The following is a 288,358-nucleotide window of genomic DNA, read 5'->3' as shown; positions in this document are numbered from 1 at the left end:
AATGGCTCAACCAGACAGAGAGCCAGCAGCAGACCTCTATATTGTTTTCTTTCTGTATGTGCGGGGTGGGTGTTTTGTCTTCTTGTAAGCATGTAGTGCTGTGGAGCTGAGGACCACACTCATGACCTACTACTTGATTACCTTTGCAAAGGTCCTGTCTCAGATCTGCACATTCTGGGGTATGCGGGGATTAAAATCTCAATACATAAATGTTTCAGATTTACAATTACTTGAGAGGCTAGGCACAAGCATCCAATTTATCTTCTGTAAAGATCACATGACTTTATGTTTTCTTCAGATTCAAGACTTTTCATGAGGGAAGTCCCCTCAAGTGTTAGGGTCCATAGTATTTAAACTGACCACATGACCAGGTATGTAGCATGCACACCAATCAAAGCACAGAGTGCCCTTTATGGAAATTTATATTTAATTTCACAATGTTGACAGCTTGTTGCATCCCGATATATAGAAAACATTGATTCGGATGAATAGAAAATGGTAACGTAAGTGCATATTCTAGGAGTTCTGTTCTCAGAGCTTAGCAAAGGGCTCTTCTAAGATTCTAGGCACTGCTGTATGGAATCAAGAAATGTACAAAACAGACTTGCTCTGTCCTTTCCTAGCACACACGGATATAGATATCAGCGTATACACTACTTTAAATAAAAATGACCTCAGTGATAAAACACTGAGGTAACTTGAATCAATATTTAAAAAAAATATCAAACACTAGGTTTTCAATTGATGTTTTTAAGAGATGATAATATGCTTTCTTAACTCTCTAAAGAGAAAATAAATTGTTCCTCTGTGCTATAAATACTACCATTACAATAAATTGCAAATTCTTGATTCCATCCATCCATGCTTCAAAAGTTATTTCTCTTTTACATACAAATGCTTTTCTATATTTTTTGCTCAACTCTGCAATGTATATAGTGCCAAACTAAGTCAAGTTCTAGCCATCTCTATTCTTTCTACATGAACCACACTAATCAGCAGGGTGAGACTTGCTTTACATGAAGCATTTTTGCTTTACATAGAAAAGAAAAATAAAACCTCTCTCATGGACTCTTCATTATGTTCACAATCTCTTTTAAAGATGATCTTATGAATGACTCTTATTATGAACAAACAGAAATAGAATCAAATTGTTAGTTGATAAATTCACTCTCTAAAAATAAGGATTGAAGTGCGGCTGCTGGAGGTCTGCTCTAATACTACACGCCTGCTTCTGCCATGCACCCAACCCTTCTCCAGTATAAATCGCTGAGAGAAACAGTGCTCGTTCCGCCTCCTCTATTTGCAATCATTCGTAGGAGGACTGGTTTTTAGAAGACAATTGAGGAAGAAAAGTGAATTCACTCTTTTGACAGTGCTTGTCACCTCATTTGGCAATCATGGAAGCCTAAACCTTTTAAGGAACCAGGACCAGAAAAGGGTATTGTCTGAGTGTTAAAATGCTTTTGTAACTTTTATTGTCTATATCATAAAACAGGAATACTTTTCCACAAGGCGGAGAAGTTCCTTCAGAGTGTGGCTCCTGCCCACCTTTTCTGTCCATTCTCAGTTCTGTCTGACACACAGACAATGTGCCCGACTTGACATATTTCTGTTCTCAGTGTGTTCCAAACTTTCTTCAGTTGTGTGCTTTTCAATATTTCTGAAATTTTAAGTGCACCTAGTGGATTTTCTTAATGCAATACAATGTTAACTGCCCCATAAAGATGTCTGTGACTGTTCCTGCCTTTCTGTCACTCTGGGCTCTTTCCTTCATTCAAACTAAGAAAGATTTATTCTATTGAACTATCAATTAAATTGGCCTACAAGTTTATACTTACATCTTCCAATACAGAGCTTTCCCCAAAGACCGTGTTTTGCATTTGTCTATCTCCCATCTGTACACAGAGTTGGCTGTTTAAATTATGTTCCTTTACTTCTTAGTCACTTCATAAATAAATGGAAGTAGAATTCTGAACCTGGTCTTTTTATTTGTGGGGGGCTTGTTGGTACCAGGAATCAAACTCACAACCTTGTGCTTGCCTCGCGCTTAAGCCTCTGAGCTAAATCCCCAGCCACCTGGAAGTAGATTTCTTCACCTGATTTCCCTGCTGAAAACCAACCCATGTCCAGTAACAAACAAGTAACCCTTTTAAATAAGTTTTAAAGAAATTTCCTAAAGTTAGGCTTTTCTTTTTTAGCTGGGAAATTGCACTTGCTCCTCACTGAACAAAAGATTAGGCATCTTTTTGGAAATTGCTAACAAGTTGAAATAAAATACTAAAGCTGGATCATTATTCATTTCACAGACTAAGGCTACTCTCCCTTCTGGCTAACTACCTCTTTTTTGTCCGTGAAACTCAAATTCTCTCCTCTTTTTTTTCAAGTTAAGTATAAATAGACTGAATTGGAGAAAGTATACTTTATTCGTAGCATTACTTCTGTGCTGGGAACCCTCTAGTTCTGGCAACATACGGTCTTTAAGTGTGACTGCTTTCCCTACCCAAAGAATAATCAAACACAGGCCATGTCCCTTCCATAAAACAGAACTTCATCATCTCCAAGGATGATTACGAAAAGTTCACAGCACATTCTAATAAAAGGCTAACACTGTATAATCAATGGAATATAATTACACAATAGGATTATAATTAAGGAAATTGTTGAACAAGAGGCAGAAACTTCTAAGATATTTAAAGCAAAACATTCTACTCCAATGAATCTATTGTTAAATTAAATTTATTTCAAATTTTAATCATGCTTATTGAAGATTAGAATGTTTTATTTTAACATTTTGTATAAGCAGATGAGTGGGACTGCGCATATTTCTTCAAAAAGCCACCTCTCATTAAATAGAAAATAAATCAAATTAGTAAAGGAAATTGTAATACATTCTACAGGCAAAATCCTAACTGAAAACAAATCCCACTGTTATTTGAGTGACAAAAAGCCTAAACTAACTAATATTGAAGTTGTCATTTCAATCTTAGATTCATCATGGAAACATTGAAAAATTGATTTAATTTTTTAAATTCTCAAATAATAGTCCCAGAATTCACACAAAAAAATTCTGTCTCAGCTCTTTGGAGCTAAAGTGTATCTCATTTTTGTCATAAAATTTTATTGGTGCAATAAAAGATTCAGGAAAAAATGTTTTCAAACTATTAGTTGCTATACTCTGATGTACTATCACTCTCCTATAACTGCAATGATGAACACAGTGCTTAACAGGCAACTTTGTAGAGCTCTTAGTTTTTGAGCAAATAAATAAATTCTGTAATTCTAGTGGTGTATGAAAACATGAAACATGAAAAAACTATGCATATGTTTGCATGTAACCATGTTATTCAATTGCCCTATAATATTATTTATATTTCAAACTGTCACTCATTAAAAAAATCTCTTATAAATTAAAATTAAACTTATTGATGCTGAATTAAAATCTTTTTAGATACATATATTTACAATTATATAAAATATATTTAAAAGGCCAGTCCTTTAAAAGTTTAACCCTGAGCTTCCCAGTTTAACTGGATTTGGAGGTGTTAGAACCTTTAAGAGATGGATGTCTATTGTGTATATTACTCTTGTCATCATTGTAGATTTAAAGGACTGATATTGCAATAGAGTATAGCAACATTATTCAGCCTCTATTTCTCTGTCTATAAATCTATTTGTGCTGAAATATTTTTATATATCTTTGCACATGATTTGCAAGTAACCAGCCACTAAATTATGTTCTCAGTGAAAATTTTAATTTTTTGCAATCATCAAATTATATAAAAATGGAAGCCTGTCTAGGACTAGGGATAGATAGATAAATTCTTTTCAGAAAATTTATAAGCTTTTATTCCACCTCAAATAATATTAACACTTGGAAAAAATCAATATTTCTTATGATTAATGCTCATAGAGTACAGTGATAGATTCAGTCAAGCAAATATTAGTCTTTCAATTCTAAAGAGTAGAGAAATCTTAAAAATAGAGAGCAGTAAAAAGATGGTGGAATTTCTAACAATAGAATGGGTTCAAACATGAACCCAGGTTTATTATAATGTGATAAAAATACAATCAAGCTGTTACATTTAGCTTTTCTAAAACAATCATTTATTTGTGAGTTTTCTCTTTTAAAACATAAATCATTTGCAAAATAATGATTTTAGAGTATTTCTAAAAAATTTAGAGTATTAATAAGACATCATCATTTACCAATAAGTACTGGTACACATATTCTAAATATATCAAATGTATTTTAAAAATTAAAATATTTCTAGGTAAATTCATGTATGCATGATTTACAATTATATGGAAATCAAAAACGAAGTTTTCACTTTACCTTGGAATTCTTAAAATGTGCACCGCATTAGAAATATCCATAAGAAAAAATACAGATGGAGTGGTTTTTAATGTATTTTGTTAATTTGATTTCCTTTTTTGTTTAATCTAAGACCTTGTGTTGTATTTTGGCAAGGAGAGATACTTATTGAAGTAATGTAAACAGAAATCAGTGGCGTTGACTAGGTGGAATCTAGCTGTGAATTCATCATCTTTCTCTAACATGTTTGGTACATTCATTGCGGTATCTGGTTCCACACCTCTTCCCTTTCAAGTGTTTTAAAGCATCCTCACATAATGTTAAGGAATCATTTTATAAACACATTATTAAAATTTTTAATATCTAAATACCACATGAATATATAAAATTTAGCACAAAGAATTTTTTACACTAATTAAGCCATTCAAACGTGCTTTAAGTGAAAACGCTGCACACGGCACATTATATAAAGTCTGCTTTATTCCGATACTTAACATGAAACTATGAGTTCAATGATATCTAATAAAGGAGGGCAAAATCACAATGCCAGTGTTTTTGCTTGCATATTTTTTTAGTGTATTTGTATAGAAATAGAGCATTTTGATGCCTGGGGGAAAAAGATTAAGCTAGGCTTTTGTTTTCCCTAAGTGCCCTGAATCCACAGAGATTTAAGTTGAAAATACCATAAAATCACACATTTCTGGAATCCACAACTTTCTAATTGCTCATAGCTTCTAATAATTCGTTCAACAATTTAGAGAGAAAAAAAGGAATGTAATAATTCAATTTTGAAGTGTATTTCAAAATTTATTAATGGTAAATATTTAGGAATGTAAGACAAGACTAACTGTGCTCTAGTTGAAAAAACTAAGCTGAACATCAAATGTGTGTAGAAGTTGTAGGAAATGTTTGAAAAAATAATAACTCCTGGAAAAATATATATGCTATAGATAGATGATAGATATTTCCAGGTTTGGTTAAATAAATAAATAAAACCTATCATTTACAAAGAAATTATTTACAGTTTTATGAGTTTCAGTCCATGGTTTATTAGCTGTAAAGCAGACCTGTTATGTGTGTGGCAAAGAAAACTACTTTTTCACGATAGCCATAAAGCACAACAAGAAACAGAACCTAAGATTAGAGACCCAGGTTCTAGGCACAGTAGCCCAGTTCACACTTTTTTAACCCACCCAAATATACTCATATGTGTACTGCACCAATCCCATAGTCAGCTCCCAAGGCAATCAAGTTGACAATCTACCTTAATTGTCACATTCTTCCCATGTCAATTTAAACCTTACATAATCTCCAGCAAAAGGTAATTATACCTAAACTGATGCAACTATTCTACATATAAGCAGAAAGGCACACTTGTCTTCCCTAAAGTCTAATCTATTTTCAGAATTTTTTCAAACATTGAAGTCAAAGTCTCCTCTGTGTCAAAGAAAAATCCCTAGCTATAAATTAATGAAAATTTGAAAAGCAAGATATATGTTCCCTATATAAAATTCAAAATAAATATTCTCATTATAAAAGAGAGGCATAGGGAACTAGAAAAGGATTGGCTAAAAGTATCACCAAAAGTCAGCATAGCAAACTTTAAATCTTGTTAGCTTTATATCCAGCATCTGGGGTATATGGGATGTGAGCTGCAGATAGCTTGGATAAACGTGTCTCTGTAGCCTTGTCATTTGTGGGCCATGCAATCATTCTCTTTGCTGACTCTACTCACTACTTATAAATTTCCTCAACAACATTCTGCATTTCTGGTATTTCTGACTTCCTGCGTTCACCAATTTACCTTCAACTTCAGTCTCACAGTTTCACAAATATTCCTCCCAAAATATATTTTCTGGTCTCCAAGTCTTTCCTCTCACCTCGGGGTGGAAGTCTCTATGACCCCAAAACTCTTGTACTCTTTGTGTGACAAAACCAGCATCATGAAAATGAGGGCAATGTGTTCCACAAGTAATGGCAGAAGTCAGATACTTTGGGACCATAGCTCAGGGATTTCTGGGTGCCTGCTTGAGAATAGTGAGACCAAGTCCAGGAAATCAAATAGCTAGATGCCCTTCTTGACCAATGGGCCATGAGGTACCTTTCTCACACTGAAGTTTTATACTTTTACAGGTTTAAGCTGCGATGATTGAAATCTTACTGATTCCTGAGATGTATCCAAGGCACATTTCTTCTTGAACCAATTCAAAGTATTTGATGTCCTCATGATAGCACTGATGTCTTTAGCAGCCGCTCTTTATTTGACCTCAACTTTACATATCATTGTTTGGAGGTGAAAATTTAAATTTGTGAAGTGTCCTACTGTTTTTGCTCCTAATTCTCATTACAAATTTGACAGAAGCAGTACTGAACACAAGTGAGATAGTCTGAATATTTGAGATTATCACAAAAATTTTAAAGGATAAGCAAAATACATACAATACTTTTAGTTAGAGCATCATATGAATAAGATCCTGTCTGATTCCCAGTGGAGAATAAATTCTTCATTCCCCAACTCATGAGACTGGGAATTACTGTCTGCTTTCTATTAACATTGTGGTCTTCTCAGTTTTGACTAGAATTACCCATCAAACTCTGCCTACAACTTTTCAGGGCTTGTCTGGGTTGTGTCTCCAATTCTTCATAAACTGCTCCCACAAACCATTCTCAAAGGCTTCTGAACCACGTGGTCAAGTAGAGCTACAGCAAAAACCCCACTTATTTGGTATCAATATTCTGTATCACTTTCCCATTATAGAGACAAAATAACTGATGTTCACAGTAAGGAAGAAATAGTTATTCTGACTGACCTATGGGTTCTGAAGATGAAGTCTACAATTGCCTACAAAATAAAGACATTAAGCTGAAAGCGTGAAGTAACGCAAAGTTGCTGACTTTATGGTGACTGGAAATTGAGCAGTGAACAGACCAAAAAGTGAGAGTTTAGGAGCCAGGAATTATAACTAAGGTCATGTCTCATTGCAAACTCATATATAACCAGAAGTGTATTTATTAACCACTAAGTTACTTTCAAGCCAGTAAAATTGTTGATTCAAATTAACTGTCATACTTATAATCAAGACAAAATATTTTTAAAATAGTTATTATGAATATACACACATAACACTTTACTAAACTTCCCCCAAACTTTCATGTCTTTCCCTGCCTTTAGTACTTTAACCTCAAAAATATTTCCAAAGTCAAATCAGGAAGAAACCAAATGAATAATGTGTTCTTTCTCAGGAATAAATAATTTTTGTATATAATTTATTTAATAACTATATTTAGACTATTTTTAAAAATCTGCAAGCACTCATTGAATTACCAGCTTTTTATTATATGGTATATTATATATTAAAACAAAGTATTGGAGGCAACTCATACTTGTGAAACAAAAGTAATTTTACATCTACTTAATATTGTTGCTATTTTACTTTGTCTTTTTTTTTAAAAACAAAATGAGCTTTAATGTGATTCTACTTGCAGTATTTTTTTCCTAATGTATCTTCACAGAGTCTTTACAGGCTACCTGAAATTGCATTAAAGCCTGAGAACAAAGATAAATGAGGTTCCCACTTAAGGCATTACCAGACCAATTAGCAACATATAAAATATAAATATGTTCATAAATACATTAAAGTGGAGTCCTTCCTGAAGTAGGTCAATGGCAAATCTTGACATTTGAAAATTAATGAAATTTTCAAGGTTAAATATACTGGAAGGCTACGAAAATTTGAAATAAATCATAGGATGTATACAAAGTATGTTTTATAATCAAGTACACTCTACTATACAATTATTCTCTCCGTAAACTAATATTTATATAATACACATAATATCTTTATTTTTCCAAGCCCCTCTGGTACAAATTAGCACAAATCACTGTGTTCTTCTTTCTTAGCAATTTAGCTTGCTGATTATGTTTAATGTTATAAATTTTTTCTCTTTTTTTACTGATTTGTCCATATAGCGTTTTTTTTTTTCTTTAAAGACAAACACATGTGCTTTCCCAATTAGGTAGTGTTTTACACTTGCTGGGTCCCATTTGGTCTCAGTCTCCTTCACACTTGTTTTTAAACTTCCTTTCTTCTCACTAACTCAAAAACTAGTCTTTACTTAAATCTTAAAATATTTAATGTTGTTGTCAGAGTTACACTATCCCAAGACTTAAACTATCACAACTCCAATGAAATTTACTAAGTTAACAAATCATAAGCATGAATTAAAAGTACTCAGTTTTCCAAGAAAATATGCATTATCCACAGTGCAGTAGTGGAAGCTCTTGTCATACTTAAGAACCTTTAGAAAACTCTAAGAACTTAAGAAACTCCTGAATTAAAAAGTCTAAGAATTGCTAATCTCAAAACCTCCTGAAAAGTGTATGAGAAAGATATCTTGAGCCATAAATGTGCATTTTATAGCTATATCTCTGTCTTATTTAAGCAAACAATTCTGTCAACTTTCACTTTAGGTGTTAAATGATGGACATTCCCTACAGAAACAATGGTTTCATCGATATATTTTTAAAGATCACTGCTCTTCATCTTTCACTGAGACTCCTTCACTCTGCCCATGGAGCAGAAGTCTGATTATTCTCGAGGTACAGTGGACAGATACGTTTCTGACCTCAAAGCTCACTTTATTTATTTAGTTATTTCTTTGTTTACTTATTTGGAGACAAGTTCTTCCTGTGTAGTCCAAGCTCATATAGAATTCATGGTGATCCTCTCACCTCTGTCTTGAGAGTATTGGTATTATAGGCATGTACCATGACCACTTGGAAGCATCTAATTTACTTTTAACTGTGATTTTCTTTTTCTTTCTTTCTTCCTTCCTTCCTTCCTTCCTTCCTTCCTTTCTTTCTTTCTTTCTTTCTTTCTTTCTTTCTTTCTTTCTTTCTTTCTTTCTTTCTTTCTTTCTTTTTCTTTTTGGAACCCCGCAGGTTCCAACACTAACACTCACTTACTCTGCTACACGTCCAGACAACCTATTGATTTAATGGATTCCTCATAGAAACACAAGTAATGTGCTTCAAAGAACAGCAAATGTAATACTAAAAATCATTTGGAAAAACACAAGACCTAGAGTAGCCAAAACAATTTCGAACTACAATAGTAATGCTGGAATAGCACGATATCTAGCTTCAAAATATACAACAGAGTCATAAGCACGCATATAGCATGATATTGGGGTGAAAATAGACAAATAGAGCAATGGAATAAGACAAGACACAGGAAAAAATGTATACAGCTACAACTTCTCATTGCTGATAAAGGGACTAAAAGCATATATTTGAGAAGAACCTCTTTAAATAGTAGGTTTGGGAAAACTCCACTACTGTAAGTAAATCTACTCCTATTACTCTTCTTCTAAATCCAAACAAATATCATTTGAAAGCTGAACAGAGACCTAAATACAACACTTGAAACTGAAATTGCTAGAAGAAAATAAAGGGGAATTCTTAATGGGCATAGGTAAAGTCTTCTTGAGTAGAAATCTCTGAGCAGAGGTGATCATGAAAAAATCTACAGATAGAACTACATCAAGTTAAAAAATTTCTGCAAAGTGTAGGGAATAATTGATGGAGTTAGAATATACCTTATATACTGGGAGATCGCACTTTGCTAGACCCTCATGATTAGTATCCATAATTTCAAAAGAATTTAACAAATTAAATCTTCTTATTTCTCTTCCTCTTGCCCTCAGTCTCCTGGACCTCCTTCCTTTTTCAAGAGATCTATCTTCTTGTTTCCTTGCATCCATTCTTTATTTTGGTATTTATCTGCACATTGGTGTCTTACTCAAATGAGATACACTATATGTTGTTTAGACTTGTGTATCTGATCTATTTTACTGAACGCAGTACTTTTGAGTTCTCCAATTTATGCCACTTTATAGAAGAACACTGTGCCATTATGTATAGATACCATATTTTCTTTGTTTTTCTGTTGATAGGTGTATATGCTACTATAAAATATGTCTTAAAAATTTTGTATTATGCACATGTATCAAATATCTACAATAAATGTAAGCACAATATGGAATGAACATGAGATAATAATAATAGTAGCAGCAACACTAAGAATGAATTAAGTTTTAGAATTAGAGGGACAGAGTGAATGGAAAGAGGTGGGAGATGAAAAAGAAAGAAAGAAAGAAAGAAAGAAAGAAAGAAAGAAAGAAAGAAAGAAAGAAAGAAAGAAAGAAAAGAAATATATATCTGCTCCTCATGACGAATGTAAATTTCATGTACCGAAAACATGAACTAATACATTTGAAAAATTAAGGCTAAAAATAACTAAACCAATTAATAAATGGATCAACTGACTGAGCAAACATTTATCAACAGGAGAAATACAAGTAGCCACTAAGTGAAGAAAAATATTCAAATTCCCTAGCCACCTACAAAATGTAAATGAAGCCACAGTGATATTCATGCCAGTCAGAACAGTTGTAACTAAATCTCAGACCCTGCCTACATGTGCATCAACTGATGAGTGGGCAATGAAAATATTGTTTTTAATACACAATCCAGTGTTATTCTACCATGAAGAATGATGATATTGAGATATTTGGCTGTTCTTTAAGACCACAATATTAAGTGAAATAAATCAGACACAATCTTAAATATTACATGATTTCTCTTATTTGAGAGACCAGAAGTATAAATAATTTAAAGATCAGAGTAAAAGACACTTAATAGAAACAGGGAAATCTTTTGCAGTTGAGAAAGAGACCAAGAGAAGGAGCAATAGGGGAGGACAAACAGGAGAAAGAAAAATAAGAATTATGTAGTGTTAAGTTTATGTGCCAGATCTTCATGATGACTGCAATTATATTCAGCAATAATGTACTAATACAGATGAAGAAATTAAAGACTACAAAAACCAATAATTATTGGTGTGAAAATGTATGTGGTAGGGATGTACCATGAAGTGGTACTGCTAGGTTAAATGGTAGCTCTATTTTTAGATTTTTAAAGAGTTTATCACTCATTTTAATTGTGATGATATTAATTTACATTACCATCAATGGTGTATAAGGTTTCCTATTCCCTACATACCCATTAGTTATCTCTCCACTTCAAATCTAAAATACTGCTGATTTTTCTTCAGTGATGCAAACTTGGTTTGTCTTTTAGAGGGTATTCAATAAACAGAACCATACAATACAGATTGTATCTAACCTTATTCAGCCAGTTTGAAAGTGATTTTCAATTTGTCATCGTTGTGCCTAAGCATACACTGCTTTACAACCTCAGTGGTAATTTTTGTAGTAACTATGTATGCATTTGAAAGTGTATGCATTTCTGATATAGTTGAATAAATGTCACACTTAGCTGTGGAGCCATTAATGGGCATTTGGTTTTTTAAAGTTATTTTTCTAAGCACATGTGGTAGGAAAAATACTTTCTTTTTTTTTTTTTTTTTTTTTTTTTGTAAATACTTAGGTGGAGATCAGTTAGGTCACCCGATAGGTGAATAGATAAATTTATAAGAAAATTTCATTTATTTCTCGAGCAGTTTATATTGTTTTATATTTTATTCAGAAATGTATATGTTTATAAGATTGTGAGTTGCTATATATACAAATCTCACATGATTTTTTTATGATTTCTTGATAAATAATGGATAAGAATCAACCCTGTGGAGATATACTTTTCAATATTTAACATGTCCATTTTATAAGTTGATAACGTATTTTAATATTATCAAGATTTTAATGGTTAACTATTGTAATCTGCAACATTTCAAAAGCATATATTTTGAAAGACTGCGGAATTTCTGGAGAGTGAAGAAAAAACAAGGTATGACAATGTAAAACTAAATGTAAAACTTAAATGTAAAACTTTTCTGTGCACTGCAACTTTTGCAATAATTTTGAGAGACATTTGTTGGAAAATAGGGTGGAATTGCAAATTACTTATCAATTGAGTGATATCAGTTGTCTGACTTTGATCATTATATTGTTCCTCTGTAAGAAATTATACATAAAAAATATAACAAATTCTTCTATATTCTTCTGTAACAAATTCCAAAATTTTGTGCTTCAAAATATCAAGGTACAATTTTCATGGTTCAAATCAAGATCAAATTTGGTTACCTCATAAGGTTATAAACAAAATATTGGCTGAGTTTTTAATCGTCTAATAGCTCGATTGAAATCTAGAGGATCTGTTTTCAAGGGGCTCACAAGGTGGCTGCTCACAGGCTGCCTCAGCTCCTCACATACCTATGCACTCACCCTAAAATGAAGTCACATCCACTCATTTGCACATCTGCACACACTCATTTCCCTCATACATGTACACTGTGTCCATAATTCTTCTCTAGGTCTAACTACCATGAATGAAGCATGAATTCTTGAAATTTTGATTCTCCAATTTTCTTACATCTTCATTTTAACTTCATCAACTAGGCTTGTCAATTTTTTTCCAAAATATAATTAGAATATTCCTACATATTCCCTTTTTTTCCCATTACATAAACCATCATTGTTTACTTAGCATCTAACATTTTTTCTACTTAAAATTTTACTTTCTATAATTGTTATTCATAATTTAGAAAGCCTGGTAGTTTCAGAAAACAATTCATTGTACAAAAATAAATAAATTCAGTGATTGTTCACCAACTTGAGATTTTACTCTCTCTTATGAGTACATAGAGTATTGACAGGAACATGAGATAAGTGCTGTTTGAGGTAGAAATCCTTTTGCTTATTCATAAAACTCTTGGGGTTCAGTCCAGTGCCATTACACAAAGCTGCATCCTCTCAAGCCCTTTCTTTATTTTTGTTCCTTCTGCGAAAGTGTCTCGCTAAGCTGTCCTGTTGGAACTAGTTTACCATCCTTCTGCCTTGGTCTCTCAGAGTGCTGGCATTTCAGGCACAAGTCATCATGCTGTGCTTGAGGTGGAAACGTACCTTAAGAAAATACTAGGTAAAATACCAGATCCACATGCATATATTGTTGCAAATTCATCTGCAATATAATCATATTTCAATTAAAATGAAAAAAGATAAAACAAATATACAGAAATATCAACAGTGGTGATATTTCAGTAGTTTAATTATTTCAGTTTCTTTCCTCTTTTTTCTCACCATCTTTGCCACTATAGGAATTATGGCAAGACAAATAAATTTTTAAAAAAGTAATATTTCCCTTCTTTCTCTACTTATAACAACTGGATTACAAATATTGCTGAAAATGTCCAAGTCGTTAAAGTGTTTGTAGAACTTTTGCCAACTTCCAAAATCCATATTTTTAGCCTTAAGTTAAAAAATATAACTCAGCTAACCTCCACACTCAACTTTCCAGTGGTGTTGAACATACTTTGTGACAGCAAAGCAAAACAAAACACAATTAAAAATAAATGAAACAGTACCAAGACTGCCAACACTGAACGGGCTTTCCCTCCCCAGCCAGCTAATCTGCTCTGCTACGTCCTCCCATCCCACTCTGTTGCCTTTTAGCATCCGTCCTGGCCTTGCTGTGCACAGGGCACTGGTCTTCTTGTTACCTGAGATGCTCCACACTGCCTGCTCTCTGCTAGCATGGTCTTTGATTCTTTGCCCAAATGGTCACATAGTTGTTTCTGCAATTTCTTTATGTTTTATAAAAAAGAATTAACTCAGTTTTCAAAAATTAAACTGAAACTGTGCCCTTACTGAATTTCAAATTTACTGCGATTTACTTTATTGGACTTATCACCTCACAGCTTATAAACCTTTTTATTATCTATCTCTTCCTTATTTGAATGGAAACAACAACAAAAGGAATCACCATTGATGGATGTGTCCTAGAGATCGTTGACACCATTTGATTGAGTAAATATAGAAACGTCCTCATTTAGTCAGAAAGAAATAATTTTATTTGAAAATACTTCAGTGTCCGAATAGCAATTTGATTCAAAGTTCAAAATACTCTAAAGATGGATCTGACCTAGCAGAGATTATAGAGTCGTCCTCAGTGAAAGAAAAGAATGGGTCTGTATAGCCTTGTATTGCAATAGTCACTGGGTGTATCAGTTCTGCAAAGTGAGTGTGAGATTGGCATGGAAGGTCCTTTAGCCAGGAATGTCACCAAAGCCATAAAGACACCACCAACATTCATATATATATATATATATATATATATATATATATATATATATGAAGTCTACATGAGTTCAAATTTGATAATATCCTCACCCTCCACAAATTGCTACATTAAATAGAGTAAAATTGTCTCAAATGTCCTCAGGTTACATACCTATTTCATACACATCATTTCTGAAATACAGAAAAAAATTAATCATTTATAATGCTCTTATTTTGGTGTGGACACCATCAAATTTTTATGGTATTAGTTTTTGAGCTTAATTTATATATGAAATGTATGTGTGTGTGTGTGGGCAGTGTAATCATTTTTTAGGTCATTAGGTACTTTGATTTATGTTCTCCATTGATAGAGGAAATAAGTATTAAATGAACTGTTACTGATTCTATATTTTATTTATTCTCATTATTTAGCAATTCACTTGTTTGTGTACTCAAGATGCAATAGATAAGATGCTACATATTCAGTACAGTGTGTTACTCCTGCACAGCTTCAAAGATTTTTAATTTTTCTAATTTTCTACATAAATATGGCTGTTAATTTTTGTACAACAGCAACTCAAACTGGTATAATTTGGAAATGAAATATTGTGGAGGAATATGACAAAGTATCTGATAAAAAACATATCATACTCCTATAAGTCATAAAACAGGTACAAGGTATTTTACATTGACAAAAGTGTGGTATTATCTGGTATCTATTATACTGGAATATACAAATAAAGAGATATTATCTCAGACTTGATTCTGCTTTTCCAGCAGACGGTCCAAAGGATAGTATGACTTTTGTACAGAAATGCATTTTATTTTACAGGATTATCTTTCATTAGCAATAGAAATGAAAATTTCATTCTATTCATGAACATGAAAACCATTTTTGAAAAGCTTGGAGAAAAACATAATTTAAAAAGGAAGAAAGAGAGATATGAAAGGAAAGAAAAGAAAGAGGAAAAGAGGAAGATAAAGAAAGAGATATAGAAAGAATGAAAACAGATTAAACGCATACTAAGATGACTAAATGAAGACAAGAAAACCCAAACTAATGTTGGATTAAAGCTGTCATGTAGAGTGAGCACTCCAATGAAGAAAGGAGATGCCGGCACAAGGCTTCAAAGCTTTGGGTCAGAACCAAAACACAGCTGTAGATAACTGGTGTTGGACAGAGGAGCCTATGTTTTATTATGGCACTTTCTATTTTTGTAAAATGGTGATTGGGTTGAACACAGTGGTCATTGGTCTCTCCTTCTTGGATGAGTGAGCAGATGATTAAATATTATTGTTATTATCCTTGCACATGTATAAATGGCCAATGATTAGCTATTGCTTCCTTTTGAGTTGTTGCTGCTTTAGCTGTGATTTTCTTAAACTAAAAAGAAAACAGGTTGCATTTTCAGGAAAATCGTTGAGAGTGGAAATTTTGGGTAGTTATAATTAAAATGTTACGGGATTGAACCTAGCCCATCAGGATGCTGCTTTGGTTTCTATGTGTACTGCACTAAGACAAACAAAGGTGCTTCAGTGAAATGACCAATTCTAAATAGGGCAAGGGTGATGTAAACTGATCCTGGAAGACTGTACGTATATTTGAAAATAATCATTTACATAGTTAGAGAATCTTCATGAAACAGAGACTGTTTCAGAACCATAACAGATATAGAAAATAACTTCATTGAATTGGATGTGAGAGTGTGAGAAAAAGATGTTGATCCAAGAGAGAAGAAATGCTCAGTTTATAATTCTAGGGGTAAAACAAAGTACACATAACCTATCCAGTGTAAATCAACAGAACAACACTACTCTAGTTAGTACTGTTCTTTTTCATTATAGCATAGGCTAATGATTCTGACCAAGCTAGATATGCATGCCAGAATCCTATAGCTAAGTAGGATTAAGAGTTGGGAGAGGTCAAGTTTCTCAACTTAGCAGTGATAGGTTATAGATGAGCAAGTGGGAAAATGCTGGATTGACTCCTAGTAATGAATCAGTTATATTAGTTTAACCAAGTTACAGAGAGTTATATATGGTTATATTCCAAGTGCTCACTATCGAAAAGGAGAAAAAGAAAAATGATGGATAAACCTAATGTTAAATTTTGTATCTAGATATCCCCCCAAAATCTCATGTGCTCATAAATGGAAGTTTTGGGAGGCAGCAGGTTGATGGGTGTATGATACTGAGTTTAAGAGTATGTGGTACTGGATTAGGTCACTAATTGGCTTATCATATTTCTGGGTATTATAGAATGGATTTATGGAAGAAATCTGTACTATGGTTTTGGGTGCCCCAGCTGATAGGCTTGTAGCCTGGACAGAAATAAATGAAACGGAGGCTGACTGTCAGTACAGCTTCCTGCCTGGCATGCTGTGGACTGTTTCTTCTCTATGATGCCGCTATGCCATGCAACACTTCCTTGGAATCTGCTGATCATGGACTGCTACCTCAACAAACTGTAAGCTAAAACAAACTTTTTCTATTTTGTTTGTGTTGGATTCCCCCCCCCCCCCGCAGCGGTGACAAAGTAACTTGGACACCTATCAGATACTGCCTTAGCCAGGTGAACAAAGGCAACATCAGTACTATAGGTAATCTTGAGAGTACATAAACATAATTTGCAATAAAAATAGCATTTTACTTTCTCTATTTTCCTGAAAGGAAGACAAAAGCAAGTACACAAAAGGAAAGGTAAAATTTTGGAAAACCAGTTTCTAATTGCTATGCAAACATCAGGTAGATCCTAAATGAGAGATGCGCTACATAAAACTGCAAAAGTCATTGAAAACAATGAAAGTCTGAGGAATACTGTTGCCATGAAGAGGCTAAAAATTCACACAAATACAAAATATTAATTGGTATCCTGGATTGGATGCTAGAGCAAAAATAATGATAGTGTAAAAACTAAGAACACATAAAATAAGAAAAGATAGTTTGTTAATAATTCCTTGGGTATGTTAATGCACATAAAAACTAATATCACTCATTAATAATTATAAATACATAAGAATGTAAAATAGTACAGGAAACCAGGAATAGAATATATGGAAATTGCATACTATCTTGTGATTTTTCTGTTAATATAAAAGTACTCCAGATTGGATTTCAAAAGTAATTTTAATTTAAATATCTTAGTGTAACTATTAAACTACTCTTTTTTATTTTTTTGATACTGGGATCAAACTCATGACCTTATGCTTGCCAGGTAGGCGTTTATACTGCTGAGCTAAATCCTCGACATATAAAACTATTCTATATATATATATATATATATATATATATATATATATATATATATAATTAAATGAAAGAGAAAGTGAAAGTCTCACTGCTGAAAAACCCTGTAAATATAGAAACTCCTCTTTCAGGGATCTGATGTTTTCTCTGCCTTCACTGTCTTGAAAGAAGGCAACAATTGTTCAGTGACATCCAAAGAATAGAGAATGCAAGGGGAAAAATAATAATAATGCATTGGGTACAAAAACCAAGTATACACTACCTTATCTCTATAATCATTTTAAAAATTATGTCATGTTATTGATTATATTAGATGATGAAAAATCACTACACTCCAATATTCTTCCCCTCTAAAAACAGAACCATAATTCTAACGATTGATACGTAGCCAAAAATGTGACTCATATTGAGGGGCATGCAACAAAACACATGACTGTTACTCTTCAAAAGGATGATGGTAAAATAAAAAAGCAAGGAAAAATAAGACCCTGCTCCATCTTTAAGGAGATGAAATCAGAAATATTATATTACATACTTTATATTTACATACTTGAAGATATAAAGAACGTGAATTTCAACTGGTGATACTTTACTAAAGTGTGTATGATTTCTTAACTTTCACAAATTCACCACACTTTTGTAAGATGTTTACATTTGGGGAAGCTGGATGCAGGATGATAATTTTCTGTGCTATACTAGGAAATTTTCTGTACATCTAAAATACTCAGAGTTGAAAAGGTGTTTTTTTGTGTGCATTTTACATTAAAATTGATACTGTTAAATCTATATGTTTGGGGCTGGGGATTTAGCTCAGTGGAATAAGCGCCTGCCTTGCAAGCAGGCAGTTGTGTGTTTGATCCTTAGTACCGATTAAAAAAAAAAAAAAAATCTCTAGTTTGCTGTAGTTTAGATCTAAATTGACTCCCAAAGCTCACATGTTGGGACTTGGAGCTTTGAGCAGGTGACTGCATCATGGTGGTGTTGTGCAAAAAAAAAAAAAAAAAAAAAAAAAAAAATAGAAAAGTATGTTTTCTGCTTAGTTCCAAATGCAAAATTTGTGCTGATGTGTTCTGGATCTCCGTGATTGACAGATCTTGTGCATTTACCCTGTGCCCACTTATTCAGCTGTTTGTTCAAACACTAATCTGCGGAAGTCTCATTTCTAGTTTCTGTCTTTACATTTAGTATTTTCTGTTTAATTAGTTTTCTACATCATTTTCCATTTTCTTTTTTTGCTACTAGTTTTACTTTAGTGGTCTTTGTCTGTAATGTTGAAAATTATACCAAACATTACTGATTTATTTATTAGAGCTCATATTATTTTAGTTCTGTTGCCACTCCCCTAGAATAATAGAATCTTAAAAAGTCTAATGACATTTAGTTCTCTGGTCTTTTATAATACTTCTGCCGTAAATTTTCTGTATGGACAAATATAAAATTCCAAAAATGTATAAACAATCATTCTTCATTTACATTACACTATGTGATATTTTCCTTTTGTACTGTGCTCCATTCCTTCCATTTTTTAACATGTCCTCATGCCAGATTGTTCCTTTTAAAAATCACCTTTTATGTTACAGCTTATGAATAATGATGTCAGACTGTTTCATGTTTGTTTGTTAAAAATGCCCAAAAATGTTTAGATTTTTGTATATATCTTCAAAAAGAAAATGAACCACTCTTAACTGTAAACGTTCATCTTTTAAATAGCTATATATAGTCATTTAATTTATGCCATCATCAAGGAGAAACTGTCAAATATTTTTTTTCTGAGTTTTCTTTTCTTTTTTTTTTTTTTAAATTTAAAACACTAGAGCATGAAGTCAAGGGTCTTCCACTGGATATATCTTCAGATTTTGCATATAAATAATTTTTTTTCAACTTGGAAAAAGGACTTCCTTAAATTTCTAAGTTGCCCAAATGGGCTTGAATGAGTGATCCTCCTGACCCAGCCTCTCACTGTTGAGATTTCAGCTATGTACTATTCAGTTCCATAAGGTGTTTTACATTTCCATTGAACATTCTATTTTTTCAGATTTTCAACATTTTTTTGTGTTTTATTTGATATTGTTTGACTGATTAAATGTGTAGCAAAAACAAAAGACATAAAGTAGAACACAGTTGTGATACATCGTTGACAAATTACTTGCAGAAAAGATATGTGAAGATGAGCTACAGGATAACAAGAAATATGGCATAATTGAAATGGTCTACAGCAGTGGAGAAGGAAACACAAAGAAATAAGTAGCTGGGTGTGCTGACTGCTGCCTGTGATCGGCACTCCAGAAGTTGAGGCAGAAGGACTGAGGTTGATTTTGAGGTCAGCCCAACTTGTAAGTTCAGAGCAGCCCTGTGTTACATGGCAAGGACCTATTTTTTAAAAGGATATATCAGAAAGGATATGCAAATGTCCTAGTACAGACAAAAATGTTAAACTTTTAAAATCACCCTGACATGGAAAGTGAACTTGAATGCAAAATAACAATTTAATATCTCTACTGACACTGCAGAATAACTAACACTAAAATGATGAGTAATACTATATTTGTGAAAAGATGCAGTACTGTAAATAGGAAGGCAAATGGTAGCATTTACTAGACATTGGCCTTGCCACTTCCTCTCAGTCCAGATGAACGGGCAGAACTGGCAGGCACTGGCATCAGCAAAATCCGGTTCCGTTTCCTCAGGTAAGGGTGCAAGAAGTCAGGGTTCAGGAAAGGAGGAAACAGCCTCATCGTGCTTATTATCCCATTATCTCTCCTCCACATCGCTTGCTATAAAAGATGCTATCACATCTGCACACAGTGACATGCTGATTGGCTGATGAGGTTCCTGCATCTCCTTGCACCTGACTTTGAATAAGTGTTTTTACCTTTTTGCAAAACTAAATAGACTCTTTTGATTTGGTCAGTGTGGAGCAAATGAAAGCTGAGTCCATGATCCTGACTGGCCAGTAACAGTACAACTTGAACAGAGTTATAATGACTTTTGAAAAGTTTGATATCTACCAAATGTAAGCACATTGGGCTGAGGATATAGCTCAGCAGCACAAGTGATGCCTCGCAAGCACAAATCGTGAGTTTAATTCTGGTACAAGGAAACAACAACAACAACAACAAAAAAAAAAAAAAATAAACAGACAATCAAACCAAAATAAACACATTTAGTATGACTAAGCCATTTTTTACTGGTGCTAGGCGTCAAACTAGCAACCTCTTGCTTGCCAGGCAGGCACTTAGGCCCCTGAACTAAAAGCCTAGCTTACCTGGATTAGCAATTCTGCCTTTAGATACATATCAGACAGAAGGGACTACATCAATTCTTCTAAAGATAACTACTAGAATTGTCATAAGAGCATTATGCATAATTGAGCTGATCTGCACAGCATAGAAATAGATATTAAGGGTATAAAACATATGTATTAGTTTTGTGATAGTCATATAAATAAGAAATTAAAGTGCTGCTGACACATATGTAAAGTATAGTAATCTTACAAATATTTACATATTTAAAGTATATTTATCTTACAAATTTTTCATGTAAAAAAATAGAACAAAAATGCATATAGTATTATTCTCTTTACTTAAATTTCATAACAGATAACGATAATTAGCGTTGGTTAACCTGTTGAGGAAATGCAACTGGTTGATCACAACCTTTTATGTTACTGTATGGATGACTTTTTGTTTTATGTGTCAGCTTGAATGATGCACGCATTTGTTTAGACATTGTGCTGGCCTGTCTGTGATGGTGTGTTGGGATAATTCTAGGTAGATTATGAAGCAGATTGCTCCTGATCACATGGGTATGCCTTGCCCAGTCAGATGAAGCGCTGAATGGAACTTAAAAGCAGAATCCCATGGCAAGTGAGATGTCTTTTGTCCTGATGTCCTTCAAACGGGGACATCTGCTTTTTTCCTGCCTTTAGCCCTGAACTAGAATATTTGGGTGGGTTTTGAGTCCATCAGCCTTGAGACTGCTGATATTCCAACTTGCAGATCTCGTTTTCTTCTGTAACTACGCTGTCCCTCTTCCTGACTTCCTGTCTCCACAAAGGCCCTTTCAGTCTCTTTGTCTCTCTGTGTCTCCATCTCACTGTGTGTCTCTGTCTCTACTGGGGTACTTTCTCTATAAAACTTATCCTTTTTCTGCAAAATATTTTTTGTCTTGATCTTTGCTTTACTGTTGTGGGTTTCTTCAGTCTGAATACTACAACAAATTGTATACTTATGATTTACACTTCATAGATTTTTCAGAAAATTTTTATGTGTGCTGCCTAAGCAAGCACAGATTTTCAGAAAGTTTGAATAAAATATGTACATTTCGAAGTACTTAAGTAGAACATCACAAAGTTACATAACAAGGAATATAAAAGCTATATTTTTTCCAATACTGAACCCGGGGTATATAGTATTAATTAAATGTACTTGCTACATGTATGTATGTGACAGACTTGTAAACCACTGACAGTTTGCAAATGCACATCCTATAGACTCTAAAAGGTTTTTGATTTAACAGTGTCTTTAGTGTTTTCGCTTGTTTCTGTTTGTTTTTTTTAAGTGAATAATGTTAGAAGTAATAAGTAAGAACTCATAGTATATATTACTAAGTGAGTAACTGCAAATGGTTTGAAAGTAGTGATTTGTGTGGTCTTTGACTAATGCTACTGTGTTTTCTTGAAAAGCTAAAATTTCTCAAATTGCTTTTATGAATTTGTGCTCTGCCTCATAAGATCATGGCACTTAGGAGTGAAACCAACTTGACTTTTCCATATAAGGAGTAAGTAGAACAAGTCACAACTGAGATTTATGAGTTTTATGTTTGTGTGTGCACACATATTAGAAATAATACAATGGTAAAACAAAATATATACATTAGTAATTCAATAAATAAGATTGAAAAGTTTCTGCTTTACAAAATTACTCTGAATAAGTTATTTCATTTGACTGTGACCATAAAATTAGCTGTTATGTTTTAAACTTTGTCAATGTTGTCAAAGAATCAAAAACAATATTGATTTTTAAGACTCTTGCAGCTCCATTATGGTATAATTGCATAAGTGCTGAAGAGATGTGTCTAAAAGATCAATTTTCTTAATGTAAGACCTTCATTTTTAGTCTGTACAGTGATAGACAAATTTCTCTTGAAATTTATGATTATTTCCTTATAAGCCATTAGTACCATTTATAAGAAATTTTAAATATGTATCAGTTTGGAATATCAAAATATGTCCTTAATTTAGGATGTAATTTCATAAACATTAATGCAGTTGTACATTCTAAGTATCTAATTTTGTTTGCTGCTTTTTTCTTATGCATTACTGATCTTTAATGAGTGGTAAACCAGTTTTATGACAGATTAATGAAATATATATATATATATATATATATATATATATATATGAAATTTACTAGAATGTTTATTGGACTCAAAGCTGGAGATTACCACAGTGTCCTTCTTCAAGGTGAACAGCACAGTACTGACTAAACAAGAAAAATGAAAATTAGTGTTTCAGTTTAAAGATGAGGGTCTAGAGGCTCCCTGGAAAGTTGCTAGTGTGAATTCTTTTAGACAGGCTGCAAAGGTTGGAGTTCAATGTCTACAGTTGATAGAAGCAGCGAGATGCACTAGTGAAGCATAATCAAGGTTACAAATACTGGTTTTGATTTTGTGTTATCTGGGTTGCTAGCATGTTGAATGGCACCACCTACAGTTAGGGTGGATCTTTTCTATGAATTTCTTGGCTCCCATGTTGGTGATGCTTACTTTAATAATCTTGAAATCCACCCAATATGAGAATCAATATTTACTATCATCTATGGTATAACATTAATATGTAATTCTTGCTTACATGCACAACAAATATCTTAAGGAATTTAAACTTTTAACATTAAGGGTAAGGGTATATCTTGCAAACATTTTAAGTAATTGTCAATTTACAATGCTTTCAGTTATGGTAGATGCCTCAGTTGAATTTCTTAAAATGTCTTTTTTTTTAAGATGAAACATTTATTTATAGTGGACAAAGGAGAACATCTAATCTTATTAATTTTTAATTGTTATTCAATTGTATAAACAATATATTAAAAATTAATTCACCAAAAACTATGCCATCTGCATAAAAATCATATCTAATCATTTAATACTATTTTGTGATTTTCTATGATATTGTTATTCTTGTAAAGCATAGTGCAAAGCATTACATATGTTATAAATTCTAAATGTAGGAGTTTGAAAACTTGATTGAAAGTTATACTTACCCTTAGATATAAGCAATTCACTTAAAACAGAATAAAAAGTACTTTATTTGGAGAAATAGTTTGAGCTTTCAGAAATTTCAGGTTTTATTTATCTTTACAGCTTGACTTATTTAAATGGATATGGTAATGAAGTCATCCAATACTCTAGTTAAGTATTAAAAAAAAGCTATCCAAAGTGGCTTATATGACATATGGGAGTCATTGCAAATAATAAAAGTAAAAATTAACAGGGTTTCAGATTTTCTATTGTTCTGTATTATTTCATGATGTTTTTAATCTGATCATAGTAGAACAAAATTCTATATATTAGTTTGATTAGTAAGATGTAAAGCACAGTGACATCACATTAAGTAGACTTCAGTGTTTTCAATCTGTTTCCCCAAGTACCTTTTAAGATCAGTAACACCTTTGAGAGTATCTTGGAATTATGTATAATTTCATTATGAAAGAAAGTGATGAAGCTTTTATTTAACTATTATACATGTTCTCTTTACATTGATTTACATGCACCTGGATGTCTAAGAAATTTTGTTAGAGAATCTTCAGAGATGAAGAATTAGCACAATTAATGATGTTTGAGCCTAATAGACTTAAATCATAAAAATGTAGGTGAGGATTTTGAATACAAAGAGCATTAGTGTCTCATTCTAAAGGCTTTAAATGTGATATTCATTCCTATACGACTTTAGCAAAAATCTTTCTAGGAAAGAAAGTCATTTAAAATATGAGACTAAATACATCTTTAGATTCATGAGTTTTACATTCATATTCATTTCTTTGCAATATTATTTGTAGGCACCAAATAGCCACTCTTTAATTTAAAACTATAACAAATAAACAAACACAGAAGAATATTTTAAAGAACACATTTCAGTATAAAATGAACCTTAAATAATCCTTAAATGGGGAATCTTTAACTGGTTTACAAAATCACCTAATCAATGGTTTCAGATGAGAAAAAAATGTATAACTTCTAAAATACTAGTTAATTACAGACATTTCTACATTTTCTATAAATAGGATAAATGCATATAAAGAAGAAACATTTTGAGAGTGTATGTGTGTTTGTCAAAATACAGAATTTAGGCTTGTATTAATTCCCAGAAAATCTATAAAAAATAATGTGTAAAAAATTATTGTTCAAGAGTAATTTAAAATGCTTGATTTATTGCATAACTTCTTGTATCAAGAAGAAATGTACATTAAATCATTTTCAAGCTGGTATTACCACAATGAGGACAGGTTTTTGAAGTATTTATTGGTGCATATAGTCAAACTATATTCAAAATGAAAAGTTGTCCATAAATATTTTCCTTATTATAAGTTACCTTTCTTCTTCCAAGAGTCTACTTATTCTTACCATTCCCAAACTTGTCTTATTGTGCTTTTGCAATTTCAAAACATTACAAAGTATGTGATTCGGAAAAATGATACCATTTGTGAATATAAGCAGTATTTTCATATTTGGTTTATTTCTTACTATATTGTTGTCTACACTGTATCCTCTGACTATAAATGACATCTCTCCAAGTGTCAAAATGATATTTTACTAATATAAATAGAGAATTTGGAGGAAAATATTAAATAGGGAGAAACACACTCAACTGATATTTCCACTTAATCCCTGTATTTACCATACCAGTGTAAAATACACAAGCAACAAACTTATACATATGAATTACTCAGATGTTATTAACAATATATACAAATTCAGGGTAATCAGTGATTTTTTTTTAACTTGGGAAGGTCTAAATTTAAGAGAAAAATTTTTGGTTTTATAATAAATGGTTTGAGAATATACTATCTAAATAATCATGAGTCAAACCCCAAAATAAAACTAAAAAAAAAAAAATATATCACCAAGAATCAGCTGCACTTTGTTTCTAAAGGTTCCTCCAATTCCAAGGGAAGTTTTATTGGAAGAAGCCTGTTCTTTACATTTTTAGTAACATATTTACTATATTCTTCAGTTTAATAAAAGTTCCTAAAGTTTCAAATCCTTTAAGCATCCTTAGCAGTGATTCAAGAACAAGGTGCTCTGATGGCAAAACAACTTTTGATGTAAAAATAACAGTGTACAGCACTTTTTATTTAGTTATTGATCTGCGCTCCACCTCCACATTTTTTGTTGTTGTAAGGTCAAAAGGTGAGGCCGCTCAGTACATATATAGCAATGGATGTGACAATTTTTGTGCCCTCTGTGTAAGAATATATTTTTAAAATAAATTATTAACATCTGTCTTATATATCACTAATTCCTTAATTGTCTTGTCTAAATATGTATCTGCTTGATTTTGTTGTTGATGATGATGTTAATTCGATAGGAAGTACAAGATTTTGGTATGAAAAATGAAGTCAAAGTGTAAAATTTTAGGTGATTTTTCCAAACCTCATATTGGATGCCTATGCCATATAAATACTTGTACTAACATTCATTTTTAAGGACAATGTATTTTAATGGTTCAGTTTGGCTGCATATTTACTTGTTAATTTGCATCTGGAGTTGAGTTCAAACTTATGACCCTGCAGTAGCAATACATTAAGGCTGGTACATTAAAGGTTCAGTATTAAAAGATTAATAGTGAATTATAACACAGACTGCATATTAAACTACCATCTTGTGTAACAGATGTTACATACAACCTGAAATCTGATATATTAATTTCTTATGGCTTTGGAGATTACATTAATTACAGTCACTTTAAGAAGTCAATAATTAGACTGTTTTACTGTAGCCAGTAAGGTCAGTTTATGCAAGTAATTATTCACTTATTACAAATTTTCATGAATGCATTAAGTCGTCAGCACAACATATCCCTCATACTACACATGCCTTGGAAGCTCAGTTTGTGAGTGTGTATGCATTATTTATATGTACACACAAAGTTTACTATATTTCACAGATATATAGTTAGGATTCTCTCATACTAGATATAATAAGTGATAATACATACACAAAAATGATGAGTTGCATTTGCACAATCTATTGAGAAATAAATTGTCTTCTATTAAAAGACTACTCCAGGTCTGGGGATTTAGCTCAGCGGCGTAAACGCCTGCCCTGCAAGCGCAGGCAGTCGTGAGTTCAATCCCTGGTACCGATAAAAACGAAAAAGACAAAAAATAAATAAATAAATAAATAAATAAATAAATACTACACCAACTTGAAAAGTAGATGTGATATTTCAAGTGTTGGAAAAAAGTCTTTCAAATACATATAAAAGGCAAGAAATGTGTTGAGACTTTTTCTTCTAAATTTCCTGTATCTTCCCTTCTACCTCAGCTGCTACAAAAATATATCCTTATATTTAATGTAGACATATAAATACATAACTAGACCTCATTTACTAGGTATTTATATTATCTACACCCCTCGCTGATTTTACACAGATATTCCTTCATTAAGCAAACCTGAAAATCAGACGTGGGAGAAGGCAGGTACAAAACTGTGTTTTTCATAAATTTTCCTTCTCGTGTAATTTCCTTTTACATTTGTATTATCCTTTTTCACTCATGCACTTTGTTATTTTGATGAAAAAAAATTTTTTTTGTCTTTTTTGTTTTTATCGGTACCGGGGATCGAACTCATGACTGCCTGCTTGCAGGGCAGGTGCTTATGCCGCTGAGCTAAATCCCCAGCCCCCGATAAATTTTATCATGCTTTGTACATTATGCCTTCATAGAGTTTTCCATAAAAAATTATATTTGGAGTTCTCCTTTGGCCACTTTTATACTCCTTTATCATAAACAGATATATCTGATGTAGTTGAAACACTCAACAAATTCATATTAATTTATGAGTAGAAAGAAATTGTAGTAAATGATTGATACTGGGCTTTAATACAGATGTTTTTGAGAAGCTTTATCATGTTCTTAACAGATATCATGTTCTTTTATGCACATGATTCATATTGAAATGTTTACTCTGTTGGTTTTCTATACTCAAGTTTCTCTGTAACCAATAAGTCATTGTCCCAACAAGATTTTTCTGTTCAAACTTCTATTAACTTACGTATCTTTTTATTTATCTATTTAATTTGAGATGCAATCACACTATATTGTTCAGGTTGGCCTTGAACTGATGGCAATTTTCCTGCCTCAGCCTCCAGAGTGGATTACAGGCATGTACCTCCACAACTCGCCCAGTAATTTTTCCCTGCATTAGCTGTGCTTCTATCATTGAAGACAGAGACTTCATGACAAAATATATAACGGATTACTACACTATGCGCAAAAGATACTGTAGGACTGAAAGTTGTGATAATAAGTAATGCTGACATATATTTGAATTTGATTGATGCCATTTACTTGGATAACTCAAGTACTTCTGCCTATTCTAATTGAAATAGAACCAAAGTAGCCATAAAAATCAGCATTAAGCAAAAGAATTGGTGCAGGTATAAAACTAAATCGCCTTTTACTTTACATGAGAACCTATTCGGTCATGAGAGGATAACAAGAATGTTCAGTGGAAAGGAAAAAAATGAAAAGAAATCAGAGAAATATGGTCTAGAGTGTTCGAAGTTATGTTCTGAGAGGGTTAAGGTATATTATTATTTCCTGACTAAAATTTATTGATATAGACTTGAATATTTTTCAGCACATAATTGTACATTATATTTAAATAGCAACAATTTTTGGTTAACTCATTCAAGTTCAACATTTTCTATCTTCTACACAGATTCCGCACTACAGAATTACTTCATATCACTTTGTCAGATTTTACAAAATGTCAAAAGGGAAAAATAGCTTTTTCATATATGGGAATACTCGATCATCTCTCTCTTTTATTTATTCAGTCAAAATTGCTCCTGCATGCATTCAAGTTCACACAATTTCATTATATGGTTGTTTTCAGAAATGATTGTTGAGAATTTCAGATGAAAAGGGAAAAGAGCTTTAAATCAACACTGTAACATTCATACAAGAGAAAGAAAATAGGATTTTCCTTTAAAGAGAAACACTTTAAGGGCACTGCACTTGTGCTAACAGATTATATCTGACTAGATATAATATCTGACTAGATATCTGACTTTCAAACTAGTCAATGAAATTATTATCACTCAATTAATTCATAGAATACAGTTGAAGAATTGAGATTAGAGGGAACATAAGAAGGATTAACTATACAATAATACACCAAGCCAAATGTACATGTATTAGCAAACATGTATGAATCATGGATTTGAAATACACTGGATATAATTTTAATTTGTATTTTGTGTTTGTGTTTCATTGCTTCTCATGATATAGCTGGATCTTTTGTAGGTTATGGCTGATAATAGGCTTTTTAGTTTCTACTGATTTTACCCCAATCAGTTTTATCACTTTGCCTAAGACGTTTTTGAGTAGCACAATTGGACCACAATGATTCCTGTTTCCAAAAATCAGTGATACCCCATTGCCCACAGAACTAAACCTCTTCACAAAAGGTATTCTTATAATATGGTCTCGATCTCAAGTTTAGAAAACATGCTCCATTTCTACTTTTCTCATGTTATTATCTCTAATAGAATAATCCAATAGGAAAATGCACCTGTGCTATAAGTAAACATGTTAGTTTAAAAAGGCAGTTCTTTTTTAAACCTATGATTTGATGACAATTAGCATTGACTTCAAACTGTGCATGTAACGGTTTTGAAGGAGAAACATTAAATTAGATACAGTAGACACAGGCAAAAACTCACATCTCCCTCCTTAATTTAGGCAGGCAAACTTACTGTTTTAGTTTTCATATCTCTACTTTCAATTTTACATATTTCTTTATCTCCAAATCACTTAGAGCCCTAAGAAAATAATTAGTGTATATATACTTATATGCCACACATGTCTGTTCAGTGAAAAATAATTTTAGGATATTTACCTTGGCTCATTTAAATTTATTAATTCTGATCTTTAATATCATACTGAAATAGATAAAGCTAGATCTCCTATGTCTACCATGAGCAAATTTGAACAAATATGGCTATCTCTAGCAAACTTAAAATTATTTGAATATTTAATTAAGAAAATATTATGAATTTTTCCTCTGGTTAGATATAACTATGATGAAATAATCTTCAAAAAATCTGCATCTGGGCTTTATGAAATATTTGCAGGTATTAATATCTACATGAAAAACATGAAACTATCAAAACTACCATGTAAGTACGCTTCCAAAGCTTAACATACACATACATCTCATGGCACAGAACAGTTGAGAAATTAAGTTCATTGCCAAAGTTTGACAACTTCACAGACAAGTAATGTCTTTGAAACAGAGTTTAAAGATGAAATAAAGGATTTCCATTCAAATAACTGAGTATTATTGAAACAGGAAATCAACACCCCTGAAATGCCTTTTAAAATCCAGCTTAAAGATGAAAATTAATAGTTTAATGCATTGTATTACATCTCTATTAGCAGAATACCATTTGAAAAGAAAAATAAAAACATTTATCAACATACATTAAAACTGGTTGAATCTCTATTTTATAGTGATTTGCAATAAAAACAAGTCTTAGGACTAGTGATTTAGCTCAGCTACATAAGAGCTTGCCTGGCAAGAACAAGTTCCTGAGTTTGATCCCACGTACCAAAACAACACAAAACAAAACAAAATAATCTTAAACTTTGCATAGTTTTCTATTTTACTCATGTAATCTTCTTGAAGTGACAAAATTATAGAAATAGATAATGGTTTAATTATTTCCAAGTATTAGAATATACAACAAGGAAAGTGATTGTGTCTAAAATAAGAATACAGAATTGCTACATTGACATTTTACTGTGTGTTGATTGTGATCCTTACTCTTATAAACCTATATTTGATGTCATCGTATAGAGCTAAAAACACAACACAAATAATACCTAACACTACTTAAGTGTGAATAAAGTCAGTGGATTTTATTAAGATCCTTTTTGTTATCCCTAATGGGCACTGTATTTTAGAAATGCAAAATGTACATCAGGAGGAAACTAGTTTAAACACATGAAATCTTCCTGTCAATGTATAGTTATCTACAACATTTTTTAAAAGTTTATAAATACCTATAGTTAAGAGAAACAGTATGTAAAAATGTTGAAAACACTGTATACTACTTCATAAAAATAAAAGAAAATAATTTGAAGTAGAAAAATTAGACACTTGCTAACTGGATTAACAGTCATTCATTTGAACCCACCTACCTCTAATAATCCTATTGACAAGCAATGTAAAGGGGAAATAACAAAAAATAAAGCAAAAGAAAACCTTCAGTAAAACTGAAATTATAAGGCATATCCCGACTGACCAGAGTCTGCCTCAGTTCCTTGTAGGCCCTCACAACCTAGGCCCCTAAATCTACATGTGGACTCAGAATGCAAGCTCTACCTCGCAGTTGTAGGCTCCAGGTCTAGTACAATGCTAGATTTGTTCCTCTCAGAATCTTGAGTGACCTCAATTATCCCAGGTTCTACACCAGTGCTGGGCTAGCTTCCATATTGTCAAAGAGCATCCCAGTACATGGTCAGACAATGAGACCCTTAGGTTTAGGCTAGACTTTATAATGCTAAGATTTGGGATTTACTTACATACCAACACACCATGGCCACATAATGGACACATGTTCCAGACCTATCTTCATAGACCCAGATAGCAGGTGGACCTCTACACACAGAGGCCCCCAGACTGTCCATATAGAACTAAGTCACTGGACACACTGCTCAAGATCACCAGAAACAAGCTAACTAGCCTGCTAGTGTAGAACTTTCTCGGATGAAGTTAGTTTTTAAAACCTGGAAGAAGTGGCTGCACCTAGAAAAGCACACCAAAGCAAAGTGAAAAAAATCACTGATAATCAGAAAATTGTGAAACCGTAAAAGAGAAAAAAAAGAATTGAAGTTCAAAAATTGTTTGATAAAAAATTCAAGATAATCATTATGAAGAAGATCAGAGAGCTACAGAGCAACACAAATAAAGGACTAATTAAGATCTGGATAGCACTGCATGAACAAGATTTAAAGTTCATTAAAGACCTAGAAAATATAAAATGAACCAAATAAAAATTCTGGAGCTAAGGATAAAGTAATTAAAATGAAAAAAAAAAAACAATAAAAATCATCAAAAGTACACTCAGTTAAACAAGAAAGAATCAGTGATCTAAAAGAATGATCATTCAAAGTCGACGAATAAGAAAAAAAAAGAATGAAAAAAGAATAAATCAATCCTATTGAGCATATGGAATAACATGAAGTCAAACAGTATACACAATACCAAAGTCTGAAAAAGACCAAAGAGGGATAAAGGACAGAAAGAATAATTAGTGAAATAATGATAGAACTCTTCTCAAATCTGGACAGATACAAACATGCAGGAAGCCCAAGAACTCCAGGAGTTTAACATAATTATATCTTCATTGCAGTACATTACCAAGTTTTCAAGAGCCAAAGACAAAGAAGAAACCATCAAGAGAAAAGCAACTTGGGAATCCCTCAGACACCATAAGAAAAATCTGTACATTAAAATATACTAAGCATTGGTGAGAACACGGATAAAGAGAAACTCTGATACACCGTCAATAGAAATATAAATTGGTTCTGCCATTGCCTAAAACACTATAAAATTCCTCAAAAACTAATTAGAACTACCACAACATAACTTAATTTACTTAATTTGAACCTTGAAATTAAACATACAGCTGTCACAGGAATCCAGCAATGAAGTGAAATGAAATTAGTGTTTCAAAGATACATCTGCATTTCTCTGCTCATTATGACGTCATTCACTATTTAGAAGTGATCTACGCCCATCATTGTGTGGATGGATACAAGTGTAAATTTGTCATTGAAAGAAAACATCTTACCATTTGTAATAACTATAGTTGAATATGGGTGTCATTGTGCTAAGTCAAATAAGCAAGGCACAGAATCCAAGAGTACATGATGTCATTAATATGTGAAATATAACAAAAAGTCAAACCTGCAAAACCAGACAGTAATAGTTGCCAGGGGCTGGGGTGAAGATGAGAGATATTGATAAAAGGAGAGTACCGATAGTTAAGAAGAACAAACAAGTGCTCAAGATCTACTATATAGTGACTCTAGTTAGCAATACTGTATTGTGTAATTAATGAACACTGGGAAGGGAAAAGATCTTAAATATGCTCATGACCAAAAACACAAAGGTAATGATGAGAAGTGATGGATACAGTAACCAGTCTGAAAGTAGCAACATTTCACAATGTGTTTATAGTCCTAAATAAAGGTAATTAAAATATTATATGTCACATACATTTTACAATATTTAAAATTCTTATTTGTCAAGTTCAAACTCACTAGGCATGAAGGAATAAACTAGAAATCAGAGAAAACCAACGAAAATTATAGATTCTTCCTGTTAATAATCCTCTAAAACATCTAGTTCTTCAAATATTGAAAATCTAAATACATTTGTACTATGAAAATAAAAGTTCTGTGAAGAAAAGTATTTTAATTCAGCATCAAATTCTTTGAGTGAGAAATACAAAGCATAATAAAATGATACAACTCACGCTGGAATATAGGGATTTAGTGTCACAACAAATCTTTATGATTTCAAGTTAATTAAACATTGTTATAATGTAACAGCAAAGCATATATAGGAACTCTAACAAACAAGTTTTGTCTAGAAAGTGATACAAGACATGAATTGAAAAGAATTTGGGAAATAAATCAAGAAGATTGTAAGAGTTCATAATAGGAGACAGACTGAAAAGTTCAATAGGAAATAAGATGTGCAGAATCAAAGAATAAGGTGACAAATGAAAAATGGAACATGTAAGCGTGCTCAATGAAAATATAATTGCATCCTCTTTTTCCTTTGGCCTTTACTATTTCATTTCACTCTGACCATCTATTCAGCTATCTGTGTCTCCCTAAACGCTTTGTAGCTTCTGGAGATTTCTTTGCTGATGAGTCTGATAAGCTAAAGGCTCAGAAAAATATCACCTGTGAAAAATGGACCATGGTCCATGATTGATAAAAGCTATCCTTGCTTACTTTGTGATCAGTTGCTGTTACTTGAGTCTTTGCTCATCATTGGCTTTGAGTCCTCCAGTGAGTTATGGTCATGACACATATGAGGAAAATTGACTAAGACAGCCTGTATTTCCTACTTTTACTTTACTGTCATCTTCTCTTTTCCTATAACCTGTCGCTTTTAGAATGATCTCCCTTTAAAAGTACTTGTATTGAATCCTTTCCTAAGGGTCTGCTTCCAGGAAAGCACAAAGTAGGACAGCTGGCAACAATAATGAATTTGAAACTATTATATCCATACAAATTTGGAAAAAAAAATCACTTATTGTCCAGTGATTAATAAGGATGATATTTTCTATAGGAATGGGGATGTCTGATGATAATCCTTGCTAAGATCACAATTGTCTTTCTACAGTGCATGCTGAAATGGATTCATAGAACATGTAGTGTGTCTAATAATTGAAAAATATGAGGAAACATTTTTGTTTAGATTGGGTTTTGGTTTTTGCTTTGGTAGTACTGGGGATTGCAGTGGAGTCTTGCAAGCACTTTATCTCTAAGGTGCTAATATTTAGAACCTAAAAGATTTTTACTCTTTTTAAGTACTGTTGAAGCCCTGATGAAAGAAAACAGCAAGTTCATGGCAGTGAGCTATTAACACAAGAACAATGTATAAGTCAAAGAGCTCTACTGTATTATAAAGATACCCCAGTTTCCTACAGCCAAAAACAAATTCTGGCATAGGTGCTGACTTTAAAGGAGATATTCTGCAAATAAGGCTGGCTAAGCTGGGCTGTCAATTCCTTTATGATAAATTCAAGGCAATGATATGGATGCAGTAGACTGTGATATCTGGAAAGAATGCTTGAAATGAAATGTGCTTGAAATCTTAGAATTCAGCTTTCCTGAGAACTTTATACTTACAAAATTGAGTGCCCTCTCTATACACAAGAATAATCTCTTGTAGGCCATGACTATGCAAAGACCTCACATGCATTTTGAAAGATACTTTTTATTGTATTCAAGATCTGAAGTCATTGCTCTTAATTGCTTAGGACCAAATTTCAACATATTATAATTTCAAAAGTGTTTTCTCTCAATCAGGAGACAAAGTGGCTACAATAATTGGGTAAGAAGATAGCAGAGAAATATACATGAAAAAGGATTTTAAGCGACAAATCATAAGGATGAAATAGAGATCAAAAACTGTAAACATTCACTGACAGAAGGCCAGTTGATTTACCTTTCCTGGTAGAGATAGCTGCAGAATTAATAATCTAGTGTATTAAAGGTAAACACTATGCTTCTTTCATGAGAATGTATTGAGGGGCAGATTCAGAGATAGGGATGGTAGACCAGATGAGTAATATAAGACTAGAAACCTGCTGTACACTGATTCAGGTGAGCAGTGTTGAGACTCATTTTAGTGAAGCAATAAAGAATGCACCAGAGCAGATCACAGTGTCTCTGAAACACTCAATCATGGCATTTTTTTAAACTGTGAGATTTTACTGAAGAAAAATATGCTTATATTTTAAAGGAAAATTTTTGCAATAATGTCACTGTAAAGACAGAGTTCTGTAATCACAGATGCCTTGGATATTTTTAACCATTGGAGATAAAGTAGACATCATTGATATGAAGCAGTGCTCTCCAACCTCTGCGATACGTACCAGTACTGGTCATCTGACTGTTAGAAACCCGGCCGCTCTGCAGCAGATGAGGTGGGGATACTGTGAGAAGCTTCATTTTTATTTATAACCATTCCTCGGCACTTACATTAGCACCTGCACTCTGCCTCGGGTCAGTTGAGCAGTGGCATCAGAACCTCATAGGATTCTGAATCCTTTTTACAAGCACATTGAAAGATTTAGGTTGCCTACAGCTCTGAATCATCCTGAAACCACTATACTCCTCTGATTTGTGGAAAAGTCCTCTACTATGCAACCAGTCCTGATGCCAAAAATGCTTGAATATGACTGATATGAAGAATTTTTTTCTTTACCATGGGGTTCCCTAACACCAGAGCTTGAGTGATTTGGCTCAAGAAACAGGTTACTTGTATTAGAGCATGAGATTGTTAGAGCACAGTTGTTACCATATGGCAATCAAGTCTGGAAGCCTTCCAAATCACTAAATTAATCAGTTAAAATTTTATTGAAGTTCTTCAAATGCAGCATTTCAAAAACACAGTCTTGTCTAAAAGTCATGGATCTCTTTCTTGGTGTGTTGATTAATTTCTTTCTTTGAATAGATAACTGAGTATATCCACTACAGTGAATTCTCTGTAAAATTGAAGGGCTATTTTCTAGATGATGTACATTTTTGAACTAATTATATGGTGCTATTTCCGTGAGTAGGGCAATGATTGTGTCTTCAGCCCAAGGGGCTGAAAGAGAAAAAGATTTTGCTCTTTATCCTTTCTTGTTTCCATTTAAGCCTTGAACTTCCTTTTCCTATAACTTTTGTTCTAATGAACTCATGTTCCTAGTTCCGAAGAATATAGCAATATTTCTATGAGAAAACTTGACACGAATTTCACCAAACTTAAATAGGAAGCTATATATCATTTATTTTGTGCTCCTCCAGTCAGTAGAGCCTGCGGGAAAGGACGAATGTCCTACTGTCATCACAAGTATGACGGATCTTAGTTAGCATGAAGATAATGTGACTGATGCTGCCTGTTGAGGTCAGAGAAGTGTCCTGGTTTCATTAGAGTTAATGGTATTATAGAAATGTTCCCATGCAAAATCATAATTTATAATTTTTTAGATTTTTATAGATGGCTTTAAACGTACAATTATAAGCAGAAAAAAATCGACAGACAGGTTATTTTTCTAGAGATTACTAGCAAGAATACATTCATTAAGATGTCTCAAGCAGCAAGTGTTGTTCTCTCTGATAGTGGCTTACACAATACAATGATTAGATATTGTTTATTACAAAAAAAACCACAGAATGACCTATGTCTTTTTAAATAACAGCGTGCCATTTCATTGTAACTTTATTTATTTTAAATTACATTTTTCTCTCTGATGGTTTTACTATAAACCCTTTATGCCTGAATACCATAGCTTTATTCCTGTATTTTAAGAGGCAGACTCTGAAGTCTTGGCTACTGTGAAACATTATCTTTACATTGTACCACTTTGGCAAACTTTCCTATCTAATTCATTAACTAGAAACTTATAAGGTGTGTGTAATATTTTTAAAATTAGGTCACATTTTTCTTTTAAATTAAATCACATGCTAATATTGAATGTCTAAGTAAATTCTGGATTTGAATTATAAAACTCAAAGTTAGAACTGGCAATTTGAATAAAGATGACTATAGTTGTGAAAAAGAGAATAATTCCAGTCTCTCACGCAACCTGAAATATTTTAAATATGGCCTTGTTCAATAGTAAATTGTGAAATTAATGGAAATATAAAATGTAGCATAAATATTAAATGTAATGAAGCTAAAGCATAAGATGTTCTTCAGCAATGATATTTAAAGAGTGGCTTTCTTAATGTGTTCTACTTTTTTATTTATAAGTCAGGCAATGAAATATCATTTTGTTATCCAAACATCATGTGCATAGTACATAGTTATGTGCTCTGATTATCAAAACCTATTAGTTCTTTAAAGATGAGATTATGCATACATATGTAATTTATGCAGAACAAATATCAAAATAAATCTATAATGAATGTTTACAACATCATCTTATTTGATTTATTTAATATACACTTAAAATGAAAGCTTTTTAATTACTGCTTCTTCAAGCAGATTAGCTCTTCAAACAAACTAATGGAAGAAGTCTTGAGATTTTACTCATATGTACATTTTAGACTAATTAAGATGCTCCCTTTATGAAATTCCTTTTGTAATAGCTTAATCAATTTTAAAACAACAAAGTGAGTATTAGTATCAAAGACAAAGTTTCAGTATCTTCACAGTTTTATTCTACATATTAGAAAAATTGCTCTGAGAAACTGTGATGCAACATCTGCCTGTTGAAACCTTAACATTTTGCTGTGGGTTGAGTATTGCTACACACACACACACACACACACACACACACACACACACACACACACAGAGAGATTCTTGGAAATTCTGTTTAATGGGTTTGGAGGTGGATCCTTCTATGATCATTGTGGCTGTATACTTGAGAGATATTTGTGAGACCCATAGTTTTTGTTTTCTTCTTTTTGAAATGCTTAACTCACATTGTGATCTCCCTTGAACCTCTACATAGAGAAAATTTGATCCCAGTGCTATGTCTCTGAATATCTAGAACGTGATTTAAACAATGTTTTTTCTCAAAACTAAACTTCACTGGATATCTCATTACAGCAAAGGCAAATGCACTAATGATCCTAGTACGAGTAATTCCATGAGCAGAGATAGAGAACCTATGCTGAAACATTGTAGCAGAAAATGTTCCCACTCCCCTCAGACACTATATTCAGTTGCTCCTTCAGGTTCCAGGGCCAGTTGTTCCTCTTAGAAATGGCTGGTCACTATGATGCACACTGCATAAACCATTCCCCGACTGACAAGCCATTCTGCCTCTGTCCTTCCTGCTTGCTTACCCCATATAATCCTTACATCACCAGACATCGGGGGCTGATATTCTGGGAATCATACCCATTGATATAAATAAATTTGCACCTAAATCCTGGGTATTGTTTCGGTGTTTCTGCTCTCCTTTGCAATATTAGTTTGACTTTCTAGATAACCTATTTTTTTCATTTAATTTATTTGCCACATTCAGTCACACATGCCAAGGGAATATTTCACAGTTTAAAGACCTTGACGGAAAACATGGAAAGAGCAGTGCTGACTTTTATAATTGTTGAGATTCATCTATCCTCAAAGGACAGATTAAATAACATCATAGCTTAAGAAGTAAAGAAATGGATCCAAAAATAGGCAATACAAATTTTGCTCTGAGATTTTGTTATACAGCCATGAGTTGAAATTTTGTCACTTGCATTTATAGTAGCGAATGATTGCTCCAATTAATGAAGAAAAGGTCTGTGTTTAGATTATGCCTGAATTTTACTTCTAGATGATCCATGACAAAATATTATGAGAGAGCAAAGTTAAGCACATAACGATAACACAATTAGTGGGACTATAATTAAATCCTGTGAGCTATGAAGGAAAAAGAGACCTTTTAAAGTATATCACCCACCATATGCTTAAAAATCTCAAGTGCCATATAAGAAATCATTATTTTCAAGCTAAAAATTAACTATACATCTCTTTATAGATTAGAGTACACATGCTTCTGTCTGAATCTTTGAGTGCAAAAGTCATAAACTATTATACTAGCCCACAAAGTAATGACATTTGTAGTTAGTATTTGGGAGTATTCAAAATAATTGATTCAAACTTCCACATTTTAAAATTCCATTGAATGAATATATATATATATATATATATATATATATAGTTGTTGTAAGAAAATTACTTTTAAATGAAACATATATCCCTAAATGTATTATAATAAATTCATATAACATTTTCTAAAAATCTACTGAAGACATCATTGTTTAAATCAGAGGTTTCCAGCCTATTGAGTCCTGGAGGACCTTTCTCTACATATAGAGTAGTGGTGGTGGTGGTGACAGTGGTGTTTTGGGGTGAATCAAGTGCATCACTTTTATTTTGCACTTTATTTTTCACATATGGCATTGTACATTTTATTATTATTATTATTATAATTACTGCATTCAATTGTCACACAGAAGGGCTTTACTTAGAATTGAAACTTGCTCATTGACCTGTTTCTCACCCTGTGCTGTGCACCCCATCTCCTAATGGATCACAAATGTGTGCTACTTAGTGGCTAGTGCTTGGGGGGATCTATTTTTTAAATAAAAGTGTCTTAATGTTAATGTAATGTAATTTATTCATACTTTTCTTTATGTTTGGTGTTTTATATTTTCTTATATGTGTATTTTATCTTATATGTATCTTACATTTTTTCTTATGTTTCAAATAACTGATACATAAGTGTTTTTTCTAGTTCATAATATATAGAATGTTTGCATTTTTTAATTTTTTAACTACATTTTTCTTATCTTAAATTCCTGAAATTTTGTTCTGAGATCCTTTAGATTTTTTTACCCTGATATTTAGATAGACAATCAAGACATAGTTAAGTATGAACTCTGCCAAAATTGAATCAAGGAGAAAGAAAATTGCTATACACTAATTTCTGGAAGAAAGGAACTTAATTCATTAGTCATAAATCCATTCTTTCCAAAGAGGTCCAGAGTTATAAAGTGCCACTGGCATCATATACTAAATTTAAAGAATATTGATGCTAATCTTTCTCAAACTTTTCCACAAATCAAAAAAGAAAAAGAGGAAACAGTATCAAACATATCAGTGCATGAGGTCATCGTTGTCCTGATAACATGTGCAGACAAAAATTCCTCTGAAAGGGTGTTAGAGAGGAAGGCAAGAGGGAAGATGCAAAAGGGTTCAGTTGGTCTTGGGAGTAAAATTCATTCTTGAGCAATGCTTGTAATCCAAGCACTTACACACCAAAGTGAATCACCCCGTAAAAAATAATCGAAACTTAGCTGATTGATTCCAAAACACAGAAATATTCATATAAAATGATTACAATTCTGTATCATAATAGAAAATAAGAAATAAAATACAACGTATAAAGGAAAATAAGCAAGCTAATCTGCACTTACCTTAGAATGAATGATGTGGGCGATGCAAGGGAAATAGACAAGAGAAAGAGAGTCATTATGTAAGATGACTTTCATTATCGCTAACAGAGTAATAGCCATTGACGCAATGGAATCTTTGGCTTTTTGTGCATTGTTAACAAGGAACCTACCCAATGATACTTGCTTTGGCATTGTTTTGAGGATTTCACAGGAATGTGTCATTGCATTGTCCTGAAAAAGATTCGGCACTCACACTGCGACAGTTTTATTCAGGTGGTGCTTTTCCGTATAATTTTATACTCTTTCCCATGTTTCACAGTCTCCTCTGAGGGATTCCTCCAACTTTTTCTCCTACCCAGCGGGTGAATTTTCTTCCACAATCTCACATGTAGAAAGGGAGGGAGAAGAACTGTTGGCTCAGTTGTAACTATGTGACATTGGACTTCATGTACTACTTGCACTGAAAGACATTGCTTATTTATTTAAACATTGCTTGATTAACTATCTAGAATTTACTAGAGATGTTTGCTCATCTTAATGGAACACTTGCAGAATAGATTGCTTCATACTCAAGGTTTTGCTGCATTAGACCTATCAGTAAATATTTAATTATATTATCAGAAAAATTTAACAAATTACTTATATTTTAGATTTTCTAACATTTCTGCTTTTTCTTTGTTTTTTTCTTGTCACTTTCATTGTTTGTTTTTATTCAATGTGTCTGATTTTCTGAAATCTGTCCAGGCAATCTCAAAGCAGGTGCAGCACTCACATCCTGAATGCTAGCCAGAGTTGTACCAAACTGAACAGTGGGCTGATTTACTTATCACACACCCCTAATGTCCAGTACCAGGTGAGTACTCTAGATTCAGCTTCCCCTGGAAAGCCTAGCCCCCGGGACTCATGGGGCGTGGGGAAGACATCTAGACTCAAGCCATGACTTTCAACTTGCTCCATCATTTTTAATTTTTTTGACTGCATCTCAGTCTCCTCTTTTAAATGTCTACATTGTCATATCAATTATAAATGACATTAAATTTTTTTTCTGGAGGCAGCAGTCTCCTGTGTAGATATATATTTTTGACTTTCAGAATAATATACTCTCATACATTCTTCCTATTAATTTTGGAATATCATGTTTCAAATAATTGATAACATAAAATGTTAGTTTTTCTAGTTCATAATATATCAAATATGTTTGGATTTTTCTCATTTTTTACTACATTCACTTGGGAATCTTCATTTGTTAAATCTTTGTTGACTTTCCTTAAGATAAAAAATAAGAATACTTCATTCACAGTATTTCGCTGCAGTGTAATATCATTTATATATAATACTAAAGAGTATGTGTAACATTTAATAATGCACATGTTGATTGATGATGTCAGTATCTCATGTAGTGCAGAGATGAGGTTCACTTTTGAGTATGGTGACAAGCATGCCTACATTCATAAAAGAAGAGGTCTCTTTCTTTTTTGTGCTTTCAAACTTATGCGTAGAATGAAGATGTCCTGGCTGTTCTGGACACACCACAGTGGAAACCAAGCAAAGGTTCTTAAATATTTTATTCTTATATTTTGTATCATAAACATGAGAACAACTTTATATAAGTCTCTAGCAGCAAGCAGCAAGTTATACACTGTCTATGCAGAGAATTTTCTGAAAATACTTAAATTTACACTGCTATTATGGTTTATGTCTGCATGTTCTGCCATGTTTTGGTTTTGGTTTTCTTTAATTGTTTTGTTTGGTTTTGTTTTTGAGGTGGCTGTTTCTATAGCATGCGATTTGATTCTTAGTGCAATGGTGGGATTATTGTTGCTGGGATTAAGGGTGAATGATTACTGAATCAGTCTACTGATTGAATTAACACTACCCTAATCCTGCAGACTGGACACAATAAAAAAGACAGAAAGAAGTTTGGTATTCCTCTCCACTTTTGCTTTTGTTATTTTATGCTATATGCCCCCTCTGCCATGTGCCACTCTGCCTTGGAGCTGGTGGATTAGGAACTGAAACCTCTACAAATTGTGAGCTAAATAAAATCTTGCCCCCCTTTAACTTTGGGTGTTGGGTATTCTGTCTCAGCAATGAGAAAAATAACTAAGACAGAAGCTAATGTCTTAGAAAATCAGTTTTGAAATGTGAATTCAGGCAAACTTTGAGCTAGAGATAGCTGAGCCCAAGCCAAATCTATTCGTATTGGGAAAGGCAGTTTTACACTCAAACGGAGTAAGTTTCTTCCTATGAAAGGTGAGATTTTGTATTACTTGCTCTGATAGACCTTCATAAGTGTTAACTTATTATTTTGCTGCCCTTTTGTGGTTGATGTTGTTTGGAGGCAGGGTTTCACTATGAAGTTCAGACCAGACTAGAACTCACTTTATAGTCCAGTTGGGCTCCAACTTTCAATGGTCCTCCTCACTCAGCCTCCCAAGTGCTAAAATCACAGGCGTACACCACCACACCTGGCTGCCATCTTATCATCAATTATTTTCCTATTTTTGAAACTAGACAATAATATGTTGTGTTATTCTGCCCCATTTTCTTAGGCTAGAAGAATCCTCCTGCCTCAGTCTCCTCATTAGGTGCAATTACAGACACATACCCTGTTCCCTATTTAACAAACTTGTTATTGGTTTCATGTATTCTCTTCCTGTTCAGATGCATAATAGCTGATTCAACAATACATTAACCTAAATGATAAGTCTGTACCTTATTTATCTTTGAGATATTACTTGTCTCCAACTTGAGCTACAATTTTCATTACTGAGAACTTAGGGGAATGTACAACCCCAATGCCAGTGGACATCTAATTTTGCTATATAATTTTATGAATTAGAATGCCTAGTGACAATCAATTAGTGGTCATTTTAATGGCAAAAGAAAACATATTCAGGCAGTCTTATGAGGCAGTAAAAGCCTCTAAGAAAAATTATTTAGGCAGTGGAGGGGAGAAAGGGAGATTTGCCTCGTATTTTTATTTTTCTTTCCAGAGATTCAACAGAGTTCTGGAAACAAATTTGAGTCATCCCCTGCAATTCCTCCAAACTCTACAAACGTTTTGAAAATAATGAAAATGTCTCCTGGATTCTGAAAAGAGGCTAACTTCAGACTTCCTGGGCTGCTGTCGTGGTTTGTTTCTTCTGTTCTCTAACCCTGCTGATTTAGGAATTTGGAATGGAAGAATAACAGAGTATTGTCGGTGTCACTGAAAATTGGCAATAGAGCAGTTATTTGTGATTAAAGCACATGGAACGGAGTGGGTTAAATGCCAGCTTTCTCCTGTGCTTCTCCTTTAAGAATAGAATACATCACCTGAAATCTTGAGGCAAGGCGATGAGGCCAGGAGATAGGTTTTCATACAGTTGATATGAAGTGAGCCTGACAAAATGATCTGCACGGATAATGCATTGTTCTTTTCATGCTGCAGGCAAATCTAACACATTACCACAAGTGTTTACTTTTTGCTAAAGTTTTCAGAAAATAAGATGAAATCCCCCAGTATCCTTTTTCAGTACACAAGAACACAGACTGCTAAAAATGTTTGGTATGAAGACAAAAAACCTCACAGCTTTACTTTTATAAAATTTCATCTTTATTTACTCTTAAAGTAAAATCAGGGCCTCCTTCATTACCAGGAATTATATTTCAAAATAGGTAAATAGGGTGCCACTCTGCATCTCTTCTAGGCTCTAATGTTGCACTGCAAAGGAGGAGTGATATAATAGATTGCACACAGTTATTAACAAGCTCAAGTCAGGTTTTAATAGAGATAACTTGAAACAAAATGAAAATATGAAGAGATAAAAATAGGACACACAGTCAACCATAAAAAAATTGAGTATGAGTGTGTGATAGAGTTGTTCATAAAACCAAATGTTAAAAAACAGTCAAGAATAGTTTTAACATCAGTTTGCATGCTGTTAATTTCATGTGTTCACCTGTTAATTTGCTTGAATTGTAAAATACAATTTATGCAGATATGTTTATATTTTTATAAATCAATCATTGCAAAAATCAAATCATATGAAGTAACCTTTGAGAAAAGACAAAAGTCATTCATATACTCAGATTTAATGTCTGCTATTAAAATATCACTATAAGTGAAGATACAAAATTTCATCAAATATTCAAATTATGACTGGAATTTCTTCCAGTTATAATTGTATTCAAGTTACAATTACCAGTTTTGAGAATCACAGCTATTATAGAATTTGTGTTTATATTTCACATTAAAGATTTCTTTCCCTATAAATCTTAGTTACTAACAGTGCTATTTATTGTTGTGATTAGTGTTATTAAAGGATTTTTTAAAACTGAGGGCTCATGAGTAATTATTCAAGTATTTAGTCAGTGCATTCAAACAACAGAAAATCTGATTAATTTTCTATAGTTTCTAGATTAAGTAAAAGAAATTAATGATTTCCATACAATCTGGTTTGAAATCTTCCCACAAGCAATAGCAACAAGTTTGAATGGCCTATGAATGTAAGATTAGATACATTTCTGTCTTATCTTGAATAGTTACAATATTTAAAGTTTTTCTACAATAGTGATATCAGTATTGAATTAACTTAATCAAAATATTTTCAGGTATTATCTAACAATGCAATGCATCTTTTAAGTAGAGAAAATGAATAATTAAGAAGTACTAAATTAAAATCTTCCTTTTTCATATACCATTATAGGTATCGTGATACCCAAGTTTCTATTAAAAGTAAAGTAGAATATTTTTCAAGATATGGAAGTTTTTCCAGAATCATAAATTTCAAGAGTTAAGAGACATCTTAATATTAAATATTTCAGAAATTATGATGTATATTACAGCAAGAAATGATGACCAGAATATAAAAATTCTTCAAAAGGTAAACAAGACACCCGAATCGTACACCGAAAGAATTTCTTGGAGGCTCGCGCAGCTTACATTTCAGTGTCTGCATTTGAGCAGGTATTTCCAGGTCTTGTGGTTAATTTTGAATTTATATCTGCTAGTACGAAGAACGCCGGGTTGGATACCTTTAATTCTGAGGAGTAAATGTAGATCTGATATAGGATGTTAATGAATACCTGTTTATATACTAAGGAAGAGAACACAGGAGAAAATGTCAGAGAGAAAGTGGTCAGGGTGAGAAGGCTGATGCGGACTGATGACCCTCGTGGTACATGCTGTACTGTAATGACATTGCTGGATTTTTGTTGTTGCTGCTTTTCTGATTTGGCTTATATTTTTACTTAGTTTTTACATTAAAAATAGAACCACTATACAATTTAGCTTTTTCTCTGACTTTCCCTTCTCAGTTAAGGTTTTTGCTATAAAACGGAATTTTGTTTCCATACTATCATCTATTTTAGCAAGTGATATAAATATTAGGATAAGTACTTATATAAATATTGAGTAAAGTACTTGCATAACTCTTTATTTGCAAGTTTATAAAACAAAGTATTTCCTTTTAATATTGAAAGAAATAATAGAAAAGTAACCCCTCATTCATCCAGACTGTGAATGAGTTAACTGCTCATCTGTCAAAGACTACTTCAGTGGACCTTACTGAGAGTGAAGAGTTACATCTGTGCTGGTGCTAATCAGTTGATGTTTTCTCCTATTGCCTGGACCCTGCAACCAAACCTCCTAGGGCACAACCTCCCTGGTAGCTCCTACAGTAAAGGAACTTGTCTGTCACATCCCTGTTCAGCATCAATTCACAGGTAGACATGGATGGTTTCAATCTCTCTTTTTTGTTGCTACGAGGGTTTTTGATAATCCTTATGATACTACCTTTGACTAATTGTCTTAAATTTACACGTCTTCATATATACCAACTACAACCATGCTACACATAAAATGTAGTATGTGGGAAATTTAAAATAAAGGAAATAATTTTATGCTTCATGAAATTATGTTTAGATATGACTAATCTGATGTATTTTTATTGTATGTGGTTGATATGGAGTAATTTTCTTGAGATTTATGATTTGGGAAATTATAAGCATCTCATATAAATCCATTTCCTCTTATTTTTTTAATTGAAAGTGACTGACAGTTTGCTTTCCTAACATAAAAGGTAAGTATGCTTTAATCCAGCGGGGGTGGGGGGCGTAATAAATAATGATGCTATACAGTGAAGGAAATGTATTCTTTTGTTTAAGTACACTGGGCAAAAACATCTATCTGTAAATACTGACATGTTTATTCTTCAGTTATATATAATAGTTCTAATAGTCCATGATTTCTGGTTGCTCACAGAAATCTTAAAAACTTGACTACTTGTATTTAATACTATGATCCTTTTTTTTGCTACAAAACATATGTTCTACATCAAGTGGCTATATTTATCATGTTCAGACATATCTTATACATTTGCTAATGTAAGCATTACTATCAGAACTGTCCTTGGCCCAAAATGATTTCCCAATCATTGATCTATTGAAGGTCTGTCTTCCAACTTTGGTAAACTAATATATCACTTGAAAAATTTTTCCACGGGCCAGATAGATGGCAGAAAATTTTTAAAATGAAGTCTTTCAGAATTTACCCTAAGCCTAGACACCTTTGACATGATGAATAAAGTATTCTAGCCTCCTTTGATACAGCTATAAATTTTTGACAACCTGTTATTCAGCAAAAGAAAACTGATACTTCTCCTTCAAACAATAAATTGTTTTTAAATCTCACTTTCAATGAAATTTGAGTGTGCTTTCTTTGATTCTTTCATACCCTTTTTGTCCTGACTGGAAAATCTTAGAATAGAAAAGATACAAATATCTCACATTGATAGTCTACATTCACAGCATTAGCCAAAAGGAGATGTTTAAGTCGTGATATTGGAAAAATATTTTTGCAAATATTGAATTTAATGTTACTACCTTCTTCCATATCCAATGTTGCCTGAGAGAGATAATCTCCATTCTAGTCTCCAATGACTAAATTAGTATCGCCCCCAAATGGCCGAATGCTCTCTCTCATCTAACGTACATAATCTTATCATGTATGAAAAATGTGAATTTTATATAAGCCCCTAAATGATACTCCACAATACCTACTATTCTCAACACATATACTATTGATATTCATTCTGCATACTCAGGCTTTAATTATATATCATTTTTCCCTTTATGTGAAAACACAAATTGTCCTGGGAAATGTGACCAATGAGGTTAAACAGATAATTCTATTTCAAGGAGGAAATTTTGTGGGATTTTTTATATATATTTTAATTATTTTTCTGTGATTTTTCTAGTGAAATTAAAAAGCTCACTTCTCATATTTCTTACAATGTTTTCTATACTTTACATTACAAAAATGTTTGCATGTATATAACATATTTTCTTTGTAATATAACAATGGTTCAAATGAAAATATTTTCATTCATTTAACAATGTGTTTGGTACAATGCATGCATGATTATCAGCCTGAAAAATGACAAGGGTTATTCTTCTTTTATGTTTTACCTGTTATATAAACATCAGATCCCTCTTAATAATTTTATATGTAAAGTATTTCTGAATGACTAAAAATTAAATATATATTAAGCAATTTCAAAATATTAGTCAAAAATAATCATAATCTGTATTAGAAATTTAACCTTATATCTTGTAGCACACTGCCAAACTGCTTCCCATGTTAAACAAATCTGTGCCTTCTGGCAGACAGACTTGTTCTTTTATAACCCTTATAATGCATTTTACACTTTACCCCTCTCATTTTCTTTCTACTTTTCGAAGTCCTACCGATTGTATGTTCTGAGATGTACTATCTCCCACATTTCTATATTTACAAAGTGAATAATTAAGACATTTCTCCAGTGACTGTTTCTGATGTTGAACAGTAATACGGCTTTAAAACTAGCAGCACAGGCTCTGTAGCTTGAACCTAGCTTACTTGGACCTCTGTGGACATGGCCAAATCACCAATATCTTTATGCCTCAGTTATAGCAAGTTTTAAAATTAAAACTAATAACAATCAAATTCTGAAGTTGTTTCTAGGATTCAATAAGAATTAACATGTAAAATTATTTAAAAATACTACCTAGCACATACTAACAACTGTATGAGTGATAGCTCTCATGACTAGAAATGCTACTGTTTAAAATGTGCCTGGAAAGGGTCTAACACAAGCTCCCTCTATTCCAATGGCAGAAAGTCATGGACAACCTGACAATAAAAATATAGCTTCAAGTAATATTGGTTCCACTCAGAGAACACCCATTAATTATTTAACTTGTTACAGTACCAATTTTATCATTCTTATAATACTATTTCTAATGTTGATAAAGTAATGGAACCTGAATATATATATATATATATATGAATTTTCAATATTTATCCCCTCTTCCCCATGCTTTTCACAACATATTCTTTGAATATTAAAATCCATAGAAAATACAAAATCTTTTAAACTTCTTATTGGTAATTTTTTTCTGGGAAATGCAATGAATTCTAGTATAAATTGTCCTATTAACCAGACGACACTCAAATGACCAGACTCTCTTCTTGTATACCTACTTGGCATATATCCACCCATGAGTACTTTCAGATTGACAGACATTCATGCATAAAATCAAAATCTTAGTATCGCCTTGCAAAACACAAAGACATTAAAGTAACTTTGAATTTCCGTTTTTGTTTCACTTTATTCTAAAAATGCCATTGGATTCTGTTTCTATAGTGTTTATAAAGCAGGCTTTTTTTTTTTTTTTTTTTTTTTTTTTCCCAGCCAAAGTCTTGGTTCGCCCAAGTCTTTCATCAGAGCTCTCCATCTGAGCTGCATCTCAGGTCTCCTTTCACCTATGAAATGTAAACAAAAACAGAATTTGCTTAATGGAACAACAATGTTTACATTTTAATTAGAATGACAGATGCCTCACATATGCTAATTTTAATTATAAAACTGTAATAGTATTATTAGTATCTAAGAAGAGTGACTATGTCACACTCTAAAGATAAACTTTATTTGTATTACTTTGTCAGAAATTACGTTTAAATAATAAATGATAACAAACCAGGATAAAACTGCAATTTAAGTATCTAAATAAAGCCACAACAGGAATGTTTTCAGAGTGCTATAAAATTTATATATGTCTCTTAAAGGAAGAATATGAATTGAGAAGGAAAAACATAATACTTTAGGGAAAAGCATTATGTGTGTAAAGGTTATGCATTTACAAAAGTCTGAAGGGAAAATGTATTAAATGTAGTCATAGTTAGAATGCAAACATAAACTTTTTAATGAAGTCAGACATTAAGTAAAGCTCATTCCATCCACAAAATCTCCACTTTTTGCTAGAGTATGTTAGAACTCCAATCACTATCTTATACTTACATCTACAGTTATAACATTGACACCATACCACAATTACTGATGAAATCAAGAACAGAAAACATGATTTTCAGTTCTATATCCTCAGACTCAAGTGGATTACTAATAGATTTTTAAATTGTTAGAAAAATGTCATGTAATTCAATGAATCATATAGGTAGGTATATATTATTAGTGATATTAATTACATAGTGGTTTACATATACTAGTTTGCTACTATATTAATATTTATTAAATATAAATATTCATTTATGATGCAATTAGCTTTGGTATGTATTATTAACTCCATAATTAGTTTTAAATTAATGAAGTATAATTACTTTATTAATTATATAAGTCATCTAACTTGCTTAGCTGTATTAATTTTAGCAATATGGCCGATGGGGCAAATAAGCCTTGTTCTCTGTTTTTTATGGATCAAATGCTAAAAGTTGCTTTTATAGATGAAAACTTTGTATGTGAACAATTTGTATGTATATTATCTTCTTGATAATAGGAAATAAGAACTGTAGAATTCAGTTAAGCAGTTATCCCTCCATTTCCCCAAGTGACATTAAGTCACTAGTAATTTTTATTTCTTGTAAGTCAATTATTAATTTTAATAGTATAAAAAATAAGAAAATTTGTGTCTTCATATAAATCTGTGAATTACTCAGTTTTAACTCACGACTTGCAAAGTCTAAAATATTTGCCCTCCAAATATGCAGAAAAAGTTCACTGACACATACTCTAAGGAGAAACTGAAAATATTTAATTATGTGATTATTGGTAATATTATGGGCAAGATTAGCAGAACAAACAAAGGAAAGTGAATCCCCTAGGGATTAGGGAACCATGGCAGTCATTGCCATCTCAAGTCCATGCAGCAGGGGGAGGAAGACATTGCTGTCACTCAGGTGGAGATACAGCCCCAGGAGAGAGCCTACCTTACAGTACCTGGATGCTTAATGAACTCTGCTTCTTGAAAACTCTTTCAAAGCTGGTAGAAATAAACACCCTGACATGTCTTCAGAAACAGACACTCTGATCTTTTTCTGCTGTCTTCTTGAATCTTTTACAGTGCTTGGATAGACCTAACTTATCAGCAAAGAAGGAAGCAAAAGAACCCAAAGTAATTGAATTTATGGAGTTTGGACTCCCAGGTCACAGAGTATGGTAGGAGGGATTTGCCGTGGCACATAGATATTGCCAACATAAAAGACAAAACACTAATGAGGCACTTAGGTATAAGTATAGAAAAACTAGAAAAGAAAAGTAAGCAGAATGCATAGATTTGACAATCTGCAGGCTTTTTTATGGCACTTGAATTTATTGATCTTTATGAGGTTTTTCAGAAAAGATTATTTCCAGCTACAAAAGGATGTTGGTTAAAAATAAAACCAAAGCTAACACAGGCATTTAATGAATACAGGAGATTGTTTTGCAAAGAAGTAATAAAGATGTAAACATATTGTAAGCTAAAAAGAATGCATCCTAAAATTACTACAGGAATTTAATATGCATGAGTTGATTGTTATTTAAACACTGTGGTTAAAGAGGAAATCTAACGTGTTCGAATGTGTTCTCTCAAAATATGTATGCATGTGAATGGAATCTAATTCAACAATTGTTCACAAATTCTGCATTCTTACCCATTATTACAGCTGGCATCCCAACAATTCCTACTTCAACTAGGGCCATTGTCTTCAAAGTGAGTCTCAATTTCCATGCATATATTTCTATAGTCTATGGATTGTTACATACAATGTTAAGCGGATTTTTAAATTCATATCACTTCATTCTTCTCTAAACCAGTTGAGACTGTGTCATTACCCTTAAAATAACAATTCAAATTTCATGTGGCTTTTCCTCAAAGACAAATCCTCTCTGGAATTTCTAAATAAGGTTTCCATATTCTACAGAAAAGAGGACTAAAAGTGAATCAATGCATGTTCAGCAAACACTGACCTCAATCCATCTAGTGATTCACTTTGAAAGGCCAGAGAAAATAATTACACAAATTGCTAATGAATTTTCTAATGTCTAGATTTTTTCTTCTTAACAGGATCATATCAATTGTATTATAAATAATATCTGGCCTAATCCATAGTTACATAAAACATCTAATTCTTGTGAGGCAGCAAACAACTAAAGACAGTCTTAAAATATGTTTCTCAACGAAGTGTATTAATAACCCTTAGTCTTCAGCCTCTGAATTCAGATTTATAGTGACATGTCATTTTTCTACAAGAACAATGCATAAATGCTTGCTTTAAGTAAGTCTACAGAAAAGAATCTACCATAGTAATTTTGCCCAAAATTTAGGATGTTTCTTTTTAAGTAATTTATTCTCTTCTTCAAGATGCTAAAACTGATAACGTGCAAGTGCCAATTTCCTCATGTTGAGCATAGAAAAAAGTTAATAAATCAGTGTACTTCTTGCCAGCCACTTCTGTATACTGATACTGCTTCCTCCTGGTCTTAAGCTATTCTCTGCTTACTCAATAAACTCTCCATGTCTAACCTTGTTTCCCAAGGTGCTTTGCAACATTTCTGCAAAACACAGTTCCACTTGTGTCTCTTGCTTTCTCTCTTCCATTGTATTCCTTGATTTTTTTGCCATCCACTTAAAAACCCACCTCATATGCAATATTTAATAAATATTCCTAAGATATGAAATTATATACAGTATGAAAATATATACAGCATGTTTGGGAACTGGGAATCTAGTAACTACAAACACTATTCATGCTTTCTGGAGTTGAAGTTGCAGTATATGAATCAAGCACTAATATATAAGTAAATATTGGAGTATGCACAATGAGGACAAACAAAATGATTTTAAAAATGTGAACATGAGTTGGAGAAATTGGACATTAAAGAAAACATCACTACAAAACTTTTCTTGGGTGAGATACAAAATAGTGAAATTTCATCACATTATTGCTTAAAGAGTAGGAGAAGAATAATCAAGAGAGATTTTGGTGCATTACTCTGTAATTAAAAATTTCATTTTCTATGTAGTTAATATTTTCTTAAATCTCTTTGTGATCCTTTCAAACAATACCCAAAAGTTTGAAACCTTCTCAAAATCCCACAGTGAATTTGTCACTTTTGTTAACTTGTATTGCCATTTCTAGTCATCAATCAAATATTCTAGATAGTACAGCAATTACTTAACAGTATTGATTCTTGTACAAAATTATAAGCTCTCCAACATTTATTCTTCTAGTTAGTGATAACATCTAGTTAGTTACAGTAATTTGAGTTCAGTCTAAAAATAAAACAGTCCTAGAGAGATTAAGACACCTGCTTGGGTCAAACAGGTAATACAAGATGATTTGAAAGACAAATATTATGTTGTTTTTGTACTTTTATACAGATTTCATTAGGTTATTAATTTTGATGTCACTGCCTAATTTGCTGAGCTTATCGCTCTAGTTGTGTGGAAGGAAGAAGAAGAGGAAAACGGAGAATGTAACCTCATTCAAAATGGTGAAATACTGAGGAGTCAATTTGAAGTAAGAAACACTAGAGTTGAACTGGTTATTTTCTCCATTTTGTCTCCTTATTCCTGAAAATAAAAGATTTCTAAATATTTCACAATATTTTTGGGCAAGATTTTAGTTTGTTACTGAACTTCATTCCATTCTGATTCTTTTCAGAAACAATAGAATTAAATGAAAATAAAACAGAATAACTTGTAGTTGGATATAAAAAATCCATGCTTTTTTTGAAAATGAAACTATGAAATGGCTGCTAGCATTTTTCAGATTCTATAGGAGAAACAGAGCTGGTTTTATCTTGCTGCATGTTCTGTTACTCAGCCGCCATCAACACGAGGGTGGCATGAACATCATGGAAATTTTAATGACTTGTGGGAATCAGTGATGAGGTTTTCAGCTCTAAAAGCCAAAGACATATACGTGATCTACTAAACTGCACTGTTCTGTCCATTCCAAGAACTTGATGAGAATTATTGTCCGTAGGTTTAGTCATTTCCTGCTAGAAGCATTTGGGGCAGTTGCTGTTTTCTCCATCTTATTTTGCGACTGATGAAGTGCTCATTGACATTTGCTGGCGGATTCACCCTTGGAAAATCTTAACTAATCTTTGAGTTTTTGTTTGCTGACTTGTACTGTTGATAGTTCCACGATCCCCTTTCTGTAGTAGATTAGCTGACATGGAGATCACTGCTTTCCCTCAGGACAGACACAAAGAAAGGAACTAAATCTGAATGTTGTGTGATTACGAGGAATTTCTGCGGATTTAAGTATAATCTTCAAATGCAAAACTAACAATGGTTAATCAAAGTCAGTTAATAATTTCCCAAACTGTTTCTAATTTATCCAGCTCTTTAGTTACTTTAGTATTTTAGAATTTTAGCCGAGTCAAAATTATTATGCATCTTTATGATCCCTAAATATAATACTTAAATGCCATGGAACATCATCAGAAAACAGTCTCCTACTGCTTTCTCAGAGCTGAGTCAAAGGCAGGGAAGTTCTGAAAAATAAATGAGGTATGGAGGAGATGTTTACTCTCAGAGCAGGAGGCACTAATCTTGTAACAATGCTCTGCTCCCCTGGCATTGTTATTGCTGCCCCGAGGGGTGATTGATGGAGAATTAATCATCTTATCTAGCGGCTCCAGGTAAGAAAGAGTATGTACCATGGAATATGCCTATTTCCTCAATCTAAGAGTCAGGTACAGAGCTTCCAATGCTGATTTTTTCCTCCATATTCCGAAAGAATCTTGGAATCCTCTGATACTGCTTACGCTAAATGCAATATTATATACATTTAAAATATGTGGTAAAATAGTAATTGATTGTTCCTTGCTAACATAATATACCATGCCTAATCACGCATTACATTATTCCTACTGACATGTTGAATTGTGCTTTAAGTGCTTAATGCTTAAACAAGACAAATACACCCATCTGACAACCTTATGTGCTTTGATGCAAAGCTTTGTAACTGAAAGCAATATTTAAATGACATTAAATGATACCACTTGTTAAAATATTTTGAGAATCATTTACTAGCATAGGTGTTTATTTGGTGCAATAAGTAATTTATCTGTTAATGTATATATGGTATGCTTAGTGCCAAGTAAACTAATGATAAAAATATTTAATTATTTTACATACATTTAATGATAATGTCTTTATCTAATACAATGAGATAAAAACTCGACACAATGTCATGCCAATGAACCAAAAGGCAGACATTTTCAGGTATGGGGTAAGCTAGGGAGAAACTATTAGATAATACTGGGGGGGGGGATTCATCAACCTGATTAGGCAAAATGTAAGTTTGCTGATTGACACTTATGAATTAGGATCCTCCCATCTCATAGAGGTTGCATACAGCCTTTTTTTTTTGTCTTTGAAAAGACATCCTTGGATTTCCAGACTAGCAAAACGTAGAAGAAGAATTACAGTTCAAAGGGACCTAGAAAGACTTGACAATTGCAAGTTTTCTAAAGTAACAACTCTAACAGAGAAACCTCCCACACCTTTGGGTGAAAAGAACACTATAGAGGTATATCTGGACATGCAGGATATTCTGACAACTGATGTGAAAATTTTTTACTTGTCTAGAAAGCTATAGAAACATATAAAAATAAAAGTAAAACATATTTTTAGAATTTATTTTTAAAAACCCGTATTTAAAATGCAGGAACACTTTTTGGTCATGCAGTATTTGCATTTGATATACATAGGTTACAATAACCGACCTTGGATTAGGTACATCTGTAAAAGTAGTACATAGAAAATAACTGCTAGCAAAAATGTAAGGGATGTTGCAGGTAGACCTGTTATGCAGTACAGATAGATAAATATGATATGTGATATTCTTTCTTTTCCAGGGAAAAGTCCACAATAATGGAAAATTAGAACTGCAAATAGTTATTACTTTCTTATGGAGAAAAAATAAATTAAATAAGGGAATGCTAAAATATGTTTGATATTGAATGCATTTGAGTGATTTATATGAATGAGAGATGATTGAGTAAAAAACTGGAAATATTAGTGTTCAAATGACTTTATTTGTGTATATACATACAACCACATGTGCATAGGCATGCACATAAGTTTATACCATCTTCAAATAATCTAAGATAAGAATATGAGAATCTGAGGGAATTTAAAATCAATACATTTTATAGGATGTGTAGGAAGAAATAAAATGATAAATATCAGGGATGAATTAATATCAATGATGAATGATCAAATTTTTAATTTTAACATTTGGAAACAAAAAATCTTGAGACCGAAAATATTACTAAAGAATAGAGTTAACATCTACATGTGTGCTTAATTAGAAAGACATTTTAAAAATTATTTCTTTAAAGATTTTCTGGTAGTTTTGATTAATGTTAAAACTACAGAGAATATTAGATCTAAAATATTTGAGGCTGTGACATATCTATGTGACCCTCTCATTTGCCTTTAAATGTGCAGAGCAATGATAAACTTACAGATCATTACCAGAATCACTTCATATGCAAGTGTGATCCTCAAGACGCTTTCAGAATTTCCCAGAAGCAAGGAAATGTGCCACATATCTATATTCCAGACAAAGTGAAATTTTTTGGGATTTAATAAAACCAGTGTGTGAGAAAGCATGAAATACAATTGTTTTTATATTCTAAAATATGAAAATTAATACCTTAAATTCTAGTAATAAATAAGAACATTATTACAATGTTATTAGCTAATAATATAATAGTTTGATAGTGATGAAAATATATATAACTTACCATACCACTAGGCTATTGAATATTCAAAAACCATGCATATATTTACTCAAATTATTAATAATTTTCTTGAGAGAACTTAATAATATCAACTGTCTACTTGCAATGTCAAATAGTATATTTTAGGGTCAAATTAAGAGAAAACATTATATAATTTTTTGTTGTATAGATGGGAAACACTACATTACCAACTCATTGCAAAATGTGCAGATCAAGTCCAGTTTGGTGGCACACACATGTAACCCAGCACTCAGATGCAGAGACAAAGGATTGCAAGTTTGAGCCAGCCTAATCATTTTAGCAGTTCAGCAAACACCATGTCTCAAAGTAAAAATCAAAAGGTCTGATGATGTATTTCAGTGAGCAGATAAGAAGTTGAACCATAGAATCTCAGAAAAAAGAAAAATTAAAAACCTGCAGTGCTCAAAGTTTAAGACAGATGTAACAGGAAGTCTAATTTTTAGAAGGTTTACACTAAGCATCTAACTCCTAGGTTGCAAATAATAGCTTCCATTGTGCATGTTTTCTCTTCACTCTTCTGTTGTGCAGAGGCTATTATTTGATGTAATCTCATTTGTTTCTGTATGTTTGCTTTTTTCATGTGCTTTAGTGCTCTTGTCCAAAAAAGATGTTCACTCATCCCAATGTCCTTCAATATTTCTCATGTGTTTTTATATTCTCTTAGATTTTGGTCTTACAGTTCAGACTATAATCCATTTAAGTTGGTTTTGTAGCTAATGAGAGATAGTGATCTAATTTATCCTTCTGAATTGTGTGGATATTCTATTTCCCCAGCATTATTTATTCAAAAGAATGTTTTTTTTTGTTTTTGTTTCTGTTTTCTTTTTTTTTAGAACACGTTCCCTTACCTTCATTTTTGGAATACACTGTCTCTAGATATATGCTTTCTGAAAACTTCTTCTCTAAGATCTAAAACAATACAAGAATGTCTATTTATACAACTATTATTCAAAAAATCGTTTGTTTACTGTCTACAGCAATTGGCAAGAAAAAGAAATGGTATTCAAAAAGGAAAAAAAAATTATTTGTGACTTCAGATAATATGATCTTTTAAATTGAAAGGTCTAAAGATGCTTCAAGAACTATTAGAACTAAATTAGCTCAGCAATAGTGCAGGATAAAAAACAATATACCAAATACCAGTAATACTGCCCTATAGCCAGCAGCACTGCGAGGCCCAGCAGTTTCATGCCCACACTTTTAGCTCCCTGGAGGTTGAGATAGTGCGCTGACACTTCGGTCTATGTCTGGACTACATAGCAAGATTTTGTCTCAAAAACAAATGAGTAAATTACTTGATATAGATATTAAAAGCAATCCTGCACCTGGAAGTGTACATATAGATATGTTTAAACATAAATATATATATATATATATATATATATATATTTCTATGTTTTAACAATTTTATTTTTAAAATATCATTAAAAATAAATTTTCCTAACAAGTTACTATATTGTGTATCATTGTCTTCAAAGTAGTCATTCATAGTACAAGACCGATAATAAAGATATATATTATTACAAAATTTATTTCTCAATGAACTGAGTAAAAATTAAAATTATAAGCGAGCCAGATTGGCCTATATATTAAAATAGTTTTGAAATAACAGAAAAGATAATTTGGCGAACCCTTCCCATTTCCTATTTACTGATCTTCCATTTTGTTTCCCCTTTGCATCTATCATTGAGCATTTCTGTCTTGATAACTTATTATTTGAATGATAATATTATCTGTTTCTTAACTAGCACATCGCTTTGTGCATTAGAAAAAGGCAGTGAAATCATTTGATTTTAGAGATTGTCTTCATGACAAAAATGTATGTTTTAGAAATGACCTTCAGCAAGGGCAATTACTCCCAAGTCTAATATCTCTAATATCAACAAGCCCAATTTATAGGAAGGCAGTGAAGTTGTAGTAACACTGCTGATTCATCTTCTCAAGGACAGTGTTAATGAAGTTACCAGTGTCACTGAGGATTGTGATCTGTACAAATTTTATCTATTTGTATCAATTGCTGATTTTATTTCTCCAGAAACATACCACATTGCTCATTTAGCTGCTTACCACATCATCACTGCATTTATAAATGGGAGACAATCAGAGATAAATAATCCATCATATTGTGATAGGTAACTTAAACTTTAATTACTCAGATAAAACCGCTTTCATTAAAAAACATGCTATATATTATACAAGCAAATCCCTTCATTAAAGTCTATTAACACAATTAATAAGCAATTCACCCACAGCACAACTCTCTTTATCACTGGTTTACTTTGAATTATTAAACAAATCTCAGAGTAGAGGCCCCGTATGAATTTCAAATACCACCTGTTTGTTTAACTAATAAATACTGCACATAGCACCTTTTTTTTGCAGTTGAAAAATATCCAATATTAATTTGTCTTTCAAGGACAACAGAAGCTCCTGTTTATAAATTCAACTAGCAAAACATGCTAAGAAAGAAGAGAAAGAAAATAAATTTAAAGGTCAGTTGATGATGGCTTTCCCCTTCTTCAGAGACCCTAAGTGTCTTGGAAAATGATATTAAAACATTGGAATTTTTCTTTGACAGCATTATTACTCAAGTATCTCAGAACCAGTGTCTATACAAATTACCTTTTACCCTTTGCTGTCTGTATATTTGTTGAACATATGAGAAGAATTATTGGGGCTGGGATAATTATGATTTCAAATATTAGATCTGATCCCACCTCAAACATCAAGAGTTTCCAATGTTTCTCACTCTATTTAATATTTTCTTCCTTGTGAAGTCTGTATTCTTTGTACAGATTAAAGCATTGCATAAGTCTGTGCTATCACAAAAAAAATGTTTTGAGCAGCCCAGCATAGCTGGAATCTTTCCATTTGTAGTTTCTCTATCAATCTGTAGATAGGTGTTCCAACAAAAATAATAGAAATGAAAGTGCTACATAGACGCAGAAGTACAAAAGTGAAAGACTTTCCTCAACTATTTATAAAATACTGAGTGTTGTATATGAAGAGTAAATATCCAAAGACAACTAAATAATCATACACTAAATTTGCAATCAAAATACCCATTGCTCCTACAGATCGGCAAATGTGACCAACTTCTTCAGAAAGCTGAGGTCCTTATAATTCATAGAACACTGCAATAAAAGTTTTGAACCTTTAATCCACAATTATCAAACTGTTTTCAGACAACTTGACTATTCCAGAACAAATCCCATAGGGATGCATATAAATAAGAATATTTTTATGGAAAAAAATCATGTTCAAAAATACGACACTCAATAAAAGGCTGCTGTGTAAGAAAACAGTAAACAGGGAAATATGGCCCATATTAACTATGAAAATCCACAAAGTAAAACTGATCAAGAAGCTGCTTTAGATACAGACATTTAAAATGCTTTAAAATATTCAAGTGAGTTATTTATAGTTAAAGGTAACAACTTGATAAAAAAATCTAGATGCAATTAATGACAAGTTATATTTACTACAAAAAAGATTTCAAACCTGAAAATTACTAAAATGAAAACAAATTTTAAAATATTAATCACCTAGTATAGACATACTAATCGTGTAACTATTAGAATATTCTAAAATATCATATTATTTGGGAAACTCAGTAAAAAAAAATTGAATGAAGTCATGTTCATACCCCTACCACCCTTCACTCACTCTGTTTCATCTGAAAATAGTCAATAATTGCATATGGGAAAATCAAGTGTGTCTTATATCGTAATATATTTGAATCATAATATATTTGAAATTGGAGACTCAAACTTTGAGATAGAGGATCACAGGAGACAAAAACATTGAAGAAAAAATAATAACCATTGCTTTTGCTATTTTGATAATAACTATAATTCTGTAGATCCAAGGACCTCAGGAATCTTTTGCAACAAAAATCATACAGCAAATTATACCAATGTGAAAAATAATTAAATCATTCCAAAGTGAGAGTCTTATAAAGAATTTAGAGAATAAGTATGCAGCATGTTCAGAAGACTAACGGAAAAGGTGTCAACAGAATACTACCTGAAAACCAAGTAAGCACAGTTTTTAGTGTCTTTAAAATACTGGAAAAAGTAATCTGAAATTCTATTCCCAGTGAAGTCTTTCCAAAAAAAAAAAAAAGGAATATTTTTTCTGATATACAGGAACTAGAAAAATGATCAGCAATAGAATCTACACACTTAAAAATATGTTAAGCAGTGAGACAATTATATCAGAATAGAATACAAATCAACACAAAAGAACAAATTACAACAGAAATAAATGAATAACTTGCAACTAGATACTAAAATTTAGACTTTAATAAATGCAGCTAAGAAGAATCTTCTTTACAAAAATAGCTTGAGTTTATGAATTTAAATTAATTATTACACATTCATAAAGGACGTTTCTAATCCTTGGACTGTGACTCCTGGGAAATGAATTTTACAAGAATAGATATTGAAGATTGGTAGAAGGAATTTCACTCAGCGATTACATTATAAAGACACAAGAGTTTTTTATTGCTGGTTTGACATTATAAAATGACAGGCAAGAGTTGATAAATATACTAAGACTTCCTAGTCTACTGAAGAAAGAAACTAATAGTATCTTTAGTAGGATACTTGAATTTGTTTATTTTTTAATTCTCATAGAAGCCATTAGAGTGTTGTGATTAAATAGTTTTTAAATCAGCTGATCTTGATTAAATTAGTCAGTGAAACAGACAATTTTCAGCCAGTAAATTAATTTTTTTTAGAATAGTTATCCTATTTACAAAAGACTTATACTTGCTATATACCTGTTATAAGGACTAGATAACATTTATCTAAAACAACTGTAATCCTCTAACTAAGTTAGCACTAAAAAATGTTGCTATAATATTGTTATTCCTTTATTATCACTATTCCTTATATGTTTATTTTAAAGGTTTATATGACCTCCAAAATTATATTTCTATTTTAAAACAAAAATGATGATACAGAATTTCAAAGCAAATAATAAGAGATTAACAATGATTAAGATATTCCATATTGTCATCTTCAAAGTAGCTGCCCAGATTACAAGGTATAGGCATGTGACTGTACTGTTTCTTACTGTAATTACAATGATAATGAAGATAAACTCGATATACAACATTCAAATTTTTTTCAAAACTTATTATTTTCCCCAGACTCAGGAATTAATTTTGGATCAACAATATTTCAGATTGCTTAAATAGACTCATAAAAAATATATGACTCATTCATCACAGCATTGATTATATTTTCTGAATGTTAATTTTCTGAGGGTAACAGTAACTCAATGTACTCAATGTAACTCAAATAAACATAATACATAATGAAAGACAAAATCTTTGTAGTTTTGATCTTTAACTTTTGAAAGTAAAAGAGATTATCTTTACTCCTTTCTCTGTTCAATATGAGTATTTACTAAAGCAAATAGAGATTCAGCAATGTAACTCTCTTTCATGATTTTACCATGTAACTTTTATTTGATAAAAACAACACTATAATGAAATTTATTTTCTATTTCTGGCTTCATTAGAAGAAATCATTGATTCTTTGTCCTGAATTTGAAATGAATTTTATATTGGTTATATATTTTAATCAAATAATCATAGGTTTCGTTTATTAATTTAGTGCAATGCATGTTAATATAATCATCATAGGTTTGCCTTGTTAACTTAGTGCAATTATTTATGGAAAGATAACATTAGTAACTAAAGAAAATTATTTTTAATTCATTTTATTTTGCTGTCATATTTTCTACTGTGCTAGATCAGATTTCAAAAGTTATTTATTCTCATAGAATTAAAAATGTAAATTGCTGTTGCTGTAAAGTATCACAATTTTTAGACTCAAACATGAGAATGAATTAAAGATTATTGTCACTTTTAAAGACAATTATTTTATACAGGTAAAGCATCATTTTACTGTACTCTTATACACAATAATTTCACTTGGACAGCATTATTTATTAGAATTAAGTCATAGACAAATGCATATTTATAATTATTTATGGGTAAGATAAAAATTTATGCTTATGTTTCTTCTGTTTTTCAGTAATTTGCATAGTTCAAGGAATGTATCTCACTTTATGAAAATAATAGAGTTAATGCTAGCATATTCAGTGAACAGCATTTAAGCCAGCCAACTTTAGAAATTGAGACGCTGGTCAATTCCAAGAGTTTGTGTTTTGTTCAAAGAGGACTCACATATAGGACTAGCAGATGCTAACATCTATTCTCTTTCTATAATAATGTTTTTCATTTTTTTCTACAAAAATGTTGGGATTTCTCTAAACAATTTTAATAAAACATAAAAACATATATTAAAGTCATGTAATACTGTTTAATATAACTTTTCCAGCATTTACCAAAGAGTAGAAAAGGATAGGTACTTCATTTTTAGTTAGAATGTACTTTATGTCATGAATGCTTTTGTCTACAAAATATTAAAACATATATTTAATGTTGTAAAGCATCATTTGAACTGCATTATTCAATAAATAAAATTTGCTAAACTCTGCTTTCATAAGGAAAAAGTATGTGGCACATATATGCAAATACACATGCACACACACACACACACACATGTACTCACATACACACGGCATGAACATATTACCTGGGACCTAGATCACAAGGAAATATCTGATGTAGATTTATTTCCACTCCCCAGAAGGATTCTAGTCGTAGTAGAAGTGTCACTCAACACTCTAGCACCGGAATTGATGGCACATTCCTGTAATTGTAACACTCTCCAGGCTGAGGCAGGAGAACTATTGGTAACTGGAGGTCAGCCTGGTCTACATAATGAATTCAAGACCAATCTGAACTACAATGCAAAATCTCATCTCAAAAACCTAAAGGAGAAAAGAAAAAGTTTGCTATCACTCAACACTCTGAATATGTAGGCATTCACAGATTACCATATTAATCTGGCTTTTTTTCCATCCCAAGCATGAATGTAAACTAATATATTTTGAAAAGATTTTCAGAGAACAAGTGTTGTAAAATTTTTAAATGGTACTTGTGTATCATAAGAGATGTGTGCATTCACCATAGTGGTGCATTGCACCATAGTGCAATGAAACTGGAAGTTAATAACAAAAGAAACCACAGAAACTACACAAACACATAGAAATAAAACAACATAGTCCTGAAAAACTAATGGGTCACAGAAATTACATAGTATTTACAATTAAAAATAATGATGATATAACATACCAATACCTACAGTATGCAATGAAAATAATCTTAAGAAGAACATTTGAAGCAATAAACTTTCATATCAGTAAAATAGGATGAACTCAACTGACATAATGTTGAACACCAAACATCCAGAGAAAAAAGAAGAACAAATCAAGCCAAAAAAGTTATTATGTGGGAGTAAATTATTAAGTTAAGAGCTGAAATGAATGCAATAGAGACTAAAAAATATACAAAGAATTAATGAATTGAAAAGTTGGTTCTTAAAAGAATTAATAAAATTGGTAAGCTGTTAGCCAAACTTATAAAAGAGGAAAAAACAAATTCAAGCAATTAGGAATGAACAGGGTGAAATTACAACAGATCCTATAGAAATTCATAAGATCATCAATATCAATATGAGAACCCATACTCTAATATGATTTAAAACAAAAAAGGACAGATTCCTAGATACAATTGAATTGCCAATATTAAAACAAGAAGATATAAAAAAAACCTATAAATAATCCAATATTAATCAATGAACTTGAAACTGCAATTTAAAATTTGCTAACAATGAAAAGCCTGCACCTTCATGGATTCATGGTTGAATTTGCAAGAAATTTAAAGAAGAACTAAACCACTAATGCGGAAACTCTTTAAGGAAATTTAAAGAGAAGCAATACTTCCAAAATTATTTCTGGAGGCAAGTATTACCGATTCCAAAATGAGACAAGAATTCAACCAAAAAAGAAAACTATGGGTTTATATCCCTAATTCACATAGACTCAAAAATGCTCCAAAGGAAATCAGCAAACAGAATGCAGCAAATCAAGAAGATTATATACCATGACCAAGTTGTATTCTATTGTATTCTCCAGAATGAGTGTATGGAAGAGGTTAACTAAAAAGAGACAAGCCAGGCATGGTGGCTCATGCCTGTAATCCCAGCATTTAGGAGGCTGAGGTGGGAGGATCATTGCGAGTTCTACACCTGCTTGGGCTGAAAAGTGAGCTCAAGGCCAGCCTGAACTGGATAGTGAGACTCTGTCTCAAAAAAATAAAATAAAATAAAATAAAATAAAATTAAAAAAAATAGACAAATTGTATGATATTTAGTCCAGGAAGTCAAAAAACTTTAATTAAGCTCGTGACTCTGAGGTCTAAGACAAAAGCTTCTCTGAACTGCCGACTTTATTTATGAGCTTCAACAACATGGGACAGGGAAACTGAGGAAAGCACAGGCAATGAGCAGGACCTTGGAGGTCACTTCAAGGACATGTCCAAGTAATGAATCAAGTCAAGTTAGTCGCACTATCTTATCATGAAGACATGATAGGAGTGAGACTGTAGGAGTATTTCTGAAGCTGCAGTCTATCTTGTTACGTGAGGTTGGAGCCAAGTGTCCACAGCTTGCCCTTTGAGGTCTCTCTGGCCTCACAGACCATTACAAGCCTCAGCCAGGACCAGTGATTCATAGAGGGTCACCTACTATGAATCAGCTCCCATCGCGGGCAAGGGGCCGAGGCCTAGGACAGACTCACAGATAAACACAGAAAGCCAATTAGTAGTATTTAAATCCTTCTCAAAGCTGTTTTGTAGTGGTCTCCAACAGGATTCATATCAAGATGCCGGGATGGTTCAAAATATGCAAATCAACAAATGAAATACATCGTTTTAACAAAAACAGAGAGAGAAAACACATGATAATCTCAGTAGATGAAGAAAAAGCATTTGAAAAAGTCTCATACCCATTCATGATAAAAACCCTACAGAAAATAAGAATAGCAGGTCTCTATCTTAGTCTGATAAAAACCATTTATGATAAACTGTTTTGTTTACTTTTGTTAGTGGGACAAAACACCTGATGCCCATAGTTAAAGAATGAAAGGTTTATTGAGCTTACAGATTATGGAGGTTTCAGTCCTTACTCAGCTGGCTCTAAGGCAGGGTGGCATGGCACAAAGACAACACTTTAAGAGAGCAGCCAACAAAAGCAGTCAGAGCAAAAGCTGGGCAGAGGGAGCCTCTTTTCCTCCCTTAGAGTGTAGGCAGGCTACTCCTCTCGGGTGGGTGTAGCACCCACACGATCTGTGTGCCTCTTCTTGCACAAGCTAAGAGTGTTACAAGGTAAGAGCCCTTCACAGGCTGAGATTATTACAAAATAAGGATCATGAACACCTGCTGAATCACTTAGTTAAATTTGTGACCTTCTCAAATTGACACAATGAACAACATTCTAGAGTAGTAAAGACTTGTTCTCTACATCCCAGGATGTGGAGATGCTGAGTCACTTAGTTAAGCTTCTAGAATTCTCAAGTTAACACAAGTATCAACCATAATAATCCATCCTTTTTCTTCTCAGCAACCAGATATGTTTCTTTAAACCAGATTCGAGACACGAGACAAGCCTATTCTTAACATTTCACAACTTGAGCATTATAACACAATTTTAATGATCCTTAAGAACGGGTTTTATGTCTATCCACATTGTATTACATTAGAATTATAACACTTTGCCTTTGGTCTAGCAAAGAATCATGCACATCTCTTTATGCAAGGTTAAATACTATCAACATTCAAAGGAACAAAAGAAATATTTTCATTCTAAAATTACAAACAGCAGAATACAAAGAATTGGGGCAAATCCTTCAGGGAAAACAACTAAGACAGTCTTTCTTCCCAGCAGAAACTTCGCAACCCTGTTTTTTACTGGTTTTCTGGTCTTCTGAGCTCTGATCAGAATCTCTCTTTTAGAACAGCCTAAGGCATTGCAGCTCTACTCTTTCAGTTGACATCTCCAAACCTTTCCAGACTCTTCACACAAGCCGTTCTCAAAAGCTCTTGAAATACATGGTCAGGTGTAGTCACAGCAAGGATCCCACTCTTCCGGTAACAAAGTCCATCTTGGGTGCTTTTCTTTAATTGCTGAGACAAAACACCTGACACCCAAAACTAAGGAAGGAAAGTTTATTTATCTCACAGTTTGTAGAGGTTTCAGTCCATACTAAGCAGGGTGGCATGGCACTGAGGCAACATTTCACCACAGCAGCCAACAAAAACAGTTAAAGGTGGAGGGCAGGCCAGGCCTCTTTTCTCCCCTTACGTTATAAGCAGGCTAAGCTCCTGGGTGAGTGTAGCAGTCACATCATCTGCGTGCCTTCTCCTGTACAGGTTGAGGATATTACAAAGTAAGGACCTGGCCCAGGCTGAATCACTTAGATTTCATGAACAAAACCAAGGCTACATGGGAAATACAACAAAAGTCAAAAAGTGGCATATCACCTCATTAAAAATAAAATGAAAACATCCACCACAGAGTGGAAAAAATTATAGCCAGGTGTCCCTCTAATAAATTGTTATTCACCTAGATGCATTAACTTTAGACAACAGGCAACACACACTGTTAAAACACAAGCTTTTGCTATGCTTTCCTATTTAGTTGTCCATTTAGCATAAGAACAAAGAACAGCAACCAGAACTGAAGCTACTGATCAGCTGTGTCTTTCAGTTGCTTTCTAAGGTAACTCTGATGTAATATTTATTAATAAAGGTGAAGTTCTAATGAGAAACGAAATTTGATTGGCAGGTAGCAGTGCATGCCAACACTATACCGGTTTATTGTTTCATAGCTACATGTGATTATATACAGAATGGAGATAATGAAAGAAAAAGGGCAGAAATAAAATAGAGCAATTTAATTATCTGAGGAAGCAGGATGGAATTGCAGCTCATTTATAAGATTTCACTGGTCCTGATAGATGGACACTAGGAGAGCAGAAGCATATGCTTCTGAAAAAAGAAATAAAAATCTTAATAAGAAAAAAAGATTTAAAAGAAATTAGAAAAAGAGAGAATGAGAGATGCTGCATTATGTATATTTTATATTATGTAAAGAAAATTCTTTTTATCTTAGCTGTGAATACTTAAAAATCTTAAAATTATATTACTTTATAAATATATATTCTTGGCATTAAGTTAATTGTTAAACTATAGGTATAGAATGGGACATACAATGAAATGACTAGGCAAAAAAAATAAGAGGTAAAGAGAAAATAATCTTCAATATACAGGTACTTCAAAAATACATGTTTGATTCTTGCAAACAACTATAATGTGACCAAAAGAGAACTGAGCCTATATTCCTAAATCTTGAAACAGTCATTTAAATTAACTTGTAGTGAGTATGAATGAATTATTTCATGTATAAAATTACAGTTTTTCATTCAAATATTTTAAATATTTTAATAATTTTAACAGTGAACTAATTTAAGAACCTGTAATGTTCCAATAAATATTTATAAAAAAAATTGGTGACTAAAATGAATACAGCTCCTTTTCTGATTGAGAAATCAGATTATAGAAATATTAGCATGCAAATAGTAAACTTGCTCAAAGATATGTATGTGAATTTAATTAAGTTTTAAAACTCCTGTCTACATTGCTTCATTTGTGAAATGCTGGTTCTTAAAGCACAAAAGTGTTATTTTTTCAAAGTGTTATAAGGATGAAATTGATAAATTAATGAGTTATATTAGGACTTCAACTAATATTTATCACTTCTCATTCATATTTTGGCCAGCACTAAGGTAATTTCTATGTTAGTATGACAAGCTATGTTTCATTTAAGTGGAAATAGTTCAAAATATTTTCTGGGGTTAAATTTTAAATAGTCTGAGGCATATTTACATGGCATTTTTGAAACTGAAAGAAGACAGGAACATAGTATATCTGTAGAAATATGATTTATTTCTCATATTTATTTCCTCCATAATAATTTGCAGCAGGTATTGCAAAAAAAACCACTGAAACTGAAAAGACAGGCTATACTTCTAAGTGATTTGACTAAACATCTCTCTGTCTTAAGACTCCATCAAATAAATTTCATCAAATATTAAATCATTGACTTTTCTGATATTTAAGTAAAATTTTATTAATTTTTCTATATTTTGTTACATGCACATTTCTTTTGCATGAATGAAACTGCTTTACTTGTAAAGAATTCATATAATTTAAGCAAAAACATTGTCTATGTTTGGACTACCCAATTCTTACATTGTTGGAGGTCATATCTCCCAATATAGTAAAAAAAGCCTCAAAAATAAAGCTTATTTGGTATACAGTTGAGCTTTTCTAAGCCTTCTGTTAAATTACAGCAGAAAATCAAATCTGGAACTAATAATTACTCAGGATAGCCATTTTCGTAAGCTCGGGTTATTTTATAGAAGTTTTTTGTTTTTAATATACTGTGCATTGCAAAAGCATCCGTTTTTTAACACAGATAAATAATTTAAAAATCTAAAAGTATTAAGTTTGTAAACATTTATGAGACACCATATCAAAATAAAGAGAACACTACACTAAGTTTTTTTTTTTTTTTTTGTCTATACTGATGTATACAATTTTGACTTCTATAATTACAGGAACTTTAAGTTATACTTTGTGAATACAAGAGAAATACACTTACAGATCAAATGGAAAACAAATAGAAAGCATGAAGTTTGAGGATATATAATGGCAAGCAAAGAGATACATACTTGTTTTGATAAGCGGTATAGAAGGATGATTGAGGGTATTCGACTCCAGGGCTAATAGCTAACATCCTCCCAGATGTATAGTCTTAGATAAGTTATTTTATCTTTCCATGCTTCAGTTCTCTCATATATAAGATAAAAGTGGTAATAATGTATACTTCAATTTGCTTTTGTGATGATTAAATGTGTTTTATGAAGATTAAGCTCTTAGAATAGCGTCTACTTTTCATTACCAGCTTTTATTCTTGCACATAAAGTTAATGAATTAAAAACACCTATTAAAAGAAAAATTATCTTTAGTATAAAAATATGACTTAACAAAATTCTTTAAAGGTTGCATAGTTCACAAAATGAGAGAAGAAGCAAAAAATGGAGAAGGTAATTATTTTAGAAAGATAGACTTCAAAATAACGTAAAGGTAAAGGCAATTACAATAACAGGAAGTTTCAGATACAGAGTAGAAATCTGAGAACCTGAACCAAGAGTTCAGAAAGTTAATGAAGATTTCTAGGAGAAATATCTCAAAAAAATTCTATGAGTAATTTTTCAGTTTAACTTAACAAAACTTAACTAAAGCCAGGCACCTGTCACTATATACTTAAATCTCAGAAAGAACTTGATTTATCACAACACTGCTGAAACCTGGTACCTTATTGTACAAGAATGTAAACAGTAAGTGAAAATTCACATTTAAATGCATCGCAGTTTTTCTTAAGAATGCTCCTTCCAATGTCATGAGATAAATTTTCTCCTCTCATTTGTAGCACTACCTAAGTAAATTTTACCATAAGTACCCAACAATACCCAGAGATAATGCAGTTATTCAAAGTAAAGAAATAGAATAAAAGGCAAATAATCAATTTAATGTTTAGATAACTTCTACAAATTGAATGAAGACATTCGTGACCAAGAAAGCATGTGTAAACTACTCATAGTGTAGCCATTACACGGCTACAATAGCTGCGTGGAAAAGCAGCAGGACGCAAGAGACTCAGCTTTCACCAAGGCTGTGGTGTGGTACCCTGTTTGTGAACTTCTCATTTTACCCATTAAAAATTAAACATAATCTATGACAACAGTTACAGGACTTTAAAGTACATATAAGCACAATAGTCCTGAGGTCTTTTCAATTGTACCATTGAGTCAATAACAATATAATACATAAAGATACCCCTTAAGCATCAAAGTCAAACAAATAATAAGAGTCCAAGTTGATAATACTTTTGCACTTAGTCCATTGGTTAAAAAAAAATACAATTTCATGAAAGAAAAATCTGCCCAGAAAATCTATTTTTATAATTCAAGTCATGCCTTAGTATTTGTATTGAAGAAACATTAAATTAAAATATGCAAAGAATAAAATATCAATTTATAAAACAATTTTGAATGAATCCAAGAAAAATATGACTATGTTGTGAATTCTCATGGTTTAAACTTAAAACAGCTTCTAAATATTTTGTTGTTTCCCATTTGAATACTCAGTAAAAATTTATGATTATTTAAATAATAATTTAAGATAATGCCTACCTTTGTTTCCCTTTATTTTCGTATTTGAATCTAAGGATGTTCTGCCTTTCTTGATCTTTCAGTTTAGAAAACAGCAGAGGAAAAGTGCTTACATCAAATGGGAGACCAAAAATTCTTGTCTGTCCTTTGGCATACTATTCTCAAGGGAGAAGACCTACTTTCATTCAAGCCACTGAACATTTAACAATGTGACAATGATCAGGTGATATAGACTAGTGACAACATAATGAAAGCTTCACCATCGTATGCTAGTAAGGGAAAAAGAAAAAAGAACTTATAAATCATTACAACAGAATAAAAGAAGAGGTAAAAAATCGCAATGCAAGTTCTACACTTGAAATCTTAAAGATCAGTAATATGGTAACACATTTTACTGAAAGCAAAACATTTGTTGAGTTGTATTTCTTTTGTGTTACAATTGTGAAAGGAAACGGGGATGATGGGGAATACAACGATTTAAAAAGGTAACCACAATGTGATCTGAAAACTTCTGGTGGCAAGAATATCATTGAATAGGTAGAGGACGAGTGCTGATGGATGAGATTTTGAAGGAAGACAGAAACCTTAACTTTATCATGTGAATGGTAGAAAATTATTAGGGATTAAAAGAGGAAGAGCAGATCAGATACATTTATATTTACAGAATATTTTAGAACAGCACAGAGAGCAGAGACCCAGTGATTTTATGTTTTGGTCATTTAAGAAGAGATAGTGATAATCATCATCCAGCAAGATGGTAGTGGGAGAAAGCAAGAAAGGTTGGATTCAGTGAGGTAAACTGCAGTCAGCAGAATCTGGCTGTGTTCATTGAGGCAGACGCAGAAATGATCCAGTGAGTGAGTATGTAAGTCGAGTGAACTATATGAATGATGAAATCCTAACACGAAGTGTGGATGCAGGTTCAGAACTAAATGCTGGAGTTTGACACAGATAGAATAGATAAATATGCTTACAGATGATAGATAAAAGTTGCCTGATACACAAATGGACACAGCAAGACTTTCATGTTAGTGTCGACTTTAGATATTAGTGTACATGAAAAGCATGCTGAAGGTGGCTTTTCCTAAAGAAAATCTGGACAAGTGTCAGAAACATATCAGGACACTTGCAAATGCCCAAGTTATTTCCATTTCTGATTATTCAGTAGAATATAAAAAAAAAAAATATTGTTATCACTCAAACACAAAATTCTAGTTGGAAAACTTAAAATCACAATTTTCCACCTCATAATACGGCTATGCATTCCAAAGAACATTAGTAAAATTAAAATCCTAGGCAGGGCCTAGGTCAGGATATCAGAGAAACTGCTTGAAGGCACTCTGGGCTTTTAGCTTGTGCAGCCTAGCCTGGGGTAGGAGGGATGAACTACGACGGGTTCTTACAAAAGGTTAAAGCAGAAAGACTGAGCTGGGAGACTGTTCCAGGGTCAAAAATGATACAGGTTGTGTGAGGAATATAATAAATGTATCTAACATACATGTCCAAACTAGAAAGACAGACATGAGTTTGAGAACAAGCGTACGGTGATTATAAAAACCTACTTTAAATATAAAGACGCATTGGAGTTGAAATAAAGTCAAGAAGTAATACAAAACCACTAATGATAAAAAGCAGTTATGTCTATATTAATATCATATGTTCATAGTTTGTTCAATTCACCTGCAGGAGGAGAAATTCTAGGGAAAAAGGGAGATATTTCATAAGGATAAGTGATGAATCAATCAGAAAAAAGCATGATAATCCTGTTTGTGCACCTAATAACAGCATGTCCAAACATGTATCACAAATATTGACAGAATTTAAAAGATAATTGGAAAGCTTCACAGTAATAACAAGGAGATTTTATTTAGAGTTTAACCTAGGCATGAAATACTGAGTGCCAGAAGAATAACTTTTACAAACTTTATAAAATAATACTGCACAGAAATACTATTCAAGACAGTGTATAAAATTCAAAAAATAATTACATTGTAAGCTCTGATATTTATTGACTCAAAATGTAATTACGAACTAGAAATACAATTCAAATCTCTTTGAAAGAGCATAATGGAGAGTGGGGTCCAACCTGTTGAAATGAAATGAAGAAAATACTTCATGTTATGAATTAAAATTAATTAACTTTCAACAGTACTCTAAAGCTATGTCTTTATCTCTCCGAGATAGTGGCTTATATTTAATTGTAGCTGCAAATGAGCTCAAAAACAAGAAATACATTTCTGCCTGTGTTTAAAAAAAATTACATTGACAATCTCCAGGATGGTTGACATCAAATAATTGTGATTTATTATATGACAGAGGATACCAATTTTAAATAACTTAAAACAGAAATGTTACAGATTTAAATGCAAATAAATAATTGGCAATATAAATTTTATATTTATGTAAAATAATAATGCTCTCCCCCATAATTCGTGCATCTAGCTTGATAGTGTATAGGTTAGAAGACACTAGATTCCATGTTGAGACTAAATCCTTTTCTTATTTTTGTTTATACTTCATATTTATAAATGATTAGTGTATTCAAAAATTGTTAATAGCATTTGGTGACTATGTCAGATCTTCCAGCATATGTCCATAGAAAAAAGACTTAGAAATAAAGACCAGATTTCTCAACTAAATTGATTTCAAACATACCTTCATCTACAAAGCTAATGGTGTTTTATAGTCAAAAGGCTGTTGAGTGTCCCAGCTTAAAATAGAGCAAATCAATTTTAAATCTACTATCTGATCAAATTCCGACGTGAAAGCTCTTTCCTAGGAGTTCTTCTTTGTATGTGGTTTTAAAATATGACCACTAGTTATTTTCTATAATGAGGGATTGAGTATGGTAAATGTCAAACTCCAAATAGCTCAAGTACTTTCCACAGAGTTTGGTCTTTGAAAGTGCTGAAATTGTATCCTGAAATTAGCAGTCATGGCAAGTTCAGGCTATTCAAGATTCCACTTACATTACTTGGGTAAGTCCTGTGAAATCTTAGAAAATGCTGTTTAGTGCTTCTGACTTAAGTAAAGAGAATCTATCTCTTTCTATAGATAGTACATATTGATGTGACAGTAAAAATTGTATTGATTGTTTATAGTCAATCTGTAACTTATTTTTGGTCATGACTTTCACTAATTTTGAATGTAGAATTCTCAAATCAGGAGGCACATTTTTAAAGTCAACAGATTCAAGTGGATGGAGTATAGATAAATTAGAAATGCATGTAATTTCTTTTGTTCATTTTATATAAAATGTGTGATTTGATACATAGTATTTTATCACAACTTTTCACCTTATTCTATTTGGTATTTACAGATAATTGTGAATCAAGTAAATTTTTATTATTTATAAGTAATTATGAATGAAAGAAATAATCATTTTTATGTAATTTGCAACAATGATCTCTATAAAACATTAATCAGTTCTCCCATCTGAACTATTTGTGTGACAAGAATTGCAGCATATTTTTCAAAAGTTTTTTTTTCATTTTAGTAAAAAATATCTGAGAACTGAATAGTTGCTTATTCAATATTTCCTCCTATTAGTTATACTCAGAATTCAATTGTATGATTAGATAAACTAATTTTCTTGTAATATTTAAAATTACTTTCTTAAGAAGTGTGCATGTGCCTCAATAAATGCTTGACTGTGTAGCCTGTGCAATTAGATGGCAATATACATTAAATAATGCATATGAAAATTTAACCATGCCTACAGAAAAAAAATGTGTTCAAAGGAAATGAAATTTTTGATCGCAAAGTGATCGGTACAGTCATTATATCTTAGGAGTATTGTTTAAAAGTATTAACTGATAAATATGCAAGTTTGGATCAATATAATCCTTCATTTCAAAATTTTAAAAATATAGGAACAACATTTCTTTACTTGTTACATTTCTTTGGGACACCATGAGACTATCTGATGACCACTGTAAATCCATTAGTTATTATAAATATATAATTTTATTAATGCTTTTAACATACGAGTAGATGAATTTACTGATGCCTTTATCTAATCATTTAATTCTTTGGGATAAGCATTCAGATAAACTCTCTTCGATGTTTTCTCTACTATCACAGACTTTTAGGCCTGTTCAGAAAAATTTCAAGTTGACTACAGTACTTTTCATATTATGTGTATCACAGGTGCTAGAATTATATATCGAAGATCTGGGACTCTCACCCAGAGAATCCAAGTCATGAGATTTAACTAATTGCATATTTCACTGAATCTGAAGTAGTTCTAAAGAATTTATTATGCGCTAAATTATTATGAGGGTATATATGGCCTTTCTAGATGTAGATTCTAAGCAATAGAATAGAAAGAGCACTGGCATTCATATATTTAATTAGCTTTCATGTATCAAAGATATGACTTGAAACTGAAGAAATTATATTTACTTTGTACATTTCTCTCTGTCTGGCCTTCAGTATCCTATGTTCCTTCTCTCATTGCCTATCTCCATTCCTGGTTTCTCATTAGCTATCTTTCATCACAAATTTCCACAAATACAAGATCATTCATTTTTTGCCTGATACTGATCTTAATAAAATTATAATTATTAGCTCTATGCATAGACAAAATATTTTTACATTAGATTTTTAAAATTTCCATCAGAATTATTTTCTATTATGTCTTGTTTTGACTAAAACTATAAAAATAATCTTATATAGGTAGCATATAAAATTATCTATATAGGTATCATAAGTAAAATTATTATTGTCTAATTACATAAATATCCCATAATATTAAAATTTCATACAGAATTCTCTTACCTGTTCAAACAAATGATGACAATTATTACAATAATTTTTGCTTAAAATGAAAAAAAAAGTAGAATACATTATAACAAAGCCTTTTAAACAATTTTTAAGAGAAATGCTTCAAATGATGCAACTGAGATCTTCAGTCTTAACTATTAAGTAGGCTATTTATTAAGCATAAAATGTAACATTCAAAACTATAGTGTTTAAGTGTTATGGATGCATATTATTTAGAATTTATGCTTAAATTTCTCATTTTAGTGACACTTTAGATTTTCAGCTGTAGTTAAAAATAAGATATGATACAGATATATTATGAAGCATGCCCTGTCGAGCTTAAGTCATATTTCATTGCTGTTTTTTGGCTGAAAACTTTATTCTGTTTCTATTACAACTGCACTTCTTCACCACATACATGTGCATGTTGAAAACAAGTGGAGCGAAACACTTTTATAGATCCTAGAATATGCACAAACAGAACAGCAGTGAATCAAACAGATTCTTTTAATATATGCTTTTAATATAATCAAACAGAGTGCCACACAAATATTTCAAAGTGCCATCTATTGTCCTCTCAATATCGATAACAAGTTTTTAAATATGAAATTCTTTGTACATAAATTAATCTTTTAACTAGGAGCTTAGTTTTCTGTATCTATCTAAGCACACTATGTGACAATTGTCACTCTCGTTGGTTTAGTTATCAATTGATAATCAATATGTACCACTGTGGTATCTACAGATAAGGAAAGAAACTTAAATTCATATCAAAGTTATTACACATTATTTGCATAAGTGCCAACATGTTAGCAATATTTCTCAATTTACCTAAAATACAGATCCATTAAAACATATAGTTATTCATTGTTTTATGATTTTCAGGCAGTTTTATTGCCCTTGTGCAATCCATACGAGTGAGTCAAATAATGAACAAGCAAATAGCGTTTTTTTTTTTTTTTTTTTTTGTCTTTTTCCTTTTTATCGGTTCCAGGGATCAAACTCGCAACTGCCTGCTTGCAAGGCAGGCACTTATGCCGCTGAGCTAAATCCCCCGCCCCCAGATAGCATAATTTTCACAACGTAAAAATTAGCATGAAATCATGTAAGTCAAAGCATGTAAAATGCAAATTTTATGGAAGTTCTGTTTCAGATATGTCCAAGAAGGACCTGAGAGCCTAGTGAAATGAGGGAGTCACTCATAATGTATCTATTGAAGCCTGTTAGGAAGCACATAAAACAAAGGAAATGTCCTTCAGGGGCACTGGTGAACTGACCATGGTCAATGAGAAGAGTGGAAGAGAAGAGTCTATAGGGGGGTTTTGGATAATTTTGTATCTGATGGAATTCCATTCAATGAATTTGTGAAGGGAAAAACAACCTGCGACTTACATATCAAAAGAATTATTAAGACTGTTAAATAAATACTGGATGCAGAGGGACCAGTAAGTTGACATCACAACTATGATGAGAAGGAATTATGATTCCCACCAATATGGCAATATGGAAGTGCTGGAAACTTTCCAGGCGGGCAAATTTCTAATGTTTTGATGTGAGATGTGAGACAAAGAAAAGAACTTAGACTTTACTTTGAATTTATTTTATTCCTTAAAACAAATTAAAATTAATGAAATGCCAATTTATTCAAATGAATACCATTGGTAACATAACTGATAAGAGATTCGATTTCCATAAAAGATTAGTCATGAAATCTGAAAATACTATAAGGTTTGTTACCTTTCTCTCTCTCTGTGTCTCTCTCTCTCTGTCTCTCTCTCTCTCTGTCTCTCTCTCTCTCTCTCTCTTCTCTCTGTGTGTGTGTGTGTGTGTGTGTGTGTGTCTATGTGTGTTTGTGAGTTTAATGAGGATTTTGAAGCTAGCACTTTCTTACAAAGATGTTCAAAACAGAAAAAATTCTTATAGTGGGGGGAAATTACATTGTTTATTAATGCTGCTCCTAAAAGAGCTTCCTGACGGCCTTGGAAATAGGTATTGCCAAGTGACTTTAGCCAATGAGATATATTACCTTCAACTCTTATATCTGCCAAGAGCTCTAATGATGCTGGAGATGAGAGATAACTGATTTCTGATTCAGGCTGGTGGGAAACAGAACCTGCAGACTGTCCATTCATGGACAGGTTTTCTGAGCAGTAAAGAAGTCTGTGAGATTTTGGAGTTGTTACTGGAGTTACAACTATCGTTTTCTATCCAGTAAGTCATAAAAATTCTAAATTTGTCACATTAGCAAGTTGGAAAAATAGCTATTTCTGTTTTGCTTTCACTTTGCATTTAAATCATTTGCTTTGATTGAAATAATGCAGTGAACAAGTCATTTTGAAATGTAATAGGGAAATGTGATGTGATGGGGCTGGGGATTTAGCTCAGCGGCATAAGCACCTGCCTTGCAAGCAGGCGGTCGTGAGTTCGATCCCTGGTACCGATAAAAATGAAAAAGACAAAAAAAAAAAAAAAAAAAAGAAATGTGATTTATAGGTATTTTTCTTTTTACCTTTAAGGTAGAAATGAGGCATAAAGGATGCACCAAGTGTGGAATTGAGAGAAAAGAGACACTGTTTGGTATTATGTAATATTTTGCTAAGTCTTCAGAATAGGACGATCATCCTTCTCCCAAAACTGTACATCTATTTTAGTGCAGACCAAAATCTGCAGTCTTACGAAAAGAATCAAAATCTTCAGCCACCAAACCTATCTTCCTATGACGTCAATCTGCCGTCCAGTTTATTTTCCATCAATAATGATGACATTATTTCTTTCTACGCTCATATATTTTCGGTTATCAATCTCAAAAGGCCAGTTTCCTGAAAGTTTTTCTGATTCAGTAGTTTGTCAGTTTTCAATTAGGCCAACAGAAACTATTTTAGAATTGGAACTGAGATCATTTAATTTAGGAAAGATGTTTTTCAAAAAAGTGATTGAGGAATACTAGGAACAAAGTGGGGTAGGGCAGGTTCCCAAATGATGGATAACTACAGGAAGTCATTATTGTTCACAATAGTTTAGCAGTTTACCTTGGGTTTTACTTGGAAGTGTATTTGTTTATAACTGACCATCATGTGTCATTTCAGCTAGTTAAGTTTTGTTTGCATGAAATATATTTGTATATCTATTTGTTTTATATTGACTATTATTCATACTTTCTAATTTAGAAGGTTGTATTACTGTTTGGTGTTTATTTCTAGTAAAATTTAATATAAATGATGGCATTTTCTTATACAAATTCATGTTTATTTGTGAAAAACAGCCTAAACTTTTGTGCTGCAATCGATAAAATTTGTTATGCAAATACATTAGATATAATTTGTGTACTTCCCCAGAACTCTGTGCTATGCGTTTGCAATACCAAACAAACGTTTAAATTATTGACACTGAGTAGGAAAGAAGCATCAAAAGATCTGCAAAAGAAATTTAAAAATAGAGAAAAGGCAATATATCATACAGGGAAAGTCTGTGTTATGAAATGGAAAGAGTAACAAGGTATTTCTGCTTTATTCAGTTCTGTAATTTTTTTGCCCATATTTTGTCACTTGGTCTATTGCTTTGTGATAATGGAGTGATAAATTCCTCCATTACAGGTTGTTTTTTTTTTTTTTTTTTTTTTGGTTACTTTATTTTTCGTTTTATTAGTATTTGCCTCATAGAGTTGAGTGCTCCCATAGTTGGTGCACATATATGATTATTATCTCACTCTTTTGAAGTATTCCCCTAACAAGTATGTAGCAACTTTTTTTTTTTAATCTCTTCTGACCATTCTTGGTTTGAAGTTCACATTTTTTGGGAGTGTTGTGGTCCAGCCTTGCACTATCAGTGTAACAATTCCTTTTTGAGTTAAGTGGTTTTCTTATATACGGTATATTGTTGAATTTTGTTTCTTGTTCTACTCCTGCTAGTCTGTTTCTTTTGATTGGTGAATTAAGACCAATTATAATAATGCTTATAACAGATATGTTTTGGCTTATCTTTGTCTTCTTATCTTCCTGCTGTTGGTTTTCCACTTTTGCATTCTGGTAAATTGCTTGCCCTGCCTGGTGGTTTCTTTTGGTTTTTGTCTTGGAACTGTGGTCTTTTTTTTTTTTCTTTCTAGAACACCTTTCAGTACTCTTTGTAGGGTTGGCTTGGTGGTCATGAATTTCTTCAGTTGTTCATGGAATTATGTTAATTCTCCATTAATTTTGAACGATGCTTTTGCAGGGTACATCAATTTGGATTGGAAGTTGTTTTCTTTCAGAATGGGAAATACTTAAGCCAAGTTCTTCTGGATTGATGGTTATTATTGGGAAGTCTGCATGTTTCTGATGAGGTTTCTTTTATACATGATTTGCTTCTTTTGTTTAACAGGATTTAATATTCTGCTCTTGTGCTGAATTTCTGGAATCTTCATTTTATATGTCAGTGTAGATTTATTTTGAAGCTCTATATGGCTCACTTATCTGTATTTCAGATTCTTTTCCTATACTTGGAAAAGTTTTCTGCTATTACTTGTGCAAATACTCTTTTTTATGTTGCTCACATGGACTCCTGCTTTTTGGTTTATAGTTATCGGTTGTATACTGTTTTTCTTTGCATCATCTTGCAGAAATTGAATTGTTATTTCTTGTTTCCTTATTTTTAAGAGATCTTTCTTTTTGTCATTGCAAGATGAAATTCTGTCTTCAAGGTCTGAAAGCTTGTATTCAAGCATTTTGATAGCTCTCTAGGGAATTTTTAGTTGCCTGGATATCTCTTAGAATCTATTTCATGTATTCTAATTCTTTCTTACACTGTTCATTCACGGTTTCCATCATTTTCATATGTTCTTGTATTTTTTTATTTGTTTCTTCTTTAGATCTGCTCATCTTTCACTGTGCTTGTCAATTCTTTGTTTACTTGAGAGACTATTTTGGATCTGATTTCCTCTACAGCTTCATGGAGTTGTTTCTTTACTTCAGTTGCTATCATTTCAGTAATTTTAACTGTGTAACTTTCAATTTCTTCTATTTCATAGGCTTCTGGATTGGTTCTGGGGCAGCTGAGGTTGAATTTTGCGCTTTTGTCTTGACATATTCTATTTCAAGACTTTTTATTTTGTTTTCTGTGATGATCCTTGTGAGTTTTGATGGTAGGTAGCAATATTACTAGTACAAACCCCTCTGTAGGGAACGACTGTTCTTTAGGGATATCTTCTGTGCATAGGCGATTCTTGGTTAGTGTCTATCCCAAGATCCTACATCTCAATTAATTGAGAATCAAAATGTTGATTTCTGTTTCACTAGGTTTCGAGTCTTTGTTGTAGATCTGCGGTGAGGTTATTAGGCCCAAGTTTCCCAATATTGTTACACAAGTGTGTACTCCCCCAAATTTAATATTGCTATGTCCACCAACATAGCTGGAAGGTAATTCTTGCCAGACACATTGTCAAAATTCACAACAATATTTTGTAACTCCTGCTGCTTTCCAATCTGTTGCTAGGGTTTCACATTAGTATAAACTAAAAGGAAGTCATCCTACAAGATAATCTAGGAAATATTCTTCCCAGAAGAAAGGCAAATTGTTTTTAAATGGGTTGTTGGATACTAACATTAGACACTGTTACAACGGAAAAAATAAAAAATAGCATAGCAAATTACATATTGAAGTCATCATATGCAAGTAAGTGTCTAAAATGCAGTGGAAAAGTGAGAAATTGGAATAAAATCTAAGTTATTTCTCTGTAGATACCACATAACTAGGATAAAACCTAGAGAATAATTATAAACAGAGAAGAAAATTTTTGCAAGTCTGTAATTCTGGAATGAATCAAGTGGTAATTTTTTAGTATTTCTTTTTAATGTAGGTCAGAAGATAATGTATTTGTAAAGGGTATGACTCAGTGGCATAAGTGCTTGCCTGGAAAATGCAAGGTCCTGAGATGATAGCACATTTTTTCCTGAAGCAGTGATACTGAATAGAAGAAAATTTATGTTGTAGAAGAGAGAGAAGAAAATTGCAGGAGGTAAATCCTCAGTCGATTGCTATAGGCTGAAACCCTTACATACAGAAGAGTTTACCTGTTATAGCATAGCAGTAGTTTTTTTATCTAACAACATACACACACACACACACACACACGTATGTGTGTGTACATATATGTTAGAAATATATTTGTTTTTATAAGCAAATATTTTTGCAAAAATATCTTTGAGGTATGTAAATGTATGGCACCTTTTGATTAATTTCCATCATTAGTTAAAGAAACAAAGAGAAATCATGGGAGAGAAAATAATCCTTTGATATTCAGAATCAGCAGACTAATTACTTACACTGTGATTTGCAGTAGTTGCAGTTTCTTAGCCAGACCTCTATATTCTCTTAGTGAATGTTATAAATCACTTTTAGTACATATTTGCAGTTCATGATGTTCACATGCTTTGTGTGGACCCTGTATCTGTACATATCTCAATTCCTTTTTTTATACCCTTTTCTTTCTGTCCTCCTCTCGAACCCTTTCCCATTAGAGAAATATTGATCACCCAACTTACTTTTATGTATTTTTCATTTGCTCTTTATTTATATCATGCTTCTCATGTAAGAATAGCCATAGAATTAGAAAAAGTCATCATGGAAATGTGATTGAGAGTAAAAACAAAAACAAACAAAAAACCTGAAATAATACCTTCGGACCTTATCTATAAACAAAACCAAATTTAGATTACCATGTAAGTTATAAAATATAGAATAGTATTGATTATTTTTGGTTGAATGCCATTGACATGAGAACTTCTTGTTAAGGTTAGGTAGAAGGTAGTTTTTCAAAGTTCTGGAGTTAACAGTAAATCTATAAATCACATAAAAGAATGACATTATCATCTTTGGTTCTAGAAAAATAGTTTTAAGTATTTCATACAATAATCTAAAGTTTAAAACAGAAATTGAAATCTGGGCTGTTTTATTTATTTATACTGACAAATGTTAGGGTACCATAATTTGTCATCCAGGAGAATCTGATTATTAATTTAATTCAGTTCTATAAAAATAATTTTAAGGATAGCAGATAATACTGTAAAGTTAGAATTTTCAGACATAGATGAAATTTGAGTTGTAATTCTCATAACAAGTTTTAGAGCATCATTCTAGGGGTGTATGGTGGAGAAAAAATTTAATGAAAGTAGGTTTGGAGAACTAATTGTACAGAGATTTGTATGACTTTCTTAAAGAGATAATATGATTTTGAAGAATCTTACTCATTGCAGTGATAGAGTGAATATCATTAAGACAGCTGTTAAAATTATACCTTAAAAACAGTGAATGGATAGAAAGATTGCACAAGGACATCTAGAAAGGTGCAGTCTGATAACATGATCTTGGATGTAGCTAATTTATTTGAGAAATGCTTTCTTAATTTTTAAAAAATTTTTTTGTACAAAGGATTGAATTCAAAACTTGTATTTAACAGGGCAAGCGCTTAAGCCCTAGAGCTAAATCCTCAATCCTAGATGAAGGTAATTTGGACAAAGGACTTGACAGAATAGACTCATGGCAATCTGAAAGTAGTATTTAAGAATAGAGTGTTTTCCATAATGAAAATTAACAAGAGACACTATCTTCAGGGACCATAAGGAATGAGTAACTTCAGAAACAGCCAATGTCAGATCACATGAGGAAGGTGAACAGTGTTCAGGAAAATGTTTCAGGTACAGAGGTTGAGGTACCATGATGGTGGCTCTTGAGTTACAGGAACAAAGTGAAAGAATTCAAAGTTTACAACTGGTTTTTAAGGGATATAAATCAACTTCTGGAATATTTAAAATCATTTGAGGATTAGAATCCACATTTTAGGAACCAGCAGGAAAAGATTATCTTTCTACTTATGCCTAAATATCAGCAAAATTGAGGCAATCCTGTTGACCTTTGGACAGCAGATGGTCAGTTCTCACTGAAACTCCTCGGAGATTTTGTATCCTTAAAATTTTAGCATAAACTAATCAAAATATTTAGGAAATGAGAGCAAGTTGCCATGAAGATTTTCCTGAGTTATGAACAGAGCTTCAATACAGTGTATAACGTGAAATATTAGGAAAATCAAGCTTTAGGAAATTCCTGAAGTAATGATGAAATGAAAATCTGTGCTGTATTGACATTCTGTACCTATTTCAAACAAAGAGAGGCTGTAGTTCACTCAGAAAAAAACGCAGCTTTTACAAATATGAATTTGACTAAAATATAGATCCCACAATATAACTTCCAGAAGAAAAAACACTCTAAAACAATATGCATAAAATTTTAAATTTTCCATACCTAGTACATAAAATTGTTTAAAACTGTTTTTGCCACTGTTAAGTCAGATGTGAAACTATCATGCGGTATTTGAAATAATGAATTTATTAGGTAATCATATAAAATGTTATATACAACTCTTAAAATATTGTCTGTATTAAAAGCCAATGTAAACCCTTAAACAGAATTAACTGAAATAATTAAGACAATTATCTTTATTAAAAGTCTATACACATAAGTAAACATTTGTGTTAAACATACAGTTTTTGTGGAGATGTGTGCCCTTATTTTGCATGAAGGTGTTGTAGGAGAAGGTGACAGTGTTTACTACAGCCTTGAAACCTACTTTCCAAGTTTCTGATAACAATATTTCCTTGGTATTGTGTCTAGGTTCCATTTTTAGAGCTAAGACACTTCTTCACAGAAGTGGATGCAGTTTAATAATACTGATAGAAAGAAGAGAGGTTACACTGAGGCAGAAATAAGTGACATCTTCTCTATTATTTGAAATGATCACTGTTACCCAGTGCGGAGAGCTTTTATATTTTTTCTTTTCTTGCAGTAGGTTCCCTTCATATCTTATATAATAGCCTCCTATGAAGTTACTTCCAAGAACATGACACAGATTCAATCAATTTGGAGGGACACAGTACTATCATTCCCATAAGTGTTCATGCACTTCCGGGAATGATAAGAGGTGTGGCACAGCCTTCAGATGCTGGGTTGACATGCACATTTTGAGGACGATCGTCCTAGTGAGCAGTTGTCAGTTATAAAAATGTTTGAAAATAGTGACTTTTCTATTTTTGAAAATACTTCAAATACATGAATGCTATATCTGATACACTTCTATCATAGACCTGTAATTTCCTCTATAAACCACAAATGAAAAGCTATGAAACAGATAAAACTGATATATTTGCTATCTGGTAGTTTAGGATGGTGTTTAATTAAAATGTATTTAAGAACAAGGAAATTAATTTTGTACCGTTAACAATACCAAATGTCAGATGAGCAAAGAAAATCATTAAGTACATTGATAAGACTATTGTCAACCCATTTAATTCTCATTTCTAGGAACTTTTACCTTTCAATAGCTCACATACCTGAGCTACTCTTCATGGGAGGAACTGATACTAAGTTACACTTACTTATGAATGTGTTGTTGTTTGCAGAATAAAAGTTTTCTTCATTTAGCATGTAAAATAATTGTCAATTTTCCTTTAATCTGAAAACTCCAAATAATTTCAGTCGTGCGTTTATAAGCAAATTTCATGTAGCTATAATTGTTGCTATTTTGGTATTTTTTGTGAGGAAGATTTCTAAAAGAAATGGAAGTCTCCTGTGCATAGGACATTTGGCTTCCATTTGTTTCTCTAAAAGAACTAAGAACACTCAGGATACATTTCAATTTCATAATTGAAAATACGCAGCAAAATTCTAAAAGTTTATTGCTTACTATTATATGTTCTCATATTTATTTTCAGTTGAAATTTCTTGACTAATTCCTACAGATGAGACTGAAAGAAAAAGGATACAGTTTGTGTCTGAATTTATTCATCAATTATTAGATCAAATTTCACAGAGAAAATATATCTGAAGGATTGATCTTCAAGCTTATGAGTTTTAGTTTCTTCTCTGTTATAGTTTACAATAATGTAAACTCTCCAGTAACCACTAAGACACTTTATGGGTTAAATATACTTCTTTATAACAATTGTGTGTGGAGTAAAAGTACGAACAATTTAATTTCTCAGAGGCCCTTAACAACTCTAAGCTTACTATCAGAAATTTAATCTATTATTATACATGAACTGGTACGTGGTACAGATGATCTGTTTTTATTGACTGTGCCTCAATTCTTGCAAGAATGGAGGTCAAGGAAGATGGAATTACCAGTACACAAGATAGGTCCATATTTTCAGTTAGGTGTAGACAGTGTTCTACTAGTAGATACCAGCTTCCATGGGAAATAATAGCCACCAGATGATCTATTCATTTACTTTAACACCCACATGTATTATACACACAAACACACACATGCACACATATGCCCTTGCGCATGCTCATACAGAGTGATGTATACAGGCACCATTGCTTCTTAAGTCTTCCGAAACTGCACCTCATATATAGGTTATGAATCAACATTTAATTAATATTGCACAATGAAAAGTATTCCCAAAAATTTTATAGTAAAATCTTTTGAGCCTTAAAATATTAAGTCATTAAAAGTATAAAATTAAGACTATACTGACATGATTTTAAGATCACATCCATCGCTGCATTACATATCAAGGATAAGGGAAATCTGAATGCAGCTTATTTGCTCTTTGCCTCTTTAACTTGTGAGTTGTCTCCTCCCCCGCTTTTCAGTCCTCATAGATTAAATTCTGTGACTCCAATTCCATAAAGTCTTGTCATGACTTTTTGATTACAGATATTAGCAGGTTAAATGAACTTACATAAAATTTAAATGATCAAATAGCATGTCGGTAAATTAGGTTTTTAATATCCATACTAAAGTTACTTGAAGTGGAAGATTTTTTAAAATCTAACCACATCTAAATTAAAGTTGTCAGATAAAATCTATGCATCTAAGACAGCATTTGGCAAAGTTACCGAATTTGTAACATAAAAGAAACAGAATGGAAGATGATTTTTCAGTGTTCAACATATGGATTTAGTTCAAAGCTACAAATGGCAAAGAATGCTTATTAATTACACTGGATAGGACCCAAAACTGTAGATAATAATAGGCATATATTACCTCACCTTGCTAGAAAACTAACTGTGCTACAAAAAATGAAGACATTAATGGAACATGTAAATTTATAATAATATTGTATGTATTTAGGGTAAAATGTTTGGAGAAGGAACATTTGTTTAATTCCATGCTGCAGGATTAAGCAGTGGTGATAAAACTATGACATTATTTTCTGGAAAAGGATACAAATATTTACTTGGCAAGTTTAGCATTTTCTCCATGTTATATAGGACCTAGCACCTTTTAAGACTTTGATTCATGTTCTTTGCTTTTCTATGGATTCTAGCAAAAAAATCAATATGAAGTATGTATATGCATCAACTCTCCATGATGAATAAATTTATTATATATCATAAACATATTCAAATAAAAAAGAGAAAATCTAACTGAGAAAGTATGGAATCTTTAGGTTAAAAAGTTTATAAACTGTTCTTTTTCTAATGAAAAAGTTTTGGACCTAAAAATTCTTGGAAATAAATATGCAATGTGTAATTATAAACAGTTTTCCAAGCTAAAAGATTTAATATCCTTTGACACATTTATTGTAAGGGGAATTCTCACACAGTGTAGACTCACCAAATCCTACAAGATGTGTTGTATACCCCCCACAACATTCTCCACGCTCTTACCATAGTGCAGTCAGACTCATTTCAATGCAATATTCATTGTAAGAAGAATGCTGCTTTTGTGATATTAAAGTAACTGCCTGGGAAGAAAGGTTTTAATGATGCCTATGAGTCTTTTATGTGTAGTGTGAATTGTAACTCATTATGAGAGGGAGAGGAAGGAAGGTGTGTTGTATTACCTATCGTTCCCCTAATGAGTGGTGTAATTTCTTGAGTGAGTGTGTTAAGAGAAAATGCTTTTTATTGTTTTCCCATAAAATCAAATTTTACAAGGAAACCTTGGATTTTACTCATTCTAAAAGGAAGGAAATTCACTTCCTTGTGCTTTTGTTATGTGAATCTAGCAGCAACCATAAGCTTAGAAAGAACTGCTTTCCTCCTATGTCAAATAATCTGAAACACTGACTAATTAATCTGTGGACAAACTAACTTTTATTATGTTGTCTAAGTATCTACTGCCAACACTACCAGCACTAGATTTTCTAATGTTCTATTGCACTTTAGATTAATCTAATATATACTTACTACTTACTGTATACCTAGCAAAGGGGCATGTACCAGGTCGTGCTATCCCCAAAGATTTACACTCCCCATGAACATACTGTCATAACTGTCTCTAAATATTTGATTTTATTTCATTTCACATAACATAATTCACTATTCCTATGAAATTATGCATTCATTATCTATAACCTATCATTTTCTTTCATGGTAAATCACACTGAGTTATCTCACTTGCATCTCTTTGCTTTATGGTAAATGTGGGCATCTATTTTAATATTCTCTACTGAAGCTCCAATAGATCTTATACTACTGAAATTATAAATATCCCACAGTGACAAAGACCCTCTGCTGGATCAAAATTCATTTAGGCTTCTGAAACCTTCTAGACTCCATTGTACACTTCATTATAAAACTAAGTTTTAATAAATGATCTTTAGAGGCAATTTACCAATGACTCCTGAATCCTATTGGATCACCAACATCTTATGAGGTTTATAATCCACCATCTTCCTTTAGGTGATATTTGATAACCCTAGAATATCTTTAAAAACTTGTAAGTGTGATTTACCCAGAATCTTCTTTACTCTGATAGTTCCCTCCACTGATCTCTTAGTTTATTAATTTTCATTTATTCATAATATATCCAGAGTTGAGTTGCACTGACTCATCCTCTGCAGAATCAGTTTATAATTTTACCTATTTGTACTGTAATGACCCTGAAGTGTCATATGTCTTTTTCCTCAATAATCAATCAATAATTGTCACTTTTAAGATTTGTTAGTAACGCCACAAAACCAAATGTAATCAAAGCAGTATAAAATTCTGAAGAATCCAAACAATGATAATTTAAAAACTATCATATTTCACCGACAAATGTATTTACACTAAGATACTTTGCAAATAAAGCATAAATTAAGTTTCTATTGGGGAAGCAATTATTCCAATTGTCAGTCTTCATAACTGTGAATGAGCCAGCACCATTCTTGGTATCACTAATGTAATGATTGATTTGATGTTGATTGTGCAATTCATGCCAAATGAGAAAACTCAATCAGACATTTGGGTTGAACCTGTGAGGAAAGATGCATTGTCTTTAGCAAGGTTTGCCAAACCAGTAAGATCAGATCTTTTCCTTGCCAAGAATGGCCTCCTTCAAAATGGAGCCAATGTAAAGAAATAAAGACTGAGCAAGAGGATTTTTGATACAATATTTGATCACATAATATAATTCATGTTTAACAAGTCAGACCACTGAAATCCAGTTATTTGACCATAAATTGTTTCACTTATATGACTTGTACTTATAACAATTTCAAGCAAGAATGTTAAACCACATTCAACTCTATAATAATCCAGAAATAATAGATTTCAAAAAATTTAATTTTCCCCACATAATCCTGGCCTAATCAAAATATGATGCACACATTCACTGATAGTGGTAAGCGCTCTGAATTCTCCTAATCACTTCTTTTCTGTACTGAGCCTCAGACATTCCAACAGTGGTTTCACATAACCTCATCTTTCTGGAAGTTCTAGCTCCTTTCTTCCTCTCTCTAGATAGGTGACTGCTTTGTGTATTACTGGCATATTAGCAGCCTTTGCCTTAATTTCCATCCATGGCTTCCTGCACATCTGATGACTGCACGGTCTAGATTCAATGCTCTAAGGCAATTTCTTCTGCATACTCGGTCTTCAATTTCCCCCCACAAACTACTCACCGATTATTTTAATAGTATGTTCTGCTTCTCCTACTTTAAGGCTGGTCTCCAAAGTAAACAAGATTGAGCAAAATTTAACTGAATGTTGACAATTTTATAGTTGTCTTTTTGTGTATATATTAAATTTTAAAAGGTACTATCTGGATATTTATAATAACTACCATTTCACAGTTAAGTTGGACTATTTTTAGAAATTTAGACAAGTTCCCTAATCTAACTGAAACTGCATATTCTAAATTAAAAATGGAAAGTTCTACTTAAAACTTTCTTCTTGGGGTCAAAATTTTTAATTTTTTTTGTAATTTATATACATAATGTTGCAAAATTTCTTATAAAACTAATTTGCCCAGTGTTTTAAATTTACAATAATTCCATTTAATTATTCCTTTAAATATTATATCTTTGAAATAAAATAATTTTTGAAAATAATTGGGGTATATTATCTTTTTTGGTTATAAACAACATGTATGGGAACAGGCCAAAATGTACTCATAAATTTATGCATGTAATTACATAGATATATTATAGTGTATGGAAAATAATAACCTTAATTATGTTATTTAACACATATTTGTTAAGGGCCTATTATGTCATTGACTGTTATTAGGTACTTATGGTAAAAAAGTAAAATACAATGAAATAAAATAAAGTCTTCCTTTATGGAATATGTATTTTATTGGGGGAAAATGAAATATAATACATAAATCTTCAGATAAAATGAAAATTATAAAGAAAATATATTTCATACCTTTTAATATAAAATAAATTTTTCCTATAGTTCTCTATGAATTATATGCTTATAAAGTACAGAAATGTTTGGTAAAATATGCTCATTCTCTTATTTGAATATCTCTATCAAACTTGATATAAAATTATTTTTCCTAGTAAAAAATAAGGTTTATCAAAAATAATTCTGAAGAATGTCTGAGAAAAAATAATAGAATATATGAACAATGGCTCAACTACTAAAACCCAAATAAGGCATCCAATAAATATAATAGCAATGTTTGAGGTCTTGAATATCATAAGATGAAGTCAATACTTCAAAAACCCTAACCAAGCTACCAGCCTTAGGCCTGCAAAGTCAATCAAACAACACAAACATTAAGGTGTTTTAGTGTCTCAGTTGCTATTGACTCAGCCCATCTCTGCATGCAGCCTCATCATCTATCAGGAAGATAACACTACGCAATATAGGAAAATGAGATATTTCCTTTAATATTGTTTTTAAAATCCAATATTATTTTCACTGTTTTGTTTTGTTGTGGTTTTTTTTTTTTTATTCAATGTTCTGTTTTGTTTTATTTTATTATGTCTAATGGTCCTGGCAGCAAGTTTGAAAATACCAAGAGGCATTATCCTAGCCATTGTTGATTTGCTATTACCCTGTTATGAAATTCTGTATCTTTTTTCACTGTTTTGTTTTGATTGGCTTCTGTTTTGTTTAATTTTATTCTCTTTAAAGTATTTTAAAATACAGTTTCATTATTTTATTTTGATCAATTCTATTCTGTTTTATTTTGTTTCATTTTACTATGTCTGATGGTATGGATAGCTATTTTGAAGAAAACAAGAGACCTAATAGTCATTGTTGATTACCTACTGTCTCATTTTGAAGTCCTGTATCACTTTCATTGTTCTGTTCTGATTAGCTTTAGTCTGTTTTGTCTTGCTTGGTTTGGTTTTATTCTCTTTAAAATAAACATAAGCATAAGCAATATATAACTGGATAGTGTCTAAAGAAACAAAATTTATTTGGGTCACTTTTTATAATTAAAAGTTTATTTATGTTCATATATATATATATATATATTTAGTAGTAAAATCTAAACAGAGGAATGAAATTTTCCATCAGTGCTACTCATTACTTTTAGATAAATTTTGACAAAGAGGCTATCTTCTCAGCAATTATTCCAATGTCAATTTTTAAAAGACACCAAACACCTTGAAAAGGCACTAAATCAATAACTCATAGATTTATGTGCTTACATTATACAAAAACAAAGCCTAACATGATCTCACACCTCTAAATTAAAATAAGAAAACATGTTGTAAAATTGCTAATATTGCTGCTACTACAAGAATATTCAAAGGATGCTGGTTTAAAGTGTGGCAAATTACTAGTTTCCTAACGGTCATCAGTCAGGATATGCCCTGGTTTGTTGTTTACAAGTTTATAAGGGAAATAGGCCTTGGCTCCAGTAAGTCACTGCTTGGGAGTCTCTTCAGCAAAACTACAAGTGATGAAAAGAGATGACGAGCTTTGTGACCTGTGTGAAATACATCCTTTGAATACATCAAACAGTTTCCATTAAACAAAGTATATGCTTAATTATTTAATGTCTACAGAAATTCTAAGCCATGGAAAGTGTTTATTCATGAAATTAATAAATATAATTTAGATTGGGATGATCTATTATAAACAGTTCTTGGTACAAATAAGAGGCTGCCATCTCATTAATACCATCCTTTACCACAAAGGTAAAGGTAGGTAAAGACAATAGACACACACACACACAATATTATAGTTTTATATATGCTCTCCCTGAAGCCAAGTGCTTCCTTGAACAATCATGTCCAAAGTTTTTCTTTGTGTACTTTGGCTCACCAACACTTATTCCAGAGTTATTGTTCCAAAAATGTCTTCATTACAGAAACTTGAAATAACTCAATATTCGTTTTTACAGATTCTTTTTGGATGGAGGTTGGACTGTACCGATAAAATAAATGCAAGCAGATGTTTCTGGGAGGATTCTATGTAAGGTATACTTTTTTTCTAAAGAATTAATTCTGGCTCCATTTTCTTGTTTTCTTGAATGTTAATAAAATACTTGGCTCTTCAGCAGTCAATTTTATGCAATGGTTAAAGTTAGGAAATCAAAAGGATGCTGACCCACTAAACCAATAATAGTCAACATCAAATTCCAGCCCACAAATGACTATATTGTTAAATAAAAACATACCTAGTATTTAGTTAGTCATTTGGCCATACTTTTGTAATCCTATTTTTGTAATTCTGAGAAACAAAGGCAGAAGGGTCAGAAGTTTGAGTCCAGTGCAGTCAGCATAAGGAGACTGTGCTTAAAGGAAAAAGAAATAAAGAAAGAAAGAAAGAAAGAAAGAAAGAAAGAAAGAAAGAAAGAAAGAAAGCAAGCAAGCCAGCCCAGGAGATATAGCTCAGCACAAAGGAAGGTCCTTGGTTCATTCCTCAGTACTAACAATGAGAAAAAGTAAAAGAACTGTTCTGATTTAGTGCTGGAGATGTAGCTTAGTGGTAGAAAACTTGCCTAATATGCATGAAACCATGTGTTCAACCATGTGTAGCATCTGTAGGATGCTAAGAGGTAGAGACAGAGAATAAAATTATGAAACAGTTAAATAATTCGTATAAATACTATGTTAACTTTAATGAAGACTGCTTACTCTTAGGGATGTTTCCCAAATAATTATTATGGACATACATGTGTTTACTTAAACTCCCTTAGGACAATATTATACTTTTCAGAAGGACCAGGAGTCAGTGGTAATTAAACTGAGAAATAAAAATTTTAAAAAACTCACAAACTTCAGTCTTTAGATGAAAAAAAAATGAGTGATGATTTTCAAGACAAATGTTATCTTGTTTGCAAATAAGTTTAGAATGATGCAACTTACTTGATAAATTGGAAACTAAGAAAGGAAATAAAAAAAGAGGTGTGTAAATTACAGAAATGGCATCAAAAGAAAGATAAGAACAGTGTAATACACAGCACAGATCTGTGAGGAAAGTAAATGGCAAATGCTCAGTAAAAATAAAGTATGAAATGGTAGGCAAACACACCAAGTCTGGCCACCTAGTTTATATCAGTCCTAATCCAGTGCTGCAGCTGTAAATGAATAGCCCACACTTGGTCATGCACAATAAATAGCAGTTTATGTAGCTAGCAACCCTAGAAACTGGCAAGTCCTAGAAAGTGTACAGGGTCTCTTACTGCATCACAAACTGTTGGAGGAAATCCCAGCACAAGACATTAACAGGGCTGAAACAGTCCTCCTCCTCCATAAAACACCACTAATGCCATCCTGAGCACCTCCTCCATCTAATTCTAAGTGCATTCCAAAGTCCCACCTCCAGACTGTATTACCATGTCATTTTGATTAAGTATCTCACACAGGTACTTTTGGAGAACACATTCAAACCAGAGAAGCATATCTAAGTGGAAGTGTCTACAATGCATTTTTGAGGAACTGTATGGAAACACAGTTTTGATTCTATACAACCTTTCTTTAAATACTAGATTTGATTTGTACTCTTATCTCAATAAACTTCTGGTTATGCTTGGCAATTTATTTGACTTTTCACAATTTGGCTTTTATTTGCGAAATTGTGAAGTGCTTTATTTAAAAAAATTAGGTAATGTAATTACATCAAAAATCGTATTTGTGATGTGAATATTATTTTCCCTCATAATACTTTCCATATTGATTTAGTATAGGGTCATCGATTCACACCTTTTATTTTGAAATCATTTTGTGGTAAGTTTCACTGAACCTAAGATCCTCATATGTATTTTGTGTAATGTTCCCTAAAACATTTCCAAATTGAAAATATTATTATATAAAATTCTTTCAAAAATGTCAATAAGCCAGGCAAGGTGGTGCATATTTGTAATCCCAGCATTAGGAAGCTGAGGCAGAAAAATTGCAAAGAGTCCATGGCTACAGAAAGATACCCAATCTCAAAGAAGAGAGAGAGAAAGAGATAGATAGATAGATAGAGAGAGAGAGAGAGAGAGAGAGAGAGAGGAAATCATTGCACATTCTTTTCCTGTAAACAAGTTCTTTCCTAAGGGTGATTTTTGGTCTTATATGTGATGTGACAATTGTTTAGAGATACATGAATTATCATAAATGGGATGTGTGAGGGGCTACTAGCATCTAGTGAATACAGAAAAAACATGATGAGAGTAGTGACCATCAGAACTCCTCATTGTCAGTCTTATTGGAATTGCTGCAATTGATTACCTCCAATATTCTTTGAAGTTCTATAATTTATTAAAGTTTAAATTTTCAATCTTTATAATGCATTACATTTAGAATATTATTTTTGTAAAAACTATGAAAGTAAAAATATAATATACAAACAAAATATTATTTTTAACATTAGAAACAGTGGCTTACAATTCAGAACCAAAAGAAAATCATTGAAAAAGCACTCTAAATATTACTATTTTGTTGGATAGATGCAAACTAACCTTATCTGATAGATTAAATATAGGGCAAAGATAAATAAACCATATTTTATATTTATTGATATAGGACTTTTTCTTTTAATCTATCCATACTTCTATTGTATTTTTTTGGTAGATCTGTGGTTTAGCTCTGAATTATGCAGAATTTAATGCTATCTTCATCACAATGTGAAACTTAGTGAATGTCACTGATCCTGATAAGAATCTTTTTTTTTTTTTTTTTAATTTTTATTTAAGGAGAAAAGAAAAGAAAGAAAAAAAAACAGTGAAGGGGTACAAGTTATACAGATTTACAGAATAAAAAAATGCGCAGTAGGAAATCACTAGTTAATGGATTACATATTGCCATCTTAGAAATAATTGTTCAAGTCACAAAATTAAAGCTTGTAGAGTGGACATTCCACCAATGATACTGCAAACAGTTCTGTTCAATGATCCAATAAAACTCTGTGATATCATTTTCTATCTTATACTTTTAAATATACATGCAGTTATATAGTTTAGAGCACTTTCTTTTCCTCTCTTTTGTACAGTGACTATTACACATTTTGGGTTTCATTGCTCCCACAGTTCTTGTTGCTTTTTTGGAAGAGAGTAAAACCAAATGTGACATAACAGAACAGAATCGGTCAAGTCAAAAGGGTGGACATAATAGATAATATAAAAACATAATACAAGGTGATCAACAATGGTTACCCTAATGCCTCCCGCTATTTCTAATAGAATTGCCTATATCATTAGTTGTAATACAATTGAACAAAACCGTAAAGAATAAAACCGACAAAACCAAAACATTGGAGACATTGTAGGTCTTCAAAAGTAGATAAAAGTCAACGAGAATGGGCGTTATAATGAATCTCATTATCTTCTCAGCTGATGCCTAAACTTTCGAACCTGATACTATCCAGCAAAACAGAATATAGGAACCTCAGTCAAAAACAAGATGGTGAGAGTAATACAGGGCTTCAAATCGAGATAATAGAAAGTCAAAGTGGGTTACTATATTATATCCTGCTATATTTTTCCCTGTAATTAAATGGGTAAAAATAAAAAAGTAAATAATGGAGTGGAGATTGAGAAAAAAAGAGGGCATAACAGCGAAACAGGGCAGATCAAAACATAACCATTTAAGCAGAATAGTGTTTCACCACCAGCTAATCCTGACCCAAAGATAGTTACCATATTGACTCCCTCCCTGAAGTCCTTGAGTACAACTTCATATACTGTAGCATTAAGTATATCAAAACAATGTAAATCCATTTAAGAGAATAACAGCATTATAGAGTATTTAGAATCGACTAACAGAAAATGAACAATGGTCTCTGTATAATCTCCTTGTCTTTAAAAGGTTTTTTCTTATACTATCATACATAGTAAAATCCAATAAGATACAGCCTGTTTAGACCATTGGAGACAGAAGAACAAAAGCTAGATGAGACTTCAAAACAAGATGGTACTAAATCAGCATTACCTATTAAGATGTCATTTTCTCCAAAAAAAGCTGTTCCTATCATCCAATCTTCTCTGTCTCATTTCTGTTGAGCTCTTTTTCTGTCAGTAGCTGTCAGTTTGTCTTCTTCGTTTTGGTCTCTGCTCTATTCGTTGTGGCCTCCCCGCCCCTATTTCTGGGATCTTTGTATTTTTCTTTTTTTAGAATATCCTGCAATACTTTCTGTAGGGTTGGATTGGTGGTTGCAAATTCCCCCAGTTCCTCTTTATCTTGGAAGCACCTCGTTTTTCCATCAATTTCCAGGGACAGTTGTGCAGGATATCTCAATCTTGGCTGTAGATTATTATCTTTCAAAGCTTGAATTATTTCTCCCCATGCTCTTCGTGATTTGATGGTTTGTGAAGAGAAATCTGCTGTAATTTTGATGGGTCTTCCCTTGTAAGTGATCTGTTTCTTGTCTCTTACAGCTTTTAATATTCTGTTCTTGTATTGAATTTCTGGAATTTTTATTATTATATGCCTGGGTGTTTCTCTGTTAGGGTTGTAGGTAGCTGGGGTCCTGTATGCCTCATACATTTGAGTATCTTTACCTTTTGCTAAATTAGGAAAATTCTCCTGGATTATTTCTGTGAGTAGCTTTTGTAGTTCACTTGTTTGTGTCCCTACTTCTTCTTTTATGTTCTTAATCCTTAAGTTATGGCTCCTCTTATCATCTTCTTGTCTTTGTATTATTGCTGTGTGTTTCTTTGTTATTTTTAAGAAGTTTTTCATTTCATTCTCCCATGTTTCAAGTCTGCCCTCCAATTCAGATAGTCTGTCCTTAGTTTCTTTCAAGCTGTTATGCCAGTCTTGGGTATACTTCTTGATTTCTTGATAGTCCCTTTGCACCTGCTTCACATACTCAATGCTTTCTCTGTTTTCTCCATCAAGCAATTCTCCCCTCTTTTTCTGTTCTTCCACTCCACCATCTGCTTTTTCCTGGGTGGTGCTTAGCATTTCTCTAACTATTCTGCATACTTCTAGCTTCAGGTCATTGATAACTTCATTCCTGAACTGGTCTATGAGGCTCTCTAAATGGCGCTTAATGTATATTGGTACAGTGTCCACTATTGCCTGATTCTCAGGATTGGGGGTCGAGGAGCCTTTTTTGTTGCTTCCCTTCCCCATATTTTCTGTTCCTTATAAAATGTAATCTTACACAGGAGGCCCGGCTTCCCTGCCTGTCAGCTACAGCTTGATCGAATTGCGCTGGCTAGTTGTTCCAGCTCACCGCTGCGCCCCAGGGAGTTGCGGAGGAGGCAGCCTACGCGGAAGTCGGTCGCTCCTCCGGGCCACTGTCAGGCTCTGGGATCTGGGCTAGGCCAGCCTAGGGAGTCCGCGAGCAGCGTCCCTCCGGCCAGGCACCTTTCACCAATCCCGTCCGAGAGGGAAATGCGCGGCTGCAGTTGCCACCGCGCCCTGCTCTTACAGGACTGCCCGCGCCCAGAAAATCCTCCGCTGGAGTCAGACTGCGGTAGGGAGTCAGTTCCTCGCTCACCTCGCCACCAGTCAGCCTTCCTTCCTGCCCGTCGCGTTTCCGAGACCATTCCCAGACGCCCGTTCCCAGAGCTTGGGGGTCGCGTCTCTCCTTGCTGAGCCGCTGTGGAGGTGGCCGGCCGCCGCGCGGCGGGAAATCCAAACCGCGGTTTCCAATGGCGCGGAGTCGAGCCTCCACACCGAGATTTTTCTGTTCCTATTTTAGCGCCAGGACTGTATTCCAAGTTGGATTCTCTCAGCCCAGTTCGTTCCTGAGTCAGCAGAGCATATCTCTACTGGTTCGTATCTCCTTAGTCCGCATCATTCCTGGCCTCTGAGCCGAGCCTTTAGAGAGCGTTCAGTAGTTGCTGTTGTCTGTCCGCCATGTTCTCCAGAGTCCCTGATAAGAATCTTGCAAAGAACAAAGCCTCACCGTCCTTATTAAATGTGAGTTGAGTATCAGACTTAATGGGACAATATGATACTACAATTGGGAGAATTTTAAAAATGAATTAAGATATAGTTTCAAAGAAAGGAGACCTAGGGAATGTAGGAGGAGACGGGATGGAAAAAATAAAAAAAAAAATTATAAAAAGAAGGATAACATGGAAACAGAGATTTGTAAATAAGGAGGGAAAGAAGGTTTAATAAAAGGAGTCAATAGATATCAAATACAGGTACAAATTCCCTACGATGAATGTGATCATAATGTACATCAAAATTATACCAATTAACTTAATTAAAAAGTAAGAATAAATCATGTCACATTCTATTTAATGAACATCACATTATATAGCATGATAATTATGTCACATATTAAATAATATTTATATTTAAATTCACAGGGGAAGTGATGGTTATACAACAGGAAAAAAGTAACAAGCAGAAAGGGGAACACAAGCTATATTTAAGATACTAGGCAAAAGAAAGTGGCACAGAAATAAATCTTCTACAGGTAACACAGACAAACGAATACAAATCAGTCGCAACATACTCAGTAGCTTACAGAGCCAGAGACTAAGATGAAAGTGTCGATTTTATTGTCCCAGAATTTAGGTAAGCTCTTCTTATCTTACTATTTATTCCTATGTTTATAGTGGAAATATTTTTTCAATGTTAATATTAGTAACTATGAAACAAAACATATCCCATCTGGTAGAACTAAACTGATAAGTTCTTAAAAACTTCAACCGAAATCAGGAAGTGGATTTCAAGTAAAAATCTAGGTTTAACATAAAATAATTATTGGTGAAATTTTCTAAAATATTTATAAAGCTCTGGTAAGTATTTTCTGATACAAAATTCAGTAAAAATAAGAGTACAAAGATGTGAATATGTACACACATCAAGAAATGGAACATGTAAAATTTAGCATTTGTTATCTCTCTCTCTCTCCCTCCAAAGCAACGGCATGTTTTCTTGGACACCTTCATGATGCAGTGGACTAATGTTAGCTATGGTCATAAAAAAGCTCAGTGAACTAAACTCTTGTCTAAGTAATGCAGCAAATAAGTGAAAAGGAATTAAAACTTAAATCTAGATATGTTATTGATATTGTTTCATGTTCATGCCAAATCTTGAATGTCAGAATCAATACTTTTTTGGGGAAAAATTTTGAATTTGACACCTCTAAATAAGACAGCAATATTCTAATTTCTTTAAACTGCTTTACTCCTCATAATTACATTTATAATCATTCAATTTAAAAATTTTTTACCAATAAAAAATTGTAATAGAGAGTGTATTGAACTATTTCTTGAATCAGATCCTAAGTTTTATGTACATTATTTTATTAATTGAACCTTATTTTAAACTGAAGTGAGTAGAATTATTATTTTTCTTCTTCTGAAAAGAGAAAGTGTATCTAGGGAAAGTTTTAAAATTCCTAGATTAATGGAATTATCAGTTGAAAAATTAAGATCATATTACAAAATTTTAGTACAAAGACCATATTCCTTAGTTATTCTTTGCTTTTATTAGTGTAAGTGAAACTGATTATTTTAGTATTTTGTCAAATCTTCATGTTAGTTTTGAGTCTTAATATTTTCATCATTAGGCAAATTTATCTTTGCAACTCAGTAGGGAATAAAAAAACAGTATTTCTAAATAAAATTTAGAAGTAAAATTTTATAAACTAATAAATCTAACTAATATTGAAGTTTATCCCATCAAAGTTTATTTTAAATTAATTTTCATATTCTATTTAAAATTTTATATGCTCTTTTGGAAAACAAAACTCCTTAAAATAGTACTATTTAACACTAGAAAAATAAATCTATGCAATTCTGGCAAAATTTCTTAAGATTATAGCAACAGTCCGTCATTGCATGACATAATATCTGCTATTGTTTAACTATTTTCACTTAATACACATATTCTTTTAGGGGCCAAGTTTTAGTTCAGTGGCATAAGCACCTGCCTGACAAATGAGAGGTTGAGAGTTCAATCCCAAGTACAAAAAAAAAAAAAAAAAAAAAAAAATCAAATATTCATTTAATACAGAAAGAAAAGGATGTTGTGATAAGTCAGTTTTGCCAATATTAATATATAAAATGCCATTTATTTAGAAATGATATTTTATAACAGAACATTAATAAAAGCATGGTCTCGATTAGATTCATGTAATATTTTAAATATGAATCGACATGATAATTTAGGTTAAAGCAATAAATGTTTTATTATAAATAAAAGAACTAAATTTTTTTCTCATTTATAATTTTTATTGAACACACATATTCTCTAACAGGAAACATATTTATTCTTCTTGTTAACAGGGTCCAATCAGCTAATTTAATTGTTTATACTTGAAAGGCCGTTTTTCATGTCCGCTAATATTTGTTTCATGAAGTTGGGCGAACCTGTTTTTGGTGCATAAATACTTACGATTGCTATCTTTTCTTCTGTAGTTTTCCTTTAGCAAGTATGTAGTGAACTTTGTCTCTTCTGATAAGTTTTGATTTTAAACTTACATTGTCTGCAAATGGAATAACAAACCCTGCTTTTTCCCAGGTTCCTGTGGCATGGGGAATTGTTTTCCATTCTTTGACTTTTAGATTATAAATTTCTTCTTGAGTTAAATGTGTTTCTTGAATACAGCATATCATTGGATCTTGTTTCTTGATCCAATTAACCTGAGAATTTCCCTCTGTGTATCTTCCCAGAAGAATTAAAAACATCATACCACAGTGATCTATGTGAAACCATGTTTATAGTAACACAATTTGTAATAGCTAAATCCTGGAAAAAACTTAAATGTTCATCAACTGAGGAATGGATAAAAAAGATGTGCTTATGAATATATATATGAATAATATGTATGAATAATACATATGTATATATATGAATTATATACATTATACATTATATACTATATATATATATATATATATATATATATATATATATATATGAAACTCTGCCTTAGAGAAGGATAAACTGGAGTCTTTTATAAGTAAATGGATGCCACTTGAGACCATACCCATAAATGAAATAAATCAGACCCATATGAATAAACATCAAATTTTCTCACTACTGTGAGAAACTGAACAAGTAAATAAGATCCAAAATGTATGATATTGTGAATTAGTAAGAAACTATTCAAAATAAAATGCAAACTATGATGTAGGAAAGGGGAAAGGAAGAAAGGGAAACAGAAAAAAAAATACATTCATGCACGAGATAGTTAAGGCAGTTATATAGCTAGTTTCTCTTAGTTCATTGGAAAGAAATGTTTGTGCTGATATTATCTGGAAAAGATATCATATCCATATATTGTGTACTCTGATAACTACCATGAAGTCACCAATATGCAATGCATTAATTATCATAACTCTTCTACCAGCCCATTTTGAAATTTTTTATTGTTATTTTTTAAATGAAAAAAATTATGGATTGATATTATATTTAAATATGAAAATAATTCTACCTGAATGATGATTTTTACTCAGTGTACCAGAAAAATTGGGATGAAGTGAATACTGCTTAGAGAAAAATGTGTTAACTTTTAATATACTCATAATAAAGTGAATAACTGAAAATCAGAAACTTAAATTTCAGTACTATGTAATTAGAGCAGAAATAACAGAAATATTGGATTAAAAGGATAAAATCTAAAATAGATCCCAACAGATACAGTTTAGGATTCAGTGAAATAAAGATCAAATACACTTTACCAACTAGAAAAAAATTCTTAAAAGTTAATAGATTAGAAAAAATCACAACAATCTCATCCAACAAAAAGACGTAGTCATTATTGTTCCTATGATTTTTTTTTAAATATAAAAGACATATGGTAACTTTCACACAGATAGTTTTACAATTTAGGAGAACTGACATTATTGAGGAATGCCTAATTTATGAAAGAACAAAATTGAAACTCTGAATATTATTTTTTCTTCGTGATATTTGAGATAAAACCGAAGAATGCTGCATCACAGAAATATATTTTTAAACTTATAAATTTTGTTTTGTTTTGTTTGAGACTGACCTCTGAAAATAAGTTGTTCAAACTGTCCTAAAAATTTTGCCTCCTGAGTAACTGGGATTTAATATATATGTCAAATATATAATAAAATACATTCCTTTAAAGAAATAACAAAGTCAAGATAGTGTCAGAGTCCGGTAAAGAAAACGTGAATAGAGGAAACTCACATAGCTAACACCTTCCTCATGTGTCATTGATGATAGGATAGCATGAATCCTTATTAGTTATATATTTTTGTCTTAGATACATTATTTCAATTAATTCACATAATAAATTTATAAAATCACTCTACTTAATTGCAATTATGCAGAGTCCAGGTGACTTAACAAAAATTAATTTTCTTACAATTCTGAAAGCTGTAGTAGATTCAAACTTAAGGTGCGTGAAGGTTGAGTTCAACGAGAGTCCCCTTTCGGGCTTACTGACATTGTCTTCTGTCTGCACAAAGCTTTTCCTCTGTACACAGACACTCAGATGCCTGTTGTGCTTGTAGAGAACACGAGTCCTGGTGGATGAGGCCTCCACCCTGACAACCATATTCAACCTTTGATGCCTCCTGGCACCTGTAGTCTCCACACACACCTGTACTGTTTCAAGACTTCAATGTACACTAATTTTAGAGGAGTCCAGTTCTATATAAAATACACGTGAATTAGTTATCCATGTTCGTCACATTGTCAACAGAAAAAAAGGGGAACCCAGGGAAGTAATTTAAGTTGAAGAGCCATTTGGAAAACTTCTGACCTCAGACTTGATTTTTCAATATTCTAACAGGGATCACAGGATACTGACCTCATTCCAGATCTAATTCATGGGAGAAAAATACAGTTTTTAAAAGTGAATCTTCATGCCTCTATGAGAACTGACAATGTTTCCTTAGTCTTCCTGATTAGCTGAACATTTTATATTCTTATGAAGAAATTAATTCCTTTGTTATCTGTCTTATCTTGTAGACAACTCAGATTTTGAATCAAAATGGATTTTAATGGATTCTTACTAGCTCTACAAAAATTTTCTGGAGATATAGCACATTTGTGATTAAGGTTGTATAGACGTTTGCTATTTTGTTTTTCTTGACTGTTATTCTCAGTAAAGGTCTATCCCCATGTTATCTAGACTAATAGTGTGAATTGAGAGAGTTAGATGTTAATAAAAGTGTGAAGACAAACCCTGAAACTGGGGAGATACCAACCTTAGTGCTGCTTTAGGTATGAATCAAGGATAGATCTTGTAAATTAAGTTTTACCTATTCCTGTCCCACTGAAAGTTTAAGCAGGCACCATATTCAATAAGAAAAGTCTGCAAAAGCTAAGGAATGAAAATGAATCTCTATCAGTCTAACTTTAAAATTATTTAAACCAAGGTTATGAGTTTATTTTCCAGGACTCAAAAGAGGCCACAGCTTTGGAATTTTACATCCTAATGGTTTTCTCTGTTACAATAGAAGGCCATATATACTAAATGTTAAAGTTGTAAATTATTTTGTAGTAAAATAGCAAAAATAATATTGTCAACTCAAGACAATTAACTAAATATGCATATCAGTAGTCATAAAAACTATTAAATAAGCTAATCCTAATATTTTCATACTGTTGGCAAAACAATAAGCCAATGACATGAGTTGTAATTAGACTTTTTAAAAGTTTTTCTTTAGCTATCTACTGTTTTCTTTGTCTTCCTATAGTGAATCTCTTATTTCAGATAATCTCAGTTACAAATTACATATTTATGAATTCAGGAGCTATCACGAAAGACACAGTAATCAATTACTTTCTGCTCAAAAATTTATTAAAGAATTAAATTTATTGACATTTCCTTAGCTAAAAATATCTAGAATATACCTGGAGAACATAAAGAGAGTCTATAAATACCATAAACATTGAACAACAACTTTGTTGCAATGCATACTACAAAACAAAAATAATTTCCAATTTGTTTTCAAAATTTTCTCAGAACCACCCAATAAAGGCAAAACATTCTTCATAATTATTATAAATGTTCTCAGTAATGTAACCAGTTTATTTTAAATGTATCTTACGCAAAAGGTCTAGAGACAAGTGTTACTACTGCAAGAAAACACAATTACACCACAAGAGATGTTAAAGGCAAAACATAAACCCTTAAAACTGAAGGTATCACCTGTCTTTCAGAGTTTAAATATTTGTAAGTTATTTTTGATAAATGCATACATATTGTGCATGGTATCAGAGTGTGTTGTAGTGGTTTAATCTATGTGCACATTTGTAATGTTTAAATCATATTGAACATAACTTTCTCCTGAAATGTTTAGTACTTAGAACAAAATATTTTCAAGATTGTTTCATTCAGCAATCTTTTGAAATCTTTGTAAATTTTGTTTACCTTTCTCTGTGAAGGAGAACTAAACTTTTGAGTTACTATTTAGCATAACAGCGACCGACTGTTGATCACACCATCCGAATCCTTCTTTCCATATCTACAATGACTGGTCTCTGGCAGTCAGCATTGTACTCTCAATTTCTATGAGATTAAGTACTTTAGATTCCAAGTAGAAAAGAGTATCCAACTTTAATAAAATAAAGGAGAAGGATAATGGAAAGTAAATAGTATTTCCTTATGAGCCCTGGCAAACTATGTCTTACTGAGAACCACAAGTGTTGCAGTTAGGGGTTGTGCAGAGAACAATGACAATCAGGACATGGAGATTATAATATTATTTTTATAATGGTCACCAGGTGTTAACACAGGAAAATGCAGGAAATCTATCTGCAACACCAAAGACATACATTATATAGTCAAGAGCCTAAATCCCATAGCAATGTCCCACATGAGTCCAGATAAAAACCCAGAGCTCAGGACAGTGTCTCCCACCAGTCCAACTGGAGGTCCAGAGCCCACAAGAAGGACTCATGCCAGTGTCTTTTACAGATCCGTGCCGGGAAACCCAAGGGTCAGTGGTGGAAGCCAGAAAGTCTATGCCAGCAAGGCAAAGGAACTGTGCTGGTGGGATGAGGGTTCTACGCTGGAGCCCAGAAGTCATACTCACAACAAAGAACAGGGCTGTCCTGAAAGGCATCACAGCCATCCTCAGCGACACAGAGGCCCCGAGCTCCAAGGACGACAAAGCACAGTCCGGTACGTGCCAGGAAGCAGCAAGATGAGTTCATCCTGGAGACCAAGCAGCACATGTCTTCCCCTCCGGAGCCAGGAAGCAATGCTCCATGTGAGGACTAAAGCTTCTCCAGGAGAACCCATAATGCCTCCTTAATGCCTCAACCCTCAACACCTCCCTTCTTCTCCACCTATTTATCCTGGCAACTTTCCTCAGGTGGAGCATCTTCACCCATTGCCATGCTGATGTAATCCAGCTGGCGTTAAATTGACCACCAGTTCTTAATCCATAACAAAAGTTATATAACAAATTCAAAATATTCAAATATAATTTTGTTAATATATTATAAAACACTAGGGTAAAAGTGCATTGTATTTTTTATGTATTAAATATTTATCATAACTTGTAATTTTAGAGGTGGAGAAGTTTGTGGGAATGATCACAGCAAATAAAATCAATTCTATATTGCTTTCTATTGTACAGATAGCAACTTTAATAAAAGCTGATTATTACTAGAACAAAAAAGGCAAAATAGTTTATAATCAGATTAAAAAAACAAGTAACTGAATTGCATTCACATAGGGCAATTCATTAGATTATGGAAAATGGTGACATAATATACAATATGTGGATAAACTGTTTTATTAACTATTTCAATGGAAAAGAATGCTTTCATTAGAAATAGAGGCAGCAGTTTTGACTGCTGATATCCATGGAACTGCTGTAAAATTCAAGTTAACTGATTTTTAATTTTCCCAAATCTAAAGAATTACATTATATTTCTGGAGGTATTTCTTTTCATAGTACAAAGTCATTTTGAAATAAAGTATTTAGTATATTTGCTATTAAAATAATGTCTTCGGAAACTACTGAACATGTATAGTTTTAAATGAAAATTTTAACAATTTTATTTCATTTACCAAACACAGGACCAAATATTAAATTAATAAGTGCTATATTTCAGTGATATCAGAAAACTTCTGTATTCACATTTGTATATTTACTTCACTTTTAAAGGTCCTATTAAATATTAACTCTCAAAAAAAATTATGTTTTGTGGAGTCTTAATTCTCTAAATAAACTTCTTACAGATAATGATTTGTAGTTTAGGTTTTTTTTTGTTGTTGTCATTTTTATTTTTTTAAGAAAGCTCACAGTGACCAATGAGTACCCTGCTGTACATTAAGACACATGGCTAAGTTTCAAAAACCCATGATTGCAGTAAGATACCAGGTACATTTATTTTCATCCAGTTGTATATTAAAAGACAAAGCAGGTGAAAAGTATATTGCAATATTAAGAGCCATTCTTAAAATTTAACTGAGAGTAGAAGAAAATGTAAAACTTTTGAGTTCTATGTAATGTTGTGTTTATAAATCACTTCTTGATTATTTGAGCAGTTTATTAAATATATCAAGTTGTACTCTTGTTTATTATATTATGTAGTGAAATATTTAATTCATTAACTTCCAAACCTGGGTATTGAATCCAGTGTCTCCATATTGAGCTGTATCACAGTCCATTTTTCTAAAAATTAATTATTTTCACAAAGATCCTGCCAAGTCATTAAATTGGTCAGCCTGGGTGTAAACCTGTAACACTCCTTTCTCACCCTCTCAGCAGGTTGCTGTGGTCAATAAGCTTAATTAGGTTAACTTATTGGCTTGAGAATCTCCTAAGGTATAAATAATGCACGGTTCTCTGTGTCTGGGGGCGTCATATAGAGGTGACCTCCCATCCTGGCCTCTTCCTGGTTGGTACTTTTCTGCTGTTCTACCTCTCAGACTCTGTGAATGCAGCTTTGCTGCAACATGCCTGTCCTTTCCCATGATGTTTTTCACTGGCAGACAGATGACCACAGACTAAATCTCTTTAAAGCACAACAGAAACTCCTCTTTTAAAAAGGATGTGTCAAGTATTTCACCCAATGACAGGAAATTTAACACAGAAAATTGGTACCCAGAATGAGGTTTTTTCTGTGACTAAAGCTAAACAATAGCCTCAGAAGCATTTGGGACTGGTTTGTGGAAAGAGATTGGAAAATTTTTGAGATGCAAAATACAGAAGCATTACAATGCTAGAAGAGTTGGATGGGTGATATTAGTCAGAGCTCAAAGAAGACCAAAGTTCTGGAAGGAATGCAAAAAGCAAAGTTCTTAAGAGCTTTCTGTTGGGGATAAGGGCATTACTGGGAACTGGAGTAGAGGGCATTTGTGTGACGACAACAACAACAACAAATTATCTATATTTTTCCCATGTCAAAACTTTACTTGAACCTGAGACTAAGGGCAGTTGTCCTATTGATCTGGTGGAGTAAAATGCAATACTATCCAATGTGCAGGGGGTGGTTTAGATACTCTTGGCTGGTGTTGGGTTTATAGTCAGAATTCTGAATGAAATACAGAACTGAAAAATTGATAAGTCAAATGGAAACACTAGTAAAATTGATGACAATGTAGGTATAGTTGTTGAAGAGATTAGCATTAAAAATATACTTTGTGAATAGCCATTCAGGAAGTTAGAAACTGCAGCATCACTGTGTCAAAGGGGCCTGGCTGTTGCTTCTGCAGACTACAGACCTTGCTATAGTCCATGATTCAACTGTCACTGGCATATAGAATGCAAAGGTTGTGGGGTTGAATTCCACCCAGAATTCAAAGACCTAAGAGGAAAGAAAAGAAGGTTTAATTAAGGTGAGGAGTGAAGCTACAGTACAGAATCTCAACTTGCAATGAATATTACAGGAATGTGGAGGGATCAGTAGTGTGAGAAAACCCGTCAAATAAATCTGTGAGTTCAGGCATCAAAAATGGGAAACCACATGGGCTACAATTGGCAAAGCCATATGAGTGGGCCCAATCTAACATTTGGGACTCATCGCTCTCCACCATGTGCCTTGATGGCCAGACCTGGTACTTAATATTTGACTGGTGGAATTCATTCTTTCACTTTGGAATAAAATGTTCACCGTGTAATATTTTTTCTTATTAATAAGCTGTTTTTGAATATTTTTAGCATTTATTTTTAGCGTCTGAGATGCAAGAATATATCTTGAGTATCAGAAAAGACTTTAACTTTACCAAAACTTTAAAACTTTGAGAGTTTAGGGACAGACTTTCTGTGTTTGATTGTAGGTTGAATAGTTGTATCATCTCTGACAGTGTTACACAACTGTCATTTTTATTTATAAATTAAGTAGGTTTCAGGGAAATATATTTGGGTGTCAAGTTGACAGTGGGCAGCACGTGGTTGTTAAGCTTAATTCTATCCACTTGATTAGCTTGGGATTTACCGAGGTGATGAGCAAAGCACATATCTGTGTCTGGATGGATTATGGATGGCTGTGTGTATTACATATGACCTCTGTTTTTTTTTTTTTTTTTTTTTTTTTTTTTTTTTTTTTTCTCTCTGGCATTGTTTTGCTGTCCTGTTTCCTGACCGCTCAGAACTAAGCAGCTTTGTGTCCCTGTGATTTCTGCCACATTTCTATACCATGCCTTCAGTCTTTCATTTACCAGATCCTCTTGATCTGGTAAATCATGGTCATGCATGAGAATCACCTCTTCTCCCTCAATTGAACTATTGTCTCCCACTGAGGCAAACTGACTAATCCGGTGGTAAATATGAGCCACCAAAGTGGTTTACTTTTTAAATTAGTTTGAGACTTTTAGGACATTGTTTCTCAATTTAAAGGGTCACTGAAAATGGAGCCAAATCTCAATTTTACCCCTGTTTCCCAGTCTTAATAAATTCAAATTCATTTCATTTTCATAGTAGACTATTCATCTACAGTTTCCATGGCATGAAAATTAGGTTATATGGTTTCAGTTTCCATGATTTCTGTTTTTAAAATATTTATTTATTTATTTATTTGGTTTCTTGAGAGAGGGTCTTGCTATGTTTGCTTTTGTGTTTTCGTTTTTTGATACTGGAAATAGAACCCAGGACCAAGCAGGCATTTGAGCCACCAAGCTATAGTCCTCGCTTCCTGACTATCAACATTTTTTCTGTATTTGTATACTCAGACTTACTCAAATAAAACTTATCCTATGAACCTTGAAGCCATATCCTTAGTTCAGAAAATTGGCTAAATTGCCCAGAATGTCCATCTGCTTTTCAATCCTTCTGAATATTCATCACCATTTCAGGCTTTAATATGAAATGTTTATATTAAGATTTTAATCTGCTTAAAAATCACAAGTGAGTGTGTGAGAGTCGACCCCCCTGCTACAACCCCCTCCCCAGAGCGGGGAATAAAAGGGTTAACTCCCTAACTCCCCAGAGCGGGGAATGAAAGGGTTAACTCCCTAACTCCCCAGAGCGGGGAATAAAAGAGTTGACTCCCTAACTTCCCAGAGCTATCAAAACAGAGCAGTAAAGAGTGCTTCACTCCCTAAACCTTTTCCCAGGAGATAGTCAGAGCGGGGCCAAAAGGAATGTCTCTGCTAGTCATTAGCCACTAGATGTTCTGTTCTTTGTAAAGATAGAGATAAGCAAAAGAATGTACTGTATAAACAGGACCAGGGAGCACCTGGCACTCTAAGGTCAACCCAAGACCCTCGGTCTCCATGGTTACTCAGCCCCAGACCCTCAAATCAGCATTAGCCAGGTCCTGCGCCGCTCAAAATTAACCAATGCGATTTGCTTCTGTAAACTTGCTTGCCTCCTGCGTGTACCTTTAAAAACCCTGCACAAATTCCCCTCGGGGCCCCTCCGCACACGTTTGCCTGAGGGACCCCATGCGCATGGAAATAAACTTTCTTTTCCTCACCAAGAGCTGAGTCCTTGGGGTCTCTTTCCCTGCGGCGTTGGCCCTAACAAGTGGTGTGGTGGATTAACTAATGGTCAGCTTGTGACACTCAGCTGAATTGACTCAGTGTGGTCCCTAGTGTGGAAGGCCCTTTTGAGGATTGTTGCCAACAGCATAGTGAAAGAAATGCAGGGGAACTAGTGTGCTTTTGATTCTCCTGGAGAAGCTAGTCATGCTGGCTTTCCTGTTATGAATTTGGCTGTTCTCATCATAAGAGGAGTTTGGGGCCTCATTGATACTGAGGAGAGCTGAGGTTCTCCTCAGGGAAGCTCTGGTCCTTACCTTGAGTATCACTTCCTGGTTCCAGTACAGATCATTCTTCCTGCTGCACAGATCCTTCCCCCACTGGCACAGACTTTCGAGCTTCCATCACTGACCATTGTGCCTTCCTAGCACAGATCCATGAAATAGACTTGCATGAGACATTGCTGTGGATTCTAAGCCTCAGCTGAACTCTTTGGAGGCTTTGCCATGGGCTCTAGATATTCAGATGGACTCAAGTGTGTGAACAGATCTCCTGCATCTGTTTGCATTTGACTCTTTGGATGAATACTGTAAGATAATCCTATAAATTATGAGTTCTGCATTAAATCCTTTACTGACTACAAGAGTGGTAAATGTATTTTTCCTAAGCTGACTTAACTTATTACAACAAAGCAAAGCAAAATATTAAATTTGTGTATGTGTTACATTTTTGGAATCGAGATTTGGAATTATATATCAGGAATCTAGATGTTTGAATGACAGAAACATTCTTGTAATTTTTTCAAAGTAGAATTAGAAACTCACTTGTTCATTGAAGTTTTGAATCCACAGCGATGGTATTATATTTCCTTTTCTAAAATATGACAATAAGATGCAAAAAGTGTCATGCTATCAAATGTGAAGTAGATGAGATCCCCCTGAGGGAGGAGGGGGGGAAACTTTTCACAACAGGTAGAACTATTGTCTGAAAAACATTTAAATTTGTGAACTCATCATACATTTACATGACAATGAGTCACAAAATAAATTCATGGATCCTTGTTATTTAAATAGAGGATAAGCAGCAAGCTAGAACTCTTATTGTATTTTTTAAGAATTTGTATAAAATCCAAAGTATTTCCTCTTTATTCTTGTCTCTGCAGATAAAATACTGATAAAATTGATGAGGACAATAACACAGGATTGAAAAGAGAATCTACAGCCTTATAGAAATAAGTTTATACCTTTTTAAATATCATATCTAGTCAATTTTCTTAGTAAAGGATCTTTAAATTCTAAGGATATGAATGCATGGTCTATGGAAAAAGTAGAATTTTAGAAGCTATTAGAAAAAATTCAACACTTGACCAAGTAATTTTTTTTAAAAAATTGATTTAATATAGCTTTCATTTCTTAAAAAATGAGTCAAATTATATTACCCATTAGGTTCCCTGAAAATCTGTTGTTTTCACACTTGGTATGTATAATGACCTACTATAGAGATTTAAAAATTATAAATGAGTGTGCTCCATCAGAAAACCGGAAATTTTGATTAGTGGATATTTCCATGGTGTGTTTGTGTGTGCATATATATATATATATATATAACATACATTAAATAAATCCTCATTAACATATAAAACATCTGCTAGATAAATGTATCAATATATGTCTACATATTTATTAAAAACGCTGCTTGGATGTGTTTGTAAGTTCTGTATTGCTTGCAACCAGGAAATGTTTACAATTGATATGCACATTTATACGATGCATCCACATTGCTGGACATGTACTGTCAATCACAAAAGAGATTCACACTGTGTACAGCCAGTTTTAGGCCATCTGCCTACAGTTACATACCTGCAAGAAAGATATAAAGAAACTAAAAATATGTATCACTAGCATGGCTAACCAAAATTATAGTTTCAAAGTACAACAAAATATTTTGCATCCTGCTCTGTGAAGCAATCTAGAATTAAAAAAAAAAAAAAAAAAAAAATGCCCAGCATTGAAAACCACACAAAAGTACTTTGGCCTGAAAGGTAGTTGAATCTATTATGGAAATGCACATATTCCTATAAAATATACATATCATAAAAACCAATCACATAAAATAAAAATTTTAGTCTCTATGCTGATGTAATGAATAAATTTTCTATAAACTAGTGCTATTCTATTATTTAGGTCTTCTTCTTATGCAATGATTGGAGACTATTCAATGCTAAAACGCCTCAATATCATGACATATTAATAAGTTGACTTCAATGATCTAGTTGAAGCTGTAATTTAAAATCAGTATAGACAGATTTCCTCTGTCCATGATGGAACAAAAAGAAACATATTCTCCACTAAACAACTAAACATCTTGAGTGAAAGAGAATAATTTCAAACAGTAACTAAGCAGAATAAAAGAACATGATTCACCGGTGAAAAAATAAAAAAGTGATAAATTTGGAAATCTGCATGAATATAATTTTGTGACTTCCTGAGAATGAGTGAAAGAATTAAAATCTTTACAGAAAGGACAATTTGAAAAAACAGTTTGAGATTATGGACTCAAAAAAGTTGCAAATTTTAACACACATTTGGTGAAAAATTATGGAGAAGGAATCCTTCGAAATCTATATCATAATTGTTTTAAGTTTTGCACAAGACTAGACCTTCATGCTTATGTTAATATTTCAAATTTTAGAGCATAAAAAGAAAGTCACATTTATGTAGGAAATTTTAAAGGTCACACAAAGGAAGAAGTAGCAAACATTGGCCATTCACAGTAGAAAGTTCATGAGAAAACGTCAGGTGTCAGAGAGTTCTGAGCTAATCAAAAGACTGAGCTTCTAATTAAATAAAAATAAAACCTTGAAGGAACCACCTTAACTACTTGCTAGAAAAACTCTACCTATTGTCAAAGCACAGACAAATATAGACTATGAATAACATAAAATTTATGATATGTAATATCATGGATCCTATTATTCAATAAAAAAATTTATATTTTCAAGGAAGTAAAAATATGTGACCTAAAACCTAGCATAATTCAGTTAATTGAATATTGAATTGACAGAGGTTGAAGCATTATACTAGCCCCTCAAAAAAGAAAAAAAGTACTAAAGAAAAAGAAATCCTATAAATATTAAGGAAAATGGAGGAAAGTCAATGGCATAAAAGGAAACATTTAAGATAGATGCAAATGGAAGTCTAGTCACTAAAAATAAAATATATTAAGCAAAATGTTTCATTGGATGAGATATGCATACATGGTAATACAGTAACAAATGCTGAAATGAAGAGAATAAAAACTAAATGAAAGAATTGAGAAAAAATAAGATCAAAAACTCAACTACTATAGAGGTTCATTTTCTTTCTAACACTTTATAACTTGATAGAGGAAACAGAACAAAATGTGCTTGGAAAAAGTAGTGTCTTGAGTTTTCCAAATTCAACTGAATGTTATAAATAACAATAACAATAATAACAATAATCTAAGAATATCATAGAAGTCATACAAAGACACAAAATAAAACAAAATTAAGATTCAAAGAAATGAAATTAATTCATTTGACAAAGAAATAAATCATTCCATTTAACAAAAAGGAAACACACATATGTACAGTAGAAGACAGTTTTGAAACTGTCCTCTTGAAAACAATATGTCTCTGTTGCCTTGCATTTAAATACGCTATTTAATTTCTAAATATTTGTGGAATATTCAGGTAAACTTCTTTACTTATTTCTAATCTTATGTAACCACGGTCAGAGTATATAGGTATGATGGAGATTTTGTTAAGAAATGATTTGTGCTTTATTTCAGTTTTGATCTTGCATTAGCAGGCAATGACATATGGATGACAAGGTAGACATTTTTAGTGCTTTTAAAGTTTTATTTTTCCTCACACAAATTTATACATATTATCAAGTATCATTGTGTTAATCACAGATAATTTTCATTTTTCAATTTATACTTTAAAATCCAATTAAATATGACAACTAAAACATCTTGTCAGTATGGAATTATTTGTAAGTGAGGAGACAATGTATAATATATATCGGAACAAAACAAACACTTCTGAATTCACATTTAAAAACGAAACATGTTAGATGCTCTAAAAGCATGGAAAGGTATATTTTGACAAATCATCATGAAAATGAATATAGAGAGGTGCTTTACTGTACAAGCTACAGTTTCAAAAGTAAAGAAAGCTGATTATTTTAAGTTTTGTTGTAGAATTAGAGTATCAGGCACAGGTGCAGTAGACAGTTAATTTGTAACAGCCTCTTTGAAGAATAATCTTTCATTGCTTGATGGCTAATCATGCACATACTGTGTTTCAGTATTCCAACACGCAAATGTGTGTAACAGGGCATAAACACAGACATCAACTAAAGAAGTATTCTAGAGTAGAGACAATACATTGGTACTGACGTCAATCTCAAAATCCACTTGGGTTGAATGGTTATGCAGACATATTTATATCAAAACTTTCAGTTCAACGGTAAGGGTAAGTAAAGTACAGCAGAATTAACACATTGGAACAAATTGAGAAAGGGAGAGTGGAAAAATCTTTTTATAGATTAGGACCATATAAAATCTGTCAATTTCAAAAATTTCAAAACCAGATATCAGACATTTTTAAAAATCTCAAATATGTAGAGATTGAATTTCAATGCAAAGTCACAATTAAAATTTAGTGGGCTAGAACACTTTAGTTTTAAACCTACCATTCCTATCACTGTCCTACTGACAAACTTTGTTTTGAAGTATATTCTGATGTTCTAATTGACATTTCAGAGCATGTTTCATGATATCATAAAATGAATAAAGGAAGAGTAGGAAAGTGGTTTTGACGTGAATATGTGTTAAATACACATACCAAATTGGCAGAAAGAACCCCGTCATCTTGCAATATTATCATACACTAATAAAATAAAGTACATATGAGAAGACAAACGCATGAGTTAATTTACATTTTACTGTGAAAAATTTAAGTTTATGGTTAAAATATTTTAAATATAAACACAAGTGATTTTTAAAAAAGAAGTATCAGATTTTCTTTAGCTACAAAAGCACCACCCCGTAGCACCCTCATCAACTATTTAAGAATTTAACTTTGGGTTATTTCTTCATCAGGATGAGAGCTGGATCAGGGAGGCAACAGCAAGTGGATGATCTGCCCAGATACTATGCCTCCTGTGATGTGCAGGAAATCATTCAGATTGAGTTTTAAACAGATCTCGTTGCCTTTCTGATAAAGTAATATATACCATATGTAGTACAATAAAAATCAAGACAAGAGTGTCTTTGTTATAAATAATCATTGTGGAAGATTCATACTTTTTATCATTAATCATTGTTCACATTACTATAGTGCCTGGGGACTCGTGTTTTTCTGAGTGCCAGCAAGTGCTAATGAACTTGAAGGCTATTTTCCATCACCCATAGTTAAAAGAACAAACCATGGTAGGTAGTCATTTAGTTCCATCAAAATAATTAAAAATGGTTAAATAATAGCTTTATTCCACATTTATAGTATGTCTTTAAATTTGTATCTTTTAAAATGCTTGGGATGTAGCCTTGTGCTTTGCAAAGGCAGTTTTCAAATCTAACTATGAGCACTAAGGGCACATTTGTATCATATAGAAAAACTAAATTTTCCTTATAAAACATAGGTAATAATACAGAATTGTGGTAATTACCCTGGGAAATTTTCTTAATGTCTTCTCATAACTTCACATGCAAGCAAACCAAAGAATACATTCTTTTTTCTATCTTCTATGCAACAGGTAGTTTTTTAAAAATAGATAAAACACTTTATATCAATGTAATCCTTCCAAAATGAAGCGATTATTACTGCTCTAACCATCAAGAAGTGGTTGTAAAATTTCATGAAGTAACCGAATACAACAGCAAAAACATACTTTGTATCTGCGTTGTTACTCAGATTGACTATTGATGGGTCAACTGACAAGAAAATAATTAAAAAGGAAAATGGTAAATTTGAATAGTAAGGTAAGAAAACATGACTTTTATGTGCTCACCTACAGGGCAGGATATGCACAGTTCTGTTATATGAAGATTCTCAAATGAGGTGAAGTATTCTTTCCTCCTTTACTAATATTTACTGTAGTCTTCTTAAATTAAATTTTTCAGATAAACCAATGGCATAATGGAAAAATTTATCTTTGGCATTTTTTCTTGGTATGAAAAAAAGATTCTGAAGTAAGTTTTTAGGGCAATGTGAAGGATATGCCATCTCTAAACATAAAGAGATAGCCAAAAGCCTGTGTAGAATTTTAGCAAAGTATTTTTAGTCAATATTGACTTAAATGAATTTCAAATGTGTATTGTAATGCAGGACTAGATTGCAGTGTCTGGGCATCATCTACTTTTTAAACTCATTTAAATTGAATAATTATTTCCCAACTCATGGCTATTGTATTACAGCTTAAAAGAGCAATAATTAAGAATCAGAATTGTGTAACTGAGAAAATGTATACTTCTCAGCATTCTAAAACATCATATTATTTATTCTGCAACTGTAAATGTCCTCACTGAAATTGTTTTACAGTATGCCCATCCTTTTGGTCCAAATTGTAGGCATGCATAACAAGTGCTTTTTCCTGTATATAATTTATTCTTTGCAAAGCAGCTATTATAGCTTCCATCAGTTTTGGCTAATTTTCACTTTAAAAAAACATATAAACTATGGTTTAGTGAATAAATAAATGATGGATTTACTTAATGCTGCAGATAGTTCTGGGAAAACATCACAATGTTGAAAATCCAAGTTTATGTTCAGCAACATTAATTTGAGATGAGGTTACAAAATATTTTCTTTCTCTTGTTTTTGATACACCCAGTTTACTGCTTTTTAACAGATGCATTTAAGTATTCATGTTACATTTCCTTCCATAAATTGACATATATTTAAAACTTGGAATTAGAAGAGATGAGAGACAAAAAAAATAGCCATTATAAAAGTTTTGTAAGACACAAATATATGGAGTTTAAGAATATCATTACTAATTAAAGTACTTGGATTAATTAAATAAGTAAATTTTTACATATTTATGTGAATTTTAGGAAAGCAGATTCTTTCATCCTAGTAAAAATGGAAGTGTGAGTACTAGTTTTCTGTGGCTGTTACCATAGATCATAAAAAACTGGATATGTAAAACAATAAAAGCTTACTTTCTCATAGTTCAGGAAGCCAGAGTCAAAAGCACACTTTGCAGCTCCATGATATCAGGTTGAGGCTTAAAAGGACTTTTCACTCATTTCTGTTTTCAGCTTCTGGTGACTCTGTATTGCATAGTATCTAGGTGCACCTCTAACATCTCAGCCTGTCTTTACATGACCTTCTATCAAATCTCTCTTCTTTTGTCTCTTAGAAATGTACCTTTATTGTTTCGGGCCTATGTCATCTCAAAATCTTTAATTATACCCTCTAAAAACCTTGCACTGAATAATATAATAGTTATCCAATATGAGAATTAGGACATGAATACATCTTTTTAAGGCCACTGTTCAATTTGCTAAAAATATCCAGTGCTGAAAACTTATATATGGGCATAGCAGCAGATAGATTCAACACACAAGGAGTCTTATTTAAGAAGGAATCTCAAACAGAAACAAAAGAAAGGTCATTATCTGTCATGTACCAATAGACAAGTGGCTTACTTACATTTCTTTTCCATGTAAACCAGTTTTTTTTTTTTTTTTTCAAATCCCTCTCTCTAAATTGCTTAACTTTCCATACCAATTGATGCTATATGTAAGCCTTGGACATGTGTACCTTGGAATATTTCTCTTTCTACCCCAGGAGATGACTAAGTGTATTATATAAAGTGCTAATAACTAGAGGGAGTTTCTATCAACATCAGATATTTTGAGGATGTACCTGTGTAGATTCTAATAATGAAGCTGTACATTTTCAGATTATAATAATACATTTATTCTTTTATGCATAAGCTCAAGTCATTTCTATTCAATTGTTTGATCATGGAAAACCACTCTTGAGGTTACTGTGACTGCAGAATCACCTGTTAACCCCTTTCATGAACTTTACATGTCAGGGGTACAAGGGAAGAAAAGAGCTGTTAAATTTTGCATAATTATGAAAAAGTTTGTACTGGAATATTTAGTAAGTTAAAACATTGCTTTTAAAATAATCATGCACATTATATTTAATGACACAGTAATTAGCAACTTGGCTTATGGTATTTTGCTTGTGTTCTGTGAATGGTGCAAAAGATGGAAAAAATATCACAGTAAACAATTTATAATTAAAAGGACTTGAGGAAGAATCAGTGGACTATATAGGACAGAGACAATATACAATTCGGCTCAGATGGCTTCATCCTTATTTTGGGAATGTCAGGAATTATGGATTCAGTTTTTCAACATGATAAGAGTAGATAGAAATTAGATGATGCTGCCTCAAGACCAAGACACCCTCAGTAATTCCCAGGGTAAGTTTGTTTACTGAAAGTTTTATCTTGCATAATTGGTTAAACAAATTGTCTTGCCTATGAGAACAACAGCAAAATGATTCAGGGGGAATATTTGCCTTGAGGTGATTACCAGAAGATATTCATCTGTTTTTTGTTTTTATAGTTAATATTATTAGGATCTGCTAAAATTATTTTGCTTGTCATAGGTTATGAAGACATTATAGTTTTAGAAGATATATTGCTTTATTTTTGACCTCCATAGTAATACTTCATGTGTAGTCAATTATTGCAAACTATAAAATACGGACAATTTTAAACACCTGTATACATATTTGCCCTGGTATTTTATAAAGCCTATTATTTCTCTGTAGTAAACACTTTATAAATTCAGTGATAGAATTCTGGTGAGTACTTTGCTGGATTCTTCTAAATTTTATGAGCCTATTTGATTTTTTAACGTAATTTCTTAACTAAAATAAAACATTTTAGTGTATCAGTATACTAAAGTGTTATTTTTCCAAGTCTTTTATTAAATATCAAGATTATCAAGTATTTTCCTATTGTATTCTATATGTACATTTAACAATCAATCTTTCAGTTTTCCACATTGGAATCGTGGTAGTGTGACTGCACTGTGGGGCTGCGTGGACCAGGAAGCTGCATTCTTATGGTATTGTCTCCTACTCACTGGTACACTGTCTCTGTCGTTCTACATTAGATAAGGTTGAGTGATGTTTCGTTGTGATTCTTTTTGGAGATTTTGCCCATCCTTCATAGTTTAAACCTGCTTTTGCTACTTTGTATTTATTTTAATAACATATTCACATTTTATTTTCAAATTTTTATTACAATATAAATGCAAATAAACATAGACAAAATACTAACTGGAAAATACACATGGATTTTAATCATAATATGAACTTGTTCAAGTTTCTTAGAATTTTATTTATATTTTCCTCATTTAAAATAGCAAATTATAAATTTTTCTTCTCATGACATATAGTATGAAGCCACAATATTGAATTAGGTTTCTAATTCAGAATCTCTGTTCAGCTTTATACCTCAAAAGGAATGATGGATTTTTCAGGCATTTATTACTGCACCTATTCCCTCTGGATATTTTTGTTTAATATGTTTTTAAATAAATGCTTATCATCAGATCAAACTATATTTTTTTCGATTTTAAGAATATTGAATGAGGAGCTGGGGATTTAGCTAGCGGCATAAGCACATGCCTTGCATGCAGGCAGTCCTGAGTTCGATCCCTGGTACCGATAAAAACGAAAAAGACCAAAAAAAAAAAAAAAAAAAAAAAAAAAAAAAAGGATATTGAATGAGAAATGAATTATGTAAACTAATATGTCTGCAGCTTTTCTATTATAAAGATTTCAGGTGATAACATATGGTTTTTTATTGTTTATTATCTTAACTCTTAATTGTGAGTATATTGTTTGATATTTCTGCATTGCATATCTCTAAAGCAAACTATGTTGGCATCTATTTCCTTAGATAGGAAAAAGGACAGACAAATCAACAGATAGCTATCCTTTGTTAATATTTACTTTAGGATTGTTAAATCAACATTATGAAAACTGAATCTAATTTTCATCCTCTTCAATATCTTTGTGTTATCTAGTTATCAAGGTTAGTTCCCTCATTTCCTGTTTGTAAGAAGACTTTGCTTATTGTTCAGATTACTTCTTCCATGACTCTCTAGAGTGACCACCAATTTATTTTTATAAGAGAATTATCTTAATAAACTAGTAAATCTTACATTCCTACAGTCACTAAGCATTTGGATCCAGCTAGAAAGCAGTCACATAGAGCCGTCTGGTTTGTCCTAAGGAGGAGAAACTTCTTGTTCTTCAGAGCTTTTTGTTCTGAAGAGTTCTCCAGGTATTTCTCTTGGGACACATTTTATTCTTCCTTTTTCAAGCCTGAGGCAACCGGTTTTGTGCAGGATAGTATGAACAAGTAGTCAATTTAAAACTCCATTTGTATTCACGGAGTTCTTTTATTGCACAATTTTCTTTCCCCCAGAGCTTCTCCATGAAACTGGAAGCAGTATTCCCCCCACCCAAAAAAAAAAAAAAAGAAAAATTCCATTGTCAATAGGCCATTGCTCACTCCATCCACTTCCTCAGGGTTCATTGTTATGTGATGGAAGAGAATCGTAATATACAAAATGAATTGTCATATGCTTTTCCATCATCAACTCAGATTTATATTCTTATTGAAACATAAAAATAACATGATCAGCAATTAGTCTTGAAATTCAAAGTGTTATTTTCTTATTTTTACTGGTAAATTTTAATCAAGGATGAATAAGTTATCATTTTCTTCAAGCTGATAATTGTTCTGTGCTATGGATACCACTTCTGTGTGCATTTACATTTATTATCTATATTAAGCATTTATTAATTTTGTGATTATGTTTGTTATCTTAAGAAAAAATAGAACTATAATGTGAGGATTAGTCCTATGTTTATCTGGAAGAAATCCAAAAATAATTAAGGTGTAAACAGTGAGTAAAAGATGATATTTCCAATGTAAAAAAGCAATTATTAAAAAAAAAAAAAAAAACTTTTTCACTCACTTGGAATGTTAGTGTATATGTGTATCTTATGTGAGATTGTTTGTCTTATTTGGTTATTTGCCTGCCTTTGTATTTATTGTATTTTTTTATTTTATGTAAAAGGTAAGGCAATGTCATAACACATCAATAGGAGAATATTAAAAGTTAATACATCACATATTGTCATCGTCAATCAGAGTACAAGACTTGGGAATAAGCCAAGATCTAAGAACAACTCAAATTTCCTAAGTATTTTTGATATTTGTTTTATTAATAAAATCTAAACTTTTTCAGGGAAAAACTATTGAATTTGAATATTATGGTCTTTGCAATATGAGAACATTGCTTTGAAATCAAGTGGAAGACCTTAAGGCAGATAAATATGAAGTGAAAATTTCCTATTCTTAATATAAAATTAAAAAACAAACTTCAAGGGTCATGGATGGAGGTATCCTGGATAGAAAAATAAAATCACATTAATCCAAAAATGTAATCAGTAGATATAAAAGTGGACAGACATGAAAATGTATTGAAGTCTCAAAACTAAAATAATTCTAGTGAGACCAGGAGAGAAGCCAAAACATTAATTGGCAGTAATGACATCTTAAATTCTAGGTGACAGAGATATCTATATGAATCTGTATTGAGGAAATAAATGTGGGCAATCTGAAAAATAATATTCTTAATTTAAAAATAACAACCATAATATGCTGTAACAAATAATGGTTTATTTTTGTAACTAACACCCAATGGTTGATTTGCCGAAATCAAAATAGTAACTCTCATGGCACTAAGATTTCAAACAATTCTAAAACTTATTAAAATACAGGTAAATAGGTTTATGCAAAGCAAAGATTATGAAACAATCAGAACTATGATGTGGCTCTAGAGTCTTTGTGTGAAATAGCAACTGGGGAGAGCCTTTAAACTCATCTTTCTCTCTTTTAGAAATTTCCGTTTGTTTGAAAATCAGTTTGAAGAATACGAGATCAGAGCAGATTTTTAAAAATAATTTCTATTAATTTAAAAGTAAGTGTAAAGCTACTTCATGGATTAGAAATCTGCAAAACTGGAATTTTGTATGCAGCATCATAACTTTCACGTGATTCTATGATTTAATACCCCAACAAGAATGCTTCATAAGAATATACACTGCATTTTCTGCAAGAATATTTTTTCTCTAAAAATGGACAGGCTAGTAATGGCTTTTCTTTGTTGAGTGTTTAAAATGACCTAAGTATAGTGTTAATCACACCTCAGTAGCACAGCAGACTTCTATGTAAAAAGAGATGCTGACAGCTCAGGTTCATGATCGAATGCAGACGGAATCTCCTGAGAAAGCCACATGCAGCACGCAGGTGGACACAGGGACCACGGGAGTGTTAGCCTGGGATGCTAATGCTGTGAGTTGGAGGATGCTGCAGTCAGGGTAGCAAGAAGCATTCTGCCATCCCTGCCTCTGGGTTCCAGCCTTTCAGTAAAGCTGTGGGACACCTGTGCAGAAAATACGCATTTGAAAATTATAAAAGTTAATGTTTTATTCATATTGTACTACTTCATCTCGGTCTTCTCTTTTTGAACGATTATTTGTTGTTGAGACCAAGAGATAATAAACAGTTTTAGTAAAATTTTAAAAAAGTAATTCCGAGTTGTCACTTGCAATGCATATATGTATATATGAGACACATCAATTAGGAGTTTAGTGCTTAAAAATCTTGTTTTGAAATTCTGACTTTGCTGTTCAGCATGTCGCTTATCAATTATATAAAAATTCTAATAAAAACAACAGTAATAACTTCATGGAGTTCTTGTGAGTATCAAATCACTAAACAAATATTAAAACATCAGTGGTTTTCAGGAACTCTAGTACAGGAAGGATAAAATGAATATAAGAAGGAGAAGTGGTAGTCGAAGAAGGTGAAATTTTTCTCCAGGAGATGGAACAATATTATGCATGTGTCAAGAACTACATATACTATTTCGGCATAGGAATGAAACCTAATAAAAACTGCAGATTTCAGTTAATGATAATGTCAATGGTGATTCGTAAATTGTAACATATTTATCACACCAGTGTAAGATAATAATACATGAAATTTTATAAGTGCAGCAGAGGAAAAGAAGATATATAAAAATTCTCTTTCTTTCACTTCAACTTTTCTTCAACTGAAGAATATTTAGGTAAGGCTTTATTTATTGAATTGTATCTTGCTTGAATACTGATGTTTATACTGAAAGAAGTCAGAATATAGAGGATACACTGACAATTAATAATCACAACACCTGTTGAAATATCTCACCACACTCAGAAAATTAAGCATTTTGTCCCTTTTATTTTGCAATAGTTCATTATGCAATATCAATAGTTCATTATTTTGCAATAGTTCATTGATTTCAGAGCAATATTCTAATATTGCAACTATTTTGCAATAGTTCATTATGAACTGTTACTTAGTGTACAGATAGGAAATTTTGTATTAACTAATTTTGAGCAGTGGTGGACAAATATAATACTTAACTGAAGACTATTGCGTTATGTCTTTCAATAAAGTGAGTCAAGCAAAATTTGGAGACATAAAAGGTTTTACTTAAAAATTCCACTAAGCCTTTAAAAAATAATCAATACCAGGATATTCTTTACTTCACCCAGAAAAAAAGAGGAAAGAATACTTTCCAAAAAAAAAAATTTATAAAGCCAATAGAAAGAAAAGCTATAGACTCAGTTCTATCACATGGATACACAATTGTCTTTAACAAAATGAAAGCAAAAACTTAGATACCACCAACAGGGTTATGATATGGGGCTTTAAAACTGGGTTAATAGTTCGAAATAGAAGAGGTTCTTCATTCTTTACAAGTTTAAAATAAAAAATTTTATGATGGTGTCAATTCATCTATAAAATCTATTTCAGAGACTCAAGACTAATTTTGAGAGCTTTAAGTAGGATTGTATCTATGCTGTTTCAGAGATTGCTTAAATTCAAATTGTAAACGTTTGTATTTTAGTTTTTAGTACCAACTCAACAAACAAGTTATAAATTCAGAGTAAGGGTATAATATACAAACAACTCTGAATATGAAACTCAGTTTCTTTCTTAATTACTAAAAAGTATTTTAGCATCCTGACATTCAATACTTGGAAGTCAACATGTAAACTGCTGAATACATGGATCAGAAGAAACATTATTTAGCAAAATGTAGAAAGACAAATATATACTTGAAAACATACCGAAAACAATTATCTTGGTATGGTAACTCACAACTGTAATCCTTGCACTCCAAAGACTGAGGCAAAAAAAGATTCTCAGGAATTTGAGGCTATTCTATGGCACATAAGGAGTTCAAGGACAGTCTGAACAACTCAGTGAGATGACAGTAACCAAAACAAAACAAACAATAAAAGTATTTAAAGTGGTACTTCTCAGAACAAGTAGAAGAAAAACTATGGAGAAATGTTAAAAACACTTGAATGTTTTAGAAATCAAATTGCTTGATACTATTTCACATTGAAACCAAATGTTTTCAAGAAGCATGGACATGCTTAGTACCACTACTTGTAGCAAATGGAAAAATTGTCTGAGTTGCAAAAAATACAGGAGAGATCAAGGCAACCTTATAACATAAACTACTTTCAAATTGTGGGTTTGTGTTTTTTTGTTGTTTTTTTTTTTTTTTTTTTTTTTTTTTTTTTTTTTTTTTTAACTTCTCAGCACTCCTTTAATACTGGGTGAATACTGGATATTATACTCGTCTTTTAATTTCATTACTACTTTTGAATCTAGATTCTTTAGTAATTTTTTCTCTTAAAATTAAAGCAATAATATCGTTTATTTTTTCTGGCTAAAATATTCTGGCTAAAATTTTCAAAACATTGTTGAGGTGTGAAAAGACATGTTGTTGCTGTTGTTTTGTTAATTGTTTCAGTAATCTCTTCTGTTATCCCCTAAATGCATTGATCAATTGGAAATGAATAGTGTTATCTCCTGATGCCACAAGCAAGACATAATAGAAGATAATAATAGCCTAATTCTAAAATAGCATTAGAGTTCATACTATTGAAAGATTATGAAACACATTTCATACAACCACAAGGCTGTTTTGCAAAGTCAGCCTTTTAAAAATACATTTACTCAAAATACATATTCAAATTTCTTTTTATATGTAAATACCATGCTGGCATGGAGTACTCAAAAAGAAATAAAATAATCAAATTTCATTGGAAGTGTCAAAGTAAGACAATTGAAATCAAACTGCCACATGAAATGCAGGTATGATACAATGGAGGTATAAGTGATTCTTTTTCACCTCTATAAAAACAAAATTGTTAGTGGTAAATTATCAAGGAAAACATTGTTTCATAATATTTAATTAATTTGGATAAGATAAAATAGGCATGTCAATATATTGTACAAAAATGTTTTTATTGTATAGTGAGTATTACAAATACCAGAAATTGAATCAAACCTCACTGAGGGCATGACTTTTATTTAGAGTGACTTATTTATCTATGTTCTGCTTTTGTATCTCTAACGAGCTCATTGATTTTTGTGGGAAGCCGCCTATGATGGCGCCCATTTCCTGCTTCCGGGTTCTTCCCGGCCTGAACAAGCCCGCCAAATTGTCATGTCTGCCCAGTTACCCGTGACGCTAGCCTATAAGAGGCTGTTCCTGCCCCCAACGGGCGGAAGAGGAACCAACGTTGAGGGTGGCGGACCTTGTTAGGTCCGGTTCGCTGTACGCAATAAAGTTTGAGAGCTGATCCTGCTTGAGTTTGGCCTCCTGTCTCCCGCGGCTCCGGTCATCTGGTGGCCCGTACGGGGAAAAAGGTAAAAGACTCAGCGACGTGCCTCTTCGGCCGGGAGGTGCGATTGCTGTCGCCTGCGGTACGATGGAGGACCTGGCCCAATAACAATGGAAGGCCGCGAGCACCTCTTCTCTTCACCCTGATCAGCTACGTGAGATACAGCGGTTCCCGGGACAGGTGAGTACTGGGTCACCTGGGTTGGGTGGACGCACCTAACAGATTTTGAGCGCCACACGGGTGGACGCCGGTCTTTTTTTTTCTTTGCATTTGTTTCGCTTTCGTTTCGCCATTGTGGGCAACGCTGCTCGCAAACCCCTCGCTGACTCCCTAAGAGTCCTGCTGCGGACCCGAGGCATCTACATAAACCGGGTCACCCTTTCGAGATTTCTGGATCGTGTTAATGAAATTGCCCCCTGGTTTTGGCCCACGGGCTCACTAACTCTCCCATCGTGGGAAAAGCTGGGAGGAGACCTTAGATGTGCCCAGGAGAGGGGTCTCTTAGACCCTATGGTTCTACCCCTATGGGAGATGATTAGAGCTTGCCTAACGGATGAGCAGATCCCCGGACTTCATACAGCCCGACAGGCTTTTGATAAAGCTCGATCGGAATGCTCAGAGGAGCCCGGAGCCACTGCCGATTGTGGGTCTCCGGAGGACCCTCAGGGCTCTAATTCTGATTCTGATTCGGAAGGTTCAGAAGAGGAGGTTGTCTTCGCTAAACAGGACCCTCCTGCACAGCTTAAAGAGGAACTTAGGGCTCGGGAAGATAAAAAGGGGAACCAAACACCACCCTGCCCGAGCTACTCCGCCTTACGGGAGGAGCTTAAGCCCTTCCGCCCTTTGGCAAGTTCGCGACCCATGGTCGCCCCCTTCAGGGCGCCAGGCCCCACTGCACCGCCGTGGCCGGAAGAGGAGTTGCTCCCTGGGCTGCCACCACAACCTATGGCACCGCCCTGGTTAGAGGGAGAGCTACTTCCTGGGTTGCCTTCTGCGCCCCCATCTGGGGAGGGAGGAGGACGTTCCTTCCACCAGAGGGTATGGTCGCGGCTTCCCTTTGAGTGTTCCGGTCTCCATGCATTCCCGGTACAAGTAGGAGGCAGGGGAGGAGGAGGATATTATGAGCCCTTAGAAATTAAACAACTTAAAACTATCAAGGACGCAGTTTCAGCTTATGGGCCCAATGCGCCATTTACCATGGCGCTTTTAGAGGCATTGGCAGGTCTGTGTGATCTCTTCACCTCAACAATCTATTGGTGTTAACCCGAGAGGACTGCGCCCCAATCATATTTGGCAAACACACATCCCAGAATTCGGAAAAATATGTACATGTTTCGATTGACACCGCTTCTCAGGTTATGTTTGCTTCGGCAGAACCTGGAGAAAGGGCCACCTATGCTATTAATCATTGTCTTGCAGCCTGGGCTGCTTGGGGAAAGCCCAATATATTAAAAACAGACAATGGTCCTGCTTACACCAGCAAAACTTTTGTAACATTCTGTCAACAAATGGATGTTGTCCTTAAGCATGGCATTCCATATAACCCTCAAGGAGAAGGCATCATTGAACGGGCACATCGGACACTCAAGGGTGTCTTACAAAAGCAAAAAGAGGGGATAGGCCATGGCCTAACGCCCAAAGGAAGAATATCATTGGCACTCTTTACCATAAATTTTCTCAATTTAAACCACAATAATCATTCCCCTGCCATGGAACATAGCAATCCGTCCCCAACCGACAAAGGGCTGGTGAGATGGAAAGATGTCCTTACAGGACAATGGATGGGCCCGGATCCAGTGGTTAGTTGGACCCGAGGTGCGGTTTGTGTTTTCCCACAGGAACCAGGTCGCGAGCCGCTGTGGGTCCCGGAAAGATTGACGCGAGCAGTAAACTCCCCACCAGTTCCTGATAAAGCACAGGAGGATAAGCCCGCGGACACAAGTCAACTCGACCCTTCTGGGACCGACGCTCAGCGCCCAAGACCATCTACAAACTAAAATGTCTGGTTTGGAGCTTTTTCTATTCTGTAGGTTCCTATTAATCACCCCTGTTCGCACAAATTTGACCAACACTGTTAAAAATATGACAGCTTGGCTGCAAGACACCTACCTACCTAAGTTTCACAATTTGTCCCTCATAGTCGGTCAGGAACTTGACAATATGGACGGTATCCAACTAGGTCCAGTCAGGGGTTCTCCTGGCCCAACCTGACTACTTGGATCCTGATTGCCGTGGCCATCCTAGTGGGGCTTGTGGTTATTAAATGCTTGTTAGATCACCTCATACAAACTCAGCAGCAGGTTAAGATCACAGCCATGGCAGCCATGCAAATGGCAGCAGGTGGCCCATCAGGCCAGCAGGCCGCCGCATATCTCCTTCACATTGCAGAACATCAGCTATAAGAGCTGAGTGGGCAAGCCAATGACGGGTAAGACGGGAAAAGCCCTCCCGGTCAACCTAAGACAGGCTCCACTCAGATATACATGGCCTATAAGGCCAGGGATCCCTCCCGGAGTCAAATTATTGGCATTGAGATGCGAGACCAAGGGCACTGCAGTGCCATCCGCCCCAAAGGTTGGGGGGAAGGCAGGAATGAATGTCTATATGCATCCAGGTTCGGTTCACAAAAGCCTGGCCCTGCGAAAAAATGAACCACTCACCTTGAGCATGGTCCTGGCGCAAGGATATGCACAAAACAGGGTGATGCACAGCAGGGTATAGACCTCTACATTCTCTCATGCCTTGGCCTACAAGGTAGGCCCACTCCTAGGTGTCTAACAGCAACAAGGTCATAGACACCTTGGAGGGACCCACAGACCATCCTATTTTAATAAATAAAAAAGGGGGAGATGTGGGAAGCCGCCTATGATGGCGCCCATTTCCTGCTTCCGGGTTCTTCCCGGCCTGAACAAGCCCGCCAAATTGTCATGTCTGCCCAGTTACCCGTGACGCTAGCCTATAAGAGGCTGTTCCTGCCCCCAACGGGCGGAAGAGGAACCAACGTTGAGGGTGGCGGACCTTGTTAGGTCCGGTTCGCTGTACGCAATAAAGTTTGAGAGCTGATCCTGCTTGAGTTTGGCCTCCTGTCTCCCGCGGCTCCGGTCAGATTTTCTTTAAGATTTCTATTTACAGTGAAGTGCAATATCCTAAGTTATTTAAAGAGTACCAAGAATTTAATATAGTGTACTATAATCAAGGCTATATTTTAGGATTATTAGTCATAGTATTTAAAACATGCTAAAGCACATAATGGGCTTTATTAAACATTGGTCAAATCATTAGATAAACACATTTCATTACATAAGACTATTATTATAAACTTTGCTTAGTATGTCACTCCATATCAACTAATAATTTCAATAGTACTGTTGAATGAAAATTTCATTAATGAAGTTTTTGTTAAAAATACTTATTTGTAAGTTATAAATTAAAATATCCACTACTTTAAGTTATAAAATATAATATTCACTAATTTAAGTTAGAAACAAAAATGTTTTCCAAATCTCAAATCTTTACAAATGCATATATATTCCTTGAAAAATTGTGCTTTAAAAAATCCCCTAAAGTCCTAAAAATAATACGTCCCCCAAATACTATCTTAGCACTAATACACACACACACACACACACACACACACACACACAATGGGTTTTAGATAAATCAAAATACTATATAGTATTTGCTTGCCACAAAACTAGATGCTGAATTTGTTTATAAATCATGTATATTTTAAGTGGCTTCTGGAAATTTAACTAATATGTGTGAATTTCTTTATGATAAACACTTGACAAAAGAAGTAGTTACAACAAAGACATTAGTCTTTTGGGTTTAATTTAAAGAATTGAGTACAGACATTGTTTGTAACATGTTCATTAAAATTTTACTTCTCCTTTACTCATGTCTTTCTCACTATTAACTTACGCTTTCAATTGTTCAGGTCTATGTTTCAGAGAATTTCGGCCTCTAGAATTGAATCTAGATATTCAGTGACAGAAAATGTTAAATTCTTTATGTCATTTCATTTATTATCAAGAGCAAGTGAGAAGTAAAAATTTTTCTCTGATAATTATACTTGAACAAAAGTACTAATTTGATAAGATTAATTATCTCAACAAAACTGATAAAATGTTTGAAATTATTTGGTCATGGAAGTAAAAGAATATTCATCTAATTGCCAATCTGAGTTCTTAGACAGGTGCAGTATGAACCTTGCTCATCTTGGTCTTAGCACATTTCATATTTCCTAAATTAATAAAAAATAATTTTTAAATTGAATGTGATTTATCTGAGAACAGATTAATCTGTGTCGAACACTATCTGACATGTAATGCATGAGAAATGGTTATTAGAGTCTTAATTTCATGCAAACTGAGATATGAGCAGTCGGAGGGGGAGGCTGTAGAAACCTTTCTTTATCAAAGAGAGCATTAACACATTTCAAATTTAACCCATCTCTTTAATAAATTTATTCGTTAATTCAAATATTAGATCAAATTAAAATTGAATTAATTTATTTTCAATTATGTATATCTAACAATGAACTCCATTTTTATTTCTGTTATTTTCATTATAGCTTATTTCATTTTATTTCTCTTTGAAATTGTTTATTTATAATTGGTTGCTTTTTTTTTTACAAAAGTCACAAAATCAAACATTAGTTATAACCTAAGAATAAAAACCACAAAACATGTCATATTTATTTAGTAATAAAATAGTTTTGTCTAGATAAAAGAATATAAAACTATAAAATATTTTACTTTGTCTTTTTTCATTGTTTTATTAACAAAAATTAATTCTTAAAATACTTAATCAAATTTTTCCTGGTAAATTCAGAGTGCACTTAGATTATTAGAATGTGCAGTAAGTTTATTTCTGTAGTTCCTGTTAAACACAGTTTAAAATTGTATAGCTATACATTCATGCTTAGATAAAGGTATTTCCTCTAACCGGAGAGTCTGTTCTAACCTCACTGAGGGCGATCCATGCATACCTTCCCCTCTTCTTAGCGAACATAGCCATGAATACTTAGGATATCATTTAATTCTCATATTTTAATGCCATGCATTGTTTTATGAAATTTAAATCCACATCATTCACTCACAGATGCATTCATTACACTTTTGCATAGTTATTGCTTATTTGTCTAACTTTTAAAAATGATTATTCAAATTTATTTTACATTAAGATTATATCATTTTAAAAACGTTAATATTTTTTCTTTATTATTCATTAGTTAGGTGTACTTACTTTTATTCCTTGTTCTCTGGCTTCCCTTTATTTTTCCAGTAACATAAAGTTAACAGGACAGTGTGATCACTGGTTGTACGTTTGAATCAAAGAAGATTTAGACATGATTCATTGATGTTAGGCTTGAGTTCCCAGCAAAATTAAAGTACTGTTTATGAAACATGGAAAACAAAGGAAAGAACAGATTTTTTAAGAAAAGCTATTATGTACAGGGTTTCTATATGCTAATGATAGGAGACAATGGAGTGAAGTTGCCAGGAAGTCAGACATATAAATATAGTGATAATTTCAATACAGAGTCAAGAGATAAATATATACCCGTGTTAATAGAATTTTCCATGGGAGTTTGCCAATTATGAGGAAGTTGGTGTTTAGCTACGCACTTAGAAACACATCTGCAGTTGGACAGATAGATGTCTCACTCTTTCCCCATTTACTGTGGAGAGCCATAAACTCTCCATGAGAGAGGGTTAAAAATAATCTCCTATTCATGTTGGGTATCGGTTGGGCAATTTTTAAGGATGTGGGGTTTTGCTTCTATTGGTTATTATCAATAAAACTTGTCCATGGAAAAGACAGACTAAAGTAAGGACTGAGTTGCAGTTTAGCTTTGAGTAGCTATTTCTAATTCTTGCAAAACACGGTAATTTTATTTTTTCTCACTGTATCAGATTCTCAGGATTACCATGTCTGTCATTCATGGTTTGCAAAAAAATCCACATCTATCAGGAGAATAATATCACCTATTTCTATCAGTGTGAATTGTAATAGCACTGAAATTTTAGTCTGAGAGTAGAGAACACTGTCCTGAGTTTAAAGTCTGGCTCTAAGTGTGAGATGAGATTTGAACTTAATTTACTTCTAGCTCATTGAGAATATTGTGCCCCATGAAAACAAAATAGGGATAAGGAATAAATATCTGCTATAACTACCACACATGAATAGTTTAGATCATATCCCCCGAAGGCCTCATGTACTCATAGATGGTGCTGCGGAAGAGAAGTGGATCGTGGGTGTGCTATAACTGAGATACTCTTTGAAAGCTGTTCTTTACAAGTGGGATCCAGTTAGAAGACGTGGATCACTGGTGGTGTCATCTGGAAAGGTGCGTCTCCTTTTCTCTGCTTCCTGTCATGACATGAGCTGTCCTGTGCAGCGTCCCTCTGCCTGGCCTTTTAGCTTTGAAGCCAGTGGACCTTGGACTGTATCCATGACCTTAGAAAAGCCATTTCTGCTTTAAGTGTAGCTGTTGCATACTGTGTATCAGCTTTAAGAAAGTGACCATTTGGTTATGAGCATAAGCTAAAACAAAAATAACAATAAAAATAATGAAAATGGGAAAAGGGTAGGTAGAGATGGAGTGAGGGAGGTAAGTGGGAAGGGAATTAAAGGAAGATTTTCTTAAAAACGTAATTGTCAGAGAAATATTACAAATATTTATAGTTAAATTACACGGTGTTCTTAAAACGTACTTGTTTCTGAATTTTGTTATAGACAAACACCATATTTTTGCCTTTCTAAATTTATTGTGTTTGGCTATCTGGCTTTTTTTTGTTATGCAATTTTAGATCCCAACCTTTATTAATGGACTAAGAAACTTCAATTAAAACTGTTTTCTATGGTGTGTCTAATTTTCACTTCTTTCTTGAGGTTTTTATATTCTGCCCTTGACTTGTTTCTAGGTTACATATACATGTACATATACATATACATATACATATAACTCTTGCATACATATAAAGGATAATAGTGTCCTTACTTTTAAGGTCTTGAATTTCAGTCAAGTGATAGACAAACCATTAGAATATTATGTGATAAATATTATAATGGATATAAGTACAAAAGAAAGAATTAAAATTACTATTCCAAAGCAAACACTTACAACAAAATTATTTTTTCCTCAATCATGTTACACACTGAAGCCGTTTTAGAGAACTTTTTTCTGGGAAAAATTAGTGAAACATAATGTTAGAAATACATTCAGGAAAACGTGAAAATTTCTAAAATAACCTACTTGCAATTTAATCAGATCAAACATAGAAATGAAGTGGCAAAATATGCCAGCACACCTGGTCATTACCCCCCATGGCTTAGACACTTCCCCAAAGGTTGGCATTGATGTGTCAAAGTAGGTAGCAGGTGGTCTCAGAGTCTCCGTTCCCCCTGGTGATGGATGTCAGTTGGTTCCTTCTTTTTCTGAAAAGGTTCCCTAAGCAAATTAGCAAGCAAAACGCACACACTCGGACCACATTTATGCAACAGAGTGGAGAGAGAGCATTTTCAGTCATCAGATAAAGACATATAACTCATTAAAAGTGTTTCAGCTTCTTACTGCAGGTCAAGGGATAGTCTTGTTCTAGCTTACTTTTTTAGATATTATTAAACAAAATACACTTTGGATTTTCCTCTGTTCAGCACTCAATCATACTTTCATTCCTCTTGTTTTGTCCACTAATACATGTCTCAGGTAATGCACTGGAATCATTTTATTTTGATGTAATTGTTATATTGGGCTTATAGTGTGCCATGAAATGCACAGTTTCATAGACATTAACTGAATACTCTAACCGACAAACTCAAGATATCTTTTATACATGTACCAATTTTCTAAAATATACACCAATATATTGTATTACAACTGTACACTAATAAAAAGAGAAAAAAGAAATTTCATGGTATATTTTTGAAAATTTCATTATATTTTTAATGTAACACATGTAACAATTCGCAAGCTTCCCGACTCATTTTTGTGACTAGCATGAATCTTACATAGTAAGCATTCTAATTTATTCTTCTTAAAGTATATCAAACACTATCAGCTCAAAAGTTCTAGCTTCTCACATCTAAAATTTAAAGAAACAAGAAAAACTTTATGTACTCTTTGTTTTATTGTATATTAACTCAGATACTACTTTTAATTATTATCTGAGTAAAACAGCTGAAATGTAGTTTTAGCTCTTGTTTACATTAATGAAATTCAGTATATATTAGAATATATACATAAATGAAATTCTTACTTCAGTTTTTAGAATTAGCTCTCCTGGAATTACCTCTTCCAGGAGGTTATAAAGATTGATGCAAAATGAAGTAAAACTATATCATTTGTATATAGGTTGGTCAAAAGGCATGTGCCTAAAATACAAAAAATTGTATGTTGTTTAAGAGTTTGTGCTTGAAATTTTTGCCTAGAAAATTTTGCATACAATACAGTTGATTTTATTTTTTATTTATTTATTTATTTATTTATTTATTTAGATACCAGGGATTGAACTCAGGACCTTGTGCTTACCAGGCAGGTGCTTAGGCCCTTGAGTTAAATCTCCATCCCACAATTAACTTTGAAATGTATATATATATATATATATATATATATATATATATATCCTTCAAAATATATTCTGCAAACCAGTTCTCAGAGCTGCTTTTTGCCCCTTTTAAGTTTTAGTCACACTTTATGCTTAAGAAGAAGAACCAATGAAATTTTTCAACTGCTGTTCTTCTGGAGTCATTTAGATGCATTATTGTGCTGACTAAAGAGTACTTTAGCATTTGTTTTCTGGTATTTTGCTGATTTTGATATTTATTCTATCTAAACAATGAAATCCTAGTTGATATTAACTCTTTGCACCAAAATGCATTTCTGTTGGAGAAATTCAATTTATTGATTATATATGTCCTTCTAATGTGATAGACACAAGTCTTAAGCATTTGGCAGTCTGAATTTCTAATTTTAAAAAGAAGAAAGAAATGGTTTGGTATTATACATGCTCAATGCTTAATACCTATTTGTGGAATTGGACTGAATTCAAAGCAAAGCCCTGGCTACATAATTGCACCAATTACTCTTGAGAAGTTTCTTTGTTGAAACTAGTAAAACTAGTAAAAGTTTGACAAAGGAATGATGGATTGTAAAGGTATGAAAGGTATGAAGATAGAAAAAAATAGCTAATGAATTAAAAAAATTAAGATTTCTTGCTTTATTTCTCAGGCAGAGATTGGTGAAATAAAATTAAGAAAACAGTATTTTAAGAATCCATTATTATGAGCTGAACTAATATGGAAGATATTTTTTGCCGAATCTAATTTAAACTTCAATTTACTGGCACTAAATACAAATACATATATTAAAATTTGCAATGTCCATTAATTATCTCTTACCTACTTAACATAAATTGTCTTGAACATAGTAAACTAGTGCACATTCAAAAGGCCACTTTCATATAGGACTGCAAGCAGGTGGTATTTAGCAAACTTTGCAATATTTTAATAATTATTTTTGTTGTCAAATTAGAAAATAAAATTCTAAGTGTTAGCAATCCGTGTTATTTATTCTATGATTTTTTCATTTAAAAATAATTTAGGGTATCAAATTTTAAAGTAATGCCACATTGTGGCATAATATTTTGCAAAAAAAAATCTGCTACATTCAATCTATAATTGTTATTTTTTCCTGTGCATATATTTTCAGCTGATAATACACAAATATTTTCATATTTGAAACTACTACTTCTATAACTTCTATAATTTGAAACTACTACTTCTATAACCTTAGCACTTCTAATTTCTCATTTTCTCTCTCCCTTTATTTCTTTCTCCTGTCACCCTGAAGTTACAAGTAGGGTTTTTAAAGAGCAGGAAAAAAGGCTAATGACTGGTGCCAAATTTATATTATAAAGCATATCTAATAAAATAGCTTATTTCATTGCATCAATTTTTCAAATAAAATTAAAGAGAAAAATCTAATAAGTAAATATTTAAATCTAAGTAAACTGATGTTAGCACACTTTTACATATAAAGTAATAGAAGCAACATTACAAACTAAAAATATTTGATGCTCATCAGTTGAGAGATATTTGTACAACAGAATTGTTCAAGTACTAGTATCAATATTCCAGTAAATAAACAATAAACAAAACAGCAGCAAACTTTATACATTTGTTTATGCCTGTACATTTAATTTGTTTGTTTACACTTACACACCTTATACACAGATTATTAAAAGCTGTGGTAACAATGATATTATTGAAGTTAAATTACTCTGATATGCGTTATAAAGTGCTAAATATTACAAAAACAATAGATGAAAAGTTCTTTTGTAATATAATAAAGATAATTGGAAGCATTCACAAAATAATTGTGACTTGATAAAATACTAGAAAGTTAAGTTCTAAATTATCTTGTGCATAAAAATATGTTAGTTAAAGTAAGTGTTGATACTTTCTAGTCTAATTGGTAAAAGAAATGCAGGTACAAAATTCCTATGATGAATGTCCATGATGTAAGTCATAAGTGTAACAATAAAATGAAAAATTTTTTTTAAAAAGGGAGAATCATTTGAGGGAAGTTAACGATGACATGTCTTTTACTGAACTATATTTTTCATTTAGTAAAATAAAATAAATAATGCCAGTCTCAATATTTTACCTTATCATTTGTCCATAGCTGTGGTAGTTATGGAAGAATATAACAAGAAAGCAGTGATTTGGTTTGGTTCTTATAATTATAATGAATTGGAGGCTTCTTACCATTCCAAAATTAATAATTGTATGAGTGAAAATTAACAAATAGGTTTTTTTATGTCCTAAGAAATTAGGATTTTATTGCTGCCCCATAGTCTAATCTTTCCACCACTGCTAACTAAGTTTGCTTTCCTAGCCTTAAGTATGCGGCATTGGTAGACAAGCATTAGAGAAATAGACAGTACAACTCTGCAAGTGACATCACATTACAGAACAACAGCTTTGAATGAGATGTTGGCTGTAATGTAATAACTTTAAAGGCAGGTCATACTTAGAAAAACTTTGTAACCTTAGGTACAAAAACAAATCACATTGGCTAAATTCATCTTTGTTTAGTATTAAATTACAAAATTTTAAAAGAAAAAAAGAGAGACAATGTCCATGAACATATGAGGATTAAATAAAGTCCATGAATTCAGAAACATATAGAGTAGAAAAAAGCAGAGGTTTGACATCATTGTCTTATAAAAATAACATGAGAATTCATTATTAGACAAGTTCCAATTCAAATCCAGTCTTGATAAGACATCACATCTAAGTGTTTGATGCTTGTGCCTAATTGTTGAAATACTTAAATGGTTAAGATAACTACTGATGGAGTCCATCCAAGAGTAAGAGTATGTATAAATAATGTGGTCCTTAAAAAAAAAAAGGACTAACCATGTGGCTTTTCCAGTTAAAAAAGAAATTCAACAAGTAGCTATTCCATTAACATCTGAGAGAAATGTAATACTTGCCGTTATGGAGAAAAAATATATATTCAGTTATGTCAAATAAGAAAAGACATACGAAAAATCTAATAGAGATGTCTAAAATTTACCAGTGTATTTGCCTATTGATATATGGCATGTGCCAGATTCAAGCTGCTATGAAGCATAACAATTTTTAAGAAGGACTTGTTTGTGAAACACTTAATTTATACACCATTATTATTTTGATAAATGAATTCATATTTCACAAATTGCCTTAGAGATTTTGGTAACTGGAAGAAATACAGATAGATGTTAATCAAATAAAACCAAAGAGATTTATACAGAAGGGTGAAGAATACTAAAGCACAAAAATGAAATAAGAAATCTTTGAAAGAAGAATATTATTATCTCGTGTTCCAAATAATGTAATATACAATCATATATTATCGCTCTGAGAACTGAAAGCACTACAGTATTTTTACTTCTTTTGCCAGAAAATCTTTTCTAATCTTCATGAAGAATTTTCATTCACCATAAATATGTTCCTATTGTAATATAAATATTGCTATTCTATAGTGTGAGCTCCCTCAATAGGGGAGCAAGATGAATGTGGGCGATGTCGAGTAAGATAGTTCTGATGAGAAGAGCAGCTTCTGATAAAATGTCAACCTGATTTTCTACTCTCTAATATATCTACCAATCTCACACAAAATCTAATTTAAGGTCTGATTATCATATTTAGACTCTGCACTCTAATATCAAGAACCTGCAATATCATCTTTCAATTTCTGCCTAAATTTAATTGTAACTCAATAGCCGCCCATTCTTTCAGAATAATAGTGAAATTTTTACTACAGTCTCTAGGGTTAGAGATAGTATGTCATGTGTCCTATTCCCGTTGTCTGTATAAAAATGCAATGCAAATTCATTGTCTTGTGGAACAAATTCATTAAAAATACATTTAAAATTTCCATTTTAAATACTGTGCATGTATGTGGTTCATATATTGTTTATAAGATATGTGAATACATATAGACACGTATTTGTGAATATGTATAAATATATATATATATATATTATATATATATATATATATATATATATATATATACACACATTTTGGTCTGAAGCAACATGCATTTTATTTTGTAACTTTTTTTTCCCTTAGCTTGTACTGTATTCTGTTACAGTATTGTCTAAATGGCCTTCTGAGTACTGAGTGACAATAAATGCTGTTATATAATTGGGTTCAAAACTGCAGGAAATGTTGCAATATCTAAGTGGAAAGAGGATCACTTAAAAGACAAATAAGAAAGATTTCCTTTACTCATTTCCTTATATTTCAAGAAATTATAAACAATGTAAAATTACTGAGAAATTCAAGAACTTTTAAGGACACAGGAGTTTTCAAAACAAAATTATTTTAAAATTTTATATTAAAGTAAAAGCAAAAACTTGGACAGAGACAAAATGATGAAAGGAATGCTATTAAATTCAGAGTTCATATTAAGGGATAAGCCATCTGTGAAGAGTAAAATTTCTTTAAAATTACAGTTAAAATATTCAAGCGTAGAACTATGTTAAGATATTTTTGTCATCATTTACTTTCCTGACTTTTGAACACCCATCTCTTGCCATTTAGGATAAATAATCCTGGAAAAATAAATTGTGCTTCACATATGAAAAAAGGAAAAGGGAATTTATCATTTAAAAAATTTGGGAAACTTGATTGTGTTTCATCTCTTAAATTAAAAGAACTATAGTCTGTTGGGAGCCGCGTCTGTGATAGCTCGCCTTGCGCGGCGGACGTGCGGCCTGTGGTAAAGAGCAAAGCCTGAGGTAGATTACCCCTCCCATCGAATATGTTAGTTTCCTGCTTACCGCGTAAACAACCCGCTCAACAATATAGTCTGCCTGGCAACTGATGATGTTAGCCAATCAGCTTGCCTTGCTTACTTTAACATGATTGGACACTGTACCCGTATATATACCGGTGCCACCCCTGGGCGGAAGAAGAAGCCAGGTAGAAGCCCAGAAGTAAAAGCCCAAAAGGAGCCACGGAGAGCGGACCGGTAGAGGCTTTGGGGCAGACTGAAGCACAAAAGGAGCCGCGGGGAGCGGACCAGAGGAGGCTTCAGCTGGGAGAACCCAGGGCAGGCTGTACGGAGAAGGAAAATAAAAAGAAAAGGTTGTCCACTACCAGACTTTGTCGTGTGTCCTTCCTGCCGGCCGGGAGCGGACATCGACATTTGGAGGCCCGCCCGGGGACTGATCACCCCCGAGACGTGGAAGTGGACAACGCTCCAGTACAGAGCTGCGAGACAGGTGAGTTGGGGATAAGCCTGGGCTCTGGGTGGCGCGCACCTACAGGGCTTTTAGACTCCCCTCAGGCTCACGCGTAAGTGGCGGATTCCTTGGGCCTCACGCGGTGAGTAACATATTAAAAGATGGGAAACATGTTAGGTAGCAACACTAAGAGCGAGGGTGGTTGTGGAGAAAGCTCTCAAGAGCTTACAAAAGTACGCAGGGTATCTGAGCAGGCCCAGTCAGGGAGCTCCCGAGAGGGGTCCGTCAAGGGGAACAAGGATGCTAAGGAGGAGGACGGGGCTCTAGCCTCGGAGTCGTCTGACTCCGAGGACGAGGGAAAGTTGAATGGCAAGGAGGCCAAAGAGACCAGCTGTCAGGAGCCTAAGTCGCTCAATAAGGAGTCGCAGGGTTCTTTTCCAGCGTTGCCCCGCGAATTGCGCTCTGCTCAACCTGGTCTGCGGAGGAGTAGAGAGCTCCTGAGCGCTCCCCGGCGCGAGAGGGAGGCGAAGCCTTCCGCCCCACCTTGGGGGCCGTTTCCGGAGGCGATTCCTCGCCATGAGGCGGCCGCCTGGGAGCTCTCTCCCCTTTCGCCAGAACAGGAAGTGATGCACGGGCCCCCATTTTCCGCCCAATCACGGCCGCTGTCTTATGCTCTGCCGCCGGCGGGTCGGTATTTTTACAGGCGGCTTTGGCAGGGGGGACGCTTGTCTCATGAGGTACATCCACCTGGGATAGATAGTGGCCCCTACGGGATATTTCCTGTACAAGTAGCTATGGGCCAGGGACGCAATGTATGGGAGCCTTTTGAGATAAAGCAGATTAGAGAACTTAAAAATGCAGTTACAACCTTTGGGCCGACTGCGCCTTACACCATTGCCATGCTGGAGAATCTGTCTTCTGGGCCCCTCACCCCCGCGGACTGGATTCAGCTGGCAAAGGCGTGTCTGCCCTCGGGCAGTTACCTGGATTGGCGAGCCTGGTACGCAGAGTTCTCTGCAGAGCAAGCTGAGAGAAATGCCAATCGGAGAAACCGGGGGTGGAACAAGGAAATGCTTATGGGAGAAGGTCGGCACGCTGATGACCAGACCCAGTTCCCCGGCGCTGTCTATGAACAAATCAATGCCATAGGGCTCCGCGCCTGGAAACAGGTAAGTGGTGCCGGAACTGCCTCCTTGTGTCTTTCAAAAATAATTCAGGGTACCACAGAGCCATTTGTTGACTTTGTGGCCCGAATGCAAGATGCTGCCGATAAGATATTTCCTGATCCGGGAGTGGCTCAACCGCTGGTAAGACAGCTGATTTTTGAGCAATGTACAAAGGAGTGCAAGGCAGCGATAGCTCCTCATAAGAACAAGGACCTCAACGCCTGGATTAGGATATGCAGAGAGATAGGGGGGCCGCTCTCCAACTCGGGAGTGGCTGCTCTCCTGGCCGCGGCTGTACAGCAGAGGGGACCTCGCGGGTTAGAAGGGGAATGTAAGGCTAAAGGGTGTTTTGCCTGCGGGGAGCCAGGACACATTAAACGTCATTGCCCAAACAATGCAGATGCTAGGCCTCGCCCTAGGAATGAAGAACCATATGTTTGTGGGCGATGCAAAAAGGGATCACACAAAGCTGAGGAGTGTAGGTCGGTCTTTGATGCTCAGGGCAACCGTATTTGTGGACAAGATGCTAGAGAGCCAAAAAACGGCCAGAGGGGGCCCCCTTCACAGACGGGCCCCCGCCCCAGAGACAGGACAGCTCAGGATGGCAGCCTTCAACAAGGGCCACCCCTGGGTCAGCAGGTGTGGACCTCAGTGTCGCCTCCAGACTTATACAGAAGGTCACCATTAGGACGGATGGCGTTAGGACCCTAAATGACATGCAAAAGCTATTGGGAGACATTAATTGGATTAGGCCATATTTACATATACCAAATTCAGATCTCAAACCCCTGTTCGACCTTCTGAAGGGAGACCCAGATATAGCCTCCCACAGGAGGCTCACTCCTGAGGCAAGAGCTGCCTTACAGAGAGTGGAAAAAGCCTTAGGTGGGGCTACCTTACACAGAATTGAACCAGGGCGACCCTTTGATGTCTGTTTGCTACAGACTAGTCTACAGCCTACAGCGGTGATTTGGCAGAAAGGACCACTACTGTGGATACACCCTAAGGTCTCACCTGCAAAAGTCATAGAGCATTACCCGGAGGCAGTCGCTTCATTGGCCCTTGAAGCGCATGATAGAGCTGTCCAACATTTTGGCTCAGGACCACAAGCCATCCGAGTACCCTATACCGCCAGCCAGATCAAGACCCTGGCTGCCTGCATAGATACCTGGGCCATTCTGAGATGTGTTTTCCATGGGGATATAAACAATCAATACCCTAAAGACCCTATCTTGTCATTTGTCACTCAGCACCCTATAATTTTTCCAAAGGTTACTGCCTCTGAGCCATTAGTCCTAGCAACTACAATATACACAGATGGCTCCAAGACGGGGATAGGCGCCTATGTGATCCTAGGCAAGCCCCCGGTTACCATACAATTTAAACCAGATCAGCCTCAGGTGGTAGAACTGCAGATCGTTAAAATGATTCTTGAACGGTTCTCAGAAGCCATTAACATTGTCTCCGATTCTAGGTATGTGGTCAATGCTATGCAAGTGCTTGAGACTGCCAGTTTAATTAGATCCACTTCCACAGTGGCTGGACTGTTCCTGTCTATCCAGACATTGCTTCAGAACAGACACCATAAGGTCTTCACCACCCACATAAGAGCACATACATCCCTGCCGGGGCCCATGGCACAGGGGAATGCGGCCGCTGACACTGCCACTCGCCCGTTATGGATTTTTACCTTACTAACACCAATCGAGCGAGCCCGTGCCTTCCATGATAAGTTTCATGTTAATGCCAGGACACTAGCAAACCATTTCCATGTTTCTAGAGCAGATGCACGAGATATCGTGCGACTATGTGACTCCTGTGCCACATACAAACCTGCCATACCGATGGGAGTAAACCCTCGAGGTTTGATCCCTGGTGATGTTTGGCAGATGGACATCACACATATACAGGAGTTTGGGACTCTTAAATATGTTCATGTTTCCACAGACACCTGTTCTCACGTCATATTCGCAACAGCAGAAACAGGTGAAAAAGTGTCTAATGTGATCAATCATTGCCTGGCAGCTTGGGCCGCATGGGGCAAACCAAAAATATTAAAAACTGATAATGGACCAGCCTATATAGGCAAAGCCTTCAATGAGTTCTGCAAAATGATGGAGGTTCAATTAAAACATGGTATCCCATACAATCCCCAAGGTCAAGGAATCATTGAGAGGGCTCATAGAAGCCTCAAAGAAATTTTACAAAAACAAAAAGGGGGAGTAGGCCAAGGCCTGGCCCCAAAGGCACGATTATCCATGGCACTATTCACACACAATTTTTTAAATTTAAATAATGATAATCGCTCCCCAGCTGTGGAGCACTGCAACCCTTCCCCCAACCATAAAGGGTGGGTGAAGTGGAAAGATGTCCTGACAGGACAATGGATGGGCCCGGATCCAGTGGTCAGCTGGAACCGAGGCGCGGTTTGTGTTTTCCCACAGGAACCGGGACGAGAACCACTGTGGATACCGGAGAGACTGACACGGGCAACAAAGCCCTCGACTGAAGATCAGACCTGCCCTACTGGAGATCCATCACAGACCAACCAATAAGATGAATAGAAATAGCGGTAGCCCGAAATGGACAAGAAGATCCTCAGGCATATGCATGGCTTGCTCAATTGGCCCACGACCGAGTCTAGATATGGCGGGCATCCCTCATTCTCCTCCATAAGGTGACAATACACAGCAGGGTAGGTGAGTCAATGACGGGTAAGAGCGTGCCTCCCCAGCACGACTCGACCTAAGCCAGGCCCTACCCCATCCTGCACGTAAGCCGCTGGACTGTTAGATGCTGCCCAGGTCTAAATTTCTCTCCGAGGGGATTTCTTTACGGAGAGGAAATGAGTGCAAGCTTGTGTGCATCCAGGTTCCGTCCAGTTTGTGCCTGGCCCTAGAAAAAGGACGAGGGCCTCAGGGCCTTGGCAGACCATGGCATGGCCAACCAGGGTCTAAGCCAAGGACCTACGGTGGACCTACACATAGGGCATAAGCCTCTGCACCCAGTCCAGGAAGGGCTACGATGCGCACATTCATAAAAAATAAAATAGGGGGAGATGTTGGGAGCCGCGTCTGTGATAGCTCGCCTTGCGCGGCGGACGTGCGGCCTGTGGTAAAGAGCAAAGCCTGAGGTAGATTACCCCTCCCATCGAATATGTTAGTTTCCTGCTTACCGCGTAAACAACCCGCTCAACAATATAGTCTGCCTGGCAACTGATGATGTTAGCCAATCAGCTTGCCTTGCTTACTTTAACATGATTGGACACTGTACCCGTATATATACCGGTGCCACCCCTGGGCGGAAGAAGAAGCCAGGTAGAAGCCCAGAAGTAAAAGCCCAAAAGGAGCCGCGGAGAGCGGACCGGTAGAGGCTTTGGGGCAGACTGAAGCACAAAAGGAGCCGCGGGGAGCGGACCAGAGGAGGCTTCAGCTGGGAGAACCCAGGGCAGGCTGTACGGAGAAGGAAAATAAAAAGAAAAGGTTGTCCACTACCAGACTTTGTCGTGTGTCCTTCCTGCCGGCCGGGAGCGGACATCGACAATAGTCTATACACAGGGCTAGACTGAGCAAGCCCTAGAGTTTGAAATGTAACACAAGCTAATGTGTATCAGTCTGTGAAATGAAAATGATGCAAATTCATTAAAATATTGACTGTAAATTGCAATTGGGAGCATTACATTTTTTGTTTTAAGTAGGTATTTTATGTTTATGAATAGTCAGAGATTGAAGTATAGATCTATCTATTTGGAATCAAACACAATGTTGACATCACTATGGCTTACTCATGGTCACTACAAAAGTGGGCACAAATTTTAGAATGGAATGGATAGAACTTCAGGGCTATAGATATAAAGTTAGTGGCACATCCATTGTAGATAAACGTGTGTGTGATTAGGTGTTTGACATTTTTATTGGCTCAGTAAACACAAGTAAAACAGGATAAATTAAATATTTTGACATATAAAACTACTAGTATCACCATTAAACTTACCTTTTCTCACCACCCTGTCTTTATCTCTTGCTGACAGTATCTCTTTTCACATATGCTAGAGAAAGGGAGAGAGAGAGAAAGAGAGAGAGAGAGAGAGAGAGAGAGAGAGAGAGAGAGAGAGAGAGAGAGAGCAAGAAAGAAAAGAATATAATTAGAGAAACTTCCATATCATGATACAGAAAAGCTTACAAATTTGAAATACCTTTTCAGTTCTTTGAAACATCATACTGAAGCAGGGATTTGTGCACATTTGAAGATCTTTGACAGGTATGTAAAGAAACAAACAAACAGGAACATTACCTGTTATGTAACATACATCTATATTTATCAGAAAATGTTTATTTTCTACCAGTAAATATATTGGAAATATTTTAATGAATATGCAGACCAATAAGAAACCTTACTTTTATACTGAGCTCTTGTATATTTATAACTCATTGTACAATACTTCATTAGGATAGTTGGAATGGGTGTTTAGAGGCTAGGAGTTATAAATAAATATATTCTAGACATGCTATGTTATATGATATTGTTTAACGTTTTTGCTATTCTTGTAACTTTACTTTCTCTTCTGCAGAATTTAAAAGGGGTTTTTTTTTGTATGCAATCATATTTCTGTTCAAAATTTTATGAATTATAAATCTAAACTGTGTCTAAAATTCGTAACATTCATTCTGGAAACTGTGTGTGTGTGTGTGTGTGTATGTGTGTGTGTGTGTGTGTGTGTGTTGCTAGGGATAGAAAACATGTTTTTGTGAAAATCCTAGCAAGAGTTCTTTTACTTAGCTATACTCCAAGGCTTAGGAAAAAATTTTAAGTGATAGAAACAATGTTGAAAAACTCATGCTGTATAAGAATTTCTTATACAATGATCTATAAATTAATGCTTATTCTTTTACATCTCGATGTCTTATAGAATTAGGAAACATAGTAAAACAGATATCAGAGTAGTAGCCTAAGAAAACAAAGAGATGATTCATAGGGTTCTTGAATGTCAGCAGAGAATCAAGTGTTAAATGTGGCTAAAGCATTTCTCCATCCCTGACATGACACAGGCCGGATTACGCATTGTGAGAGAAAGTGTATATGAGATGGGCTCACCACAGTGTGACAGGCAAGTCTGCCTAAGGACAGCAGAGTGGAAAATAAAGGGCAGAGGAGTGTGGTGGACCAGACAGTATGACAAAGTTTTTGGTTGGTTATTAAATAAAAGCATTGAAAAATAGAGCGTAAAAAGTAGGTTTTAATTCTTTTTAAGAAACCATGTAAAATACTTTGGTGAAATATATATTTAGGTTGGGATAAGTTTTTATTTAAAAGGCAATTTACAAATATTAGCCATGTTTTCTGAATACATTTACAACGGGAAAATACATTTTGATCACTTCAAAGTGCAAATAACTTGGCCAAATGAATTGAGGAAAAATGGCAATTTTCTAATTCTGTTCTTCACATTTTTTTCCTGGAAATCAATATTTAATTGTGATTCATTTAGTTGATCACAGCTAGTGAACATGCAATTGAATAATACTTGCTTCAATGATTAAAAGCTAATATTCTTTCAGATTTCTGAAAAGGGTACTTATTTCTTTAATTGGATTAGAAACTATTTAGATTTCAGATAGATATTTTAAAGTTTTAAATAGATAACATTTAAAACTAATTGGAGATAAAAATAAGCAATTTTTTATATTAGTGAAAGAAAACATTAAAAACATACAATGGAATTAAAAGAAACACACAAACCCGAACAAACAGTGAAGAGTATGCCTTATCAAAGATAATTAATTCAAGGGTAAACTCACCAAGAAGGTTGAGTAACAGATTCCAGATGTTGTTCCCCTTACAGAGAGATTAACTAGATTTTACCCCTAGACAATACTTGATAAAATTCCCAAATATGGGAATACACACTACCTGTGTATTTTATGGAAAGAAAAAAAAGTGTCAACTAAAACCTAAGAGAACCATTCTCCCTCTTCCCTTCCCACAAGTCAGCACCTTGCTGCAATAGAGGAATTCCCAGGACCCACTTCTCCACAGAGGAACAGGAAACAGGGAAACAGCCATCCAGGTTTCCTAGCATTCCAAAAACCCAACTACCTCCTAACCTCCTGAGAATTAAGAGGAAAACAAGTATTTACACTGGATTTAGAAAGAAAAAAAGCAAAGAAGCATAATTCACAAAGAGTACAGATTTTAGTCAAAGAGATAGAGGAAAAATAATATGATTTCCAACCTGCTATATGTTAGATATGATGTTTGTGTTTCCCAAAATATCAAAGACAAATTCTAAGGGACAGTGGAGGTTAAGAGTAGGAAATACTATTTTAGAAAGATAGCCTCTGGGAGACAGGAGGGAAACTGAAAGTGGGTTGCCATGGATCTCACATTACAGAAGAAATTTTAGAAAAAAAATTTGTAACCACGGAGGTGGATACAAAAATTATAAGGTGGATACAATATGGTTCAACACTGTGATGGACCAGTAAGATTACAAGCATAGCCACTCAGGTAATGTTGAGCCAGTGAGGGAAGGACAAAGACCTTCTGAGGAAGCAATGAATGAGGAGGTTTTGGTCAGCCATCTAGGTGGGTGATGTGTCTCTAAACCTTATTAGACCAGGTGATACTGAGTATGATATAACCTTCAACTTATGTTTGTCCCTAAGGGGAGCATCTAGGCCTGGTCATGTCATCTGCACTTTTAGGCCTCTAGCCACAATTGTAGTATATTCTCATCCTTTGCACTGACTCCCTGGAGGGATAGGTCCTATATGACTGCCTATAATACTTTTACCTAGTTTGCCTGTCTTTAAACAAAAGTACCCATATGTTTCAATAGCAGCAATAATTAGCAATATTGGCTACTACCACTGGTTAACTTGTACTTCCTGAGGAGTTAGAAAGTCACAGATTTAGTTGGACAGCCAGTGTTCAAGTCTAGTCTCACTTAAAATTTTGTTGCTGTCTGACAGAGGAGTAGAGAAACCCACCAACTTCAGACAACCACAGTGACAGAGTGAGGAGATTAATCATTTCTCTCTGCAATGACAGAAAACACTTGCTGACATTTCTAGTGAGACACAATGACCAAAACTGTGAATTACAGCAAATAGGGACATATTCTGTTGCACATGGAAGTTTAAATAGTGCATCTTGCGGACAGAAAGACCTTTTGTATGTTAGATCCGTGAAGGAGTCTGACTACCAAAACATCAAGGAATGTACAGCAACTTAGGATGCCCAACAGAGACCTGCAGTGCCACTCAGCACTGAATCCAGTTTCAGAACTCTGCCAACATTCTTGCCAGCTAACAGAACATGACAGTTTCCCTACCTGAAGTCAAAGCATCAACATAATAATGTTTGAAATTATACATCTAAAGAGTATAAGAATGTAAAATAATAAAGAAATTTCAAGGGGACTATGAAAAAAGAAAAATACAAAACAATAAACCCTATCTACATATTAGGTTAATGTGCAAGAGGAGAAATAGGGTTTGAAAACATACTTTAAAAATATCAAATAAAAATCTCTCCAGTGTGAAAAAGACAACAAACATTAAAGAAATGTAGCTTTCACTGTAAAGTAGAATCCAAATAATAGTTAATCATAAGACATAATAAACAAACTATAAAAATCCAAAAGATGGAAACAATTCCAAGAACAAAAAGAGACAACAAAATGTATTATATGCAAAAATGCTCATACAATTGCCTGCAAATTTCTCAGTAGAAATCTTAGAGGAAGCAAAAGCAGTGTTGAAAGAACAATGCACAAAACATACAAAACAAAACAAAAGTCCTTGGCAAACAAGAATACTATACCAGAAATGCTAAATCGTATGAAAACCAAAGAGCAGAAGACAGAAAAATACACACTAAAATCAACATCAGGAAATCAAATCATTCTACTAGAAAAAAAATCACTTAACCAAAAAGAAAATAAAAGAGAAAGGAGGAAAATAACAAGAAGAAAACAAGAAACAAAGCAACAATATGATTATACTTATCCAAAGTTATATGTAAATGGATCAAATTCTCCAATTAAAAAAAAGTACACTAATTACACAAACTAAAATAAAAAAATTTCTGTTTTCTTCACCCTGCAACAGACTCATCTCAGCATTAAAGATGTATGTATACTGAAAACCATAAGTAGGCTCTGGAATCCCAAATCTGTTAAATTAGGCAGATTCTAATAGTATGATATTTGTTTAGACAGGAAACCAATTCTTGATAATGTCCAGTCTTCCATAATGCTAGAATTTTTTGCCTTAAAAGAAACTTGTGAGAAATTATTTTTTCAATTTTTTAATATCTGGGAAATATTTTGCCTTTTTTACTTAGGTTTTTCTCTATTTTTCCTTGTAATATTCTTATGACATACATTTTGGTCAATGTGAATTGCAGTAGTATCTCGGAGATCTTTTTTTCACTTTATTTTGTCTTTCTCAAAGCCCGTAAACTTATCATTACCCTATAATGCTTAATTTTTTGGTACAGGGAATCAACTCACTACCTCATACTTGCCAGGCAAGTGCTGTGCGGCTGAGCCATATTCTCTGCTTATTTCTAATATATTCTGAAGTATTTCATCAATGAAAATTTTTAAAGACTGTCCAATAAAAATTCCCTTAGGCAATTTTCCCATATCATTATTTTTTATCAGTGTAATCTTTTCTTCATTGCAATACATTTTATATATGCATATAAAGTTTTGTTCTATTCCATGAATTATTTTTCTTCCAGAATGAATTGTCTTAGCAGTCATGTGGTTTCTCCCATTTGATATCAGATCCCTGATCATTTCGTTATGACTTTAACTTAATAACTTAATTAAACAATATGCATGTTACTGTCGTCTGCAATATGTGAAGATACTGAAATGTCTATTTGTGGAGGAGGATCACTGACTGTGTCTCCTGGCAGATTAATACTTGGTGTGCTTAACAGCTTAAGAATTGGAAATACTAATACGAGAGCAATGTGGCAGCACACACTCATGAAGCCTTCGATCTGTAGTCTTTTGCTAGGTTTACTCTATTTTAAATTGGTACCCAAATAACTCAGTGATGAGTGTTATATATGGCAAAATAGAAAGTAGGCAAACCTGCCCTACAGGCTTGCTGACAATAATTTAATCTGCCATCTAACTTCATAACTTTTTCTTCATTTTTGTTTATGATACCTGAGGATTTTCAAGGCTTCTACATTGCTTCTTGCTAATATGCATCCTTCTCAGAATGTGTCATTCATTTTCTCTAAGTTCCAGTTATTATACTGATGCACATCACTTTTCTCTTAATGACCGTCTGAGTGTTTTATTTCCTGAATATGTTTAATGTGATTTAAATGGTTTTGAGAAGAGAGAATAATCAACTGAGTGAACCCAGCCTGCAAGCCAGTTATGACTCATTTTGGTTACCCAGGAAATGATGCTATTCTTAAATATATCTAGCAATACATATTTTTTACATTATACAGAAGTCAAATTTCAGATTCCTTTTATGGTTGAATGATGTTATTAAGCAATATGATTGGCAATTTATCCTCTACACTGTTATAGAAAATATTTCATACTGGCAATTCAAATAATGAATCACCCTTATTTATTTTAATGATGTTCTTCTGATGATTGTTTCATAAAGAGACATGTGGTGGGAAATGTAAAATATCAATTCACAACTAATAAGATAACTTCACAAATATATCTAAAATGTGCATTGTAATTTCTCTTAATTTTGGGGAATACAAATATTGGTAAGGAACATACTGGCAGCCATTTGAAAGTTCGTTTCTAATTTTTTTCTGATATCTCAGATGTGTATAGCCATTGTAAGATCTTTATCTAAATTATTTGTGGGTATAATTTTGTCAGCTATGGTCATTCTAGCCTTAAGAATATTAATTAGCCAAAAACTTATGTTTTCGTCAAAATAAATTAATAACAAATATTTTTTGAAATCTAAGTAGCTTTTAGATGTGAAAGAATATTGTACTTTTCACTGAACATAATTGATCTTCTTGTTGAGTGTAAGCAATGTGACTGGCACAATTAAATTGTACTGCAAAATGAGGAACATCATTTAGTTACTCTGCACAAGAAGCCTAAACTTCAGATAAACTACTAATTTCATTAAAAACCTGCTGTACTTTATTGTTTAGAGGAGAAATATCAAATATGCTGATGATTTTTAGTGCTAAACCAAATGATTCTTATAGTATCAAATATCAAACACCAAATAAATTTGAAATAACTTTAAATGTATATAAAATTGAATTTTAGTACCTGAAATTTAATGAAAAATGATATTTGTATTTTTGTGGCTTAATCAGTTAAAGTATGTATTTCCCAAAATTATGAGTAAAAAGATTTAATAAAATACATCGAGCAATAAAAATATTTCAGACAATATTTTATTTATCATAAATTACATAATAGGTAAAATTGTTCTATGAAAATCTACTTTGAATTAAAAAATAAAATGTATTAATTTTAGTGAGTTACTAAAGTACTGTACAAAGAGCCAACTGACACTGGAGGAAAGATGAAGTGGTATATTTAGTACATCACTGGTTATCAAATATGAGTAATCTGATACTATTTCTATCATATTAGTGTGTTGAAAAACAAAATCAAAATCAACCATTTTGAGTAAGAGACTATTATTGAGCGGATTTTTCAAAAAGTTATATTTTTATTACTACATGTTGGCAGTACATAATGAGTACATTCATCACGGAAAATTCAGATTTTGAGCCACAGTTTAAATAACCATTATAAAAATAAAAAGTAGAAAAGAATCAATTTCTACTAAGTTATTATTGTTTTATTATTGCTACAAAAATTCATCTACTTTTCTGCACCTGAAGAGAAATAAACTCCAACTTTAGGAAAAATGGCAAATACATAATTATGTGGTATAATTAGGAATTTGTTTCTTGTAGTTTGTTGAATGTTCAGTGTTACATTGTGTAGTCTGTGTCTTCAAGAACATCAGTACTTACCTGTAATGTAAAATGAAAAATTACTGAGCTCTAATGGGCTTCCTTTGGTGTTTAAAATTCCTCAAAATGACTTTGAGATGGTTAGTTTCATACGCCTAATGCATGTTGATGCTCATTAAAAACATAATAAAAAGAACCCTTGAGAGTAGCAGTGTTAAAACTGCATTCACACTAAAATGAAGTAAGGTGTACTGCCATCAAAGCTAGATGTTAAAAACACATATGATATATTATCCTTTTAAAAGATTATTTTAAAAAGAATCATGGACACATAATGAAGAAAAATTTGCCTTATTAAGTTAATGAAAATTCTCCAACAGGCTTTTTTTCCTGAACATTAATATTTGGAACACAATTTGTCAAAACCCCAGCATTGATATGACCATTAAATCTCGTAAGTGGAGACTAGTCTCTAAACTTTTCTATGCAGTAATTTATACATATTTTGACAAATAATGATGTTTAGGTATTTATATATGCTAACATGTCAGATATCAAGTAACAGTTAAAATTTCCTGCAGTATTCCTTAAGCATAGTGTACAGCCTTGAAAAACTTTGCTCAGTTATTCAAAATTTTGTATTATGCATAAGCTGAAGGAAATTGAGCTACCTTTGGTATAACATGTATTATAATTCCATTTTTAGGGTTTGTCAAACTGGAAATTTCAAAAGAAATTTGCACATGATAAACTCAGCATCTTATACAGATTACACTACATATGTTTTTATTTCTGCCTAACATATCTGATTCATTAATGTTACTAAATGTAAGTCCTGAAGCAAATGACATGTTTTAATGACTAGCACTAATTAAAATTGTCCAGGATTTTTGTATAAACTATTTTTAAGTTACTGAAAAGAATTTCTTGGTAACTGAAACAAGCAAGTCGGTAATTTTCAAATAGCTCTTACATTGAAAACTGATATAAAATTATAATATGAAGTATTAGTAACGTCTATTCCCAAATTTAATATTTTTGCTCAAAAAATTAATAAGAGTGAATATTTGTGGTAGAATTTTCTGATCTTAGTGCCAAATCGATTATATATACACTTGTATATTATTAAGACAAAATTGGCAATTTATAATATTTAGTGAATTTTAAAAAATGCCTTAAAGTATTTTATAAATTTAAAACTATGCTTCATTTCACTTATGTACCTTTTATCTAGATTAATAACATTTTATAGAATCTATTCTTGTCCCTTTTTCACCCGAAAAAGGATCCCCTTTATTATAAGCAGCTGGATAAAATATTAGAAAATGTATTTCAGTAGAGGAAAACAAAATATTATAATTATATAACAAATCCTAACAGGTTTTTTAAGTTAAATTACATTTTAACATATTACATATTAAATGTATTTTCATTAAGAAGGAGAAATGAAATCATTCTGCACTTGAGAAAAAGCTGAATAAACAAAGAGATGTGAGTTGAATCTTTTTAGATGCTCTTACTTAAAGAAGTGATATTTGTATGTCACAACAGCCCGTGAAAATAATACCTTTCATCATGTCTTCATAACCTCATTCAAAACCAGCTTTCACGTCAAACATCAGGACACATGTACTTCCATGAAAAGAAAAACAATCCATTATCATGGATTATTCCTCAAGTGTATTACTCTTGAAGCAGCCATTTCTTACATTATATCAAATCACATCAGAAGGCAGCTGAACACACCAAAGGCAAGCAAAGAACAAATATTGAACTGCAGAAAAATATTAAATATGAAGAACTTTCTCCTAGGATCACTGATCCCAAAGCTCTGAGGGAAATATATTGAACAGAAAGTTTTTCTTCTGGAACTATGCTGCTACACTTGGACATCTGCACATCCACGTCCTTTTCTTTTTCTTTTCTTTTCTTTTTTTTTTTTTTTTAAAGTAAAGGAAACAAAAAAAATACATGGAGATTTAAAAAGGGTAGAAATAATACAAAATTACAGAAAAACAAACGGTAAGAAATTGCTGGTTGATAAGTTACACATTGTCATCTTAGAAATAGCTGTTCAGGTTATAGAATTAAAGTATTTAGAATGACATTCATAAAGTGACACTACAAACCCTTCTGCTCTATGATCGAACAAGAGCTCAGTAATATGGTTATCAGTCCTACACATTTGTTTTGCATCTCAAAGAGGGTAAGATTAAACATATCAAAACAGAACAAAATATTCAAAAAAACAATTTAAAGGAATACAGACCTCAAAGCAAGTCCACTGGAGATCCCCACCGTCCATCTAACTGTCTCTAGTTTCTTACAAACAGTTGTCCCCATCCTCACCCACTTTATATACTTATTGCATATTATAGAACTAATCAAATCATTACAGGATGATGAAGGCTCTCCAGGTCCTCAAGTTCCAAATTAGGGAAGACAACAATAACTACCATCGCATCTCTCACTCTCTTTGTGATAGCTGTCCCCATCTCTACATATGCCGAAATTGAACTCAAGAAACGAGTCCAACGTCACTCTAATCAGCGAACAATAGTATTGCCAGAATCTACATCACAATGCTACAAAACTAGCCTTGGGTTTCTTAGCGTCTCTTCCTCAGACTATCTGTTCATTACATCCTGCATTATACAATCCGTTCCCGTAAAATAATTAAAAAAAAAAAAAAAAACCCATGCACATCCACTTCCAATCAAAATGTGGGCTCATTAAAGTTGTTGTATAAAGGAATATTAGCTATATCTTTGCTTTTATCAATCTAATAGTGCAAAGACAAAGGGAAAATTAATCTAAAACAAGTATTAGAAAATATCACGATAAAATATTCTCATAGTCTAAGATGAAAAGTACTGATCAGAAAACCATCAAATAGTTAAATATGTCATAAGACATGATAAAATAAAGTCGAGAAGATACTGACAATAAAGAAACAACTTAACAATTATGCTTTATATATGAAAATAAAATATAAAGTGGTCTAAAGAGTGAGGTCATGGTTAAAGCCAAATATCAAAAATGAAGAAAACTCAGTACAAAAAATGAAAATTCTTGTGTCTATATACATGTGTGTGTAGCCTGTGGTGTGGATGATATTTGAGTTAGAGAAATGTCTGCAAAAGTACTAAATCTGTGTGCAATAATTAGTTAATATAAAGTTATTTTCGCTTATCAGCTATCCAATAGCAAATAAATTAATAAACTAAAGGGCTAACAAATATTAATACCATAAAATATCTAAAACAAAATACCAGTGTAAGTGAATTGGAAATCCTTTATAAGTTTCTATCATTTTATCATCTCTATGGCAGTGCCATAATGATAAAATCAAATATCACTTAGAAAGGAAAATGTATATATATATATAATTCTTGTTAAATAAAAGGAAATCTGGACTGAAAAAAACATGTCTAATTAGAAAGAAACTTGCAATAAGAAGAAATGTTCCAAGACTAATATACATATACACAAAGTTATTGATTGGCCATGAAATAGACATTTTTCTTGTAGTAAAAAAAATAAAAAGGGCAAAACGAATTGGTTTTTAGGAAGTAGAGTAAGAAGGGTCATGTCTGAGCACTTGTGGATAGAGTGTCCTTGTCTAAGGACCAAATTTTAGTTCCCTATTTCAGATCTTCTAGGGAAATGAGACAATTAACAAAAATTTGGGCAAATCATTTTAAGTTGTTTTGTTTTGTTTATCGGAGTGGTCACTGAATTACCAAAAATTTGAGAGTTCTTTAAAAACTCAAATAACAAAGAGAAATTTGGACAATCATTTACACCAACTGTTAAAGCAACATATATTAAACTGTAAGTATCATTTCTACCGTTTTTATGTTTTGCTTTTTTAATAAAATAAATCAAATAGAAATTATTTGATCACATTTTAAAGCTTATTTTAAAAATATACTATTCTATGAAAAATCTTTAAGTTTATTTAAAAATTGCTTTGTGTGTGTAAATTACCTTTAAATTTTTGAATTGAATTTAATTATTCTAAGCAGAAACTTCATAAAGTTCAGTGTGCTATCTAGAATGCTATACAATGCAACTAAATTATTCTTTCTTAGAGTCTCTCTTAATGTATATATTTTACAAAATAATATTTGTACATATCATTACTGTGTACCTGTAAGTCCTTTTAGTTCATGCAATTTTTTCTAAAATCTTTCAAACTATAGGTCTTTTTTCCTGAGAAAATTTGACCAACCGTAATACTTATTTTCAATGTTTACACACAAATCTAAAACATATGATTCTCTTGTTAGCTGTATGCTAGACTAATACAAAAATCACGGACATGTCCTTAATCTCATTCCCCAGTCGAAGTACAATTTCCCAGTTTCTAATTCAGGGAAGTAAACAGCTGTCATGTGAATTACCTCATTCTCAATGAAAGGTGTTTTTAATGTTATGCCAATTTTGTTTTTAATTCCAGCTGATCCAATGAAAGCTCTTCATTATAACTAAATAAGACAAATCATTGTTTAATTCCTGTAACAGCTATATTTCAATTTATGTAAATAGGCTAACAACATTTTCCAAATCATGGAAATTTGTTCCTGTCCTTCTTTGGAGATCTTGGAATATGGGATTTTTTATGTAGCGAGATGGGACATTGAGGGCCTTTTCCCAGTAAGCAGTTTTATTAGTGTGAACACTGACTCAGTGGATTCCATACAACAGCTGAGTGATGAACATGGCATAGTTACATCCATTTATAGAGTTATGGTGCCTCGTCTCCCTTATATGGGCAAACATTAACAATTTTTAGTCTGGTTGGCTGAGATTTATGTACAGAGTTAAAAACTCAGAACTATACATATGGACACAGAGGCTGATGTCTAAATCATAAAATGTTCCCTCCCCCTGACAAGTAGGAGGGCCCTACATATTCCCTCTTCTGATTCTTAGTCCTCAAGCTATTTTGGGTCCAAGAGAATCATTCTAAAACAGAAGTTCATTTTCTCATAATATCATCACAATTATCTCAGTGAAGCTGGAGACAGAACTTATAACCAAGAGAGTCAGGCAAGGCAGGCTCTAACGGGTTCTCCAAAATCAGGAGTATAACACCTGTGAGGGTTTTTAGTTCTACTAAAGTTGAAAATCATCCTCGAAACAGTTCCCCTGACCCCAACCCTTTCAGGTCAGGGTTGGAATATGAACAGTTTCCCTCATTCCATCTGTAATCTCCTCTCTGATGTTTCCTTCAACATCAATTTGGAGGAAGCAATTGTTTAGGTTAAATTTTCTACAAATCCCATTCTGGAAAGCAAACAGATAAACTAAGTCTCAGTGATTTTGATAGAAGTGCACATTTTTGTCCTTTGTTTCGCTAGCACACTCTGAGCTTTGCCAATTTTCTTAGTTATATTTTCTACAGCCAGCTGCAGTCTGGTTATGCAGTTTTGTATATAAATAAGGATGTGGTTGCCCCAGGTTCTATATTCTGCCTCGGAGTGGCAGGAACATAAAGCTGAATTATGTTTTCCTGAGGCATTTGTCATATTTTCCAATTACCAGTTTGTGGGATATGTTGTTTCTATTCGTACTCCTGTCACATGTACTTGGACTCCCTGGTATTCTCCCCTGGCAAGTGGGAGTAGAAAGATGGGCAAGTCATCCCTAATAACAAGACACTGTGTTTTTTGGGGGAAGTACAGCATACATGAGCCTTCTGCATACCCAATATGTTTCATCTGGGGTCTACCATTTAATATCTGCATCAACATCATCTCAGACCCCCTTAGTTGAGAAAAGTTGAATAAGGAGTGAGGGTTTAGTTCAGAGCAGTCAGGAGACTCCCATTATTGGGCCTTTTGGAAGTTTGAGCTGTAGGACTGTCTTAGTTATTTTTCTCTTGTTTCTGAGACAAAACACCCAATGCCCAAAATTAAGTAAGGAAAGGATTATTTAGCTTTCAGTTTGTGGAGGTTTTAACTCATAATCATCTGGCTCCAAAGCACTGTGTTGTAGCACAGCAGCAACACTTCAGGCAGCACCAGACAGGAAAAGCAACAAGGACAAAAGGACAGAAGCTAGCCTCTTTTCCTCCTTTGTGATGAAAACAGATTATCATCTCTTCAGGGAAGGCGTAGCCATCACAAAATGTCTTAACCCTTCTCTTGATTAGGTTGAGAATGTTTTCTCACACAGGGAGGACCCTGACCCCACACAGAGTAATTCACTTAAGCTTCTCAGGTTAACAAAATGTCAACCATAACAAGAACTTTGGATCTAGATATTTTAGGCTCCATACAGAGAGACTAAACTGTCTTCCCCACACTGCAAGGAAGCTTAATTTCTTTCAAATACTGAGGTCTTGAGAAGTCAAACCCCTAAGATAGGCCTGGAGTACCCTCTGCAGGTGTAAGTTTCACAAGGCTCTATCTCTCTTGCTTTCTATGGCCACATACCCCATGTAAAATGACATTCCCGTCAGTAATACTTATCTAATTACAAGATATTTATTGGCATACATAAATTTTACCTACTTTACTATGCTTTAACAACTTTTGTTACCAGAGTGATATTGAGTAGAATGTGCTTGCCTGTTTTATAGGTATACTTTACAGATGATTAAGGTCAGTGCTTAATCACTTATCAATATAATATCAATGTCACAATTGGATAAGGTGTAGAAAAATCAAAATATTATAACATGATTATATATATTTTTTTTTCAGACAGTAAGCTTCTGTTTGTAAGTATCATGTGATTTTGAAATCTCTTAACACTCATCCTGTAACCTTTTAAATGGGCTTAGACATTTCTAAAATTCTGATAACCAGTTTTTATGTGGGATTCCAAAAGATCAGAGAAAAATAAAAAGAAAAAGTAGAATTGCTTTAGGTACCTTAACCAACAAATAAAAAAAGACAGACACACAAGCAATTTTTAGATGAGACTTCACTCTTAGAAATATTGGGCAAGTTTGGCTGTACCTATAGCAATCTGTTGTAGGTTCATTATAAATTGACTAATGGGAACTTATTGGGGTAATCAATTAGCATAGTCATTTTTTCAATAAACTAATATCAGTAAAGAAGTGGGAAGGAAAAACTTCTTACCATAGACTTATCACTGGAAAGAATCATGGTGGGTGAGGGAGCCTTGAGATTTTTGACTTATTTTTTATGAAAGAATAGAGAGCATTCTTTGGAGAAGAAAATTAGCCTTTAACTTAACTTGAGATATCAAGGAAAGAAGAGGTGTTTTTCATCCCTGCCACCTCCCATGTGGTGGGAAATATTAGGCTCCTCTACTTTTTTAGCTCCATACCTCTTTGGTAACCAAAGAAAAGTTAAAAGTGCATGAGTTGTCCTCTTTTTATTATTAGTCCAGTTTTTAATTTAAAATTATTCTTTTATAATTTCAATTATACTTTCCTTTTTTCTTCTTTGGTCTCAGATTGTTAGGTTTTCAAACTGATTGGCTATCAGTAGACCTTCAAATAACCTTGAATTCATACTTTTGTGAGCAGAGAGCAGAAAAAAAGAGCAAGTTAACCCTGTAATTGTGGTGTAAGAATTTATAATTCATAAGAGATGTTTTGAATCATATTAATGAAATAAAAGTAGCAAATCACATTGGAAGCCAAATTGTTAGAGACCACTACAAAGTGGCTCTGAGCAGGAATCAAATTTTACTAATTGGCTTTCAATATGTTTATATGTGTCTGTCCTAGGTCTGTGCTCCTTGCCTAGCAATGGGAGTTGATTCATAGTAACTGAACCTCTATGAATTACTGTTCCTGGCTGAGGACTGTGGGGCCTGTGAGGCCAGAGATACCTGAAAGGGCAAGATAAGGGCACAAATGCAGACACTTGGCCCCAACCCCAATTAACAAGACAGAGATTGCAGCTGCAAAAATTACTCTTACAGTCTCACTTCTACCATGTCTTCTTGATAAGACAGTGCTACTGAATTGACTTGATTCATTACTTGCAGACATCCTTGAAGTGACTTTCAAAGTCCTGCTCATTGCCTGTTCTTTCCTCAGTCTCTCTGCCCTTTGTCCTTAGATCTAATGTAAGTGGACTAATCCAGAAAATCTTTTGTCTTAACCCTCGAGGTCTCAAGCTTGATTATAGGATTTCGACTCTCCTGGAACCCTAAAAATCATACAAATTGTCTCTTTTTCTTTAACCTCCACCATATACTCATTTGGGAGGTCAGGGATCTAGGTCAGAATCGCATAACTGGCGCCCGAACAGGGACTTAAAAATCTTTGCCCTGGGAATTTATAGTCTGAATCAGTAAGTCTACCTGGAGTGGAAAGGTTTGGATACAGAGGAGGCTTTCACAGGATGAAAACTTCTCTGGGGATGCCTAGAGAGAAGAGAAGGAAGAAAAAGAGCAAGTCTTCCAATTGTGAAAAGCCATTTTACCTGGGAGTAAAATATGGGGCAAAGGTTTCAGCAGAGGAGCAAAGGTATTTACAACTGCTCCAAAGCCTGCTTAAACTCTCTGGGGCTCATGTGCCAAAGAAAGACTTAACAAAAATGTTAAAAGAGGTAACCAAATATAACCCATGGTTTCCTCAAACAGGTACTGTTGAGACTGATACTTGGGAAAGAGTTGAAAAAATATTTTAAAAGCCCATAGGGCAGGACATATCATTTCCCCTGAGTTGTTCTCAACTTGGAATCTGGTCTGCTCAGGTTTTGTTTTTTTTTTTTTTTTTTTTTTTTTTTTTTTTTTTTTTTTTGGTCTTTTTCCTTTTTATCGGTACCAGGGATCAAACTCATGACTGCCTGCTTGCAAGGCAGGCACTTATGCCTCTGAGCTATATCCCCAGCCCCCTGGTCTGCTCAGTTTTTAAGAGCTTATGGACCTCAGACTCTGATTCAGACGCAGAAGTAAGAAAGCTCTCTGCTGATTTGTCTGCCACCAAAACAAAATCCCTAGAGGGATAATCTCAGCAGGAGCTGGAGCCTTTACAAAAAAATATCTCATCCGGCTCTATCCAGAAACTTACAGATCATGTGGAAAGAGGCAGCCACAAAGGGAGCAATAGAACCCTCCCTGGTTTCTTCCCAGTTGGAACTGAAACAGATGATAATTATAAGGAGTGTTTTATTCATAAGCCTTTTGAAATACAACTGCTAAAAAAATCTTAAACAAAATGAAGGAGTATACTTTCCTGCCACTTGAGAGTTACTCTAATTGGAGGTGACAAACCCACCCCAGTCCCACTGGAATTTGGGGCTTCCCAACTGAAGAAACAGTTGGTCTTGTGCTAGGAAAGGCTGATATAAATTTAAAAGGAATAATTATTTGCCTAATGTGATTGATGGTGATGGTAAAGATGAAATACAAGTTCTTGCATGTGCTATGGACATCTGGGTTTTGGAACAGGGAGTCTATGTTGCACAGTTGATTTTGTTACATATAGAAAAGCCATCATTTGTTAAGTATCGACAGCTCAGGGAGGGGGCAAGACCTTCAGAGCAATACTAAAAAAGAGAAATTTATTTTACACAAGAAGTGACTCAAAACAGGCCTATGTGTTTTATAAAAAATAATAGTAAATACCTTGAGAGTCTGATAGACACTGATGCAGATATGTCTGTAATTGCATTAGAACAATGGCCTGCCATGTGGCTGACACAGAAGGCGCCTACATCCATTAGCATATTAGGCACTCCAAGAATGTTTGCAGAGTGCTCACCTTTGCCTTATGAGGGACCAGACCAACAAAAGGTTTTGTTTTTACCTTATGTAGCACCTATTCCAGTTAATTTGGGAAGAGGTTTATTATAAAAGTGGAAATTAGTGCTGACTATTGATTCTGATTTTAAAGCTGAACAAACAGGTTCCAATTTGTAAACTGAACAAATAGATTCAAATCCTAAAATTAAGAAAATGATTAAAATGGAATATTAGAAAGACAAAGGACTAGGAAAAATTTTACAGGGAATCAAAGAGCTGTTTAAGACTACACCTAAAGATGACAGGCAAGGTATTGGATAACAGCAAATTTTTGACAAGGGACATTGATGCTTCTCCCCAAAAACAGCTCTGCCTTTACAATGGAAAACACAGGAACCTTTTTGGGTAGATCAATGGCCCCTTAAAAGGAGAAGCTAGCTGAATTACACAAATTAGTTGAAGAGCAATTACAGCAAGGACATTTAGAAAGCTCAGTTAGACTTTGGAATCTTCCTGTCTTTGTTATTTCAAAGAAATCCAGCAAATAGAGGTGGTTACAGGATTTAAGAGCTGTAAATGCCTACTTACTTCCTCCTGAGGTGCTATAGCCAAGACTGTTAAATCCAACTACACTTTCTAGAGACTAGCCTCTCATCATAATTGATGTAAAGGTTGCTTTTTTAACATCTTTATTTATTCCCACATATAGAGCAAGTTTTTCCTTTCACATTCTTAATTTAAACTTAAAAAGATCAATAGAGATAATAACATGGAAGCGAGGTTATGCTTGTGTCTTAGCAGGTGAAAGATCCATAAGATATACACAGTATTGGTGGGAGACACCAACAATGCTAAGGACAGCCTTAGGTGATGGCTCCAGCAACCTGGGCCCAGGAAGTCCTGCTAGTCATCCAGAAAATCAACCTTCAGCTCCCCCAAGAGTCCAAGAGAAAATATAAGTGATCCAGTGGAACAACATCCAAACAATGATCCATGAAGCTAGAGATATAGTCACCAGAAGGGGAATTCCACCAAACCCTGAAAATCTTTTGGTTGCCTTAATGGCTCTGTTGGCTGTATCTGTATATATGACACTTTTCTCAGGAGTGGAGTCATGGTCTTATGTCTCTGATACACCACTACTTAGACCTATTACATGGACTGATTCCACCTGAGAATTATCATGAAACAGACTTGACTTCCTAAATTGTGCCATTACAAGGCCACTCATTTCTGCATAACACCCTTGCCTTATAACAAATCTATGCATCCATAGGAGGATATAAAGAAACATATACAAGGAACTATCCATCAAAATGTTACTATGGATATTGATGCACTATAGAAAGAGGTTTTGTTAATGTCCCAACAAACCCAAAAATTTGATGAACAAATTCAAGATTGGGACAAATTTTCTGCTGCTTTAATCAGTTAAATGCATTAACTATCTAAAGGTACTCTTCTGGCTTTATGTTGGTATATTTGGAGTAATTTGCATGTTTCTCCTTATTCTACTCATAGTCTGTTAAAGAAGAGCCAAAATGGGCCAAGTCCTAGGCAACATTCAACCATACCTCACTCTGATCCAGCTCTTATTACAAAAACAAAAGGGAGGAGATGTTGGAGACAACTACAAAGGATCTCTGAGCAGGATTTAAATTTTACTAATTGGCTATGTTTATCTGTGAGTCTGTCCTAGGCCTAGGCCCCCTGCCTGGCAACAAGAGTAGATTCATAGTAAGTGAACCTCTATGAATCAGTGGTCCTGGCTGAGGCCTGTAGTGGCCTGTGAGGCCAGAGATACCTCAAAGGGCAAGATAAGGGCACAACTGCAGACACTTGGCTCCAACCCCAAATATTACTCCTACAGTCTCATTTCTACCGTGTCTTCATGATAAGTCAGTGCTACTGAACTGACCTGATTCATTACTTGTAGATGTCTTTGAAGTGACTTCCAAGGTCCTGCTCATTGCCTGTCCTTTCCTCAGTCTCTCTGCCCTTTGTCCTTGGTCCTAATATAAGTGGAATGATTCAGAGAATCTTTTGTCTCAACCCTTGAACTTTCCAGCTTAATTAAAGGTTTTGACCCTCGTGGAGCCCTAAAAATCATACAACTTGTCTCTTTTTACTTGAACTCCACTGTACACTTCTTTGGGAGATTGGACATTTAGGTCAGAACTCAATACCAAATTAAATTGAACAATTAGCAAAAATATGAAAAGATAGACTTTTAATGTGACTCGGGTTGGCCCTCATGCTGCAGCATAAACATCTTAATATTGACTCTCTGTTTTGATTGTTGTATGGGAAGTTGCACCTTTCTAATTTCCTCCTGAGCAAAATAAAAATATTATCTTTCTCTCCTCATGTGGCTGCAGCCATAGCACCAGAAGTTGGCACTCTGCAGCTGGCACCATCATACGTCCAGGTGAAGCCCTCTGCCCACAATGTTGGGGTTATAGGCAGGGGTAGGATTCTGAAGAACCCCACACAGAGGAGGGATCTGGAGATGAATCTTCTTTTTCTGCTTTTAAACACTTGAGTTTTTAGAGGTAAGAGTACATCTAGTCCTTATCACCAATACTGAGTGTATTCTATCTTTTCCTGAGACCCTTCTCTTTTATCATTAACAAATTTAATCAGTAATTGGCATACTAGGTCTCCTCCAACCTTAACTAACAACACTAAAATAATATATCAAGGACAAGTCATTATCAGTTACAGGTATCAACATAAACATTCTCAATTCACCAAACAAAAGAAACATATTAATGGAATGGCTCAAGAAGCAAAATCCAACATTGTACTGCATACAAGACTCATTTCATTCAAAAAGAAACTCATAGACTAAAATGCAAGCATGGATAATAATATTCCATGTGACAGAAACCCAGAAAAAAGCAGGAGTAGCTATTCTATTTGCACACAAAAATTTCAAGCCAAAACTACTTAAGAGGGATAAAGAAAGTTACATCCCTATAAAGGGAACAATCCAAAAAGAATAGACAACAATCATAAATGTAAATGCCCCAAATATTGGTGCACCCAACTATCTCAAAAAAATATATGGACTTAGTAGGTGTCTACAGATTCTTTGTGGAATACACTTTCTTCTAAGATATACTGGGACATTCTCCAAAATAGACCATATACTAGCTCATAAAAAATGCTTAATTAAATGAAAAGGAAGTTAAACTTTCTGACACATTTTATCAGATCAAAATGCAATGAAATTGAAAATCAGTGGCAAATGAAGCCCCAAGAAATTCATCAACACACAAAATTAAATAACACCCTGCTGAAAAATCAATGGGTCACAGAGGAAATTAAAGAACAATTGTGATGGTTTTGATGTACAATTAAATGAAATTCCCAAAGCAACATACTGGAATGTATAGGATACAATGAATGCAGTTCTATGAGAGACTGAAATTCTGAAACCATAATAACAGAGAGACGAATTCTCATACCGGAAAAACAGAGCAAAATCAAATAAACATTCCAATACTGAACCTCAAGCTTCTGAAAAAACCAAGAGTAAGTCAAGCCCATAAGCTTCGACAAGGGAGGAGATTATAAAGATCAGAGCAGAAATTACTGCAGTGGTGAGTACGCAAATAGTATGAAGAATTAACAAATCAAAGAGTTGGTTCTGTGAAAGATTGAATAAAATTAGAAAGTTCTTAGTCAACTTTATAAAACAAGGGAAGTCTCAAATCCAAACAATCATGAAGTCTACATAGATCCTGGAGAAATCCAAAAGACAGTCACACCTGGTTCAAGAATGTGTATTCAGGGGCTGGGTATTTAGCTCAGTGGCATAAGCACCTCCTTGCAAGCAGGCAGTCCTGAGTTCGATCCCCAGTACCGATTTAAAAAAAAAAAAAGGAAAAAGACAAAAAAAAAAAAAAAAAAAAAAAAGAATGTCTATTCTGCTAAGCTGATAAACACAGGAGAAATGTACAGATTCCTAGATACATATGAATTCCCAAAGCTAATCAAGATGCTCTAAAAATTTAAATAATATAATGTTTATCAATAAAATTGAAGATTTAATTCATAATTGACCAACACAGAGAATCCCAAACTCTGAAAATTCACTGCTGAATTCTACAAAAAATTTAGAGAAGATCTAAGGTCTAATTCTACAAGAAATTTAGAGAAGACCTAAGGCTACTTCTCAAACTGCTTAATGCAATTGAAAGGGAATCAATACTCTCAAATTTTTCCTTAGATTGTTTTAATCATTGTTAATCTTATCGATTATATGAATATCTGGTCCATATATGGCCTTTTAACATAAAAATAGAGCAGGGGCAGCGATGCATGCCTGCAATTCCTGATCTCAGGAGACTGAAGCATAAGAATTGCCTTGAGTTCAAGGTTTCCATAGAATATATAGGGCAATCAAAGCCAGTCTCAGAAAATAGTAAAAACAAATTATAAACCAAAAGCTATTCAGATTTATCTAAAAATGACTTGTAAAATATTTTAATATTTTTGAATTTATTATTCTCTAAGATGGAAATATTAGTTATATAATATGATTTACTTATTAATATAATCATCAAAACAAGCAGCCTTGCTCTAACATACTGCTCTTAATTAGTTTTATGCCTTGGAGCCAGATGACTATGGATTAAATACTCTTAAATGATTTGAAAACTTAACTGTTCTCTCTTTAAATTGTGGGTGCCAGACATTATATCCAGTAAAAGAAAACTAACTAATACATAACTGGTACCAAGAGCAGAGTCTTTATTGTGATTTTACATAAATTTATGCTTTAGAAGCACTTAGGACCAAAAGGAGAGGCATTTATGAATGTTGGAGATTCAGAGTGGTACAAAACTATTATGATAGAGACAGAGCTTGATAGGTGATTCTGGACAGGGCTCAGAAGCATGTTTACAGGAAGGTAGAAAGTAAAGGCCAGTCTCAACAGTTTTCAATTGGGAAAAAGAACTCCACTGGCATTGGATTAGAAGTCATGTGTTATAGTGTGGCAGGAACTTTGACTACCTTTTACCCATGTTTGAGACTTGGCAGGAGACCACCATTAATAACAATGGAGTAGTCAGTGTAGCAGGAGAAACCTCGCTTTTTTTTTTTTTTTTTTTTTTTTTTTTTGAGGAAGAAAAACAGATAAAATAATGCACTATATACATTTGTTTAAAAATCAATGAACTTTCTATTAAAGATTTTGTAGTTTTTTTCTGTATTTTTGATTTTAAATTTCTATATCATTTTACTCATATGTCTTCCAGAGAGCATAATCAATTAATATCAATATGATAGCATTATTAAATTTTGTGTAGATTATTGTTTGCCTAAACTTAGTGAAATACTCGATACAATGAAATTTTATCTGCTATTAATCTATATTTTTCACCTGAGTTTACTTCTTTTGTTCTTTCATTTCAGTTTTTCTTCTGGTTGATCATACATAAAGGCACATGTGTGACTGAATAAAAGATTCACAATTTTAATCTATAGTTTGCATGAATATCGAGAAAAAGAAAACCAAAACAAGCACAAAAGTAAAATGGAAAAAGGAATAATATGAAAATAATAGGAAAATTGCATTAAAATCAAAATAGAATGATCAAGCACATTAACAATTATGAAAATTGGTTGTACAAAACAGGAAATAGAAATAAGTAAAGTTTTAGTAAGATGTATAATGGAAAAAAGGGATAAGGTACAAATGACTAATATCAGTACTACAACAGGCAATCTCACTACAGACCATCACGGAATCAAAAGGACTGCAAAGAAGCACTACAAATAATCCTTCGCTTCTACATATGTCCACTTAGACAAAATGTATCGCTTTGTTTGGAAACAGAAATCTATCAGCATGTACTTAATACAAAAATAGATATAACTTGGTCATGTCTAGAAATCTAATGATGTCTTCATTTAAATTTTCCCTAATGTAAACTCACACCTCTTCACAAATTCAATGTAAAATTCTAATAAGCATATATAAAAATGAATATTTAAATGATTTGAAAAACAAAAGACAAGGAAAAGCCATTCAATCTTGTAAGGTTAATTTTTCAATACTACAATGATGGTACAGAAATAATACAAACAAATATTCACATTGAATACAGGCTTTAAAATCCTCAGTAAAATAATATCAAATGTTATTCAGCAAAATATATAAAAAATGCCTGAAAGTTAAAAGCAAACTCAATAATGTAACAGTGTATAAGTAAATATAGCATCATCTGTCAGATATGTGGTTTCCTAGCTGTAGATATTGTAAGTTATGCTGGTACAAATATAGATATGAATGTATCCCTATAATATGATAACTAACTCTTTGGGGAAGATACCTAGAATAATGAGACAAAAAATAAGTTGTACTTTAGCTTTTTTGGGGGGGATCCTTACACTGTTTCTCGTAAAGACTATACTAGTTTGCATCCCACCAAGAATGTAAAAGAGTTCCTTTCTCCACATTCTCATCAGCATTTATATAATGAAATACTACTCTACCATGGAGGAAGATAAACTTGTGAAATTTGTAGGTAGAGGGAAATAACTTGAGAATATAATCTTAAGTGAAATATGTCTCTCTCTCACACACATATGGCAGGGAAAATGCTTAAGGAAAAATATTGAAGACAAAAATATTGATGAAAAGAGATCTTTTGTAAAGGGGAAGGAGACTGAGTTGGGAGGAGAAGAAAGGGAGGCAAGTAGTGGATTAAAAAAGGAAAAGAATTAATGTATATTGAAACACATAACAAATCCCCTTGGCAAATAAAATGACTGTATACTGTGAACATTTGCTAATAAATAAAGAAAAAGGCATTCAGAATTCTATTGTGTTGCCATTCAATGACAAAGGAAAATCATACCATAAAGGAAAATTATGAAAGTATTCTGCTATAGTAACATAAAATTTAAAATAATTATGAATATACTCATCTAAGGAAGAGGTGATTTGTACACTGAAGCTGTAATTTGTGTGCCAACAACATTTTGTTTAGCAGTGCTATGACATAAACCCAAAGCCTAAATGCTGAGCTGTATTCCCACTTCTTAATTGCTTAATTCTGATACAGCGTTTGGTAAGTTGCTAAATTGCCGGGTTGGGCTTGAATTTGTTGCAGCTTCTTTGTCAGCCTCCCACAGTAGGTTTACATGTGTGTACCAACATATCTGGCAAGAAACTTTTTTTTTTTATAATGACATAAATGATTTTGTCACTACTCTAATCATGATATAGAATTATGTGACACAATGAACACGAATGCACAGGATTTATGAGTATTTCTTGGATTAGCATGTGAATATGCAACTATCCCTAAAATTTTGAAATAATTAATTAGAATAGAATCAAGTGTTAGTTTTTCATTCATGGATTTAAGTACTGATTGGATATTGGATTCAAGCTGTGAGACTGGACATGATCTCTTCTATATATAGCATTTCTTTTTATTATTCAGTAATTCAACTTTCAACTGACCCTACTTCCACATCTAGATTACATTTACATTCTTTTCTAATTTTAATTGAGCAATTTTTGTAGTCTATTGAGTTAATTCAGTCCCTTATATATTTTGTATATTAAAATTTTTTGATAAATAGTTTTCACAGCAAAGGATCATCAACATAAAAAGGCAACACACAAAGTATAGAGAAAGTATTAACTTCATGCCTGATAACAGATTACGGTGTTGCTTACAAGAGGAAGTCTCCTGAAAGGGTGACAGTTAAGGTGGGATTTCAATTTTACAAGGCACATCAATGAGTTTATCTAGGGAGAGATGTCCTGGTAGGAGCATCAAGCAAAATTCTTCAAAAATAAAATTTGTAAATATGTTTACAAATATATGACATAAAGGGCAAGTACACAAATACATATTTGCTTAACACTTTTTTGGTGACTATTGAGAAACATAAATAACAGCATCTCCTCAGGCACATTTTCAGACAGGAGAGTCCCAAATGTACCTGATAAAGTTTGAAAGTTACAGTTTGTAGACTCTTATATTTATATCTATTACATGTGCATCCTAAAAGCTAGAAACATTTTTGACCGGAGCCGCGGGAGACAGGAGACCAAACTCGAGCAGGATCAGCTCTCAAACTTTATTACGTACAGCGAACCGGACCTGACAAGGTCTGCCACCCTCAACGTTGGTTCCTCTTCCGCCGTTGGGGGCAGGAACAACCTCTTATAAGGGGAAGCAGTATCCAATCACAGAGAAGCGCACCTAACAAGCTGATAGGCTAGCGTCACGGGTAACTGGGCAGATATGACAATTTGGCGGGCTTGTTCAGGCCGGGAAGAACCCGGAAGCAGGAAATGGGCGCCATCATAGGCGGCTTCCCACACATTTTATCTTAGCAAAAATCTTAAATGACATCTTAATAAATGTATAGAAAAGCTTAGCAAACAGTTTGGAAAATACTTGAGGCCACATTCATACATCTATATATATGATCCTTCTTGTACTCTATATTCTAAAAGATTTCAACATGGACCAGCACTTGCTAATCATAATGTAAGGCTGAGCAATGAATAAAACTTGATATTATTAGTGATTTTCAGGAAACAAAAATGCTAAATTTTTCTTAATGATCTGATTGTTTTTTACAGTGCCAAAATATTGATCATATTTTTATACTTTAATAGCTTTACTGTACTGGATATTTTCTGTAACCCTTTAAAGACAGGGCTCCTACCTTGGAACTAATTGACAACATTAATGTGTTCTATGGTGCCAGATGAAAACTGAGCTAAAATAGAGATGGATAACTGAATTTAAACACTTCAGGAAGAGGAGAAAATAATTTGAATTACCAATTATAAATAAAAATATATTAAAAATGAGTGATTATGAATATAGTGGAACAGGATCTAGTAGCAAAAAGAAATTAGTATAAAAATGATAAGAAATAAAGTACGAAAATCCCCTGATAATTACCTTTCTCATAGTTAAGAATGCTAGTTTTAGTCATTTGTATTTAATATTTTTCCTAAAACTCATGAAGGGTATATAAAAACTATCACTGTCCAGGTTTAAAAAAATTAACGTTAGTGGATAGTGTGACATATAATAGATTGCATGTAACTATTTTAATCCACAGAGTAAGTAATTATAAAGATTTTTTTAAAGCATTAAAAGAGGTGAAATCTTCTACTATCTTTAAGCCTCTGGTTGCCAACATTCAACTTCATGGTCCAGTTTGGAAGTGTTGTCTACAAACTTACCAGTTTAATTTGGAGAAGTGAAGTATATTATATATGTCACTCCATAACTTTTATCCTTCCTCTTTTATGTTTGTTTCTGATGACATTTTCCCTTGTATTCTGGTTTTACAGGCATATAATTCTGGATGAAAACTCTTTTCAGGGCCTCTTTAAAAAAGTTTCAAGTTGAGAAAATCTGCTCAGTGTTTACTTCATTACACCTCTTAGGAAGTGAAAAAAAGCTGTCTAGATGCATGTGCACTAATGTACCAAGACTTAGTCTAGATATAATTAAAGGGTTTAAAAGAGTTTCCAGAGTCAGAAACACCTGATACTCACTTGTAATTAAATGCTCTACCATCAAACCCAAAGTCCTTAAGGATATACAGATTGGAAAGAAAAAAAAATAATAGATAGCACCAAAATAAAATTATCCTACATCAGTTGTGACCTCATAGCAAATAATTGAGATCTCCACTGAGCTTGTTAGATATTTAAAGCCTGTGGTCTTCCTAAGTTACTTGACTAAGGCCCATCACATACACAGAAACTACTTTCTCCCTGATAACCTAATTCTCTCACTTAACTTTCAGATATTATTTCATTCTGGCTACTTGAAAAGAAGTGTTAAGAGAAATGATAAGTTAGGAGAGCTGGTACTGACCAGCCTAAGAATGGATAAAAAGAGATACAAGGAAATCAGACACATAAATTCTCTTTTTAAAATTAAGATTCAGCACTAAATTCTGAAAATCAATTTGTGAAGAAGCAATGAATAACAAGAACCTCGAAAGCTTTTTTTCCTACAAGTCATATATTTCAATTATTTTATTCTTGGTCATAACAACAGTTTGGATGTCATGATTGAATCTTTATGTGGTTAAATGGAGTCTTTTGTGGGACTTGAAATTAATTGTGCAATAGGGAAGGTCAGCCTGCATCTAGGATTTAGAGATTTGTAGATCCTTATTACACAAGGTTTAAATATTCTTAGGCAACATCTTGAGAGATTGCTTTTAGAAGCATCTCTCATGGGTCAAAATGTGGCTTTAAATAAATTAACTTTAAGGATTAAGTCTGCAATATCCTTATTTGCCATTCATCTCAATTTACACCTAGCAACTTTATTCAGCATTTATTCAGTATAGAATTTTCTAAAGTTACTAGAAGGCCATATATTGAAAAGTTGCTGGATATTTCAAACAATGACTAGTTTTCATAGAATACTGAAAGATGAAATTGGGGATAATGCTGGTCAAGAGAGTTTTTGAACATTAACGCCCAGTTACTATAGAGGTGACAGGGTGGTTTACTAGTTTATGATGTCACAAGAAGAGACACGTTTGTTGAACTTGATAATTGGTTAAATGACCTGGAAAGACATTGTACAAAGAAAATGACATAATAAACATGCTAGTTGGAAATAAAATTGATAAGGAAATTAGTGAATCATGATACATGACTTCAAAACAAAATGCAAAGAAATCAGTAATAGCAACCATAACACCTCTTGTTATCTTCAGAACTGCCCACACCATCAGACATAATAAAATCAAACAAAACAGTACAGAATAAAATCATTAATAACAAAACCATGGGAGTGGTGCAGAACATCCAAACAAGGTAATAGTAAAATAAAGTATTCAAAGTAGTTGCCTATAGCATCAGACATGACATGATCAAACCAAAATAGAATACAATCAATCAAAACAATACAATATTTTAAACATCGTGCAAGCATATGAATTAAGCTAGAAGTTAATTATGTAATGTTTATGCTTGAGATATAGGCTACATGGCATTCCCCTAAAATTCGTACATGGAAGGCTTTATTTATAGTTCTACTGGATGTGGATAACCAGACTTAAAGGAAGTAATTAAGGTAGCATTATATCATAAATGTGGGGCCCTGGATGTGCTTATAGAAAGAGAGACAGAGATACCTGAAGCGAGTACACTAGAAGCAAGCAAATGGCCATGGGATGACAGTCAGAAAGCAGGTGTCTACAACTCAAAGACAGCATCCACGCTGAGAGCTTGATCTTGGACATCCACCTTCTAAAACTATAGTAAAATGCATTTCTTTTGTTTAAGATATCCAGCCTATCATGTTTTCTTATGGCATCCTTGGGAGACAAACTGGTTTTGCAAAATAATGTTTTATCAAATAGTCCTTGAGATTTCCTGTCATAATGAGATCAGCCAGGCAAATTTCAGGAAATAGTAGAGACCATAGACAATAAAATACTGTGATCTCTGACTGATAAAAAGGATGTGAACTCTGGTAATTAAACAGACTTTATGGTTACGAAATGACACTCAGAGCACAGGGAAAAATGCAGATAGCATACAGAAATCCCTCTTGAAAGATAACACATTTCAGGAAGAATGAATTTCAGGAAGTACAACATAGGTAAAGTTTGCGGGGCAGAATAGCCAAATGGAGACAAGCACACTGGAAGAATTCCATAAATCTATGCAGGAATCTAATTAAGTCTTTGGCTTACTACCGATTTGATTGCATGCACAGGGAGTAATCAACCAATAGTAAAAAGGAGAAAGTTCAGAAAAAGAAACAATTACCTAAAAGCTGTAAGAATAAAAACTCTCAGACCTCACGTAGGGTGGGAAAATTGCTTCAGTTTTCACCAGCCAGAGTTGAGAGTTGTTAACAACTAATGAGGGTATGAGGGTGTTCCACAACAACAAAAATTAAATGTGAACATAAAGTAGTAAACTCAACGAGTCTTCAAATAAGGTAACTATATATGCATATAAAAAGCTCAAAAACAAGCTTTGAAAGTATCATAGTGATTACCAAACTCTCAATAAAGGTATAAAATAAATAATAACAATATTTAAATCTAAAATAATCACTACATGTATGCAGAGGTTAAAAACACAAGAAAAATCAGCGAACAAAAGATAAAACCAAATGAGAATAAGGAGATGAGCAGAAAAGAAGGGAGTTGTAGATACGATTCTTAATCATGAAGATGTAAAAAATGTGCAAATGTGACGATGAGGAAAAGGTGATATAAAATATGATAAAATATGAGAAAAGGATAACTGATCAAAGCAAACAATGAAAAAACTAAGTTAAATTATTCCAGACAAGATCTTGAGGAGGAAATGATCAGTAAATTTAATAAGAGAAAGTCAAAATTAAACACAGCAAAAAATAAAAAATAAATGAATAGAGATGCAGAGGTCTGAAAGAAAGTAACCAAATAATTAAAATAAATGTCTGGAATCATTAAGGAGCAAACAGTGAAACAAACCTGTTGTTTGAGTCTCAGATCCAAAAAAACAAGGGAGGGCTGTGAAGGTCATGTTCAAAAATACCACTTGAAAAACTATTGGCAGATTTTTATTAAAAGTATAAAAATGTACATCCTAGTAACTAAATCATTAAAACAATCAATTCTTAATTAGAATAATGATAAGGGAGAACCTATAGAAACACAGAATGAATGGTCAGGAAAGAGGAATGTATAAAATTATCGTACAAATAAGAGCATAAAGAAAAATCACATACAGAGGAGAGACTAATATAAAGACTTCTCATCAAAAGCTGTGCAACTAATGTATACTCTCCAGAACACAATTAAAAAGTGTATTTTAAGTAATCAAAGAATGAAAAAGATACAAAATCATGATACTTTGTAAAATAAAAATATCTGATAAATCTTAACATCAAGTATTTTCCAAACATACAAAATATGAGAAATATATCACTAACAGCAAAAGCGAGCTCCTGAATATTTTAGAGAGTTTATTTTGTATAAAACAAAAATGATACTCTTATTAGTCAATGTTAGCAAAAAATACAACTGGTAAACACACATTATAATAAATATACACTGGGACACATGCAAAATTACCCTGTATGTATATAAATATATACTGGGACACACTGAGGAATTCTTGTAACAGAGGAATTTTAAGAAACTGGATCACAAGTGTGCAGGCAAGAAGTCTGAAATCTACAGGGAAAGCTGCCATGCTCTAAATCTAGAGCTAATCTTCCAGTCTCAAGGCAATATAATTAAACCTGAATTCCACTCGTACTGGGAACTCAGGCAAGGATTATGTGTGCCAGTGGAGACAGAATTTCTCCTTTTCATGAAATCTCAGTCCACTTGTAGAGGTTATCTGCTTGACTTACACTTTATGTGTCATAAATGTTAATCATATGTAAAAATATGTCCACAGCAGCAACTGTAGTAATATTTAGAGAAATACCTAGTACAGTCATCTAGACAAGTTGACACATAAAAACTTAACAGATTCAATGTAAAATGTCTTTTTGCAAATATAAAAATACTGTGAAGGATAAATAATACAAGTCATGTTTTTATTTATATGAAATTTTTATAAGGAGTAAGATTACTTTAACAGAAAGATTAGTCACTTTCAGGATTTTTTTAAGGGGAAGTTTTCATTTTTTATTTGTTAATTTGTTTTTTGTTACTGGGAATGGAGGGAATTATTTGATGTAAAAAGAAATTATTTGATGTGAGGAGAAAAATGCTATGCACCTTGAGGGAGAATTGTGGTTACATATTACATTGCCCTCTCAAATAATCAGCACCTATCTTTGCAATGTGTGACTTTCAGTGCATTGACTTCATTTTAAACTATACCTCATTAAATATATATATATATATATATATATATATATTACATATAAAATTTACAAATGCACTATAAACACGGCTATGCTTGTGTCATTGTAATATGTTAACTATTTGAGTAAAACACCTAAAAGTTGAATAGCTGGGTGGAACTGAATTTCTAGTTCTCCCGTTTTGAGAAACCTCCATACTGATTGCATAGGGGTTGCACTAGTTTACATATCTAACAGTGAGCCCAGCCAACATTTCTTATTAGTCAACTTTTAAACATAGCCACATGTTGAACAGTTTTTCATGTATTTATTTGCTATTATTACTTCTGGAAAGTGTCTATTCATTTCACTTGCCCATTTGGTGACTGGTGGTCTTTAATTTGGGGTGTCTGATATTTTGTAGTTCTTTATGTATTCTAGGTACTACTGCTCTGTGCATGGGAGAGCCTTCATTTCCTCCACATAGTGTCCCTCTCTTTATCTCTCTCTTTCTCATCTTTCCTGCTCTCAAAGAAACAAAACATTTTCAATAACTCATGAACCACACAGTATCTTGATGAAAGCCATCATTCACCTGTCAGAATTAGTCAACCCTGAATAAATATGAACTAAATTGTGTCATGTACAAAATGATTCTTAGGAAAACTTGTATCCACATATGTTACAAAGAATCCTCATATACTAATCTTAGCAAGAATACTTCTTGTCACAACCTAAAATAAAATGGGCTTATTCTACATTGGTGATTTTGGAATAGTATTCCTATGTACTATAATCATTTATACCATTGAAACAAATATAAAAGTCTAGGCACAGTTAAAGCACTGTACTCTAAGCATCTGATTGAAAAACTAAGTATTTGGAATATCTTAGGATCAAAATATAACAAGAAATTATATCTTTTTTCAAGCAAAGCTGAAGTAAAAGCAAACAAAATTAGCTATCTATCCTAAACAACCAAAAAAAACTAAATTGCCAAATGATTTTTTATTGATCCACTGCAATAATAAGGCAGAGGTTCAAGAGTAGAGGGATGGAATAGCCAGAATCATAGAATTAAATCAGGTTTGTCTGAGGAGCTTATATGGCTAGAGCAGAGTGAGCAGGATCTCAACAGAGCCAAGAACTCTAATTCCATCAACCAGAGTTAGGAAGACTCTGGTGTCTAGAAATCCTGATAAAGTACATCAGCAAAAACATCCAAATTAAATTTTAAAAAATACCTCCTCGGGGTAAATACGAGAGAATGGAAAAACGATACCGTGGCACCCTTACTTAAGAGAAATATGAAATAGCATATTAAAACAGTATCAAATATATTTGAGAGCAGAAAATGTTGTCAGAGATAAAAACAGCCATTTCATATAATTAAAAGTTAAATCACTAGAAAATACAATCCAGCTAACCTTGTAAGTGTGTATGAGCCCAACACGAAGGCTTATTCAGTAAAAATAATAGAACTGCAAAATTAGACAAGTTCCCAAAACATTTAAAGATTCCAATAATATTTTCCTGATAACTGATCTAAGGCAGGTAAACATAGGAAAATATCAATAAAATATACAAGTGGATAACATCAACTTTTATGACCTAATTGCAATTATGAAATATCATATACAAATCAAAAAATAAGCTATTCTTTGTAGCATATGTGGAACATTTAGTAAAGTAGACTACATTTGGTCCTGTAAGAGTCACAGTGGTTACACAGTGACTGAAATAGTGCAAACACATTCCCTGATGACAGAAATTGGAATTAGAAATCACTAATAAAAATGCCATCAAGAAAATATCAACTATTTAAAATCTGGACAATCTATTTCTGAAAAGTTTGAGTCTAAGAGGGAAATCACAGGGGAACTATAAAATACTAAGCACAAAATAAAAATAAAACACGATACATTTAAAGTTGTGGGATGCAACTGTAACTGCTAAATATTAACATGAGAAAAAAATAGTTTCAGATTTATGACTTGAGCTTCCCATAATTAAAAAAAGCCTACATTAACAGAAGAAAATAATTTTAAAATGCAAAAATACATGAAATAGAAAGAGGTCACAGAATTAAGACGAGATGCGATCTAAAACTACAGTGAATGTTTAAATACAAAAATTTAGTACCATAAAAATGTCATCACTATTAATCCTGCTCAAATACAAACCTTAATTCCCAATTTGAATATAAGTATTATTATATTAATTTTGTTCATTTCTGAGGCAATTCAGAAATCTTCCTTCATCCTGTTTGCCTCAATGTCCCAAGTTGATTCAATGCATTTGCCTTTAATGGATTTCTGGTCTTTGCGACTTTGAGGAAACGCCGGACATCGCATACTGCCAGGTCCACTGAAGAGGGGACGAGGGGACACAGAAACATTCTCATGTGACAGAAGTTGTGGTAAACAATTGATCAACAATGGATGATCAAAATCTAAGGTGAAGATTGACTTAATTTTTAAAATTTACATTAATACATGTCTGGAGTACAGAAAGTTCATGGTACATACTGGAGGAGCTGATACATACACAAAACACAGCTGAATTATTTTGCAGTGAAAGGGCCATTGCTATTAACCTCTCTCGCAATATTCCCTCTTTTAGCACACACATATCGCATCACTTTTCTAAGTGTCTTTCACTGTAATAAGAATTTTTAAATTTAAATATTTGTCATATGACTCAATCAGCCCACATAAGATTTAGAACTAATTCTATAGACAGTTTTTTTTTTTTTTTAATTTTGTCTTTTTGAGATGAGGTTTCACTATGCAATTCAGGCTAGCCTTGAACTCATTTATAGGCCAGACTGGTCTTCAACTTACAGTGCTCTTCCTAAGCCTCCTCAGTGGTAGGGTTTCAGGCATGTACTAATATGCCCAACTGAACTTAATTTTACAAGATCAATATAGTTGGTAAATTCTCATCAGAATAACTAGAAAAAATAAAGAAAAACAAAGAAATATGATGAAAATGAAAGGAAGACATACCAGAAATCCTTGCATAATTCAGTGTCACAGAAAGGACATAAGGGATTTCATAGTAACATTTTTCATAATTTAATGAAATAGACAAATTACAGACACACAGTACAACACTGCTAGAGGACTGATAGATAACACTAATGGTCAAGAATCAAATTTAATTTACACTGAAAATTTTTTATAAAGGATATTCTAAACTCAAAGGTTTACAAGGATAATTTTATGAAATTAAAAAGAAGTGCCAAAAGAAACAGATTCTTTCAGAAAACAAGTAACCACTTTTTCACACTTTTATGAGACCAGAAGTGCTGCCATACTAAAATGAGACTGAAGCATTATTTTAAAAGCACAGATAAATAGCTTCCATAACTTAAAAAAATACAGAACAAAAATTTTTTGATGTCTTAAAAAATACTCAAACCAAATTTTAAGATGAAAGATACTTCTAAGTCTTTTGAAACTAAGAAATTTCACTTAATTTTGGTGGAAAGTTCTTATTTTTACCTTCAGTAAAGAGTACTGAATATATGAAGCAGTGATTTCACTTAATAAAATCATAGAATTTGCTTACAGAATGTTACTTAGAAGATAAATATATGGTGTGCAGTAGGTATTGCATTGTCTCTTATGCCAAAGACTTCCATACCCCTGTTGTTACAATATGCCAAGATGTTGGATTTCACTGCAAAGAGCAGTTAAATTTGTAGATAAACTGAAGCCTGTTAGTGATATCAAAGAAGATACATTAGGTAGGGCTATCGGTATTGTCTATGCTCTAACACACTCACTACAGTCAGTAAAAGCAGAAGAGGCAAAAGACAGAACAAGCTGTGACTGACAAAGACCCGAGGAGCTAGAACTGGTGGGAAGGAGTTGATGAGGCAAGAAATCCGGGCCGCACTAGAACCTGGAGGGAACCAGATGGTGCCCAGGACTCCAGACAAGAATGCAGCCCTACCCACACCATGATTTACATTTTGGCCCAAGAAACTTATATTAGACTTTTTAACTTTGAAATGATAAGATTAAAAACTCTGTTGTTTTGGCCACTGTGTTACAGGCAATTTGTTGATGCATAAATATAAGATTAAGACAAAATGTTATGATTTTGCAACATAGCAATTTAAGAAAGGACGGTAGTTTAGTGCTGCGTAACATAAACACACAATTAGCTGTGAAACAGAGCAAAAAAAAATGAGGCTGGGGAAATTTAGATAATGATATATTTTGCCAATAATCGATTTGAATACTTAAAGTTCTATACAATATTTTTTCTCATCATGAATTTTTTACAATATATAATGTCCTGTGAAAGAAGTGATTTTTAAATAAAGATAATTTTTCTTCATTGGATTAATAATTTGGGCTCTATTTAATTGGGTGACAAAAATAGCATAGTAAATATTTGGATGATATTAAATTCAAGAGATTATATTAGTGCCCCAACAAACCTGTTAGTCTCTTGCAGATATAAGCCAATATGTCTGTTTTATTTATGACACCACTGTAAAATTAAAACTTTTATTATAAGTAGCTTCTAAAGCAGTATTATTGAAAACATCAGAAGACCTCTTAACTTAATTAAAATTCATTCATTTAACTAAAACAGCTTATTAATTGCAACATTTTTATAGTTTTACATTTCCAACATTTTTATATTTCCTTAAAGCAGACACACCTCATATTTATTTTCTTGTCTCTATAGAAGATAAAGTTTAAAAATAATAACTATACAAAGGTCATTTTCTAAGCTAATCATTGTATCATGTGAAGTTGTCTTAATCAGATAATCAAGATTTAGTACATGGACTAAAAGATTAGCACAGTAAACAATGTCACAAGAAGAGTTAATAATAGAGTTAATTTTACCTACACATTCACGTGGAGAAACTTTATTATCCAATCTACTTTCTGTCAGAATTTTGGTAATGCCTTTTTCAACTTTTACCTTAAATAAATTCTGTATTAACTTTTCTATAATTAATTTTAAAAGAAGAGAAATTTTCAAGTATTCAGTATACACTGAGTATTATGATAACAAAGTATCATCTTAGTATTATCGACTTCAACCCATATGTGCTTAAAGTACTGACAGAATTCTGAAGAAAATGAGATTCTATGGCAGTACACATATAACAGTATTATCAATTAGTATTTTAATTATGCTTTGTGAAATCTACTGATACTTGTTTACTTCCTAAATATAAATGAGGTAAATCTCATCAGAGTTATCTACTCCCAGGGATAACCATTTATATGGTAAACTTTGATTTACTAATGCATTTCAAAAACTCAATTGTCTCATGCTGTTCATGGAAGTCAGTAATAGGACACAGACTGTGATGCTATTAAAGCAATCTAACACAACAATGTCTACTAAAATAACATAAATGAGTACCAAAATTGTATAGACAGCTAATAGCAGATTGTTATAATATTATAGTGTTTGCTTTTGTTTTTGCTGTTTGTCATTAAATAATACTACTACTGTAATTATTTCCCATTCAATGGAATATGTATTTTGATCCCAAATGAAGCATTATATTTATCACTCTAAAATGGAGATTTTTCCATTCTAGACATGTCTTGATAATTTCTTCATGGTTTAAAAGCTGCAAATGTTTTGTTAAGTTTATATCTCCTTGACAATAAAAGGTCAAAATATTATATCCTGGAAAATTTTATTAGATTATTTTGTATGTCAAGATTCAGAGTAAAGTTTGTTTTATTGTTTTAAATTTATACATAAAAAACTAACATCAGTGAGCAAAAAATGCTGTGATATTTAAGGATGAATGCAAATGTTTCTTTTTAATCATGATTTCCATTGTTCAATTATAAAGACACAGACTTTGTTGCAATAAACTAACAGCACCACAAGACCATTGGACACTAGCATACTACAAGAAAGAACTCAAAACCGATAGTGGAAACTCTAAAAACATCAATGATTTTGGTTATAAAATTGCAAAAATAACCCTTATTTTCCCCAGCATGAGACCTAAACAGGATCTAATCAGACTTGAAATTTAAAATTTAAATTTGCGACCCCAGTCACTTTACCTTGATTGCCATTACAGAGGTGCTCTCAAATAATGAGAGAATAGTGAGGTGTAGTCCTGAGCATGGCATTGACCATCTCATGCTGATGACAAACCTTAATTCCTGTATAGGTCTTTTTCCTACTAAATGGGCAATTACTCTTACTTTAAGATGAAGAAACTGAACTATTAAGATTAAATAATTTTTAAGTGTAAATATATGAATGAAGTTATATTGAAGACTAAATTTAAACTATTACATAACTGGTAGAGCAAGGCCATTATTTCATATTGATGGTACAGAAATATTTCTGTATTAAAAGATTATGAAGTTTATTGATTAGTGTTCTCTAGACAGACACACACAAACACTATATATATATATATATATATATATATATATATACATATATATAAATGCAGTAAATATTTACACAATAGTTTTTATAGTTACAGACACACTGTCATTAATCATCTGCCACATACTTCTTACTTGGAACTCACTGATCCCATCATTCTTGAAACTTTCTGAAACTGTGTTAAAAATCTTTCATGAAAGTCATTTAAACTCTGTCTTGAGTCTTGAATCAATTTTTAAAAAATTATCTTTCATGGTCATTTTGACTATAGAGAAGAGTCAGAAGCAGCACAGTGAGAGAGCCCTTGGATAAGGCGGATGAGGACACACTGTAGTGTTTTACAAGCCTGCCTTTCCACTGAATGGCTCCTGGCCACAGCATTCACTGTATTTCATCAGACTTCATGAAGAAACAGAACACACACACCGGTGCTTCAGAAAATAGAAAAGAACAGCAGGATGTGTGTTTTAAGAAGGAAGTCAATGTCATTGTGTTTTTTACTCCAGGAACTTTTTAATTTAAAGTCACCATTACATATATATAAAGTATATATGACATACAGTACAAGAAAATATAGTAAGTATACTTATACGAATGGGGTGACATAGTCCAACATTCATGGGTTTACTTGAAAGTCAGCTGATTCACTAGCTGATCTAACAAGTTGCAAGATACAGAACAAGAGGGATACAGGCTGCCCAGCTGGTGTGAAACAGATGCAAAGCCTTAGAGTCACTGGTGTGACTCAGCACAAAATGATGGAAGAAATTGGAGTCTTAAGTCCAGAGATGACACCGTAACATAAAACTAACACTCGATCAGAACAAAGCTTTTGAACCAGAGGTCAACTTCTTGTCTCTTTCCTTTCATTCTGTCTGGGCTACAAGCTCATGGCATAGTGCCATCCACAGTGAGGGTATGTCTGCTCCATCAGTTTGCTTGCCTACATGTTCCTAATCATGGGAAAATCCAGCAGATCACCCACAGCTTGCCTTCTCAGGGTGCTGGGAATCTCTTCATTTAGTCAAGTGGACAATCAACACTAACCAATACAGAATTGTAAATGTGTCTAAGGAAATTTTCACTGATCAAATTCCTACTCAAAAATACTACTATGTATTCTGGTTTGAGAATAATAAAGTAAATATTTGGAGTTTTTGTTTATTGTTTAGAGATTTTATCAGCATTAGAATAATTTAAAACATAGAACTATTTGAACACAACACATAATGCTATACAAAATACATTGGATTCCATTGCTAAAAGGTAATATAACTTAATTCAATAGGTATAGCACAAAGTCGCCACCTTTGGCATCCACAAAATTCACAACAGTTGTCTTTGAGCGTTTTGAACACTTCAGCATTTTCCCTGTAACAAATTTAATGAGAATTTATACAAATACATTTTTTGAGAATAGACAGAGACAGTTGTTTTAAATAAAAACTCAGTGGATTTTAAAATTTTCTCTTCCATGCAGCTGAATTAGGCTAATATCATAATGCTTGCTGTTATTCTTGGTATTTAAGTTCTCAATGCTGGCCCTTACAGAAACCAAATGCACTTGCGTCATGTCCTATGATAACGTAATGTGCCTGTCAAAATGTAAAGTGTTTACCCAGGAATCTTTGGGACTTCCTAAAAATAAATGTGATTAATTATTGAAAGTGATTCTCATCACTTCTGAAGCCCTCCAGGCGTTTCCTTCCAAGTGCTAACTATAGACGCTGTCTTCTTTTAACAGCGTCTTTCTGTGTCTCCCCTAAATCAAGTTTTTGTTTAGCATTTGCCCAAATTCCAGTGCAAGTTCTGTCTCCCATACATTGTATTCTCATAATCGCTCGCATGGGTTTTACTGTGCCATTTCATTTTGTACAAGAATATATCACAAAATCCTCAGCAAAAGTTTCAGTTCTATTTGTAGTGATAAATCCTCATTCTTGCTGAAGGCCATTTCACAGCTTTCTCTCATAATTAATTGAGCACCGACAAGCATATTCTGCATGTAATTTAAAGGCTCAAAAACATTTTTTCTTAATATTCCTCTTTGCAAAAATGATTTTATCATTGTTCTTTCTTAACATTTTAAATACATTTACTACTGATTGAAGCAAAGGTTATTTCTTAGCACCAATTAATCCTCTTTACATATTTAATTATCATCAAGCATTTCCTTTCTCCTGTGCAAATTCATTGTGATATAAAGTTCTAGTATGTGTCTTAGAAGCAGATGTGAAAGTTTCAACAGTGAGATACACGATATTTTAAAAAGTGTCATTTTTAAACACCCTTTGATGGTGAGAGTTTAATTCAGTTTTCAATCTTAAATGTATAAATCTTTTTAAATTTAAAAAAATTTTAAATTAAATGCATATATCTTACAACTAAAATACAATATTTTATATTTTCTTATGGTGTAATGTAATGAATGTAGCCACTTCCAATGAAAGAGAAATATCTTCTGCTGGTGTCCCTTCAGGGATATTATACACCTTAATATGTGATAAATGCAAGAAATATTATGAGATGGATATTAAACAAATGGAGCCTTTATGTCCTATGCTTTAGGAAAGACAAGTCACGAGAAAGAAAGCAGGGGATAAGTGTTGAAAGACAGCAAAAATACCTGGGGAGATGTAAGACATTTAAACATTCATATGATAAAAATAAACAAGGTCTGGAGAGAGTGAGCCATTTGGTGTGGTAAATATTTACTTGACATTGTGCTCACTTGCAAACCAAAGAGATTCTTTCAAGGGAGCAACATAAATATAAGCATAAGGGAGAGGGAAAGAGAAAGAGACAGAGACAGAGGCAAGGACACACAGAAGTAAAATTTGATGAAAGACACTGATTGCTAGGCATGGAGGCTTAGGACAGGGTTCGCTTTTGACAAAACTGTGTCGTGTTCACTAGGTGACAATCTAAGAACTGTAATGTAGACCTATATATCTATCTGGTACTATACTGTTAGCAGGTTACAACAATGAACTAGAATTATATCATTAAAAAGCAAATAAGATCACAAAAAAGAATACATTATAATAAATTATAAGGAAGACAGTGCTAAACGTGGGCCTTCTTTGAGTCTGCATGGGGGCTTTATCTGCCTCAATACATAATATAACTGGATACAGCATAAAAATTCCACTGTTATCTCTCCTATCTAAATAGTAATTTTTAAGAAATAAAGCACTTGATTTCTAATTTCACAAACCCAAAATTGTATCAGTAGTGCCTTGGATGTGTTTAATTGGATCATCATATTTATAAATAACTAGCATAAATATACTATATTAATTTCCAACTCTAGACAATAAAGTTAAGCTACTTTATGTTCTTTATTAAGAATGTCTTATGAATAACCATGTAAGATTTGGATCAAATCCTGATTACTTTGCAGAGACCTTTTATATTTAAAGATCCTCTAATATTCTTGAGTAATTAAACATTTGGATCTCTCCTATTCTAAGTACTATCTTAAAATATATTTTTCAATAATTTTACACATGTCTTAATATGTTTGCTATCTGATTGTCATATTTTAATAAAGAATTATACTAATTCTGATTTAAGCTTCTATGGGAAATTGCAAATCATGTAGCCCGTCTTCAAGGACATTTTTACATTAACCAATAATCGACAAATAACTGTGGAAGTCAAATCTGTCTACACTTACTTTAAACAGTTTCATTTTTATAAGATCACTTAAAAATCGTTTGGCAATGTATTTTTCTAGGCAACCCTGAAGCACATTTTTATTAGCGATTTCAAAAGTACTTCTTCATAAAACTAGAGAGAAAGTTTTCACAGATTTTTAAAAAAAATTTTTTTTTAAAATAGCATTTTTGTGATCTCCTAAAAGAAAAAGCAAGAAAAGTGTCCACCTGGAATGAGACTTTTAAGTCACTACACGGCTTTCCTCTCTGTTCCCCTAAAAGGTTGAGAAAGAGGAGGAATTTCAGCTATGCACCGGCACATGGATGAAATCTTCAAACTTAATGGTGAAATAGTGTTGGGTATGAGTCTGGGAGCTTTGATGAAGGGTTATTTTCAGTAAACATTGAAAGGTTGACAGTAGTTGCTTTGTAGATTTGGGAAAAACTTAGTTGATACCAATCATGTGAAATTGTTCTTTTAATGGTAGAAATTTTTTTAAGAAAGAAGAATGTTTTGAAGTAGTGACTTTGAGACAAGAAATACTCTTTTGGAAAACTTCTCATAAACTTACAATTGACACATTGTAAATATGAACATAGATAAAAATTAATATATAATTTGTTCCCATTATGTATACTAGCACAATTTTTCTGTTCTATTTTCAGTTTATTCCAACAGTGTTGCTAAAAAAAAGCTATAGGCTGAGAATAAAATAATAACACTCAAACACATCAACATTTATGTGCTTGTTGGCTAAAATTCATCAACTTAACCAAATAACTTTAGATTGCACATTTACTAGGTTCATAATTCTAAATAAGTTATATTTTCAGAAGAAAACTAGCAGCGAAAATGTTATTTTCAGGGGAAAAGTATAGAATATTTACTGGAAATCCATATTTCTTAAAAGACAGAATGAATTAGGTCATTGAGAAAAATAACTTCAGATGATTCAGAAATGGTCTATAAATTGGTCTAACAACGTGTGTTCTGAATATTCCTATTTATCTTCCATTTGCAGTAAGAATATGATTTTGAGATTCACAATGGAGGAAAAGTAGTAAAAGTTGGGGAAAATGAAATAAATAGGAGATAAAACCTGAAAAAAAATTTAAGTGATCCAAATACGTTGTATTTACTTTAGTGACCCTTGTAAAATGTCTTTGATATAACTCGTTTCCTCTCTGTATTTTTCTCTTTGCTTTATATTTATATACTTTTCAACCCTTGTATTTTGGATGTTTTTTTTCCTTCTGACATTCCCTAGTAATTACTTAATTTATTACCACTGAAATAACTGTGTGCTTATTTTTTAAAGACAATAGTGTATTGATTTAAAAGTCAAGGTTCTCTGCAACTTTTTAAATGCATACATTCAAGGCAAATAACAAATAATAATCTATCTTTCTCTATCTTTAAGCATTAGTAATATGAATTATGTGGTTAGTTAAATTATACTTCTTTTTTTTTCTTTTTTGTATTCTAGTTTTAAGTAAATAGGATTATCCTGAAAGATTATTTTTCAACCTTATTTCATCACTTAATATAAAATTCTGGAAAACTTTTCATGCCACAATTATAGATTGCTTTATTCTTTATAATTTCAGGTTTGGCAAACCATGACGCTTTTTTCAGATCTATATGTCAAACTGTGACTTCTAGAAAAATTGATCAACCTGCCTGTTGACTATCTCCCGTGAATATTTTATTTTCTACTTGGACTTTCTTTCTTTCTTTCTTTCTTTCTTTCTTTCTTTCTTTCTTTCTTTCTTTCTTTCTTTCTTTCTTTCTTTCCTTCCTTCCTTCCTTCCTTCCTTCCCTCCTCCCTCCCTTTCTTCCTACCTTCTTTTCTCTCTTCTTTTTTCTTTTTTTTATCTTTCATCTTAAAAATACACTGTATTTCAGTCAAAATATCTTCAGAGAGAATTCCCTAAAAAATGGTTACAAGTCATATAAGATATGATAACAGTAAAATATATATTTAAATTACAAATCAAAATTTCCCATGTGATTTTAAAATATAAATCACAACATTAAAAATGGTTTCAAACAGGTCTCTTATACATCACAATACTGACATTTCAAAACCAAATTCATTTTGTTTTGGTTTGACTACCACGCCTCAAATACATAGTGTCTAATGTGCATGATTCTTTCATGCATATTTTTATGCAATATTAAAATACATTCATGGTAAAATGAACAAAGAAGAAAAAATATCAGACGTGTAATTAAAATTTCTAAAAAATTTTTCAAGTCCTTTCCTTCCCATATGTGTGTCTTATATCGTCTAATAGCTCACAAAGCCTGATTTAACTTGACAAAAACAAGTAATATTTCCTGACACATCAATAATTTTTGTTATTTTCATCTTGCAACAGTCAACAATCATGATCTATTCATAAGTATAATATCCATAAGTTTCTGACATTTATCATCTGTCATACAATTGTAGTTTTCTTCTTGTGCCCACAATAAATCAGGTCACAAACCTCTATCATAGACCACGGCAAAATTCTAAACCACATTATTAATTTTAAGATTGGTTTACAGATTGTTATTAATGAAGCCAGGAGATACTTTCCCTATTCCTATGTATCACAGCTGATTATCTCTGCCTTGACGTTAGGCTGAAATTTTATCACACTGAGCACAATATTCTAATTATATATATATATATATATATATATATATATATATATACATTTGTGTATATATATTACATTTCAGGTGCACATTAATGAGATAAAATTCAATATGTAGAAAAATCATTGTATATATTGTGAAGGAAATAGGGAAATACATTGCTAATGTAATCAAATATCACTGCCTAGATTCACTGACATGGACAAAAGTAATAGTTTTGAGTGATTATAGAGTAATACAGAGAAGACTTTAACAGAATTTAATGACAAATAAGCTTGAGGAATATTTATAAATAGTTATTGTATATATTCCAATATAGATGATTGAGGATGGATGTAGAAGAGGAAATAATTCCACAAGTTCTTGTGTGTATTTGTATTAAATGGGCTACTACTTGTGAATAAGTTTTCTCAGGGAAGCAAATTGACTATACAGCATGATTGGTATGTCCATACAGTCTGTCCTAATGTTGGATTTGATTTACTTTAGTTTCTTTTTAATAATCTATTTTTTTAATTTATGCTCCATTTCTCAAAAATATGGTTAAGCCACAAAAGGAAAAATGTTTTTAAACTGTTATTCTAATAATCTTATTATTTTTGTCTGTTTTATATTTATATTCTATTTTACAATTATTTTTGTAGCAGAAATATCTAGAATATATTTTATAAATTTGTAAACACCAACGATTGCTTTAAACGAAGTTGAATGACATTAATCCTCAAAAAATACCCCAGAAATATTAGAATTTTTCCTATTATCAAAATATACATTTAAAAAAAACCATCACAACTATTACTTACACTGATGGCCCACAATTTCTCTAGCTACAATCTTGCTAATTTAGTTGCTTTAAATGTATAGAACCAGAAAAAACTATTAGATGCATGTTTTTCAAATCTTGGTACATATTATCCACTTTTTAATGATTTGATTCATTTCACTTTTATGTAAAGCAAGAAAAAATAAACCCAATGTAAGAAACAAGTGTTCTCAACATGTTTAAATACACATTGAAGCTTAGCAATCTCAGGGAACAGAAAAATAATAAATAGTAAGCGTGCTAAAATTGTCTTACTGTCCAAAAAGCGTTTTTTGGCCTACTTCAGAATGGAGGAAATAAGTCAAATCCATGACCTCGAAATTTAAAAATCACGGAGCTCTGAGCCCATGTAGGCAAGCAGACACAAGCTCACAGGGCAGTGCTCTACAATGAAGGGAACGTCACCAAAAGAGAACTATGGGCATCTCCACAGGTCCTCTGTGAGGCATCAACTCCTTAATAATCACACTGTGCAGAGAAGAATAGTATTGCTTTTTTTCTTTTGACTAGTCATTTCTTCCTGTTATTTTTTAAAAATTCTATATTATTTCTACCCTTTTTTCTGTTTTGCTTTTTTTCTCTAAATAAAACAAAAAGTACTCTTTCCTTTGTAAAGCACTATTTGTTTTGCTCTATGGAACTGTGTATCTCACCCTGGATTAGAAATACTACTTCTTGACAGCTACCAAATTGGAATTCTCTGCTAATCATCACATTAGAATTCACTCCTAAACACTGTATTGGAATTCAGTCCTACTGACGACGTTGGAATTCGCTTCTAAGCTCCACATTGGAATTTATAATTGAATTCAGGGATGTATATATTAGACAATCCAAACCTTCAGAATTCAAAAACAAAGTCAGATTCTTAGAGCAGGAAATGACATCTGAAATTAAAAAAAAAAAAAATGATTATGTAGCAGGTTAGTAAATTAGTGAGCAGGGTTTAGATTTAAAACTGGGCAAATTAAATGTGGAAGGAAAAAGTCTTCAAAATCAGAGCATCATATAATAATCAAAAAGATTATCTTTAATGGCATAATATACATGTAATTCAAGGCCCTGAAGGGAAGAGGAGATGCAAAAATGTGTAAGGTCAGTTTTGGAAATAAAACTTTTTATTTTATAGGATTTTAATTTTTTGACTAAATGTATTTAACTGATTTGTGAAAACAAAACATACATATAAATAGGTTACCATGTGATATTTTAAGACATTTAAATTTCTGTTTAAATCAGTATCTATCTTTAAAGACATCAATAAATATCTATCTATAATAAACACATATCTTCAAATAATTATCACTCTTGTGGTTGTATATTCAACATCCTTTCTTAGTTTTTGTGAGACACAGTACACATTTACTACACTTTTCTTCTTGTGCTTGTTAAACTAGAAATTTGTATTCTTATTTTACTGCCATACCAAACAGACTGACAAACCTTTTACCAGTCCTCCCTCCAATTCTCTAAGAAAATTTGTTTTGAAGAAAATTTTGTTTGCAGTGAATCATCTTAATATATTATATAGCATGGAAATATCAATAATATTTATTCTTCTAATCCATAGAGTTTGGATAACTTTTGACTTTTTGTGTTCATTTCAATTTCTTTCATTATGCAAACTATATGCACTCAAGTATTTTAAAGACCAGAACTGGGGAATATGTCTCAGTAGCACAGCCCCTAACTGGCTAGTGTGAGTTCCTGGGTTTGATTCCTAATGCAAAATAAAAAGTCTGAGTGAAAAAATTACCATAAGGAAAATCTCATTCAAGTTATCTAAAAGTCACTTATCAAGAGTGAAAACTTCAAAGTTTTCCAGAGAATAGAGATGTTTTACCTAGTGGAGAACTAAGACAATTATGATAACATATGTCTCATTGGGAATAATGCAAGTTAAATTAATGACATTATCTCATTTCATGTCATCATTTTGAATATAATTACAGCAGTAAAAAGAATATGATAAATATAATCAGGGATATAAAATCTTTGAAATGTTGATTATTAATTGGAAAATCATCAGTCCTCACTTTGCATCCATCTACGCTGTTATTTGTTGATATTGATAATGTGTCCTTTCTTTGCGATCGTTCGATGACTGAATAAATGTATGAAGCAAGGTATGGCTCTGGTAACCCCTTTCTGCTAACTATACTACCTAAAAATAAAGATTAAAATTTGGTATCGTTGTTTTCTTCCATATATTTATTAAATAAATTTTCTATTTTCATAAGAACTGCCATTCGTATTTTGGTATGTATTGCATTGAATCATCATATTACGTTACATAGCATGGCTATATTAATAATAATTATTGTTCTAATCCATGAAGTTTAGAAACTGTTGACTTTTTGTATTCACTTCAATTTCTTTCACGAATACTTTCTAGCTTAAAGTGTGAAAATATTTTAGTTTTACATTAATTTCTTACATTAATTGCTAGATGTATTTAGTTACAGTAAATGGGATTAATTTATTATTTTTATATGGTTAACTATTAGTACAGAAATACAGCTGATTTCTGCATATAAAATTGATTTTAAAATTTTATAACCTAAATGAAATATTAATTCTTTTGTAAAGAAATCAGTTTGGTTTTTTATCTTTTTTTAAAAAAAATATATTTATCTCTTCTGCAAACTGATAATTTAATTAATTTCCAAAAATACACTGCAAGCCTCTTACTATTAAACTTTAAAACACTGTAAAAAATTATGATGACAAAGCTAGAATGTTACCAACATAAAAGCAAACCTGTAGACCAATAGAACAAAGAGGTATATACACATGATATCCATTTAAATCCATCTACTTTTCAACAAGGTTATCAGGACCTTTCATTGGTAAATAGTAGTCCTTATACTAAATGATGGTATAAAAACATGATATGCATGTGTAGAAAAATGTAATTAGCACCTAGTCTTTCACCTAATACAAAAAGTAAATTAAAAAGGAATACAAATTTAGATACTTTATATCAAACAACAATAATAATGGATGATAACAAAGTAGATGTGATCTAAGACTTTGATTCAGTAAAAATTTTTAGGCTAAACTTCAAAATCACATGCAACAAAACCCAAAAATCAACAAGTAAGATTATATAATAGTAAGAAAACATCTGTAGATCAAAAGTAACAATAAGCAACATAAAGATACAACCTTAGGACAAAATAATTGTAATTAACATACTGGATAAGCACTTAGTACACAAAATATATAAAGGACACCAGTAACTCAGTAGCAAGAAAAATTAATTAAAATCTAGGAAGCTGTGAGTACTAATGTCTTAAAGCAATAAAAGCATATGACTAATAGATTTGAAAAAATGACCAATATGCAAACCAAAATGAAATATCACTTTGTTCCAATCAAAAGTAAAGAAGTCTGTACAATAATGTGGAGTAAAAGTAACTTTTACTAGACATTGCTAGTGAGAACATATATAAGTACATGGGAAAAAGCATGATGTTTCTTTAGAGAAGTTAAAATAGTATTGCATATGAGCCAGCATTTGCATTATCAGAAATATATTCCAAGAATATTAAGTAAGTATGTCTAACAGACATCTACATTCCAATGGTTACTGCAGTGATATTTACAATAGCTGAAATATAGCTATCAACGTAATTGCTCATTAACAGTTCAGTGGATTTAAAAACACATATGCAATGGAATATCTTTCAGTCATTAAAAAGAAAATGTTAATCATGGTGGCTACAGGGATAAATCCTGTGCAAACTACATTAATTGAAATAAACAGGGACAAAAAGGACAAGTAACACATTATCTCCTTGATAGGTAAAATGTAAAAGAGTAGACTTTTTAGAGTAGAGCAGACTGGTCAGTAGCAGAGCCTGAGATTGTTAGAGGGAAGACAGGATGTGGAATTACTTTTAGATAAAAGGAATGAATTTAATAGCTCAATTATATAACAATACTATAGTTAATGACATATTGTATTCTTTAAAAATTAAAAAAGTGAATATTACATGTTCTGCTTACAAAAATGCTGACCAGGTTAGGAATATATTTAGTCATTAGCTAACTTGACACATTCCACAATGTATACACATACAAAAATGCATTTCATACATAATACACACACTGCTGTAATTCAAAAATAATTTAATTAAAAGTTAAGAATGTTTACATATTTAAAAAGATTTGAGATGAAATTCTGAAAGTTAACAGTATAATGCAAAAATGATTATTAAGTAGGGAAGCATAAAATGGCATAGGCCACAGTGATTGGGTTACTGTAATGGAAGACAAAGGAGTGATCATAGACTAAATGTAGACAATAAAGGGGTAAAATGTATTGGAAAAAAGCATAGGAGACGTATGGAAAGGAGTAAAATATCTAACATATATTTACTTTCAATTTCAACAAAGATAAGAGAGACAAGCTATGCAAAGTTAAAATATATAAGTAGCAAGAAATTCCTCAAATATTTGAACTTCAGCAGAAAATTGAGATAATCTTTTTATAACTGTTAAGTTAAAAATCACATTTTTCAGAAATATACTTGCAACTTTATTCTCTTAAAAATATTGAAGACTCCAAATTACTTATTTGTTAAAAGTAATTTATTTTGGGGGAGAAAATGGTACAGGAATTGAACACATGACCTGGTGCATAATTAGCAGATACTCGAACTGCTGAGCTAACCTCCAGACCTAATATAAATTTTTATAATAAGTTTTTTATTTAAAATCTTATATTCACATTTCACATATTTAGGTTAAGATAGAGAAATATCCAAAATGCATATTCAATTACATTAATAATTAGCATAACCTCTATTTGTGGCAATAATTACATTTTCCAAAATAAAATATAGAAAAATGTTATTCTTTCACTTATCTGTATTTTTCTTAATTATCAGATTACCGGAAGACAGTTGATTTCTCATACTCTATCAGCATTATTTTGTTGTTTTTCTGGAAATGGAACTCACGACCTCCTGCTTGCCAGGAAGGTGCTATGCCTTTGAGCTATATCTATCACTGGATCTACTTGCTTCTTAAATAAATTTATAATTTTTTTTGTAAAATTATACGTGTAAACTATAGAATCAAAATGTTGTAGTTATAAAATAGGAAAGTATTTTGGCAAAGAAAAAACTTTAGATAAGTAGGGATATTTGTCTTCTATATACACAAAATCCTGACATACTTTTCAAAAATTTTTTTTGATATATAAAAATATATTAGTATTTGATGAAGATTTAATTCTTTCATCATGTTGTAATACTGCTCGTTGATTATAACAGTTGTCATGGATTGTGTTAGTGGCCCCCAGTCTCATGTGTCTGCATTATGCATTTGTGATTGGTTCTTTGCCTAGTGCTTGGATTGGGGTTTGAGTGCTACACCCCCATAGGGGTGGAGCCAGGATGTGATGTAATGGCAGGAAGAAGGCATAACTCCTCTATTTTGCCAGTTTTGGCCTTGCTGTTTGCAGCTGCCATGAACTGCGGCCCTGCCATGCCACCCTGCCTTAGAGCCATCTGGGTATGGACTGAAACATCCAAAAACTGTAAAAAATAAACCTTTCCTTCCCAACGTCGGGAATCAGGTGTTTTGTCTCGTAAAAGATAATTAAGGCACCTGTATAGCCATTAAAACTAAGGAAGAAAATTTTAACAACTATAGAAAGAAAAATCCTATTTATTGAAACTATATTAAAGAAAAACACATATTTTAATGTGTTGAAAACATAAACTATATTTTTGCAGCAGCGTTAAAATAATTTCAGATAAAACATGAACGCATCTAAGGAATTTGAAATTTAGAATCTTAAAAATATAAGTAATTATTAGTGACTGGAAATCCTGTAAAAAAGGATGGTTGTGTGGCCCCCGATATATGGAAGGAGAAATGCATGGCAAGACTGAAACAGAAGAATCAATCAGCGTTAGAGGAGATAGGGTTAAATTTTCAGCTGTGCTGGGAAAAAGCAAAAATAGCATTTTCATTACATTCATTAGTTTCATATTATTTCAGGATGCCATGATCCATTTTTAAATTCTAAGAGAACCACTAAACAATAGGAAAACCTAGATAGAAATATGATTAAAAATACCAATTTATTTTAAACCTGAGAGAAAGAAGAATCTTGAGACACAGATGTGAAATAAATGATATGTTGTAATGTAATGAATACAAATCTGAACAAACAAAATAGTGCAATGTTTTATGTATGAAATTAGATGTACAGATGATCTACCATGCAAATAACACTTATTCTGAGATTTTATTCTCCAAAGATAGGAATTTATTGTTGTACCCATTCCGTTTATACATCCTTATGCTTATCAGATGAATATGAAAGTACAGCTAATAACTAATAAGTTATTTCACACTATGTAACTAGGAAAGTAAATGTCTACAAAAATAACCATGGTGATGTAAGGCAGAATATATTAGGTGAACTTGATATCAGTGATTCTCTTAATATATCAGTTTGTAACAGTGACATTGTATAAAAAAAGAGAAATCAATAAATAAAGATAGTACAAGATAGAAAATATGAAAGAAAGGAAGATAGAAAGAGAGAAAAAGGATGAGAAAAAGGTTGTGAGGTTCAGGGTGCAATTTTGCATTGAGCCAGTTTTGCAAGAAATATGTAGGCCAATTTGGAAGCTGAAACTTTCATCATTCAAAATATCTTAAAGCTGAGTGAATTATTGAAATTAATGTGCATTACAGCAGAGCCTCAGATTTGCTACAAAACGATCATATGATTTAATACAACTTTCTTTTCCTTTGCTACATGTATTCATTTTTTTATTACAATTTATATGGGCATCTAAATCCTGTTGTGTTCTTATTATCTTGCCTTTTCTCTGGAAATAATCTGGAATAACATATGGGCTGTCTAAGTTTCCATATAGTTGAAAAATCACTCATATGAACTTTACAAAGCCAAATGAATGTTTTGGAGCAATTTAAGGACAAAATAATTTGCTCTAAGTGTTGCTATTAAAATCACTTATAAATATGTCACTAAAATAATGCCATTTCTATAAAGAAGAATTTTCATTTTTCACAAACTCCATATTATTTTATAAAATTGCCCTCACATTTGAAAATATCACTCAACACTTAATTTAAATAGAAATGTAAGTATCTTGATAATTATTTTTTAACATTAAAAAAGCCAATATTTATTAAGAATGGTAGGAAGGTATATTTTTGCAGATTTTTAATTTTTTGCCACAATATAAATATATTATGAATCATCATTTTATAGATGAAGAAACTAGAGCTCATATATGACAATTTTGCTTGATCATTAAGCTGCTAAAAATACACTACAGTGAAACTGAAAACTAGTCTGAATTCATCCTGGAAATGATTTTACCTTCCAGATGATCAGTACAATTATGAAGATTTACAATTCTGTTATTCAAGCAATAGTATTAAATATAATCAAATAAAGCATTACTTTAATTATGGTGTATTTAAAATAAAAAACCAAATTGTTACTAAGTAAAGTTAGTAAGAAATTCACTTTAAAGAAACAAATATGGTTAATATCTCACAAAATATCATCTTTTAATGATAAACAAGAAATACATCTCATACTACTATTTATTATTTAATTTCTGGATTACTGGTGTTGAAGGATATAGTTCCCTGAAGTTTTGGATCACCAAATGCAATCTATTTTTCATGTTTGAAAAAAAAAAAAAAGAAAAATTTTAGGGTAAAAAAATTTTGTAGTTCAATCAATGTATATACTAGCTTGTCTGACTAGTGAGGAAAGCGACGTAGGATTTAGACATTACAGCAAAGATTTGAATAGAAGTGCAGCTTGAGATATTTGGCATTTCTAATAATCATCACAATCATCAAACAGTGACAAAGCAAATAATCTGAGGAACATTACCTATTTTTGAAAGCAACTTACCGAAATATTGAAATTTAGGTTCTTAAATTTGGAGGGTCCAAATTGTAATGAAGCTATGAAACATATTATTTCTATTTTAGCCCAGTCATTTTGCATTTGTTTTGCTACTTCCTTAAAGCATGAATTTAGTCAAATCAATTAAGTGGCTTGTCTGAACATTGCTGAGAAAAACATAACCAAAAAACATAGCTCCTTTCTTAGTTTAACATACAGGAAAGGATTTAAAATCTGTCCTATATAATTTTTATACACTATGCAAAAAGCAGAACACTAAATTAGAAGACAAGATGCATTTCATACTATTTCTCTCAATTATCAAAGAAATAAATGGTCTTGAAATTGTAACAATGGTTTTATACTTTCCTGTATTGCTAATGTGAAGAAATGTTACTGTTATAGTAAACAAAGTATAAAAGTAAGTCTCCTGAATTCTAATTAATCTCTTTTTAGTTTTTTTTTTTTTAATCGGTATCAGGGATCAAACTCACAACTGTCTGCTTGCAAGGCAGGCACATATGCCACTGAGCTAAATCCCCAGCCTTCTCTTTCTAGTTTTTATAATTGCAGTCAATTTACAAATAATATAAACATGATACTATAGGCTAATGGGTAGTATAAATTAATATAATGTAAACATGCATATATAGTTACAGTTTATAAATCAGGGATTTTAGAATTTCAAAGATATGTAATAATTTGTATTCATAAAATTAAAAAAAGAAGTACCACTCATAGTAAGAACCATGTAAAATGTAATTTAAACATGCAATATATAATTTACATATTGCATGTAATTTACATATTTAAACATGCAATATGCATTTAAACATGTAATATGTAATTTAAACATGATGGAAACATGTATGCATAAGTAAGCGCTATATGAATTATATAGGGAATTTTGAGAAAAAAAGATTTTATAAAATGTAAATAGAAGAAATGTTCAAACAACACAATATTTTCACATGGATAAATGAAAAATATTTATAAGTTAAAAGCAAAAATATAATTTGAGAAATTTCATTTATCAAGTGGATTACTAAAATTTAGGATGTATTACTTTAAACCATTAATTTAACTAATTTAATTGATTTGGAAAATTTCTATTGCACAGGTACTTGTGATCTATGTTTTACATGTCTTTTAGCAATACAGAAATGTTATTTAAATGTATTTAATTGTAGTATTTATTTAAATTAACACTGTGTACATAATTTACAAAATTATCTACATAATTTAGACATAATAGTTTCCAAAGTATATTTTCTAGGTGAGTCATCACAAAGTACCCTTTCAAAAGGATTTATATATTATTTCTTGAAATATATAATATTTAATTAGAGAACGCTTTTCTTTACACATTATGTTACTCTGCCAACTGACAGTTAAATTGTTCATGTTTATGGGTACTATTTGAGGTGCACAGACATGTATCCACCGTATAATGTTTACTCACGTTAAAAACTATCCTCAGACACAGTAACCATTACTGTACAGGAAAACAGCCAAAACAGATTTTTGTTGTTGTTGTTGTCGTTTTGTTCTGTTAACAGAAAATATGTTGTCATTATCCTTGGTCATCACTGGAGTAGAACACACATATTCCTTTCTCCTAAGTCAGTTGTAAAGAGCTGGTCCTTATTCCTCTGTCCCTGCACTTTCACCAGCCCTTGCTAAACTCAATTATACCCTGAATTTTCTTTTCTTTTTTTTTTTTTTTTTTTTTTTTTTTTTTTTTTTTTTTGTGTGTGTGTGTGTGTGTGTGTGTTGTTTGTTTTTAGATACGACAGGAGTTATAGTTAGAATTTAGATAATCTAAAATTTCCCATGCTGATAGGTGGGGCTTTTGAAAAATATCTGGATGTAGAGTATGTGACAGTGGATCAAAGGTGCATGAATATGGATTAAGGATACCATGTCTACGTTTGATTGGCTTAGCATCATTCTGGGTGTGGGCATTAGCGTGGCCCACCACTACCAGGGCTCACAGCCTGGACGAGGTAGAAGGGAAAGGGAGGCTTCCTGCTGCTGTGTCACGCTGTTCACTGCCGCCTCCCACCTGCTGTGCCAAGGGTGTGTTTTTTCTCTCATCTGCAGTGTCCCGCTGCCATTCCTCTACCTTGGAAACACCTGCCTATGATCTGAAATCTCTACAAACTGCTACATGAAATAAACTTGTCCTCTCTTAACTTGTGAGTGTTGGGTATTTTGTCTGAGTAAAGAGAAGAGTAACTAAGACAACAGGTTAGTGAAAATATTTATCTTTCTATATCTGTTTTAGTTTATGTAATTTAATGACTTCTAGTTACACCCATGGAATCACAAATGACAAGTGTCATTTTTCATTACTGAATAATATCTCACTGTATGTATATTTTGCATGTGTGTATATATAGACACTAAACATATATATGTATATATGTACATATATGTACATATATATATATAATATATATATATATATATATTTATAATTTGATGGACACTTTCATATCCTGGCTGTTCTGAATAGTATTAATATAATGCGTAAAAAGTGGCTTTGATGTATTGATTTTTAAAAATTTTTTTCACTATATAACCTGGAGTAGACTGGTGGAACAAAAAGTAGTTAAACTTCAGTTGTTTGAGGTGTTTTCATATTAATTTCTTTAATGACTCTTAGAATTGAGTCTCCTCCCCACAGTGTTCAAGTGTTCCCCTCCACATACTTTATGACCACGTGACGACTTTTCATAATAGCAGTTTTAGCGTAAATGAGAGATCATTCCAGCGTGGCTTTTGCATATGTTGTCCTGACGCTCAGTTATGTTGCGGTTTTTATCAGACCTGTGCTGGTGACATGTGTCTTTGCTTGAAAACAAAATGTTCATTTAGATCTATTGCTTACATTTATTTATATTTTTATTAACATATGTTTGTGATATATACTATATTTCTCCTGGAGAACTAGTAAATATGTATTCTATATATATATATATATATATATATATATATATACTAAATTATTTTTATTTTACCCCAAACCTCCTCCATCTCTTCTAAGTTGCTCACTTCCAGATCTTTATTCCCATCTCCACAAAGTCTGCACCCAGTATTTCTATCATCTACATTTTGTATTTTTCTGTTTTAATTATTTGCATTTTGGATTTCCCCTATTATAGAAACCATGTGATGTTCTAGCTTCTCTGATTTATGTTACTCCGTATATGATGATACCAATTTTAACAGGGATGAGATGGGCACTCCATGTAGATTTTGTTTTTGTCTGATGATTTAAAATACTGAATATCTTTTTTCAAGGATTGATTAGCCATGTCTATGTTGTTTTTTTGTTGTTGTTGAGAATCGACTGTTCAAGTATATTTATACATTTGGAGATTGAGATACTTAAAGAATATTTTAATTGAATATATTCTAGATATAAAGATTTTTCCAGTCTGTAACTGTAGCTTTAGCCTCTTGATTTTTTTATAATGAAGAATTTTACTTCGATTCATCTCCATTGTGAATTTTTATTATTTCTTCAGTAATTGGAGTTTAGGAAGCCATTACAGGGGCTTATATTTTGAGTATTTCCCCATGTTTTCTTCCAGAAGCTTCTGAGTTTCAGGGCCTGTACTGAGCTCTTTGATATATTTTCATTGGATTTTTTTTACAGGATGGAGATAAGGGGATCTAATTTAAATCTTCTACCTGCAGATGACTGGCCTTCCTAGTACCAACTGTTACTGTCTTTTTAGAATGTGTGTCTTAGACTCCTTTGTCCAAAATAAATGGGCTGTAAATCCAAGAACTTCTTGTCCTCTATTTCATTGTGTAAGTGTATATGTGCTTTATTTTCTCTGGTACTGTGATGTTTATATTATTAGGAGTTGTTGTTTGAGATCAGCAATTGTGTTGCCTACATCATTGTGATTTTTGCTGAGGATTTCTTTTCATATTCTAGATTTTTTCCCTTCATATTATTTTTAGGATTAGTTTTTCTAGTTCTCCAAGGATGTCATTCATATTTTGATAGAGATTACATTTAGTATGTAAGTTACCTTCAGGTTTATGCTCATTTAACAATATTTACACTGCACGGATATTACACTGCATATCTGTGAATATGAATAGTCTTTGCATTTTTTTCTTTGATGTTCTCTAAGTTTTATTGTTGAGATTGTTCACCATATTGTCAAGATTGTTTTTTTTAAATATAATTTTAGTTCATAAATATGTTTCCTGATTTATTATCAACAGTTCATTTGGTTATGTAAGAAAGCTACTTAATTGTAATGTTTGTTTTTGTATTCTGCTAAATTTTATCATATTGAAACTTCTATGGTGAAATGGTAGAGACATTTTAACTGTAAGATGGTACCATTAAAAATGAAAATATTTTGACTTCTTTCTTTCCTATTTATATCTTGTAAATTTTGTCTTACTTAACCATTCTTGTTAACTATTCAATTATGATACAATCTTAATATAAATTTTCAAAGTGTAATTCTTCCTCTGTAAGCACTGACGTCTTTGTCTCACTCCTGATAGTAAGAGAAATCATTGAGCCTTTCCTCACCCAATATAACACTGATTGTGAGTTTGTAAATACAACTTTTATTATACAATGTAATGATCTTTGTACAGACAGCTTTGCTTGGACTTTTATCATGAACAGATGTTAAATTTTGTTGAAGACATTATTGAGCTAGTCATATGGTTTTTGACTTTGATTCTATTTATATGGTGTCATATATTTATTGATTTGCATATACTGGTCTTCCTTGTGTCCTTGGAATAAAATTACCTTGTGATACCATGTTATCTTTTTAAATTGTTGAATTTTGTTTGTAAGTTTTTTTATTAAGAATTATTTTGTCTATATTAATAATGTAATTTTTTATGTGTGCCTCTGTGTGTTCTTGCCTTTTGATATCAAAGTGACATTGGCCTTATGACATGTATTTGTAAGGGTGTGCTCTATTTTAATAACATGCAACAGTTGAAGAAGACTTGGTGTTAATTCTTGAAAGACTTTTAAACTTTTAGCAGTGAAATTATTTTTCCTGACCTTTTCTTTGTTGGGAGGGTTTTTTTTTATTATTATTCATACTTTTGCTTGTCATTCATTTATATTTTATTCTCTACAATTTCATAGGTCAAACTGGTTTATAAACATATATTTCTTCAAGATTGTCTAATTTAATAAAATATGGAATTATCAAGCCAGCAGTGTCTGTAACATCTCCACTATTATCCCTAACTGTGTTAATTTGAGCCCTGTGTCTCTGTCTCTGTTTTCCTGTTTCTCTGTCTCATTGCCTCTCTCTGTCTCTCCCTCTCTGTCTCTCTCTCTGTATGTCTCTCTGTCTCAATCTGTCTCTCTCTCTGTCTCTCTGTCTCTCTCTCTCATTTTTGTAGGTTTTAATAACTTTTTTAAAAATCATTTCTTTCATCAATTATTTGTATGATTCTCTTAGATGCAATTCCATTACTTTTAGTTCTAATCTCTATCACTTCTTTTTATCTGTTCGGATGCTTTAGGTTTGTTGCTTTTGGTTTGTTTACTAAAAGAAATAAAATACACATTTTTTAAATAGCACATAGCAAAATATCAGACATATCTGACATTTTATTCTAGCTATAAATATCTACATTACAATTACACTCATTCACACAAATTATGAAATATTTTTCTATTTTTATTCTTTTCTTAGAAAGTTTGATAACTCTCTTGATTGTTTAATGACTCACGGGTAGTTCAAATTGAATTATACAGTCTCTGCATTTTTATATTCCCTGTATTGATTTCTAATTTCATTACACTATGATCTAATGAGTTTCAAGACATTGATTCATTTGTTTTTATTTTTTAAGACTTAATTTATGGTTTAAAAATATTTTCTGTTCTGAAGAAACGTTCATAAACTATTGACAATAAAGGGTTTTCTGCAGTTGTTGGGTGAAATAGTCTTTAGCAATTCATTAAATCTCTTTGAATTATGTTTTAAATCTGATGCTTCTTTTATTGATAATATTTTTTTTTTTTTGCTTGGGTGATCTGCCTACTAGTGAAAGTGGGGAACTGAAGTAACGAATTATTGTTGCACTGGATCTTATCAGTTTCTTTATTTTAAATGATGTTAATAATTTATTACCTAAATACAATTTTTGGTGCATATATATGTATATATAAAATATTCATGTATATTTACATATATGTACATATACACATTTACATAAGTATACAAATAATTGCTATGCCTTCTTGTGGAATGCTTCTTTTATCAATTTGTAATGACCTTTATGTCTTCTGGGTAATTTTGCCTTGAGTATTGTTTGAACGTAATTTCAGATTTATTGCATGGAATATTTTTTCCATCTTATAAATTCAGTCTGTGTCTTTCTTTGCTGGTGTGGTGTGTTTCTTACAGGCTGCGAAGTTCTGAGACTTTTTGTACTCTAATCTGAAAATATTTATTTCAATTGAAAACATTTATATTCAGGTTTATTATTATTATTGAGATTGAAAGATGTGTTAGTGTTAGTTAGAGAAACATTTTAAACATGTATATGAAAAGAAAGAGGTAAGATATACAAAGATATACATGGTACTGAAGCAGGGACTGAGGTATAGGCTAGAAGAATAGAGATACATTTTAGTGAAATTATCTCAGAAAAAGTTCTGAAGTTTTGCCAAAATAGTGACATACAGGTAAGAAAGCAGTTATAATGACAGACATGTATGAAAAAAATAACTGTGTATTTTATGTTTTTAGCTAAAATTTTAGGAGGACAATAAGAGAAAAAGTTTTGAAAGCTGCAAAAGAAAATACAAGATCAATTTTAAAAGCCTATTCTTTAGAACAACTGCAGATCACTCAACAGAAACTCTAAAGTATAGAAGTAAAAGAAATGATATATTTTAAACACTGAATGAAAATAACTACTCGGCTAGATTATTATATACAGCAAAATTAACCTTCATAATCATTTTGGGGACTGAATCCAGCATTTGGATTACACTGAGTGGATGCATTAATTTGAAAATCTAGCTATACCTGATTGTACATCATATAGGGAAAGCGAAGGTTGGTGCTGGATTAAGTACCGTTTGAACTGCCACCCACTCTGCTTTAGATACAACAGAATTTTGCTTGCCTTTGGCCTTCCTTCTACAGGGAATGAGTCTCTGTATTCCCATCCAATGACTTGGTATCCATTCCATTTTCTTTCCCCCAGGAGACAATTTCTCTTTCCATGTTGTGCTTACTGCAGTTAGAAGGATAAAGTGGGCAATCCCAGTGACACCAACACTATAAGACTAGGTCATTCCTAGAACCCAGAATCCACTGGGAACAAGGGAGTTTAGGGGAAGGACCAAGATTCATTCTGCAGCTGAGGTGGATTTCTGAACTGAGATTGTTCCAACAAATCACAAGTGGACAAAATAGAAAACGTGTCATCTGGTCCTCCTGACACTGGACTATTTCAGAGGCTCCTTCTTGTTACTGGCCTGGAAACAGGGAAAATTATTTTGCATTTCCTTGCCTGGTACCTAAGCTCAGGCTCAGTTTTCTGCCCTAAACCCCCAATGAAAAGAATTCGCTCCTTGGTCTTATCCCTGAATTTGATGGAAACAGTCCTTTAGTCACACAGCATGATACTGACCTGAATTTCACCTTTGTTTTAACAACTACACTCACCTTCATATCCTTGAGTGTGAACACCATAGCCTCATAGCAACTTGCAGTGACATATGTTAATACTTGCTCCTATCAGGGAACCTGCGGATTCCTGATTCTGGTGCCAGAATATGTCTAAATGTACTCTGTGACCATCCCCTTTCTTCTCTGTGCTGAGTCTCACTTGTCAAGCCTAGCACTGAAATCCAAGGTAAATTCCTGTCTTTCTTCACTGCCCTACTTTCTAGTTGTGGGGGATTGTCACTTCCTAATGTTGCCTGAGAAGTGATAAAAACCCCTTGAATGCCCAGTGTGACAGATTTCAGAAGCTCAGTCTTTGGGTGCCAGCATGTGGAAAATATCCATGAGATGTGCCCAACGTTGGTTTTTAAAATGGCACAGTTGGGACTGGCATCTAGATCTAAAGCCTTGGCTTAATACCTTGCTTCTCCCAGAGTTACCTTCTCTTTGTTCTGCCAGAAGTTGGAGCAGAAGCACATCTTTTCTCCTTGTCTTCTCAAATGCATACAAGATACTGCTTTTTCTCATCTGCCTTTCTAAGCTGTTGTGAAGGAAATGTGGTATGAGAGTACCAGTTTATATTGTTTTATCTATGATAAGATCATCACTGAAGACTCATGTTCAGCTGCCATCCTGGTCCCCACATCCATCTGCTAATGATAAATGAGAACAAAATTATCACTGAGTATGACTTTGTCCCAAAGAACTTGGTCCAAAAACTTGAATAATATTCCCAAAGCTAAATAAAGTATAAGCTTGATTTCTTGTTTAAGCTGTGGAAAAATATTCAATATCAGTTAATACCTGAGAAATGTTTGGACACACAGCTCTGATAGACTGCAAAACATCTGAGACAGTGTAGGAATTCTGCAAGCAAACGGGAAATACAGAACGCACACAGACACACCAAGGTTCAGCACAATGGTTGCCAACGAACAGCATAAGCAAGCAACACTTACTAAAATAAAGAACAAGAACAATTCATACTGCACATGCTTAGATTATATAACTTGTTTGCTTCTTGTCCTTAAAGGACCTCATGCTTTTATTTTAAGGGGGTGTTTCCAGAATTGCACTTTCTATCACGACACTATTAACTGAATCTGTCCACGACAAAATACAGTCAGTGCAGCCTCTCTCACAACAGTATTCTGATCTTGAGTTTTTTCTTATCAAGTGATTACTCATCTAACATTTTATGATTTTATTTGCAGGGCACTTTTCCTCCCTTATTCTACCCTTAAACTCGATGATGTTTTGCCATATATCCAGCCTACTTAAAACACATAATTGCACCATAAGAAAGGGATTTCAGTATTCTAGAGCCAAAGCTATCCAGTTGAGTCCCAGGGAAGCAAACATTTCTTCTCTGAACCAGTTTTTCCGTATCAAACAGATAATATTAATAACTATTAAGTTTTGAAACATAGGAGAAGATTCTTATAACAATAGGATTGAGACACTGACCTTCAAATGAATTAAGAGTCCATGATGCAGTGTAATGTAGAATACTAAAAGCTGTGTACTCTCGGAAGTTCTCTGTTTGTTGGATCAACAGTGCCCAGATTTCCTCAGAAAGCTGGGAATGGAAAAGACTATTAATGAATTTGAAGTAGTGACTATTTAAAACTGTGTTTCCATGCTTTAACACACAATATCCATATATACTTGTTGAAGACAAGTTTTACTTAGCCATTATACTTAGGAATAAAAAAATCTGCTGCATCTGATAAACAAACACACCACCACAAGTCAAAATAGTAGTTTGTTTTCTTAATTATTTTAACTTTGTTTTAGATTAACATTATAAATAATGAAATACAATTTTAATTGCTACGTCATTTTATAATATTTTCATAACTTTGTGTTTAACATTTATATACAGTCTACATATTATTGTCATTACAGAATCTAGTTTTTCATTCTTTGTCATAGTATGTAATGTTAGATCACTCATTTAGAAGTTCTATGTTAAATTAACATGTTTGTTTCCATTAAAGTTTTTCTATGTTTTATTGGTGAACTGTATATGTGTTTTAAACTTAAATTGTAAGCACTTTTAAAATTTTTATTTTTCATTTCTATTTGAAATTATATTAATATTTGAATTATATTAATTTGAATATATTAATTTTTAAAACCATATGTATTAAAACATTATTGTAATCTCTTACTTTATGTGTTCTTTGAAGAATGATGAAATATATGTCAGTTTTTCAGCATCTCTTAACTTCAAAATGTAATGATTTTGAATAAATGAATTTAATACCTATCTGACCAAAGAGAAGCTCTAGAAAGAAAAATATGGAATTCTAGAATAGAATCAAGAAGGTGAATTTTATTAATTTTTTAGCTTTTCTGTTGATACTAAACTGTCAACCTCTCTTCCTTAGTGTCAGTACCCACATGATGAATAATTCAAGGTATAGTATCGCCTAGATTTACCAACAAATATAATACATTTAATGTCATAATTCTATGGGAGATTCATTTAAAACAAACATAAATCTGTAGTTAATCACCTAAATGGAATTTAGGAAGATCGTTGCCTAAGACCAGACTTCTATAATGAAGTGTTATTAGTTGAGTAGTTTATCTGCAACATAAATACATTTTACATAGTTATAATTTAGGTAAATTCAAGATCAAACTGCCAGTAGATGGAGGTTCATGAGAACCCAATTTTTGCCCATGTACTGTATTAATCTTCTTGTAACCTCACATGAGGCTGTTGTGATCTCACCCTCAGAAAAGGTGAAAAAAATCTCCACGATAAGTAGAATCCATTCACAAGAACCATAACCTCAAGACGTAGTTGTGTCCCAAATATCCTATTGTCTAATGTCATCATGTGAGAATTAATTCTCAGTATATGAGTATGGGAAGGAAACAGTCTGTAACAAGCCAGGCAGTACATTTCTAAGTCTAAAATACACGATAAGGATAACAGACCATTCTTTTTTTGCATAACTATTTTTATCTCAGGATTCTAAATGTAGTCAAGTTTAAATTTATAGTCAATTTATTAAAATAACTACAGACCACATGACCACTGATTAAAGCAAACTCTAGGCATTTTAACCTCTTGGTTCATTTTTATCATCAACATAATTTTGGAAAGCAAATTAGCCTGAAATTAATAGTGCAGGTGTATCATTTTCCTAGAGATCCCATATATCTAAAATCTATAAATAGAATTCAAGCCAAATATGTATTAAAGCTGTGTAACTCAAACTATAACAGGGTCTCAGTCTTAAAAATCCATTTGACATCTCATCATTGATCTAACTGGCCTTCACCAGCAAAAATAAAGATTTTTGTTCTTTTGTCAGTGCTTGCTTTTGCCTGTAAACACAAGAGGTACACCAAACAAAGTAAATCCTAATTATATTTGAGTATTATTGAATAAAAAAGCACATATTTCAAAACAATTTCGGTATCCCTAGGTAAGTGGTTCTAGCCTTAGTATCAAAAGTGTGGCCTGATAATCTCTGCCTAAACAATAGAGCATCTGGATAGCCTATTTAAAATCCTGATATATAAAAGGATGCTTCATTATAAAATGTGAAGTGTTCATTTAAATATTCTCAGATATTAATTTTCTGGCCCTAATAGTAATCATTGTGCTTTGTTACTTCTGGTTGCAGCCTAAAATTTAGTCTTCGAATGAATATACTGTAAATTCTAATTTGATTGAGGAAGTAGTTTGGATATTATCTCATGAGTCCTCTGCCTTTCTGGTCCCAGTGTCTAGCATGGTCTATGAGCACGATCATTTGTTACAGCTTTAAACATACAGTAGTGGTTTACTATAAGTAAATGCTTGGATATTCAAAACATACAATCATTATGGCTTTGTTTTTTTTCTGTTCTGAAGGGAAATATCTCATTAGCTCTCTTCTTAAAAACCTTCTAGGGCTCTCCACAGCAGTTTTATTTAAACATATTTTACAGTCTTAGGTTATGTTGGTAGATTATTTTCAGACCCAAAATTTTGCCGTTTCAGTTTTGATTATATGGAAATAAAGGATATGTGTGTGTGTGTAATATATATATATATATAATTATATATTCTATTTGAGGATATATATGTCTTATCAGAGGATGCTTTTGTTTCTATTTGTTTGTGTTTCACATTTAGTTTCTAGTACTTGCTTGGCATATATTGATCTTATAATCCCTTCTTTGCAAATGAATATATTTGAGTCCTATGCCTTGTAGATACAATACATACTTAAAAATCTATGAAAATCAACACTAGCCAGCTTTCTGATTGCTAGAACACAACACCTACAGCCATAGTTTAAAGGAAAGTTTTAATTTGGTTCATGATCTGAGAGAGTTCAATTCATGATTAGCTGGCCCATGGCAGTCATCATACTGCAAATCACAGTAGATCAAAGACATTTATTTCACAGTTTCGGGAAGGAGAGCAACACTGCATAAGAACTGACAAGAGACTTAAAATAGTGCCCAAATTCACGCATTCCTAACCAACCCAGACACACCCAGGATTAAGTTTGTTTCATCAGTCCTGTGGATGTCTCCCAAGCCAATCAAGTTGATGATAATAAAGCTTGTTCATCACATCTAACCCTTAGCATCGGACACCCAAGCACAACTCTTTGAACCTGCACCTCATCTCCCAAGAAACCAACGTGTACGACTATGTTACTTAACACTGAAAGTGCAATAATTCCTTCACCCAAAGGGCCTGCAATTCTTGCATTGTTCAGAAGTCCAAATCAAAGATTGTTCTGAGACTTAAGGCAACCTCAAGTTGAACCTCTATAAAGGTAAAAAATAAGTTATACCATTTTATGGCACAGTGGCATAGGATAAACATTACCATCCTGAGAGAAGGAGTAGGGAGGTCCTACCCTGCTTTTGCTCTTCTGTTTCCATCGGCTCTATCATGTTGTACCTTACTGGATTGTATTACATGTGAAGTATAAACAAATTTTCTATTGAAAATGAGACAATATAGTAACCATTGTTTGTTTTCTGTTATTTGGTTCTGAATGTCCTATGATACTCTCATTCTCTTGAATGTTTTTATACTATTTTTCTATGTTTGATACTATTGTATATGAAGTTATACTCAACTGTTTCAAAGAAAGAGAAATTGTGGTAGTTACTGTTAATTATAAGCTGTCTTCTAGTGAAATTCTGTGTTGTTTACATTGTTCTTCTCTGATCTACTTTGTTATGTCCTGTTTTGTCTTAATCTCTTAAAAACAAACAAACAAAAAAAGAAAGGTGGGCTGAAACCTCAGAGGTCAAACATTCAGTCTTGGAGTTCTGTATCTGGTATCAGAGTCACATGGTGATAAAGCCTAAGTAACAAAGGGATTGTGCTACTAGACTTTATTTTGCAGCCATGACACCTTTTCTGGAGTGGTTACAGCACAGCCTATAGCATGACACAGCACAAATCCTGCATTTCTGGCATCTCTGACTTGCCAGAGTCTCCAAGCACCTTTGGCTCCATTACCACATATTCAAATACTTCATTCTTAGGGGCCTTCTGTGTGGCCTCCTGGACCGTACTCTGAAGTGATAAATATGTGAGGGAATAGGTATTTTTAATGTCAATTATACATTCCACAATGTACATGTAATAAAACAACACACAGTACCCATTAGTACATACAATTTTTACATTTTTATTTGTCAGTTAAAAACATGAGTGTAGGTTTGTTCATTAACCATATATGTGTGTGTGTATGTGTGTGTGTGTGTGTGTGTGTGTGTGTGATTGTTAAAACATACCTTAAATATCTTATCCTTAGAGATTTTAGAATGTGTTTTGTTTACTTGTGACATTAGGAAAATTTTATTAAGACAGTTTTTTTATCAAAAATATACCTTTAACAATTCCAATACTGTGTAGAATGAATATGTTCATTTTTGTTTATATTTACAACTTGTTTTTAAGTAGATTTAATACTCATTAAATAATTACATATCAAAATTCCTTATTTGCTGAATCTTCAATTTAGTTAAAATTGTACTTTAAAGAAATTATGCTGGTTTGGCACATTAGTTTCCTGTGACTGCTGTGGTAGTTTTGTGGTTGCATTAGTCTCCAAAGAAATGAAAACAGAAGTTTAGGGGCAAGAGGTATAGCTCAGAGGCACAGAGCCTGCCTGGCAAGCATGAGGCCATGATATCAATCCTCAATATCAAATACAAAACAAAACAAAAACCCGAGAATTCTCTCCATATACACATACATATATGTCCACTTGTATGTTGGAGGTAAGTAGGAGAGGTGTTGAATGCTCTGTTGTGCATTGATTTTACTTTTTAAATGGCCAAAATAGTATACAGGCTCTCAACTGCAAAGTCTGCATAATAAACAGCCAAAATGTAGACTCAGGGAAGACTTTTTAATACTCCAGGTCAAATGCAAAGATGTTTGGAGCTAGAATTCCCTCTTCCTTGGGAAATTTTAGTATGTTATCTCCCAAGGCCTTCATCAAACCAGAAGAATAAAAACTACACTGTGAGGAGTACTCTGCTTTACTCAGAATCTACTAATTTATATATTGTTCTCATTTTGTCTCCTCCTTACAGGGTGACATCTAGAGGTGTATAGCAAATAAACAATTACAATGGCTGCAGACAAGCTGGTATTAAAATTCACCCTTACAATGGCTTTCTACATTGATATCTCTGCTCTCAGAAGACCAAAATCAAAAGCAGAACACTTCCAGTCACTGTTGGCGTTCTGTGATTGGTGACAGCATTTCTCTCTTCTCCATCGTCACATCGTTTTCTCATGTGTTAATGTGCGTGTGCATGCGTGTGTGCATGGTAAGTCCTGGCTCTCTCCTGCAAGTTCACTTCTGATTCCATTTAAAGCCTTAGAATGTAATTGATGATAATTTAATCAACTCAAAATCCACAGTTGAATTACATCTTCACAAATTGTTTTTCCAAGCAAGGTGACAGTGATAGTCTACAGAGATTAGTAAATGGGCAAATCTTCCTGAGTCTTTATGTGCCCACTGAATATCATTGTCACATAATTTTCAAAGATGACAAATGAATTATATATTGCATGGGCATTGATTTGTATAAAAATAAGGCAAAGGTTTTGTTAATGTATGATTTGCAACTATGGTTTCATGTATTCTAAAATTATTACAATTCAGTAACAGCTTCATTGTGTCTAGCTTTCTTAGAGTATAGTTTTATTCCTCATCCATGCCTGGGTATTACTGTCATGATCTATGACCATTACTTAAGCCATAAAGAATGTTAAAAAACAAAAACAACAACAACAAACAAAACAGGGTGTAGTGGCACATGTCTGTAATTCCAGCACTTAAGAGGTTGAGGTAGGAGAATCACTGCAAGTTTGAGACCTGCCTGGGCTACAAAGTGAACACAAGGCCAGCCTGAACTGCATAGCAAGACTCTGTCTCAAAAAGACAAAAAAAAAAAAAAGTAAAAGCAATGTTTTTTTTATTTTTTAATAAATTTTTATCATTTTTATATGTGATTTGCTTCAGTTTACTTATTTTATATTTCTGATAAATAATTGCTCACTATTAATCATTGTATATTAAAATAGCTGTCTAGATTTCATTTATGCGTATATATAGAACTAGAAGAATTTTACATTTATAGTACAAATCTCTTGAATTTCATAGATTCCAGTCATCTTTAAGAAAAGTTTACATTTATTCTATCATTCAATAGTTTTTATCTTATCTGTAGATAATTTTTTATTGTCTAATATTTTTCTATTGTCTCATCTTAGATAATTTTCTATTGTCTAATATTTTTTCTTACCAAGATTCATTATTATTTTATATTCTATGTTCATAGTTATTTTCTTTATTATTAAGTTTTTACATTGCCCATCTATTCATAATTTGTTTAAAATTTGAGTCTAACATTTTTCTCCTTAATTTAAATTTCAACATTATCATTTTACATTTTATTTTTCAAACTTAAATATTTTAGGGAGTTTCTTATATTATGCAAATTAACCCTCATTGTTCAACTTTCTTGCACTATTTCACCTGAATTCTCATGATCTTTCCTACAGATTTATTCTAGAGTAACTATTGTTACTGTGTGTCATTTTCTTGTATTTCTTTTCTATGTAAGAAGATAATCCATGTAAGAAGTCAGACACGTGCCTATACATGCATACTTTATCCATAGTAATATGTCAGGGAGAACTCTTGACAGACCAGTTCAAACACCATAGACCCACAAGATCTATATTTAAAACGGTTATCTAGTGCTGGGGGTGTGGCTCAGTGGTACAGTTGTTGCCTTGCATGTCCAGGGTCCTTTATTTGATCCACAATAAGATAAAAAAAAAAAAAAGCAAAGCAAAGCCAAACACACACACACACACACACACACACACACACACACAAAAGCAGGTGCATATTGACATGACATGAAAATCAAGTCCACAACCTGTGAGATTGGTTTGGAATAAATGAGATAAACATGTGAGCATAAAAGTCACTGTTGAAATGATTGATGTATGTTTTGTAATCCCTTCTTTATGTTTTGTAGTCTCAATCTTCCATGTACCTGAAGCTAAAATGAAAATGTATTGGTTACTTAGGATCTGAGAAATTGTCTATCAGTGACTGAGAGAAAATAGATTGTGATTTACCAAAATAAAAAATGAGAAGAACCTTCAATGGAAATAGTATTTAAAGTTGTAGGGAGGATTCTGAAATATGAGTGGCATATGGCACAAGTAACCGTAGTTATTTGCCAGTTATACGATGAGGAGTTTAAGAAGGAGAGACAGAGTTTTCCCCTCCCTCTCTCTATCTGTCTCTGTCTGTCTCTCTGTCTCTCTGTCTTTCTGTCTCTGTCTCAGTCTCTATCTCTGTCTCTGTCTTTGTCTCTGTCTCTATCTGGGAGTCACAGGATAAAAGTTAACTGATGAGTGATGTATCATTTTGTGACAAAGAACACTGTCAGAACTGAATATTGGAAGGTTGAAGGGACAAATGAAAAATATATTACACATTCTATTTTACTCAGCATTTAATTATACTCAACCAAAATAAATGGTTGTACATTTATGCAAACAGTGCTGAGGATATAGCTCAGCAGCACAGCTGCTGTAAATGTAAATGTAGCCTGAGCTATACCCCTTTGTGAGTTCGATCCCCAGCACTCCATGCGCCAAAATTATGTAAACAATGAAAAATGAATGGAAAGTCATATTCTTTATAGAGTTGTTAATTTTTTATTTATGAATAACTATGCAGAAAGTAATATGCTTTTCTTCTTAAAAATTTACATTGTTTGGAGTTGTTGAAACTTTCAAAAATTATTGTAAATTTTTTGAAAATATAATTGCCACATAAATTAATGGTAACATGATCATAGTTTCACAAAGACATGTCAATATTTTATAATATCTGACTCATTTTTTTTGTTAAAATGCAAGTAACAGTGAGCAATGGCAAGCTGAGAACATAGCAGTTATCAATTTAAAGATTAATGATAATTTTGGGGCTTATATTGAGAAACTGTATTCCTTTGTACTTGCATTTTCATAGGTAATACTTATGAATATGATCTAAATCACCTCAAATCTGGGTCAAGACCACATCTTAATGACAACAAAATCAAACAAATTTCTTTTGGTCTTAGTCCTAAAATGGCCCTATAACTTATGTTTCCTAGCTATTCGTATTTTATACTTCATTTCAATTTCAAACAGATTCTTTTCCTCACATCCAGCTCCTGAGCACCAAAGCTTTCACAAATTTTCTTCATCTGTTACATCCTTTGCAAGGCAACCTTGAGATGAACGTTTGGAGACCAATTAAATTGTTTCATGAATCATACCTAAAGGAAACTCAAATCACATATTTAAACTTATAAATACCACTTTAAAAATATGTCACTGTTAAAGATAATTGAATGTAATTTAAGGAATTTCAGTCTTCCCTTTAGTGTAACACCAAACAATACCTAGCTTGTAATGCATTATCTGCATAAAATCAATCATTGTGATTAAATATAATTCTGACATACATGTACTAAGCCTCTCCACTGTTATGAGCCTCAGATATCTGCAACTTCTTGAACATTCGCATATCATCTTTTTTTTAATTTCCTCAATTAGAATTTAGGTTCAGTGTCTTTATTTCAGTTTTCATCTAACCAAGAAATATTCTATCCATGTATTAACACTTATAGCCAACAGACCATTGGTAATTTCTTTCATTATTACTAGAACACAATAATAGTAATAGTTCTTGCCAATTTATAGCATGTATTAAGTCATTCTAAAAGCGGCTATTATATAACTTGTTTTTTTCTCAATATCACTAGTAACAAAATCAAACAGTAAAACAATAATTACTGCAAGGCTTTAAAGTTTAAGATACTGAAATGCAGGTGATTTGTGCTAGATAACAAAAGGAAATGGATAGAATTTTAAAAAAGAGCTCTAATTTTATCAATATAGCAAAACTAGTATTGTTTTGTTAACTTAAAAAGACAAGCTCCACTATTTAACATTTTCATCAATAGTTTTAGTTGTCTGCATATTGATGGTCAAGCTAGATACAAGGAAAATTATCTTACTCTTTGCTAATAAAATTAATACACAAAATAAGGCCTGATACACTATAAAATCTTTGATTCCTGACTTAAAATTTGAAAATAAATTTTTTTTACAAAATACTTAAACAGATGCTGTGAAAAATCCTCTGAATGAAGCATGTATTATCTGTCCTTTTATTTGCTCTATGCTATAAATTAATTCAATTAAAATCAAAGTATGAAATGGTAGTATTGCAATATACTCACTACCAGCCCGAAGCACAGGCACTCAGAGAATTTAAGTGACTTTTGAAGATAACAAGAGGTATTATGGCAGCCATGGTTGATGTCCTATTATCTTGTTTTGAAGTCTTGTACCACTATCACTGTTTTGTTCTGATAGACTTTATTCTGTTTTAGTTTGGTTGGCTTTACTCTCTTAAAAATAAAAACAAGAAGTCGGCAGTTTAATTATGCTTTGTCCTTCTAAATTTTCATTTAAATATGGAGAACAAGTCTATCAACCTCCCACTTCTTTATCAACAGTCATCGCACTTTCTACAAACACAAAGCAATTGATAGATTTATTGCAATTAAGATCATAGAAACATCAATTTGAAAACCAAAATTTATGAGAAATTACATATATATATCCCCACCTCAGTCACATCTCATTCCTTTTCTCTGTGACCAAAGAGTCTCTCAAAAGTAAGCAACAAATACTGGTTAGCTTAGGTTCAAGTAAGACATTTGATACCTGGAGAAAAATAAGCAGGAGAGTGAATAAGGCAGTAGTCACATTTCTGAAGAATGAAGTTGGTAGATTGCAAGTGACAGGTTCAATTACTGGTCCATGGACCACTGACACATCTGCCTTAAACTCTGAGGAATGGGCAGTGGTAAAAGGATGAATAACTCTTAAGATTTAGAGAAAATATGTAAGCACTCAGGCAGAAAATTAGCAATTACATTTCATGCCATCAGTAATAACTATTTCAACAAAGATCTTAGGTGGACGTCAGACTGTGTGACAGTATATCAACCATTACACCTGTGTTCAATCAGTGACCACATCCCTCAGCGCCATACTGAGCAGTTCAGTTCAAATGTGGCTTGTTCTGTGATAAGCAAGATGGCTGACATCTGGCACAGAAGTACTCAGAAGCAATTTACTACAAGGTTTTGATGCTGACTGTTGAGAAGAGAAAAATTCTGTAAACTTCAGAGGTGCAATTTGTTTTTCGAGTTTATCCTTTGATATTTTTCTAATTCAGTAATAAATTAAAGTGTATTTTTGAAGATAAAGTAAAAACTCACATCAGAAATTCTGTAAGAATGCGTTATAGAGGAATTTCTCAGATTTTTAGAGAAAAATTCTTCAGTTAAATCGAATATTAAGTTTGATAAAAATAAATCGCTTATACTGTTTCTGTCTCAGAACAAAGGAGTAAACCAATAGACGAAAAATTAACAACAGAAATATCAGTTTCTAATGTAACCTTCTCTATGTTCATTATTTCAAATATGCTATGAGATTTTAAATGTGACCAAGATATGTTTAAAAAGCGATCAAACTCATGATCTCACACTTGCCAGGCAGGCACTTATACCATTGAGCTAATTCTCCGGCCTTGTTTTTTATTTTTGATTTTTTTTTATCCATACTTATTTAAAAAGTAACATGAGAATTACAATAGAATCCATGTGAATAGATATTAACTTAGTGTGAAGTCCTGTAATGAACACTTTTACACTCAGACACGTAAACAAATGCATGCAATAGAAAAAGAAGCAGCCTTGTAAAAATTTAAAGATGAATAATATGTTAATTCACTAATCAGGAGATTATCAAATAGAAATTCTATAAATTAGTCCTTAATTTTTCTATTTAAGGATCATACCTAGGTATTGTGTAGAAATACAGCCTTAAAAATATAGTAAGACAGCATAAGATGTTACTCAAAATCATTCAGGTATAGAAGCTCCATATTGTATATTGCCATTTTGGTACACATAAAACTTTTTAAAATACACATTGGGGAATAATAGAAAAGTAAAAGTATATCAAGTTGAATAATTATATGAATTTCATTGTCTTTACATAAAATTCATTCTGATGCCTCAGGCCTAGGATATATTTTGCCTAATACGTGATTGTTACATGATATATTTTATATAAATGTGTTTTATATGAATAGTATATAAAATATGTATAAATACTGCATTTCATATAAGTTGAGTATAATTTATAATATCTAATACATTGCATATTATAGATACACACATCTATATTACAATAAAATGTAATGAATGTTCAAATTTCAGTGTCATGTGTGAAAAAACATAGTATAATGTAAACATAATTCTTTTTAAAAAATTCTTCCAGAATTGCTTAAATCAGAGAAGCATCTCTTTGCTCACACGTAGTTCTGTCAAGTACAAATATAGACAAATACTGACACCAACACAAATATGAACAACAAATAGAATGAGGAAAATTACAATAATAAATATGTAAGATTTGCAAAGCACAATATTGAATACATTTTATACAAGAAAAAATGAAAATATAGAATGATAATTTAAGTTGCCTTGTAAAATATACATAATTTCAAAATTTATGTTTGAACCAATCATTGATAAAGCATTGATATTTTAGATTTAGCGAACATTTTATATCACATTCAGGGGATTTTTTAATGAAAAGATTTTATTTATCTTTTTTGAATTTTCTGATGCATTCAGACTAACTGTATTTCTATATAGGTTTATATTCTTAAATCAGATATAACTTACATGTCTACATAAACCCAGTTCCCTGATTGTATTGTGGTGGTGAGACCTTAGCAGTCTTTAGTGTGTTAATCTTCTATATATACTAGAAGAAAGATAGAATAATAATTATTTTTTTCAGATGCAAGGATGCACGATAAGCATCCATTTTGAGGTGTTTCTCAGAAAATCGGTGTTTTCTGAGGTTGGTTGCACCCAGTTACTGTTTGTCACATGTGATTCCACCTCTTGTAAGGTCGAGATCTGGGCAGTGGGGACTGTCAGAAATTTCACGTTTCCTTTAGTTTTCCTCTTCCCTACTCCTGATACCCGAAGTACTTCTGCCTCATCTCCATTCTATCAATGTTCAACTTCAAATAGCTAGAATGTTTGGAGGGTTCCAGTGACTTCTCATTAAGGGATAAATGATAGATTGATTCTCTTCTGTCTTTTCCGGAGCATTTACATTTTAATGGAGGATAATTCTTTCATTCATGAGGAATGAGTTCTATAATAGTGTCATTTCAAACTAAAGTAATAAGACAGTTTGAGGGGGACTTGGAATTGGGAAATCTTGCTTCATCATTTTTCTGAAGGTCATATCTCATTTCTCATTACTTTTCAGAGATCAAAACTTTACCTAATACTTTGGATTACAGTGTCTACGAAGTTGGACTTTGTCTCTCCAAATCTTAAGTTATTTTCAGGAAATAATTTTTACACAGATTGAAGCTCATTAACTCTTTCATATCACTAACGTATCCTTGAGTACAAAGCAGTCATAATTTAGGAAGTCTCTGCAGAAATTAGAGTCAAAAGAAAGAATGCAAGCAAAAATAGCATCAAATGCAAACACATAAAACCATAGAAAGTTCAGTGAGACAACCTAATCAGCTATCCTAGCAGTAATATTTATATACCTCCCAGCACTGCAGTAAATATTGTTTTATGTGCATACACTATTCCTTCAGCTCCAAGGAGAGATGAGATTTCTAAGAATCCTCCTGCTGTACAACCGTAGTAAATAAAATGTATAGTACTCTTATAACTATCCCAGAGAGGCATGGAGAACACATCATAAGCAATCTTATTTTTCCTTAAAACAAATTTTATGAATTGTAAATCATACATAATTCTAGAAAAAGAAAATACACATGAAACTTTTTGACATCTTGTCTCTATACCACAAAAGTCTAAATTTTAAATTATATTACCTTACGTGAGAGTTATATTTTTATGATTTTATTTGCTATTAAACCACACCCATTAGAAGAGTAATTTTTAAAAAAATAAACAAAATATTATACATTGGCTGAATCCATGTATATTAGCAAATTGAGTTGGGATGGAAAATTCTAGTTGAGAATAGAAGCCTCCTAATATGTAATGGGACACACAAAACTGAATATGCTTTCACAAAAATCACTGAATTATTGGTTTTAAACTAAATTATCCAGAGTTATTAATCATACAACTCATCAACCAATTCATAAAAATCCCAATGAATGTCACCAAGTTCTATGTATATGAAATAAACTGTCAAATATTAATTTTCTATACATGAGTTTTAAATATTTATGTTTTAGATATCTGAAGTGGTTTGAAAAAATGTACTGTTTTTTTAATCCAGTGAATATTTAACATTGTCTTTCTATAAATATTTAGTAATTTAAATATAATTTACATTTCTATAGTTGGCTAGAGTTTAGATTATAAATATCATTTTTTTAATTCCTCCAACTCTCACACAGTGATTAGAAATTATACCCATCAAGGAAGAAAATAAAAAGACTACTCCATTCCCCATAGGTTTCCTAGTTAAAAGTGAAGATGAATTAACTTTTCTGGAAGTTTGTATGTGATGTGTCTTTGGATTCAAATAAAGTGCCAAGGATTGGGGGTAGAGCTCTTAGGAGAACTCTCACCAGTACATGCGATGGATTTTGATTTAACATGTAAATTGATCAGGCAATTTTAAAATTTTTATATACTTTTGTTGTTTGAACCATTATTAGAATTCCTTTTTTCCAATTATTAAAGGCATATTAAAATGCAAAGAAACAAGTCTATTGAAACTGAATAAAATTTTAATATTCAAAAAGAAGACCAAAAATAGCAAGACACATGCACTTTAGTATAATGTGGCTTTACAATTCAATGATATAGGGAAAAAAATGTTCCATCCATGTTAAAGATTATAAATTTGTGATTAACATGCTTAGGAAATATGAAAAAAATGGAAAAGAATTTTTTTCAGTATTAGGGATATAAATAATAATGATTTAGTGAAACATTTAAATTCAAAAATGATGAAATATATAAAGTTAATGTTCCAACCTTTGTAGACAGACTAACTTTAAAATTCATCATTAAGATAATAAAACTGTTTATTTTAAGGCAGTACTCTGATTAGTATTGGTTTACTCATTACATATGTAAGTCAGTGGAGTATGCTTGTCAGTGTGTACACAAGTGAATAATGTAATTCTCTGACAGATGTAAGTGAGCAGGTAAAAACGGAAAATGAGAAATATTAACATGCTATCATCAAGACGCTTAAATGGGAAACACAGAAATATAGCAATATGAAAAGAACAGGTACACAGAAGTTTCAGCTTTGACAAGATTCTTATGATGGAGAAATCATATCACTGAAGTTTCCAGAACACTGCCTCTCTCTCTCTCTCTCTCTCTCTCTCTCTCTCTCTCTCTCTCTGTCTCTCTCTCTCTTTTTATTTCTCTGTCTCTCTCTTTCTCCCTCTCTCCTCCCTTTCTGTCTCTCTTTCTTTCCAAACTTCCTTCATCCAGATTTTTTTTTTTAACTCACAATTTCATATTCCTATTTACTGATCTCTGAAAGCCAGGTCGTTCTGTCCTTCCTATGCACTTACCTACTCCTAGAGTTGTGAGAACATACATTCTTGTAACAGTGAGTTAGCAAAGAAAACATACAAGCTATATAAAAACATAATGTTAAAATGTAAGAAAAAATTGAATTATAAGTTAAAAATTTTATCAGAAATCTATCAGAATGATACACATGACAATTATGACATCATTTTCAGTGAATTTAAAAAGTACTCATAAATTGCTGCTACCAAATAGACTTGGGAGTGTTCATGGAGGTACAAGTCAAGAAAGGCAGTGATGAGGAACAAGGTAAGAGTAACTGGAAGCATTTAACATGTGAAGTCGGAGAAAAACTACAAAAATCATATAACTTATGATAGAAATAGCTAAAGGAGCACCACAGAGAGAAGCATACACTAAAACACAAGGAACATAAATGATAGAATGAACAGCATGATCCACAAATAAAAGCTATTAAATGATTAGTAATAAAGTGGAAAATTTGGAATAGTACACAAAGAAATAACACATATCAACAAACCAAACAGGCAGAAATTCCCATTACATTAAAGAATTAAGAAGTAAATGAATCTGAGATGACTTTACTGAAAGCAGAGAATTTTGTAATAATATTAAAATACAGATAATATTAAAATACTACTTACATATTACAAATGTAAGACACTTGAGCATGCCTGATAATGTGTACAAAACTGAAAAACATAATTCCGTTACCGAAATAAGTAAGCAAGCAAAGATAAAGAATGAGAAATAAAAGTGCTCTTATCAAGGTTCATTCAGAATATTTCATTCAAAAACTCAATTCAAAGAACATCCATTCAAAATCATTCAAATCATTTGGAAATATTTAAAAAGTTAAAAATGCTACAAGGGTCCTTTTAACTTTAAAAATTGAAATACAATTTTGACACTGAAAAAATAAAAGTTTTTTCAATTGCAATTAAATATAAGATAAACCAAAATTTAAAAATTAGAAAATATTAAGTCAGATTTCAGTAATTAAAAGGCTATTTATTCAAAATATTAAAAGAAATTTGAGTTAAGAAATGCAGAGTTTAGAAAAAATGAAAACTATAAGATAATATACTTGAATTTATTTTAAAGCAGTACATATAGATATTTAACAATTTGATGTCTTATAGAAAGGTTACAAATTAATTCTTAAAAATAAATAATTTTGTTTCGGGGACTTAGCAGCATAAGCGTCTGCATGCAAGTGCTCAGTTGTGAGTTCAATCCCCGACACTACATTTTAAAAAAAATAAAATTAAAAATTAAAAAAATCAGTAATCCTTACAGTAGATGACAAGTAACTGTTCATTTGAAGAAACATAAGAAGAAAATCAAAAAAGAGGCAACTCAAGAAATCAAAAAATATCACGTTATAAAATATGGAACTCAAATGTTTGCATGATTTTAATGTGGTTTTTAAAAATTATTAATTTAGTAGACTCAAAGTACAGCTATATAATTTACAAGTAAGCTGATGAAAATTGTAAAAGAAATGAAAACATCAAAGCAATCAGAACTGAGACATCATATACAGAAGGTTAACAATACAAATTATCACTCATCTCTCAGTAAAAACATTAGAGAAGAGAAAACGATGTAGGCACATTCATGAAGCAGAATATTATCCAAGGATTCTATCCACTGTGAAAGGTTCCTTCATAAATTATGGAGAAATGAAGGCATTTGAAGATAAAAGCTATATGAATTTTATTTCACAAACCTACTTCACAGGAAATGCCAAAAGATTTTCTTTGTTTGAAAGGAAATTAAATATGCAATATTTCTGTGCCTGTAAAATATAGACATATTTCAAAGTGTATCAAGGAGATATAAAAGAAATAATTATTTGCTCTAAGATCGTTCCAGCATTTCCAGGAGAAAAGTATTTTGATGGTACAATTTGGAAATGTGAACTGTGACTTGAATATGTGAACTATTTGTGTAAAATTGAACAAGTAAGTGAGAAAGAAAATGTTCAAATCTTTGCTGCAAGATTAGAAGCATAATTTTCAAACAAATATTATGCCATATTTCAAAAAAATTTAGATAAATTGAATAAATTATTTTTTCAGTGTCAGAGTTTGTATTTCATGTTGTAACTTAAAAGGACCCATGTAAGATTAGCAGCTTTTTTGAATATTCTTTGAATGATTTCTAGGACATGAAATATAGTTACATATCTATGTGTTCATCATATTACCAAAATTATGTCCTTTAAATACAATCATCTCAGATCTAATTACTTCTTGAGCAGAGATAGAAATTTTAAATGGAGATTGACACTTTGAGCCCAAGGAAAATAAATAATTTAATGTAAATGACATATGAACTGGTAGGAGTTGGTGCTAAAATGCTAAATTTCAAAAAATTATCCAAGGACATTTGCTAATAATCAAATAAAAGTAAATGAAAATATGTATATTTTCTGATCTTTTTATCTGCTAATTTAACTTGTGGCATATTCAGAAGTGGGCAGAAGAGCATGTTAAAACTGTTAATCTCGTATTTTTAATTGGTTAGTATTGGAACATAATCTGAATGGTCAGTGCTGTAATAAATTACTGTACTAATCTGTTCAGTCATTAAAAAGAATGAGGATATTAATTAAGTACTAATGTAAAGCAATATCAGAGGTACCATACCTGGAAAATCCAATTCTAGAACTATTATTCTTCCAGTCACATAAAAAGAGTCAATGTAGTTGTGTAAGTTTTCACTTTATAAGTATAAATGTTGGTTAAACAAATAATTAAAATTATTACATTTAATGAGGATATAGATTAATTTAGAATTTATAAAATTTTAGAGAGCTGTAAATTTATTTGGAAAATTTTGAAAATATGGTTATATTCATATTCATTTACCCAAAAAGTCAATGCAATATTCTAATAAAACCTCAAAAAATGAATAAGTTGCATACATTTTGGTAGCATTTATTGGTACTTTTTAGGCTATGAAGGAATAATATTGTGTTAAATCTTTTCACAGCATCATTTAACCATGCTGAATAAATAGATCATAATACTTCCTATGTAATTAATTCGATCAAGTGTCACATGAAATCATTGATATGGATCAGAGACCTACATAAATAAGCATTTCTATGGTTAAAATATTTTTAGAGGAAACGATGAATAAATTCATTGTTGAAGGGGAAAAGTGAATAGACTCCGTTATGATTAAAAGTAAAATGATACTATAATTGCAATTAAGAAATAAAATTTAAACTACAATACAAATAGCTGGACACAAATCAACTCATTTAGTTATAAAGTGAATAAAGAAGTAAAGAAATACAAAGGTGAAGACACTCCAAGAAACTCTCAATAGCTTGTCTTAAATACATGAAGCCATTGGGAGAGTGTTGGAACTAGAGATGCTTAGTGCGACATTAAATTAGGGCTCAATTTTGAATTGTCCATTAGAGAACATACCAAGTATCTGTAGAAAACATATGATGGAAGTGAGGAACAGAATTCACACAGAAGTCCTGTCAGTGATGCTAGAGTAACAAAGGATTTGAAAAAGCTATTTCCCCTTTTGAAAATTTTGAAAGAGAAAAGAATCATGACAGTAATAATAATAATAAACTGTTAAAGTACAAGCAAAATACAGACACAATACAAAAATAGTTTTTAAAACTCTTAACTCTAATAATCTACTTTTAAATAAATCCCCAATATCTACTCAGATTTAAGCATACTTCAAGACAAAATTACACTTATGTGGTTGAAATATCATTAAAATAATGCTATTAGGCTGAAAGACAAGAGGGTCCCTAGAGTAATTCTCTGACATAAGAATAATTTGAGAAAAGAAATTAGGTCTTATTTTCTAACTGTCTATGTTGATATAGAAGAGAATACATGACCTCTTAATTGAACTCAACCCAATAGTAGAAAGACTGAAATTTTAAACAGGAATTATTTTAAAATTCATTTCCAGAACTTAGTTTTTGTTGAGATAAATGCATAAATTTTATATAAAATTCAAAAGAGAATGTTTATCACAGATTACTCAAGTATAACACTTTCCTACTTCTAAAGTATATTTTAGAAGATAATTCACAAATTGTTCTTTTTTTCAAAGTGAAAAATAAAACATAGTTTAAAAACATTATTTGGTGACTAAAATATAATTTTGAACATTTATTATTCTTATGAAACTAATTAAAATAACATTTTGAGACAGACAGATCTGAAGCTAAGTTGCATCTCTACCATGTAGTAAGATAGATGGATAGATAGATAAATAGATAGATATAGGTAGATATAAATATAAATATAGATATAGATATACTGGGAATTTTCTATTACTTATTATTTTCTTTTAAAGAGAATAAAACCACACAAAATAAAACAATAAAACCAATCGAAACAAAACAGTGAAAATGATACAGGACTTTGAAATAGGATAATAGGATCTCAACAACTGCTACCATGTAATACCTCTTGCTTACTAAAAAGTGCTTCCCACATCATCAGACATAATAAAAACAAACAAAAGAGAATGGAATAAAACCAATCAAAACAAAACATTGAATAAAACAAAACAATAAAATGGAGCAAAGCAAAACAGTGAGAACAATACTGTTTTTCAAAAACAAGACAGAAGAAAATCCTCCATAGTTGCTATATTGCTTGTTGTTATCCTCTAAATTGATTCTCAAATTACCAATTTTAGGCTTGCAAAGTCACTCAAATGACATAGGCATTAAGTTGATTTTGTACTTCAATTGCTATGAACTCAGTCTGTGTTCCTATAATCAGTTAGTTGGTTATATAGAGGTGGAGGAGAGGGGCTTGACTCTTCTTATAGACCAGCCTACATGCTGGCTGGATCCTGAGACGGGCATTTCTTGTTTCTTCCTGGTGACAGTTACCACTGGCTCACAGGAAGAGTGAATTGGCTTTCATTTTCACCTCCTTGCACGTGGCTGCCACAGGCTAATGGGAAGAGTGCTTTCTGTTTCTCCTATGCTTGTCTTTATATCACTTGAAAACTGTTGCCCTCTTTGAGATGAAGCCAGTAGTTACAATACGACTGAGATAAGGGCTCCTAAAGACAATTTATTATTTCAAAAAAAAAATTAAATGGGCATGACATAGATTTAAATGGAAATAACTATCTAGAAGTTAATTTCTATCTGACTTTATTTCTAACTATCTTGACTTATCACCTTGTAAAACCATAGTATCATTAGTTAGATCATCTGAAATTACTTCTTGTCTTTTAATATTTTTGTCTTTTAATATTATAATATTTTTCCAGGGAATCAAACGCAGGGCCTCCCGAAGACTAGGCAAGTGTTCTAATGCTCATCTACAAACTGAGTCCTGAAGTCAGTTTTGAATTAGAGCTCCGCACTTCCATTTTCACAGAAGCATTATTCACTTTATTCAGTTAATAAGCTAATTGTGCATCAGTTGGCACTAGATAAAGAGAATCACACACACACACACACACACACACACACACAATGAAGCAATCACATTTAAAAAGATAAAAGGATGCTACCTTATGCTTTCATGGGTATACTTGAAGAAAATAAGTTAAATAAGCCAGATACAGAAAGATAAATGTTAATAGTGTCAGTTATATATGGTATCTCAAAAAGCTGAACTCAAAGAATAACTGTTAAATGGTGTTTGTCAGGAACTAATGATGCTTTTAATGGGAGAATTTGGTCATGTAAAAGTTTCTGCTGGAAGACAAACTGTGAACATTAAACATAAAATATGCTTAACAATAATAGTTTATTGAACATTAAAATTTGTTGAGTAGACCTTAAGTGTTCTTATAATAAATACATACATGCACAAACATGTGCATAAAATAAATATTTTTGTGTTAAATATGTTAATAAGCTTGTTTGTGGTTACTATATAGATAAAACAGCTTGTGCACTTTATATAAAATTTTCCATGTAAATCATACCTCAGTAGAAAAAAACTAAACAAGTTATACTAAGAAGTAATTTGCATCATTATGGTAATTTGTTTGTTATATTTTTATTTAATTTTATGTTATAATTTAGCATTGCCACAATACTCTGAACAGCTTGTGCTATTAACCAAGTTAATAATTTTTCCTGGCAAGTGAATATTGTCACAAATTAAACAACAAAGGTTTGATTTTGAATGACAAGTTCCTTATAAAAATAAAAATAAAAATTTTGAGAACATTTTCAAAATATTCATATCGTATACGTTAAAATAAGTTTGTAAGTGTATGAAAACTTCTGCAATGTGGAAAACTGGCAATATAATAACATATAGTTAAAGATGCTATGAATTGAATCAAGAAATAGTCAAGCTCATTTTCAGTACCTAATTTGAATGCGTCAGAGATTGGGCTGGTGTTGTGCCTCAGTAATAAAAATGCTTGCTTGGCATGTGTCAGGCCCTGATCTTATTCCCAGAACTAGGAACAAACCAAAAATAGTTACAACTTGCTGAAACTTAAATAATACAATTGATAATTTATAAAAGAGTCCAAAATGTGGAGTTCATAAGCACACACATGTGCATGTACACACACACACACACACACACACACACACACACACACACACACACACAAAACCAGTGCAATCCTAAGGAATAAATGAAGATTTTGTTTTACTTACATCACATTATCACTTAATCATATTCCTTAAATTTCATTTAAAACAATAATTTCCTTGAGAGTATTATAAGCAGGGCTTGGGATTTAACTCAGCAGCATAAGCACCTGCTTTGCAAGTGTATGGAAGAGTATTCTAAGTATCTGTGACTTTCTTTTATAAAATCTAATCTTTTGTATTTCTATCAACATTTTTTATTCAGCTTTGTGTAGCCTGTACTTATCTTATTAAACATAGAACCTAAATTATCTTATTCTGCATTGTTTACATCTTCAGACTTAAGTTTACATATTTTCATTAGTGACATCAATAAATTTTAATTTTGAGTGAATGTAAATTCTTTTATAACATTTGTCTTGATGTCATTTATTAATTTCAGTTCAAAGTAGATGTAATTTTAATAACACAAAAGTTCTACATCACTTAAAGTTCAAATGAATGTATACATAAAACATAGTTTAGTTTTTAACTACTACACTTATAATTTACTTAGTTTTGATATATTAGCAATGAAAAATATTTTGAGTACAAATAAATATTCCAAATGGCACAAATTGATTTATCTATTAACTTCATTGTTAAACAAAATTTAATTACAAAATACATAAATAATTTTATTCCTTAAGTATGTTATAAACATTGAAATAAATTTAAAATTAATTTTAAATATAGTTAAAATAGTATACTTAAAATATATTCTTTTACTTCTTAAAATTAAGGAAAATAATAATCTTTGTGTATTGATTTTACAAACAAAGTGAATTATGGAAAACCTATAATCTTTCTAGATTGAGTTGTTTCATATCTTCCTCAAAAATCAACCTATAAAATGGATACTATTCCAATTATATAGGAGGGATAAGAGTTGCAGGGGACCGACTGGACTACAGACATCCAACTATTGAATGAAGCTCAAAATTATATATTTTTGACCATCAACAGGATAAAACTTAGGCCAAAGTAGGAATTTAAATTGTTATAAAAGGAAAGAAAATCAGAACAACATTTTTAATTCAAAAGTATGCTGCAAAAAGCATGATTCAATGAATCTGAAATAGACACAGAAACTAAAAATGTGTTCTCTAACCATAGAGAACATTGCACATGCAAGTTAGCATAAATTATAGAGATTTGTAAGAGATTTTATATATATATATAGTTTTGTGGTACAATTTGGATATATATATATATAATCTTTTTATCATATGGAATTTGTACCTGTACATGATATATTTTATCCTCTTTTGTCTCTATCTCCTCTCTTTCCTTCAGCTCCTCTTCCCCTCCCGTTTTAAAAGCTTGCTTCCATTTTATCTTTATTTTTTAATTATGGTGTTTTTCTCTTTTTCCTTCTTTCCACTCCCATTTCCCTTCCCTATTTCTTTTTTCCTTTGGAACAATATCTTCCAATTTCACAGTATCTATTTTATATTTTGATCCTTACATACATTTTCAATTTCTCACACCAGGGAGATATTTTGATATTTGCACTTGTGATCCAATTTATTTCATTAAGAATATGGTATCTTGTTGCATGCATTCATCTAGAAAGGTTACTAGCTCACCATTCTTTATGGCTGAGTAATATAAAAAGACTTTTTTTTTTTTTTTGCCCATACCACAGTTATAAGAATTTGGGCTGTTTTCAAGATTCAGCTTTTATGAATGGTGATGCTATGAAAAAGGGTGTGTATATATCTCTGTAGTATGATGTTTTTAATTTCTCCATGAGGATACTCAGGAGAGATAAAGCAAATAGCACCTTTTATATTAGCATTATAGTGGAATCTCCACACTTATTTCCATAGCTATTGCACCAGTCCACATTGCCACCAATAGAAGAGAAGCCCACAGCCCTGGCAGTGTGTTTTTGGTTGATTTCTTGGCAAAGGCCATGATTTTCTGGAGTAAAATGAAATACAAGCATTTTTTTTTAAATTCCTATCTCTTGAATGATCAGTGATACTGAATAGTGCTTTGTATACTTACTTGCCATTTTTGTTTCTTGCAAATGTGAAGCATGTATTTATCTCAGATGCCCAAATCTGGATTAGGTCATTAAATTTTGGAGTTGTGATTTGTTTTGTTCTTTATATATTCTACATATAAATCCTTTGTATGAGGGACAACTGGCTAAGATATTTTACAACTCTGTGGCTTCTTTTCATTTCTGTTGCTAATTTCCTCTGTTGTGCACAGCTTTTTAATATGATGAGATGCCATATGTTGATTCTTTGCTTAATTTTCCACGTGATAGTGTTTTATTTATAAAATCCGGTACGGGCCTACACCTATGTCTTCAAGAGTTCTGTCTATTCTTTCTTTAGTGCTTCTGTTCTAATATTTATGTCTTTGATGCATTTTGACTTCACTTTAGTTTATGGTGATAATCATGGGTCAAGTTTTAGTCTTTAGAATAAAGAAAGTCTATTTTTGATCATAGTTTACTAAAGGCTCTTTTTCTTCCAGTGAACGTACTTGTCTATTTGTCAAAGATAAGGTGGCTAAGTGTGCTTGGAATTCTTTCTGCGTCTTCTAATCTAATCCATTAATCCTCAGGTCTTTTCTCACCAGTGCCCTGTTGTATTTAATACTGTAGTACTGTAGTACAATTTCGCATGCTGGATTGTGATGCTCTTCCCTTCCATTGCTGTTGAGAATTACTTTGGCTATTCTTAGTATCTCTTCATTCCAAATGAATTTTAGGAATGTTTTCTCTAATACTGTGAGAAATGCTACTGGTACTCTAACTGGGATTGCATTAAATCTGTATAATAATGTTAGGACTATCACTATTCTCACCATGTTGGTTCCCACTATCCATGAGCAAGGGATATCATTCCATTTTCTGATAAACTCTTTAATCTCTTTTCTCACAGAACTGTAATTTTCAATGTATATATTTTTACTTTATGTGATATATTCCTAATATTTCATTTTTGTATGCTACTATGAAACGTGTGCTTTTCCTAAATCCTTTCTAAGCAAGTTTATTTATTTATTTATTTATTTATTTATTTATTTATTTATTTTGGTACAGGAATGCTACTATATTTTGTGTGTTGATTTTGTAACCAGCTACACTAATAAATTTGCTTATTAAATCTAGAAGTCTGTTGGTGGAATTTTGATATTTTCTATGTAGAGAAACATGCCATCTGCGAATAATGATAATTTAACTTCTTCTTTTCCTATCCTTATTCTCATTATTTGTTTTTTGTTTAATTGCTCTGGCTAATATCATCAGCACTATATTGAATAGGAGTGGTGATATAGGACATCCTTGTCTTGTTCTTGGTTTAAAAGTGAATGCATTTATTTTAGACTATTTAGTATGATACTAGCTGTTGGATTGTCATAGATTTTTTTTCCCAATTTTCTATATGGCTATTACCATGAATTGGTGTTGGAGTTTGTCAAATGCTTTTTTCTGCCTCTATTGAGTTGATCACATGATATTTGCCTTTGTCCCTACTAATATGGTATATTTCATTTATGGATTTGTGTCTGTTGGATCCCTGAAATGATTACTAATTGGTAGTGGTGTGTAATCTTGCTGATTTTCCACATTCTTTTTGCCAGTATCGTATTGAGGATTTTTATATCTATATTCATTAAGCAGATTTAGTTTTCTTTTCTGCTTGAATCTTTTTCTTGTTTTGTGATCAGGTGCCTCCAGGAATTATTTTTGAAGTATTACATCCATTTCAATTTCATTATAGAGTTTTAGCATTTGTGGCATTATGTCTTGAATCCATTAGAACCTGGTCTTTTTGTTGTTAAGTTTTAATTACATTTTCATTTTTATCAAATGACACTGAATTTTTAGAATTTTTTATGTCTTCATGATTCAGTTTAGTCAATTCATATATGTCTAGGATTCTAACCATTTCGTCTGTTTTCCATCTTATTAGAGTACAAGTTCTCAATGTAGATACTGATGATCTGCATTTCTGCAAAATCTGTTATGATTTCACTCTTTCATTCTTAATTACATGAATTTGAGTCTTTTTTTTTCCTTTTTAGGGGGATTAGGTTGACTGAGGGTTTATTGATTTTATTCATTATTTCAAAGAACCAACCCTTAAGTTGATTGATTCTATTGGTTTCTTAGTCTCAAGTGAACTCACTTCTGCTCTTTATAATTTTATTTCTTGTGTGAGCTTTGGACTTTATATGCTTCTCTTTTTCTAGAAGTTTGAGGTTCAAATTTGGTTATTAATTTGACCTCATTCTGTTTTCCTGAGAATTCACCACTCTAAGTTTCCCTTGTAGAACTGCTTTCATTGAGTCCCATAAATTTCAGTATGTAGTATTGGCTTCATCATTTAATGATAATGTACTGTTTAGATGCTTATTTAATTTACTCTATGATCTATTGCTATTCAGGAGGGTGTTGTTCAATTTCCATATGTTTATGTACTTTTATGATTTCTTCTGCTGTTGATTTTCATTTTCGTTGTAGTATAATGTGCATAGATAGGATTATTTAAATTCCTCCGTCTTAACTTAAGCATGCTCAGTGCACTAGTATGTGGTCTATTTTAGAAAATATCCAATGATGTGCATCTGAAAAGAATGTGTATTCTGATGTTGTGCAATGTGAAGCTCTGAAATCATCTAATAAGTCAATTTGTTAATAGGTCACGTTTAGTTCTAAATTTCTTTGCTGACTTTTTTTGTTTAGTTATTATATTTAATTGTGACCGTGGAGTATTAAGGTCACCCATTACAATTGTGTTATTGCTCATTGGATTTTTCATGTACCTGAACATTTGTTTTATGTAGTGGGGTACACTGATATTTGGAGACTACATATTTATGATTTTATCTTTTTCTTAGACTTTTCCCTTAACCAGTATGTATTTTCCCTTTTGATCATTCTTGATTTGAATTTCATATAGCCTTCAAATAAAATAGCCACTCCTGCTTTTTTCTAGGTTCCTGTGGCATAAAGCATTGTTTTCCAACCTTTGACTTTCAATCTGTGATTTTCTTTTTGTTTCGAAAATGTTTCTTGTATGAAATATATTATTGGGTTTTGTTATTTGTTCCATTCTGTTAGTCTGTTCCTTTTGATTTTTGGGGAATTAAGACCAGCACGTTGATGGTAATAACGGATACATATGGACGTATTTTTGTGATATTATTTTCCTGTTTACTTCCCTATCCTTGTTCTATGTTTAATTATTTTCATGATAGGCAGCTAGCTTCTTTATTTGTGCTTGGGTTCTTTATTTTCTATTTTAATATTTCTTTCAGAGCATTCTGGAAAGCTGGTTATGAAAGTGATGAATTCTTTTTAGTTTTTCTTTTTTATGGAAGTATCTTATTTCTCCACTGATTTTGAAAGATATTTTTATGGGGAACACGAATCTGGGTTTGAAGACATTTTCTTTTAGGAGTTGAAATATTTCACTCCAAGCTTTCCTTGATTTGATTATTTGTGTTGAGAAATCTGTTGTAATATTGATGGGTTTTCTTTTTTTTTTTTTTTTTTTAACTTTTTGTTGTTGTCTTTTTCCTTTTTTATCAGTACCGGAGATTGAACCGACGACTGCCTGCTTGCAAGGCAGGTGCTTATGCCGCTGAGCTAAATCCCCAGCCCCTGATTTGCTTCTTCTATCCAACCAACTTTACAATTCTGTTCTAGGGGCCAGGGATTTAATGTAGTGGCATAATTGCCTGTTTGGCAAGCACAAGTCATGAGTTCAATCCCAGTTCTGAATTCCTGTAATCTTGTTTATTGTATGCCATGAAGTAGATTTATTTTGATGGTGGCTATCTGGAATTTATATGCTTCACTTATTCATATGTCAAATTCTTCACCCATGTTTAGGAAGTTTTCTGCCATTGCTTCTGTGAAGACACTTTTTATGGTATTTTCACAATCTCCAACATTCTCATTGACTTCAGTAATGCCTATATCGTTCTTCTTTGCTTCATCTTGCAGATGTTGGATAGATATTTTTCATGCTTTTTTACTATTATTTTGATATCTTTGTTTTTGTGGTCACTAGGTCTCATCCTATTTCTAAATCTGATATTCTATTCTTGCTTTCTTTCAATATGTCGCATATACTTTTGATGAAGTTTTTAACCATCTAGATTTCTGTTTGCATCTGTTTCATTGATTCTATTTCAATTTGATCACCATTTCTTTTTTTTTTAATTCTGAAGTATTCTTTTTCCCTACAACTTCCATGTTTTCCCATTTGTGATGCTATTACTTCAGAATTCCAGTCAATAGCTTCATATTTCCTCTTTCTCATTATGTTCTGTATATGTGCTCTGTAGGCTGAAGATATGGAGTTGCATTCAACCTATCTGTCTTGTCATTTTCTAGTTTATATTTTATTTTTTTTGTATTGATGCTTGCAAATTTCTTATGGTAGACAGCTTTACCACAAGTATTGAGGCTTCTCTAGGAAATGATCATTCCTCAAGAACTTTCTCTAGATGTATGTGGTTCTTGGTCTTTGCCTATCACGAGACCTTACCTTCCCAATTTATTAAAGATGAGAAGTTACTATCACTTTGTCTCATTATCCAGTCCTTTGGTACAGGACAATGGTGGTTATTATGATCTCAATCATAATGTTGTCATATAAATGAAGGAAACACTGATTATAACAGGTGTAACTCCTGGCTAAAGTAGCACAGTTAGCAATAACAATAGCATCAAACACAGCTTAGATACTGAAAAACTGTACTACCTGGATACTTCTAGTCATTGGAGCAGATTCTCCAGTTATATAATAAAGTCCAACATATTCTAGGAACTTGTGTGCAAAATTTTTCCCTTAGCAAAATTATTTTCTCCTGCTTAAAGGGGTAAAATGGTTTAAAGGGACAGAGGGCACGATGCACAGATTAATGAGGTCAAACATAAAAGAAACAAGGCTGGATGGCCAAACGATGATCACTGGAAACTGGAGAACACAGGAAAGAGAGAATGAAAGTAAAGCTAAGAAGTATTGAAGTGAATCAGAAAGAAAAGAGACAATGTTTGCTCACATGAAACAATAATAATATCAAGAGAGACAAGAGAGGGAAGAGAAAGCAATTGAACAGAAGAAAACAAAAAAAGAAACATATGAATCCTAAGTAGTGAAAACAACAACACACAACCAGAGAGAAAAAGGAAAACCAATCAAACAAAGAGAAATAAAAGTACAGAAGACAAAGAGAAATAAAAGTACAGTTCCGGTGTCTACAGTTGCATGGTTGTTCTCAAGTTAGATCCTAGGAATGTGCTGAATACTCCACCCATGTTTGTAGTGGGGCTGGTGCTGGGTATAGCCCTGTTCTTGGCCTCTGGATGTGGGGCTGGAAATACTCTTCTGTTGCTGGAGTTCTCTCCTAGTCCTGTGGTGTAGAATGGTGGCACCAGCTGTGCACTTGTATATGTCTGTGTGCTGGGGAACAACACCAGTTTACCTAACTGACCAACTCTTGGCTCATAATCTCACTGCTGCTTCAGACTTGTCCATGCTGCTGTCCTGTCTGCCAGCGTGCGTCCACATTAGGGCATGTTGTCCCCTGGCCCTGTCTGTTAGCATGTGCCACACTGGAGCCTTTTCTCTGATGGTCAGTAATTATATTTATAAAGATTATTTTATCACAACTTTCCTGAAACACCACAATGTAATGGTTCACAAATACTTCTGTTAAACAAACAATTTAGTTCCCCAGCACAAACATTCGGATACATTTTGCTTCCACTTGTGAATTCTTCATTAGGTGATGAACATGACCTCAGCCATCTTCCCCAGCGTGGTGGAACAAATTAAGTTCATGAACCAGTTACCGCTGTAATTGACCAATGCAAAAGGAAAGTATGAGTACTGCAAACCCACTGATCATGCTGATCACATCACTTAATGTGTCTGCATTTAACTTCAGAATCGCCAAAGCACAAAATTTCACTGCAGGAAAATTAAAACATTCTTAATATGAGCAATCAAATACAGTTGAAATGAGGCCAGAAAGATTGTAAGATACTAATAAAAGCATTTGTTAGAGCTATGAAATATCAACTGTCAATCAAAGGAAAACAAAGCTGTAATATCAGGCTGCATATTTATTGTAAGTGTGATTATTTGGAAAAGTGCTAAAAACATGCAAATAAAATTAAAAGTTTCAATAGAAACATCACTTTTATTCCTTATATAACTTTTCAGATGAGAGTGGGTCAGCTAAACCCTAATAAAATATTTGCAAAAGTATTTAGTTCCATAGTGTTAAACTTAATTAACACATACTAGAGGACTTCCAGATATTTTAAAAAGTCAGCTGCTCTTTCGACCTGGGAAAGCAGAACCAGCCTGTCATAATTCACTTTCCAACTTTTGCCTATTTTCCTGAGGAGCATGCAGCAAAAACACCAAAACTGTTGATCACACCTAGCATTGTTGAGTATCATGTTATTTGACAAGAACTATAGAATGTAATTCAAAATAAGGAAGGAGAACGATGTGGTGGGGCATGTCTACTGCCTTACATACTTAGGGGGCAATGGCAGGAGAATTGTAAGATCAAGACCATGCTGGGCAATTAAGCCAGACACTGTCTCAAAGTAATAACAGCAACAGCCATAGCAAGCATCAACAACAACATACAATAACAATGGCTAGGAAAATTGGACTTCGTGGTGCATGCCTGTAATCCCAGCTCTCAGGAGGCTGAGACAGGAGGATTGCTCCCAGTTCAAGGCAAGTTGGGCTACAAAGTAAGTCCAAGGTCAGATAGAACTGTATAGCAGTACACTCTCTCAAAATGACTAAATAAATAAATAATTAAAAAATAATGGTTAGGAATATGGATAAGTAGTAGGAAGCCCAGGAATTCAATCCTCAGTACTGTCAAAAAGGAGGGATTTCAATTTGTCTATGGACAATGTATAGAAATAATTCAGTGCCAGATGAAGGTGTTGTTAGGGGGAAGCAATATATAGAGAACATACGAAATTTGTTCACAATTTAACCAGAAAGGACAAAACTTTGACAAGCCATCAAAGACCAAATTATCTAACCTGGAGGAAATCATGCCTTTTGGGTGTGTGAGTATAAATCTGTTTGTGAGACTGTATATCTTTCTTTCAAGTCCTTTTCTCACATATGGTCATGATATAATTATCAGACACATTAAGTAAAGAGACTCTCTTTAGTCTTTCATGTGTGTGCTTGATGCACAGGAAATGGAAAACAACGTACAAACCAGAAGGAAAAATGAAGTCTCCTCTGATCAAAGACAGATGTTCATGTTCGTATGGACTACAGGGAACTTGTTGAGGATTTCAAAATAAAAAGAGGTCAAGTTGTACTTTACCCAGTTGGTTCCATCTGGTCATCACATACAGCCACAGGAAGGTATGGCAAAGTAGATATCGGAAATAAAATACCTATATCATAGACACAATGTGTAATTTCTGCTAGTTAAGGAAGTAATGATATACATGTAGATATTATTTGACCCCATTAAACATAAAAATTAACTTAGGAACATCAAAGAAATTGAATTTGAATAGTTGTAAGTAATCTAAATAAATGAAACCTCTGCTCTGACATAAGCGCAATTTAGAATTTCGTAGGCACCTCAAAATCCAAGGAGAAAACTGCTACAAAGATGAAGTGATTTGTTTGTACCAAGACTTCAAAGTAGTGTCAACAATTTTCAAAATCCTCAACTGTAGTGTGTTTTTTAATTTGAGGCATCTAAAATTGTTATCATTTAATAAACTGTTTCAGTGTTTTACATTCCTAGAATACCTTTAAAGGATTTACATGCAGCTGTTTTTGAAAGTAAAATATGCAAAGAAAATTTAAGAAATTAACATCAAATATCTATTGTAGTGATGATTCTGTCTACCAATTTAATCATTCTAGAAATGGGAGTGAGACATCCATTTTGAAATATCTTTAAGCAAGTTACATTTCCTTTGTCAAAGGAGCTCAAAAGCAATGAAAAAATTCTCAGCATATTAGTTAATATATACTACTTTAGGGAATTATTTTAAATGCACACAAGATTCTACCAGTACATATATGGGAACTCCATATTTACATCTCGAGCACAGTGTGTGTGTGTGTGTGTGTGTGTGTTTGTGTGTGTGATTTTATGCTTTTTATTCTTAGATATATCACAAGAGGTCTTATTAGATTATTTCTGCACTGTATGATTAGTGCAGAAAGATCAGTCTCATCATATCTTTCTCAGTTTTCTCCAGTTGTGGCAAATACAGCAGTTAAGGCACATCACAGAGTATTGTAATATCCGTGTATCTCCTTGCTTTATAGGTAAGTTTACCTGAAGAACAAGAATTATGTATCTGAAGTTTTCAAGTTAACTGTTTGATTTGTAATAGGTGAAAAAGAGGAAGCATTAATTTGGTTTTGAATTTAACTGTAATATAAAAGGAAAGACAAGGGAGATCATCACATAAAAAAATGAAATGGGAAGAAGATTTTCCTTAAAGGAAGAAAAAGTTACCAAATTTGAAACCTGAATAATCTTTAACATTTAAATTTATAAGGAATGATATAGGAAAATAATAAAGTTAACTAAATAATACCTAAATGTTATTTTGATAATAAAGAAACCAAGAAATCTAAATGAAAGTTGTCCTTGAAATGAATGTTAGAAATTAAAAAAATAAAACAAAACAATCAAAACTGTCAACTCACTTTGGCTCACTAATATATGAACAGCAACAGTACAATTTAAAAAGAGAGAAGCAAACAGTACAGAAATGTATACTGCAAGGGAAATATCAGTAATTCAAAACTAAGTTTATTTCAAAGTATAACAGGTATACTTTAGAAAATAGACTCAATTGTTACCTTGCCAAATACGCTGAAAAGACTTCCATTATTTCCAAAGAAAAAGCATTTTTCTAAACTGTATATCACTTGTGCACAAGACAAGCATGGTTGACTGATTTGAAGTTCTTGATTAGGGAGGAAGAACAGGAAAGGAGAAATGGAATGAATCTTCTGTCTAGCACTGCGATTTGTAGGCAGTAAAGACATAAAGTGCAAAATATTAAAATGGGGTTATTTTAAAACATTTAAAAATCAGTCTGGAAAGAATAAAGGCTACAAATAAGGTGCTGAAGTGTCGGTGTGCTCGGGTCTGAGCTCTGAGTGCTCTCTCCTACATATCTGGAGGAAGTGAGACGCATCTCGTTGCACACTGATAATCTAGGGCATCTCAGCGATATTCACAGAACATACTCAAGTCTCCTAAGTGGGCAGGCTTTGGAAGTGTTTCATTATATCCCATTAAAATATAAAAAGCATTAATCACATTACACTAGACTCAAGATGGCAACAAATGACTCAGGACAGCAAAAATACATAAGAAAAGTGAATTTAAGAGTATGTAAGGAACTAAAAATATGTAAAATGCAAATGTTTGAGTATGCTAAAAAGTATTTTAAGAAACCAACAATGCAAGTGCATCAGATTGGTTCTTTCTTTGGACTCTCAGTCTATCTTTCCGTGAATCAGGTGGAAGATCCAGCAGGCAAGTCAGGACAAAACCTCCCCAGAATACCTAAGGAATAAAGAAAGCTCAGAATTACTTTACTGTGTTATATCAGAACCATGGACCCCTGACTGATAGTTCCACATTGAGATACAGAGATGTAGCTGTGTGGTTAGATTCTCCCCAGAGATGCCTTGAAGAGTGCTGTAATTGAGTGTGAGGATTCTTGAACATCTTTAACCCAAATGAAATAGAAAATGGAACATGAGTTCGTTACAAACCTGCAGCTAGTAAAATCTGGAAACACTTAGGAACAAAAACATTTTTCCTCTGATTAGAAACTACCAAACCTACCTAATGCCTTTTTGATGGTTTACAGACCCGATAACTGTGTCAGTACCTGTATGTAACTGTTGCTATCAGGAACAGATTGCTACATTTAGGGTACTCAGGAGTAAGACCCAAGCCCAGTAAAGGTGGTATTAATGGCGATGGCTTTATCTAAAGTAATAACAAAATATTATTCAAAAATTTTCCCAATGGAAAGGAAAAAAGTGATGTTTTCCATAAAGATGCCTCTTAGATCTCCTTATTAAAAGAAAATTTTTGATCAAGCACTGTGCTTTAAATTTAGTGCTTGTTCCCATCAACTTCATGCTTTAAATGGGCTCTTCCAAATCAATGGCTGAATGAGGTAGGTATACCGGGACTTGCCCAGAGATAAAGAGATGCTTTGGCAGCTACATTGACTTGATAGTCAAGTCTGCACTGGAATGTATAATGCTCCTGCATAATTTAACTGCTCTTCTCCCTCCTCTTCTCCCCAGATTCACCCTCCTCATTTTTCTTTTCTTCCTTCATTTTGGGTCATATTTTCATCATTTGCATTTGACAGCTCCCCCAATCTTGGATAATACTTCCCAATTTTCACTTACCTGCATTTCTCCTAGTGAATTTGGTGCACATTTATTTTCACCTCAGCTTCTGCTTCTTGGAAAGCACATGTACATTTTTCAGATATTTGACAATACACATAAAACATACCAGAATGAAAATATTCAGCAAAATGTTTAAGACATTATACTCTAAGATTTACTGCTTGTTTTCATGAGCTATACTTAGATATGCATGCCTGAGAAGAGTTGGACTAGATGTAATAGATTTGAATGCCCTATTCAATAAGGCTCATTAAAACTGTGTTTGTTTTTAAGACTTGTTTGTTTTCTGTTTCCCACAGCTATGGCAGTAAACATGATTTATTAATATGGAGCAGAAGACTATTTGTTATTAATTATCTTCTAAACAATAACACTTCATCAACAGTTTATTTAGTGTTAGCACTAGCCTAATGGGAGGACACACTAGATCAGATTAATTGTCACATTTTCATTTCAATCATTTTCTCTGTTTAATAGTGAACCACATTATGTACAAAATTTGGCTTTGCTTCTCAGTTTATCATTTTTCATAGGTGAATTTACAAAAAAATAAAAAACTGTAAATTAATAAAAATTATGTAGTTTAAAATCATTTTATTATACTTTAAACAAAACTATCATACAAAGACGGTCATTTGAGTAAGTGGGATTTAGGCAATGATTTACAGATCATACTAAAAGGTCTGTATGACATTATTATATGTTAGACAAGTCATTGTCACAGACATGGAAGTAAAACCTTGAACAATGAACTAAACCTTGAACTAAATTGTCACATTTCAGTACCGGAAATTGCCAAAGAAACAATCACCAGCATGAAAAATTGATGCCAATTGCTATTCATTTACTTGAACATTAGTTTTCATTTAACCCAAAGATATCTTTGCTATCTATTAACTCTGAGTAAGACAAGGTACCAGTGTCCCTAAATAATCACATTTAAATATTTAATGAAGCCCTCATACAATATAATATTTAGCATTAAATAAATTTTTAGCAGGCATATGTTTATTAAAGTTTGTAAAATTTCTCAATGGTCAGCTGATTAAATTGAATAGAAAATGTCTAAATATATTTTTAACCTGAACTAAGAAGAAAAGGTAAAAGATTTGATATCATTTTACCCCAATACAACAATTGGAAATTTAATCCACAATATAAAGCAGGTAAATACACATGGCAAATAAGTTTGTAAGTACAAATCAGATATTTAGATAAAATAGTCTGAAGCTATAGGAATCATGCAAACATTGAGGGGTAGCTAAGAAAAAGTATTGATTAAAATAATTTTGTTCTTTTATTGTCCAACAATTTATTCAATATGTATGTGATTTATATGTAAGAATGTTTCCAGATTTCTTTGAATTTGTGTTCTACATAGATTCATTTATGCTACTATGCAATAACAAAAGGCTTTCATGTAAATAGTCTTTGCTCCTATATTGCTTGCATAAATTCTTGTACACTAAGTCTGACGTGCCTATCACAAAGTAAGTTGAAATTCTGACTATGCTTCACCTTATCACTTTGCTAATCTCTTTAATATTTGTTTAGCTGACCACAGATTCTTAAATTTGTTTTTCCATAGGTGAATTTTCAGTCTATTTGTGGATTTTATTGTCTAATAGATTTTATTACTCTGTAAATGTGATTGTCTCAGTGCCTAAGGAAATTTGTATTTCGAAGTCTTCTCTATGCCTCAGCTATAGTCTCTGAAGAAAGATTTAAATTTGTTAATCACCTACTATCTAATCACGTGACCCTCCTAGAATGTTCTTAGAGCTGCAGGGATAAAATTTAACCATTTGTTTATCATCTAGTCACCACAAATTTGATGAATTAATTGATATCAACCAAATCTGTGTTAGATCAAAATATCCCAAAGCTTATTATACTTATATTATTACAATATGTAATAATGTAAAAACTTGATAAATAAAATGACACCATTTTCCCTTTGTTCTTGCTTTTCTTCTTTCCTTCTTTATTTTTTCTTTTCCCCGCCTTCCTCTTCTTCTCTTTCTCTTTCTTTGCTTCTGCATCTCCATCTGCCTCTTCCTTACTTTCCTTCTCTACCTGTGTTGTTATTGGTATTCAAAGTTGGTGGACTACCTGAAAACTGAAAAAAAATCAAGACACTGATATAAACAATTTTATACTGACAAATATATTAAGCTAGATGAAATGAAAACTTCCTAAAAATGCACATATGAAAAACAATTAATCATGAAAAATGTAAAAATCTAAAAGAAATAATATTTAAGGATAATGAATGTTAATCATTCTTCAAAAGTTCACAATCAAGAAAATTTTAGGATCAGATGACTTCACTGGTAAATAGTGCAAAGTTAAAGAATTAGCACAGACTCTCCTCAGAGTCTTAAAAAAAAATTGAAGAACATTTTCAAACTAATTTTGGCAGGGTAAGAGTTATCCTGATACAACCAAAAAAAAAAAATACACTAGAAGGAATCAGCAGATAAGTGTTAATCAAACAATAGCAAATAAAGTCCACTAGCCTATGAAGGAGAATTCACAGTCAGGTCATGAGTAATGCCATGATGGTTCAATATAGGAATATCAACCAATGTAAGAGATCACATTATTGGAATGGTGTAGAAAAAAAAACCCTTCATGAATATTTCTATTGTACAGTAAATATTTTTTACAAAATTTAACATATTTTTCCTTTTAAAAACCTGTAAAAATACTAAGCATATTAGTGGTAGAAAGAAACTACCTCACCTAATTGAAGGTCATATGTAAAAAGCTGATAGCTAACATCATATTTGAAGACCAAGGTTTTTATTGGGTTCTCAAAAAAGGCAAACCACTTGTGCCACTTGTGCTTAAAACAATTTTAACTCCTAACTAGAGTAATTGTAGAAAAATATTTAAATCCATCTGGAAAGTAAAAGTACACTCAACTCTGTAGATAACATAATTCCATGTGTAATAAATCATAATAATTTAAAGGTGCAGAAGTTAAAGGTGCAGAAAACAGGTAATTCTCAAAATCCATTCTATTTGTATACACTAGTGTTGAAAAACAAAAAAGTTCTATATATATATATATATATATATTATATATATATACACATATGCAATAGCATATTCAATAGTTTATGCAATAGCATAAACTATTGAACTACATAATTGAGCCTAAATTTAACCAAAAAAATTAAATTATGCAAACTATGAAACATTGCTTGAAAACGTTTAGAAGCCCAAAGCAAATGGAAATCCAGATTGATGGACTGGAAGACTAAAGTACTGATAAGGTAGCAATATCATTCAAAGTATTATCCAGATGTAATTCCATTTAGTTTATTAAAAATCTAGAGATTACTATTATTCCAAAATAGAAAAATCTAGTATAAATTTTGTGTAGAATCAAGAAAGATATCAAAAAATATAAAAATCTGTATAAAAAAGACATTGAAACCATCCACACTTTCATGATTTAAAGTTCAGTATAAATAACAGAAATCTAAACATTTTATACTGGCAAAAACAAAGACAAACTGACCAGTGGAACAGAAGTGAGAGCCTAGAAATAAACTTTCCTACACATAGTTAAGTAATTTTCTGTTAGAGTACCAAGATCATTAAATACAGAAATTCAGCTGTCTTTCCAGTGCATGATATGGGGAAAATTGGATATCCCCACTGGACAAACTTAACTCTTAATTATATCCTATATGAAAAATCAATTCAAAATAGATAAAAGCTTTAAACATAAGGATGAAATCTGTTAAACTCTCAAAGAATACACTGGAAAAGTTTTATAACATAAATTTATCAATATTAGATATGACACAATAAGCAAAGGCACAAATAAATAGAAAATCAAAATTAAATTTCTCTATACTTCAAAAGGAGCAATAGCATGAAAAATTCACCTAAAGAAGAGAAAAAGTACAGCTTTGACAAACAAACAGGAGAATAAAGAGCATAACTTCTTAGACAACAAACTTTCACATCATTGTGGTACTCAGCAGTGTGTGTAATTGTAAAACAATTCAAAGTATTAGCCAATCTGTACATTTTTAAGCCTAGGAATCCTATACCATAAATGGTGAAGATAACATATTATTTATTTAGGTACCAGGAATTGAACTCAACTAACTTTAGAATTTAATGGGACCTTCACTGTATGCCACAGACTAAAATGTCTGTATAATATATGTGACTGTACTTGTAAATTATAAGTTTGATAAAACATTAATGGCAAGAATATATGGCTGCTTCAACTTAATACTAACAAAAACATGTTAAAAATAGACAAAATATTTTAAGAGATATTTTTCCAGTGAATATCAATTACCAAAAAGCACATACAATGTTTAGCTTTACTAAATATATTTCGTTAAATTAAGTAAGCCAGGCAAAAATACATATATGGTTGGATTTCACATATATGAGCTACTGAGGGTAGGAAAATTTGTAGAGGTGAAAATTAAGTTTGAAATTACCAGTCATTGGGATAAGATGGAACGAGATGCAGTTTGATGAGTAGAAAGTTTCAATTTTGCAAATATTTTCAGCTTAGCTGCACAATATGAAGGCACTTAGCATTCCTCAAACATGTGCCTTAAAATAATAAAGATGGCATATTCTGAAATGTTACTCTCCAAAATAAGCAAAGAATATTATTGAATTTTTCCCATATAAGCATGTTGAAGTGGCAAAAATTCAGGAAAGTTTGTTTCTGTACTCATAAGAAAATGCTGAATATACTTCTTGACATCTGACAAGGACTAAGCAAATGCGACTTGATATTATCTTTAAGTAGACATAAAAATAGGAAGGGGCAAAGATTTTTGAGATAGAAATTTTAAAGCACAAAAAATAATAGCAAACTGTCAACAAATCATATTCTATCAAATTACAAAACTACCCTAAGAAGATACAATTAACAAGTGAACCAACTGATTAGAGAATGGGAAAAATATGTGAGCTATACTTCAAAAAGAGGATTAATATACAAGATATTTTATACAAAGAACTCAAAAAAATACCAAGAACTCCAAAGAAATCAAACAACAACAACCCTAAATAACCCAAACCACAAATGAGTTAATGAATTAACAGGTAATTCTCAAGAAAAAGTACAATTGGCCACTAAGTGTATGAAAAATATTCAGTATCTTTATCAAGAAATGCAAATCAAGATTTCATTGAGATTTCACTTCATTCCAGAATGGCTATCATCATCAAGAATACAAAAAATAATAATAAAAACCCAACAAAAAATCAAACAATAAAAAAATCCACAAAGAATTCTGATAAGGAAGAATAAACACGTCTAAATTGTTGGTGGGAGTACCAAAAATCAGCTACTATGTAAATCACTGTGGAAGTTTCTCAAATACCTAACATAAAGCAACTGTTTGATCCAGTTATATATTCTTTTCATATTTTAGAAAAGAATAAGTCAACACGCTACAGAAATATCTGAATGCAGATATGTACTATAGCACAATTCAGACTACTAAACTGTGGACAAAGCCTAGATTATATATATACACACGACAGACAGATGGACAATCATGGTATTTTCCATCACAAAGAAGAAAGAAATTAGTGATTTGAAGGAAAGGGATGGAATTAGAGATCATCATGATAAAATACAACAGAGTCAAATTCAAATACATATTGTCTTCCCTCATATGAAAAATCTAGAAAAGCAATTGAAAAAAATCAATTCCGGAAGTCCTTTTTCATGATGTCTTTATGACTGATACCAAAAATATGTGAATGCAGCTGCATAGTGCCATCCAATGGAAAAACAGGGTCCTAAAACACTACACTGTGTCTTTATTCATTGAATCAGGCACTGTTTGTGATTTCTGGTTTGCTCAAATCAAAATCATCATGGAATGGGACATTTTGACCAATTCAGAACTCCCAGGCAATCACAAAGCACAACTTAATGCAAAAGGGAACTGTACACCTCTTCTGGAACTGAGAACAGCAGCAGGATCATTGTGATAAATAAAAGGGGAGTATTTTGAGGAATAATAATAACCATGTGCATTTTATTGTAATAATTTTGTTACTTCAGTCATTGTATATGTGATCATTCTCCCATACCTTACAATGAATGTCTTATCACTATTCAGATATCTCTCCATTTCATATTATGAGGTGTTACTTGAATTACTGCCAAAAATCATGGCCGCTGTGGCCATTAGGCTTTACATGTCAGCATTTGAAGTTTTTTAAATGACACACACTGTGGTCCTTTATATTCAATATGAATTATTTTGTGTTTTTAAGAACCAATATATAACCATATGCAAAAAATAAATATTGGAATGTGCCAAAGTATTAGTATTTGAATTTATATTTTATCAAATATATTTAAAATGTGATCAATTTCCCTTAGGCATTCTAAATTTCTTTTGTTACTAAAGTATTTCCAAATGTTCTGCCCCGAGGTAATATTAAACAAGTAATAATTTACTCAAACAAGAAAAGTCAGGTCTCTTGTTTTTATGTGACTTGTCCAAAATCTGAACACCAACTGAAGCCAGATGTCAGTGAGGATACTGCTCGTTTATTGCTTAATATGAGTCTAAGAGGGGTGTGTGACGCTCCTTCAATAAAGATTCCATGCTAGTCCATGCCTGGATTAACATGTTATTTTAGTAAAATTGAAAACACTTGGAACAGGAAACCTGGAGAAGCAATGTTTGAAAAAGATTTAACAGGTTGTTCTATTTTTTCATGGAACTGCTGTGATCGTAAACTGAGAAATACTCCATGTAACTTTGGGTAAGTTGTAAAGGTGGAAGGTGGTAAAGCAAATGGATCTTAGGTCAGCCCTTCCTGTGAAAAATGATTTTGACTGGGAGAAACAATGTCATCAGTATTGACAACAGAAAGACATTTATTAAATCTGTGAGTGTAAGTGTAATTCTAAGGTCAGTAGAATGATTTGGAACACCTCTGCAACTAGAAAGAAAAAAAAATATTTGTTCACTCTCTTTGAAGAAATATGAAAGATATGATAGATATTTTATCATGTTCTATTAATAGGAACTCACTAAGATGGCTAGAAAAACCAATATTAATTTTTAACAATGATAGCTTTTTGTTAAAAATGTTACAATAAAATTTTATTTTGTATGGTGTGTAAATTATTTCAGTTTAAATATTATTGTATTTCTCTAATTTCACTATTTAAATTATGAGAATAATAACAATAATAATTTAATTAAATAAAGCCTAAAAGCTACAATCAGAGTAGTAATAAACTGTGGATTCAATTTGAAATTGGAAAAACAAAAAGTACAGAAATTTTAACTTTGTTACATATTTATTTCTGAGAAGAATTGTACTATACAAAAACATTGATGTGAACATTTCTGAAAATTAAAACAAATATTTCAGAAGATCAATGCCTGGAAGTATAGAAAATGAAATATTTGGCGAGCCAAGAATAATTCTAAAAATCATTTATATTAGATATTCCTTTAACAGGATATGAGCATTTGAGCAGACACAGGAGAAATCACTTTTTCATTTCTCCATGGTGAACTGAACTGAATTCCTAAATCACAAGACTGTACACATTCATTGTGAGGTAATACAAGTAATATGGATAGATAAGAAGTCCACGGGATATTTGACACAATCTCCAAAGAGAAACCAGTATTCATCTATATTAACTTCCTAGGGATGCCACAATAAAATACCACACACTGCTGGGTTTATGAAAACAATTGCTTTATCTCAATTTTGAATGCTAGAAATCTGAGATTAAGGTATTGATAGGTTTGATTTTTGCTGAAATGGCCACATCTGGATACATCTTCTTGTGATGACTTCATACGGTACCCCTGTGTCTTCTGTTACAAGGACATTTGTTGTACTATACTTATCCTCTCTTCAACCATAACCTCATTTCGACTTAAGCACTTCTACAAAGACACCAAGCTTAAAAAAGTCACATTCTGAAGCACTAGACATTAAAACTTGACTGAGAATTTCCTAGTAGATGGAGACAACTCAGTTATCAGAGTTCTATTCAAAGCCTTTTCTCATCGTTTTAAACTTGTTATGTCATGATGGCACCATGTGCACATCAGAAAGCCCAGCCAGCACAGTTAGTTGCAGAGACAGATCTGAAGTATACTGTGAAGCACGGCATGTTGAAATACTCCTCAAGAAGGTTTCCCAAATGACAATGGCTCATCTCTTAAATCTTCGAAGTTGATATTTATTGTTATAAGAATTCATTACGTACTTTACTTCAAATTTTGAGTTTTTGTCTTTCTCAGGCTAGCAATAAACTTGAGCTCCTAGTTAGTCACAAAATCAAGACAGCAAACATTTAATCCTTGACCATGGGCATGCAACACATTTTGACTTAACAGTGTTTTAAACTTTCAAGGAGTCTATCAGGATATAACCTTATAGTAGGTTGAGAAACAGTTGTACGAAGTGTCTGAATACAGAGTCTACATTAATAAAACTAAAAAGAAAATATAAGGAAAGATAAAATTCAAGAACTTAATTTTTTCAGCTTTATTGAGGTAAGAAGAACAAAAATTGTCTACGTTTTCACATGTGATGCATTGATATATGTGTATGTCATCATCACCGCTTTCAAGCTAATTAATGTATCTATTATATGGTTGCTTCTTGTATGTGTGATAAGAACACTTAGGTTGTACTCTCCAAGAAAATTTAAATTTTCTAATACATTATTATTAACTATACACATCACAGTGTACATTATGTCCACAATAGTTACTAATTTTATAAAAGATGGTTTCTACATTTTGCAAATAATTTAATGAAATGAATTAATTAAGTTAAATTAATGAATTGAAAAGAAATTAAAAATTGAGGGAATTTTATTTTAAATTTAATTTAAAAGGAAATATGAGAAGTTAATGGAAAAAGGTTAATTTCTAGAAGTAGAATAATAGAAACTTTAAAAAGAAAATGAATTCACTAAAATTAGATGGCCAAAAATTACAAAATAAAAGAAGAGGATAAATTGAAAATTAGTTATAATTAAAAACTAAATAAATGTTGCAGTAACATTCTAATATGTTAAGAAATAATGATCTAGAATTATCTAGTATCTATTGTTGAAATTTTATTATTGATATTAAAGTTTAAAATATTTAAAGTGAAACTGGGAATAAGAAGTAATATGAATTGAACATTTAGAAAGATGTAAACAGAAAGATAAACAGTCTGATTCTTGGTTAGAATAATTGGTACCCATAAAATATCAAATGTATCAAATTGAATTTGTGGAAGAATATTTAGACATGCCGAAAAGATCTCTGAAATTAAGTTGTCACTATTTTACTTACTGTGCTTACCATTCCATGATTAATTCTTTCCTTGGAAATAGAACAATCTGGCTTTTCTTGCCCAAGTTGGCTAACTGTTAAAATCCTTTTCGACCACCAATGCAGCTCTGTAGGATCACTGAGCTAAACTGGGATTGCAGAATGAAGATCCCAAATTCTTTATTTTTTCCCTCTGAAAGCACATGAAAGAGTATCACATTGCTTGAAAATAAGCTATTAGTCCATAAAAATGAAGAAGTTGGTTCATCAACAAATGTTTTTAAAATATCTGGAACATAAAAAGAGAATATGAAAAACAACCATAATAAATAAAGCACAACCTAACAACCTCTTTGTGTTACTTCTGGAAGTTACTAGAGTGTACTTTCAATATAAATGCCTAAAGGGCAGGAGGAGCTGCAAGATGCTCTAGATTTCACGCCCTTTGTGAAAGGCAGGAGTGACCAATGTGACAAAGGACAGCAATGGTGGTGTTAGAGGAGCCTTCAGTTGCCTCCATGTAAGTGTAACAACAAAAAGCAAAACCTGAAGTATCTTTTATATTAAAAGAGCCAATGTTTTATGGAAATCAAAGGAAGCTAATGTGGAAATTGTTTTCTCAGAATAAAGAATAAATATATGTTTTCTGTGAATGTGTGTATGAATATTAGAAATCATGATAGATTTGCCTCACATTTATCAGAAGCAAACAGAAGTACAAGTTAAGTAATGTCAGAATAAAGCAATCAAGAATATTAGTTTCTTTACAAAAAAATACTAAATAAGAAACATTTTTGTTTTAGCCTTAAAGAAATCAAATATATGATTATCAAATCTAGCATATGAAAAGTGGTTTTATTTTGGGTCAAAATAAATAGGAAATATTTTCTGAGAGATGTAGAATTATAAAATAGCATTATTTATCTCTAATGCTGTGAATAATATGTAGTGATTATTCTTCATTTACTAGCAATTGACACTGGGGAATTATGATTTTATATTTCTGTGGCTGAGTTACCTGAAAAACAAAGCGTGAAACAAAAACCTGATGAATTAATGTTTTGAAGGAGTTGTAATCCTAAAACAAAGAAACCAAAAAAAATTTCAGGGTTAATAGAAGGTAGGGAAAATGTGTGAATTGAGAGAATATATTATAAATTTTAAATATGACTTTGCAAAAACCATGTCTGGTTAACAGGTTTTGTAAGAAATGTCCAAAGAATCAGCTATATGAGATTTCTATTTCTTGGACCATTCATTTGGCCATGAGAGGGCAAGCTATGTATTGTTGCTTTTCCTGTTTGTATCATATAACTTTCTTGACCTTTCCATTGTATCTCTTGGCCCCACCAGTGAGCTCCTGTAGACCAAAATGTTATACGGTTCACTTTAGTTATAGAGTAGTAATTATCACAGGGTAGAAGTATATTCCAATCAGTGGAGGGCTAAGTAACACTTCCCATGAATTAGTCAGGGTCTTGGTCCTACCTCGGGACCTATTTCTCTAACTTTGAAACAATAGCTACAATCAAAGTAGTAGTGCATACATCAGTGCTTGGTAAACTTCTCACTCTGCTCACAGGTGCTGAAACATCTCATTGTCTAAGGTGACACTCTGAGACCAGAGACTTGAGACCTAAAGTGACATCTAGGCATCTCAGAGTGCCTCGGACAAACTCATCATCTATCCATCCATGTGTGTTGCATCTCATGAATGCTCTTGTAACAATTAATTACTGTAAAGAACACGCGTAGTAAACACAGAAGTCCTGATTCAGTCCGAATTTGCAAACTTGTCTTTGTGAATTTTCATTGGCCCACTTTTACTCTGAAAAGTGGAATTCTTTCCAAACTTTGAGAATAGCAAGAAAATGGAGTGGAATAAAATGGAAGAAAAGAATAGAATAGAATAGAATAGAATAGAATAGAATAGAATAGAATAGAATAGAATAGAATAGAATAGAATAGAAGAATAGAATATTTGCACTATTCTTAATGCAAATCTTTATTTTTGTATTTTTATTTACTTATTACACTGTTTATTTTTTATATTTCATTTTCTAGTTATTTATTCAGAATACCAAAAAAAAAAATTGGGTAGAAACCCCACGGGGCTCTCCCCTGGTAACACTCAGGCTGGTCACTGGCTTCTCTTCCATCAGGTAGTGCACTTGGGCTTGCTTGGACTGTGACTGAGGAACACCAGCAATGTCAGTTGATACTTTAGCTCCACTACAATATAAATAAGCTCCACTCTGGCCATGAAGGAAACCAAGCAACCCATCTGAGGGACTAAATATTGGGATGAGCTAAGAGGATGTAAGATAATTTATAGTTTGGGCGTTTATGGTTTACTGTGCCATATCTTCTAATGCTTATGTCTTATATTTCTCAGAAGGGAGGAGTATGCTGGTTTTGAAGAAAAGGGTATTTACAATCACTAAAAATGGGAGTTTTCAAGGAATTTTGATAAAACTCTTGTCATCAAGCTGTACCTATTTTTTTAACAATACTGAACATTTTTGTAACTTCCCATCTCCAACTTCCCTTCTCTCTTTTCATCACACCTTCAAATTCCTTCAAATTCATGTTGCATATTTGCTGCAGTGTTTCACTGCTTCTTTCTCTTTTATTTTAAATCTTGATTTATGTCAAAGACACAGTTTCTGTAATTTCCCATTTAAGTTTACTAATGTTTATGTTCCAAGTAGACCCAGCAAGGCTCCATGCATACTCTTTCTTCATAGAATCTGAGTAGCAAATGGTGAAATGTGGCAAAGTTTTGTGGTACAATGCACACATCTCTGCCATTCCATAAGACCATGGATAGTCATATTGCTCAATGCTTCTATGCCAAAGAAAGAAAAACTAAACTTTTTCTCAATAAGGTCACACAGCTGCCTCTGTTAGTCACCTTCCTTGTCCCTGAGACACAATACCTGACACCCATAACTTAAAGATGAGAGGTATAACTTGGTTCATGTTTTCTGGGGTTCAGTTCAGGATTGGCAGGCTCAAAGGTGAAGCAATTTGGACAGAGGAACACTGTAGAGAGAGACCCAAATGCCATGTGCTAAGACCCACCCAGACACACCTATCAGTATGCTCCACCAATCCCCTGGACAATCAACCAAGATTAGACATCACCCTCCACTACAGAATGGAAGGTATTCAGTCTAATAGTCCTATGCTTAGATGCTGAGAACTCACCAGAGCCACAGAATCAGTCTCTGATGCTAGAAACCTAGAAATCTAATGCTTCCTCAGTTTTGCTAAGGCAGTACTCTATTTGTGGGCTAATGTATTCTCTTTTATGTGGAGGGCCAGGACAAGATGATTTTGGCATGCGAAATATGGTCATGTCCTCTTTGAGGATCCTGAGGTCCTCTTTGAATAAATAAATGTTTTATCCTAGTCATAGAAATGAGACAATGCGATCAGAACAGGCATTCCTCATTTTTAAATTCATTTGTTTAGATTTGTCCCAGGGCAGGTGGGGCTTTCCCTGTGTTTTCCAGTCTATTGACAACTTTCTCTGATTATTCCTCATAGCTGAGGAGTCAGTCTTTTTGCCTAAGGATGCCTCTCTCTCTCTCTCTCTCTCTCTCTCTCTCTCTCTCTCTCTCTTTCTCTCTCTCTCTCTCTCTCCATGTATTAGGCAACCAAGTTTTACACTTAGAGCACTCTCTCTTGAATCATTTTCCAACTCTGCTGTCTTCTATGGTGATTATGAATGGAGTTGTAATGTAGCAAGTCTCTTCCTCACTGATTTCAGACTATCATATCTCTTTTCCTGTAACCCCGACCAAAATCCTTTCCTCTGGTGCAGTTGATCACAGAGAATATCTTAAGGGTTAGTGTGCATTCAGCAAACAATAAAAGTAGGCGGTAAAGGAATTCAGACCACTGAGTCCTCTCTAATCTTCTCCTCCATTTGGGCAGGTTGGAACCTAATTCTTTATGTGCCATTTCTATTGTGTAAGGTATTGTTGCTGTGTCCACTCTTGAAAAATATGCATTTCAGTTGACCTTTGAACAACTCACTTATCTTTGACTGTTTCTCACAACATTTGGCGTTCACGGTGGTTTGGTCTTTTAGGGCCTGGCAGCCCACAGGAGCACAGTCATTCTGAAGCAGCAAGGACAGAAGTTTTTTCTATGCTGTGGTAGAAATCCTGTAGTTTCACTGTGGCCTTTAAGCTGCCCAGCAGCTGTCATTCTCCTGTCACTCTCCCCTCCACAATTTCACTATCAACTAAAATAGTCCAGTTACACTAGTATCTTGTAATTAAAATCAAGCTAAACCAGACACAAATGGCAGCAGTTTGATATGCTTTAATTAGTGGTTTTCCCTGCTATGAATGGGTATCTGATACTGGAAACTTCATAAGGGCTAGAAATTAATTTATTAAAATTTTGAAGCTTGAGTATGGGAGAGCAAGGGGCCCACATCTGGTGCAGACTTCATGCTGTGGAATCCCGTGGAGTAAGAGGAAGCCCAAGAAGGTGCAGGGAAATGAGAGGTGGTAGAATTCATTTTTATGAAAACTACTCTTGTAGATAAGACAAAACTCACTTCTGTGATAACGGCTATTCATCAATACACAAGCTAATTATTTCTTGAAAAGCTTACTTGTCAAAACCCTCTTACTGGGAATGAAATTTTCAATGCATGATCTTAAAGGATATGTGCATAGTGTTTCCCTATGCATACCTACTGCATACTTTTCATATTTATGCCTAAATTTTGCTATTGCAGTTTATCGGAGGTTATTATCTTCCCCTTTCCAACAACAGGGCAATTTTTTTTTTTTTTTTTTAAGATGGGAAGGAAGTCAAGATCAAAAACTAACCCTTACTGTTTGTTTTCTAGTGACTGACTTTTTTCCTGACAATCACACCAATTTCCAAATACCTGTAAAGTAGATCAAGAGAGAAAGACATTTGTGCTAACACTTACTGGAAAGGTGTTGGAAAAATCCAGTTAAATAGGCATGAGAGGAATGGGCAAGTGTGGCAGAAGACAGAGAGAAAGCAATTAATAGACGCTGCATTATTGAACTGGTCAGGTTCACAAATGGTTGCTTGAATTCACAGGCCATTTCCAGCAAGCCTGAAAATCTACTGTTTCTTCAGTTTTGGGAGGAATAAAGGGGAAGTAAAAGCAATTTATCTTATCTTACTGTTTTGTGTCCTATCATCAGTCAACCCCATGAATCAATGCTGTCAAATCCCAGGTTGAAATACCTGACCACTTGGCAGTATATGCTAAAGGCAGATTCTTTATACTCCAGTCACAACATCTCACCTTATAGGTGCTGCTGAAGGAACTCTGAGGTCCATTATGAGACAGAGGTAGCATCAGCATTCACTGTTTTACAGTGGAGAAAACAGTGAAAGTTTGCTGTTTTAGTTTTAAGCCTTTAAGTTTAAAGGCTGTTTTAGTTAGGAAATACAATAAAGAGAGAGGTCTGGGAAAGCAGAAAGGAGAAATTAGGGGTGGTCCACAATCTGGATGGAGTATAGATGCACAACTGACTTTCAAAAAGTCCAAAAATGTGACAGAAACACAAACTGGGTAAAATAGTATTAATTTATGATCCTAGAGAAAAATATATGAACATATTCAAAATTTGTCTTGAATGTACCATAAATCAGATTCAAAAAATAAAAATATGCAGTTCCTGAGGAAAAAAATGATAAAAGTAAAATTTGGAAGAATTTCTTAAATTAATTTACATAACAGAGCTTGTGAAAATTTAGGAGAGATATTAAGTACCAGTCTATGAAATATAACAATTCTTTTAAAAATTTAAACCATGCTTTAAAATGATTTTCTAAAAGATTTAAAAAGAGATTTTGCATTTTATTTTACTATAATTAATATTTTGATATTTTTCTAGATATGTGCATATCAAACAAAAGTGAAATTCTTTCAACATGATTTCAGCAGAAACACAGAAATAGATGCCAGTAGTTTCTAACGTATGTGCTGAAACAGACCACAATGAACAGTTTTGTGGCAAATTTTCCTAAACTTGCTAAAATATCCAGGAGTTTAGAGAGACGGTAGGGACAGCCTTTGGGGGAGGCTGGAGATTTTCCAGATTTTGAAGAAAAATGGTTTACATGTTCTTGTGGATTGATTGAGTGTAGAAGGAAGTCAAAGACCTAAAATGGGCTGATTAGAGCATCTAACAAAACTCACAATGTGTTTCTATGGTTTATGATACAATGATGTCAGCGAGAGAACATCAGGACAACAGAAAAATGGGGACTGTATGTGTTGTAGTTAGGCATTATACACAGAACAATTAGAATCAGGACATGGACTTTATAGTATTATTTATATGATGGTCATCTAGAGTTACCAGAAAGAAATGCAGGAAATCTATTCACAACATGAAAGACATAGAATATTAGCCAAGGGCCTGAATCCCACAGAAATGTCCCACGTGAGTCCAGATGAAGACCCAGAGCTCATGACAATGCCTCCCACAGTCCAGCTGGAGATCTAGAGCCCATAAGAAGGACTCACGCCAGTCTCTTTCATGGATCTGTGCTGGAAAGGCCCAAAGATCAGTGGTGGAAGCTAGAAAGTCCATTCCAGCAGGGTGAAGGAGCTGCCCTCATAGGTTGAGGGTTCTATCTTGGATCTGAGAAGTCACACTCAAAATAAGGACTAGGGGCTGCCCTAAAAAGGACCACAGCAATCCTGAGCGCCACAGAGGCCCTGAGCTCCTTTGATGACAAGCACAGCTGAGTACATGCCAGGAAGCCAGAGTGACTAGTTCATCCTGGAGATCAAGCAGCAAATGTCTTCCCCTCCGGAGCCAGGAAACAATGCTTGATGTGAGGACCAGAGCTTCTCCCGGAGAACCAATGGCTCAAACAGCAGTACATAGGAGAACCCACAATGCGTCGATGCCTTAGTGCATTAAAGCCCGTCTTCTCCTTCTCCACATCTTGGCAACTTTCCTCAGGTGGAACATCTAGGCTGAGCACTATGCTGACGTAATCCAGCAGGCCTTAAGTTGCCCACCAGTTCTTAATGCTTAACAGTATGCTTCTTTGATGATGTGACAAGTAGCATGAATCGGGGGTAAGACTTTCCTCTTGAAGTCATTTAAACACATAGTAATTTTAATTAAGATACTTCTGTAAGAAAACAGACTTAGCCAACATTCAGTCTCACTCAAAGAAACTTATATTAGTATTCACTGTAAAATCTGCTTGAAATTTTGATTAATATATGACAGTAGGCTTTCTGAATTACTTTATGGGGACAATTTTGCTTCTTTAATTGATAACAAAAATTTATATTACTGTGATAGTAGAAGAATTAAAAGGCTTGTATATCTTATTATTTAAGATAAAAGATTAATTTGAGATTAAGGGTTGTAAAGAACAAGCTAAGAAGAAACAATTTTGTAAATTGTTTATTTTTGTTTATTTTTGGTATTATTTTTGTTTTGACCAACAAGATTTTTACACAGACATAAAGAACATTAGTGATTACTTAATAATAATATTTTTTTCATACAGGCATTTTTGTTTCTCTGAATTTTGTATACTTAGTTTGTAATAGTTATGTTTGTTACACTACTAAAATATATCCATAAAAATCAAATAAATGTTCATATTTAACTTTACTTTTTAAACAGCTCAAAACAAATCTGCAAGTATCCTTATTTCTTTTCATCTTGAACTATTATTTAAATATTTCAAATAATTACAGATATCTACAGACATTTTCACAGTATTTTATCAATATTTTAAAACAATCTCCTTTAAATGTAACAGCTTTCTTTTGAAAACCTGATAAGCTGCCTTTGAAATGATACTTTATGATTTTAGGAAGGAAAGGAAGGAACTCTGATTCCTGTGTCTGCACAGAAGCAAGAAAAACAAGCAGAACAAAAGGGAAAACAAGTAGATTTCATTACAGGGCTAGGAGGGCATGGTGTTTATTAAGCAGTTTTTCTTTCTTTCTCCCCCCCCCCCGCCCCTGCCCTGCCCTGCCCTTCCTTTCCTTTCCCTTTCATTTCTCTTTCCTCCCTGACTCCCTCTCTTCCTTCCTTCCTTCTCTTCCTCTGGTCTTCCTTCCTTTATTCTATTCTTCCTCTTTCATTTTGTGTTTTAAAGTCAGTTAGGCTTTTGCAATAAAACTGAGGCATAAGCTTCAGATTTGTCTGCCTCCTGAGAAACATCACCATATGGTAGCGTTAACTCTGGCTGTAGTGCTATTCACTGAATACGTTTTGGTCTACATAGAAAATTCTGTCCAAGCTTCTCTCATTAGGTCACAGACAGAATCTCCATTTCTTTTCTCATTTCCCTACAGTGAGATAATGATTTCTATTTGGATGAAAATGCCTCAGTTAAACCTCACAACAGGGGCTAAGTTCTAGGGTTCAGTCATTCATTCTCTCTCAGTTTTCCTGTTAAATGCACATACACACACACATAGAGAGAGAGAGAGAGAGAGAGAGAAAGAGAGAGAGAGAGACAGAGAGAGAGAGAGAGACAGAGACAGAGGGACAGAGATGCAGAAAGAGACACAGAAAGAGACAGAGACAGAGGACAGAAACAGAGAGGTTTATTAATCGTGTTATATAATTTGGAACACTGCTGTTATCCTGAGTGTATATACATCTGTAAAACATGAACATTTACATTGAGCTTAACATATATAACACAGACACAGCAAATGAGGTATTTTAGGTAAGAGCACATAAAATGCAAGAGGCTTTACATAGAATTTTATTAGTGATGCTACAAATGCTAAACAGCAGTAGCTGAGCCTTAAACTTTAATTTATATTAATGTAGAAAATTTTACTCAGTGGACTGAATTGTAGCCATGTGTAAATTTTTAAAAATGGGTTTTTTATACTCTTTAGTATATACTGAGAGAACATGCAATATATTGTTTTGAATTCCTACAGTAAAAGATGTACATAGAAATGCAGTGTGGAAAGTACTACAGTGAACAAAGTTTTAGGTGAAGGAAGTTTCTGTAGATCTTTAAAGAAACAAGAAAATGTTGCTTAAAATCAAATGGTATCTACCCATTTGAAGTCATAACTCCACAATATTGAATATCACATTATAGCCTATTGAAACAAAGAAGTAATGAATTTACAATACACACAAAACACTCACAGAAAATCGACTGATTTTTATCTCAGCTTTTATAAATTTTGACCCATGAAAGCCTGTGATAAAAGACTGCTCTACCTGAAGGTATTTTTGCTTTTCATTTTTTGAAAATAATTAAGGTTCAGCCCTATTATTTGATGACAATGGAGAAGCCATTGATTGTGCGGCTTTTGAAATCCTGTATCACATTAGGCACTTTCTAATAATGATGCCCTTAGCTTAAAAAGAAGAGAAAATTGACTTGACCCAATTAAAAACTCTGATGATCCTATTATTTTTACATAAAACTTATGTGCAATATATGCTAGCCAGAGTGAATACTTTAAAAAAAAAAATTCACGTGTCAAATGGAGATGAAATGATATATGTTAAAAGAAGTCAGACAGTAAGGAGATTTGTGAGATTTGCCACCCTGGAATTTCCCAGCACAATGCACATCAGTGGAGTCTCAAAATGGGAGCACATTCATCTTTGTTAGATTCGAGTACCTTAGGTCAAGCAAAGGACATGGCTGCGTCATGAAAGGTGAATGTGCAGTAGAAAAGCGTCTCTTTTCAAGCATAATTACTCTAAAAATCCAGTGGATAATGAAGCATTTCTTGTTGCCTTGGAACCATCTTTCCATCGTCTTTCATTTTCCAGTACAATAAGATAGCCCCATTATTATTTCTGAGTGAATCGGAGACAGGAAACTACAGACAGCGTGGAATGTTTTCAATTTGCGTTTTTTTTATTCTTTGTCAGAATGATTTGGACTCACACACGTACTTTAGCAAGTCAAAATATGAAATAAAATTCAATCTGCAGAAACAACTCGAATCATTTTTCCTTAACATATCAAAATCTATTTTTATAAAATTTATGACATCAATCTGTCTATCTTTTTTATTGTATACATGTAGAATTGATCAATTATTTCTCCCCTGTGCTCTGTTTCCACATTATATGAAGTAGTCCAGTAACTGTTAGTTCTGATTTTACATACACTATTTTTTGACAATACGTTTATTTCTGCTGTTAAATATTGGCCAAGCACAGAACACATCAATTGTCATTCATATTTATTTCTGAATGCTATTTCATATTTATTCAGATAGTACATATGATTTTAAGAATTATTTAAGGTTTTTACCTCATTTCAACAAATTGTTATAAACACAGATCAAATGCCCTTACCTAAGTAGATTGAGACTAGAATTGCTTTAATATATTTGCACAAATTTTATTGGCTTATCACCCTAATTTGAAAATATTGAAAATATACTAGCCATTGTTACCCATACAGATTTTCAAATTAGAGGTGCCGAACTATACTTACACAACATTTTGTTAATATGCTTGAAACTCTTAATTTTATTCTATTGACCAAAAAGTAATTTAAATCTTGGTAGCCCTGCCCAGAAAAAAATTTCTACATTACACCCAACACTAGCATTTCAGATGACTTCTAAAGGAAATTTTGTTTTTTACACTATATTTCTATTAAAATGAATTTTCTCCTAAAATAAAAATTATCATCTATATCTCCGCTCCAGTGTATGTACATGTTACTCTGCTTTATAAGGTCTTTGATAGACTCTGAATTCAAATTTCAGCATTCTTAACCAATTAGAAGTGATCACTATAAATTAAATTTTCCTACCTGTCCACATCACAGTAGAGAAAAATCATGTTTTGGTTTTTTTTGTTTTTTTTTTGTTAAAAACATAACACAAGTCTGTTGATATACCGTTTGGGGCACAGTTCCAATCATTCTGCATACTTCTTTATGTGTACTAGACTTTGAATATTTTAACCATTGAATTTATATATGCAAATTATACATTGCATTCTAAAAAAACATATTCTTCACATCTATGAACGAAAAGGTCACTAGCTAATGTAGACACAGGATGTCTAAATATATGGAAGAAACCTTCCACAGTGTGATTATTTAGTTTGGTAGATTTAAATGAAGAGGTCGCTGAGTAAGATGAAGAAATGGAAATGAAGATCTTATGAAGAGAAGACTGTCTTAGGCACTTCAAAAATCTTTACTAATAGAAATTAGTGGGTTTTCTAGAAACTATTAAATAATTGTATACACATAGACACACAAACTCTAATACATATATATATATATATATACATTATATATATATATATGTATTATATATATATATGTCTGTGCACATATAAAATGCATAGGAGAAAGTTCGAGGTTGCTCATGATGCTCATGCTGAGTCAGTAAAGTAGCAGGTGAATAGTAATAGTTAAAAGCACAAAGATACAGAAAAGTACATGCTAGAGAGTGAAGCAAATATGCTTCAGAATAAGATTTTTATATTAATTAATTAAATTAGTTATTATTAAAGCATAAAAATGTATTGATAGACACAAATAAATAAACAGAACTCTGTAAATCTGTTCAAAATGATAAATAGAAAATTTAATTAAAATCTAGGGAAGATACTTTAAAAAAGGTTCTAAATTGACCAAAATCATTATCTAAATACTATGTATGCTAAAACTGAAATAGTTCATACATTTGGACATATATTAGTGCAAAAATATCATATAAAGAATTTCCTATATTGTATCACATATGTTTTTCCATAATGTCTTAGTCTTGTGCCTCTCCTTAGTAGTGTGAGTTCATGTCCAATGTGATTGCCGATTAAAACTGCAATCAATGAGTGAATATACCAATAAATAAAACAAGTAATATATGATATATAGTCAATATTTTATATATCCTAAGTACATGCTGAATATGTATTCTATGAAATATACAAAACCAAGTATAATAACCTTGAAAATGTAATTGATAAACTTTATTTTAAGAACATCTCAGTGAGACCAGTAGATCGCATGATAGAGCAGTCAATCTAACCAGGAGTGATATTATTTGGCTATCATTCTAGAACAAAACTCACCAATATGACCTGAACCCCAGATAATGAAATTGCCAGTATGTGCTCATATGTACCAGAAGGTTATCAGCAACAGTAGAACCAAAAAGGAAATCACTCTATTCTAGTTGTGTCAAGAATTAAAATAAACTTAGCAAAATATTCAGTTACATATCATAGCATACCTGAAGACTTGGTCTAACAACATCAAAACAAAAATTTAGGCTATAATTTAAATGAATGTATAGATTAACCGAGTTAAATTTCCTATGTTTTGTGTAAAACTAATATAAAGAAAGCAACATCACATGTATCTCATGTTAAACAGAATCTAGTAAACCATTTCAATTCTTCAAATTATATATTGAGATCTACAGGCAATTGCAAATGTGTGTGATTATCAAATAGCTATATTACAATTAAAAACAAGCACATTTTAATTACATTAACTTATACATTTGCTTCACCAAAACACATTAACATGCTAAAAGATTAGATTGAGGAATTAGATGAGGGTATAGTGTGAATTCTAGTATGCATTTAATTGATCTGTTCACAACCCTGGGAATAAAGTATATCAAAAATATAAAAGTATATATGATGTTTCAGATTTTTGGTGCAATCTTTACAGGTGCTTTGGCTAAAATTGCCCGCTAGTTTACACGCTTGTTTTGTTATGTTTGTTGATACTGTATTTCATTTTCATTTTCTCATGTGTAGATATGTGTATAAGCAACTAGCACATGTAGGAGATTTTCCATATATTTCAACTCAGGAAACAGATTTTTTGAACTGAGAATGATCACTGAGTTACTTTTAAAAATCGTTAGTAGAATAATTGAGTTCTAGTTGGAGAAGTTAATAACATTAAGAATGGCATCAGAAGACAGGAAGTTATTCTGAAGCTGAAATATATTAAGATTAAAGTCTATAATATTGCTTGATATATGCATTTAGGAGCCAGAATCAGAGAAGAATCTCATACATGAAGATCTTGTGAACAATGCACAAAAAATATATTTAGTCTGAGAAGCACTGTCATTTGGGAGCCAATCATCTAGGTAGATGCCAAATTAACTGATAATTGTCACAGCCTGAAACCAGCCATACTGCTTGGTACTGATAAGTACTTTAAAAATAACATTCTCATAATTGCATGAGTCTTTATTAAATAAAATAAACCTGTTAGAGTCATAGAAACACCAAAATCCAAATATACTGGTAATATGTATTATTCCATTGTTAGACAATATTTATATTAATATTACTTAAAATAATTCATTGAAAAACTAATTCCATAATTCTGTTGCATGTTATGCTTGAATACTGTCTTCATTCCATATATCCCAGGCTTTACCGATGCCATGGTTTTAAATAGTGTCAAGATATACAGGTAAAGAAGATTCAAGATAAATCATCAGCAGTGATTCGCATCTACAAAACACTTGGTTTTGCTATGGAACAGATAAATCATTTGTAATAGTTCCTTCCCGTCTTACTACTTAAGATTCTGATTTTGGTATATATAGCAAATTTCACAAAAATTTGGTAATATTTATTTGGTTTCTATTACTTTCAAATTATATATTTATGATCCTATTTTCTGTTAGTTCCTGGAAACTAATCAGAAATATAAACTTGTCACATTAGTTAATTATATTGGCTACCTAGAGAATATGTTAAGGTTATGTATTTGCAAGTTATAATGGCAGAAATGAATTATCACATTTTATAGGTTGAGAGAAAAAGTTTATGTAGAATTTCTACTATTAAATTGCCATCATTTCTTACTCAGCATTATCTTTTTCCTAAACGTTTTGCATAATTTTCTGTTGAGTTTGATAATTGACTTTACATTCAAAGAATTATTAAATTCCACCTGTTAGATTATTTAGCTATAAATATATGACTCAAGATGTTATTTGTAGGAGATACCAGTTTTAATTATTAATGAATATATGTTTTGGAGCATGGGGATATCTGGACATTTCCTTCACTTACACAGATTCAGAGATAATTACTCAGTGTGTTTTCATTAGGTTAAAATGAAAAATAGTTTGCAACTCTAACAAGTCAAATAAATTGAAATACATTATCACTATGATACATTATATGATGGAAGAATAATGAAATTTGGGCAATCAAATAAAGAATTTTATTGTTTATGTTCAGTCAGTATAGGAGTAAAAAGGAAGGGTGGTGTATTTTGATGTAACTTTTTGATCTTACATAGTAAAGTAATTGGTATATTTTTATTCTGGAAAATGGATGACAGTACAAAATGCTTTTTCATGTTATTATTTTTTATTTTTAAATGAGACGTTTTATCATTTACCATTTGATAATCAAATATGTTACAGTGATACGTCATGTCCATAAAGAAAAGAAATAAACACCCAGTAATAGTATTATTTCCCTTTATTAATGGTTAATTTAGTTGCCATGATGCCTAAGCACTGGAATTTAATTCTCAATGCAATTTCAATACCCAGATCGTCTGTTATTTACAAAAACAGACCGCAAGAAATAAAAACAAACAAACAAACAAACAAACAAACAGAAAATGAGAAAACATTAGCAGAATCTAATTTCAGCTCCCTGCAATGTTGAAAAACCTAGGCACCTTGCTATTTAACATTGAGTAAATTGTAAATCCAGTGATTTTTTTTCATGGTGATAATTATATGAGAAGTGTTACTAAAGGGAACAGACATGTTTGGAATCACCTGTCAAAATATGAAAATACTCACAATTGTGCTTTTTCCAATATTACTAAATTTAGAACCTCTAATTGCAAGAGAATAAAGTAAGTATTTACTGCTATCTCATTTTTGGAAGATTTATTAATTTATTGTCTCTTTAGTTTTATGAATTTCTGCTTTATATATTTTGAAGGTTTATTTTTGGATACATCCATTTGTTAACCATTTTGATGAACTGTTTCTTTACCATTATGCAACTTTCAGTTAACCTTCCATATGTTTCATAAATTATTATCTCAACATATTCAACAACAAAATGTCCCCATATTGAACATGTGCAATGCTATTTTGTTACTATCCATTTTAAAATATAATATACAAACCATTTACATAGTGTTATAAGTCATCTGAGAATAATCTAAAGTATATGGCAGAATACATAAGTAGTAAGTCACTACTTCATCATTTCCATTAAAATATTTGAGAATCATGGAAATTATTGCCATTTAAGGAAATATACAACCAGTTACCAATGGACATGAAGGATTACTCTGTGTTAGTTTTACTTGCAATCATTTTTTTCTTATCTGTTATTAGTATAGTAACATTAGTATTTTCAGCTAGAATTCTTATGATACACGCAATGTTAAATTTTAGATTTTTACTTTTGTGGTTGACAAAAGATATACATATTGTCATGTACAAGTATTTTTACATTATGAAATGTCTCAATAAGGATATCTGGAGTACTACATGTTTTATGTAATATTTTTTGTAGTGAGACTACTAAGAAATCTATGCTCCTTCAGAGTTTCAAATTATAACACATTTTTATTTATAATGGTTACCATGTTATTCAATAGATCTCTCGAACTTCCCCTTTAGCTAAAATTTTTATACATCAGCAGGATCTCTCCAACTCCCCACTTGCTTTCTGTGGTAACCACCATTTGTATCTGCTTCTCTGAGTGCTTGTTATATTCCACATACAAATGATGTCATACAGAACTTGCCTTCCTGTTCCTGCATTATTTCATTTTACATGATTCATTGCACTTTACTCCCTCTGCCAATCTTCTTGTCTACTCAAGCCCTCTTACTATGAATACTTCTTAGCAAACTTCTCATAAGCCAATAACTGTTAGACAGTAATAAACTTTAAGAAATATAAAATCAGAATTTAAATGTATAAGGGATTCAAAGCCATTTAGCTCCAAATTGTGTTTTTCAGTAGTTTATTTTACCTAACCTTTGTGTATTTGTTTTGTAAGCAATGCCACACACACACCACACACACACAACAGCATATATATATATATATATATATATATATATATATATATATATCTTAAATCTAGCCTAGAGATAACTTCCTCTAAAAATTGGACCGTTCAATTCAGTTATACCTAAACTAATTGCTCATATATTTTAGTTTGTGTAGTTCTCCTTATAATTCGTTTCATATTTGATGCAACTGTTTTTGTTATATTCTCTTAAAATGTATTTTTTGCAATAATAAAATTTTTTAATTGTTACATTGCATTTATAAGGTATGTAGCTTTAAGTTCATTTTTTCTTGTAAGATATACTCTACAGTTTACATTATGTCTCCTGAAAGTAATAAAATTAGATGTAAATTACTATTTTACCAAGTGAAAGACATTATTAAAATATTAGAATATTTAAATCCAATTAGATGCTTGGTTATTGTTAGTTTTTAAGTTACCTCTACATTTACCCCTGATTATTTTTTATTGTTGTATAAACCTAGAGGACATTTAGATATTATATACATTTTATTCAGTGTTCTCTGTGTTATTTATTTACCTTTTGTTTATTTACCTGGTTGGGAGTCTTGTTCTTTCTGATAAATATCTCTGTTTCCTTTAAGAGCTGCCACTAGTGGAGCTGGGGATTTAGTTCAGTGGCATAAGCACCTGCCTTGCAAGCAGGCAGTCGTGAGTTTGATCCCTGGTACTGATAAAAAGGAAAAAGACAAAAAAAAAAAAAAAAAAAAAAAAAAAAAAAGATGCTACTAGTGATAAATTTGAGAGTGTAGAAAGTAAATACTTTTATTATTAACTTTAGCTTTGAATTACAGTTTCATAGTATTAATTTGTACTGACTCCTGGAAGTAATTTGCTATTCTCCTCTTCTTCAAGATGGACATGTGTTCTCTTTTTCTTTAGCTCTGTGTTGTCTTGTTTTACATTTAACTATGGGCTTGTTAACTTGCCATCTTCTATAGATGACTTGTCTTGCCTGTTACCTTTGTTAAATGATACTATTTTTAAAACATTACCACCAAATCTTTGTGGATACAAATTTTTTTTTTAAATTATATTTGAATGCCTGTGAAACTGCGGAAATTTCTTTTTAGGCTGAGTTTGGAATGAAGGCTCTCCTCTTGGACAGGCGCTAGATGGGATGCTTCCCAGGTGGGAAGTAGTGGGCTCACTCTTTTGCCATATTACCTTTATAATAATAACTGAGTTTCATGACACCAATTATAAATGTTTGTGAAGTTTTTAAATTTATTATCATAATGCATACTGCTAATTATATTTCCTTCCACTGACCAATACAAGTCATATAGTCAAACATAGTAAAATAGTGATACATTAAACTCTAACCACTATTGGGAAGAATTAGAAATAATAATGCCTTTAAAGTTCTTGTGTTTTAAATTACTTTGAAATAAATGAGCTTTTGCATTTATTTCAGGTAGCAAATGTTACTCAGGTATGTGCTCAGGTAACATGTATTACTCAAGATCTTTTTATTATTACAATTCTGTGATACCAAAAAAATGCCTTTGAGGTCCATATTCCATGAAAATATTAGAAATTTATTTTAATTTAAATTATAATATATAGCTATAATGTAATTTCCTTATTCTATTAATGAAAACAATTGTCATTTTTCTATGCCAAAATTCTACTTAAACATAATTTCCAAAAATTTCTACCATGAATTTTGAAATGAATTTTTTTTCATGCTTACTAATTTCATGTCGATTCTACATTGAGATTGGACATCTAAAGGTTTTCTTGTTTATTTCAATTCACTTAAAGTTCTTGAACATGACATGGCATTGTGTACAACTGCATATGAGATTGGGTGATTCCTCATTGATTTTTATACAATCAAACAAACACACTGAGCATTTCCCATGCATGGAAAATTTGTTACCTGTTGCAGACACATACAGCATAGTGAAACAGACGGTCATAAAGCAGAAGATGCCCTTGAGGGTGTGGATCTCCAAAGATAATTTCAGCAATAAAACTATTGAAACAAGCCCTTTAGTGAAATGTTGTCATATCATCGTTCTTTAGAAGCAACACAAATGGTGCATTTAAATTTTACGACCCTTTAAAATGATCTAAAAGAGATAGATACTCAAAACTTTGAATAGTTTTGAGATCAAAAAGGATAGTATTAAATATTTCAAATAATACTAATTTTACTTTTCAAAATTCATATATTTGTTGCTAATTCAAAACATATGGCATTGCCTTTAGTTCAAACTCACAATAAAACTTAACTGTAGCATTCTGATAATCTATCTTCTCATTTTCCTATTCAGATGAGGAGATAAGGACAGATTCTCCCAGACCAAATTAAATTAAAAAAACAAATATGAAAAGCAAATCAATTTTCTCCTGTTTGTGTTGGTTTAAAAACTGTAAATATATTAAAATGCCAATTAAGAAATATTAAAAATAGGTTTTTTTTAATGTTGAAAACTGTCTAATGTTTTACTGAGATATTAAAAGGCTGCATGGGAAAATATGAGAACCTAATAGCAAAACAATTTTAAAAAATACTCGTATCCTTACTATTTTTGCATTCTAGAAGATAATTTAAAAGGATTTCATAACTTTATGCTTTTGTTAGCTTTACCTTGCATTCAGAAACCCCGACATATTAATAGGAATGAAAAGAATCTCAGCACTAGAAAACCTATATAGACATGCCTATTACCTACATTTATGCAGTATTCATCCATAGTAACTCTTTTTATTCATTTTCAATATACAAGTGGATTCTTGGATGGTTTTCTTACTTTGTTTCATTCTAAGAATGCATGCATGACTCATAAAATTTAGCTAATACAAATTTTGCAAAATGCAAATTTGCAAAATATAAATAATATAGTTTTTCAGAAAGTGTCTTTGCTACTATTTTTTTTTTTTCTGGGACAAAATACGTAACACCCATTAAATGAATGGAAGTTTATTCAGGCTTACTGACTGTAGAAGATTCTATCACAGTCAGGTGGCTACAAAGCAGTTCAGCATGGCAGAGGGGCCTGGCAACGTGGAAACAGCTACAGGAAGCAGAGACGCAGGGATGAATGAGGGAGACAGACTCTTCCAGCCCGTGCTTCTAGTTACCCACTTCCTCCACCCCCCAATATCACACCTAGATATAAACTCACCAGTCCATTAATACAGCTCCCATGATCTAATAACGTCCCAAAACTCCACCTTTGAGTACATGCAACTTTAAAACCACATCTAGATATTATTATACAGTGCATTTTGGAAACCCTGAATCATGAATCTGCTATCTATGAATCCCAAATCTTGGACAGTCTTCACAGTGTTCTTCAAAACTTGTATTTGTTTATAAACACATGTCAAATACTAATAGACACTGTTAATCTAGGAGATAGTGTAAGTGAAAACCAGGTATAATTAATGTTCTTTTTTATCTCCATCCATGAAAAGGACATCATCAACTAGGCAAAATTACTTATCACTTGAATCAATTCTGATTACATACACTGCTTAGAAATTTATGGATTTATTATTTCTAATGTTTTGAAAAAGAAATCAAAGGTAAGTTTGATCTCAAACTAAAATGTTCATGTGTAAGCAAGTAAAGTTGGCAAAATTATCAAAGACTTTGATTCTCAGAGCATTTATAAACTGCACGATTGAATTCTTAGCTCAACTAAAATTATGTAATGTAATATTATTAATTTCTTTTAGAGATTATGATATTGAAATGCAGGGTAAATATCCAAAATTTACACAACTGGCAGGTAGAGTAGTCAGAAATTAAGTCCAAGTTTATTTTAAGTTTGATTAGGCTCTGCAGTATGTACTAAAAACCCATGGATAAACAGTGTTTGGAAGGAAAACATACTTTAATGAAATGCAGACATTATAGACAAGTTAAACTGATTTCATATTTACAATGTTTGCCTAAAAGTTATTCTTATCATTTGAAACAGAAAAATGAATCCAGAAGAAATGAAATCACTTGTCCAGCTAAGTTTATAGCAAAATTCCATTATCAACAAAGGTCTTTAACTTCAAGGGCTGTACATTTTCTAAATTCTCTGGTTTTTGTCATTGTTCTGTTTGTAATAAGGCAAGCAATATATCTTCCGTAAATCAGAGGCAAAACAAACAACTGGTAATCTTTCAAAAATGATTACGTATTTTAATCAGCATTTTGTGCCCAATAATATTGATGTTTCACAAGTATGTTTTAAACTTCTATTTGGAGCAAATAGGATTTTTTTAATTGTCCAGAGATTTTTCAAGAGTCACTTAGAGAAGGTTGTTTGTTTATAGTGTGAGATTATTAATAATCTTCTAATCTGAACATTGAGTACTGTTTATTTTTTATATCTAAGCCATAACAATTGTAGAATCACTTTGTGATTATCATTTTTATATCCTAATTGTTGATAATTGCTTATGATGTAAAATATCTTTTCATGTATTTGTCTTTTTATATCTTATACAGTAAAGTGTCTATTTTTTGCATATTTTTCTAATTTGATTCTTTAACTGTGGAGTTTTCAGAACTCTTGTGGAATTTTAGATATGAGCACTATATTAGATAGGTATTTGCAAGTACTTTTTCAAATTTCATACCTTGTTTTCACTCTGTCATGATAAGGTCTTTCAGATCTGTGGCCCCTCAGGTTACTATTTCATGTTACATGAGATTTATGTCAAGGTTCGTCTTTTGACTATGCATGCATAACTCTTCATTTCTCCATTACTCTCATTCTTTTTTCTCTTAATAGCTTTAAAATATTTCTTGCTGTATCAAGCTTATTATCTTTTTCTTCTGCAGTATTTATTCTGTCATTAAATCCACTAATCCGCTTATATTGGTTTATCCACTTCACATGCCTGTTCCCATCTGAGCAACGATTTCTAAGGTAACAATACAGAGTAGAGTGGCCATTGTTAATTCCCCATCATCTTGTTTTGAAATCCTATATTGTTTTTATTGCTTTGTTTGTTTTTGCTCTTTTGTTTTCTGTTAATCACTTTTAAAATGTTAAAAAAATTAAAAGCATTCCATGGGAGAATTATAAAATATAATTTTAGGCATTGTGAGTTTCATCTCTAGAAATTTGAATCATTTTCACATCTTTCAGTTAATTTTTGATAAATTAATATTTGAAATTTAAAATCTTGCTTTGTTAAAACCTTAAAGAATAGACATAATGACATAGTAAGATTGTAATGGGTAAAGTATATGATATCCAGTCGGATGAATGTTATTCTACTTGGTCTTCTGGCAGTTTTGGAGTTTGGTGCACAAAGTAGCAGCTTCTACAGAGAGATAAAGAACATTCTCTCTAGAGGAAGGAAAAATTGCATTCTGCTTCTAAGAAAGAACTTGTTGGAATCTTAAACTGTAATGGATTTACTCGCTTTAATGCAATCGCTTAACACTGCTATAACTAAACTTTTCTGGCATAAACTTGAAATCTGAGCACTTTTATTTTCAAGACAATATATATTTCCTTCACGATTTAACTCTAATTTACTGCTAAATTTAAGATAGTAATTTTTATAAGATAGTAGACTTTAAGATATCTCTCTTGTTGGATGCTGGATATTTTTATATTCTTATAAATATTCATATGATTTTTCATATACATAGTAATATTGTATAAACAAAATTTCATTTTTTTGGTTCTTGTTGTAAGCCTTTTCAAGGCAGGGCCAAAGCAGTGTTTTAGTAAGAGTAGGTTTGTCCAATATAGAAGGTGAATTTTTCAGAGTACTCTACCTGCTGCTATCATGACTTATTTTTTACTGTAGCTATTTCAAACTCTACTCTATCCACTGTGAGATCCAAATATTGTTCTTTCTAAGTTTTTTCTGGTGCATTCTTTCTCAGTTTCAATGGGTTTCCCTACTGTTTTAGTCTTTTCAGTAACTGTGGAAGCCTTCAGTAAAAACCTCTCTGTCTGTCTGTCTGTCTCTGTCTCTGTCTCTGTCTCTGTCTCTGTCTCTGTGTCTGTCTCTGTCTTGTCTCTCTGTCTCTGTCTCTCTCTGTCTCTCTCTTTGTCTCTGTCTCTCTGTCTCTCTCTCTGTCTCTCTGTCTCTGTCTGTCTCTGTCTCTGTCTCTGTCTCTCTCTGTCTCTGTCTCTCTCTCTCTCTGTCTCTCTCTCTCTCTCTCTCTCTCTCTCTCTCTCTCTCTCTCTCTCTCTCTCTCATTCCTTCTCCTTCAGTATTTTGTCTCAACCACTTTAGCTACGTTGGTCTTGTAGATTCCCAATTGTATTTCCTCAGTGCACGTTTATTTTGCCTGAAATTTTCCTTCCCCATATCACAATCTGAATATTCTCTCATAAAAGATATACTTTCAGGCAACAACAGGATGTCGTTCGTGGTTTGCTATTGTTTGGCTGACGTCCAATAAAGGGTACTCTTTTTATATCTTTTAAAATATTATTTTAGCTTCCTTTCAAATATAGAATAAGTATGATCCCAGTGACTTTGTCACAGCCAGAAGTGAAGTTTCTGAAGAATGTTTCTTCGGGTTTTATGAAAGACTCTTTAAGAAGATATCAGAAATTTTTTGAGAGATGCCAGAAACTTACATATTTTTATTTAGTAAAGACTATGAGAAAATTTCTCTTAGAACTTCATAGTACAAAATATTACTTTTGATAGACATGTTGATTATTTTGACACCTTAAATGATTTGTCGATTCACTCATTTTCTGTTGGCTAGCAAAGAATAGAAATGTGAATGTAATGAAATACCACTTAGGACCCACTTTCGCTGTAAGTCTCTAATTTCTTTCCATTGGTTTATGAACCTTCTCTGTATTAATTTTGGTAGCTCTAAAGTATCTATCTTTTTCTTCATAGCATCTAAGGCATCTATGCAACACAAACAAGTATGAGTGTTAAAGAAGTATTTATACAGAAATTAACCAATACCTCACCTCTGTCTTTATATTTGCCACTGTTTATATATCACTTGAATTACTTGTGCACGTGAATGTAACTTCCTATGTTTTACACTTCCCTATTTTCCCATTATAACTTCTAACTTCTGACAAATATTTTTATATAATCAATAATAAACAATTATTTGTTTTGTTGACACTTTAATAAATTAATTCAATCAGATACTAAAATTACAGGATAGCACATTCCATTACATACAAATAAAAATATTCTCTTTTTACTATAGATTTCAACAATCGAGAAATCCTCCTAAATAATTTATCACCAATTATTCTCATGAATCAAGGAGACTTTGGATAATTGATCTATGGATCTTTAGTCCACAAATTTCTCTAATTTTTTAAAATAATTTTACAAACCTTAAATTTGTCTATCTTTATTTAATTACAGGTATTAGTTTTATCAATGGTAAATGGAATCTCATCAGCCATTTTAGTGTGAAAGGTGAGCAGAGAGAGAGTGACAGAAGGACCGACAGACAGAGGAAAATATTTATAGGATTATAAGATTAATTAGAGCTCTTTTTTAAAAAAAAGAAAGAAAGAAGAAAGGAAAAACTACCAGTGGGCTCCTCAGCATGCCAGACCATTGGACTGCTTCCAAAACAATTAATTCTCAGTGGGGGGCAAGTGAATTCATTAAAATAGAGGATTGTATTGCCTCTGAGGATTTGTGGAAAGGGTCAGATCTTTTAGAATAGCAACAGCTAAATGAGCAAATGAACCCAATTTTAACTTTCCTAGTTTCCGTGCAATAATTCAAGTTGATTCAGGGTGAGATATAATTATGCTAAAAAGTAACAAGTATTTTATGATTATAGCAGAGTAGAATCACTGTAGTCCATCTACATATTTGTACCAATCTTGTATCTTATTTTTTAAGAGATTCAATCTGAGAACAAAACTATAGATCAGTTTTTTGGAAAGGTGTGTGTGGAACAGGAAATTAGTATAGTATAAGTTGTCTATGAACCGTGGTAGTTTTGCAATTCACTTTAAATGGGAGATTTCCTGTTTGCAAAAGTAGTGTGTGAGTACCGAGCAAAACATGTGTATGTGAATACAGGGTGAATTAATAAAACTAGTTCAGTCAGTTTTTATTAATAGTAGATCTTATTTTTGTCACTTTTGCTTTTCAACCGTGCTCTAAAATTTCATGAAGATGAACACAAGAAGATATTTGTCACTGAGAATCTGATAGTAATTACATATTGATCACTCCTTTAAGTCAGGAAATATTACCTGTGATAGACCTAAGAGTTGTATAGAGCATAACTGTTCCTTGCTGCAACAGTATCAAGGAGGTGGGGTCATTTAGAGGTTAATTAAGATTAGATGAGGTCAATGAAGGTGAAACCTGGGTGAATGGGATGAATGCCCTGGAAAGAGCCCTGGGAGAGCACACTTCAGTCCACTGCCACGAAAGAGCGCAGGGCAAAGATAGCTTCCTATGAATCAGAAAGCACAGCTTGTGTAAAACTCAGGGTTCACTGTGCTGCCTCAATATTAGATTTCTCAGGAACTGTAAGAAATAAGTCATCCAGTTTGCAGAGCCTCATCATTGTAGCAGCTTGAAATACATTGAAGCATTTGAACCACTTCAAATATGAAGTATTCATATATATTTCTCTACATTGCATTAATTTCAAATGGAAATAAAACTTTTAATGCATGATAAAAAATTGATCCAGGAATTATTTATATTTAATACTCTATTAGCAGCATTGTGAAGAGCATTTAAAAGTTTTCTCTCATTTAATCGTTTATATATGTTGTAGTTTTTAGGTTTTTAATGTCTCCCAGAACCCCTGACTATAAAGCCTTGATCTTCAGAATGTATCTGGGAGCAGGAGTGGAGTCTTTTTCCAGAGGACCTAGTGGGAGGTCTTTCAGGCACTGGGAGTAAGTCCTGGATTCACATGGAGGGTCCCATTTCTCTCCTGATTTTCTTTTTCTTCATGCTAAATGGTTCTGCTCCACAATGTACCTTGCTGCTGTGTTACAACATAGGGCAAAAAACAGGACATTCAGGACAAGGATTCAGACTTCTAAAAGTGTGTAGCAAAAAATCAGTTTCTGCTCTGTAAGTTCATCGTGTCATACATTTATTATGGTGACAGAAATCTAATAAATGGCTGTATTCTCAATATTACAGACATTTTGTTTAAGATTTTAAAGAGTTAGATACATTTTAAAATGGTATATATGGGAATAGTGAATGTTTATAGCTTAGAAATGTAGAATTATCATTATATTTTGCTAATGTATTGAATCTTTCATTATCACTGTGTTTTCTGTAGTAACAATTTTTTCTAGCTCTCTTGGTCTATCTCTGTGTCTCTGCCTCGCTGTATCTGTCTCTGTCTCTCTCTCAATATTTACAGTGCTTTTACGAAAACACACACACACAAACACACACATATGCATATATTCTGATAATGTTATAGATATTCTTCTATGATATTGCTTACATTAACAAAGAAAATATGCATATAAAACTTATCGGATTGTCTCGCCTAATTTTTCTAGTGAACATTGGTGATCTCGTCATTTGCACTATATAAACACTTGACTCTGTTGATCCAGTTGGTCCACACAATTGAGTCAAGGCAATTGCCGTATGAGTGGAAAATATTTTTCTAATCTTTCCTTATTCTTTCTTCATTGTGAAATCGTTTCCTCTAAGAACTCAGTGGCCCTATCCTTCTGTTCTAATGTGTCACAACTCAATTTCTTTAAAGAAGGTCTTAAAGATTTAGTAAATAGGTTGTTGACTCCCCCATCCCCATAGATTTGCCAGGAAAGGGAGCCAGAGTGAATTTGTTGCAATCAAATGACAATGGATTTTCAGGTATAATTTCTTGAATGTATTGAAACAGAATTTTCCCACTCTTTTTCAAATACTGCCATGCCTTATATAATACCAAGACAAATTATACAAGTGCTCCGAGCTACAGGCTGCTTTGAAAACAAAACAATATACTGCTGAAGTATCTTCCTTTCCAAATGTGGAAATTCTTGTCTGTAACCCTCTTACTGTCTGAAGCATGTCTTGTTCCCACTAGTTTGTGGCTGGTTATTTTCTTCTCCAATTAAATAGGAATCATTCAAGAATCCAGCACAGGAGGATTGTGATGAATGCATGCTAATGAAGCCTCCCTGCCACCACAATAACTGGCCTAAATTGTCACTTATGGTTCCTCAGACATTGGTGTTTAATTGCTTTCAATTATTTTAGCCCGTATCTACCCAAGCAAAATGAAGCGGTGAGTCATGCAATTGTCTTGTGTTTGTGATCAATATAGAAATTCAATATGGATAATTAAGGTACCCCCCAGCTCACTTTTTTCTTTATAACACTTTTTCTTTTCACCAGAATTGTTCAGATAATTGAACCAAATGTCTATTTTATTTTGCATCACAGATGCAGGTCTGTAACTAGTCTAACCGACCATGGTAAAACAGAATGGTCAGTGCAGTCACAGATAGATCACCATCTAGTTCACGTATCTGCAGTGCTTTTGATACATCCAGCTGACTGCCTTGGAAAATTCCATTGATTGGTTTTTGTCTCCAAAGCTGAGGTCTGGAGGACATAGAAATGGGTCTTGACTTTGTTGCCGCATGGTTTCATATTCACCATTACTGCGATGGTCAGTATTTGAACATACATCAAAAGAAACAATGCAGGAAACTCTTTAATTTGGAATTAAGATTGTGTAAGTAACCAATGGAAACAATTTAGAATTCAAATGCAAATGTGTAGTGTTTGTAACCTGACAATAGAAGTAAAAGTCAGAGTTGTGTAATGTAATCATGCTGCTAAATAAACCAGTACATTTTCCTTACAGGAAAACATCATTTTTCAGCAAACATTTCACATGAATTATTGCAGTAAATGTGTATCTGTAATATAAACTTATAAAATATTATTAAATGATTTGATTTCAAATATTTAATAAACATTCACATTTTAAAACTTCTAATATCAGAATATTTACTGTCTCAAATTATGTACTATATTTTCTACAAGTTTTCTGGGCCATGTAATTATAGTTTTAATATTTTTAAAGCTTCCTTCTTCACCTAAGAAGGTTAGCAACATATCAGACTGCTTTAGAAAGATTGATAAAGGATAGTTGCATTTTTAAGAAGAGGTTTGAGTAGGAGTGATTCAAAAATAAATGCAGTGATTGTGAAAAATCACTAGAGAGAATAAAGTAAAATATAAAGTTAAAAGTGTGTGAGCAGATTGGATATACTTTTTCCTTCTTTTTTCATCTATCAAACGTATTTTGGAAATATATTTATTTACACTTGGCATTGCAAACCTTTTTGTTCCTGTGGAAAAATTGTTTATATGCTTTTTGGCTATCTCTGGCTCTGCAATAGTATACTTTAATAGCATGTTTATAGAAGAATTAGAAACACATGCAAGGATCTTTCCTTCTAAAATACATCTGGGCTTATATTTTAAGGAAAACATCCTTGGAAAAAATAGATTGATTTTTAAACTTAGCTCTAGATAATCATTGAACCTTCTCAAAACTTGGCAACTTTCTTTTTTTTTTTTTTTTTTTTTTTTTTTTTTTTTTTTTTTTTTTTACCCGAGGTAAAATTTGTGAAGCAAGAAAAACAAAAATAAGTTTATAAAAAAAAAAAAAAAAAAAAAACGTTAGTACACTATGGGCTTTTAAAATGCTACTTTTCAAAGCAAACTTTAGAAATAATACCCTGCTTCATCTCAGCTCATCCAAAAGTCCAAAGTGTACACTTTATTTAGATGCCAGTAAATGAATAATATTACATGTTAAGAATACCCCTCAAATGAAGGAAACTGATTCTTTACAATTCAGCATTAAAATATTTTTTTATAATCAGCTATTTTCTGAAAATTCTCATAAGATAGTATTAACAAGCACTTTATTTTGCATTTATATTCTACATATATATAATATATATAATCTTCATATATATATCAACCAAAATTGGATTTATCTTAAAATTGATAGTTATCAAAATGTATATAATTCAAGATAAGTGTCTCTCTTAAATAAGCTATATTATTCCTAGCATAAATTAGATTTTTTTCTCTTTTAGCTACTTTAAGTAGAAATCACTTTATATGTAAATAAACCTTTGCCAAAATGAAATCATTAAACAAAGGGAAATTTTATTGTAATTGTTCCAGCACTTTTTTATTATGAAAACTTACTTCACATAGTTACTGAATGATGTTACGTAAGATAGTGAATGTGCACTTTAGAATTGAAAAGAAATGTAAACAACTATTTATATTTTACAAATTTCATGCATTGTAAATCCGTAAACCCGTTAGCTACCTATTAGCCTACCTCTGTTTCATTTTCTATGTTTAGAAACAAATTGTGTTTTTGAAGAGAGCAAACCATTAAAAACAATTATGAGGCTTAACAACCCACACACCTTGAATATCCAAGCATGCTTATTTTGCTACTATAGGAGAAACACAACCACCAGCTGGTAGGATTACTTCCTTTAGCAAAACTCAGTAAGGGGTATGTTAAAGATTGAGAAATGCAGGAGGAATAAGTTAATTAGAATTTTTATTAGTGAATGAAGGTAAAGGTTTAAATGTTGCTGTGTGTTGAAAGATGTCTGGAATAGGTAAGACTCAGAGATAAGGGTTATTGATTGATGACTGAGCAGATATCCAAAAATGTCTACTATTTAACTGAGGTGAAAAATGTTTGTGTCATTGTCACATTAATTACTAGAAATTGGATACATTGGTTAATAGGAATTAACAAATACTATAGAATTTCATTTTTTAAATTATGAACATACAATCTTAAGAAAATGATGGAAAAGGCGTTAATGGTGATCAAATGTAATTTTTATGTGTACATTCATTACATTTTACATGGCGCAATAAATTAGAAGATAATTCTTGCAGAATTCAAAAATCATTATCTAATTCAGCCAATTTTACCCATCTCTAAAAAGGTCAATTTCCAGACAATATCACAATTGGTTCATTTCCTTTACCTATTAATATAAACACAATAGCAGGTTTTAGTCAGATCAGAAGTATAGCCTTAATATATTATAATTATCTGTTTTTCTGTTTGGCAAAAATCAATGAAAACAACTTACAATAATCAATTGCCTCTGTGGAATTTGCAAAACAGAGGAATTTTTTTAAACCTTAGCTGGTACTAATAATGCAGCAATGGAACATGGGATTGTAGCTTTATCCACACAATGATTTCAATTCCATTGGGCGTACGCCAAGAAGAAGGATTTGTTGGATCACAAGGTCTTTTTAACCATTTGTAGGTTTTCCCTGGAAATATGAATACACATATCCTTTACTCATTGTATAATCATTATTTTATATTGAGTAGCAAAAGTTCATCATTTAATTTGTTATTGGCTTCTGACAGATGTGTGAATTGCAAATATGTCTCCGGTATCTAGAATTGAGAAAACTGGGATTTTGGTCACAGGGCAAAAACTTGCAGTCTTCGCATTACTAACTTTTGAATATTTAACAAACAGAAATGATAGTAATAGCAGAGTATACTTGAAATTTGTTTCATAGAGCATATATTAGGATACCGTGAAAAGGAAAAATTTGAAGTGATAGATAACCCTGAGAAACATAAGTGTGGTGACTTTGTATGATATATATATATCATACAAAGACTAGAAGAAAATAAACAACTCTATATGGTATCCAAGATAAAAAATATAGGGTTCAATCACCGAAGCAAATTAGACAAATGGTTCCCATAAGGTCAACATTGAACCTAACTATTGCATTTGATTCAGTTTTTGTCCAATTTGGTTTGTGACCAAAACTGTGGAAATAATTAAGTTTGTGAACTTAGGTACTACTGTATTTTATTATTTCTTTGCATGTGGTATATATTATTGTATACATTTATATATCTATACATATATATATATATATATATATATGAATACTTTAGCAACATACTTATGTGAATTCATTTTGTGATTCCATTATCAAACATTTACTTCACTTATTAAACAATAAAACCAGATACATACAGTTATGTTTTATGTGCAGAATTCTGAGACTAAACTGTAAACTTTAGAACAAAAAAAAAGTCATTGCCACCACCATCTGCCCTTTCATATCCCAGGCCCTCTATTGCAATGTAACACTAGTCTGGGCCTGTATGAGATAAATTAATCTGAGCTTTTACATACAGTGGAGTGTATTACTTTTCAAACTAAATTGCATTACTATTAAATCATATAATTCAGCTAAAATTTATGTGGGCTGAATCATTTTGTGGTAGAAATGTAGAGATTTCAAGCAGTTACTTCCTGGCTTACTCAGATGCAGAGGTGTCGGGAGAGGAGTGGGAGATTAAGTAGTGAAGTCACTGCTTTCAATCACACTTTTGCAAAATGCAAACCTAATTGCAGGACCAAATCTTTAAGATTTCCTCTGACCTTACTCTGTAAAAGGTCTGTGAATATATTACTTTCAGAAGATGCTCAAGTGAGTTTGTAGAGTTGCTTTTATTAAATAATTAAGAAATAAGACAGTAAAATGCATATTATGCATATATACAAGTTTTGCATTGAGATGGTTCTTTGAGTTTAAGACATTTCTTTTGCAACAATTTAAAAAGTCTCGAAATACCCTTAGAGATACTCTTGGCATTTATTTTAACTAGTGAGGAATCATATTTTCTTAAAGACTGTCTAAATAGGAAGCAGCCAAAGAAGTATTAGACGCTATGCATTGTAGATGTGCGCTCTTGTGAAATAGAGATGTAAAGGGGAAAAGGTGATAGAAAAAGAGACGGCATATTTTTAGAGTTTAATCTATGCAATGTTCATGCAGTGCGCATGCAGGGTCCTACTGCCCCTGATACCACGGCCCACGGTCATGCTGTTTGCAGGTCCCTGAGGGCCGAAGGACCCCTCGCAGATGTTTTCCTAAGATCCTGGAGAGTTGTGTCTAAACTAACCCCACTTTGGGCTGCTTGCCACCATTCCTTCCCTTCCTTACTGCCCACTAGGATTTTAATACTTATCTCCCCAGTCCTTGTTATCATACAAAGATTAGAAGAAAATAAACAACTCTATATGGTATCCAAGATAAAAAATATAGGGTTCAATCACTGAAGCAAACTAGACAAATGGTTAGCTGTGAGTAGAGCAGAGAATCTTAGAGAAAAGTGTAACAAAGTGACAGGTGTGGCTGAAACAGAGTGCAAAGCGAGGGAAAGAAGTTAGTTGACAGAATGAAGACTAAAGTTTTTCTATTTATCAAATATTTGAGCCCATGAAACTAACTGTGCAACCCAACCTGGTACGATCATGCTGGAAACTTGTTTCAGGAATCCCTACAGATGCCAAGTCCCTTGTATAAAATGAAGTAGTATTTGCATATAAATCTGAACATCAACTAGCATAGTCAAATCATCTATAAAGTACTAATGATACCTAATATAAGCCAAGTTCTAAATTGGGTGGCCTTTCTACTTATTAGAATGGGACAGTCTATCTTGAAGGAGATTAAGGAGGTGGCCATTTGTTGATATGAAACAGCAGAATGAAGTTGCCATATAATATATTTTTCCTTAATGTGCAAATGCAAATATAATAAAGGAAAAAAAACCCTACTACCTCCTAAGGCACATTTTACTTTTTGTTTTGGTGATCAAACCTAGGATTTTGGACATGTTGGGCATGTACTCTACCTATTAGGAATACACCCAGCCCTTATAATTTTACTAGCTTACTTAAATGCAGGGAAAAATTAGTCCATGGCACAGGTTTGGAAAATCAGTCACTACAGACGAATGAACATAAGTGTTTCGGAACATTGTTCTGATTTGCTGAAATGTTTACAGTTTAACTGAGTTTCCATAAATTCATGGTCCAATTTCTAATCCTCAACATGACTACACTTGAAGATGGAGGCTTTTGAAACAGATTGAGGTTAATGGAGATGACAGGGCTGTGGCCCTATGGCAATAGACAATGGACCTTATCACAGAATGGGAGTAATTATGGTTTTATGCAAGCAGAGAAAAATTATTTTGAGGACATAGCAAGAAGGCTCTTTGAGAGGTCTCAGATAAAATCATATCTGGTGATATTTTTATACTTCATCTGTGGAAAAGCAAATTTCTCTTCAAGTAACCTATCTGTAGTATTTGGTTATGGAAGCACTAGTAGTCGATCTGTGTAATACATTCCTTAATTTAATGTTCACACAGCTTTATTACCAAACACATAATGAATTATTTTACTAAATAAAGTGGAAAGGAATTATTTGTTTGTGAGTAACAGTTTCACGAACACAAGTATTTTTTGTAAAGTAATGATTCATTCTTTTGACGATTATTATTACATATTATAACCATTTCCAAATTTCACATCCAACTCTCACTGTAGCCACAGATAGTTTTAAAAAATATACATGTCTTTGTGTGTGAACCAGAGAAGCAGAAAAAGACCAAAACTGAGTCATGTCTTTGAGAGACTGTTTTTTTAAACTTTGAATGCAATGAGCCTTAATATATGCTCATAGTTACAAATCATCTTTACATATTGATTATTTAGTTTAAATAATTATTAGGAAAATCTTTAATAAAATATAAACAGTCCATTGACTTTCCTGATAGCCACATTGAATTTTAAAATACTCATACATACAAACTTTTGGAAATAAAACTATCTGCTGATCTGAGTAAAATTTCTAAAGAACTATCATTCTGCATTGCAAGTTTTGAAATATTCCATAGGTGGGGCAATTATCCCAATTAAAGTGCATAATAGATCAGTTTATACACTTTCAATGTACTACATAGTTTTTGCATGTTTTGGTACTAGTCATAGTCAGAAACATTTTACAAGTTTTCATTTAACCAAACACATATATTATACACAGATAGTAACATTGGCATGTGTTCTAAAATGGTACTTCTAATTATAAACAAACTGTGAATTCAAGGACTTACTTGACAATGTATGGTGAATCCTGCAATATAACTTCTATATCTCTACATCATGAAAATTGTACTCAGCTCAATATTGTATGTTACCTAGAGCACATTTTTCTTCACCAGTTTCAGGCTTATTTAATCAAAAATAGTTGGAAAATTATCTAGAACTGAATCTTCAATTTTTTTATATCTCATTAGCTCATCATTTTAATACTGAGTTTTACATATTATTAAAGTAATACTAAGGAGAAGTATATCTGGAGTCTACATGCTTTATTACTACTGACCTGTAACGTTCTATGTGAAAATATTTTTCCCTCAATTTTTTTCTGTTTTTAGTATCACCCGTCAAAAACATTCATCACATTGTCTACAGTTAAATAAGTTCAACAATCTGATGTTTTCAAGTATAAACACTATATTCTATTTTTCTTAAACTATCTTTTATAATAGCTACATTATAAAGCATACAGATGTTGTATTTTGACTCTACATGCAATTTGAGATCATCACTAATATAATGTACATAAATGTCTCCTAAAAGTTTTCTTGGCCTCCTTTACTTTCAACTCATCCTCATCCAGCACCACTTTCAGGCAAATATTGCATTTTCCTGCCATGATATATTAATACTAATTTTAAAGGCTTAAATATGTCATGTTATGTGTATACTATTTGCTATTCTTTTTACTCAGCAATGTTTGGCACTTACTGTTGCTTTATATATAAATCATTCATTCCTTCCCTTGATAAATTTTACTCTCCAATTGATATACCATATTTACATACCTACTCACTGATTTCTAAACAGCAGGATATTTCTAGGTTTGCTGATTTTAAACATAAATGATATATATATGCTACAAACATTTATGCATTTACATATGTTTTCATTTCACATTTCAAGTGCCAAAGAGTAAAAGGATGAGATGTATGGCATAGATTAAATAAATAGATAGATAGATGCTATTATGCATGAATATATATTACAAAATATATCCCAAGTACTTTTTAGATATCTTTACAGTTTCATATCCTAAAATATTTGAATATTTCTTTTATTCTATTTTAGCTAATGGAAAATGAGATTTGAATTTCTTTCCTTCTTTAACAATCATAATTTACCAATTCTGGAAAATAAAGTTAGGGCAAGCATGCTAGCCCATTAAAGACAGAATAACATCGTTAGTTTTATTGGTCACAAAATGTGGGACACTCCAAAGGAACTGAAAGATAATAGCAAAACAAAAGTGGGGGAGGGAGGGGGGATTTTTCCAGAAAAAAGCAAACGAGTGGATGTGCATAAACTTGAGATCATTTCATTAGCAATTGCATTACTGTCATAAATAAATGAACTTGGATGTAGCTAGGAATTTCATCCCAGTAAGATATGGGGAAAAATAAAAAAGTTCATAAAATTATTTTTTAAAAACCATTCCGTGACAATGAGAAGACTAATTTTTAGGGTATGCTGAAGAAGTGGGACCCGATCAGCCACCAGTTTATTTAAGAATCCTAGATATATGTGTAGGGAACATCAGTACAAAGAAACAAAACAAGAATCTTCCCCTAAAGAAACCAAGAGCGAAATTTTTTTCTTTCCTTAGCAGAAGAAAAATAGAATGCTGTGTGAAAATTTAGTATGAAAGATGGATTCATGCCTATTTTATCCCACTAAAGTGAATTTGAGGGCCCTAGAAACGCAGGCCTTGGACTTCTGCTGCAGGAGCATGCCATGGAGCTGTTAGGGTTGTTACATCCCGATGTCCTCGCAAAGCCTCAGGCGCTCATAGATTGGCTCATGGGGATGTGATACTCATTCATGGATTCATGGCTAAATGTGATTTAGAAGGCACACTCAGCTTGGAGAAGGCTGGTCACTCGGGTGTGGCTTGGAAGGCTCTAATCCTCTCCTCCCAGATCGCCCCTGGTTCCTGCCTGCCAAACTGCCCTGCCTTGGAGCCAGTTGATTATGGGCTGAAATCTGTACAAACTGTGAACCAAAATAAACCTTCCGCCCTTAGTGTTGTGAGATTTGGGTGTTGTGTCTGAGTGAGGATAAAGTAACCTAGATAAGAGCCAATGCAACAAAATATCGCGCTACCATCCCAGGACTACTTCTGCTTAACAACTGCTGATGGAACTGCTAACTATGACTTTAAGACAAGTTTCAAATAGCAGTGCCACTGCTATCCAATGGGAGCTTGGCAACTCCTGCAGCCATCTGCAAGTGCCAATAAACTTTCTTTAGAAATAAGTTGCACCAATTTCTGTGTCCCAGTAAAACCCATAACTTCGTGTGTGTTCACTAAAGACCATACCCGAGTATACCCTGACTTGGGCTTGTGTGGCTTGGATGACTTAGTTTTCAGTCCTTTGTTTATTCTGCCATGAAATTTTCTATATTAGAGTATTTTTCCAATATTTCTGTTTAACCTTGGCATTTGCAATTGTGCCACTAAAACAAACAAACAAACAAAAGCAAAGAGCCAGGATTAGTTGGAAATTAACTAATTTTGTATTTAAAACACTGAATGGCAAGCTAACACAAAAGTTTCTCTCTCATTCCTTTTTATAAACTTGAAGTATCCAAATCAGCCAACCAAAAAAAAAAAAAAAAAAAAAAAAAAAAAAAAAATCCTGTTTTGAATGGCTAAGTAGCGAAAGAACACCTAGAAGGTAATCAATGCTGAGCAAAAATGAGCTCAGTAGGATTTCAACTGCTCTTTATGCTCTTTTTCCTTCATTTTTTCCCAGCTACCGGATGGAAAGTGGGAATGCAGTGACACCGCAATAAGGGGTCACATTCAGCCTAGAGAACCTCCTCATTACGTTTCAATTATTTTGCCAGTTTATTAAACTGCACAGCTTTTCCATGTTTCTTACATTCCTAACACATGTAGGTGGCTAATACTGCTCCACATATGTTTCACAGCAGGATCGAAACTATTAGAACACTTTCAGCTACAGTTGTTTTTCAGCAGAGCATGTAAAAGTGACCCCTGATGTGTGGTGTTTCTTCAGAAAAGATAAGAATCACTGACTCAGCCATTCTGTCAAGCAAAAAGGAGAAGGGGGCTTGCTTACCAACATCCGTAGGCAGTGGATAAGGAAATTCAGACCCGCGTGGCGCCCTGTGAAAGTTAGGTAGGCATACTGGTAGGCAGACACTTAGATAGATCCATCCATTGATTGATAGATAGATGATAGGCAAAGTGATGATAGACTGGGAAACTGTCCTATAGATATCAAATGCAATGAAGTATTCTAGAAACTTCCCTAAATGCTATCTATGTAAGTCCTTTGCTTTCTCATAGTAATCACTTGAATTTGACAAATTACCATGATGCAGAAGTTAGATATGTTAGTGAAATAAATCTTAGTAAACTTGGCACCCTTTGCACTTTCCCTAGCTGAGATATACTAACACAATTGGATCTCTATTGTATACTTAAAATGAAAAATTAAACACTTATGGTTTTGAAACTTTTATATATCTTGGTTTGGTTAATCCAAAAAAAAAAAAAAAGATGAAATATTACAAAATATTCTTTTAGGGCTGGGGATTTAGCTCAGTGGCATAAGAGCCTGCCTTGCAAGCAGGCAGTCATGAGTTCGATCCCCGGTACCCATAAAAAGGAAAAAGACAAAAAAATAGAATAAACTTTAAAAAAAAATTTTTTTTCTTTTAAAAAGTAGTTTTTGAAATTCAAGTCTATGTATCTTGCTATCTTACTTGAGTCTCTCAAGAACCCTACTGAAGGTAAGTAGAATTGGTAGTCACATGCTTATTTTCTAAATTGAGAAACTGAAGTTTAAATTGGCAAGATTATATTGGTCAGAATACAGTTCATCGTTACAGGTAATCTATTCCACCTTTGATAGAGCACTAAGCTGTGCCATAAAGTTTGTTTTCAGTACCGAAGTTTAAGGGATGGTGATTGCAGTCTTCAGTTTCTCTTTTTTTATTTTCCTATATTCTTCTTGTATTTTTCTGCACAACAACCATACAAAATATAACCTGCCCAAAAGCTTTGACTCATTTTCATATTCCTTGCAAACAGAAATTGGTTAAAAATGAAATTCTGAAGACCATCAGTAAAGAATGCGCTAGTAAGGGACAAATGGCAAACACAAGATAATTGTCTGAATAAAGCTTGTCTTTATAAAGCTTTGCAAAATTGTAATGTAAAGAGAAACACAGGATGGTTCAGTTGTCACTTCGATTCCCTAGGAGCTGACGATATTAAGACATGAAATCAGAGAAGTAGCACAGTGTCTTATGCTTTGAAAGACACATTGATCTTTGGCAACCTGAGGACATTTTACAGGGATGTTTGATGAATCTCCCTCCTACCTTCGTTGTCCTGTGCATGATCTATTGAGAGTGAAGTCCTGCTGAACCAAACATCTGAAGCACTGGATAAATTACTGCATTCAGGAGAGGATCACCTTGGGCCAGAGAGAGAAACTCAGAGAAGGAAGGTAAAGAATAGACTTAGAAGACTGAAAAGAGTAACAGGAAAGATTCTAAGGGACTGCAGTTAAGATGAATTGACTATTTCAAATATTTCTATCTAATAGTAGAAAATTCTGTCCTTTCTCTCTGCCCTTCCTCTTGGTAGAGGCTTAGTTCATGCTAACATATAACATAGTCTATTTGGGATATACTATCATCTTATCGAAAGCAAAAAGTGGAAAAAAATCTGTGTGATTATCCTCTACCTCAGTTGCCATACAAATACAGTGATAATGGAGAAGACTCTGGATGGTGGGATTGCCTTTTTTTTTTTTTTTTTTTTTTTGTCTTTTTATGGGCACCGGGATTGAACTCACGACTGCCTGTTTGCAAGGCAGGCGCTTATGCCGCTGAGCTAAATCCCAGTCCCAGATTTTTTTTTTTTTTTCTTTTTTGTCTGGGGTTGCCATTAAAGCTCCTAGAACATGGTAAAAACTAGGATGCACTTAAAACCTTACTACATAAATTAGATTAGTGACTTACGTTGCATTGAAGACAACATGTCAGAATATTTTAACGGGTCAGCTACAGTTCTCTATTATTTTTTCAAATTTAACAGAGCTATGCCTGTAATTTTATTTCTTCTTTTCTTTTATATTTGAAAAGAAAAATGAACATAGCGATAAATGAAAACACCATCTGCAGCCAGGTAGAAATCACCTAATCTTCAAGGAAACTTGTAATATGCTTTGGATTTTGGCCTCTTGCTGAGCAATGAGTTATTTACCCTTGATCCCGTGACAGGCACCTGTTTACTCTGAGAAAAAGACTAAAGATTATTTCCTTTTTCTGGCCATGAATTGTTGGTATTAGTTACCTATTGCTACTGTAGACAGAACAGTTACAGCTCAGTAGCACACAACACCAGACACTTACATGTCTGTCCAATTATTTCTACTTATCTAGACTTGCCTTGGTATTATTAAGCATGCTTGCTTCACATGTATATTCAATGGTAGGCTGTACCTTAAATAATTGGAAAACGCATTATGCTATTTTTGAGAGGATTCAGTCACCTACTTGGGGCTGGGTAGTAAATGGCCATGTGTAAAAATGATGTCAGCTGGATGGACTAGGACATGTGGGTTCAGCTTCATATCTCCTAGCTACCATCAGATTACAACGAATGAATTCTTTTAAGTGGAAGCACAAAAGTCAGTCTCTTAGTGCAAGTAGTTTTAATGATTTTGCTTATGACAGGCAGGTACATTAATATCTCATAGGCCAAAGAAAACCACATACCCGAACACAGATCAGGAAGCGCTTAAATGGCAGTAAACATGTATTTTAAAAGACTGAAGATCATTTTGAAAGAAAAACACACAATAATATACAGGCTATAGATAGGGATATAGGAAAGGCAGAACTATTTGTTACAGATAGCTCTAAATTAGAGATGACTGCTAGGCAGGGTCATGACATTGATTACACTTATGGTGGGGTGATAGCAAACAGAAGCTATGGGTTACCCGTTTCTGTGGAGCAGGTACATTGGGCAAATTAGCTACCTTCCTGGGCTTCCAGGATTTGCTCATGCTCTGGGTTACAGCTGATGTCTACTTGTTGATGTCTATCTCTCCCTACGATGGTTACAGCTGATTCCACCTGGCTCCAGTTGTCAGGGCTACATAGGGAAAGCGAGCTGTTTTGAGATGATGCCATTGATGGCTAAATATGATTTTCAAAAATGAAAAAAATCCACACTACATCACAAGAATGTGGATCCACTGAGCGACGAACTAGCTGAACAATGTTTTCTTCCTGTCATAGAAAGATACCAAGGCGTACCCTTACTTATTCTAAATTTAATTTGTTTAAATTCAAACTTCAAGTCATTTTCATCTATACATACACCACAGTTTGTAATGTATTTCAACTTTCAGGTCTTTTTAAATTGAGAAAGTAGTACAATTAAAATAATTTTTTTAATTTAATTA

The 288,358-nt window shown here is 32.8% G+C and overlaps 1 pseudogene; it reads left to right on the top strand.

The window, feature by feature from the left end:
- Window positions 1-88, top strand: part of LOC111755141 (U1 small nuclear ribonucleoprotein C-like) — a 522-nt pseudogene extending 434 nt beyond the window's left edge.
- Window positions 89-288,358: the final 288,270 nt, after the last annotated feature.

Source organism: Cavia porcellus, unplaced genomic scaffold, assembly GCF_034190915.1.
Source record: "Cavia porcellus strain 051 isolate PalLab524CR breed Dunkin Hartley unplaced genomic scaffold, mCavPor4.1 scaffold_2, whole genome shotgun sequence".
NCBI lineage: Eukaryota > Metazoa > Chordata > Mammalia > Rodentia > Caviidae > Cavia > Cavia porcellus.
The sequence above is the reverse complement of the archived record's forward strand: the minus strand, read 5'-3'. Positions and strand labels throughout refer to the sequence as shown.